Genomic DNA, 284,190 nt, shown 5'->3' with positions numbered 1-284,190 from the left:
CTTTTTTTTCATACCAAAACCAATTGAATCCAGTTATCACTCAAGAGACAAATAAAATTTTAAAAAATCAACTATGTGTTTATTAGTCTTTTGAAAATTATTTGTCTTGGAGACAAGCTTTCAGTAAGCAAAAAGTATCTTAAATAGTTAAGCAAACAAAATAGAGACGTTTAATGAAAACCCTTCTGTAGGATTCTCTGCTGTGATCTCTACCAGGAGACAGGATCTGTGCCTCTGCACAGGGATATGTATTCTCCCCATTGAGCCAACCATTTTGCCAGTGGGTAGGCCTGTGCTTGAAATTATATACTTTCCTTTTTTTCTTTCCCCAATTAAGAGGAACAGGAGAGGAAACAAAGAGTGGGAAGCAGCAGAGGAGATATGAAGGGCAAGTTCAAGAGATGTGAATTTCCTTGGCATTAACAAGCAAGACAGACCCCACAAAAGGGATACATTAAGCCTGTGATACAGTGTGGGTGTATGTCCAGCACTTAGTTTTGTTTTTGCACTGTTAAAAGAGCAAGTTCTCACTCACACCTGCTCTGTCAGTTTTGCTAAAATGATTTGAGTGAGTGATAAGGAGATGGACAAGGAATCTCCTATTGTGCAGCTGAAAGGAGTTGGTGGATGCATGTCAGGAAGAAAGCACCCCTGCCCCAGGCCTTGAGGGCAGAAATCAGCTGGGGCTGTTTGCCAGGATTTCACAGCCTCCATAAAATCTGGATATAGTGTGACAAATCAAAATTGCTTGTCTCTACCTGACTGCATGCATTTCCACTTGATGGGTTTTATATTTACGTGTCTCCAGTGGAAGAATGTGCAAGTATGGAAGTGCTGAAATGTTCAGGACATCCAAGTAAATGTGGCTTCTATTAATAAAAAAAAATTTTGTGATTCATTTTATGACAGTGAAAATACATTTCTTCACCCAGTAGAAGTCTCTCCATGAATAAGAGAGGTGCAAGGATGTTTCAGTGAATGAGATGGCTGCATATTGATGAGACCTCATTAGTCCTGGTGGTGATACTGGTAACCCCACATGTTGGCAATGGGATGCAGAGCCAGCCCTAATTCTGACTCAAACTCAGTCCCTGAAAATTGTTGGGCAGTTTCTGTGTGTTGAAGTCAAAGCCCAGGTTTTGTCTGTGTGACAGCACAGTGGATGTGACTGACACAGAGCCACACGTCTTTGTACGGTTTGTGGTGGGCAACTACAGACACTGCAGATAGGAATTTGTTTACATTTGGAAGCAGTGTAAATGCAGTGGATGCTGGGGACCTGCTGGAAAACCAGGGATTAGGGCACTGCTATTGATCTGTTACGATTTACTTGACCTTCTGCTTTCTTGCAGTGTCACTCATTGTCTTGCCTACTTATACTGTAAACCTTTCAGAAAAGAGATTATTCCTAGCCCAGAGGATCCTTGGGACTATTTGAATCTCTAGATGCTTCTGTGATAATAATAGTAAAGAAGCTTGAAAACCTGTTTTAACTACATGGTGTATACCTATGAGAGACAAGGTATGGGAACACCAGAAGAAATGGGGTGACCTTGCTGCAGATACTTTCAAGCTGCAAATGCACAGATTTTGAGAGAAGAGTTAGGGAACAGCTGTATAAGGAACAGGGGCAAATAACCTAACTACATTTGAGGTGATACTTGTTAAAAAGAAATGTATGAAAGAGAGTTTTATTCTGGTTGTGGGCAACAGTAGGAACTGTACTCAGTGCCCAGTGGATGTGGTCTTGCATCCAGGGAACAGAGAAAGAACACAAAGTCAGTGAATGATGACAATAAAATCATCTGAACTTATTTTTTTATGTAACTGTACTATTGCGTTCTTACTTAACTGAGAACTAAATAGATTGATTGAAGCAACAAATAAAAGCAATGTTATAAATTTTGTAGGGGAAAGCCATTTGACAGAGATGAAGTAACTTCACTGTGCAAAGAAAATCCCTGTTTCACTCATCGACCATATTTTCATTTTCCTGTCTGCAAAAGTGAAGCAAGGGAAAATCAAGTAACATAATGTACCTGTATATTCAAAAAAATTAATGTGCAGAAATGGAGAGGTCACCATTGAATGTGTTAGTAATTTTCAACATAGGAAGGTTTCCAGAAGCAGGGATCTGCCAGGCTGTGTAGTGGAAATGATGTTATTCTGTGTTTCTCCGTGAGCTGCAGGCCAGGTGATCAATAGAGTCCAGATTTGCAGCAAACAATTCAGAGCTGAGAAGACCACAGGTGATAAAGAGGAATGTTAAAGTTACATAACCAAAGAAATAAATAAGCAGCCAGCAGCAGCTGAAAGTTACCTGAAGGGATGTTTCAGGGTAGTGAATGATTAGAGCTACTACCACTTACTGCTGTTTGCAATCCTGTAGGTAACAAATTACCTGTAAACCTGGATTATTACAAATTCAAGTTCCACTGAGTAAGAACTATGTTGTATATAACCCGTACATAAGAGGCATAAACCTGTGTGCCTCAAAACATGAAGCATAACTACTGGTCCAACATCATGAAGAGTTAGTAGATTTACTTTGTGTTTTGTCATAAATGTCTATTGCAAGGAATGGCAATCTTTCTTTGAGCCAAGAAGCAATTTTGGTAGCCCTCCCAGTGCATACATTATCCAGTTGTATAACCTTGGTTTCCAAGGCATAAGAAAAGTAACTTCTATAGAGCTTTAAAAAAGATGTTTAATTTCTTCCTTCACTTATCTGGCTATTTGATTCTGCTTCATTCAGAACATCCTTTTAAAGACAATTTACTTGTTCTTCACAATCAGCATTTCAGTCCAGTTCAGAGGCCTCCCAGATCTTTTTTGTTCGAACTCTTCAGCTCCTCAGATTTCTAAAGTCAGCATTTTATGTCTTCCTTTTCTTGACAGAAAACATAGTCACTTCAGAGATGATTAACATTTTTGTCACAGAAATGTTTTCCCATCAGACAACGTGATTTCACCTAAACTGAAATTTGCAATGATAAAATGTCATTTCTGACAAAAAAAAAAAAAACAAAACAAAAAAACCCAAAACTAAAAAAATAGGGCTTTCCAGCTGGGAGAAGCATAACAAAATATTTTGTTTGGGGTTGACATTTCACCATAAAATGACTTATTTTTTGTTTCAATGTGTTGATTCAAAATTAAAAATGCCGTAACAGAATGACATGTTGGATCATTCTGTTTTGATATAAAATGTCTAGATCTTAACATTTATACTTTCCCTCAGACTTTTTTTTTTCGTTTAAGTTTGAAATGAAGAATTAGTTTGAAATTCTGAGTGGGAGGAAAAATTCTATTTCCACCTCTGCCCTCACATTAGTAGGAGAGACTTCTGAAACCAAAGGAGTAGGTAGGAGAGTAGGGCAGCCTCAGTTTTGCATCCTGTGTTGTATATCATAGTTTAGTTGCATACATTTGGCCAAACTGCTTCACTCCTTAAGAAGATGAGTGGAATGTGAAGGGTTTTGTTAAAATGAGGCAGAATGCTTGTCTACATCCCTGGCAATGCTTGGGAAAATCATCAAATCCAGTTTGTAAATTAGGAATGACAGTGCTTGCCTGTCTCACATGTGAGATGTCTCACATGATAGGATGTGAGTCTTAATTGGTGCTTATGAAATTCTCTCAGATTCTTGAAAGATGCTGTAGAAATCTAAAATCATATTTACTGAAATGAGTTATTCAGGTGACTTAGAAGTGCTGAGTGCTGAGCAAACTTGGCTGTTATTTTCAACAAGTGCAAATTGTTAGTTTTGAGCAGTACCTCTAATCCTGTCTGCCAGGTTCTGGACTCTCTTCTTTGGGTTCTTTTCCTTCTCTGCACTTTTATCCACAGATGTAAAGCAACACTTTTCAGTAAACTGAACAGTAATGCTAACTACAAGGATAGTTTCTTCTGCAGTTGACAACAAACAGAGATCCATGAGAAGTTTCCATGCTATTTTACTTCCAGACAGATAATCATGCCTCAGTCCCTTTCCTTTTTTTTTTTCTGTTTTTGACATCATCTCTAACTCATGCATATAGACATGGAGTGAAGTTGTGGGATCAGGCGGATAGAAAATGCTGCAAACCAAAGTGGATAAAGTAAGAGTTTTTATCCAGGGTTCCTTTAGCCAAGGCTCTGCCCTGCTCTGCTTGACATTCAGACATTTAAAGTGATTTTCCACAGAGAGTCAAAATATTGACTATATCGGTTCAAGCAGAAGAAGATGAACTAGGATTCTTGATTGCATTGTACTGTAGGTTCTTGTTCTCTCCAGTTCAAGGCTCTTCATGCCAGTAGCTTGTACTGAGACTAAGCCAGTTCTTTAGACTCCAGTATCAGATGTACCAATGTCTTCAGTCCATGTTTGCAGTCAAATAAAAGCATGAACATCGCTCCTATCAAATTCAGCAGAATCTGGACAAAGTCTTGTTTTCCATAATCCTCTTTCTTTTTATCTTTCTATCTCTCCTCTTTATCTCCCTCAGCATCTCTTGCCCTTTCTGAGTTTTCATCTGGATTCCATCACTCATGGGACAAGAATGCTCTGTTCTGCAGCATGTGCCACTCAGCCACACCACTAAGTACACCCCTCCCACCTGAAAATGAACCTCTCATCTTTCATATCCCCAGCTCTTTTGGACTGCTATTTGTCAGGTAAGATTCAGCCTGCCTGCTGTTTAATCTGTTTATTGCTCTGTCTGATCCTCACCATCTGCATCCTTATTTTCTATATTCTCCTGAGACTTTGAGCTTCTTTACTTCCAGGCCCAGAAGGACAGCAGTGTGGTTTTTCTTGCACTTGGGCTGTAGGAACTGTTAGAAAACTCACGCAAGTGCAATTGTGCCAACACATCAATGATTATGTAGGCACAGGCAAAGGAGTGCTTTTCCCAAGAGGCCTGGCAACTCTTTACCAAATTAAATTCATATGACAAAGGGCACAAGTATTTTTGTTTAATTTTTTGATTCATTGTGTTTCCTTTCTTGCTAGTGCAATGGTCTCCATAAACAGGCTTAAGCTGGTAGACAAAAATCACATTAATCACTAACTGGTATTATTTAACAGGTGTCTAGCACAGAACCAGCAATGTCTGGTTTGAGTGGGCATCTGGTAATGGCATCTCCAGTAGGGTGGTACAGGAGTTAAGAAAGAGTGTGTGTACAGCTTGTGTTTGCACTCTCATTTTCCCCAACTAACAAGCTTTGCTGGTACTGGTAGCTGCTCTTTTTTTTTCTGGTGGTTTTGTTGACACAGGAACCTCCACCCTTGGTCATAGTGGCACCTCAGTCACAGGTGTTGTTGCACAAAGTGTGATGCTTACATGCACAGTGGGTTTTTAGCAGGGTCTGTGGCTGATTTGCTCTAACAAATCTACTTTAGGAGTGAGAGAAAAACACAGAGGGAGAAAAAGGGAAGGGGAAAACTGTCTTTTCAGGGACCAGCCAGGAAGGATGAGGTCCCAGACTCTCAAAGCAGGTGCAAGACCATGAGAGCAAAAGTACAAGAGCATGAGGACAACAAAGGAAAAAGGAATGAGAATAGCAGCATGGTAACAGCAGAGGGAAAATACTGCCAGTGACACTTTGGAAAAGCACTGACTCAACAGCTGATGTGAACGGTTATAGGGATGCAAATAGGAAGCCCTTGGCATTACTAAGGCTAGAGCACCAGTGTACCTGAGGCCTTCTGCAGCACTGTGAATGCTCTGCTTTGTTTTTCCATCCTTTTGCCATCAGGCCTACAACCCATCTGTTCTGAATTCCTGGTTGGGGAATCCCCAAGTAAGCAGGGCAAGATGAAGCATTTCATAAATCTGATGTCTGGGCAGTTTCAGCCTTCTGGTAAGGGTTTCAGTTTAGCTGTACAAAAATAAAATCCCAACAAAGTTACCTCTGCTATAAAACAGTGCATCCAGATTTATCCCATAACCAGTAGTCTAGCATTTCTTTAGCATTTCTTTAGCATTTCTGAACCACCAGTAAGTGCGTCACACTACGTCACTAATAATCACTGCCAGGAACACGGAACCCAGGCAGCTATTCATTTCTTCATTCCATTTCCATGGGTTAGTTCCTCCCTGTGGTATTCACAGAGAAAATGTCCTTATTATACATTATAAGGGGACATGGGGGAGTAAAAACTTGTAGCGACGATTTTCAAAGGAAACTAAGTGGATTAAGTACTCAAATACCCTAGAATTTCAGTGGCTTAGTCACTTTTAACCGCTCAAGACAAAACTATTGAGGACCAACTGGTAGATTCATTATAATAATAACATTTAACATGATTCATTCTTATTTATATTCTTGTCTCTGAGCCTACCAGTCCCAAGGACTAGATTCCCTGTCCTACTTCCCTCTATGTGCTTCCATATTACCTTCTTAGTGTCTGATCACATTTGTCTCCTCATGCTTGATGTCATCTCTCCAGTGACTAATTTATTTTCTCTGGCTCTCCTCTGGCACCCTCACCTTTCCTTAGGAAGGCCAGAAATGTCTATCTGTATGTGGCATCCAGGACTCTTGCACTGAGCACTTCCTTTGCACTGTAACATCTTTGTTTCCCCATCAAGAAGTATAATATCTTCCTTGTGTTCAGGCGAGGAGGAAAAGCGAATCCGGTAAACAGGCACAGTAATTAGATCTGATGCCTTGGCTCTGGAGAGGAAATTGGGAGATAAATTAAAAGTTGGTCCCATTGGAAGGTTCCCCAATGGATATTGATCAGGCTCAGGTGAACTAGAAACAGTCCAAGGAGAATTTATTGATTAGAAGCTGACAACCAATTGTTTCTTCCTCTCTCTGTTTCGAGGTTGTAGTTTTTGTCTGCCTGCTTCTCTGATAGAGGCTGCAGGTAAATTCCTTTAACTGTTCTCCTTTGTCTATGTCCAAGGGGCAGCAGAGTGGAAGCACAAAGGCTGGCAAAACTCATTAAAGTCAGAAGCACAAAAATGGAGCTCAGGTCTTACTATTGCCTTCCCCAGAGATGCTCTGAGTTGTTCACTATTCCCTTCTGAGACCCTGACCTCTTGTCCTTCAGATTACACAGTTCGTTACCTGAAACCTTGCTCTTGGATTTCTAACTCTGGCACAGACAGCATTCCCATGAAAAACACACATATCTCAGTCAAGGAGAGGAGAGGAGAGAGGCAAAGAGGCACAGAGGCCCAGATAACCCTCAGAGGCGTTTATCTGCCTTGTCAGCAGATCTAGCTAAGAATTCAGAAGGAGAAAGGGTATTTTTCCCTGACTGCAGGAGCCACCTGTGGTTTTAAAGTGAGTTATCAGTTTCCCTCATCATTGTTTTAACAGTTTATTACTGTTAATAGATTTCAATACCACTGAAACCTAAAGGAATTAGGGACCCAATTCTGGATATAATCCTGCTGGGGGAAACACAGAAACACTCCTGCGCTTAGGTACATACTCTTCTATGAACATCTTTAAAACTGCAAAATAAGCTTCAAATCTTAAAGAATGTCAAATACAAAGTTAGCAAACACAAGCCTGAGTCTTCTCTAGGGTATACAACAAATCTTTAACGGCATCCCCATACCCTACTGTTTACCCAGCAGTTCTGTCTCAGGACAGTGCACAGAATAGAATAGATGGAGCTTTATGAGTAAGCAGCTAGTCAATATTTTATTTCCTTCTTATTGTTTGGTATATGGCTCCAGGCTCTATTTGCTGGATACAATTCAAACCCTACTGTGGAGAAAACAGTCTACCAAACTTTTTTGGAGGCACTATAGGGGCTAACTGCTGTACAGACCTTAACCAACTTCGTGCAACAGTTGTCGTTGATGAGGGCATTCTATTGTATTGTGCTCCTGCTTGGGAAACTTAGGCAGAGACATTGCAGGAGGGAGTTTTGAAGCACTTCATACATTTGAACAGCTCCCATCTTTCTTCATTGTAGATAGCTATGTTCAGGATGTCCTGTAAATCACAGCCCAGACCTCAAGTCAGGAATCAAGGAAACAGGGCATCTTTGGTGAGTGACCTTTCATGGTACTTGGCTCAAGTGTCTTGTGCAAACCAAGACATTTGTACAAATGACATTTATACTAGCAGGCAGGAGAAAATCCATCCCTGTAGACATTCAGCTACATTAATCTTAAAACCCACATCTTCTTTCCTCTCAGTTTCTTGCCTCATTTACTCTACACTTTTCCATCTTGACAATAAATGAGTAGAGATCCTAAAGACAACATCCTCTTTCAGTATAGCCTCCTGTTCTGCTGTAATATGCAATATGTAAGTCAGTCTTCAATCAGCAAACAATCTGTGATAGGATAAGAAAGGACCAGATAATCAGAAATATGTTCAAAGGAACTGGATTTACTAGGTCTTCATGTTCAATATGCACCTGCTATCCTATATTCCAAGTACATGACTTACCAGTATCAGTATGTTTTTCAGTACCTTGCTTTTCTTACATATCTCTGTGCATGTGTTTGAAAAAACAAGTGAATGAAAACTTCAGGAATTCCATCATGTAAGTTCGGATTCATTCCTAGGTGATTCATCAGCAACGTGGGAACATTTATACATGTATAGACCTCTGCTACCCCAGCTGTGGCAGGAACTGATAGAAGAAGCACACCGTTATCTTCCTTGTAGGTCAGCACACAGAGGGGAATGAGGCGAGCATTTTGCATCTGGGTTTTACAGTTGCTTGCTAACAACAAGAGATAGTGAGACTCTTGAATCCTGGATTATACTGTGGGCTCTGAAAGGGAATTTGAGATAGTGGCCCGAGAGGTTTCTGTCTTTTCTCCCCAAAGTGGTCCTAGGTGCCCTCGTCTCTACATACTCATACTCTATCTCATACTCTATCTTCTCTAACTTTGCTGAGATCATACCCTTAGGAGGTGTGAATGCAAACCCAGACAATACAAGGTTGCTATTGAAATGTCAAAATTCTGTAACATCTTTACAGCTTAACATAAAGGATGCAGTATTTTATTTCATGGTTTATTGATTTAAGAAAAGATGTATTGTAGAGGTGTTATAATACTGACTGATATTTGTTGTTGAATTTGCAGAAAAAAACAGTAAATAAAGTTATTTCCCCTATTTCTTCTCTTTTAAAATAAAATCTGCAAAACTCCAGGAAGATTTTTCCTAGATTTATCTCCATTGGGTTAGTAGCCGTTAGGCTAAGATGTTTTCCTATGTGATTTATATGTCTTTTCACTGGTCCTTGGAGTTAATGTTTCCCCCCTAGGTGTTGGCCATTTGTAGCACAGCTTGAAAGAATGAAATAGTGTTTTAAACTCTCCTTCCCATCTCAAAGTTGGGCTTTCAACCTTAAGAATTTATTCACTTTGGGTGAAAGGTCCTGGCTTGAAGGGGTCTGGGGAATGAGGTTCTTTATTAAGTGACAGAACTTGTGCACCATGGACAGGATCAGGAGACACTTCCTGATCACCGTCTCTCTTTCCAACGTGACTTGCTCCTGAACTACAGGTATCTGCTCTAAGGGTGAACTATTTTAAAGGACTGGTCTCTCTACTCTCTGCTCTCCTGTTTTGATGGTGACTTTCTCTGATATGGACACTTTTCTATGAAGAGCTAGGATGGGGATTGCTGGCATATTGCACACAAACAATTCAGCCATTTGATAAAGTTGATCTGAGGTTACATGGACACACAGAGCCTGGATTAAAGGAGTTTCAGCCATTTGGCAGATTGATTCTCTTAGGAATTTGTTTTTCAGCTTGACAAAATATAAAGCTTGATGAAATGCAATTTTAAAGTATATGTATTTGGTAAATTAATGAACTGGTGCTGACTAAATGAAATTATCAAGAGCAATCAAACTCAGACATTTTTTGTGATTATAATGAGCTTCTCTCTTCCCATGGACAGAAAGTTATATGTGAAATCACTGTTACATAGCAGAAAGGTTCACTTTTAGCATCTTTAATAAGAAAACACTCTATAAAAGAAAGTGCATAAGAAAATCCAGAGTGTTTTCATTGGTTTCAAATTAGTTGAGTTCAGATTAATATTAGAACAGGATCAAACAGGGTTTTATTGATGTCCCCATGCTCCTTTTGCAGTTACAAACATCTGCTCCTAGGAGGTTCAACTTATCTGCAGCAATTTATTGTCCAGTGAAAAGCTTCCCACCCTGTGTGCATTGACAGCAAGTAACAGTGAAAAACAGAAACCAGGTGGGAGACATAAAATTCTGGGGTAACTGGAACCAATACCAAAGTTTCCACTGTCTTCAGTAGAGACAAGTTTTCTCTCTGGGAGTTTGGCTTAAGACAGCTTGTATTAGCAACTTCCTGTAGTAAAGGAGTTCATCCTACTGATGACTTGGGCCTGCATGAGTCTTGAGGATGTGCTCAGTTTTGGTAAGCTGGGCTTTGTGGAAACGTGGCCTCTGCTTGTGGAAAACAGTGATCTGGGGTGTCTTTCTCATGCAGACGATGTTTTATCCTTTACTTCTCAATTTTCTTGTTCAAATAGATGTATTTCCTTACAGTGAAGAAAATGTGTCCCCATCCACCCCTGTTCTCCATTCTTTTGAAGAGGGGATGTGGTAAGGGCACGTCAGACAAATGGGCTGATCCAAATAACCATTAAATGGTGGCAGAGTTTTGACTTCACTCCTCTCCTGATTGTGGCCTCATGCTTTCAGCGTGTTCAGTGGAAATATGCCTGAGCATATGTTTGAATTTCTGCTGTAGAGCTCAGTAAAAACAGACTGCCAAATTCATCTCTGATGTAAGCCCTGTTTGACTTCAGCAAATTTACTCCGGGGAGAGATTTGGTTCTGTGTAGTTATGTGTACTAAATGGAAAAGTGAATTTTTCTGCTAATACTCTGCTATGGTTAGGCTAGAAAAAAATGTGATAGCACTGTGTTTTTGACGGAACAAGAATGCATATTTATGCATCTATATCTCTACAGCTTTCTCTATATCTACTTATTTGTAAAATTAAAATATTAGATAATGAAAGTGGTCTTAGAACCTGAAGTAATTAATATGCAGCTTTTTACTCATTAACAGGCAAACTTGCATTCAGATTTTGAAGGAGAAGCATAGGCAAAGCTGGGTATAGATCTGCAGGAGCAGTTCTGGATTAGGGCATGAAGTGCAGGGTCTTGGCATAGGGACGGGGAGATGAAGGCAGGCCCAGCCATGGGGTGGTGCAGGCCAGGACCATGGTTTGTGGGCACTGAACTGCTCCAGGCAAAGTCATCAGATCCTTCATGTCACAAAAACAAAGTTTACCCAGGGAACAATTTCAATGCTGAAATGGACACCACTCTCGATTTAAAAAATAATTATAGGAGAACTGAAATGGAAACCAACAGCCAGTTTCTCTCCCTTTGTCTGTGATTTAGGAAGACCTCAGGAGCAGAGGGAGGCTACCATGGTCAAGAGCCTCCCATCAGTGATAACTTGTGCACAGTTTGCCCCATGGGGTGTGAGCTGCACAGATGTCCCCCAGTACCACTGGGCACCCCTCGGGCTGCAGAGGTGTCAGACTGCACGAGCCATCCTCTCCTCAGGGAAGACAAGGGCAGAGATGGCTGTAGTTCTGTCTCTCTCATTTGAGTTATGCATTCCCACCTCAGTGGAAGCACAGTAGACAAACATGGGATTCAATCACCCACACCAGGGCTGCTGAGGAGTGACAGCTCTGTGGCCCTCCTGGGCTGCTCCTCTGCAACAGCAACCACTAAGAAAAAAGGAAGAAAGAAGGAATATGGATAAGCTTACCCTCCTCTGTGTAGCATCCTGCAAGTTTGTATAATGACATTTATTAATGCTGCCCACATAGTTCTGTCTCAGAGGAGTCTGGAATAGAGGTTAGACTTTGTAGGTCACCATTATAAAACCAAGGCCCTGCTCCAGAGCTTTTCATTGTCTGCCCTGTGATGCAGGGCAAAAAACTTCTGCCCTTCAGTACCTCATTCTGCCCCAGTGATGCCAGGTCTCCTCCAGGAAGGCTTGGATGGCTGAGAGCCATAGCATTCCTGCAGGAGAAAGGCTTCCTGTGTTTGTTCAGAAGCTGCTCTGAGTGAATCCATAATATCATAGCCTAAAGTAGGCAGAGCTCCTACTCAGAATCCCTCTCTGCCCCTCACTGACAGTCTTCCTTGTGCTTCTGTGCTTCCTGGTAAAAACACAAGGTGGCACTGAGTCAGCAGGACCTTAGCTGACAGTTGCCTCTGCATTTCTTTCTATTTATACACAGTAATGGCAATTTACAAGGTCTCCTGTGGGTAGGCTGCAATCTCCCATTTCTCCAGTCGTTTTGTGAGGATAGTGCCAGTGACCATCCTGACTCATTTATTGCAGAAGTTATTGTTTAGTCACTTTATGTAATGTACTGACAATTTCCTTAGGAAGTCTAGTGCCAGAGTAACCTAGCAAATGGACATTCTCAATGACTACCTTTTCTTGCATCTGCAAGAAAAAAATAACAGTTGAGAAAATTAAAAGAAAGAGGAAGCTGTCTCAAGGGACCCAGAGATCACCTGAATGGTGATCTACCATCAGGCCCAGACTCTCATCACTGATGATATTTCAGATAGAGAGAGAGGCCTGAATTGCAAAACCCCATCTCAGCTCCCTGCAGGATGGACGTGCCTGATGAGTTCTACTTTTTGCTAGCAGCAAGCAATTACCAAATGCGAAATAGCAGTGGCATGATTACAGCTATATGAAAATACAGACTCGCCCAATCCCTACTGATGGCTTAAAACAGCAGTGTCAAAGCCCCAGCTACACAGTGCCCCTTCCCTCTTTGCTCTCCAACTGAAGGTACATGACTGATAACACACTTAAAACTGGGATTTGCCTTCCTCTAGGATCTGGGCCTGGTAAACAGAGATAAGTGCACTGTTTACCATGGAAGTATGTCTGACACCTAGAGGGGAGAATTGGGCAGCAACCCCTAAGGTCCATTCCAAGACTTTTTGTAGTACACCATGGGCAATGTGCTTATTCCCTCAGGAATTTCCTCATGTGTGATGTGAGGATGATAAGCCCTCTTCCTTTGGACAGCAGTGTGATGACAGAGCTCAAAGTTCTAACAGATGTGCTATGCAAATAGGTGAAATGTGTAATGCCATTGCATTTGGGATGTTTGATTGAAAGGGTTTGTTTGCCTCCCTACAGGGTGAATGGCATTTTGTGTGACAAAGCTTGTGCAAATACATTACAGAGAAGATATCCCCTCATATAGGAATTTCCCTGATTCTCTTTTTGGCATCACTAAGGTGGTAGGACTAAATCACAGCAAGTTTTTGACTGGAAGATGCTATGAAAGTGTTAAAAAAATTAAAATTCATTTACCTTTCATTTATTACAGTACTGCCCAACCAAAAATCATATTCTGTTTTCTTTTATACAAGGCCCAACAGCAATAACAAAAAATAGTGAGTTATTTGTGGATCATGTCTCCAAGCCCTCTGTTTGCTGTTGCCTCAGACAAGTCTCTCTGGGTTCAGGGAAGTGTTTCCATCCTGCCCATTTTCCACTGCCTGTGCTTTCCCACCTTGCTCCTTGGCTCTGTGGAGATCCTTCCCCAGCCCCCTGCCCACAGAACAGTTTATTTAACCTTGAAGTTCCCTTATCAGCTGCATCACCCTGCTGTAGCTGTGAGACCTAAATTGTTTTCCATCTCCGTGAGCTGAATGGGGCCAGGCCTTCAGAGAGCACAGGCTTGGAAGTACTTTAAATTAGGCAGTCTGAGATGGAAATGCTCCAGGTAACAAGGAAAAACAAACAAGCCCTATCCTTCTTCTGAGGCCCTTTGCTCCTTAAATGCCTGGTGACTCTGTGGGAGCTCCAGCCCATCTCTCAGGAGAGTTGTGCACAGCATATGACTCTTAATTAAATACATATTTCTGTGCAATGTGGAATGAGAGAAGGCTGGTATCAGTGCAGACCAGCAAGCTCCTTCTCTGTCACCAGTAATGCCCAAGTTCTCTCCTCATTGCCAGATCATCACTTGGCAACATCCCTTTGGAACTGCCCACATAACATGGGCACAGTCCCACTGCACCCCAAGTACTGTGGGTTTTCCCTACTCTGAGTCTGTGTGTGATCAGTTGCTTCCAAACCCTTCCAGAGCCTGCTGGCCAGGCTGTGGGGAGCTGTGGCTCAGGAAGCACAGGACAGTCTGAATGCCAGGTGCAATGACCACCAGACATGGCTGGTTTGGAGACAGAGGGATGGGAGCAAGGCAAAGTGGCAGGGGTGTCTGCACAAGTGGTGCCACCAAGGTGCCACTTGGAGCCGCGTCTGCAATGTGATTGTCAGGTGCAATTGCAGCATATGCAAACACAGGCAAGCTTGCTTGAGTGCCAGCAGTGCAGGGTTCAAAGTAGGGCAGCTGCCCAAATTTATATTTAGAATTTGAGCAATGGCTTTTTGCAGTCCACACCATCACATCTTCACTTGGTTTACTTCTAACCAGGGCATGAAGCTGTGCTTTGCACAAAACCAGTTTGCCTTGATTTTGGAAAAAGCACAAAGAAGGGATTGCAGCTTGTCCTGAAAAGTTCCCTTACCTACGTGTCTTACCCTCAGTCACAAGAGCACATACCTATTCCTCCAAGGGGAACTGCATGCCTTTACTCTCACTTGCACTGCAGTCTCATGTGGTAATTAAAGTGACTAGGGTCCCCTGGAACTGCAGACTGAATACAAAGACAGATTATGTCTTTTATGTCTTTGATTATCTTTTTTGCATTTGGATTGCAAGTTTCCATTCATTTTGCAAGTGGCTTTTCAGCACAAGTGTGGTCTTGGTGTCAATTATCACCAAATTTGACACAGTCCATAAGAAAGCAGGAGGAATGACTTGAGAAGAGTTTACCTGGTTGCACAAATGCTCTTGGACATCAGAAGGAGCTGCCTTCCATCCTCCCATGTGCTTATTCAACAGCTGAGCTGCAGGTGAAAAATAATTGTTTAATTAATACTAGAAAATATTAATTCCCCACAGCACAGGAGGCTCATGAAAAGACTGGTGGCAGAACTGTGCTCATGAGAACTCCCATGCAGAATGTTCCAACCACAGTTTTGTCCCTGGAGTTACAGGGTATGCAGTGATGTGGAGTGGACAACACCATCTGTCCAATGGAGGGCACACGGCTTAAAATGTCAGGAGCAGGGTTGGGAAGATGATGAATTTATAGATTGTGTGGCTCAACCAAAAAACACTAGAATTGAAATTCTGTATTTGTGGGAGCCAAGCAATATTTTTTTTTTAGTTCTTAGCTTATTTGTCCATTTCTCCTGCATTGTTATTTTTCCAGTTTTTACTTCAGATCAATTTCTTTAGCAAAGGGTATTTTAAAGCAATAAGGAAACATTTTGTACAAAAATGAACTGTTTTGACATTTTGAAAACTCTCCCCTGGTTTCCTGTGAATACTGCTCAACAATTCAGTGCAGTCTCATCAACAGCTTTATTCTCATAATCTTATACTAAATACTATTTTGTGCAAACTGTCTGACAGGAAAAATAGCGATATATTTATTCTGGGAAGGCAGAAATTAGGACTTAGTGGGGACTTCAGACACTTTGGCCCCTTCCCTTGTCTGCCAGTGGCACGTTGTGTTGTCCTAGGTCACAGCACTTCTCTGCTTGTTTCCTCTTTCTCTGGATGACAAGTTCTTGGTCAAGTAATTCTACTCAGTGTGTATCCATCCAACACAGATTAGCATGGGGAACTGATACTGATTGTGATTCTGGGTGTTATTTTGATAGAAATTTCTATTACAACTTCTCTTCGTGCAGTGAACAGGTTGTAGCGTGTGGTTCCAGGACAAGGAAATAGATTTCATTTTACAAAACATAGCGGGACTTCATCTGCATGAGATCCTAATTGCATTCTTTGGCTTTACTTTAAGCAAGCAAAGCAAATTAGAACCAAAGAAAATGCTATCTATACCTTGCAAATACCTTCCCATTTGAAGCCAAATGTTGGGAAGCTTCTGTTCATCTTATTTTATCACTGTGTCTCTTACTACATAAAGGAGACCATGTTGGACCTCCCACCTTCAAGTCCAGTCCAGTGCAGCCTGCCTTATCCTGCCCCTTGAAAGTCTCTGAGGGTAGCCAGCAGTTTGGACTCCTGGTTTTGCACTAGCACAGCAATCTTTTCCAGGGATCTGTAAGTACTGGATAATGAGGGGCAGTACTACCAACCCTACTTCACACAGTATCTTGACCCTAGAGAGAAGTGGTTTGAAGAAGATCATGCTGTGAATCAAAGTCAGACCCAGACTCCTGGGCTCAAATGTGCTGTTGCACAGCTGCCCTTCACTGACAGCACCATGAGTCAGAAAGCGCCTGTGCATATGGTTCCTAAAATAACTGGTAATCAGCAAAATTAACAGACCTTTTACTCCGTCACTTCTCTTGAAAGAGTCTTGTTAGGCCAAATTTCTTTTTTTCCCTCCATCATACAAGTGCTGCTCCATTGAAGATAATGGATTTGTTTGGGTATATCAGAGAACAAGATAACTGTTGTGGTGTTCAGGAGGTATTTTATCCATGTAAGGATTTGGCCAATTACTATTATTTAGTTACAGGCATGTTGGTGTTTTGCTAACCATAAAAGAAAGCAAATCTTTTTCATTAGATCTAATCAAGACAAGAAGCTGGCTTAAAAGAGAGGTGAGAGAACAAATTTCAAGCTGGAAATGCAGTGTGGGAACCTTTGGATATTTCTTTATGCAGCTTCACTATACCAAGCCAGAAAACTTGAGCCAGCTCTGTGAAAGCCAGTTTTACAGAGGGGAAGCAGTGCAGCAATGGTAATTCCACTGAGAGTCATAGCCCTGCTGAGATGCTGCGTTTGGCCAAGGCAGACCCTAACCTTCCCATATTAACAGAGCTTTCTTTTCTCTGTAACACCCCAGCAAACCCAAACACCTACAACTTTGGTATTTTCATCTTTTTTTTTCCTCCTGTTGCTCACTCAACTTAAGGGTTTTGCTGATGTTGTTTGAAAAGCACAGTCATATGACTAAACTGACCAACTATAAATTTATTAAATAATCCATAAAGCTGGATGATTTTAAAACATGTTTTTTAAGGTTCATGAGAATTTTTTCCATTTATGGAAGGAAACAATATCAAGCATATAAGTTGTACCACAGTGTGTATAAAGCAGAAAGCATTTGGCATCAGCCAAGCCTGTCTTGGACCATTCCTGTACCATCTACAAGCTGTTGAATCACAAAGATCCTGCTTTGTCAACCTGCTTGTGGCTTGACCCCTTGATTTAATCTGGTAGTTGTTTAGGGAGCTTTCTATCTAGTGCTCTCAAAAGATGGCAGGGAAAGTCTGCCTTCTATCCAGCATTTGTACAGCTCTGAGTAAATTGCTCCTGCTCCAGTACTTCACCTGTGCTACCACTTTGCTCTGAGTATCACATTCATCATCCATTAGCTTCACTTGCTGTATCACGACTCTGCTGCTGTGGTTTTACAGAGATTTACAGAGCAGTGCTGATGTGGAGGGTATCACCCAAGGAGCAACCCTTGCCCAAATTGTCATATCCTAGGTCAGTCTCTGACCTCAGGAACAATGCTTCCTCAGGGAGGCTGACTTATGGACAGGTCCTTGGCTTCTGTTGCCAGAGAGATCACTATATGACCTTTCAGAACCTTTGCTTGAATTGTTACTTTATCTACTCTGCTTTTAGGAAAAGTGTAGAGAAAATGCCGAAGGAAATATCATCTGTGATGTTGATTGATAAAAATGCAATTTTTCTTACTTTGATGTGTTTCTTTAAATAGTTTTTCTGGGCTAGGGGCAGCAGACATGCCATTTATTTATTTATTTGAGGAGGTGATCAGCCAGAACACAGAACCACCAGGTGCATATGACCAACCTTAACACAGCCTTCAGGTGCTGGTGTTTGTCATGGGAGTAACTTAACTCCAGTAGTGTCTCACCTGCCCCCTTCCAATAAGGGTCAAAAATTGCCTGGGGAGCTTCAGCCCAGGGTCCCACACAGCACTGGAGGCTCAGCATAATTTCCTTCCTGAGGCCTCCAGCTGAGTCCAGTGGTGATCCCCAAGCTTATGAGTGCAGACTGGATGAGAAAGCCTGCAACAGAAGCTTCTGCCCAAAGCATCCACCCGTATTCCCACAAGACCAGGCTCCATTGCCTCCTAGTCAAACTTCCAGACTACCATCTCCATGTTTTCTCCCCTGCTGCTCTTTGTGTGCGAGGAATCCCTCCTGTAGGCATTCAGAAAGCCATGTCATTATCCACCTCTGTTCCCCACCTTACAGTTCCTTATCTCCTGCGAGGCAATGCAGTGATGACACCTTTGACTGCCTTGCTGAGAAATGTTTTATCCCACCACCACATCTCATTATCCAGATTTTGTCTTTCATCTTCAGACAACAAGATTTTTTGGGGGGCAGGCAGTCATGCCTTGCTTGGTAGAGGGCAGGGGAGTCTATGGTTAAGTTCCCATAAACTGTGTATGATATCAAAGTATAGCACACACATCTTTTTAGCACAGTCCTCCCACTGGTCTGGTCCACCTGAGTAATAAAAGCTACGAGTTCCCCTACAAAACAAGCAGAAGACCTAATATTTGAGGAATGCAAACTACATGTGCATCAGCCCAGGGAACATGGGCATTGCTAGCAGAGAAGGGGTTAATCCAGTCTTTTTTTCCCTGCAGTCCCTGCCGGGTGGATGAAAATGAATCACATTTCATTCTGCTCTCAGTCAGCTGAGATTGCTCTATAATTTTGTTTTTAGTCATTCGTGACTGAGACCTTCTCTGGCAAATTTAGTCACCGAATGTTTTTTTGCTGTTTAGCCCCAGTCGTTTGAAATCTCGGGGGAAAGTGGGTTTCATATTGCGACAGCTGAGAGATGAGCAAGGGGAAAGCTGATGGATGTTGATAGTTCAGGCTGATGATATTCAGCATCGTTTCCATATCCCACATTGCTGGGCAGAGATACTCAATTCATTTATTCATGATCATATACAAAGCATTTTAGTCTTCAACTCATAATAGCTTGTGACCTTAAAGAGACACAGTCAAGTGCTTTTTGGGCCAGAATTTAACCTACTGTAGAAATTGCTATCTGCTGAAAGTGATATAAAATAATAGCTGCTACCATTGCCATTCATCCTGCCATCTCTACATACTATACACGCATTACAGGGAAATTAATTTCATGACCATTAGAAGAGATTGAAGTGTATCATTTTCCCTTTTAACAGAAGGAGAAACTGAGGCACAAAAGTTAAACCACTGGTCACATACAAAATCAAGGACAAAATTTCACACAGGATTGAGGTTTTCTGTTCCTGTTATGAATAGGCAAGCAGTGTCTTACACATGCTAAACAGTTATTTTGTGTTAATCCAGCCCTAGCTCTTGAAGGAAAGTTTCAGAAAGAATTTAAGAAAGAGTAAAAAAAAATCCTAAAATGCAAAAGGTCCCTTTGCTCTCTGTGGTTTAGCAGCGTTAGCAAGGAGCTATTCCCACCATTTCCAGTGGTTTCACAATGGCATTGACACATTGACAAAGCTTTTGAGGCACAAACAGGATACCAAATAAAACTGAGACATTAAAGTATTCCTGCTTCACTCAGAGAAAGATGGATGAGCCTGGAAGGCAGAGGGGCAGGGCAGAGACATGTGCATCTACCCGTGAGCTAACATGTGCAGGACACAATGGCAATCAGTCTGATGAGAGTCGTTTTGTTCCCCATTTTCCAAGAGGAAGTTAGGAGCACTGCAGAGTCCTGCAGCCTCTCTAAATTGAGTCCTGGCTCACTTTTCATGATCAGGAAATAAGTCTGCAGCAGGATTGCAAAGGGCTGTGGCACAGCTGAGACGTCCAGTCGTGTTAGCATGGTGAGACCCTATGGTTTCTGTGGAATGGTGCTGGCTGTTGACAATAGGGACTGATGGAGAAGGCATTTCCATGAAGTTAATGGCTGGCTGGTGGAGGTTAGGGCCTGAGGCCATTATTACCATTGTAAGTTCTGGAAATATAAAAATGCAGGGAGAAAAAATAAAGAAAATTGCCTTTTTATATATCAGAGGGTTTAAAGTTGGGCTGGCTGTTGCCATGGCTACAATATTCAGTTTGCAGTCTTTAGTTATTTAAGACCAAGGGCTCGATCTTGCTGAATCAGTGAACTCAATGGAAACATGTCACCCAGCCTCAGCAGGGGAAGAATGAAACCACAGTAGGGTGGTAGGAAAGAACCCATTCCCATCCTATTAGAGTTCACATCCCCTGTTTTCAAGGAGGCTTTCTGAGGTGCAGAAGCAGTGCCTCTGTGAGGAGATGGGAATGGATGTAAGCTTCAGGGAACTCCTGAGTTCACAGGCCAGGATGCTCACACCAGTTCTCAGGTCCTTACAGTACAGCACGGGCAACTTCGGAATGGAAGACTGGGAGTGGGGTTGTTAACCCCTGTTTGTAAACTCCAGCAGCTACAAAACTATTTGCACTATATTAATAATGTTTAAGATCAAGACTTCTTAAAAGGAAACATAAATTCTCAGTGGCAATTAAACATGTTTTGGATCATAGAGTTGGTAAGGTTGGAAAAGACCTCTAAGATCCCTGAAATGTTCACCTTATTCCCAAAATGGGCTTTTCACAGTTCATCTAGCAATGACAGTTTGTGTTTATGATGGAAAACTGAAGTTTTCCCAGTGTGGATGTTCAAATTCATGTTAAAATGGATTAGAATCCCTTAAAGATTGCTGTCTATTTGGATTAAACTGTGAAGTCAAATGAGACCGTAGTAGAGTACCAAGAAAATGCAACCAGCAGGGGTTTGTTCCCCACCTTTGCTTCTATTCCAGGGGATTCCCAAGGAGACGTGCGAACAACATCTTGTGTTGTAAAGCACTGTCTTACAAAAAAGTGGGTCCCAACTATGTGCCTTGCTGTCATTCTTCAATTTCTACACTTGCCAGAGAAAAGCCAGAAGAATTTCACAATCTTTAGAGAAAGAAACAAGAACTACAAAATGAAGTTCTCCAGGTCAGAGACGGCCCAGTGTGCGTGTCCCCTGTAGCAGGTTGCCCCAGTGGCAAAAAGTAGCTGCTTTTCTGTATGTTTTAACAAGTATGTTATAGGCTTAGATGCAATACTGAGAAACATAAATGCCTTATAGTTGCAGAACTGACTACCACATCAGAATCTGAGGTGCAAATGTATGGATATGATTCTCTGAGTTGTGCCTCTCTCCTAAAGTATATCTATCTGCCTGTATAAACACATTATCTCAGAAATGAACACAGAAGTTTTGTATTTACTATAATGCTGCATGTCCTAAAGCTGCACTGCAATGTCCAGGATTTGTCTGTGGATCCCTGTCCCCTAAATTTATCTTGCAGGTTCATCCTAGGATATTCAAATTGTTCCCTACAGCTGTAGGTTTGCTGTTTCCCTGCTTTTCTGATCTACTATGAACATTCCTTATTGCCTCAAGAATAATGGTGGTCATATGTCCCCTTTGAGACATCTGTTTCAGCTGTGCTGTGGTTGCTGGCTTTTCCTCCTCACCAGACGGGAGGTAGAGCACTCCCCAGATCAGCCTCAGAGCTCCTGCCACCCCCAAGTGAGACTAGATAACAGTGCCCCATATTGAGACAGAGACAGGAGAGTTTTATCAGGGAGGAACACGAACCAAATGAAAGCCTTGGGAATTCACTTCAAAAGAAAGATGCCATTAGCGGCCCCCTTTGTGTTTGGCTGCATGGGTGGGCAGGCATTTTATTAATGTCCTGAGCAAGCAGAGGGAATAGCTGCCTGTATGTGGTTAGTAAACAGCACAGGGAGACTACATTAGCATGAAATTAAAGAATTCAGGAGGGAAAAGGGAGATTTCCAGAAAAATTAAACACACCCAGATGACCAAGGAGAGGTCTTATCTCCTTAGGCAGAGCTACACCAGTTTGATCAAAAACTCTGGAAGATGAGAAGTGAGAGGTGTCTCCAAGAGCTGGCCACATCCTATTCACCACCAGCATTACTCCATGCTTCCTCCCAGCTCCTCTGCCAGCTACAGAGCCCTTACATACCTCTAGCCTTTTTCCACAGTGGAAACTCTGCTGAGTCTCCCCTTTGTGGTAAAAGGAAATATGATCTAAATTTCCAGTTTAGAGCTGAAAGCCAGATGCAGATTGCAAGCAGAGCACCGCACACCTTGTGGAAGAACAGGGGGTTGCTCACACTTCCTTCCTCCTCCCATGAGGGTGCTTTTCCAGGCTATGTTAGCAGCAGGTCCCAGCGCTTCTGTTAACATTTCTCTGTCTGCTTTCCAATGATGCAGGATTCATTTGAAGAAATAAGCATGCTAGGAAGTAGGAAAGGGATGATTTCTCCATTCATTAAATCAAAACAACTTGTATTGGGAAATACTGAATTTTTACTGAAGATGGATGATGCAATTGAACTTCCTTTTTAAAATGAGTTATTTTTTGTTGACTGCTGCTGCCATTGTATGTGACTCTTAAGACTTAAAAATTGTTAGATAATACTGTTTAGGCCTACATATGGTAGTGAGCAAGGCTGTCAAGAGTCCCTGGGAGAGGTGTTTTTCCTGCATCAGCTCTGCCCCTCTCCTAGGGGTTTTCCAGCAGGGAAGAGAAGATTCAGTAGTGATCACTGCTGTGTGGACTGATGTTTGCTGGAGGCTCAACTGTTTTGTGGGTCACAAGCATGGGCACAGTTATCCCTTCATCACCATTGCTCACACAGTGTAAATCTGGATTTGATACTCCAAGGTCACCTCCAGGCTCACCACTGAGCAGGATGAGGCCCGGAATATTGGCCCACATAATTTCCTGTCCTTAATGCATGACTTAATACACTGCCTTAGTAGATCTTGTAATATCTATACAGGAATTTTATACAATTTACATGTTGGTAGGTAATTTCTTCTCTCCTTGTATCCCAAGCCTGAATTTCCTTTTCCTCTATGTCTTCCCCTTTTTCCCTCCTTCCTTCTCTTTCCCTGAGCTGTCAGTACTAATGAACAAAGAAACATCTTTATTTAACCCCTCGCGACATCTTCTGCATTTGAAATCCCTGGTAATGGCTTATGGGAACCTTCCATTGATTGGGTTAATAGAGAATAAAATTGCTTCATAACTGTATTTCTCTTTGATTTTAAAACTATGTCCCCTATCCCCAACACTGGGTAGGAGTTAACCCTTTCATTGTTCTAGTCCTGCTGGGGCTCCTATTGCCTTCTCTGGATGTTACCCAGTGTGGAGCTGGAGAGGATGGGTGGAAATTAATAAAATCCCTAAAGCAAATATGTGGTATTTCTGTGAAGATAATGAAAATTATCTGAATAGAAGAAATATCATGAAGGAAACCATGCATAGATTATAAATGTTACTGCAAGAGGAGGAGAGTGCAGATTACTGGGTTGCTGCATTTCAGCCCCTCACATTAAAAACTCAGCTCCTTTTCCATCAGTCTCACATTCTTCACCTGTGTTAAAGGAAACGGAGGCCATTGTCTTCTTTTGACTTCTCTGTTACCTAAGTTTTATCAAAATCCTAGAGAAATGCAAATGTTGTCTGGCTCTGCTGCCACCCATTGGAATTACACTTTTCTGTGTGCATGGCTCATGCAGCATTTTGTGGATATTTATCTTGGTTTGAAGTTTTTTCAAGATGTTTGTAAAGTGCACAGAGAGGATTTCCTTCTGTCTCTGTACTGCCTGTGGCCATTGCAACAGTGGATGAATATGAACTTATATTGGTCACCAAAACAAACTGCCAAAGAGCAATTCAGCTGGAAAATTAGTCTGCAGCATGTGTTAGAGTTTTACATATCTTCAAGACCTCCTTCCTCTATCTAATGGCATTACTGCCCTCATTTCTAGTCTTTAACAACTTGTCACAACAGGAGACAATAAAAGTGACATAATTTCTTATAGTAAACATATGTGCTTTCCTCCCAAAGGGCCCAAGTGTGCTTTGCCAATATGTGTGGCAATAACCATCATCCCCTGGTTGTGGAACAGCTCTTTGAAAGCACAGGGGAATCTATGTGGAAGTATGAAGAAAACAGCCCAGTTTTGCTTTGAAGTTGTTGTATAGATGAGATGAAGGAGGGATGTTTCAGAGCAGTGGAAAGGAATTCTCAAATATTAATTTGATCAGGACAAACAGAATAAATACCACATCATGGCCCAAGGATCTTTAGGGGGACGAGTAATTAAGAATATCAGCACTTAAATTTCTTTCTAAGCATTGCAAGAAGCACAGGTCCCTTTAATTTTGTTGAGGGATTCATTCAGCACCAACTCTGAAAGAAGAGCTTTCCCTCAGAATATTAAATACTGTTTTCTCAGGCTCTGCCTCTCCTGCAGGTCTCTTCCATGGCCCAGCAAGGCCTGTTAGTAATTAGGTGATGAGATTTGACAAGATCACAACACAGGCAGATATGGCTGCAGGTTTCTGCCTCAGTTTTCAATTATTATTTATCTGAGCAAAACAGCTCCTCTGCTATATTGTAGTGGCACACAGGGTAATTTTTCAAATGAGCATTTTAGTTAATATCCCATAATAGCTCAGATATGCAGACTGAACCGCCTAAAAGATTTAAATGTTTATGGTATTTACCATAACAGCTCCTGCTCTTGGACTGATTCCACAGTAATGCCTCTTTCCAGACTGGTTCAGGGCAGTCTATGACAACCACCACAACATTTGTTCCTTCCATCTCAGGAATGGGTTCCCACAGCTGATACAGATGCTTTGCCTGTCTGCTATTGACTTGCTATAGATGGTGACCCCTACTTAGATAGCAGAGGCCCTACTATAGTGACAGGATTCACATCCCAAGCAGTGTCCTTGCAACCACCATTTGTGCACATCTTTTGTCATTATTCATTGTACCAGACTTGCTCAAAACCCTGGTTTGAAAACAATCCCAAGCCTTTTCTCTTGCAGCTTGGGACATTCCCACCTACTGCTGTGACAGAAAACAGATTCTGAGATCGGTAACTGCTTCTCCCTGAAAGCCTGGCATAGATGTCAATACAAGCACCAAAGACTATACCATTACAGTCCTGATTTGGGCTATACTGCTCATGATTTTCTCCTGCATGTCATTTACACTCTTCTTATCCACTGCTGGCGGTGATGGGGGGATGAATCACATTACTGCAGCTGGTAATTTTAGAAACACTGCCTGGAAATGCTGCTAAATATAGACTGGGGCGAGTAAAAGGCCTTCCTCTTATCAGGCATCTGTGTAGGTTCTTGGCATCTCACGGGTACAGGTTGTATTGTTCCTGATTTAAGGCTCTGGAGAACCTTTGATGAAGCCATGCCTGTCCATCACAGCAGAAAGCTGCCTGGGGCCAGCAGAACGTTACACAGGCTGAGAGGTCTCTCAGGGCCAGGCAGCATATTGGCATTTTGTCAGGTAGGACTCTGCCCATGAGCACTGCCACTGAAGGTTTAATTTGAGATCTGCTCTGTGTCATTTACACAGATCTCCAGGCTAAGCACACAACACAAGCGGCAGTGGGTGGAGGAGAAGAAGTAGACAGTGCAGACCTCTAGGCAGCACATGAGAGTACAAGCCTGCCCAACAGGAAGAATTTAAAACACCATTAAAGGCCAAGTGAATAAAACTATCATGCAGCACATGCCTCAAAGCTTGACTGTGAGGACTTGGGTTGCCATACAAGAGGTGCTGCTGCAAAGATTCTTTTGGACATGAGCAGTTGTAACTCATCTCAAATGGTAGAGAACAAGGAGGAATTCTGCCACTACTATTTCTTTGAAGAAAACCAAGACTCTCTTCTTTATTTAGATGGTCTCTAAGTGAAGGGTTTCCTGCCCCATTAGCCCACTGAAAGGCATTCCAGAGCAGTCAGGGTGAAGAAAGGTGAAGGCAGGATCTTCCAGTCAACTGGACTGAACTGAATGCTAGAGAGAATAAACTTCCACGTGTTCCTGCAGTGCCAAAGTAATGCAGCTTTATTGGTGCAAAGCCACAGCCCACTCTTACTGGCAATGGGAGAGAGATTCCAAAGTTTCCATGTTTAACAGCTTTGGTTTCCTTCAGGAGCAGGAAGTCACCCTGGGGTGAGGTCCCTCAAGAGTTTCTTCTTCTGTCTATATGTAAAGGGAGTTGGAGAATTATTGTTTTCCCTTGTATTTTTTGCCTAGATTTTTTGTTTTCACTGTTTTAGATTTTCCCCTGAAGATCCAAAGTACATTCCTATGACAAGAACAACCAAGCAAGTGTCAGCATTTTCCTAAAAAATGTCCATTCCCAAAATGGTTTTTCTGCCCCCAAAATGTCAGTGGAATTATTTGAAACAGTTCCATTTATACTGGCAGAAAGAAACCCAACAAGATGCCAATATACATCTCCATGCAAATGACATCTTGCAGCCCTGTGATAACCAAGACTTGGAACATTCTTGTACATAGACAGAGAAACAAAATGGTGTGTGTGCCTGTGTTCGATGGGTGACAGAAAGGAGAGCCCATACAGAAAAGGCCTTACAAGCCAGAGCAGAAGAGAGCTTTCATCTTTTTCCAAACAGAAAAGAGTCTGCATATCAACTGTAGAACAGAGGTACAATTTCTATGCCAATACCAAAACAATCCTGCATGCCAGTGTAGAAGGAAATTTACAGGTCAATATATGGGAGCATTTCTGTGAATCACACTACAAAAAAGGTGCTTAGACTGCTCTAAAAGCAAGTGCTTTTTTTCCCAAATTAGCCCAAAAGAGAGCTTACCAATGGAAAAGAACCTGCATAAAAATCTCTTGTAGCTGCCCTTGAAGAAAAAGAATGACAGAACCAGTCTTTTCAAACCTAAACCAATTAACAAGGTAAAAGAAAAAGTCTTATGATAATTAAAAATTAAAACCAACAAGACAACAGTGTAAAAAATGAAAGAAATTAATAAAAACAATTAGCAGAGATGAAAAAAACCAGGGATGGGAGTGATATAAATTGAACCTATTATAAGGCACTAATGACATTTGAAAACCTAATTTTTACATTGTCAAACCATTTTGATTAAGTGTTAAATGCTGCTCTTATGAACTTGGCATATATTGTGTAAGAGCAGTAATTTCTGGCTTTATCTTTTTCGTTTTCTCTGAAAAGCTGCTTGTGTGCTGAAAGAAGCAGCGAGCACTCAGGACTTATCAGTGCTCCTTTCCCTTCCATTCCTCATGCCTGGAAGCGCCAGCCCTGCCTGACAATGGCTATTTTCATGTTCACAGGGAGTGGGACCTAAGCAGGGTTGGGGGGCAATGAGGAAGGAGAGGTGAGAAATGATTAAGACATTGGGTGCTGATGAGAAAAACAGACATCTTTCTAACTAGGAAACTTCTCCCCTTTTTTTCTGGGTTCTTTTCTTCTCCTTCTTTTTTTTTTTTTAATTTCAAAAATGGAATAAGCAAAATAATTGAAAGAAAGAAAATTGACTTTTTATGGCTTTTTAAGTGCTTAACATGAAGTTTCATCTAGTAAAATTATTGTTATTTTTATCTTTAGCTGCGTCGTTCATGCTTCTCCTTAAAGAAGACATTTGCCAGTCAGGATGCCAGCTGCAAGGAGCCGCGCCGGGAATGACAATGGCCTATGCAAATACAATGCATCAGCTATAAAGCCGCTCCAGAGCACCCGCCCTGCTCGAGAAGAGCTGCTGGCAGCACAGCAGGAGGCAGGCAAGGCCTGGCCCGGGCACGGGGAGTGACCACGGCTCTGTTGCTGCAATGGGAGGTGAGGATGCTCCACACCTTTTGTGAGTCCCTCAGTACGGGCAGTAGCGCACAGCAGGGAGTGACCAGCCAGGGAAGAGAGAGCTGGATCCACTCACACATCAGGGAGGCTCGGAGAGGCTAAATGTGGTTCTTGATTTGGGATTTGTGACTCCAGATCACTGAAGCCTTGGTTTCCTAGAGTCACTTCAGTACCCCAGGCACCTTGTGTCAGCCCTTTGAGGAGCTGAAAATCTGTGGGATCACCTTGTTTCAGAGCATGGGCTTGTTTTTTCTGGCCTCATCTGCAAACTCTCATTGACCAAAATTCAGCAACATAACTTACCAGGCACTGGTAGACTTGTGTTAGGGCTTACTATTCCAGAATTGGCCAGATAAGTGGGAACATAGGAAATGTCCACTGGGAAATTAGGAGTTTTCAGCAAGAAAAAGAATTATTAAAAAAAGTGAGGTTTTTTGGTTTTGAGGGGGGGGCGGGGGGGTTTGTTGTTGTTGGTTTGGGGGTTGGTTTGCTTGTTTGTTTGTTTTTGTTTCCGTTTTGGGGGGTTTTGTGTTTTTGGTTTTTTTACTTGAGAACTGAGAAAGGGCCAGGAGAGCACTTTGCAGGCAGGAGAGAGTATATGACAGTTTGGACTGTCCCTGGGTGCTGTACACTCCTCAGCTCTGTCCATAAGAGAGTAAGTGACAGATCTGGGTTTGGTGACAGAACAGAAGAGCCCCAGTCCAGCATGACGGTCCACATGCAGCACTAGGTAACAATGAGCTTCTCCCCAGCACACGTAGATCAGCAAGTTGCAGTAACTAGGACAGGGACATGCAGGTATTGTCTGTCACCAAGGGCAGCAATCAGATGAAAGGTGATTACATAGAAAGCAAATTGGGCTCAAGAAGCTGGCATGTCTGGAAATGATGGTGCAGAGAGAATCTTTCTGCTTTGGCAAAGTCTTTTTACAGAGACATTGCATCCCTCGGGATAAGAGATTTGATCACAACTCTGTTGGTGCCAACCTGACACAGAAGAAAAATTATACATTACAAAATGCTAAAAGACAGCTAAAGGGAAGGAATCAGAAGAGGGGATGGAGAAACAAATAAATCAGAATCACCGCAGAGAAAAAAGACTGAAGGTAGAATTAAAATATAGAACTTTTGGAAGGTAAAGATTTTAGAAAGAAACAAATATTGAAGAAAATAGGAGAGGGTGTATAAAAAGACAGGACATAAAGCCAGGCAGCGTGGCCAGTGTCATTTATATCAATTTTTAGTGCTCCTTTTCCTCTGCCCTAGGAATAGTTCATAAACCACAGCATTTATTATAGGGGTGGTGTCACACACTGCAAACCTATTTGTGAATGTTACCACTGGGGGATCACATGTGGAACTGGCTTCCATTGCAGCTGACAGGCTCAATAAATTCAAAAAGATCAAGAAGAACACAGGTGACAGGGGGTATTTGGAGTGTGCATGTTCTTCTCTCTTTTTGTTGCACAAAGAAAGGAATGTGAATCCCCCATGCTACCAGTCACCACGTTTTTATTGTAAGCCTTGTAAAATCTGATGTTAAAGTCTAAGCTCTCGGGTCATGCAATTATGTGAGTCTCTCCTTTCATTTTTTAAAATGTCAGTTTCTAACCTGTCTACCTGTGGAGAAAGATGTGGAAGCACAAACATGTACAGACTCAAAGCCAACTAATTATTGATTTTTTTTTTTTAAATGTCTTGATGCTGAGTACTTGATTTTTGAATTTCCAGTACACACACAAAGGGCACAGTGGCTTTCTTGCAGCAGCACCAAGGCACATGTGAAGTTCTTACCATATTCCTTCAGTTTTGAGGTCTCGTATCTCCATGAACTTTCTTTTGAAAAACCTGTAGGTCTGACGCGAGCTATAGTGTCTTGACCAACCTTTAATTTATAGAAAGTGCCTCATAGAAGTGAGTGAATACAACTAAAGTCTACAATACTTAGCCAGCTTTTATTACCTGGAGATACATTCCTCATGTTTAATATTTATCATATTTATCTGCTCCTTTTATTTAATTGTGGATATGTGGGAGCAAGTATCCATTAAATTCTGTCAAAACTGGATATAGCTCCATGGTGCTAAGACGAACCATGATGATGAGGATTCTGGAGAGAAAAAGCCATATTGGGGTGCCATTGAAGAATTAATTTCATGACGTGAGAGAAGGAACAGCAATTCAGTAGGTGAGAAAGAGGGAATGCAGGCAGCTGGATCATTCATGCATTGCATGAAAAGGAGTAGCAGGATAGTTGAAAACCCTCTCTGGTCTGTTTCCAGGTGCTGCAGCCACCCTTGATGACAGTGTAGACATAGAAAAATATATGATTTGAAAAAAAAGAGGAGTACTCCTGTCAGAAAGAGCTGATTGCTTTAAACAAGGCCACTGCAACATAGCCAGGATTTCTGCTAGCTCTCCTCTCTGCAGGTGCAGTGTAGTCCTGTTGTCTCATGACAAAGAACAGTGGAAGTGAGGATTCACTGAGAGTTTGGACTTCATCTCCCCTTTCTAGTTACCTCCAGCTCCTGTATTTCTGCCTTGCTGTGGGAACTGGCGGTTTGATTCTCCAGTGCTGTGCTCCAGCTTGTCTCCAGCTGTGCACTAGGAATATAAATCATGCAGTGCTGCAGCAGGGCAGGAGAGATGGGAGCATTTGCCTTGCTAAGGCTCCTCTGGGTGCTTGTGTGGGTTCTCCGTTCTGGCCCCAGGAGAAACTTCCCTTGGCAGCCACAGCTGCCAAAGCCATGGTGCCACTCCCCCCAGGACTGTGCTGGGGACAGGGCTGAGACAGAGCTCTGTCCCAGCACGACCACCGTGCAGCCTGCTCTCTAGGGAGTGTGCAACCTCTAATCCATGCATGGCTTCTGTTCATGGAGAAACAGGGATATGAGGCTGCAGCTTCTTCTGCCAATGTGCCCCTTCCATTTACAGAGTAAATACTGTGGAAAATTTAGAAGGACAGACAAGCAGAGGCTGAAAGGTTGAGTTGTTTACAGAGTCAGACCTTGGGAAGAAGCAGATTTCAGACAGTTACTCAGGTCTGTGTGATCCACATAACGGCTCAATTTGTTTGTGGGATCTGGCAGCCAAAGAACCTACATTTAGGAGGGATATAGAGTTGAGCTGATGGACATCCAGATGCCCAGATTTAGCAGACAGGAGTGTGTGTACATGTTCACATCTGTCTGTATGTGTGTGTGTGCTTGCAGGACAGAGCAAGTCAGCAGACCAGTTGTCCCATTGTCTCTCACCCTCCTGGTTCTTGTTAACTTAGTTTGAATTTTTTGGCTTTCTTCCCTCTCCACCTTCCTATTTGTGTGATTACCTCCCTCCTAGTTGTACTGCAAGCAATATAATTTCATTCAGTGCTTTGGCATTGCTGATCACTGGCTCCAGGTTAGAGAGAGTGAAATGGCAGCTGGCTGGCAAATTCATCCTCAGCCTTGCCATGGCAGCCACCTGTGGGCCCTGAAAGAGCCAGTAATTTCTGCTCTGCTTCATGGACCTCATGGCCTGAGGAACAACATCTGTCAGGACTGTATAGGACTAAAAGCATTTGTCACTACTGAAGGGACAGTCCCAGTCATGGAGCTAGACTGGAAGAGGGAGAGGAAACAAGGTTTAGGAGACAGAAGAAGAAGAAAACTAAACAAGCACCATGGTCATGTTCTGCCTTGTATGACAAACTGGTGCTAGACATTCTCAGACTCAGCAACTTCATTCTTTTCCTGAAAAGACAGCAACCAAATGTGGTAGAAAAAAGGCACCTCTGATGTGCTGACCTTGAGGTGTGAAGCAGTCAGGTCTAGGATTTCCCAACTGTTACCTATCACCTGGTCATCCCTAATGTTGGATTTAATGTTCTTGGCTCCTTTAAGCAGAAACTAAAATATTAACTCTTCCTAGATTTAGTCTCACAAATCTGTCACAGGACAGTTGAAAGGGGCAGAAGAAAGGCAGCACTGTCTACCTAATAAGAAGGAAAAAGCAGGGAGTCTGGGTTTATCACCATTTCTGCCACTGACTCATTGCACGGTTTGGTTTGGTTTTGTCTTTTGCTTCTTCACAGCACTCTTGTAAATATGGTGGGTGTATGTAAATAGCCTCAATGGGCTTGGATAGAAGCCATGCAAGAAGCAAATTTATAAGAGCATAGCATGGTACTACAGAGCCTTAGCAGAAAAACTGGAAAGCTATGGCTTCCCTGGAGTCACTGTGAGATATCTTCATTTTTCCTTTGGCACAGCAGCTTCAAGGCCTGACATTTAGATGCCCCTCCTGTGGCTGGGTCCTGCTGTGCTGTAAATGGAGTGTGAGAAGCGCACCCCTAGGATGGGGCAGAGTCCTGCAGAGCAGCAGCACTGGGTTTGGCAGCAGGGAGAGAGGGATTTGCTCTGTTCCCAGCTGAGGAGGAAGAGCAGAGACATCTTGCAAGAGGCCACTTCTCTTGAAGGGGAGTCTGACAGGATGAAGGTCATACAGTGAAAAGTCCTTCTGTGTTGCAGACTCTCAAACCTTCTCTGGCTCCCCTAATTACAGTGTTCTCCCTCTCCCCTTGAACATGTAAATCATAGGTAGTTTTTTGTTGGTTTTTATTTGGGTTGGGGGGTTTTGGTTTGTGTTTTTTAATAAAGGAAAAGCAAGAATCATGTGACTTTTTAAAAGAAAAGACTCTCAGATTTTTGGTAGTTTACTCATGACTCTTGAAGGCCTGCGACTAGCATTCCTAAGTGGGTTAGTACTACCAGAATCTCAGATTATTAAAGATAGAAACTGAAAACTAATTAGGAGTTCATGTTGTTTTTTCCTTTAGTGTTCCACTCAGCTGGCTGGAGTGATACCAGCCAGTTTAATTTCCTTTCCTTCTGCTTGTCAGTTCCACTGTCTGTTTTTCATACTGGTACCAGGAAGCTCCTGAGTTTATGACATATTTCAGGGAAAGAAGTCCTCTGTCAATATCCAGTGATTCTCCATCAGTTTAAATAAAGTGAATAGGATATTACAAATACATATATATTTTGCTGATGGTTCCAAATTCATAAAGCTTACAGTTTTGCAGATCCAGGTAGGCAGTTGATGCCATTCCCTGCTGTTGATATATTCATTATCCCACCCCTTCCAGTCTCATTTTTCTCTGTCATGTTCTTGCCTTCCTTACTCTCTTTTTTCCTATGTCTTCTCCCCTGTGTTGTCTTTCTCATGCTGCCTATGCCAGCCATGTCCTTTTTTTCCCTGAATGCCTCCTCGCCTGCAGCTGTGGTTTTACACCACACTGTGCATGGCCCTTTCTGATGGCTGTGTTTCCATCCTGGCTCTTCTGCTCTCCTCCTTCTCTCCTGTACCTCTCAATTTTTCTCTTTGCCTTTGTCTCCCGTTGCCTCATTCTTCTGTCTCCCAAGGGCTGCTTTCCCAAGAGAAGCTAAGTCAAACTGATCTGCCATTTAATTGCCTGATGTGTTCACTGCCTGTGCCTGCTGTTTCAAATAGGCCTGCCTGAAAGTTCCTGGGGGAGGTGAGGTTGTGTGGCAATGGGGGAGGCAGATAGATGGGCTGGCAGCAGCTCAGCCAGAAGGCAGCTTCCTCAGAAACAAAACACCTGCCAGGAACACCTGTGCTCGTAAATGTTTGCTGCCATCCTTGGGCAGGTCCCAACATTCAGAGAATGAATGTGTCTATTCCATGGCATCAAACCAAGGCGGCTTCCTGGCATGTGTGAAAGCTTCTAACTAGCACTTATACTGAGCACTCCGTGCTCAGGTGGAGAAATGCAAGCCAAAAGTCACACACCTCTGTAGCTGCGGGTACAGGCAAACTGGGAGTCCTCCTGTCAGTCCAGCACCTTCAGCTCCAATAGACCTTGTCATTGCACCTCCCCATGAGATTGGTGAGCTGCACAAAGGTGCAGATGAGGGAGGACCATGACCTTGTCTTATCCTGAAACCTTTCCCTCCAGAATGCCAAAGGACTTGGTCAGAATACCTGGCTCCAGGCCTTATGTTCCCTCATGCAGATAAGGCTCCTTCCTCCCTATCAGGCACCAGGAAGTCATTGACTCATCCAAGGTCATTGCAATGATTTCTAGCTGCAGTTAAAATGAAATCACTGCCTTCTGCTTCTAGACTGCAGACTCAGTCTTCTTTTCTCAAGGAATTTAAAGAGGGACTATGGTATGAATAGAAGCAAACCCATTTGAGCAGACCCATTGTCTTTGAAGAAATTCCACCTATGAATTGAGCTAGCTTGGATTTAACACCACTGGGTTGATTAAAGGTCACATAAAGATTAAACATCAAGACAATTTTGCCAGGGAGGCAAAATTAAGGGTTTTTGCACTGAGCATGGTAGAGATGTCCTTCCCTTCCCCCGTATTTGTGCACATTTACCTAACTTGTTTGTTTCAAAGGAAAAACATGAGCTCCATCCAGCTACAAACACCCCGGAGGCTTCACTTCACCTCAGTGTAACAGCTGGATGAAAGCCCTAGGCTCCAAAGGCTTTGCCAATTAATGACATTTTCTCCTCTCTTTACACACCCCATGTGGCTTCTTAAGCTTTAGGCAGCAAAGCATTCATGGAAGAGCAGGCCATTCAGTAGCACCCATCACACAGATTTTTGCTGCTTTCCTAAGCACTGTCCACAGTGACCCTCGTTGTTAAGGGAATAGGAACAGATTATAGCGTGTGTATGGAGGAGAACATTACTTCTGCTTCGCCTGATCAGACACTAGAAATAAAAGAGTAAGTTAAAACTGAATAATAATAGATGAGAAACACAGAGCCAATCTGAATTAAGCACAGCAAGAGCTGGCCAGTTGTCTTCACTGCTTTTGTGAAGCAATTTCATTATTTGCTCTGCAGCATCTAGCTAATGGCATGGCAGACATAATTAATGTGGTATGGGCCTTTCTGGTGGGCAGGGCTGCACACACAAATCCATATCTTTGTATTGTTTCTGCTGGGCTTTAGGTGTATGTATTCACCAGACAAAATATTATCCATCTGTTTTTACTATCTCCCTTTCTCAGACTCTCTTTCCATCCTTCAAGACCTTGAGATTTGCTGTGTTTATTCCTCTGTTCTCTTTCTCTCAGCATTCATTAAGTCAGCAAGCTCCTTGAGAAAGAATCTGGTTTTTCATTCCATGTGTGAAGTGTGGCCCTGGCCCTGTTTGGATCCCGGAACTGCTACAGGTCATCTGCAACCATGCATGTACTGCAGGGAGCACAAGGTGACTGTGCTGGGACATTTCTGTGAGCTGTATCCATGCAGGCAGGGAGGCAGGACATACATTTGGTTCCATGCAAATTCAGATCCTTATACTGAGGATTACATTAGGAAAAAAGATAATGTGTGGCACAGACAAAGGCTGACTTATGAGGTGCATCTTAGGGAAGGTTCTTAGGCTGTCAAAGAAAGACAGGGCTCTAATGCCCTCTTCCTAACAGCTGAGACAGCAGGATGGCTGCACTGTCCATCAGCACAGAGGTGGACAGCCCCATCCTCCCAGGTGGTCTTGCTTCTGACTTTGAGCTTTTTGCACAGAATAGTCTTCCATTTAGTAAAGTGCCTCGATTAAAAAAAAAACTTTTAAGCTCATACCTCTGTCTCACTGAATCAATGGGATTTAAACATGTGCTTAACCCTAATCATGTTCTTGAGTATTCTCCTGAACCAGGCCTTTTACAAGGATACAAGTCCCAGGGAATTTGTAGGAGTTTTGCCTTCTTGCATGCTGCTCCTCATATACTATTGATGGAACAATCTGTTACTCATTAATGCTGCAGATTAAGCCATTTTGCCTGAGTCTGCTTTTTCAGTAGACATTTTAACTGCTTGTCTTATGATATATTTATTTGATTTCCAGTGCTTAGTTACAATATGACAGCAAATCTAGAGTAGGTTTAATAACTATTTATTCCGTCTCCTCAGGCCTATTTGACTGCAGGAGATGGCGTGAACTCAGTGTTGGCATTGAGCTACAGCACTGATGGCCATCCTACAAAAAGAAACAGAGACAGAGAATGAGAAATTTCCAGTTGGAAATTGTTGTCATATAGATGTGAAAGATGGGAATCGCTTCCACTGGATTTCACATAAACCTATCAGGAAGGTTCAGGGCCCTTGCTCTTGGTAAGTAGACAAGAAGTAAGAACAAAGTAGTTCTTTGTATCTTTCTGGAGGAGAAAGGGTGCAATCTCATGATTAAGGGAATTAGTTTATCACTGAATGGGAGCCCCAGCTGTAGAACATATAGCCCCTAGGGAACCCAAAGGATGTCCATGTGTACCCCAGAGTTACTGGCCTGCCTGTCTGGGATGTGGCTTTTTGATTGATGAATATATGGAAAGGGTATTGGATATCATGGAGGTGACAGCTTTGGTGGAGGCTCTTTGTTCTTCCTCTTCCTTGTGGGGATTAGGGGTTTTCGGAGCATTACCAACAAATCAGTCCCTGTTGTGAGGCATTCCACACTTGTCCCTCCACACTGTCGCTCTGTCGGTCATGGTGTCATTCCTTTTCATGCCCTGGCAGGAAGTTAGGAGGGTTTCCTTTGGCTGATGCTTTTCATTCTGGTTCCCTGGGGAGCAGTGATCCTTCTGTGTATCTGTGTGCAGCTCATCACCCACTGCCCAGAGCCTGTCTGTCCTCTCGGAAGCAGGGCTTCTGTGTGCTCAGTTGTACACTGGGGTACATATCCAGTGAGCTACTAAAAAGTGTGTTCTTCACATTAGACCGAGGTCTGCAAGGTCAGGGGATTACTGGCTACCAGAGAACCCTTCACTGAACTGAGAGAGAAAGATGTCTGTACAGTTGGTGCAGAGAAGTTCTGCTACTGGACAGAGGGTAGTGGGACACAGGAAAGCCTTCAAAACAGGTTTACTGAGAGGTCATAAGAAAAACTGAACAACATACACAAATTTGCCATAGGAGCATGTCCCAGTATTATAGCTCTTCTTGGGGTCTGGTTTAGTACATCACTGTGAAAGGACAATATTCCTTGGTCCTTCCCATATCCAAGTGCATTCAGAGCCTGGTGCATGTGAGCTGGGGGACTCTGCCAGTCCCATTGCAATGCCTGCCCTTTCTCCTGCAATGTATTTAAAAGCAGCCATGGAGCTACGAATCCAAGTGCAAATCCCTTGCTGCACTGCATGCCAAGCGAGCCTCTTCCAAGGCAGGTGTCTCCTTCATTCTAATCAGCAGAGAGGACACAGGCATGGCCCAGAGCAGCGAAGGATGCAACCTTCCCATGGATCACAGATGGCAAAGACTGCCATTCACACTGTGGCTTAGGCAAAATCCACCCCTCTGGATGCTCAGGAACTGCTACAGAACAGCTGCTCTGGGCACTGTGTGAGAGGAAGGGCCAGAGACGCTTCAAGAGTTTTATCACGCTCTCACCAAGCCTGTCCCCCATGGAGACACAGCCCTGACAGTTCTGTATTCATTGTCTCGTAGAAAGAAAGTTTACAATAGGAAGGTGGCTGTTTGCAAGGGCCCAAGAATTAATTAGTGGTTTTCTTAGCACTGTTTAGATGCTAAAAGAAATCAAGTCTAGGGCAAGAGCTGCCTTGTGAAGAGACCATTAGTTATTTCAGTAAGCAGTGGCACTATGTATTCTTAATTTTTTTTTCTCTTCTGAGCATTGCTAAGGTACAGAGAATTCAAACACTATCAATAATTTCTTGACTGTAAGATAAAATTAGAGATATAAAGATGGCTCACTGCAAGCTCCTCTTCACTTTGCTTTAGTCATGGTGTTGATTTTGTTTCATGTAGCTCTGAGGCTGACTGGGAGACTGTTTCAGCACCAAATATTGTTGCTCTGGTGTTTATGGTACAGAAGGTTTTAGGAGATAGGAACTCTCAAATTTTGCATTCTTCATTTGGACTGAATCTGTGATGGCCACAAAAAAATCCAGTCGCTTTTGATCCTGAATAAAGATGAAAGTTTATCTGACACTGCTCTGCGTCTTAAGATATCCAAAATTCCAGTGTTGCAATCTCTGATTTGGATTTCTGGCAGCACAACACATGAATTAGATAACTTGTTCTTCTTCCTAACACTTCTTCCTAATAGTCTTCTTCCTAATTAGATAATTTTGTGCTGTTTCACCAACCTGTTCTTGTGTGACTTAGGTGATGAGTCTGTGTGTCTGTGAAAGGTTTAATGCCTACCCACCCACAGGTTCCTCTTAAGCTGTCATTCTACACTGTCATTTTATCAGAGTTCCCACCTGAGACTGTGACTGCAGTGGAGTTCATATAGTCTGACTTTCAGCTTGAGCTGCTTCCAGCATTGCTGCTTTCCCTGATTTTTTTTGCCAACTTACAGGTGATCTCACAAATGTTAGATGAGACTAAAAGGAGGCTGTACAAATAGCTGGCCCTGACCCATTGTTTCACCTTCAGGGAAACTGATGTGAAAAACCTGCTTTTACAGTGGGGGAGGGATGTTTTACCAAAAACGAGAGCTGTTCCCACGCTGCTCCCAAACAACTGCAAATCTGTACTTAACACTGCAGGGAGAAGGGGAAGGATATTTCCTTTGGCCTGCCAGTGCCACCACTTCAACACACCCAAAAGTCATGTCTGCAGGCAACCCACCAAATTTTCAATATATAAAATTTAGAAGCAGTAATTTGCTCAGCTCTGTTTCCCTGAAGGTCATGTGGTTCTCAAAGCAGAAGAATCACCGAGAGGTACAGTTCTAATTGTACATGACGGTGGTCTGATTAATTAAATTTAAGTGAGTCTTCCAATCTAAAAAGCAATAGTAGTCCTTCTTAGTTGGACTGCATAATTTTCTATGCCCTGTAATGATTCTGCTGTTTAATTTACACTTTCTCTGAGGATCAGCCTGGCTGTTTTGGAAGACTTTAGACTGGGGCCACTTTCTTTGAGAAGTATCTGGAACATGTAGCATTGCTTCCATTACTGAATTGCTTATTAGCAGGGATAAAAATCTACTATTTCTTTTTGATTTTTTCCTCAAAGACAGTTTGAAATTATCTTTCCCAAGTACTTTCCAAGGAATTCACCCCTTTTCTCTCTGAAGAAGCTCTTACTCTGATTACCCGTTGTAATGGAGGCTCTGTATGGGACTGCCGCAAAAGACCACTCAATACACAGTTCTCTGTAGACAGTATCAGCTCCTGGTTTCCTATAGAGTGCAGTTCAAAGCAACAGATTTGGTGTCTACAGCAGCACCTGATATGAGCCCAGGTTTTGTCAGAGTCTGTCTTTCACGCATCACATTTTCCTGCTGCTCAGAACTGACAGCAGGCTGTTACCAAAACATCTAACTGGAGTCCTCACGATTCTGCTCCTCACTTTGACCATAAAATTTTGATTTTTAAAACAATAAAACATTTACTCAGCTGTAGGCTCTGTCTTAGAGGGGGAGTCTGAATGACATAAGGTACAGCGGGATTGCCTAATGGAGGTTTGTACTAGAAAGAAGCTGAATACAGTCATATTTATGGTTTATAACCTCCAAAACAATCCTTACATTTTCACTGTAACCAGAATTTTGATGATTTGACCAGACATTCTTATTTCTGACCCAATTTCCAGATCTAAGAGATTCTGGACAAATAACCAGACCTTTTTTGGGTATTCATACAAGTAGTTACCATGAGGCTAATTACAGCTGCTCGTTTTGTTCCACACTGGAGAGTACTGAACCTCCCTGGTATCACTGGAAACTTCCTGTCTTGCAGTTCTCTTTCAAGTATTAACTTCATTTTTTGCTTCTACCTTGAGTATAACCATTTGGTGACTTCTTTCATTTCTATCACTCATTTCAAGGGGAAGACCTTGGAAGTCTGTTCCGACCTTAATGATTCCAAGCTGGGGCCTTACACAAGTGCTTAAGTTGGAGTTACAGCTATACAATATTGTCCAAGTTACAACCCTTGAAAAGCTAATTTTGGGGTAGCACAACCAGTAAATCCACCTGACTTTCCCTGGTTGCTGAAGTTGCCATTTAGGCTGTATCCTGATGTTTCTGCTCTCCCAGCGACTTTTTGCTAACCATTGTTCCTGGGTATTCATTTAACAAGAATATTTCAGAGTTTTACAGAATTTAAAATAGTGTAAAATACTTGCCTGGCAAGTATAGAAATGAATGAATAACTATATATGATAGATATGGAAATGAGTGTTTAATATGGACAGGTATGACAAAAGCTCTAAGCTCCTTCTCCCCACACATGGCCAGTTTGCCTCAGTCCTGAACCAGTGGATCTCTACAGAGGCAGCTAAGATACCTCAGCCCTCATGGTCAGTTTACAGCTTCAGCCTGAATGTCCACAAATTTGGAAGTATGAGCTAACAGCCTGTTTCTTTAGTGGTATAGGTGGCTATCCAGTAAAAGATGGGCAGAGACCATCAGCTAGTTTAAATGGTGAGGAATGTCCATCAGGCCTTCAGTCCAACAGAGATTTCTGTCAGCTTAAAATCAGCGGCACACATGCGAAGACTTTGTATCACAGTCCTCTGAGATTTGTCTCTTGAGGCTTTTACAGAGCTCCCTAGTCATCTTTTGCTGTCTTGGAAATCTGTATTTGTACTAATTAGCCAACAACTGGAAAACATGGCTGGACACTGCTATTGGCAGAATTAGGCTGGCTTTTGCCAGTCTGTCATTGTCCTGCATAGCTCTAGAGATGGCAATTTTCTGTTGCTGGCTTATATGGTTCCTCAGCAAGATGCTGAGGAACTTACAGCTCATCTTTTATATACTTAGAAAGGAATGTCAAGATGATGTAGTGTTGTCTCTCACTCCTCCTTTTCTTATTTTATGTAGAATTAGAGCCCACGAATGTGAGGAAAAACAGCCATGGCTGCAGTCAAGGCATTGTGCAAGTCTTCCTCCTACAGCAGTGCTGGTGCAACTTAGTCTAGTTATTTTTTTTCCAAATGTGGCCTCCCACACTTTGTGCTAAAGTCCCTTTCCAAACCAGTTTTCAAATGTCGCCTTCTCAGTTCTGACATGTGATAGTACCTGAGGTGTGCTCTCACAGGCACTCTCAGTTAATGGTGAAGCAATCGAGCTACATATTCATCTTTGTGAATGCACTTTGCACCTCCTCATTACTAGACCTGGATCTTTGCTAAAAGGTAGTTATAACACCAGCAGAGTGTGTAACAGCAACTCTCAGCTTGGTTTATTGAGCCAAGGTGGCAGATTAAACTAATCAGACTGGTTTACACTTATGCTGAAGACAGGAGAGAAAACTAGCTCAGGACAGAACAGGCAGTCTTTGCTCTTGTCTTACTAATGACTGATCTGCTATTGTCCTTTAGCTTTTCCTTTCTGCCTGCTTGGGACACATTACCTGCAGAAGGAGACCACAGAGGTGATCTGACTGAAGTAATCTTCTGTGCTTCTGGAATGAGTCTAAAAGCAGCAATAGTAAGTATTTTAAAGCTCCTTATTGAAGTGACCTTGCTGCACATTAGGATGTACCAAAAGAGAAGGACTAAAGCAATCAGATGGCTACAGGTATCTCATCACTTTTTGTCTAGTCAAGCCTTGTAATTATTTTTTGTTAATTTACTATAATCAGATAAAATAGGAGGACCTCCTGAAAAGCAGTTGCTGTAGCAGAGAAGATGACTTCTGAGGAGACAGTTTCAGCAGTGCTATTGAAGCCGTACTTTTTTTCATTGTTCTGAAGTGAAACAGGAAAGCTACAACATCATTCTCTTGGTTTGACAGAACTGCAGGCATGGTGACAGCTGCATGTAATAGTGATCATTTAACACCTTCTTAGTCCTCGGGGACCCATGCAGAATTAAAGTTGTGTTTCACCAGGCGATATGCACGCAGGCAGCGGCGTGAACAACTTCCAGGATAATAGTTGTACTGCTAACACTAGCTTTAAATGTTAAGGGAATTGTGTGTCTCTATTTAGGTTAATATTGAGTATCTATCAATGTGGCATTTCTGGAATTGCAGCCTGTGTTAATCAGGAGGCCATTATTAAACAGCCACAAATCACAGGCACAAGTAAGCAACCTTTCACTCAGCTTTGCTTCCCACTTAGTTTCCTGTATTTAGCCAGGCTTACACTGGGTCTGAAGCTGCACAGGCACACAGAGGTATCTAGCACAGAATCACAGGCAGGAATTAAACATGCTATTTCAATATCTAAGGACTAGAGCTTCCTTAGCAGTAAGCTGCAAGATAGAGCGGCAGCAAAGGGGACAGAGCGACATGAAAGGACAGGAAAGGGAAAAAACTAAGGAGTGGCACCAGTTAAAAGAGAATAGATAATCACCTAGAGAAAGAAGTAAAACAGAAGCACGAATGTTTACATGAGGCAGGGAGAGAAGGATGGATGAAGAAGGATTAGAAGGTAAAAAACGGGAATGGAGAATTTCCAGAGGTAAAGTTGAAATAGAAAAGCATACAACAAAAGGAGAGTTCCATTAAAAAGAAAGAAGGGAAATATCACAAAGCAGGTACAGAAACGAGCATCTGCTCTAAAGAAAGGCTGTGACTGGAATATTGCAAAGAGAAAAATGAGGTGACCCATGGCCAAAAATTTGCACTGTTTCTCATTAATACTGAGATGCTAATGGCTACCTTCCCCAAATCTCCTCTTTCCTGGGGTACACTTTCTTTTTGAAATGTTCTGCTTCAAATACAAAATTGAGGCAGTTTCACCAACAGGGAATCCATCCCTGCTGTGTTGAGCTTTCAGGTTGAGTTGGCTGTTCCAGACAAGTCTGAGTCTTTATCAGTCAACACCAGGCTCTTCCTTTAATGTGTGTTACCTGCTTTCCTATTATTGTTATTGCTATTATTATTACCACTACCATTTTGTTCCAAAAGTTCATTCAGACCTTGATTATGGTCAAATTCAACTGTGACAATCATTATTAAAAAAATTTCAAGTAGTAATAAGCAAAGGAAATAATGTTAACCCTCAGTCCAACAAAAAAGATTATTTGAACAATGTACTTTTCATCAGGAAACTTCCATTTACTGAAGCTGTTCCTGGAAATTTTTGAATCAGCTAAGGAGACAAGATGGACATGCAGCAGTTCAGTAAAGCTAAGCTTTATCTGGAACACTGTGTTGTTGCAGTGTCAGACAATCATGCAGTCTGCTGGCTACAGGCAAAAAGAAAATTGGGCTTGTATCCCTTGAGAAGGATCATCTCTGATAGCACAGTGTTTCCTAATATACTGTGGAGGCATTAAAGGAGAAGTGCCTCCTACGGCTTTCCTGCCTCCACAGCTCCAGGGGGTTTTGAGCAACCAGAGAGGACTGGCTTGAAAGGCTGATCTGCCTCAGACCTACAGCCCTGTCAGATCTCAGCCACTGTCACACAGCTGCAGTCCACGGGCAGAGCAAGCAGCTCCTGACAATGCCAGCAGATAGAGAGCCCATGTGTGCATGCATTTGAAACTGGATGTTCTTTCTTGGGGTGTGTATTGTCTTGGGATATGGATGCATGTTGCTACTACAGTTTTATTTAAGTTTTCCTGGTTGTTAGGCCTCTGCTCTTTTCAGTTCTTATTGTCCCCCCTTCGACATAGCCAAACGAGGCCTCGGGTTCAGCTTCCCAAATCAGCCTCCACAAACTTGACTAGCCAGATCTCCACAGGGAACAAAGTCACATAGATTTCTGTGACAAAACCCATTGATCTGACAGGGGTTGAGATAAATCTGCCTCAAAAAGTTAAAGCAATAGAAATCCGGATCCGCAATGCAAGATTTTAGTGACAAAACCAGGGAGCTGACAGGGACTCAGACAAATCCATCCATGCTGAGTGACTGTGCATTCATTCCACACACAACTGCCTGCTTAAAGAGATAGTGATGAGAGATCCCCACACAGCATCTAACACGGCATCAGCATTTGTTAGGAGATTAGTGTCGGGAGGGAGAAATACCCAATTAAAGAGGTATTACTCTGCCATTGGGGGATTGAGAGTAAGTAGCAATAATCATGCCAGCCACTGCCACAATAACAGTGCTGTGAAGGAAAAAAATGGAATGTAAAAGAGTCTGAAGAAGAAAGAGAAAAGTAGAGCGTATTCACAGGTTTGGAACTGTGGCAATGAAATAGCTCCAAAGAAGATAACCAGCTCAGACTGTAATTTAAAAATGTATGGGATCAGGACAAAAAGCAGTCTACATAGCAAAATGGCAAGTAGATCATTCAAGGTCCATGTGTTCCTGTCCAGCTGCAAGTGTTCCAGCAGAAAGAGTGACTGCAGGGTGGTAGAAGCTGGTGCTCAGAGCAGGCTATTGGTGCATTTATACTGCCACAACACAGACTGCTTGAGACATAAGAACATGAGATCATGAAGAATTGCTTCCTGGAGCAGAGCACTGGGCCATCTGGTCAAGTGTTCTGTCTCCCCCACAGCGAAAGCACATGCTCTTCAGGGAGAGCCTGGGAGCTGTGGCACTTTCTGCTCTTTCCGTCCATGTTCAGAAACATCAGATCAGCATGCTAATGGATACATCCCTGCCCTGTTTTCAGTAGCCATTTGTAGATCTGTTCTTGAATTTGTCTAATAACTTTTGAACTTGATGGTATCACACTCCTCCTTTGCAGGCTGGCTGGTGATTTTTATTTTTAAAAAAAAGAAAAAAAAAAAAAAGAAGAAAGGATTAAAAAGAGGACCTATGTCTAGAGCAGTAGCCTCATGCTTGGAAAACTCTGACTCCATTGCCTGCTATGTTGTAGAAAGTGCTGAAACTGAGGCTTTTAGATTCTTAAAGATGATGATTTTCAGAAACAAACATATCTAATTTCCATTGATATCAATCAAAAGGAAATAGACTCCCCAGGGCTTTTCAATTCAGCAATTTGAATTGCAGTTATGTATTTCATGGTTTGAGAAGTGTATCAGCCAACTCTGCATCCCTAAGTTTCTTAAGGACCTTTACAAATGTGCCTTTAGTCTCTGTGCCCTAACCTCCAAGTCCAAAGGAAAAGGTTAGAGATGCCCATCTCAGAGAGCTGTGATAAGGAGAAACACATCAGATACCGTGAAGGGTTCATCTGCTAAGGCAAAGGAATGTCTAATGAAGATCAAGAACTGTCAGAGGTTCACATTTGCCAGGGGCACTCTGCTGGGGACCAGCCAGTGAAATGACCCTTCCACACTCACAGAGAAGCCCTGCACACACAACAGTGCAACCGTGGTGTAGTTGGAGGGGAAAGGATGTGTGGAGGTGAACAGTGAAATACAGCTGCAGGGATGCTGCAGACAACTCTCTCTCTCTCTCGCTCTCTCTCTGAGTCTGAAATGCTCCCCAGCTAAAGGGAGTGCATGAGTGCTATATGGTCTTTACGAATTTCTCCAAGACCCACATCAACTCTGGTGTTAGTGCCAGCTGATCTGAGACTGCTGAGGTGGAATGGAGGCCAGTGGCAGAAGGCTACCTTACTAGTGAAGGTAGCTCCACATCCTCAGGTGACAATAGATGTCGCAAAACTTGTCACCAACTAGAAAATCTCTGTTTGCACATGCTTGCTGTGGAACATGTCAGGGAGATGCTGCCTGTGTAGTGGCAGGAGAAGCTCCTGTTGGATTTCCCTTTGATCGTCCCTTCCAAAGGCACAGGCATTTGTCTTGCTTGCTTGCTTTCTCACTTGCTGTTCTATCTTCTAACCATTCCAACTGCCCATCTGCTTTCAAGTTGCTCATCAGTTTTCTTGCCTAGGAATGTGAATCAGCAAAAGCACTTCATGCACTGAAGTAATTTTTCTGTAATGGATAAAGAACTACTGCAGCCAGGTACTCTATTTACAGTTTAGAACACAGTGTCCCATTGTTGTTACTGTAAGCACCAATCTCTGCAGATGAGCAAAATGAGAATGACTTGGATGTAGGGATTTGCCTTTTAGGGAGCATATGGTATCAGTCAAGGCAGCATAACCCACAGACCAGAACACTCTTATGGGATGAGCGATACGCTTCTGGCTTGCCAGATGCTGGCTGAGTCTGGGCAAAATTGCTGAGCAAGCAATAGTTTTTCACTTTTCTCTTCCTGGCAGGTTTCAGTGCTAACTGGTTTAAAAAGTTGGTGCCCTTAAACTCAGACAATCCAATGACTGCATAGAAATGCAATCCATGGGTAATGGAGAGGCTGTGACACCGTGTGTCAGAAAGAGCCCTTCTGCTAATAATGCCTACAGGTGATTCCTCTTTAGGCCTAGGCAGCCTGGGACTCCAGCTTACTATCTAAGGGAGGTGAGTGTGATTCAACTGTTAATCGTATCCACCTCTAGTGCCCTTCTCTGCAGGGTCGTTTAATTCTTAGAAGCAGCCATCTCATCATGGAGCCATCCTGCTGCTGCAGCCCATCCATCAGAGTGACTGTGGATCCAGGGAATTACTGGAATGGCTGAACAACACCCAGGGAAGCTCCTGTGCCGACAGCAAGCTCCGAGAGCCAGGGCGTGCTCCACCGGTGCGAGGCATTGCTGGGCACACGAGCCAGAGGCTCCCACCCTTCGGGGCCGCTCCCCGGCAGGACGCGCCCCCCAGCCCGGCCCACATGGCCCGCGCTGGCCCTTTAAATACGCCAATTGCCGCCTAGGCCTCGGCAGCCATTTGGCCGTCGGGTCCTGTTTGCTCTGTGCCTCTCCTGTGCTGGTAAGCAACTAAACCTGCTCTAATACCTTTTCTCTACTTGCCCTGAAAGAGTTGGTGTTTTGTTTCCCTGGGGTATTTGTGTTTCTGAACAAAAGAATGGATGTAGAAAGGGAAGCTCTAAGGGTTCCCCAGCCCGTAGTTTCCTGTCGAGGTGATGTATGGTTTGCTAAGAGAGGAGTGCTTTAACCTAACGTGTCTCCCGGGAGCTGAGGGTTCTGGTCAATGTTAAAAGTGTTATTTTGGCAGAATATCTGCCCCATACCCTTGTTAAAGTGAAAAAGCTATCCATAAAGCCCCAATGCTTGCCACATTTATAATGTTCTTTATCGCTTCAGAATGTTCTCCACAGTTGTATCATATTTGCCTTGTATCACCAAGCTTCTAAATTTGTGATAACTGGCACCTCTGTAATTATAGAAAATAAATGTTTCACAGTGTTGGGCACCCTAGCAGGAAAAAACTCTAAGTTGTACTCTTGGCTTCCCCACAAGTGTTTTATCTTCTACTCACTGGTTGATTTGTGGAGATGTGGGTACTGTTTCAGCTCTCCAACACAGGTGCTGAGCTCCTTGAAAGGGCTATGAGCTTTCAGAGCTGTATAAAGAAGCATCATTATTATGTCTATTTTTATTGATAAGAAAAAGCATGTTTGCAGCAAACAACAAAAAAAGTACTTCCCAGCTTTAAATGGGATGTACAGAAAAGGGTATATTGCTCAGCTATTACAGTACCTCATATCAATGAAATATAGGGTGTTCCTCAAGTTGTATTACAGCTGCAAAATCTGTTTCCTGAAATATTAGGCATGCTAGCCAGTTTGGATGTAAATAATAAGCATGTCCATTGTTAGCTTTTTAGAGGCACAGGGAAGCCATTTATTCCAGTGCCATCTTGAACCTTCAGTCTCTGGGAGTAACTGTTGGGTGTTTCTGTGCCCTGGAAATTTAATTTATCTGTAAACAGGTTTCCTTTGCTCCACTTTGGGCTATTCTCTCAAGAGAGGTTAAGCTGTACTTCAGGCAGCAATGAGCCCTGAGACCAGAAATTTATTGAGAGTTTCATAGCGATATTAATCTGGAGCAGGTATCTGCTTCAAAACATTATAAGCCAGGTCTCCTAAAATCAGGGTACTGACTTAAAATCTCTGATATTTACTAAAGTATACACACTTAGAGAAATGACATTTAGTTTCTTGAGCATAATAGACATACAAAGGGTGTAAGTGACATACAACACTCTCAGGTTTTTTTCATGGTTTCCTTTTCAGTGCAGTTATTCTAGCCATTTTATTTTAAATTAAATTACTGTTTAATTATGTAATCCAGACACTAGAGCTTTAATGAAAGGGTCAGGTATGGTTATATCCCTTATAAAATAGGTGAGATTTGACAGAGCTGTTTTAGGAATTTGCCTGGATTGTTTTTTCAGGCTCCTTTCCTCCCTGGTGAATTTACTGTAATTAAGAACTAGTGCTGTGGGTGCACTGTTGGATTGATATCCATGTTTAGTTGTACCCTAAAAATAAACGTGCAGAAATTTATTATTCTGACTGGCAGGGGGCTTGATCTGGGAGAGAGAGCAGATATTTGGGGACAGCAGATGAGCTGGGTTTTAATGGAGTTGGTTTTTGCTCAGGCTCTGTAGTTATAAGTCTGGAGGCCACTGTCATAAGCAATATCCTCTCTCATGCTCCAGGGGGATGGGATTTTATGCAGGAAACACTGCCATTTTCGACAAGCAAAGGAAATTGTTCTTGCCCCATTACAGATGGGCCTACATGTAAAGGACCTACAGCAAGAAAAGACACAGGAGCATCCAAGTGAAAAGATAGTTTTTTTCATTCCCTGTGTGAGACCTACAGCTCTCAGGAACATGAGTTAATTGCAGAGCAGTCAAGAAATGAAGCAAATATGGAAATGTATAGTACTGTACAATCTGTAGTCTTCTCACTTTGTCCACCCCCTTCCCTCAAGTCTGAGCACTGATCACAGCAAAGTAGTGGGATTTTTTTTCCCCTCTTTGCTGATCCTGTCAAACCTTCCATGTCCCAAACCCTGTGTGTATAGCAGAGCACCTGCTGGAGCTGGCAAAGGGCATCAGTGCTCACAGTCACAGGGGACACTCAGCAGCATCCTCACTGTGAGCTCTGCTACATTGGATGAAGAGACAAAAGTAAAAACTCAGAGGAGGAAAAACATGGGGTTTATTTTAGTATCATGGTGCTGGTATGGTTGTCAGTATTTCTTGGAATATGTACCCATTACAAAATGTGTTCTTTATGAATTCTTTATTGATCTTGCCTCAGTGATGGTGATTAATAGTATTTTCATCCAAAAATGTCACCTCTGCCAATAAATCTGAATTTTTCCCTGTCTATGCTTCTGTTCCTGCAATCCCTGGAGAGGATTGATATGAGGGGAAGCTGAATCTGAGGGGGAATGTTCTCAAGGACCACACCATCACCGTATGTGACTCCATTAACCCAATCAAGTTCCTTTATTACCACCTCTTATTGCAGTGGCATTTTGCATCTGTGAAGTGGGGGTATCTCTGTTAGATCTGTGCTTGGATGACAGGAAGGGGTTTCTTATTTCAAAGAATTCAGTGCCTAATGAGCTGTGCACAGGGATTGTATCAAACTATATTCAAAGATTATTAGGACTACAGTGCTTGGAGACTGAAGTATTTTACAGCTTTTAGAGGAATATATAAATGCCATGTTTATTTCAGAAGGACTCTGCCAGATTTCATCTCTTGGGCAGAGAGGCAATTACTTCCTAATCACTAATCAAACAAAAGGTGATGCACCAGCAATACATCACCTGCTACCTACGGCTTGCCCCTCCTAATTCATGTGTTGAAATGCAGTCTCTGCTGGTCTATCCCTTAGTATTAAGGCAAGAGGGAAGCTGCAGTTCAGCAGTGGATTTTAACTCAAAGCAGATTATTCATCAGAACTGGAAGACTTGTTTTCCAATCACTTGCCAGAAGTGGAAAAAGTTTTTTTGTTTTTTAAAGTGCAAGCTCAGAGCTGTACATTCTTTAGCTGACTACCTTCTTTATGGAGCTCAAGGTAAACTGAGGTACCTAAATATCTTTGTGAGCTGTCTTAAACACCCACTGGAGAGGAAGAATAAACAGTGTGTGTGTTACTGCTCTGTCTGTGAATCTGCAGCTAAAGCACTTTTAAAGCGCAATACTGTGAAGGGTTAGGCTGTTTCTGGAGTGAGAAATTCTCCAAGCACTGGGTGGGATACCAAGAAAGGAGAACCAGCTATTGTCAAATGAAATTATTTCCCTCCAATTTCTCCCTTAGATTAGGAAAAACTTGAAGGAACAAGGCAGTTGGGCATTGTTTTGTCTCTGAAACTGAGAGAATTTCTGGGATATCGGTTGAGAAAACCAATCAATAAGTAAATTGATTGAAGATGAAAATGAATGCTTTTTGCTTTTGCACATCAGAAAATGGGAATGTTGTGTGGCTCCATTTGCCTGCTGTGGACACAGTCATTGGTGTCTGCCAGCAAGCTGGCAGTGCAGGATATGTTGCTGTGTTTGAGAGGGGAATATCCGTGTCTCCCAGTCACTCTGTGTGTGCTGCTCGTGTACAGCTGGCTGTTGTGTCCCTGCTCCGCCTGTGGGCCTCAGCCAGCAATCCTGAGGTGCTGGGGTTGGAATTACCAGCCTGCATCAGAGCCTGTGCCCTCAGCAGGGATTTTTCTCGTTAACTGATGATGAAGTTCTGTTTCCTAATAGGTTTACACGTGGTTGTGTGGATTCTCCGTGAATGATTATATTATGTGTGTATCCCCAAAGGATTTGTGTTGTTTTTCAGTAGGTGTGTAAAACTGTGCTGCCAATTTTGCACAAAAATATTTACTTTAGATATATCTGGGACTGAAGAGGCAAACTGGAAATACTTGTGTAATAATTACTCATGGAGGGCCAGCATCTGAACATGTCGGAAATTAATTTGGTGGAATGTGTATGTGATTAGTCTGGATGCTGATGCTATCTCGATGAGTACTTTCCTTCATTTTAACTGATTCTTTTTCATGAGGAGTATACAACAACACTGTAATGTTGAGTTAATGAAGGTTGGGTTTTATTTTGGGGGACATATATATAATTGCAGGGAAATAAAACATCTGTGCAATGTATATTGCATATCTGTATCTGTCCTTAATTGTTACAGTTTTTATCTTTGCATTTTCAAAGCTTGAGACTGTGGAGTGTTATTGAATCTTTATTGCTTCTAAGATCCTAGATTGATATTTGGAAATAGTGAGCTTCATAACATCACTGATCTGATTCTGCTTTCTGTGCAATGCAGCTTTAAATTTCTAAAGAGTCAAAGCTGCATCTTAAAATAAGATGCGGGTGCAGACTCCACTTCCTGGAGCCTTCGCTTTTGTTCTTTCTCGTTTTTAGTTTAAAATAAGTCATTCGGAATAAAAGCCTATTTTTGTTCTTCGTGGGTGGAAAAAAACTTGGCTCGCTCAGTTCTCATCCTGTGCACATCAGCGTGATGTATGTACACCCAGTGTTGGTATCTGGGAGATACCAGATAAAGCCTTCAGCTACTTTGATCTACTAGTCATGTGTTAAAAGTAGGAATAAAAGTTCCTTTCTAAAATACAGAGATTTTGAGATATTTGCAGTATTGTGCTTTCCATCCCTGTGCATTTTATAAATGTAGGAGAATAATGTGGAGGGACTACTTGGGCCATTGCATGGAGCAGGCTATCCTTACTGCAGAACAGAGATTTTGTAACATATGAACATGAAACACAAGGCTTTAGGAGAAGGTGTGCTGTGCCCAGCGGAGAAGCAAGTGGAACTTCTGTAGTCCTCAGAAGTTACCTTTAAATTACAGAAACAGAAAATAAAGCTCATGAGGTCATTTCTTCTTTTCCTTCTGTTCTCCAAGGCAGGGTTTTTAATACTTAAACCGTTTTTGACAGATGACTGTTTAGCCCATTCAAAAAAAATCAAATTATATACAACTTCCCAAGGCAATCTATTCCAGTGCTCAACTGTCCCAATCATTATTCACATTTAGTCTGTGGAGGAAAAAGGCTGACATAGCCTTTCCATACAAAATGAAAGGACTTTTAGAAAACACAGGATCTTTAATTTCAGTGGGCTGTTTCTCCTGTGATGTGTTAGGTGGTTCCTTCCCAGCAGACACAGGTGTGGCACTGCTTGGGCATTTCTAGAGCTGTTTGTAAGCCTGAGGGCTCAGGAACTCACCCCTCCTTATAGTGTGAGACCAGAGCATGGGTGCCAACACATTCCTTGTTCTCACAGAAATTTTGTATAGCTAGAACTTAGGAGTGTGGTCCATTTTTCTGGGATTTCTGGACATGTGCAGGACATTCACAATAAGCGTGAGACCCCTGAGGAGGGCAGCACAGCAACTTGTGAAGAGTGACTGCAGCTGCAGGGATATTTAGCACCCACCTGTAATGTATGCAGGGAGGGGAGAGAGAAAAAGAGAGGAAGGGTATTAAAGAGGAGGGATATTAAAAGCATTCACATAAGGAAGAGCTGGCAAAGATGCACAGGAAGGGATTTCAAGTCCTCGTAGCTGTGTGCTGTTGTCAGAGTAGAAATGCAGAAGTTCAGTGCAATTTGTGTTTGTGTCAGTTCCCCGGTGCAGGAGTGCTGTGATGTGAACTGGCTCTGCTGATGTGTAAGCTGTCACACAGGGTGTGTTTCAGCTGTGAGTTAGAATTCTGTTACATTTAGGTAGGATGCTGGAGGAGTGGTCCAACAAGGTCGTTCGGGACCAGCAGCTGATAAGCTTGTTCTGCGGGGCAGGAACTGTCACTGACTTTGTGCTGTAACCTGATCCATGCTCTGTGCTGCCACCAAACAAACTGTAAGAGGAATTACATTATTTTTTTTCTCGTGAAATTCGTGCTGACAGGGAAATCTGCAGGTGTAGGAAGGTGTGCTGTTAAGGTTTGTACTGTCACAGCTGGGGGGGACAGAGCTCTTGACACAGCTTGGATAAAAAAAGAACTTGCTATGCTACCTTGCTCTTAAGATAACTGTTCTTTGAGACATCCAGCTAAGTGTCTTTGGACAGTGACCATCTGGATTTATTCAGATGCTGGGCTACAGTGAATAGCTGGTCTTGTGCTGTTTAGCAAGCTGTTACTGGAGATTTGGACTCTGAAGCAGACAAAACCACCTGAGACCCTGGATGTGTGCACCGGCTGTGATTTTGGGGTTTTTTTCCACCTGTGCGCCTAGTGTCTGTCCCAAAACAGCTTCTCTCAGGTGGCCTGAGAGCTCTCCCTAGCCAGTACCCTTGGCTTTCTTGGTGGAGGAATAATGTATGTGAACATTCAGACCTTCTGCCCCTGCTGTAGCTCATGCAAGGGGGATACTGAGTTGGGAGCAGCCCAGGGCTATGTTCCAGCACAGTCTCTGACAGGGAGCTGGTTTGTTAATGCTTTCCTGGCATCTTGGACTAGCAAGCCGTTCTCAGCTTTCAAAACTTTATTGTTGAAATTTTAACTGATGACTGTTAAATTTCACTGTTGCATTTGGTTTGGATCTGCTGCAAATTAAATCTGACTTCCCGAACCACTCTTTACAATGCTGTCTGCTGGAAGAGATCCGAGAGCACTGCCTGAGCCAATCTCTGGGTCAGGTTGCTTTCCCTGAGCTCTCTTTGTGGCTGAAATAGATAAAATTTTCCCTTGGTTCTCATTCTGTCAGGTGTTTTAAGAGCATCTATAATATTTTAAATAAAATGGCAAAATGGAGTAAATCTAATAGCTAGCTCTAGGTTATACGAATACCTTAGACCTGAGAGCATTTTTAGGTACAGAAGGGTTAACTGCACACAGTTTTATACTTGAATGGAAAAAGAATGACACCTTTTTGTTATCAGCCGTTTTGGCGCTGTCTTTTTTAATCATTTCAGGCTTTGAACTCCTGCTCTGAAAGAGAGTCTGTCTCTTCATCTTCAGCGGCTGCCAGGTCTGGAGGTCTAATCAATGCAGGTTATTGATAGCAAATCAATTAATGCAGACAAAAGATCAAAATTAAGGGGCTTTCACTAAATTAATAAGTGATTCCAAGTCTTTTAACAGAGTGCCTGAGATAAGGGCAGCTCAGTCTTCTGGGACAGCAGCCTTCAGTCCTGTTTCCAAAGACAATCAGCTGGAGGGAGTGAGCTGTGCTTTTTACATCTTTTCCTCCATTTAAATAACCTGTTTTATTCAATAGGAAGTGCTTAAAATCTGAGTCCAGCAAGGTTGCCAGGAAGCAGGTCCTAACTGAAAAGAGCAGATTTATCTACAGAAGGGTGTCATGGTCTCGTTCAGCTAATTGAGGGAGGACCAATTGTTTCAAAAGCCAAATTTATGTAAGATCCCAGCCAACACCAGAGTTAAGATTTGCTTCAGTAGCAAATATATCTGAAATTGAGATAGAGATGCCCACAGAAGCAATCAGATGCAAAATAACTAGAATAATGTGGAGTTCTTGCCAGACCCAGCCCTTCTGCCCTGTGGCAGGCCCTCCTGGAAGAAGGTGGTCAAGGCTCAATCCAAACTATTTGCAGACAGTGTTCCTGAGCAGTTCCCTGCCAGGAGTGTCAGACCTAAGATGTCTGAGACTGTGGGGCTGGGATGTACTACTGCCAGTACATCACAGCCCCATCAGCCTCTCCCAGGAGACTGGATAGAGACCTGGAGGCTAGGAGCTCCCTACCAGTTAGAGCAGCTTTTCCACCTTTCTTCCTGCTTTAACCAAGGGAAACAAATGAACTGTGCTATGCAGGAAGAAGACAGAGCATCTCTTACAGTTTCGTGTGTAGTGCTGCCTGCTATTTCTGCTTGTTTTCCTGCTTAATAAGAAGGGCCACTCTTTGAAATGCCAGAAGCTCCCCTGCTGTGACAGTAATTAACAGGGATGGAGGTGGAGCTGGGAAGTGGATTACAGAAGCACAAATACAGTGTGTAGCTCCCTGAGGATGAAGAGTGGCTCAGGTCACTCTGTGAGTGTCACTTGCACTGTGGTGGAAACACTGGCTCTCTGTTTGGGCCTGTCTGGGTTCAGTCAGGTCCCTGTGCCATTGGTGCTTGGCACTGTCCAGAGGGGCTGGATGCTGTTTCCAGGTGCTGAGCAGGCTCTGGGGGCTGGGAGCAGAGGTGATGGTGCTCTGCTGGCACGTTCAAGGTGCCACAAGAATGGATCCAGTGGTCTGGTGTTCTCTGTGCACTTGATCCTATCATGCCAGAGCAAATTCTAAATTAAATTCCTGTAGGTTTTGGTTGTAAGCCTAATTGCAAGCCATTATGTGTTAAAGAATACTTTTAATATGCTGTGTATGAAAGATTTCTCTAAAATGGCTGTGGCTTCCAAAACTTCTGACTAGAAGTTTATGCCAGAAGTGCTAATATTTGGATGAATACATGGAGATTTACAAATGTAGCCTTTGTCATAGCCATGTCTGTGACATCAGAGTTGTACCTGAATGCCAGACTTTACTGGGTCAAATTTCATATAATCAAAGTTCATCTTTGCTTCTGCTGTTTTTTCTACTGAGCCCTGCCTGGCTGTTGCCACTCATTGCCTGTTCTGTTGCTGGCACTGACATCCGGTGTGTTACCTTCATCTGCTTTCCTCTGGACTTAAAACAGCAACACAGCTGATGTTTGTTGGTTTAGTCCACTGGTGATGATCTGCTCCCTTTACAGCATTGTGGAGCTGGACATGTGGCATGGAGCAATGGATGTTGCCATTGCAGCCCCAAAGCTTGGGTCACATCTGAGAGAAGGACTAAGTTAACTTCCTACCCTGGATCGGACAGATGAATGGTAACATTGGGAAGTGACTCTCTGAGGGTACAGTGCTGCTGTTCTTTGTTTCTGTGCCTGCTGGGAATGACTTTTTGCTATACTGTCTTGCTTACTTCAGGCAGGGTTTGCAGCCCTCAGATGTGCAATCCTTTGCCTTTCTTCCACCGCTTTCAGTTTCCTCCTACAAACGCCTGCGCTGACTGCGGTTCTCTGCAGCCACATTTCTCAGTAACTGCTTAACCTAGAAATTCATTGCTAAAAAGATCTGACATCATAACACCCTGGAAAAAGACTTCTAACTCCCCTTCCCCCTCCCTGGTCCTTCTCTTTTCTTTTCCCAGGATATATGAAAAGCTGTAACTACTAAATCAAAATCTATTTGATTTTTGTACTCCCTTGATAACTGGGCAGCTGATCCCTATCACCCAGCTAAGGCTTATCTGCTGCCTCCAGCCACCCTGCTGCAGCAATTGGTTCCTGTGGGGACAGCGCTGGGTTATAAAGTGAGACTGATATTGTGGTCAGGGCCTTTTGCTTTCTCACTGTGACCATTGTTGGTGATATGTTCCTGAGCAAGTAGCTTGGTTTTCTGGGAGAACTAGAAGGAAGGACTGGGCCTGTGGGATTTAGAGGTTCAGAGATATATTTTTAATCCCCTTATTACTTTTTTAAGTTGTGAAGTGATGTCAGGGAATGTGGAGGGTCAACAGCATAGGCTAGAGCCAAGGTAATGGGTTGGTGGTTTTGCTTTAGCTCTTGAAGTTCCCAGGTGAGATCTTGGCCTTGTTAGGCAAGCACTGACCTACATGTGTGTTGTTCATTTCAGCCTGTTCTGAAAACACTTCTGGAAGAAGCTGCCAACTGCTGTGCTTGGTGTATTACTGCTAATTTTGAACTGTAATTGTAATTTTTCTGTGACTTTTCAATGAGTTTACCAGGGTGCTGAAGAGGCTGTAGATCCATATCTGCACAGCTGGGTGTAGGTAGCTCACTCCCAGCTACATAACACTAGTAGGATGTGGGAATAAGAGCGTTCCCACCCCATCCCTTCTGGCTCAGTCATGTCCTAGCTGCAGTGATTCAGCTATCTGGAGCCACTGGAAAGGCTGCAGTCATGTTAGCACCTTTTAATAAGCAAGATGGGAGTTGAGGAAGCAGGGACTGTCACAGCTACAACCATGCTGGTATTATTTGACTTGGTCAGCCATCATGTGTAATTAGAGTTCTGTTACTCTAATGGGGCACTAGCTTGAGGTGAGAGAGAACAGAGTTAAAGCAAATTGTCTTTCTTCCCTGGAACTAAGCCGTCTGGGCAGCACACACAGCTCTTTTGGCAGTTTGGTTCAAGATTAGTTGGCAGTGCAGATAAAACTGCATTTTGCAGTCCCAAAGAGAAGAGTGATGCAGGGTAGTTCCTGCAATGGGTGTTGTAAGAAAAACGCTGAGCTAAGGGCAATAAGGCAGCTGGTGAGACTGAGCAAGTGACAGAGATCAGCTGCAAGAAGTACAAAAATAAAAAAATGAGGTAGTAATTATAAGAGCTTCTGGGAAAGGCCTTCCCTCTACATGCTTATTCCCAGCACAAGTCATTGGCCTATATATCCTGTCCCTGCTTTGGCAGCAGCCGCTTGCATTGTATGGGGCAAAATAGAGGGTCCACAGCCATCCTGCCCCTCAGCTCTCCCAGCTGCTGCTTTGAAGTGTAAAGCCATCCCACACCTCTTTCATCTGCAGTGATGTTTTTAAGACTAGAACAGCCAGGCTGGCAATGTGTTTGTGTGGCTCTGCTTACAGGGGAAGGTGAGGCAGAGACTTAACTCCTCACTTGTCAGTTTCTCCCTCTCCAGACCTGTAAGTGTGTTGGTACTCTCCCCGCTTTGCTAACAAAACCTCCTGGCACAGTGATAGCCAGGCACTGGCAAGTTGCCCCAGTTTGGTGACAGCAATATTGTCTGATTCTCCTTGCTGGGTTGTACACATGAGCAGATCTGTTCACAAGTCAGGTCGTTTCAAAACTTACTTGTGTCTAATAACTAATAAAAATGAAATAGTGTAAGAGCAAGTTGAGTACTCCCAGACTGGCTGCTTGCTGGATCGGGGTGTTCTCTGTGATGTGAACTTACACAGCTGAGTTATAAAACCTTCAGCTAGGCTGATAAATATTATTTGGCAGTGCTCCCAAGCACTTGCATTGACCACTGAGATAAATGTAGGATTTTCTTGCTTTCAAGTGGGTAAAACTGTTCCAGGTGGTGGTTTTTGCAACAGCCTAGAGCAAGCCAAAGTCCTAATGTCCTGTAGAGCTCCATAGCTTGGCTCTGATGCTGACACTTGGACATCCAACAGGATCAGCTGGATTGTTGGAACCATTTTCTGCTACTGAGTGGGTTACAGGCCCCTTCTCTGCACCCAGGTCTTGGAGAAGAAGGCACTGTGGTAGGACTTGGATAAACCCTGGCAGTTTAATGGTTTGAGACAAATTCAGGAATAGATGTTTGCAACAGTGCTGCACTCAGGAAAAAAAACAACTCCCTATGTAGGTAGTACCTTCCTATAGTCTAGACAGATAATTTTACACTCCAAGACTGAATAATTGAATGTGGTTAAGATACCAAAGCTCAGCTCTGGCAGCAAATGGCCATGGGCACTGTTATCCTCGCTGAGCAGAGAAGTGCCTTTGTTTAAACCACCCGAATGAAAAGGTGCTGCCTTCCCAGTGATTTAAACCAAAATGCCCTGTTCTGCATTAGAGTTGAATTAAAAGGGAGTGCTGCCACAGCCCAGTGAACACACAGTAATTTGCCAAGCCAAGGAAACTTCACTGTTTGCAATCATATGGCCATGCCATGCTTCTCCTCTGGTTGAATTAAAGTAACTTGATCACAGCTGCACAAACACTTGAGTTTTAAAAAGGCTTTTAAAATGCATGTGCAGGTATTTGTCTGCACCTATCAGACCTCAACACCCAAGTGCAGGAAGTGGATATGCAGACATACTGGCTTCCCATCCATAAAAAAACCTGTGCCTGTTCCAGTGCCATCTATGTACCAGAAGGATGCCTTGGATTTGTGTTCTTTACCAGTGGATTTCTGCAGCAGGAGCAGGAATGTAGGCCAAGAATTCCTAGCATTCCTTTCTTTCTGATATTGCTGATTGGTAAAGTGTTATGGTGGTGACAATGGGAATCTTTTTCCCTCTAAGAAATGTTATATATCTGCCTATTTCATCCTGTCACCCTGTGCCTTCTAGGTCAAGTGTAGAGACCACTCAAAATCCAGAGACCACCATGTGGAATTGCAGTTCTGCAAGGCTTATGATGGTCAGAGCTTTCTGTGTTGCAACTGTGACTGAACTTTCTCTTTGTTCTACTTCTCCCTTCACAACTGGCACAGGCATCCTTGTATTCACTATCCTAAAGCTTGTGGAGAGCTGAGGCAGCCTTGTAGCCCAGACTGCAAAGAAAGGTCTGATGTTCCACCTGTGTTGGGGTGGAGCTACCAGAAGTGAATCCTTTCTGGCTGTTTGCTTTTACATTAGAAATGGTAACAATAAACTCTCCTGGGACTTTGTCCTGCAAGTGTTCCCTGATAGACAAAGGGTCAGCTGGTGGTGGAAGTCCCATGTCTCATGGCATGGCTTTTCTTTTTTGCAAAATGCAGTTAGACTCCAAATCTAGAGTAGAAATACAACTCATTGTATTATTCTGCTCCTGGAAAAAAAACAAGGTCTAACAAGCATGTTACAGAACTCAGATGCATCCCAGTATCATTTGCTGTTGTGGATACCCCAAGCAGTGTTGCCTTCCCATTAAGGCAATGAACTGAAGTCTGCAAGAGGCAGTAAAATGACTTCAGGATTGTTGGAATTTCTGTAGTGTGGCAGCAAGTCATTGTAGAGCAGTTGACAGAAGTAAAACCATTTGTCCTTACTATGTGGAAGCATAGAGTGTGTCCAACCAAAATGCAAGCTCCCTTCAAATGGATGTGTTAGGTGAAGTTAGGAGGGAGAAGGATGGCACAGGGACAGTGGCAGAGCTAAGAGGAGACCAGCCTTGCTGGCCACTGCCAATTAGAGCCCCATTCACTGGAAGGTACAGTTTTGGTAATGAATGTTCAGTGTGCAGGTGGGCATTATTTTATATCTAGTGTAATTTAAAAGCAGTCAGGATCTAAAAAGCCGTCAAGAGCAGTGATACTGAGCAATTGGCACTTCTGCCAGCATTGATAGAAACACAGATTTGAGCTGGCAGAAACACAAAACTGTGCTTTAAAAAATGTTTGACATTGGAAAGTGAAGAGTGTGCCACCATTGTCCTACTGGATCAGGTAAGAACTCATCAGGAAACATTGGACACAGGTGGCTGCTACAGTGCAGTTCCTGGACACCAGCATTGTCTGTAATAGAAGTGGTTCTGATTTTTGCTTGTTTAGTAGCTCTCAGTTTTGATTGCAGGAAAATAAAATAAACAAGATTACTTCTCCAACCCAGGCAGTGAGCGATTCCACATACATCTGTCAAAAAAAAACCCCACTGTAGCAAGGAATTGGGTTAGGCTTCTGGTTTTTTTAGGCCATGGAGGATGTTGCCAAAATTCTCAGTACTGGAAACTCTTTGATTTCGTTGGTAGCAGAAGGTGTGGCAGGGGACAGACTTCTCTGTTTCCTGTCAGGAGCAGGGGAGGGGGGGGAGCTGTTTGCAGATGGGTGGGAGATAGTACCAGTGCAATTAAAAAAATAATAAAAGCAGGGAAAAAATCACTCCCCTGCATATGAGTATTTTATAGTGCCTGAGATGAGCGAGAACATGGGTACTCTTCAGGCTTTGAGACACAAGGAACTCACCGTTATACATCCTGCTTTTCTGTGCATTAAGGCTTTTAAAAATACCACTTTCCTCCTCTTCCCACTCCTTGCAGAAACAGCATCCCTTTATTCTTTGTAGAATACATATATACACACGATTCCTTTTTCCAAGTGCACAATCTCTCTTTCACCTTACTAAATTGAAATTCAAAATTGCAGCCTGAGTTCCCAGAAAAGGTGGTGGTGCTCAGTGCAAGGCAGTTTATTCCATCTGATGACTTATTATCATCACTTGCTTTCCTCCTTTATCTTAAAGTGGTTGTTAATCAGTGCACCCATGCATCCCTGGTTAGCATGAAAACTCAAGCCTCCCTATTTAGCAGCACAGGCTTTGCTAAGACTGTACTTTTAGGCTGCATTTAGAAGAACTGGCCACATCATTGGTTTTCTGTACTGACCAGCTTGATATTTATGTTCAGCATAGCCTGAATAGAGGCAAAGCCTGTGTAGTACATGTTCTTGGAACAGCTCTGCAGGGACATCCAGGAGAGGAGAAAAAGACTAGGGTGGAAATGAAAGACCCTAAATGTAGACCAGCCCAGTTTTGGGTGTAGGCTCCAGTTCTGACAGGGAAAGAGAAGGGAGTTGAAGCCTGGGAGAGGTGATGCTCTATTTCTGATCTGGATGAAGACATCCAGAACCTCACTGTTTTCTTTTTGTGCTGTACCTGTTCTCTTTCCTGCCTCCTTCAGTACGATGAACTACTCGGATGGTGTTACTCGCATGTGCATAAATACAGTATCTTCCTTCTAGTGTTAAGAAACAAAAAAAGTTACTCTGTGATAGGAATGATGGATTCCAGAGTGCATGAGCAGGGCTCAGGAGAGCCTGGTGAAGTATAACCTCCCTCTCTTCTTGAGGGTAAAGCTGAGCAACAGCAATGGGATGACTTGACTAAGACAATGTGGGACAGAATTAGGAATGGGAATCAGGAATTTAGCACTTAAGACTTTGGCTTTCTGACAAGATCTGTCTGTCATCAACAGAATGGAAACATGAGTCGTGGCTTTGTCTTTAGGAAGAAGAGATTAAATCCAAGTGGGTTATTTCAGTTTGGGCTGAAAGGCTCAGTGGCGGGTGCGAACTTTCTGCTTCCTGTCATCCAGCTCTTTAATTGCAAAATGTCTTTTCTGTTTGATGTAGCATTCTGAATTGCCAGGATGTTGTGCTACAGCAAGATGACACAAGCATTGCTCTGTTGCTGTCTGGTACCAGCTTTGCTGGTGGGCAGGAAATGGAGCACTGACTCCTTGGTATTACTGCCAACAAGGTGTCTTGGAGCACAGGGCTTCCAGAGTGAGGTGCCCCACTCATGCCTGTCCCTGCTGGCTGCTTAGGATCCCTCTCTGTTTCTGATCTGGAGCTCAGCAGTGAGGCTGGGCTCAGTTCCATGTGAGTCAGGTTTTAGCACTGAAGCAGTTTGTTTTAAGGGAAAGAGAGGTACCACGATCAGTAGCAAGAGTCCTGACTCCATGCCCTACTCCAGTGTAAGCTGGTGACACTTTTTGTGGCTTCAGGAAAGCTTTGGACTGGTTGGCCTCAGGGGTCTGCCAGGATGCTGCTGTTGCCGTAGGCATGTGGTTACAAAGGAGAGGGGGTAAAAAGCAGCAACAGAATGAGTGAGAAGAAAGGGGCAGGAACAGAAATTGAATCCAGCTCCATATTCTACATGGGAAAATTAACATTTCTTTTAAGCCAGAAAGATGGCAGAGCCTGGCTGCATAGAGATAAGTGTGTACAGCAGCTGCCCAGTGGGGTTTTGCAGGTTGACAGTGTTTAGCATGATGCATTTAACAATTTCGTAGCCAACTTTTCTCAGTGATGTGACATAAGGAGAAAAAATGTTCAACAGGAAGGTGCTGCATCCTACAAGAAATAGCTTCTCCACTGTGTGGCCTAATGAATGCCTGGGTGAAAGAAGGGGTGAAGCAAGCATGTGTGAAGGACAGGGAGCTCAGATCACCTCTATCTGGTGAAGTGACAAGGGGTTTAATGAGGATACCCTGACAGCAGACTGTGCTGTGCTGCCTGTACAGTCAGATCAATGCTGTCCTGAGGTGGCTGCTCAGAGTTTGTATGTCTTAATGAGGCCCACCCCATTGTTTGCCATAGTGAAGGCAGCTTGGCTGTTCCTGCCTTCTTTGCTACTTGTCGCTGCACAGTAACTGGAACACTGGTATGGTCTGGCTTAAAGTGAACTTTTTCTTCCATGTGGAAAGGGAAAAGTTGTTCTTGGTTGGATCTGTAACATCTGGGAAAATGGCTTTTGTCTTGAACCTCAGGTGGTTCTGAATTTCTGCATAGAGATGGGAATGAGGAGCCAGAGGGTGGATCCAATAGGATTAAAGTTCATGTTTGAGCCCTGTTCCACTACCCCATCTCACATTCTGAATTTGGCTTGGGAAATGAGGACAGGTGTGATGATTGGGTAAGAGAGACCCAGTCTGGTAAGAGAATGCTAAAAATTTGACTAAATGTAGCTAGCAATAAAAAAAGGCTGACGGGTCTGTGAAAGCTGTCTACTAATGCATCCTAGGAACAGGTACTGGGGAAGGGCTGCCTCATTTAAGCTGAAGGGAAATGTGAGCATAAGAATGTACAATCTAGTCCTCAACAAGTGGAAGCTGCAAATGAGAAGAATGCTTCCAACCATCAGAGTGAGGTTGTGAAGCATCTTTCCCATAGGAACAGGGGAGAGAAAAAACTAATTGTCTGGGACACTGCTGATGAATTACAGGGCATGAGTACCATCAGTAGCACAGACTGGACTTGAAAATACAGAACATCCCTTCTGAGCCATTCCCCAGATGCTGTATTTTTAAATTTTTCATAGTAAGCTCCCAGACTGGTGAGAAGTGATGAGAAATAGGCATTGCTGCTACACTCAGGTCCTTCACCAAGGAACAGAACAATACCACTTGGAGCGTGTTGTCAGCAAAGTCCAAGAATTTAGCATGGAAGCTTTGAAAAGGAAGAAATGTTAATAATAATCATCTGTAGTTTAAACCTGTTTTATCACCACTGGCTTGCTGTGTAAGGAAATTTCAAGATGAACTATCTGCTCTAAGTACAAATAAGTATATTTTGCATGTACTTTTTTTACAGAACTGCAGGGCAATACTGACATGCTGAAGTTAGTCTGGGCAGAGGAAATGAACCATCAAATCTCAGCAGAGAGTATGATGATTATAATGCTGACTGCTGAGAGCAGTGCAAGATCCCCCTTGAGTACCAGGGGAGAATGATGATGAGATATTTTCACAGGGTGGATATGCAAAACAAAACAGTGCACAGTGAAGCACTGGCAAGAATACCTTGGTGTCAGGAATCATTTTCATGTCTTTTGGGATTTTCTTAAGTTAAATAGCTGATGCTTTAGAAGATTGACCTGCATTATTTCAGGGATGTATCCCACATGTTTTTGTTAACATGCTATTAGGACAATGCTCTGATTTACTGCAATTAAACAAAAAAATGTAACTACTTAATATTGTGACTGAAGCCAGAAGCTGTTTTAATTACTGTATGTGCGGAGACAGATACCATCCAGAGAAATGGATTTGGCCAAAATAAGATAACTATGAAGAATGGAGTGACTTGCTGCCTTCAGCAGATTAGCAGCCAAACTGTTAGAGAAAGGAAAAGACCAAATGGCATGTTTTGCTTTGACATTTTTAGTAGCAGTACTTTTTCTCAGTATCTGTTCCATCTCAGCTCTTCTGACTTTTCTTTCAAATTGTTGCCAATAGTCTTTACATATGAAAACGTCTTGTATGGTCAACAGCCTTGTTGCTCTTTAATGATGGGTACCATGTAAAAGGGACTTGTCAGACTGGTGCTCTCTGGCGCAGTTGTTAGTGCTGAAAATGTTGCATTGTGTTTCTGTAGTTGACAGTCTGGCTGTTTCCCTGAGTCAAAGGCTCCCCCTGTGTTGTTACTCTGAGCAGAGCTTAAACCAGAGCTCAGCAAAGTCTGGCAGTGCTCTTCCATCGCAGGGCCTGCCTGTGTACATGATCACCAATAATCAGCTGCACAGTAGCAGCTTGTTTTCTGCGCTCTGGCTTGTTGGAGATGATATATGAAGTATGAAGAATAATGTGAGATGTTTTTCTTAAGCTACATTAAGCCTACTATGCTGACAGCAGCAAAACAGAGCTTGTTTTGACAAGGAGTTGAGTTAACATGACACAAAAGCTAAACACAGGAAAGATGAGGATCTGTCAGACCGTTTTTTTTTTTTCCTGTTGTGGGTCATTTTAAAAGCCTCTCCCCAGTATTCCTACCTTCCCAGGGTTTATTTGCTGAGCCGTTGCCTTCTCCACAGTCTGAAAGACTCCTTGGTTTTTGGTTTTTTTTTTCTGTTGATCTTTGTTGCTTCCAGCAAAAAGAGCGAAGATTTATTTTGAGACTTACAGATCATTACAATATTGGTAGTGTTGCATCTTCGTGTGGTTGTGACTTGTCACTGTGAGTTGTTGCTTCCAAGGAGACAGATTCAGCTCGACAGGAGGAAGACAGTGTCATATCTCATGACATATTTCTCTGCACAATGGGACATATATGAGGAGTGAGGACCCCAACACAGATGGCTTAAGCCTGTAATCCTTTTATGTCTTCTCTCAGGCAAGCATGGGCACTTCAGATCATCTCTGGGGCATGGATCAGACAGGGCTTTCTGTTTCTGTAACCATCAAGGGGCAATTGCTACCCCAATAGGTCATTGAACCAGCTCATTCTGCCACAGTCCGAAGGATGGATTGCTTGAGGTCTGGCATTATTCATGCTGGGATGGGTATGAATAAATCCTGTGCTCCAGTGTGTAAACTGTTTGCATAGCAGAGGTTGGAAAGGTAGTGTTGCCCCTCCTCCCCCTGTCAATGTTGCATGAAGGCTTTGCATTACCCTGAAGGTGGAAATATTTGAGCTTACAAGAATCGAGGTGCTGAAGGTGAATGGACTCTGACAGTCAGTAGCAAAAAGCATGAATGCTTTTCCATGGATCACCTGTACTGGGGGATCCTATGGCTACATGCTGGGGTTTCTCTGGGTTTGCCCAAGTGCTCTTGCTCAAGGAGGGGTACATGTGCTCAGGTACCTCCGCAGTGTGATGCCAGAATTCATCTGAGGTTGAGGAGGTCTGCACACAGGAACCAGGGTTGCAAAGCCAGTTCTAAAGTTTGTTCCATAGTTTAAATTTATTGAGTTGATCCTGCTGCTGGATATTTATTAATTTTTTTGTCTATGGATATTTTCTGCTAGGTTCTCTTCTCTGTATAATGGGCTTGTACCACAGTGGTCTATAGGAGCTGATCTCAGCAGGAAAGGACCTTTTTGGTATTGTCAGGTAGCTTGAAAACTTCACTCATAGAAGTGTGCTGCCCCTTCCTTCATCAGCCCTTGTTCAGCTTTCACCAGTCACCAACTGCCATAACTGAGCATTCCCTGATGCTATGGAGTTTGGATGACAGACCAGTTCCCAATGGCCAAGTCACAAATGGCTCTTCTGTCAGTACTGGGAACCTTTCTCTGGGGCTGCATGAGCCAAGGAGGGCTTGTTCCTTGCTGGGCCATCCTGACCAGATTGCAGTGAGCTGAGCTAGGAAAGTGCCTCCATCTGTTGCATCTCTTCTCAAACTGCTGGTCCTCAAACACAATATTGAGTAAAGTGGCAAATGTTGGTGAAACACTTTGGAATTGTGAGCTGGGATCAACACTGAGGTTTATTAGAAACGTGTAAAATACTTTGACCTTCATAATGCTGAGCCTCTTTCTGCTTTCACTAAAAGTGGCTGCAGAGCTCCCACTGACCTCAGCTGGGCAGGACAGATCCAGAAGTGCAACACTTGTCTTGCTGCCTTGCTCAGAGTGGTGTCAACAGCCTGGTTCTGGCAGGTAGACAAAGGAGGAGTCCCATAATATGCAGGAAAAATTATTAATAAGCTTTGTAATGTGTTATTGTAATGACCAGCTGTTTGGGTTTTGCCTTTGTGTGTCCATGTGCAGGTGCTCTATTTTATCTCCTCCTCTCCCTCCCCAGCCAAGGTAGCGCAGACAGAGACATGTTTCTTGCATGTGCAGAAGCTTTGGGGTTAATGTTGGTATCTAATGAAGGAGTAGGGGACTGTGGGCCATGACAGTATTACTTGAGGCTTTGCATGAGCACACAGATAGGCCTGGATGAAAGAAGACATCTTCACTACAATAGAGATCACACCAGCCAGAGGAGCAGCTAATATTACAATAATTGCTAAAATTACAGTAGTGTATTTTCTGAAGGTGTAATGGGAGATGAATGTTGGGCAGCAGAGGTGCAATGGACCTGAATCATCTGTGGTGGGTGATTTATTGAATGGAGCTCTGTGTGTGTGGTGAGAAGCTGGATCTGCTCTGTGGTTTTCTAAAGAACTGTTGTGGCCAGCATAATCTTATTGCTGCAGTGTCCTCACCAGCTCAATGCTCCATCCATCCAGAAGCCAGGTGATAAGACAGGATGCTCTGGCCAGGGACATTTGCCCCTGTCAGAATCACTCCAATCACCCTGGGTGTTTTCCAGTAGCACCTGTGTGCAAGAATGCAGGTGCTGAGTTGCATTTCCAACCTTGCTGAGAGCTACTAGCTGCACACTGGAGTTTGACACTGTAATAATAGATTTCTTTTGTCAAATGAAATTAATCTTGGATTATCTGCTTCACCAATCCAAATACAGGCTCCTATATTAGCATCCACTTTCCTTAGATTCCTTAGGCTTGAATCTTTCAGGAAATAGATGCAAATTGGAAAACCTAAGTTAACTGTGGTTGTAAATCCCAGCCACATCATACGTGCGCTGGCAGGTAGAGAATAGCTTTCAAACCATTTCTCACAAATTGAGAGTGAGTGCTGCACTCCTGTACATTTTATTAAAGCTGTGGTGAGAAACACGCTTGCCAGTACAGTGCCCCTGTACTTGAAACAACCACTCCCATTTAAAGAACAAAAAATGTTCTCATCTACCTCCAGCCAGTGGCATCCAGATTAACTTCTGCCCTCTGAATTGACACACAAAACTTTGTAAGGAGTCACTCAGAGCTCAACATATCTGACACAACCTTACTATGTCAAGAACTCTACAGGGAATCAGAGGAGCACTTTGCTCTGCCTCTCCTTATCCCTGCCCCCATTGCCTGTAAAATAGGGCTTCTAATTGCCTGTAAAATTTGGCTGGTTGGTGATGCCACAGGGAGAAGGTGTGAGTGGATGTGCAGTGAGGAGTGTCAACACTGTGTATAGTGCAGAAGTGTCTGAGCTACTGAAGAATCATTCACAACTGGAAGGAGGATTGCCAGGGTGAAGTCTTCTGGGGCCTGGACCATTTGGATGTGGAATGACCTGGCATAACTTTCTGGATCAGCTGAGAAAGTCTGTCCTTTGCTCTGCTGTGTGGATGTTTAACCCCATTATCTGCACTGCATCATTGCTGAGTGTCAGACATATCCCAATTGCCTGAGATTTAATTTCAGGAAATGCTTCTGCTTTCTTGGTTAGGTTGGTTGAGGTTTTTTTTCTTTTTGCAGTTCAGATGACATTCTTTCAACTGAAGCTTTAGAAACTCCAGAAAGGTAGTCCAAGCATGATTTTAAAACATGCTAGGAGTGGAAATGCAATTAAGGTACCTTAACCTCCTTTACTCTGCCCTGCAGCAATGCAAAGGAAAGCAATTTGGTTTTAAAGGTTATTGTAATCTAGAGCTTTAAACTCTTTACATGCCTTAATCATTACTGAGTGGTTATTGAAGAAGTTTACCTTCATCACACTCATAAACAACTGCTAAGTCAAAAGTGCCCTTTACATTTTTATTAGACAAACAGCACAATAATAATGGTCACTGTGGCCATTTTGTGAAAAACTGAGGCAAGTATCAGTCAGCAGATGAAATAAGGAGAAGTCTCAGCTGTTGCTGTTAAATGGAGATAGTCATGCCAAGCACAGGTACTATGCTCGTTACCTTTTTTAGCTTCATCTGAAGAAGGAAAGCTGTTATATTGTAAGGTATATTTCAACACAAACATGTTTCAGGAGCTCCCACTCCTGCTCAGATTGGTGCTCCTGGAGGCTACTCACACATTTAATGTGAAGACTGACATACATGTTTTAGTAGCATGAGAGCTGGGTCTGTCTTCTCAAAGCTTCACTTTCCTTCTATTTTAAGCACAGACACAAAGGACCAAGGAAAGGGTTTTTTGTCAGGTGTGCAGCAGGGCTGATTTGCTTGTCCCATATTGGGCTGCACACCCCGGATAGCTGCTGCCAGCCTGTCCTCACCTCATCTGCCACCAATTCGCCAATATGATTTGTAGGTTGCACAGGACCACACAAGAGAAGAGTATGCCTCTTAAGTTGACTTACTTTAATGAGATGGAGAGCTTGGAGTGAATGGGTTTTCTTTTTTTGTAAAGATCTTGTGAAACAAAGAAGAACCTGCTATCTTTTTCTGAGAACAAGGTTTTTAATTTTTGGTTTGGTAAAGGGAAATTCTTCATGTGACATGAAGGCTTTTATCTCTGTGCCTTTGCTACAATAGATCTTCCTGTGAGCTAGAGGATGAGGATTTCAAAACCTGTCACTGTTGGTCTTGCCCATTATTTATGGTGTGAGGAAAGCTGACTCAATTGCATGCTTGGAAGTTTTCCACCTTTGTAGGAAGGGAAGGACAGAATTCCATGTGGATCTGTGCTGCTGCAAAGCCTTGTGCTGGCTGTGTGTGAGCTGTGGTTGTACACCTGCAGCTTGGCTGTGCTGGGCAGGGGGTTCGCTGCACATGGCCCTGCTTAGCAGGTGCACAGTTTTGTTAGTGCCTGATCTGACACTTCATTTGGAAAGCATTTGCTGTCCTCTCCTGACAGCGTTTTTTGATCCATATTTTTTTTATAGCTGGTATAATCTGAAAATCAAGTACTTTTGGCAGTTTTCATAGCTCCATATAGTATACTGTATTCATCTGAGCAACTGCCATTTGTTTTTAATCTGTCCAGATCCAATTATTTTAAATGTCCACAGGTGAAGCATTAGAGACCATGTGTTCTTTCTGTTTCAAAAAGGAAATTCTTTATCTGCCATGGTTGGAGGTGGGAGCTCAGTTCCTGGTCATCCAGTGGCATGTGATGTGACAATCACTTCTCTGTACTTTGGTTCTCTCATATGTGCGGTAATACTCCACCACTCCTCCATTTATAACAGGGCTGGAAGTCTACAGTGTGCTTAAGGTGACCAGGAGAGATTCACCTCTGACCTCTGTCATTAGTTTGGTTCCACTGGAGAACAAAAGTTTATTCAGTAGTTATCTTCATTTTGAAAGTAAAAGCAGTGATAGTGGAGTTTTCTTTAGCAGGTGTGGTCTAGGTAGGGACAGTTAATGAAAGTGAGGAAAAAGGGGACAAATAAATGTTTGTTGCTCAGTGTTTCTCAAATGATTTGTATTGCCAACACAACGTGAAGGGATGAAATTAATAAAAGTCCAAACTCTTTCTTACACTTGCCATGCAGGTGCGCAGAGGTAATAACGGTAATGGTGTTAAATTGGTATAATTGCATTGTATGATTGTTTTAAGAGGCTGGAAAAGAGCTCTTGGCTATAAAGGGTTAGGATGCTCAAGGAATGCAAGAGAAAGATTCCTTTTGCCTGAAGTCATAGCTGCATGTTCAGCATCTCTCTAATCCTCTTCTCCTCCCTGGACTGTGTTTCTTGACCTCCTTGGGGGATTTTGATCCACAGGTAGAAACCCCAAATATATTACTTGGCCATAACTGCCTGTGGGGGATACACCAGTTAGAAAATCCTTCCCTGTGGAAACAGGGCAATGGCTGGAGAGAGACAGAGGAACCAGACTTTTTGGCATGGATGTCCCCACCATGAGTTGCAGCCTCTGGTTGGCTGATAGAGAATTTCTCCTCTCCAAAATTTCTGAGCAAAAGTTATTACTGTCTTTTTAGGGGCTATTTGGTGATACTTAGAAATAAAGCTTGTCATCTCAGCTGTAAACAATTGTCACCTCAGTCAGTGGCAGTCACCTCTCTGCCAGAGAGCAGAACTGAGGCCATGGAGACAGGACCATCTCCTTGCTCCCAGACATTTGTGCCAGCTCAGCCTGGGAGCTCACAGCAGCAAGGTGGAGAGATGGGCTTGGGCTATGTCCCTTGGTGCCAGCAGAGCCCTCAGCCAAACCCCATTAGGCTGTTGGGACACTCTGTAAGAGGCAGTGGCTTTGCCTGCCTCTGAAGGAGTGAGCAGGACCAGGCAGCTGTTGGAAACGCCATCACCTCTGCTGGCTGCCTGTGAGGAGACCAGTGAGTCCTTGGTGTGGGCACTGGGCTGGCTGGAGGAGGCACCCACCCATACAGAACAGACAGGGCCCATTAAGAGTTAATGTGTGCCATTAGAAAGGAGCAGCAAGAGTTGGAGGGTTCAGAAGGATGGCAGTGGGTGTGAAACACTCTAACATTCCCATTAATTTGAAATGTCTCCTTTCTGGCCAGAAAGAAGTGCCCAGATTTTTTAGTCAATATTAATTTTACACTTGGCACCACAGGAGAGTGTGAACTGCTGAGTTCACAAAGGGCCCATCTAATAAACAGACAATAGAAAATCAGAAAAGCGAAGATTGAGCTCACTTGCCCAGGCGATGAGAGTATAATAACCATGAGGGCTGCAGAGGGCAATGGAAAATTCTGAGCAGTAATGAGGAGTCACAGCAAGTGCCTGTGCCTGGACTCACTGGGCACAAGTAGGAGCCAGGAGAGAAGGTGGGATGGTGCAGCATTGTGCAGGCAGAAGGAAGGCTTGGATCTGGAATGAGAGACAGATGAGGAGGAGGATATCACGTCACAGGTGTACTGTAGGAATGGAGGGCCAGATTAGAAAAGCAAATTGTTCCCCTACAAATGAATCCCAAGCCTGATCTCCATCTAATTTCCTTTAGAAGAGGGTTTGAAATTTTAGATGGGCTCCCACGTGCATGCCTGGTGCCTGTCATCTCCCCTCTGTCCCTCCCTGTTGGATCACCTCTCCTTTAAATGAACCTTTCCTGTCTCCTGGTGGCCTGCAGGATAGCAGACATTGGGCTTTCAAATCTGCTGTGGTTAGCCAAGTGAATACTGCAGATGTAAGAGATGAACTTGATTCCGAGGAGCCGGGTGCTGCCAGCTTTCTAATAAACCCAGAGGAAACTCTCTGGGAAGTGGAGATAATTGTAAGGAAAACAGATTGGTTTGTCAGACCTCTTTGCCTGTTGTCCTCAGCTTTCAAGTAGTCTGCAAAACTAGTTTCTTTTATTCAATCTTGTTGCTAGCACAAGACTTTCCAAAATCAGAACTACTTTATTTCAGACTAATCTGTGTGCACTTAAAGTGTCCAGAGGTCCTTGTGCTCCATGCCTTGGCCTCTCCTTTCTTGCTGGGATAGTAGAGTGCAAAGCTGGATAACAGACTGAGGACTTCATTTCCTGCTGTGGCTGAGCCAATGTTTCAAAATAGATTGATTTTTCTGCAGGATTGTTCTTTTAGCTCCATTCCCTTTTCTTCTTAATGAACACTTTTCATATCTGTGGAATCTGAATTCTACCTCGATTGAAATGGCACCACCGTTATCAAAATTCAAAGCCTGTATCTCAAACCCCAAGCTACTGAAATCCCTGGCAAACCTAGCACCTGGTTAATGAATACATCTTGAGGAGCCCAGATACTTTATTTTCATTTCTGTCACACAGTTAGTGTTTTTGATCTGCCCATTAGAGAAGCAAGGTGAAAGAGTAAGAACTTGCCTGTCTCTGCATTATCTGCATGTGACAAGGTGCCAGTGGCTGCTGCATCTGATCAGCTGTAATACTCAGGACTGATTTCTGGATAGAAAGCCACTGATTTTGTTTAAGATCAGAAGAAGGAAAAGAGGCATGACTTTCCCAGCAGTTGTGATCCTGTCAGTGAGATGAAAAACAATGAAATGCATGGCATGTGAAGTCCTTGGAAAGAGAGGAAATCAAAGCCCTGGTAAAGAAACGGGGGGAAAACAAGTGTGGTTAGACAAAGGAACAAGGGGATACACGTGAAGTGCAGGTGTTGGAGAAATGGGGCAAATAGACTCCTTTAGAAGAATGATAAATTCCCAGAGCCTCTGGTGTGAAAAAGGAAAGGCTTGTGGAGAATTCATAAAATATACTGGGAATGAGGACAGGGATGGGAGATGGGGAAATCTTCCAGAGGCGTGGAAGTAGAGTAGCTGGTTGCAGGGGCCTCCTGCAGCATGAGAGGTCCCTTCTCTCGGGTCATGTGGCACCAACACTGGAGACCTGCTCCTGGGCAAAGGCAGAACCTGTGGGAATGTTGTGGGCAGATGGCAAAATAAATCATAGTGCAGAGACCTGGGCCCAAGCTCATCTGACCCTGCAGCTCCCCCAGTCTGTTCCTTTTCAAGCCTCAGGTGTGTGGCTGAAGTTGTCCAGCCTACAGTCTGAGATGAACAAAGCCCTCATACAATCTGGAGGTTTTACTGGGTTTTCAGTCAAGCTGAAATACAAGTAAATACTCTAACTGCAGCCATCTTTTGCACCCAAATTTGCAACACTCATGAGTATAACCAAAAAACATCTGTTTTGAGGTGTGAGTTAATACCTATTGTGCATCCTTCTGTAGGTGCCTTGCACTTGGTCTGTGCCCTTCCCCTGCTTGCTCTGGGAGACTCGTCCTGGAACTCTTGTGGTGTCAAGTAAGGACTTGGACCCCAAGCAGCTGTGTGCTCCTGGGGATTGGCAAGGCTGGGGGGGCCACTCATGGCACAGGAGTGCAGTACAGTGAGACTTTTTATTTTTTAACCTTTTTTCTATCCCATTTATAAGATATTTGCTTGAAGGTAACTGGTTGTGTTTGTACCATTGGACTGTGCTGCTGTCTGTGCTGATCATGGCTGTATCTGGGGGTGATGGAGGGATGGGGAAGGCAAGTAAAGCTCTGTCATCACAACTTCTGCCCCAACTGTCTTGGCACACAAGTGGAAGTCATCTTCCCATCTGCATTTCTTCAGTGAAGTGACACCTCCTCTTTAGCCCTTAATAACGTGAAGACTTAATAAATGCAACCTTTGACTTCTCCCTTTTCTTTCCTTAAACATGTTACCTTTGTCCATGTGTTTTAGTACCTCGGTGTGGTGGCTGGCAAAGACCACAGCAGGGCCCTGCTGTCTGATGTGATCTCAATCAGGCTGTAAGAGTTGAGGTGAGTGATAATGTGTCTGTTCCGAGATAACCACCCACTTACTAACGTGCTTCATTTGGCCAAATGGCTGGGCAATTAAATTACTTGAAAACACACCCCTTTTGTGACTGCTGCTGCTCTGTGATGGGGGAAGCATGAGGCTTGTTGTAGATCAGTACTGGGCAGATGCCATGTAGTTCCACTGTTGGATCCTGAGTGCAGTGATCACTGTACCTCTTACATTTGTAATGAGGTCCACCCTCCCACACAGGGCACGTGCGAGGGTTTTGTGTAGGAGGATGAGTGTGGGGCTTTATACCCAGCTCTCACTAGGCCTTCTTTCCTTCTGAGCTCCCACTGGCTGCTTGCTGAGGGTGTTGATAGCACCTTCTTGCTCCCCCACTTCTTCACAGAACATAAAACGCTGGCAAAACAGGTTTCTGATTTGGATCCAGAATCCAACATTTGAGCAGTCATGAATGCTCACAGATTGCCAGGACTGGAAGGCTTCACCTGAGGTCTGAGGAACTCAAGTATGAAATAGCTGTATTGCCAAAGGCAGTGTGTAACATTGCTTTTAAAAATTTCTTGGCACCTGAAGCATGGAGGGTGGGTAAATATAACATTAATCTTTAAAAAAAGGTTTGGGAGGATCCAGGAAACCAAGAGCTTGTAAGCCTGGCATTTGTAGTACATAAACTAGTAAAAGCTGTAATAGACAAAAATATGTTAGACAATGAGATAAACACAATCAGTTTGGGAAAAGTCAGTGTGGTTTATATGAAGGCAGGATGTTTGTCTTGCAAACCCCTTGGAGTTCTTTGAAAAGAATGTAGATAAGAGTGAAAGAGCTGGTACTAGATGTCTGTAAGACTCTTGACAAAGTTCAAAGTACCTTATTGGGAACCTGTGCAGACTCTGCAAAGGAGAGAAGGTCCTGAGATGTACAAATAATTGGCAAAGAGATCGGAAACAAGGTGGGAGAATGCTGCCAGGGAGTTCCACAGCTCAGTGCTGGGATTTGTGATGCTGAACCTATTCAGGAATGACCACTGAAAACAGGGAGAGTGAAACTTCAAACTTGCCTGTTAAAATAAAGTTTTTCAAGACAGCAAGGATGATGGTTAACAGTAAAGTATTGTTGAAAAATCCTGAGACTGAATGGCTGACCAGTGAAATGGTGGATGAAATTTCACGTGAATAAATGTGAAATAAGGTATGCAGAGAAATAAGGATTGTTGTGCGTGTAAAATAATGGACTTGGAGTTGATCAAGATCTTGGGGTTAAGTCAGATAACCTTGTGAAAGCATCAGGTCGAGCCTAAGAGAGACAATTAAATGCTAGAAGCTAAAAAACAAAACAACAACAAACAAAAAAACCCAAAAACAAAACAAACAAACAAAAAACCCAAAACCAACAAACAAAAAAACAACAACAAAAAACAAAAACAAACAAACAAAAACAACAGAAAAACACTATTGCAGAGTTTTGGAGTGGTAGTGTTTGGTTTTAGTGTTGTTTTGGTTGGTTGGTTAGTTTGTTTTAATTTTAAAAAGCCTGATGTGCTTTCACTGGGAATACAACATGTCGTTCTGCTTTCTTCATACTCAAGGAGTATACTAGACATGGGAAAATTCCAATAACATCTTCTGTATAGGATTGAATGAGAAATTGTCCTCAGCTTGGAGGAGGCATGTCTGAGAAGTATAGCAAAGGTGGAAGAGCTGTTGACTGCCTTCCCCTACACAAGAACAAGGGGTTTGGCCTTGGTTTGAACCATCATGAACACTCTCATCCCTTCTATTGTCGGGTGATTTTTCTCCTGTACAGCAAAATCATCTCTCCTGAGGAATACTGCTTTCCTATCTGAGTTTCTTTGCTGAAGAGGGAAGACAAAGTCCCTCTAGGTAAAATCTTGTGTGATAATTTATGCATTCATTATGCTGGCCCAGCCTCCAAATAGAGGTTTGGCTGTGGAGGGAGTTTCCTCGCCCAGATGAATCACTCACTGGTATTTATGCCATACATGCATGATAATCCTTTTGATCTTTGTAGGCATCTGGGATTCTTCTGCTTGGGTAACTGGCAGCCAGCCTGGCTCATCACAGCTGGCAGCTGCAAAGGTGGAGACTGGCTAGAAATAGCTGGAAATTGATAGGACCCTCTCTGGAGACCCCCTTCCTTTTGCTTTGAAGGTGTTGCACACTTGATTGCCATGTTTGCTCCGTTGGCTATGGACTGCCCTGTGTCATCTCTGTCCCCACAGCACAGGGCCATCCACAGGAGCTGGTTAACGGGGGAAAGTGAGAATGGGGAGGTTAGAAGGGGGCAGGGCTCAATGTGGACTTAAGAGCACCTGCATAAGCTTACTGGGTGCTAAATATACTGGATTTGCTCTCTGCAAATCCCCATCAATCTGTGACTTAGAGAATCCGGGGAAAGTGTTGGGGTGGACAGTGTTTTATCACTAGCAGGCCAGCCCCCACCTACATTAGCACATGGCCCCATCCAAAGGTCACTTGGGAGGGCTGAGCAGGACTTTTCTCATCGTGTAGGCTTCCTCTCTTTTATGTGCATCATTACAGACATGAGCTCTGCACCTTGTCTCTGTGCAAGCTGTGTGTAATGTTTAGGTCATAAAGATTAAGGCTTGCATTTGCCCCTGGACTTAAGGAGAAAAATCAACACTTATCAGGAAAGTCGGTATAAATGGCTCTTTTCCAGCTCATTCCTCCTTCCTGTCACTTCCCCTTACCTAGTCTTGTTTCTCTGCCACAGTCCTATCAGCACACTATTACTGTCACCTTTAATAAATCCATGTATGAAGTGTGTCTAGCAGAGAGGTGTTTTGGTGGATTTGTATTTGCTTGGGAGTCCTTGGTGCTTTTCCTCTAAGGAAGCTATGGAGAATAAATGGTTTACCAGAGTTTAGAGTGGTGGTGCTGGCGTTATGGAAGAGAGAAGTGGCATGAAGTACCTGAGAAAACAAAATGGTATAGCCAGAATGTTGAAGTGCAATTGAAGTGTGCAGAGAGGAGGGTGGAAGGAAAAAAGATCCTAAGGATAGATTTACCAGCAATTTTAAAATCAGATTTTCCTAGTGTTTGGTTTCTAACAGCTTGTAATCAGCTAATGCTTGTGCTGTCAAAGCAGGTGCTTGACCACCTCTGCGGGTTCCACGTTGTGTGTTTCAGTAACTGGTGGTTTCTGAAAGCCCTGCCCCCTCAGCCATGAGCATGAAAATGGTCGTGGGTACCTTGGTAATGGGGAAAAAACCTGCAGGTTTCCCTTTGGGAAATGTGTGGGCAGAGTGCCGCTGTGTGGTGACACAGAGCACGACGTCCTTGGTACGGGGTGGGGGTTGAAAGAGCATCTCTTTGAAGTTAGTGGAAGGATGTCCGATTTTTTTCCAAGAATTTGGGTTGTGCCTGGTAAAGGAGCAGCACTTCAGACACTTATATTTTGATTGTATATTGTTTTTTCTTCCCTTCTCTCCCCAATAGCCTTTTGACAAAGGTAAGGCAAAGTGTGTTCTTTTCCAGCTGTGTATTAACATCGTGTCTTTCCTCAAGGGACAGGGAACTAAAGAGGTAAGAACAGGACGTGTATAGATCCTATGCTGTGTTCTGAAATCTTGTCCAACCAATTTGTTGCAAATTGTCTCAGTTATGAGAACACAAATTCAGGTACTCAGGGTTGTGCTTTCTTATACCTGTGCCAGCAGTGCCAGAGCTGTACTGTTGTGATGATACCTCTATTGTGTGTCTTTTGCACCCACACTGCTTATACTGAGACTGAAGTTGTCTTGGTCGCTTGTCCTGGCATCCTCAACTTGGTCATTTGGCTTTACTAATAGGTCTCACACCTTATTTCTTGTTTTTCAGTGCCTTTTAGCTTAATATTTAAGTCTGTGGATAACTTGCTTTGGGTTCTGCTCCAGGGAAGGGAAGGCTTCCTTCTGAAGTTGTTTGTTGTAAGATTGAATGGAAAAGAGAACAACAGTAAGCAGCAGCCACCTTGCCAGGGGCATAGCCTGCAGGCTTTCCCTGTGCTGTAAACCACATACTGGCTCTGCAGCTGAGCCATCCATATGCTCAGTGGCTCTTTGCAGACATTGTTCCAAAGCAGCCATGCTCCATGAGCTCTTCAGCCCAATCATAAGAAATTTGGTAGAATTTAGAAGTGCATGTGAGCTTCCCCTCTTCACTGTCCCTTTCACTCTTCTAAGGAGGATTCAACTGCTGGTGTCTTGAAGCTGTACATGGGATACATGTTAAATCAGGGAAGGGAGCATGGTATGCACTGCATTGTTGCACCTTGAAATACCCCTGCCCCCCCCTTATGGGTGTTCCTGTCCCTTGGAGGGCAACCGTAGGGATAATCATGGGCCTGAACTGTCTCCCTCACAAATACACATCCTCCTCCATCTGTACACCAGCCCCCAGTCTTTTAGTTTCCCGTCTAGTTCTCCTTTGTACTCAGCTATAAGCTGGTGGAAGGTTCATTTTGTGTTACAAAGGTCCTTCAAGGCCATCCCCAGGCCATCTTTCACAATGTCTCCACATGGCTTTATCAACCAAAGTGTGAGCTCTTTCTAATTCTAGCTGCACCTTTCTTGCCTGCAGCAAAGCTGTTCCCTCTTCACTTTGCATTCTCAGTTGTCCCACCTTCCTTGTCTGCATGTTGTCAGGAACAGTAACTGTCTCTTGCTATAAAGGTAGAAAAAGGTCACCCTTCTTACCAGCTGACAGTACTTATGGCATTACTTTGGCAAGATTATTCTTCCCATTGCAAAAATCAAATTCTATCACCTCTTGTAATCAATTGACTGAATTTGGGGCCTGAAATTGTGAAATACTCTTTAACTTTCCCAATAGGAATCACAAGTTTTGTAGCTGTAGAACCAGCTGGATTCTAAAGCCTCTGAATCAATATTCAACCAGTTCAGGAGATTTTGCAGCCATGGAGAACAAGTAAAAATTCATTCTGCTCCCCAGGAATCACCTATTCTGGCCCTTTCATAGGTAGTTCTGCATAAACATACTTAACCACAACTTAGTTAGAAACTTCGTATCACAGAAGAGAGGAGGTACCAGACACACTTCATTTCTCAGGGAATTATTACTACCATCTGTGCCAGTCCTAGTGAGTGTGTGTGATCCATTTGTAGTTTCTCCATGGGCAGAGGCTCCACGAACTCAGAACTTATTCCAGTGCTTTGCTGTCCTGACTATTAAGTCATTAGACTTTCCTCAGTGTTCAACTTAACTTCTGCATTTAAACTAACTCTTTATCCTATCCACATGTTATTACTTTCCTAGATGCCTCACTATTCTGTGTATTGGAAAATCATTACCGTGTCCTTTCTGCTCTCCTATCTTGAGGTTTAACAACCCAGTTTCTCAATCTTTCCTCACAGGCCATGTTTTCTAAGCCTCTGATTTTTTGGAGGCCTTCCAGCAAGTCCACAACTTTCTCAAAGTGAGATTTTGTAACCCTGTGTCATCCAGAGAGTTTGAATTGCTGATGAACATAATATGAAAGAATTAAGAAGTATAGTATTAGGGGGCACACTTCCATTACAATGATAAAATAGAGCATGGCAAATCTGTTTCTTATCTTGTGGAAATCACACCTCAGCCTAATCTCGTTAAAATATTCATTAATACAGTCTGAATAATAAGCACATATAGAACAATTACTATGAATCCAGCTTTCCTTACACTTAGGAGATACAGGTTTGTGCACATGAGAGGTTCTGACAAGATCAGGATAGCAGTGAATGAAGCTTTTTATACACACCTGTCTAACAGAAAGGGATTATACACAAGTGAATCTACAGCTGGTGTTAGCCTACATATCTCACACCGTGCCACAGTGACCAGTCTGGTTTCTGGAAGAGTGAAGATAAGGAATAGGAATACAGGCAGGGACTTGCACTGCATTGTGGTAAAATCTGGATGCTTCCTAAAGCAAACTAGTAAGTGTCTTGCAGGCACAAGGTAGCCCTTGTGTAGGTCAAGTCTTGCTGTAAATAGATAAAATTCTTTGGGGACACAAATGTCTTGGCAAGTCACTCAAATCTTGCTAATTTTACCCCCATTGCAACTAAAGAATCCTTGTACCCTAGGTTTGGCTGCTGCTGCTTTTCTGCTGACTGATACAGGTCATTCTTGTTCCTCTTTCATGGGACCTCCAAAAGGGACATTTCATCAGAAAGTGCAGTTGAAATCAGGCTTCAGCCCTTGGCCAGGAACTGCTTGTCTCCATAGCAGGAGAACTGTTCTTCTCCAGGGTGCTCTGGGACAGGAACAGGGTTGCACAGAGCAGTGAAGAACTTCCAAGGCTGAAAAGAAACAGCAATGCTTTGGGTGGAAGGGACAGCTTGTGAAATAAAACCACCATTTTGTGTTCTCAAAGGATTCCTGTGATCCTTGGCTGTTAAACCACAGCAGTATGATAGGAACCAGCATCTGCAATCTGAAAGCACAAACCAAATTGTAAATTTGTAAATTAGGCACCCTGTTTAGAGGGATTAGCCACTGGAATGCCTGTCCAAGGGTATGGTACATTCTCCATCCCATGAGACCTCATTCTCTATAACTCCCTGAAAGGAGGTGGTAGCCAGCTTGGGGTCAGCCTCTTCTCCCCAGCAACCAGCAGTAGGACAAGAGGAATTGGCCTCAAGCTGTTCCAGGGGAGGTTGAGGTTAGACATGAGGAAGAATTTCTTCACAGAAAGGGTTGTCAGGCATTGGAATAGGCTGCCCAGGGAGGTGGTGGAGTCACCATGCCTGGAGGTGTTCAAAAAACCACTGGACATGGCACTCAGTGCCATGATTCATTTGATATAGAGGTGTTTCTTCAAATGTTGGACTTGATGGTCTTGGAGGTATTTTCAAATCTTAATGATTCTGTGATTCTCTGTCTTCAAGAACATGTTTTCTGGGACTGATGGTTCTGTCAAGTGTGAGATTTTTGGGCTCAGTCCAAGAATAATGTTGAAATAGCAGTCATTTACATACAGAATAATCAAATCATTTCTCTTAGCCTTAAATACTAAAGAAATTATGAAGTGTGGATATTAAAGACACTATTCTCCAATATGTGCCCAATAAAGATTAAATAGGACTCCACATTCCAATTTTGTATCTGACATTTCCTAACTGGGAGTTTAATTTCTAGAATATTAATAATGTTCTTTAGCACTTACGGACTGTCAACCATCTCTGGCTTAGTGTTGTAGAATCAAGTTTAATACTTCCTTGCCAGGAGGTATTTGTATGAAATGCAGATTTTTTTCATTTTGTACAAAGTGTAACAATTCAAGTTCTGACTCAGTCATTATGATTACACTGTGTTCATACACCACACTTAACAGCTTTGTCTCTAGTGATATTTTAAAAGTCATTAAAAAATTTTAAAAGTTTGCATATTTCCATATGAAACAGTAGTGCATATGCAGGAGGATCTTTAATAAATTATATATATATGTGTGCATTTAAATGAACAGATAATAATTTTTGGGTACTTGATTTCATACACTATTTAATGATTTCTGGATTAGGCATTGTTGCAGGGGTGATCAAAGGGCTCTTTTAGCATTTCATGTTGATTTTGCTCTGTTAGTGGTTTGGAGCTCCAAACAATCTTGAGCCCCTTTGCCTAAGACATTAAATTACATGGTGAGAAATGTATCTCTTCCCCAAAAAAATACTGTCTAAATAAGCCAGATGTTACCAGGTTTGTTATCCCCTCTTTACATGTGGGAAACCGGGTACAGAGGAGAGGTGCCATTCCTGAGGTTACAGAGGAAGCAGGTGGCAACCAGGACTGGACACACTTCCAGAGCCCCTGGAAACATCTTTAACCAGGAGATCATTCCCCTGTTTATAAGGTCAAGATCAGTATTTTTCCAGACTGCAGTAAATTATTTAGGTGCTGGATTTAGATTTAGAGAGTTTACTGAGGAGCTGTAAACCTTTTGTATGGATAACTCTGAGGAAAAAAATTTGCCTTCAGTTTATTCAGTGGTACTTGTCATTGTAAGCTATTTACTACTTGACATAAAGAAAAGCTTCAGATTTTGTCTCTAAGATACTGCAGTGGGTTTTGTGCAGGTACAGATTAAGATATTTTAAGTCTATGGTTTTGCTAATGGTGATGTGCCCAAAAAAACCCCAGTATAGGTGTCTCAAATATGTCAAGGCAGTCATGAAAAGTCTGTATTTTCCTTTGCAAAATACTTCTGGGCACTTTTGTGAGATCTAGTGATTGTTCACAGAATTAATACAAAATACCTGACTTAGAGCCATGCAACATCTCCTCTCTACATATGTTTATACTCAACTGAACTCAGCTTCCCATTTTTATTTGTGGCTTATAGTAAATGCCCTGAGCGCATTTTGCACTCAGATTAATAACCACTTTATCATCACAAGCCTTCCTGGGGCTACCCGTGTGGGGTTTTTGTTTTGGTTTGGTTTTGTTTCTTTCATAAAACAGGGTCAGCATGGTTCTCTCTAGCATTTGTAAAAAGGGAAGTGCGTGAACGATCTGTCTCCTTTATTCAGGTCTTTCATTTTGCATTTGGAAACTGGCCTTATTTTCAGTAATCAGGCCAGTGGGTAGAAGCTGGCTGGAGTAAGTGGTCTGGATGGGGATTTTTCTTGGTTTTGGTTGTTGTGTTTAGTGCGTGATTCCAGGCGGGTCGAGGGGAGCTGGGTTTCACTTGCTGTCACTACTCAGGGCTGCCATCAGAAGGAGATCTCTGGCAGCGCTCACGCTGCTTTCCATATCACAAACTGGGAGTGCAACCCACGGCGCTGAGCTCGGTGTGAGGCTCCTGAGATGAGTGTGTGCAGAGACCTGGGTTAGGTGCCTCTCACCACTGCAGGGGGCTCCCAGCTGCTGGATATCTCTCTTTCTCTCCTGCCTTCACTGCTAGCTCTGCTGGGGCCGAGTCAAGCGGTACTGCCCAACTTCTCAACAGGTAAATCTTGTTCCTTTCTTACTGCATCATTTGAAATGCATATGCAGAGCCCATCTGCAAGATGCTGGGGCTTATTAAGGTGTGGGGATTAATGAAGTGCAGGTTGGTAATTGACAAAACCTACTTTCAAACAGTCTAAGGTACAGAACTTGCTGCCTTGTACATCCCTGTGCCAGGTGCCGCAACACCAGTCCTTGGCAGGAAGTGCAGAGGGCCATTTCCTGGCGCTGCATAAGTGGACAGTGTTTTGCAGATGTCAGTAGTTGAGCTGTAAAAGATATTCTGCAAAGGAACAAGGCTTGATGCTATCTCGAATGAAATAACCGTGATTTTTCATTCTTAGTAAACACAGATTTCTGCTTTTCCTGTTATTTTCCTGTAAATACTGTTGGGTTGTTCTTCACTGATTTAACGCTGTAGTGCTTGGGATGCTTGCTTTTTGATGAAAGTGTCTGGACAGAGACTTTAAGAAAGAGTCCTTCAGCAAACATTTGGCTCTTTGGACAAATTCCCTGAGGGAGAATTCTAACACACTCACGATATGTAATGCTAAGGAGTCTATAATCCACATAGGAGTCTCACGGAGCTGGCTTGATAACTTTGGGAGAAATGCTGGAAACATCCCGAATGTGAATGAGAGGTGTCTCAGACCCCAGGCCTCAAGACATGGGATCCTGGGTCTGGTACAAGGGTTTTCTTGGATAGAGACAGTGAGCTGAGCCATGTCCCCTGCCTGCTGGGGTTTGGGAGTGGGTGGGAAGTGCTGTGTGGCTCTGGGGGGAACCCCAGCTCCTACTCAAAAGCTCTGTGCCAGGTTCCCAGGGCAGGGAACTCCAGCTGACAGCTTTGGGCCAGACTGGTCCCACGAGCCTTCAGCTTCCTGGGGAGAGGGGGTGAGGGGTGTGTTTTGCTGCTCAGCAGTTGTGGCTACTCCTGAGCTGTATTTCTTCAGTTGCAACAGCCTCTCGGAACACAACATGGAGGAGGCTGCTGGTGCATTTCTCTAATGATGCCTTGCTCTGTTCTCTGCTGCTGGGGGTTCTTAGTGTCATTCTGCAAAAACGGATTACTTAATCCTCAATCCCTCCACCCCAGGTTGAGGGAAGTGTTAATACTTCAGAGTTATTCCATATTCTTATAGAGAGAAAATGCGAAGTGTAGGAAGATTACATGACTTGCCAAGTTCAGAGTCAGGAAGAGATTCCAGATCTCTCTTCCTTTCTGATCTTGGTATCCCTGCAGTGCTTTTCCATGGCTTCTTGGGATGGTTAACTGCCTCCTTGTTCTGCCTGCTCTGACCTTAAGAAGCCTGTTCATGTCCACATCATTGCCTGAAACTCAGTAATTATAAGCCCTTTCCCCATGTAGCTGTGCATGTGTCTAATGTTAAAAAAAGCTCCTGGCACTGTTTTCTGGTAGATAGGTCTTCAGTCCATAAGCTCCTGTCCCAGCCTTGCTTGCTTTGCTGACGGTGTCAGAACAGGCCCAGGCAGGATGGCCTTTGCCTGCCTCGCTCGGGCTCTTTGCCCTCAGCCCCATCCGCAGTGTAGCTCAGCAGTCAGGGAGCTAGCTATGCACCAGCTTGGGGATGGACAACTGAGACACACAAGGGCACTTTGATTAGGGTGGCACAGAGAAGTCTGTAACAGAGTTGGAAATGTAACTGTTGGTACAGCTACAGAAATTCCCGTTCAGACCTTGAGCAAGTCTCTAGAGCTGATATGAAGCACGGAAGCCCGTATGGTTCCTGTATTTTTTTGTCCTCTGTAAGCTTAAGTAGTTTCTGTCTTCTGACCTGGCTATTCTCTCAGTCAGGATACATTGGAGGTGGTGGAATAGCTTGCTGGTTGAATCATTTTGGAAGCCAATGCTATTAATGTTACACAAGAACTGAATTTTCCCCACTGAAGTGTTGCTTAGCCCATGCTTCTCAGATCCATGTGAAGTTAAGTTAGTCAAGCTGTCCTCACTGAAAATAGTTTTGAGAGTAAGAATCTTTATTGTACTCAAGGTGTTGAGATTGGATTGGAAAGGGTGTAAATGACAACCAAAATTATCAAAAGATACTATCACATCCAAGAAACAAACGTGCTGGTTTATTCAGCCAGGCAAGATGAGGGAGGTGTGTAATCTGGTAGAGTTTAAAAATGGAGGGGAGAGAAATGTTGCTGCTGAAGGACTGGTGATGCAAGAACAAGTGACAATAAATCTCTCATAAAAAAAAACCTAACAGGCAAGGAACTAGGAGACTTTTAAGCATGAGATCAAAGAAGCTTTAGACTTGGTCGCTTAAAGTAGTCTGGGAAATCACCTAGAGAGGTTAGTTATGATTTTGAGAAATGATTTATGAGACTGTGGCAGTTACCTGCTGTTGCCACAAACTTGATTTAGTAGCCCATAAGTTCCTCTTTTTGCAGAAAAGTCTGGCAGAAAAGGCACATTTGCCAGAGTGTTACTGCCACTGTACTTTCCCAAGGGAGCTGTTCCAGTGCTTGGCTATCCTGCTTTTCTGGTAGAACTGTCCATGGGGAACTCCAATGAGCTGTGTTATATCTTGATCTACTGCAAGATCTGAAAAGATGTGAGCATTTGATTTCTCGGAAGGTGAAAGTAATTTCTCATAATACGAGCACAGATTGTTATTGCTGCAGTTATTGGAATGAGAGTTTTCTCCCTGCCTGGTCTTTTTAGTCCATCTCTTCTTTAGATGTCTTGACTAACAAAGTCTTCTATCCTCCTCTGCTTGATGCAGGGCTTGGGCCAAATTTTTCCCTCAGTCTTTTACCGGGGGAATAAAGAGTGACCATGCTGACACCAGTGAAGTTCCCCTGGGTTTGCTTTGTCACGCATGACAGCAGCACAATGGTGCTGTGCTGCTAAGTGGGAGTTGTGCTTGGGAGATATTTTTTCATATAATTATAGAGACAGTGATGGAGTTAAGGCTATAATGCAGGGTCTCTTATGATCCCACTCCCATTATGCTTTGTAAAAAGCTTTGAGAGCTTTTATTTTGTAATTGAGCACTGCAGCCAGAGAAGTGTTTCTGGCAGTGTTTGCTGTCAATCATGCCCACAGTTCGGGGGGGTTTAGTGTGATGTCTCAAGCATCCCTGTGTCATACCAAGTTCCTCCCAAGGACATGGCCTAAAATCTAACATCCCTGAGGAAACAAACAGGGAGGGGTTCTGCTGTTTAATTTACCTGCCCAAGTCGGCAGCCTCATCCCCAAGGCTTCCTCTGTAATCTATGGAAAGGGAAAAGTCCCTCAAGAACACTGTTCAATACTCTGTGTTAGGCTACAACTCCATTGCCCCCAGGAGGAGCTTTTCTTTCCTGAGAACTTGCTATGCTAGAAAAACTGGCTTTGTACAACTTAGGACTTAAATCAGGTATGACTGTGAGGATTCCCTGCCCTCTGCCAGGTGCCTGGGAATGCATTTGGGACATGAAGTGTTTTCTTTTAGGTGATGTTTCTGCAACACAGAGGCTCAGTACTGCCAAAACCATGCATTCACATCCCTGCACCATTTGCAAAGCTGTTTATATGAGTGATAAAGGTGATCTGAGGCCCACAAACATTTGGATAGGTTTTTTAGATCTTGTGCCCTTGTGGACAGAGTGTAGGCCTGGAATTCAGCTCTGCTGGCTCCAGTCCCAGCAGGGAGTGCAGTGACCCTGGAAGGTATACTTGGTTTTTGGTATACAGTGTGACTCAATATTGGTTTGGGGGTTTATATGTAAACATGGAAAGTTGTTGAAAAATTTGAAGTAAAATTGCAAAGCTTCTGCTTTGTCTGCGTCTTGCATTGAGTCATGTAAAGCTTACAAAAGCCCTAAGGGCTGATGCTTGTATAGCTTTGCTTGTGTGTTTTTTCTTTTCAGCTTTGAGAAGGATGTGCCTTTGGTGGGTGATGGGAAGGTAGAAGAGAGATGTACAAAGATACTGCTATCTCCTGGCAGTCTCTGTGCATTTGTGTGCAGTCCTGTTTGTAAAAAGCTGGCCAAATGTGTTAAAGGCATTGTAGAGTGTATCAGTGTAGCAAGGTTTAGCAAAAAATCATTGTGCAAGAACTGACTTTCTTTGCATCTGGGGAAGAATGAATTCTGTGCATTGTGGTTGCTCCCACTTGAATAATGACATGCAAAATTTGGATTCTAGGCAGGTGCCAGTTACAGTGAACTCTTGAGAGAGGTTGAGTCAGTAGGAGCAATGGCTTCAGTGTGTGTCACGACTGCATGCATTGTGTTAGGATATGGAGTGAAGGTTGGAAGTTTCCTTGCTGCATCTGTCAGTGAGGCTGTCAGATTCTGGATGTTGAGCCTGTGGTGACCAAGCAGAGAACACAAGCTGAGGCTGAAAATAGAATGAAGGTGCTTAACTCCACCCTCCTATCAGCACAGCCTCCCCCAGATAAGCAGCTGTAATCTCTGCTCAGGGATCTGCCTTGGACAGCGCTTTCACGCTTGTCCATTCCTTTGGCCATATCTGTTCCCTTTCCACTGGCAGCTGAGGGAAGGCTCAGGCTCTGGAGGCTTCAAACCACCTTTGCAGCACACTGGGCTGATCTGGGAGCAGGTGTGTGCAACATGAGCTGGGGCTGTCTTAGACCAGCCTTTGGGAAGAGGCACTGGGGCTTCTCTCCTGCTAGGGCAGTCCAGAGCCTGGGCACATCAGTGACCCCCTCCTGTCTCAGCCAGCTCCAGGGGCCAGCACCAGCCTGTTTGAGCCCCAATTCTGACCAGGGAATGCAGGCACAAGGAACTGTAGCTGGCCAGAAGACAGAATATTTGTTGTCATCCTCAGTTGAGGTCCTCTCATCTTTGGAATTTGAACATCTGATCAGAATACGAAACTGTCTGTAAAAGCACAGCTCTTCTCTGAAAGAGACGGCAAGTGTTTCATGCTTGTCTCTCAGGGACTTGGTGGCAACTGCGTGGCTTGCAAGTACAAAGAAACTTTTTTTCCCCTAACTGCCTCTCCTCCAGATGCAGCCTGAACTCAGAGACCTGAGCTGTAGTCTTTCCATCGCCCTCTGATCAGAGGGTTTGTTAGAAAAGTTGAGTGTGCAGCAGCACCTGTGAGCTGGGGCCCAAGAGTGTGCACAAAGGGGCATCCAGGGAGTTCCCTTGGTAGGGCTGCTCATGCATGAACTGGAACTGAGCCCAGCTGCTGCCCTCCAGCATTATTTTGAACAAAAAAGTCACACTCTTCTACGTGGTGCAACTGTGCCCTTACTTGCAGTACTGCCTTTATTGCCTCAGGTAGAGCCTGGTGGAGGGACCTGGGGACCCAGCAGTGCTCAAGGCCAATGGGGCAAAGAGCTCTGTAAGCTTGCTGTTATCTTTCATTTAGCAGGTGGAAAAGAAGAAATAAAACAGGTAAAGTGAAGAGTTGCAAAAAAAAAAAAAATTCTCAGGTGATGGTTTTGCAGAGAAGGTAGAAATGCATAATTCATCTGGATACTCCTGCTTTCCTGAGCAATGAATGATGCTGCTTTCCCAACTGCACTATTCTCAGCTGTGTATTTTTGTGATAAGAACTACTGACAAAAGAGGATTCATCCAGCACTGCTGGCCTCTGTTCAGCTAAGTTCAGCCTCCTCATCCCCTCCCATCTTCTTGAGCCCTCCCTTGTGTGCAAGAAGGAAAGGAGAGCCAAGGTCTGGAGGTGCTGCAAGTGGACTGAGCTCAGATCCTTGGTGAGGTTTTGACTTGCACACAAGCAAGACTTCAGTGACCCCCACCTCTCTTAATGTGCCTGGGATTCAGGCTTCTGCTGAGGTTCTGATCAAGGTCTCCCTTCCTCTTCCTGCTTTGGGATGTGAGGGTGTCCAGGCTCACAGTCATACCACCCCCTTCTCTGGCAGACATGGCAGAAGAGAAACCTCAAGCAGAAGCACGGAAAGTCACTGGTTTCCTATGTACTCTCAACAGCTCCTCATCTTGGTTATTTCTGAGAGCAGACAAGTTGGATCAGGGCTCATTCCAACCACAGCAGGCACTGAGCAGTGCTTGGGGCCAGGGAGGCTGACAAGCCTGCTGATTCAAACTTCCAGCAGACAAGCTAGTGCTCAAGATCCAAAATCCAGGTCTGGGGAACTTGTGTTGTCCTGTAGAAAACAGTGAGCCTCATGTAGAATCAAAGGCTGAAGGTGCACTGAATGGGGTTAGGCCATCTCTCCAGACAGTGCCTGTTCAGTCAGTGACAAAGAACAAACTTTTAAGGGGCAGCTCCAGAGCCAGACTTCTAAGAGTTTGTACCTTAGACTTGCTCTCTTCAAGCATCCTCATGTAAGGCTCACTTAGCTGTAGATCTTGGTCTCAGGATTAGCTTTGGTATCTGACAATACAGGAGCTCCAAAGGAAGATCTACCCTTGACTGGTGCGTTTATAACTCACTGCCACCACTTTATCTCCCACCTCCTTCCTCTTTGGGTGGAGGGAGCCTCCTAAGAGTGGAGTTCAGAGAGCTGCAGACATTGTCTTTGTTGGTTCAGATTAATCTGGCCAAGGCAGGGAAAGGTAGATGCAGGTACCAGCACACTCCATGCCTGGAGCAATCAGCTCCTTTGGCCAAAAGCCTCAGAAAGCTGAGGAATAGTCCAGGTAAAAGAATGGGTTTAGAACATTTATAGAGCCCAGTTATGCTCCTAAAATGTCTGTTGGGTTGTGGACTCCTGCAGCTGATGAAAACAATAGCAAGCTGCCATGCCTGATTCTTTCTCATCATTTCAGCCTTGCAGGTAGAAGAGAATCCATAACAAGATAAAAAAAGAGAAGACAAGTTTTCTTTCCCAGTCCAGGAAAAATAACCTGTTGGATTATAATCTGCAAACTGTGGAAAGTACCAACATGAGCAACAAGGGACCAGAGAATCCCATCTCAGCTACACTGACTGAGGGCCTGAAGAGAAAGAGGGGGAGACCAAAGAAGCAGCCACAGGTAAGGGAACATCATCCCAAGAGGCTGCCTGAGGATGCCATGGCAGAAGCCTGATGGGATTTGCAGGTAGCCCTGGGAAGCTGCTTGCTAACAAGGACAAGGGAGGGAGAGGTGGGGTAGATGCTAGGGCTACCCAGGACAGCAGCAGGATCTGCACCCTGGGAAATCTCTGCTCCTGGCCTCAGAGGCACCTCTGATGTGACAGGTACAGTGACAGTTCAGCCAGTACATGTGTGAGAGGAGCTGACCAGCTCTCTCTGTTCTAGCCTGGAGGCTTTCATGTGTCATCACCCTCTGTTTCTGCACCAGTAATTGGATGGAACAGGGAAGGCCCCTTGGTCAGAGTTCTTTCAACTTATTCATTTCCTCAGCCCAAAAGACAAAAAGGTGTAGGAGTACTGCTGGTCACCTTCTAATGCACTTCACAGCTGGAAAAGCAGAGACAACCAGCTATTTAGTGGTCTGGGTGCTCTTAGTGGGGTAAGACAGTCCAAGATCTACCAGAGTAAGAGAATGTAAATTGTTTCAGGGATCATCCTGCTTAAATGGTTTTCTCCTTTTATCCCAGGAGGATGCTGGAAACACAGCTGTTATCCCACAGGATGCCATGGAACCACAGCCAGCAAAGAAACCCCGAGGAAGGCCAAAAGGAAGCAAGAAAGTGACTGCTGTAACTGGGGGAATGGTGAGAGGAAACGGCTTGTATTCATTTACAGGGGAGAGAAGCACTGCCAGAGAGACAAGCAAGAATGTTTCTTTTGGCTTAAAGATAGTGAAAGTTGCCCCTAATTCAGCTCAGCTTTAATTGCCACTGTTGGACAAATCAGTTATTGTGGTTTCAGCCCTTACTCACCTCCCAGCCTTCCTGTGTTGGCCACTGCCTGTTCAGCAGTTTCCTTCCAGTGCTTCTTCTCCACCACTGCCAGATAATCACAACCAGTGCAGTCAGGCAGGTGTTTCCTCCTCAACTGTCTTCTATCCCCAGCTTTTGCTTTTTCTGCTACTTGTGAGACAAGACCTTTATACAAAGGTCACTGTGGCCATGTTCAGTTTGTTATAATGCCCAGCAAATATGAGAGCTGACAATGTTTTTTTCCCCCCCTTTGTTTTCAATAAAGGCAGAACCTTCTGCTGGGAAAAGAGGAAGAGGGAGGCCCCGCAAGTGGGTGAGTATGATGTTCAGTCCTTTTCCTCTTCTCCAGTCACAGATCCTGGGGACCTTTCAGCTGTGTTTGCCCTTCTAAGACTCTGTGTCTGCCACAGCATTCTTTCAGCCTTGGTAGCCTGGAAAGAATTAGGGAAGCTCTGACTGCCTTCCTGATGGCCTCCAAGATTCAGCTACTGAAGAATTCTGAGAGCCTAGGGGAGAGAGATGCTGTGCTTAATTCAAGACATGCTAGACTTCCACAGTAGGGCACTTTCTCAGGCTTGGAATGTCAGACTAGAGATTCCATGCTTTCTTAGAGAGAGGGGTTGTGTTCCCAGGAGATTTGAAAGACTGAAGTGATTGCTTAGCATGTCAGTTTGTCTCAAAAGAAGAAATTTTAAATTAAGAGAAAAGAAAATTTGATGAATGGAGAAACTTTTGAGTCCTGCTGGCAGGAGACTCTTTTATGCAGTGAACAAAGGATTCATAAGAATAGCTGAGGATAAAACATTCCAGGTGTAAAAACAAGACAAAAACTTTTAATTAATAAGGCTATTCAGTCCTGTGAACAATTAACGGGATGTTATCTGTCATTGGGAGTGATTAAAAAACCCCACCAACAGCCACAAACCATTATTTAGTGTGCATCACAAACATTGCTAGACCCAACCCCAAGCTGTGCACTTGCTGCTGTAATCCATAGGTTTGTTGTACACCTATGGTGGCACAGGAGTACTCAGGAGGGAAAGGGACACTTCTGGTTCAGCAGAAGCAGAGGGACAGAGCAGCCTGTGAGGGCCCCACAGAAGGCTTGGAAGGAAACGTTCACCAGCAAGGAAGTGCCAGGATATGGGAGAGGTCAGAAGTCTTTTCTGATGTGACAGTGACCTTGCCGTGCAAGCATTTCCTGGATAGTGGGAAACTGCAAACCCTGTGCAGAATGCCCCAGATAAGGGAACTGTTCCATAAATCTGTTCCTTCTCTGCAGTCCAGGTGAGAAGGTAACAGTCTAGTTCAGCACACTGCTCTTGCTCAAAGCCCATTGCTTTTCCTAAGCCCATTGATATTATGTTATTTAAATACACTGGTTAGGGAAGTCTGGTGTGTTACCAGTGCTTAAAGCAACCAGCTGTGCAAATTGGGATCCTCAAGCTCTATGGAAAATCATCAGAGGCAGAAGTGTCAGTGTCTTACAGAACAAAACCTTACCCAGTGAGTTCTGCTGGTGTCATTTGTGAACTGACAAATCTCAAAGACAAGCAGGAGGACGTAGGGTTTTTAACACTTCAAAATATGTCATTTGAAATTTGGTTAGTGAAGCATTCTGATATTTCAGTTCAGAATCAAACAGCTGAAGAATATTTGGGGGGCAAAACCAAAGCAGAAGAAAAAGATCATTTTGGTTTTAACTGTCAGTAGACAAAATGTTTAGCTGGTCAAGACAGGGCACTATCCTGAAATCTAGAAAATATTCTTGATGAAAAAAATTCTTCACAGCTGCATAATGGGCAGATGTTTTTGGAGTGTTGGGCTGTGTGTCTCTCTACAAGCCTGGTAATGGGATGGTTCGTTCTGGATTCTAGCAGCGATTCAGAGACAGTTGTGAATGTGTGTGGACACTACCTGCCCTGGTGTGTGCTCTTGCCTATGGTTGGGTGTAGGAGTTGGTGGCAAACGGGTGTGTTGTCAGGGCTGCACAGTCTTGGTTAAATAATAATCCATCTACTTTGTGTATTTGCAATTTTGTCTTTCGATACGTAATTTTGCATGGGGGGGGGTTGTTTATTTTTGGTGTCTTTCTTTGTAGCCTCAAGCAGTGGTCCAAGAAGGAGAGTCTCAGGAAGGAAATCCTCAGGAAAGCAGTGACTTGAATTTGGACTCGGCACCAGCCACACAGGGTATGAAATTAAATAATCATAATTACATGAGACTAAACAGTGCAGCCACGCTCTGGCAAAGCATGCACATACCCACAAAGCTCTAGCACTGGCTGCAGCCTTTCTGGTAAATCCTACAAACAGACGAGCATTTGGAAGGCTTCCAGGCACATTCCATCTAATTCAGTTGTGACTACTTCAGCAGAAGTGGAGGTAGGAAAAAAAAAGGAGAGAAGAAAATCTGTCTTCCCCAGAAATCACACATCTGAGGTTCTGCCCACTGGTACAGGTGCAGCTCAGTGAAATTTTCTGGCTGGTGTGTACAAAGTGAAAGTAGTTTATTGTTAATGCCTTGCCTTACTTGAAAAAAATTATGGATAAAAAAAATCCCTTAGTATTTGGGACATCTTAGTACTCTGGATTGACTCCAGAACGCTTCCATGATGGTCTTCCTCTCTCTTCCTGGCTTGTACTCTAAGGCAGAGCTTGCAGGCACTGGCAGAGGTGCCTCAGCAGCACAATGATGGCACTGGCCAGTTTCTGTAGAAGGCTCAATTTATCTAAGCTTCTCTGATACGAGATGCCAGATAAGTTATCACTGCTGTAGGAATGTACAGATGCACCACCCAGAGGCCCAGCCTCACTTCAACCCTGAGAAAGTACAAATTTGAGTCCAACCTTTCAGGGCCGTTTCTGAGGTAGATTCCAGGAAAACTTGTGTGCATCTATGTCCTACCTTCCATGGGCCTTGTAGGAAGCTCTTCATGAAATGTTTTCCCTGGAGGGAGAAGGGGCCAGGAGCCCAGGGAAGGCAGAAGTTGCCTGGTTTGCCATGTGGCAGCACAGCTGCTCCCTCCTGCCGTTGGTGTGCGAAGCGAGTGAACCGACACTGGGCAGCAGAGCCCAGCCCAGCCCCGGGTTCTTAGAAAGTCCCTGGAAGTGCCACATGATTCAATGCCAGGGGAGTTAACCTCAGTTGCTCAATTCAGTTTCCTCTGGGGCTCCTGCTCCCGTATCACTTCCTGCCACGGAGTTGTGCGCTGACATCAGCGGAGCCGCAGGCTCACGGGGGATGAGCTCACCTCCGGCCCGGCCGCCGCCGCCTTTGGTACAGTTGAGCATCGCCCCAAACCACAGCCAGTGCGGGTAATTTCTTCTTCCTTTCAGTTTGAGTGGGAGCCGGGGCAGTGACAGCAGGAATCCGTTTCCCTGCTGTTGCAGTGAGGTAGAAGCAGATGTGACAGGATCAGCGGATGCTGCGGTCGCTGGGAGATGGCCGTGCAGCACACGATAGTGCAGCCCCAACCACTGTGCTCCCCTCAGGCCAGGCATGGAGAGGGGACTTCTGCTCTTGGGGAGGGTCTGCACTTCTGTGAGAACAAAAAAAAAAAACAGCTAGGAAGTCAGTGGGGATAAGCATGTACAGTGTGAAACCAGGAAATCCTGTGGAAAACTTCTAAAGTTATTTGCTCAGGAGCTTGAGATGGAGCGGTAATCCTGGCTTAAAGCTTCTGACTGGAAAGGGGAAGCGTGCTGTTCTGACTTACTGGAAGCTGTAGATCCTGGGGCTCGTTTGCAAGCACGGTGCAGCTGTTGCAGCTTGCAGACAGGTAGTTTCTGGATTAACCCATTCCATGAGTCTGGGTTTAACTGGGGTATTATATGCCTGCAAGTTTTTGTGCTACTCATGCAGGAGGCTACTGCAGGAGACTTGTTAGCAGGAGTCTGTGATCACATAATGATCTTCTCCTATAGACACAGCCAGAGCATTGGTCATTGAGGGCTTTGGTGGTTTGCTCTTTGCTTCCAGGTGGGGATTTTTGAGATGCTGTACTAGGGAGGGGATGGGAGGGTACATGTGCTTGCCCATCCTGAAGGTTGTACACTGCACAACTCCAAGTGGGAAAGACATCTGCCCTGGGCTTTGTGTCTGCAGCATTAACATGAATTGCTGAAATAAAACTGACTGCCTTTCAGTCTGTTATGGGGCAAATCAAGACATAGGAAGAGCTGAATCAGAAATAAGCAAGATTTGCAATCCTGCAGTGGGGCAGAGAGCTGCTTTAAAGCCAGTTGGGTTTTTTCCCATGGCCTTTGCCTGGGGTTCTAGCTCTGGTTTTCCCAAGTCACTGGTTATGGGTGACGCCAGGTTATCCAAGAGCAGGCAGGAGTTTGTTAATGGATCAGGCTCTGTTGTGTTGCTACCTGCAGATGCTGCCATCAGAACTCCAGCATTAACTTTTCTGTTTTTCTGGGTCAAGAAGCATTTGTTTTGTTTTTTTTTTCCATGAGTACCATTACTGAAGAATTGATGGATCTCATTTCATAGGCTCCTAAGACACAAAAGCAGACATGGCTTGTCTCTAACTGTGCTTAGCTAATGGACCCTAGGTGTGAGGGGGGAAAGAGGCTGCTTTATGGTAAAATTTCCAAGAGCCAGTGCAAAGTCTGTCCTTCCTTCCCTGTGTTCTTCTCCCTATATAACTTTGTCTCACTTTGTTCCCTCTGCTGCCCCAGTGGTCACCTCAGATGTCTTGAAAGCCAGGGGTGAGGCACAGATCAGAGCAAGCCTGTATAGCCAGAAACGTTCTCCACTCACATCATTTTCAGACATTCTGCACATCTACTTCCCTGATGTTTAATATTGGGTAGGGCACTTTGGAAATTTGTGTCTCATGAGGATTCAAAGAAATACATACTTGCTGTCAGCAGAGGTGGTTGATGAGTGTGTGCAGAGCAGAAACCAGACAATTTCACACAGACTGTCACTCCTGGGCCCTCAGAAGCCTCATGCTGAGCCCTGCTGCCAGGGAAACCATTTGTGTCAGGAGCTCCATTTAGCCTGGAGCTGGTACAAGAGCAGTGGGAATGGATCCTTGTCACCTCTCGACCTTGCACTGGCTCTGTAAGGGGGTGTACTGGGCAGCAGGGCTCCTGGACCCAAAGCTCTAACCCTCTCTCTCCCATGATCTTTCTTTAGGCATCACTGGAAAAGATGGTCCCAGGTCCGGCAAAACCACTGGTCTTAGCAGATGTCTTAACATCCCTGCTGCAGCTCAGTAGCATCCCACCTGTTCATGTCTTGCTGAAGCCAGAGGACTGGAAAGCAAGCAGGATTTTTAATACTGTATTTCAGATTCTTCATTTGTGATAATTTTAGCCAAGCCAAGCTGTTGCCTGTGGACTTGTTTACCCCAAACATCCAAACAGGGATTTAGGGGAAGAAATGGCAAATGCCTTGTTGGAGAGATGCCTTTTACAGTTTGTAGTATGTCTTTTGTGATACATTCATTTCCCTTTGGATAACCTGGTGCCTTGCCCTGACACAGAAAGCAGTATTTTAACAGAAAGGTAGTGTTGACTCAGCAATACAGATACAGGAAAGGAAATCTATTTACACAGCTAATGGCTGAGCTGGTCTGCCATTATCACCTCTGGCAGACTGATGGAGAGTGCCAGGAGTTAAGTTTTGCTCTGTTGCCCATAGGGACTGCATCTGAAAGACAGCCTTTGAGTCCTTTCCTGATTATTTCAGAAAGAAAAACCTTGTCCTGTGCTGCTGTTCCAGTGGCCAGTGGTTTGGTGCTTTAGGGTAAAGTTTGCACCCTGATGTCTTAGGGATTGATTCTGAAATTTTTGTCTTGACATGAGCAGCTCAGGCCCTTCTCCTATAACTTCTTCTGGCCAGGTGGCTCTCCCCCTGAGTTTGACAGCAGCTCCAAGTGCACAGTGCTTACAAGCTTAGTCACAGGCACTGGATTTCATCCCTTCAAAGGAGTGTCTGTAAAGAACCAGTTATACAAAAGTTGCTTCCTTACATAGCCTCAGGATTCAATTTTAAATTAGTTTGAATTCAGTCCCTAACACGTGTGTGGGGGGTCCTCTAGTGTCACAACTATGCAAATAAAAGCTGGTGATAGTTTAGTTTTGAGAGACAGCAGTAGCCAGTTGGTTTGAGATTGTTGCTGGCTGCTCTCAGTTTCACATTGTTAGCAGATTTGTGCTTTTGGTGTCAGAGCTGAACTTGTTAAATTCTGATGAATGGAGGGTATTTCCAATATCCAGTTGCAAACTGAAATCCCGGTGGTATTTTCCATCTCCTGGATGTTCTGCCTTGCCTATTAAGGGACAAAGTGGGTATTTCAATTATCTCTGACAGGATGTAAAATTGGCTAGCTTTACAGTGTTAAATATTTAAACAGAACATAATTGGCTTTAAATTTATGGTGTTGCATAGCAGAAACCCATGAAATGGCCATATATATTGAACTCATTTATTATCTTTTCATCAGAATTCTGTTCCCTTGGCAGGTATTTATTTAACACAAGAAAATGGTTGCAGAATTAAGAAGAAAGGCTGATTGGAGAGATAATGGGGTGAAAAGTGGGGTTTTTTTTTTCCTTTTGGGTAATTTTTTCCAGTCCACCCAGTTTAGTACTGATGAGTCTTGATCCCATTAATTCTGCTAGTAGTGGTGAGAGTCCCAGTCCTAATTCTGTGGGGTGTCTGGTTTGCCCTAAGGGCACTCTCTTGTATATGGAGCTTGGTGGTCACAGCAGAAAACTGCATCACAGGTAATCTTTGTACCTCCACTACCAAATAGCAGAGAAATCAAGGACTGGATGGATTAGATCACAGGGACTGACCTAAATCCTGTGCTATAGGATGAGCTGTGCTGCCAGATATGGGAACAGTTTGATCCCCAGCTCCTGCTGTGGGGGTAACTCCAGGTGGGACATGACACAAGTGAATCTGTACTGTTGATGGTTACATGAGAAGGTGCAGCTGGTGCTCCCCTGAACTCTGCTGCTCTTCAGTGCACACACAAGTTCAGCTGCAGTTCATGTCTACATTCAAAGGCCACTCCAGTAGCAAACCAAAATACTTTACCAACTTCTGTGCCTGATTTTCAGTTGAATTGGCAGGCTCAGTACTCTCGTTGCAAGGCTGTACTGCCTATTTAATTAACCCCTGCTACCTGAGAGCAGTAGCTGTTACTGTGTGAGACTGGAACTTCAGCTTCTCCTAATGGATTAGGGATTACATCTGTAAGAGACTCAAGCTTTTCCTGTGACATCAGTCAGTCCTTTCTCAGCTGGTGGCCTGGAATAGGGGTGCAAACTGCCTTGGCTAGATAGTAAATCCATTTGCTTTAGGTCAGCAGTATTCCTGGGATGTGCATACGAAGTACTTCTCTTGAAATTAAAAAAAACCAAAGCTAGCCTTTACTACCTCTTAACACTCTCCTGAAAAACCACAGTAGAGAACTTATTTCCATAAAAATGCAAGTGCTGGAGGAGAACAGAATTCCACTCTTCCAGGAGCTCTTCTGAGTGTAGTTGAAATCCCAATGCATAACTTCAGCTTCCATGTTTATGCAGAGAATTAGAATGGAAGTCAATGCTTGTGGAAGGTGGGCAGAATTCCAGACATCTTCAGACAGCTAGGATCTCGCACTGGATCACTTGGATTGTCTTTTTTGAAATTATAAACATTTTTATTTCCCATATAGTTAATTACCTTTTCTATGTAGACAAATCCTACCTCTTAAGCAAATGCATGTCAAGTGTTTTTAAGCTCAGGCAGTTTTGGTCTGACTTGGCCAAAAATAAGAGGTCATTACAGTTGTTACAGGAGCTGAACGAGGTTTGTTATCTAGCAAAGTTTGGAAGTTTCCCATAAATGGTTTTGGTGAAGGCACAGAGAGTGTTGGCAACTTGGAAATTAGCCTTGAAGTTTGTTTTAAATAAAGGTATTCAACAAAAGCCCCTCAGGCTCCTGCTTTGCCTCCTCCTTGTGCAACACCCTCAGCTCACATACACACATTGTTGGACAAGGTGAGTGTCTTTTGACCTGGGGTTTTGGGGATTATAAACAAAAATTTGGTCGTTGAGGAGCAGCCCTAGGCTGATGTAAGAAATAATAAGCAGGAGGAATCACACATGGAGAAAATCAGACAGGCTCCTAAGCCCAAATGTGGGTGCCTAATTCCATCCTTTTGTGTGCCTTGGAGGCTTGATGGGAACACAGGCCAGTTCTGCTTCATGTGTACACCCAGATGTCTCCACAGTCGAGTGTTTCTGCCCCACATTGTTCTGTGGGCTATACAGCTATTGAGCTTTTTGTACAATTAATTCTCTGCCTGTGCATTGCCTCTTGTTCATCTGACAGTTTTCCTAATGAGTCCCAAGTCTTGGGGCTGTGGGCCAGATGAGGCAGAAGCAAATCTGAACTACATCACCAATGTCATCAAGTTCTGTTCCCCTCGGCCTGGGCAGAGCTGCAGGTGAGCTGATGAACCCCTGGTTTGTGCAGGAATTCAGCTTAAGGCTAAACTGGCATTTCTTTTTGTACTCTGGATGCCCAGGACTGGCAGCTGGAAGCTCCTGCCCTCCTGACTTCTCCAGCAAGCCTTTCTGAAGAGCTCTGAGTTTGTGCTATGGGACACTAAACTTTGACCCCCACAGAGCTTCCCCTTCCAAGTTTTTTCACACTTAGTTCAGTTTTTGAAAGAGCAGGAGAATTCACTGCACACAAATTACCAGCAGATACTGGGGATACACTCCAGCAGTTTCTGTGGGAAAATGCAGATGATGGGGGGAAAAAAGACAATCACACTAGACTTTCATGTAAATAGTTTAATTATATTTCAATGCTTTAAAACACAGAAACACTTGAATTAAATTACATCATAATGCTTCTGCTAAATTATACATATATTTCCAAGAACTGAGAGAGGAGGTGCTATGGAACTAAAAGAATACTCCAGTACGAGCCCAGCAATTACCCATAATATTCTTTTAGTCTTACTATCTGTACTTCTTTACTCTAAGGGCAGTCATCACAGGACAAAGCCTACCACCACAGGCAGGATGGTTCAAGAGAATTCCTCTGTTGGTGTGTTTGTTGCACAGAATTTATCTCAGTAAACCATGGACCAAGGTATAGTTTGCACCTGGCCTGGTGGAATCACTGCTGGGCAGCTCCCACTGCAGCACACAGAGCTGGGAGCAGGGCATGCAGTGGGCTGAGGCATTGAGGAAACAATTCAGCTCACACTTGCCTTTTGTTGAGCTTAAAACAAAGATGAAAGTTCCAATCCTAAGAGTTCTGTGGAAAATGCTGCAATTTAGGACAGCTGGACACCCCTGCTGCCACTTGCATCCCTGTACTGCTGCAGAGCATGGAAAGGTGAGAGGCAGTGGAGAAATCAGATGTGTGGCTGCTCTCACTGAGCACCTGGAGGAGATGGGAAGTGTGTGTGTGGGTAGTGATGTATTTATGTATTTGTCTCTCAGCTGATCACTGGGAATACCCACAGACAGACTCCAAATTCTAAGGCCCTAATCTGCATTACACTGAGTGTTTGTATCCATGCACCTTCCTCCCAGCAGCATCCCTGGGGGCAAACAGCAGCAGCCTGGGAGTGCCTCCTGCCACATCTCCTGGCTATGAGGGGCTAGGCTGTTTTCCACACTCCAACCCCCTAATATACTCCTAGAAATCCCTAGTTCTAAAAAGACAGCTGGATACTGACAAACTAAAGCAACTTAGCCCTGCAAAGCTGCCCTGAGGGCAGCTGTGTCAGTAGAAGAGGAGAAGAGCTGGTAAGGTACTGTGCCCTGCAGGGGTCAGGGGCATATGCTCAGGAAACAGTCTGCATTTAATGAATATGGAAAAAACAATCACACGGGGGAAGAAAAGAAAACAGGTGGGAGAACAAAAACTAACTGGCAGGTCCAAACTTGCAACAAAGCACATGACACCTGAATTGCCACTCTGAAACATCTCCTTGCACAAAGCTTGAGGTCTGCATTCAAATTTTGGCTTGCCCTGATTCCCTTTTAACTGGTGCTGTGGATGGAATACAATCTGATTGACAAATGCCTGTACCACACAAAGATCAGGTGATCAGTGCATGGCTGGGTCTGATGCTGGTCCCTGGCTGCTGTGCTGGTCTGCAGCACTTGGGGCCACTGCCCATCAAAAGGCTTGCAGAGGACAGGCCCCCACACTGCAGTGCCACATGCCAAGGTGGCCAGAGACCCTTTGCACTCTCTTACTCCTGCAGCCCTGAAGGATGCACACGCAGAGAGATGCTTCAGGGCTTACAGGGAAACCCCTGGCTTACCTGTCTAGTCCCACCTACCTGTTCCTAGCAGGTAACTCGAGCAGAGGCTAACGCAAAGCTCTGTGTTCCCTTCAGCAGGAAGAAGAGAAGGCTCTGACTGCAGGTCCTGGCAGGTAAGGAAGTACAAACCAGCTGTTAGTCATCTCTGGGGGCAAACATCGGGCTGTTGTTGAGCCAATACATGTTCTTCCTTATTTAAAAGAAAGTATTTCAAAGCTTAATCCTTTTTCCTGGGTAACACTGCACTGCAGAAACTACCCTGAGCCAAAGCAGGAGGGGATAAGGGGGTATTGGAACCCCCAGTTCTGCTCAATTCCTCTTTGTGGCCCAAGCACTGTTACTCCTAAGACCAGTAGCCAGACAGTGACAGTCCCTGCCTCTAGCTGTGTGAAATCTGTCTATAGAGTAGCTCTAATTTGGGATATTCAGCCACTTTCTCAGTTAAGATGTAAGTGGCCAAATGTTCACAGCTTCACTTTTTAAAGCCAGTGAATTCCCCACGCTTCACCATCACCCTGATGCACATTTATCAGCAGCCATGTGCCTGGGAGGGGATAATCCCATGGTTGTGTTCTCCCTGCTGTGCCCCAGGTCACCCCTCAGCTGGGGCAGGCAGCTCTCCTGGCTCAAAGAGGCTTTGCCACCAGTCCCCTCCCAGGACTGGCCAGAGCTGTGGTCACTGCAGAGAGGCCCATCCATCACTTTCCTTGGGGCCTGGGCACACAGAGCCAGGGGAGAAGGTCTCTGAAACATGCACCTCTCTCCTTCCCTGACCCACAGACCACAGCTCTGTGCTCTGACAGGTGTATCTGTACAAGGCAGGCACTGTTCCTAAGCACAAAGCTTGGTAGGTGGTACCAGGCAGTGCCAGCTCAGAAACTGGAGCTCAAGACCTTAGAGTGGTAACAGACACAGCAGAAAATCACCACTGCCCTTACAAAGGGTTGGCTTCCCAGAGTGATGGCACTTCCCGTGCCCATTTGTAACACAAACCAACAGGTGACCAGCTGGGCTCGGTGGATCAGCCATGCTTGAGGGAAGTCACTGCTTTGTTGGCTTCATCCTCCTTGTTCTCAGCAGGATCCTGGAGCAGGGCAGGTCCTGGTCATGCATTGATGGCGTTGGCCATGTCTGTGAACACGAGGCGGCTGGGTCTCTGCAGGGCTCCCTGACTTGTCAGCAGCACCTGCAGGGGAGCAGGAGAGCTGAGAGCCAGCACGGCTGCCTTGGCTCAGGGCTGTGCTTGGGCACAGGCTGCACACTAGGAACTGCATTCACCCCTTCCAGGGGAGGCTGCCTGGCTAACAAGGCATTAACAAGGCTGTGACAGGAAAATACTACAGGCTGGAGAGTAAGTCAGCACATCCATGCCAGTTTAAAATCCCCACATCATTGGATTACTGGATCTCACTATTTATATATGCAAGGCAGCCTGAAAAGGCTTGAGATATCAAGAAGGCCTGGAAATGTGCCATTGCCTGAGCTTGAGCTGTTGTTTTAGACTCCCTCTCCTTTTACATTAAATCTTTATAGTCTTGTACTTCCCAAGCATTAGCAAGAGGGATCTGAGTTATCCTGCTGGCCAGTCCCTGGAGAGGATGGATCTGGTTTTACTGTGCTAAGGTTAATTCTGGCCTTACAATTTCCCCCCTTTACTACCTCCAGGTAAGCCCCCTATGTGGACTAAGAGAGGGATCTGATGTTGTCCTAGTATGTGCTACTCAGAGGATAAGATCCTTTGCTTTTACACACCACATTTCCTGCTTTTCCAAACTATTATGTTCCAGATGTTGATTATCTTTCATATTCCAACACATCTTTGTGCTCTTTAGCAGGTTGAGAATGTCTTAAGGTAAGTATTTTATAATTATAGTTGTATTTATTATCTCCTCTTTCCCTTTCTGCCCAAACCAAGCTTGCTAGAGATTATCTGAAGGTGTAAGGTGTGTGGAAACTGAAACTGTTTGGAAGAACTCCTGCTCCTGAACAGGAAAAGCAGGGGATGACATGGGCAACACAGAGCAGCTGGAGAGGAATTCATGAAAGAAAAGGTGTGTCTACTCTAAGGACAAGCTGTGTCACTGGGTAAGAGACAGCCTGTTCCAACCATCCCTGCTGGCTCTCTTTTAAAAGCACTTTTTGTGTGGTGGTGGTGACAAAGGGAACAGAAAACACTGTGAAGCTGGACCCAAACAGTGGTGAGAAGTCCTTCTTTCCTATTTCTCCTACCTCTTGTTACACTGGGAAGGAGAGAGCCTCCTGTCAAAGACCTGCCTAACTCCTCAGTCTACCCTAAGCACTCCAAAATGCTCAAGTCCCTATTTCCAGGGCTGGCAGAGATGGAGAAGTCCTCCTCAGGTCTTACTTGGCTTCCCTACCCTGCAGCCCTTGACAAAATCTCCCTGACCCTTTAACAAAAGCCGTGCAGGTACCAGTGGCTGTAGTGACTCTCATGGTGTTGCTGCCTACCTTGCTCTGTGATGCCTGGGACGATGCTGCATCTCGCCCATGCTCCAGCAGCTCCTGCTCCAGCTCATCCTGCTCCTCAGTGGGATCAAAGTTGTACATGGGCATGAGCTGGTGCCGTAGCTTCTCCAGCCTGCCCATGGGAGGGGAGGGAAAGGGTTGGTTGAAAAGAACAGAGCTCAGGCTGCTTCCCCACCCCCCTGCTGAGGCCTTCTACAGGCTGCTGCTCCTGCTGCACAGGGATTCTGCTCCTATGGCTCTTGCTGGATGAGGCTAAGAACCTACTACACACAGCTGGCAGGAGTGGAAGACACCCAGAGTGCAGTTACAGGGATTAACTGCCATCACTAATCTATGTTGGCAGGCATTTACACACAGAGGAATCAGGATGTAAGTTCCTGCAGACCTTAAAAGATTAGGCTTTATGTGGAGGGACAAAAGAAACAGTGGAACATACTGGCTTGGCATTTTGTGACTTCTCCCCCGTCCCTCTGCCCACACCAGCCCATCCTGCCATGTCACAGTCTGCCAGCAGCAGTTCATTTCAAGCTGCAGTGGCCTGAGAGTGCTTTAACTCTGGGGCTGAAGTACACAAAATTAAATAAAAAATAATAAACAATAAATAGAAAATAGGAAAGAGAGATTCTCACAGGGGGCTGATGCCTGTGGCCACTGTTCCTACTCTTGTATATTGCTTCAAGAGACAGAGCTATGAATTATTACCCAAGGGGTCTCCTCAGAGATGGATGATGGATGGGGTGGCTCCTGGGAAAACACTGAGTCCTGCCTTTGGCTATAGCTGAGTTTTGGAGGGTGGTAGAAGGAAACACACAAGCAGTAACTGGCAGTGTCACCACAAATATCTATTTTGGCAAGTGTTAGGATGACACACTCTTCCCCTGCTTCTCTAAGGGCCTGCCAGCACAACCATTATCTCCAGCAGTGCTATTTTCACAGGCCAAGCACTGGCTGCTCCTGCAGCAGCACCCAGACCCGGGCTTTGGTGTTGGGCTTGGAAATTTTACAGCGGACAGCAGCACTTTCTGGAAGTCTGTGGCCTGGCCAGGCCTGCCCCAAGGAGTCAGGGAGGGAGGAGGTACCACAGCTTATGGATCTTCACCAGAGTCCCTGCTGTGAGACAGGAGAATCAAGACATGTTTCTCCCTGCCTGCTGCTCTCCTCTCTATTTTCAGCCAGGAGCTTAGCAAGGAAATTAAGACATTAACTCCTGGGCCGAAGCTGCATCTCTGCACTGTGCTGCTGCCAGTTGCTGTCACTGCCTGGGCTGCTGGAAAGCACAGGAATCTGGGAATGGCTGAAACCTGAGATCCACACCTTTCATGATGGAGTTCCCAGCTTCTTTATAAACACATAACCCTCTCCTTTGTTTTCGTGCATCTCATAGGTGAAGTGTGATGAGTTTGCAGGATCCCTGGCCTCCTCCTGCTCAGCTTTATTCTCCTTCCAAAGCTGTGGAGGAGTCTTTGACACACTGGTGTCAGAAGGTGGGCCAGTCCCAGGAGTGCAGCAGTGCCTCAGTCCCACACAGCTGCTCCCTGCAGCCTTGTTCTCACACAGCCATCGCTTTCACTCTCCCCATCTCCCTATCTCCTTCTGAGCTTGCTCTAGATTTTGAAGCTCTGAGTTCCCTTCAGCCAACAACAGATGTTACTTACCTCTTCCTCTTCCTGATATATAGAACCTGAAGGAGAAAGAGAAGCATCATTACAGCAGTCCCAGTAGGATGGGGAATAGCTGAGAAGAGAAATTTTGGGCACACAGAGGAGAGGCAGAGAAGGTTGGTGTCACTGTGCACTGAAGTGGGGGAAGGGAGAAGTGACAATGAAAATGACACTTCATATGCATCACTGTGAGCTTGGCAGCACATCATGTCTAAGTGCTCAGTGGCCTGGTATTAGGTGTGTTAGTAGGAGTAAGAGTATTAGGTGTATTATCAGGTGTAGCTCAGCACATTTCTGTGGCTGCAGGACGTATATGGATGAAAAAGCTTCCCTTTGTGGTTCTCATGTGTCGATTTCCTACAGCGCAGAAGTGCTGCTACCCCCTCCCCAGTACAAAGGGAAGAAGCAAAGAGGGAGGGCATGCTCAGGGACTTGCCTCTGTCAGCCTGTGCTGGGAAGAAAGGGAGGCTCTGGGCCTCCACAGCCTTGTTCTGACAACTACGAACCTTGGATGTTGCTCTTGGGAACTTTTGACCATTTCCAGGTTTTCTTAAGGGCTTTTGGAAAAACTCCTCCTGGGGCCTGCAATGAAATTTTGCAGTAGGCTCCTCTGATGGCTGTATTAGTGAAGCCCTTCCTCATACGAGGAATGGGAGCTTGCTGCTACCTTCTGTTCTCTGTTGGCAGGGAAACGATCTGGTTACATAACAAAAGGAGAGCTGCAGCCCTTGCACACAACTCTGGTCTCTAAAGCTTCTGCCCACAGCATTAATAGCAAGGTTAGTGACACACCAAACCCTCAAGGACTGATACCCAGCAAGCAGAACCTTGGAAATGCAGTCCAGGGTGAGTCTTGCTGAGGTGGATTCAGGCCACTTTAATTCAAAAAGAATTATTCCATGTCCACAGGGGAGACTAACATGGTTTCAACAGTCTGCTTGAAAAGTTAATATGGATAAACTTTCTTGTGAGGCCCAAGAGAAGGTTTAAATCAATGCAGCTGTTCCAGGTAACAAGTCAGAACACAATCTGCTTTGTTTTAATTGAACTTCCTATTGCTATTAAAAACAAATACTGATACTACATATGCCCTCTCCTAAGCCTGCTGAGCATCCCATTTGGACCAGACCTCAGGGAGACTGCAGAAATACAGGAACAGTGGACAAAGGCCTTAAAAAGAAAGGAACCTCAGGAACTACCAGTTCCCAGCAGTTTTGGGTGAGACTTTAATAGAATGCAAAGAAATTATTCTATGCAAATCAGTCCTAGAACCTCTAGCCACCCTCCACCCTCAAGAGACAGGAATGTTTAGCTGGGCTCTCTTACCATTGCTACAGCCAACCCAATCACAGTAATGATCCCAAAGGAAAGCAGCATGGTGCTCATGCCAGGTCCAGTGCTGGCCACATCTGGGATTTTGGTGCTGTTGAAACTGGTAGTCTCAGGGCTTACGGTGGCTGTTTCTGGTACAGTCACATCCAGAGCTGTCCCTGGGTCTGGCTGGGCTGTGGTGGGGGTGCTGTGATGCAAGTCATGCACAGAGGGTGAGCTGTAACTCATCCTGCCAGCTCTTGGTAGCTCCTGTTACCGAGCTGTTGTCCTCTCCCATCGGCTACAGAAGTGCAGAGCTGTCCTTCCTGTCGAGGGCCCTCACGTGAGACCTCTCCTGTAGCACCACCACTGATGGGTTTTCTTCAGGGTAGGAACCACACTGGACTCTGCCTAGGAGGGAATGAGAACAGATGAATGGTGCAGAGCTCTTGGAGACAGGCACAACCTTTCCCACAGTTCCCCAATCCACCAGAACAGTTTTTGAATGCCCACTCAAAATAAGAAGAAGGTTTTTTCGGGGTACTGAGATCTTCCAAAGTCATGCCTGATTCACTGGGAGTTGGTGATAACTCTGCCCTCGCTGCTTCAGCTCTGCCTCCTTGCAGTCAGTTGGAGGTCTGTGTGGGGACAACCTCAGAACCCTTGTCCACAGTCTGCCCTAGGCTGAACCAGGTGGTCTCTATCTGCCCCAGGATAGAGCATTTTCCTGCTTCTGTCTCTTATTTTTAATTTTTGGAAAGTTGCATGGATCCCCTTTTCAGTGGGTACATACCCAATAAAATGACACTCAGCTGTGAGGCTTCCATAGCTGAGGATGCTTTTTATTGAATCCAAAGTACGAGTTCCCTGTTGTGGTAGTCACTGGTGACTGGTGGGTCCCTGCACTATCCATTGCCCCACTGCTGCTCATCCCATGTGCTCTGGAAAGGGTGGGTTGCATCACTCCTCCATCTAAGACACCAAGTATTTCTCAATCCCTCATGAAAGCACCACTCAAGATTAGTCATGCACTGACAATTATCAATATTAATTTTAAAATTAGTTCAATTTTGGATTGGAGCTGTGAAATTTGATAGATCTGTTCATGCTGAGAACATGAAAGGCTTTAATTGCTTCATACTTCTATTGTGCAAATGATCAAGAGTTGCAAAATACCACGGGATGAGCCTATGGGAAGTATTTGCACACTTTGTTTATAAAAACACTGAATGTAACTTTAGATCATCAGTTGCTTCCCTGAAAACGCAGCTACCTCTGGAGCTGAGCTGACCTGAGAACTTCTGTGGCAGTTCTCTGGTAATTTCCCTGCAGTTTAGCAGACATTGCATCTCTGGGCTGGAATGCAGCCGGGACAGAGGAGTTAATGAGCTCTGAACAGAAGAAGATGTGCCTGCAAAGCGGAGCCATTGTTCTGCTCCACTCCCTTCTATTCCAGGCAAGGTTACTGTGCAGTTCCCATGCTGTGATGCCATCCTGCTGACCACAACTGCATGGAGCAGTGTGATCAACATCTGCCACTAACAACTGGAGCAGGGAAACCCCCCCAGGCCAGCAGCACCAGGCTCTGCTGTGGTCAGTCAGCAGCTGGAGCAGTCATCTCAACTTGTCCTGCAGCTCCCTGAGCAGGTAAATGCCTTGCCACACATTCAGGGTCTGCCTCAGCTTCCTGGAAACAACTTTGTGAAGCAAAGGGGACTTTTGAAGTGTCTGGGAGACTGTGGGAGCTGTCAAACTCCCAAGAGTTTCCAGAAAAATGTGAATAGTAACAGTTCTGGTGTGGCCCTCCTAACACTGTGCTGGGTCACGAGTTCATTGCAGCTGTGCCCTTCACTGACCATTAAACCCTGCACTCTGCTTAACCCACAGGGCACCTGGACTTCCCCAGCCATTACTGACCACAGCAGAGCTCAGGTGTAGTGGACACTCGGGCACAAAGATGGTAAATTTGAAATCAGTGTCACAACAACAGCAGCAGCAGCAACAGCCCAACAGGGAAAGGGAAGGAATTATTGAGCAGATCGAGCAGCTGCTCAGGCAGAATCCATCAGTTTGTGCCAGTCAGGGAAACTTTCCATAATGATAATACCCAGTTTTAAAAAAGCCACTACCAAGGAAATAAAAAGTGGAAAAAGAGCCTAAGTGAAAGGAGTGAGCAGGCCCAAGGGTTTTGCAGAGTATGGCTCTAGATCTTGAATAGGTCCTAAATTTTGGAAACAAAATGGATTAGGCCTTCAGCTGAATGTGCTATCAGTTTTGGAAACCAAAAAAGGCTGGGCTAAAATGTGCCAGCTGAAAATCTAGTCTAGGGAGAATGGGGGTTCTTGTTCTTGCTCTCGGTGTCCTGTTCATGCTGAAGGATTCCCATGCCCACAGACCTAGCTCTAAAAACAGTCCTGTGTCAAAGGCTTCTGACCTGGCTTAGACAACCAGTTCCAGGTCCAGATAGGGCTGTTTCTGCTCCCCGCTCCTCCTGGTCCAGGCTGCAGACAGTCAGATGGGGAGGCTGAACACAAGGATGGCCCAGGGCCCACAGCTTACACGGTAGAGCTGGGGTGGATCATCTTTCCCACCACCTTCCTTTCCCAGTTGTCATCCTGGTGCTGGAAGTTTGATCTGCAGGCTGGGCACACTCCAAACCTCTGCTGGAAGCTGTAGGGCCGGGGACAGCTACTACCTATCACTGGCAGGTTCCAGCAAAGTCCCTGCACAAATAGAACAGAAGAGGAACCAGATTCCTCAGCTGCTGCCAGCTGGCATTGTTCCACTGCACCAAGAGAGCTCCTCACACAGCCAGGACTGCTCTGAGCTGGGCTCTGCTGGGTCTGGGAATAAGGAGAACACGTTTGTTTCTCTCCTAAGCCAGCATTTCCAAACTGATCTCTGACAGGTGCTGCTCACTTCTGAGATGAAGAAAGTTGTTTTGGGAGCACCTTGAACCTTTTCTTAGTCCTGGTTTTAATCTCTCTCTGCTGCTGTTTCGTTCTGGGTGTGACAGGAGCAGAGATTTGTGTCTAGTAATTCAGCAATGCAAGCGGCACTGTGTTGCTGCTGGCAACGGGACGTAGCTTCCCACTGGGTGAACTCTTGGCTTCCCCCACCTCAGCTCCAGAGCTGACCAGGCTCTAGGGCAGCGGGGAAGCCCCGACCGTGTCTGCCAGCTGCCCCGGAGCTCTCTGGCTGTCACCCTCCCGCTGTCCGAGAGGGACGCGGCCCCATCCCACCCTGGAGCAGGCGCGGGAACCCTCCCCAGCAATGTCACCCACGCTGGAATAGCAGCGACCGCCCCGTCCCCGTGCGGGCAGTGCCACCCCACCGCTGCCCCGCGGCTCCATCCCTGCGGGAAGCCCCCCCTTCCCCAGCCCGAGGAAAAGTTTCCAGGCGGGTACCGGATTGCGGGGCCCTTCCCGCAGCTCACGTGCAGCCGGCTCGGGCCCGCAGTTCGGCACCGGGGAAAACCCGGACTGGACTTTTCCCGGAGTACGGAATGGGGGAAAACCCGGACTGGACTTTTCCCGGAGTACGGAATGGGGGAAAACCCGGACTGGATTTTTTGGGAGTACGGAATGGAGGAAAACCCGGACTGGAGTTTTCCCGGAGTACGGAATGGGGGAAAACCCGGACTGGACTTTTCCCGGAGTACGGAATGGGGGAAAACCCGGACTGGATTTTTTGGGAGTACGGAATGGAGGAAAACCCGGACTGGAGTTTTCCCGGAGTACGGAATGGGGGAAAACCCGGACTGGACTTTTCCTGGAGTACGGAATGGGGGAAAACCCGGACTGGACTTTTCCTGGAGTACGGAATGGGGGAAAACCCGGACTGGATTTTTTCCGGAAGACGGAATGGAGGGAAAACCCGGACTGGATTTTTCCCGGAAGACGGAATGGGGAAAAACCCGAGAAGGCCGTGGCACCTCCGCAGTGCCGGCTCCGTAATGCCCGCGGGAGGGACAGGACGGCGTGGCCGGACACCCCCGCGGCCCGGCCCTGCCCAGCCCAGCCCGCCCCTCCCCGGAGGCGTCCCCCGCGCCGGGGCGGCCGGGGCCGGCACTTACTGCGCGCTCCCGCCGAAGCGTCCGATCTCCCGGGGCCGCGGGCGGAGCGGCCGCCGGGGGCCGCGCCCGGGGCCGCGGGGGCCGGGCCGGGCCGCGCCGCTCGGCTCCGCGCACCGCCGCTGGCCCCGCCCCGCTCCGCCGCCCGCCGCCCCAGGCCATTGGCCGGCGCCCGCGGGGCTCGGCTCGCGATTGGTCGGCGCGGCTGTCACTCATGCGTCACTCATGCGCGCGGCGGCAGCGGGCCGGCGCCGCTCTCGGTAGCGGCGGGAGCCGCTCGGCTGCTCTTTCACGGCCTTGCCGTGGGACGGGAGCCGGCTGTGCCCCCAGCCCCACTGGGAGCGGGCTGTGCTCCCGGCCCCCGAGCGAGCGGGCTGTGCCCCCCACCCCGCAGGGAGCCATGAGGTGAGGCGTCGCTGTGCGCGCGCTCGCCTCAGAGCAGCCCCGGGCCCACTCTCCCCTCAGGCGGAGGGAGCCCCCGCCATGGTCATGGTGTTGCATGTGCAGGGAAAGCCGAGCGGCTGGAAGAGGAGCCGCACTCCGGTCCCGGCGCTGCTCACAGGGCTCGTTCCCCGCCGCGGGTCGGTACCTCCTGGCTGCCCTCTCTGATGTGGTCACGGGGCTCTGCAGCGCCGGCTCAGCCGGACGCTGACAGCAGCTGGAAAGAGACTTGGACAGTGCGAGGTCCAGCCCTTGCTCAAGCCTGTGAGTAGGGCAGGACCGAGAGTGCGAGTGGCTGGGCCTTTCCACAGCCACCTGTGCACGTGTGAGGCTACAGGGAGTGGGAGCTGGGGCTGAAAGGACCAAACTACGGAACTGCAGGGGGAAAGAAAATCTGCTCCTTACTTGTGTTCAGACAAGTGTTTGTAGCAAGAAGAAGCATGCTACCTTATGCTGCTTCACATCATCAGTAGCTGGTCTTTATTAAGAGAGACAAGACAAGGAGCCACTGGAAAGGGTCCAGCACAGGGCAACAAAGATGATGAAGGGTCTGGAGTATGTGTCTTATGAGGAGAGACTTGCAGGAGTTGTGCCTGTTTAGTCCAGAGAAGAGAAAAGTGAGAGGGGATCTCAATGCATGTAAAGATCTCAACGGAGGTTGTCAAGAGGATGGTGCCCAGTAACAGGATAAGGAGTAATGGCTATAAAGTAAAACACAAGAAGTTTCACCTCAACATTAGGAAGAACTTCTTTACACTGAGGGAATAGGCTGCTCAGGGGGGTCATGGAGTCTCTCTCTCAGGAGACATTCCAAACCCACCTGGCCACGTTCCTTTGTTGCCTGCCTCGGTCAGGAAGTTGGGCTGGATGATCTTCAAAGGTCCCTTCTAACCCCAACAATTCTGTGATTCTGTGCAAATTATCTCAACCACGGCCAATTAAGGCCTTCTCTGCCTCCCTAACAATGCTAATGGTTGTTAATGTTTCATTCCTTTAGTGTTTCTCTTGTAGAAGTAAACAGGGCCTTGGAGTGGGAAGCTTTCTGAATAAATACTGCAGCTGACAGACTTAACATAAAGGTAAGTTTTTATAGGGGCTGTTTGTCTCTCTGACAGAGTAATGCAGATGGTACAAAGGGCATCCTTGGGCTCTTACAGCATCCACCCCTTTGCCAGGAGGTAGCAGGTAAGACAATCTGCAGATCTTTGCTGCAGGGTGTTCCTTCTGCTGCTTCCCTGGGCTGTGTTTGATTTTACAAAGGAGGGCAGTGGAGGCCTGACTGTTCCAGGGTTTCCCTGTGCAGCAGGAGCAGGACTGTGGTGCCAGCATTTGCCAGGCTGGAGCAGAGCCGGTCTCCCTGGCTCTCCCTGCAGCAGCATTCCTAGGGGGCAGCTGCCAGCTGCTCAGGAGAGGTATTTAGTTGTTTGTGTGGTGATTTTCTGGAGGAATTGGAGTAGAGGAGGTTGAGGCCTCTCCAAGACAGTGTTGAAAAGCAGCCATAAATAGAGGAATGGGAATGGGTGCTCAGGGAAACCCACAGTTGCTCCGGGGACTGTGAGTCAGAAAGGAGAGGGGCCCTCATTTCTGATGGATCACAGCAGGAAAATGTGGTTGTTGTTCTGTTTGTCTCACACAGTTCCAAGTGTGATATGCAGCAGCTGTTTTGTAAGGTTTCATTCCCTTTGTCTCCTGCAGTCATCCTGTTTGTTTTTATTCCCTCTCTGGCTGTGCCTCTTCTCTTCTTTAAGAGACCAACTTCCCTCTGGCGGGTTTTGCCCTTTCTGGCCTTTCCATTCTTCAAGTGTTTCTTTTCCTTCTAGTACATTGTGAGATTTTTTCCTTCCTCTGCTCTTAGCAGCTCAGCTCTGGCTCTGTGACCCTTTTTTTGCCCTCTGGGGATGGTGACAGTGTGAAAGACCCTTGATCCATGAAGGCCAGGTCTTCTGTGAGCATCCCTGCCAACCTAGGACTTGAGGTTTATTGAACAGAGAGAGGAATAAAAGAAATAGTCTAGGAGAGACTGAAGGTCTTCCTACAGGGAAGCCGGGGTGACCCACCTGTGGGGTGGAGAGCCAAGGGCTGGAGCTGAAGGTTGGTGTGTCAGTGGCTTTCTGGGACCAAGGACAGGCAGGAGTGCTGTGCCTGTGTGTGGGCAGCTCGCTTCTGCCCTGCCATGGGCACAGACTGGCCTCTGGAGATGGGCAGCTCTGGGAAGAAGTGGGTTGCAGTGGCTGGGCTGGTTGGCTGTCACGTGAGTCTTTTTTGGGGGTAGTCCTTTGTTACCTGTAGGGTCTGAGTAATTGGTTTTGTGCCTGTGGGCTGGGATTGGGGCAAGGAGTCTGCATTCTGTCAGAAGGGAACCTGTGATATGGTAGCCCAGTGGATTCAGGCTGTTCTCTTGCCTTGTTTTCTAGCCTAGAAGAGCTGCAAATGCTGCCCTGTGGAGAACCCACTGACTGTGGTCAGCTGGTGCTTAGCCACAGGGACTTGTGGTAGCACCAGGTGGATCTCAGCACTGACAGATCAGTAGGTGACAACGAGGAACACGTGTGGAAGCCACGATGACACGACTCAGCCATCCACTGCTCAGGAAGTTGTTGAGCTTCCCACCTCAGCATGTGCCAGGGCAATTGACTCCAAGCAAGGGTGCTGTCCTCAGTCCAAAGCAGTTGTCTCTGAGGCAGAGATGCAGTGCAAGACCTGGGCTCATGACTGCCACTGATACGGTCAACTACTGGCAGAAGGTGTTTGAGACAAATGGGATCCCTGAAGCACAAGAATCTAGTCAATATATTGTGTCATTTGTCCTGGGAGCAAAAACAGTTAAGTAATAGGAGAAGAATAAGGTCTGTGTGTGCTTCTCACTTTTTCATTTTGATTGAATCCCTTACATTTTTATCTCACTTACAGGGAGTAGAACAACTTACCCTCCCTTAGATGGCAGAGAGGGTGAGGTATAGTTTATTACTGCCAGTAGAATATTCAGGGGTCTCTTAAATGCTCTCCTTTGCAGAGTGTAACATAAACACCCACCCTGACTTGCCTGATGAAGTGATTCTTAATTTTGCTTATTTTTGTGAATCCCAAAAAGTAGCAGAAGAACAGTTGTGAAGGTTTGTTTCTAAACATGCAGATAGGTTCTTCTGATCACTTTCCATCTGGTTTCTAGCAGTCCCAGGCAATTGTGTTTGTCAGCATCCTGTGTCACCCTGGACGATGCCCTTGGCAGGGTTGCAGAGGACCCCTCCAGTGGCACAAGTGGGCAGGTTTTAAAGTGACTTTGTCTTCAGTTTCAGAGCCTGGATTCCAAAAGCCTCTACACTCCACTTACAGCAGTGCAGCAGGAGCAAATCCAGCAGCTGAGCCACAAGCGGCTACAAAGGTAGGAGCATCCTCTTGTACTTGTTCCTGTGGAGGGCTTTCCTTCAGACTGAGAGCAGCCAGGAGAATGGCAGCACACAGAAGGCAGCTCAGATGTCAAGTAACTGTGCTGTGATGGTCTCTCATGGTGCTTCAAGTGAGAGGCACAACTCATCCACCTGCAAGGCCACTGTCCAGCTGGTCAGGCCCCAGCCTGTCCTGGTGCATGGGGTTATTCCTCCTCACTTTATATGATTTCATATTACTACTTGCTGAATTTTATGAGATTCCTGTCAGCCCATTTCTCCAGAGGTCTCTCTGAAATGTAGCACACCCACCTGGTCTGTTAACTACTCCTCCCAGTTAATTCTCTGTGACTGTGGTCATGCCAAGGGTGCTCTCTGTCTCTTCACCCGGATCATTAAGGTGTTACAGGATATTGTTCCCGGGGCACTCCACTAGGGATCAGCCTTCACCTGAACCTTGTGCTGCTGAAATCAGCCCTCCAAGCCTGACAGTTTAGTCAGTTTCCAGCCCACCTCATTTATCCAGTCCACACTTCATCAGCTTGTGTATGAGGATGTTATGGGAGACAGTATCGGAACCCTTGGGGAAGTCAGGACACGCGGTTTTGATGCACCGAGCTGTTCATTGTGTCATGGGTGACTATCAAGTCACTCAGGAATGATTTCCCCTTTGTAAATCCAGGCTGACTACTTCCAGTCACCTTCCTGCACTTGGCATGTTTGGACACAGCCTCGAGGGCTCTTTGTTCCATCACTTTCCCTGGTATCAAGCTGAGGCTGACTGACCTGTAGTTCCCAATTCCAGTGCTTGATAACAAACTCAGCTGTGGGAAGGGAGCTCCCCCAGCTCCCTCAGCGTGCACATGCACTTTGCTCATGCAGTTGCTGGCCCTCAGCAGGGGCTATGGTTAGCAATGAGGTAAGCATGGCATGAGAGTGCAGCCCCAAAGTGTTCACACTCCTTTTGCCTGCTGCAGGATGCCAGTGCAGTACGTGCTTGGAGAGTGGGACTTCCAGGACCTGACCCTGAAGATGAGACCCCCAGTATTTATTCCACGGCCTGAAACAGAGGTATGAATGTGGGGGGTTGTGGTGGGGGTGGGCTTGGATGTGTGAGTGAGTTACATGAGATGATACAATCAGAGCACTGCTGTGAAGGCATCCGGTATGTTGTGAGGCTGCAGTGATGAGGAAATCAGATCACTCCACTTCTTTTAGAATGGGGGTGATTCAAAGCTTGTGATCTGGAACTGATGCTGGTAACCTTTGCCTCCTGCCTCAGAGCGAATGTTGCAAGCTGATGTATCCCTTAATTACACAGAAATCAATTGCCATTGATGGAAGGAGGTGGCTTTGCCTTCCTTAGTTCTGCTGTAGCAAGGACTCCTGCAAAGTTCAAAACCTCTACTGCTATCTCCCGGTAGCTTAGTGCATAGAGAAGTCTGAACATTGTCCAGAGGATGCTGGCAGAACCCTGCAGTAGTAGGAAAAGAGTAATGGAATCCAGAGAGCCTGAGTGTCCATGTGCAGGCTGGTAGGAAATGGCACCTACTGTCTGTCTCATGGCTCCTTGATGGTTTCTGCACAAATACAGGAAACTGAAAGGTAAATTCTGACCTGGGCTGGAATTAAATGTGATTGTTGGTCATAAGAATGCAAAGGACAGCCGTACATGACCAAGTTAAAACTCCATGTTCCCCAGTGTTCCCACTGCTGTAGAAGAGCTTAAGATCTACATGGTGACACTTGCTCTGACAATAGCCTAGCTTTCAGCACATGGACCATCTTAGCTAGGAAACTTTCTGTTTACTAGTCTGCAAGAGAGCTTAGGATTTGTGAGGTGGGTGTTTAGTTTGGTTTGGGTTTTTTACCTTCTGAGAATTTGTTTTCTTCTGAAGCCTGTGTTAACTTTTGGAGATGAAGTGGTCTTCTTACCTTGTCCATTTATGAGTCCCAGAAGCTTAAACCTGTTTGAGTCTAGTAGTCATTTCTTCAACTGTCTGTTGTAATGTGCAAAAGTTAAACAAAAAAGACAAAGACAGCCTATGCTTCTGTTGTGCCTTTGAGGAAGAGGGTGCTACTGAAATCATGAGAGGGTTCCAGAGCATTCAGTGGGAATCAGCACAGCTGCAACATAGACATGCTCTCATGTCAGCCTGTAGAAGAATATTTAGAACCAGAGTCTTGGTTTGGTGTGGGACATCAGCAGCACCTCATGGAGCATCTGCTGGGCCCTAAATCAATAGTGCTGACACTTTTGTCCAGAGAGGCTGGGAGCTCCCTGCCTGGTCTGGGTTGATCATGCTGTGGTGATTGAGTTTGGAGATGGAGTTCCAATAAATAGTTTTGCCAGTTGGAGCCAGCAATGGTTGGCTTTGTTATTGTCAACAGTACTTCTGCTCTGGATGATTCAAGAGAGTATTTCCAACCTTCAAATCCCAATTAGTTCATGGATGCAACAGGAGCGTTAAAATCAGGGAGAATTTGTATGTTCTGCAAGTCAAAATATCTGCTGGCGAGGCTTCTTCTGGAGCTGTGCTCTGACTGTCCTCATGCAGTGCCAGGCTCTAAACAAAGGCCTATTGTGTGGAGTGGAAGCTGGGCTGCCCAATGCTTGAGAATGTTGTTAATTGAGCCCACATGCCTGATTTTGGTAAAAGCATCTCCACTGGCCCAAACTGGAGTGTGGTGCTGTGGTTGAAACCACTTAATATACCCCAGTGCAAAACTGGAGTGCAAACAGCTTAACCCAAACCTTGTCTCTGGCAAAACTTTATTTGTTGTGTCACTTAACTTCCTATGAAGGCACATTTTTAGCACATTTATTACAGAAAACCAGAAGTTTATGATAATGATTCAGGAATGGAGCTCTGTGGGCAACAGAGAGTTTGCTTGTAATGTGCTGGGGAGGTTCCTGTGACGGGAAGAGCCACGGGAACAAGATCCAGTGATTCAGCAGCACCTGGTAGGACATGGCTGCTTCCAGGAACTGTGTCCTGTGTGTAACCTGTGCACAAAGTGGTGTCCAGGTCCTTTCCTTCTGCTGGAAGGACAGGCTGGTCATCTCAGACTTTGTGTGATGTGTTTGGTTTCGGGTTTGTCTATGTTTTATCAGAGTAATTTTTTTCAACCTTCACTGGACTTGAAAACTGCAATGAAATACCTGCTTTCAGAAATGCTGAAGTCCATTGCACCTGTTGCTTTCCTTTTGTTTAGAATTTGTCTGCAGTGTTCTTAAAACCAGCAGTGCTGAAACTTTTCACCAAATAATTTCTATAAATAGTCCTTGTTCTTGAGGAAGCAGTTAATTGTTATCCCAGGTTCATCTGTGACTGCACACACAAGCCACATATCTTGTTTTGGCTGGGAAAATGTGACTCCCTAAACTGACTCATTAGTGCAGATACACAGGCAGCTTCAAAATTAGCTTCTTAATGTTATGTATGTAGCTTCTGCAGGTGCCTCCTGTGGGTTGATTCGAGTCTGAGAAGAAGGGGAGCCATGTTTATGACACACATGTTGTTCTCTGCTTGCAACAGGAGGGTTATGACTCCTGCTCCCAGTGCCTTGGTAATGGCATGAAATTAAACACAGCATGACTTAAACCACGAGCATTGTTTCAGGCCTGGGGACAGAGACACACGCAGAGAGAGAAGCTCCCTTGTCTGCTTAATTCTGTCCTGTGTGAAATTTGCCCCTGTGCTTATTTAGTTCTCTCTGGTAGATGAGCCCTCTCCTTTTCTCTCCCTCTGGGAATATTTTTTCAGCACATGTGGCTTTGTTCTTCTGTTCCATGGGAATCCATGTTGGGAGGGGACAGGCAGCCAAAAGTAGGGAACTAGCTTTAAGCTCTGGCCTGCTGAGAGGAAAGCTTTGGACTGGCTGCTGCAAGTGCTGAGTGGGTTTGTGAGGGTCTTTGGAACCTGGCATCCTGCCAGGCCTGTGCACTGGGGAACGTTTGGAGCAAAGTTATGGGGTGTGCACAATGAATTATCTTTGTGAGGTGATTACTGTTGTGATGTCAAGGCACCGCTGTCTCAACTCTGCTCCCTCACTGTTAATGGAAAAAAAAGACCTTTTCCCAAAAACAAGTATTTTTTTCAATTTCTAAAATTTTAGAAGGCCTTGCTTTGGGAGAAACAGGACAAAGAGGAGGAGAATTCAGCCAGCCGTGGATACGTCACTCCTGTTTTGTCCAGGTGACTGCAGGCTCTATGAAGCCTCACCATGGCTTCCTTTGGGAAGGGTTGGGCTTGGTGCGGGCGTTCTCCGAGGGAGTGGTGTGGGGTACGCGCACACCCGCCTGGCACACCCAGAGGGCGCTCCAGGCTCAGGCTCGCCGAGTCCTGCCTGTTCGGTTCCCTATCCGTTATCCCAGGATTTCTGGTGGTTCTGAGAAAGCTGATTTGATCAGTGGAAACAAAAATGGCCATCTCTTGTGCCTCGCAGCAATCGATCCGGGCTCCTAGCAGATGCTGGGAGCAAAGTGACAAGAGAAAAGATGGGTGTGGAGGGGTCCTTCCTTCTCTTGTCAGTCAGCAGTTAAGGACTGTTCTTACCAAAGCTGGATTTGGGGCCGTCCTGCTTAATAATTGCTAATGGATCTGTCCCCCACTAATTTGTTTAATCCTCTTTGTCTGTGTGTAACCTCCCTGGCATCACGTGACAGCAAATCTCGTATCATAGGTGGAAAAGGTGTATTCTTTGCTTCCGGTGCTGCAAAAAGGAAAACATTTAGTTTTTACTGTATAACACTTCAGTCATTCATCACAGCATTTGTAATTTTTAGTCATGTCTCTGTCTATTCTTTTTCTACCTGTGATTTTTAAGCTCTTTTGCTTGTTTCCCAAAACAGGTTGTTTCTTTCCCACAATAACATGCTTGAAACCTGAAAGTCAATGCTGTTAACTTGCACCTGCCTGTGGAATGGCATTCATTGTGTGGGGTGTTCTGTGAAAGCACTTGAGTCAAAGATTGGTTTAGAGAAACCTTTCATGAAGTTTAACTTCTAGCTAAACATAATCATTAACCTTTCAAGAAGGTCCAGCACACAGAGAAGGGAGAATTTTCCCTCCCTGACCTGTATATGCAAATAAACAGATTGCAAGGTGGGCCTTTTCTCTCTCCAGTGTTCTATTTCAAAGCAGTGACGTATTTTCTGTTCCAGTCAGGGCTGAAAGGAACCCTTAGATGCAGAAATGTCCTTTCATTTCCCTAATTTCTTTAACACAGATGGATACTTCTTGGAAAGGTTTAAAGGTCACACTGTCTAGTGAGTACAGCCATTAATCAAGAGTCAGGAGATTGGCTTTTTTTCATAGTTTTGCCTCTGACCAGTTGTCTCTTCAAGGGAAGGCTGCTTCCCCTTTCTGTGTAATGGGCTTCCCAGTTTGGGAAGTGAGAAGGCTAATAGTGCCTTGTCTTGACGTTAGCTTAAGGTCCTTTCTTGAAATATGTGTAGACTTGCATAAGGTATTATTAAACATAAATGCAGTAGAGCATTATTTAACAAATCAAAAATTGACTGCTATCTGTCAAAATAGAGCTGTGAGCAAATGTACTTAAGTTGGAGCATTGCTGCTGTGGCCTCACAGATCAGATTTTGCCCGTATGATGGGCAGTACTTCATCAGTGTGTTGGAGGAGAGCAGTATTTTCTGCAAGTGGGCTGTGGCACAGAGGCTGGGGAATGGCAATCATGAAGGGAGCCTGTTATTGCTGCAGAGCAATTGGAATTGCCCTTTGAGCTAGGCACAAGTGTTTAATGGGATCATATAGAGAGAGACAAATAGAGCAGCCTGTGCCTTGTGGCTGAGGGACTTGTGCTGCCAGAAGGGCTTGGAGAAAGATTTGGGATCTCCAGTATATTAGGGGTATTGGCTGACCAGGAGCACATGCTTTCTGCTGCCTGGTGGGCTGATGGGATCCTTGCATGTGGGACAGGGGAGTGCCCATGTGCACGTAGCAGCATTAAATAATGAGTATTGCAGCAGCGGAATAGCTGCAGAACTATTATGTCCAGTTATGTTACTGACTGCTTGAAGAAGAAGTGGAAAATTAGATTTGGAGAAAGAACAGTATGTGAATTAATAGCTTGAAAAAGTCTGCCTTGTTGTTAAAGACTGTCTAGTTCATCAAAAACAAGCTTAGGGGTAAATTACCTGGCACAGACAGCAGAAATTTGAAAACTGAAGTCCCTCTGTTTCACAGACAAGTGTATAATAAGCACTATAACTGCAGGCCAGAAGAAAAGGTGCACATCTCACCAGACAGTGTAATTAAATGCTGAAACAGCTTAGCAAGAGTCTATTGCTGGCCACTTGAAAATCAGGACAGAATGTTTTCCCCAGACAGATTTCTTCTTGTTCAAAAGGAAAGGATGGAAGAAACAGGGCTGTACCTGGCTGACTGGCCAAGATGAACTGTGGTGGTAGTTTCTGCTGGCTTCCTATGCAAGAAAACAAGACCCTGCTAGTGCATAGAATTACTTCCAAATTGGTAATTTTCAGGACAGACTGAAAAATGGAAATTTAAAGCTAAAATTTGTGCTGAAGGCAGGGAAAGCAGCAGCTGTTCTTTTAAGACATGCACAAACCTGTTTCCCAGGTTAACTTACATAGACTTTTTTAATATGTTCTCACACATCTCTTTGTTGTTAATGCCTGTATTTTTGGGGGGTTTTAATCTCCCTGTTGTGATTGAAAGAGGCTTCTGTTTCCATGTGTTTTAGCTGAGTCCTGTAGCTCATCAGCAGTGAAAGCAGGATGTGGGACTAGAACTGGAGAAAAGCTACAAAATGGCTGTAACAGATGGGACTCAAGGAGATTCCCACGTGAGGGGAAGAAAATTTCATTTCCTCCCCCAAGCTCTTTTCAAACATCCAAGTAACTAGAGCTGGGGATTAGCAAGCTAGACTAGTGCATCTGTCCAGATGCTGTGTCTGGCAGTGGTCAATACCAGTATCTGCAGAGAAAGAAAATACCTTGCTTCTGGAGAGAGCTCTGTGCTGGACACCTGAAGTATGGTCAGTGTACAGTGACTTGGATCCACTCCTGCCCCTCAGGAATGGCTAAATTTAGATGTGACAGCTGTGGTGATGTCTCTTGGGCACGAGCACGTATGGGTTGCTGCCTGTTGGTAAAGTAATTTCTGGGTGCTGTCACAGCCTCTGCTCCAACAGATGAAGCAGCACGTGGCATGTGCCCTGACACATCAGGAGCTGCTGTTGTGTGACCTCAGCCAAACCCCTTCCTCAGTGTTAGGTATTAAAGCCAACCTTTCTTTCAGGATTGGTGGCTCCCCTAGAGTTATTCAGGTGCTTTGATTCCCATACATTTGTAGTGGGAGTTCATGGGCTTTGTGCAACATTGGGTTCGATCCCCACATGGGCCGTTTGCTTAAGAGCTGGACTCAGTGGTCCCTTCCAACTCAGAATATTCTGTGATTTTTCTCTTTCCTGCTACAGTGCCAGGGAGAAGAGCCCAGGACAAAACCCCTGCCTGCCCACGAAGCAGTGGGCTGGCTTGGAGGCTTGGTTTTGGAAGCAGGGTATGTGGCAGGGATCTTCTAGGGCCATTGCCATGGAGTTGGGTTTCCAGCTTGGCTTTGTGGTGTTTTGTCATGTGCTGATTGGCAGCCAAGTGGGTAAACAAGAGGGGAGGGGTGGTTAGGTTAATATCAGATCAGGCTCTATGGAAAGTCCTGGATTCTGAGAACAGAAGTTTCTGGAAAGCACACAAATAAGTAAAATATTCCCAGGAAGTGTGCGAGAGCAGAGAGAAGGTTACCAGGGTTTTCCTGGGTTTTTTGCTTTCCTTGTCCAGTTGACTGACCTGGGAATTTAGAGCCTTCTGCCACCCCGGCACTTACCCTGGAACCTTGTCTTCCCTGCTTTCTTCTGGGGCGTGGAAAAAGGCTGCTTGTACTGAATGCAGTGGGAGTTTGTGACTTCCACCCTTGCCTTTCCCGTTCCTCACTTCCTCTTGTTTTATTTAGCTTGTCCTTTTTGGTGGCAGAAACGTATGATGGGTCATTCCCCGGTGCTGGGCTGTAGCAGAGGATCCACTCAGCTCTGTCCCTGTGCTCGGCTCTGCAGCCACCCTTGAGCCCAGGAATCTCTGCTGCCTCCTCCCGGCTGTCTCGGGGTGGAACCCGGCTGAGCCTGTGCCGGTTCTGCCTGGGCTGCAGCTCTGCAGCCTCTGTGGTTTGGGTGCTGGCAGCCCCTGACCTCACGCTCCTTTGTGCAGCTGCAGTTCCAAGAAAAGCAGTGAACCAGAGCCCTGGCCACAGGGCAGAGGTGACACCAAGAGCTGTGAGAACTTAGAGGCTGCTGGGGGGCCTTGGGGACCCACACTTGTGGGTGGAAGGGTGCAGTGGAGGCTCAGGGGAAGCTGGAGATGTTCACAAAGTTTTGCATTTGTTGCACTCAACAGAGAAGATGGGGGAGTTGAACCCAAATAAATGACAGTGTAAACTTAGGGTGAATCTGGCAGTGAAGCAAGACTTCCTGGAATCACAAGGTGAGAACGGCCTGTGAGTAGCTTGGCTAAGAGACAAAAGCTTGAGAGCCTCTTGAGTGCTGGAAATGAGGTAGCATGAGAAGCAAACGTTTGTGTCCCCTGTACATGTAAGCACAGGGTAATCACAGAATGACAGAACTGCTGGGGTTTGAAGGGACCTCTGCAGATCATCCAGTCCAACCCCCATGCCAAGGCAGGGTCACCTGGACCAGGTGACACAGGAACGTGTCCAGGTGGGGTTGGGGTATCTCCAAGGGGGTGACTTCATGCCCTCCCTGGGTAGCTGTTCCAGTGCTCTGCCACCCTCAATGTAAAGAGTCTTTCCTCATGTTGAGGTGAAACTTCTTGTGTTTTAGTTTATGGCCATACATAAGATTTACTTCAAGGAAAAGCAGGGGCTGCTGAGTTCACTGTTCCATGTGACTTCTGTCTTTTCCTCCTGGCTGTTTGAACACCTCTGCTCACCCATCTATGGAATGAAATGTGCAGTCTGCCCCTGCATGCAGGTGTCAACAGCTCCATTGTGGGGGCTGCCCAAGCCGTGTTGGGGACCTTCCTTCCCTTCCACCTTGCTGCCATTACTAGTAAAAGAAGGCAGAGAATTTTAGATTTTTTCTGGTTCTGTTTGCCATTCAGTCCCTTCACTCCTCCCAAAACTGGCTTTTGCTGCAGGAAGGAGCTTCTTGCACAGACTAGGGGAGAAAAATTCTTCAAAATGTTCAATTTCCCCATTCTGACACAATTATCACACTGATACCCACATGTGTGTGTACAGCAGGCGCCAGGATAAAAATAGTTCTGCCAGTACCTGTAGCACTGGTTAGCAGAATTTCTTGTTGTAGACTGGGTTGTAACTGACAAAAATGATTCATACTGAAAACAATAATTTGAATGTTAATAACTCCACAATTGAGCATTCATTTTGCCCAGTGGTTGGCGTGCTGTGGGCAAATATGGAATTGGGTCACAAAGTGTGTTCTTTTATTTGCCAGTGGAATTTTTGTCATTTCATATCTCAGCCTTCAAAGCTGGTGATCGAACTGATGGTTGAAATGGCTTTTGGCAATGTTAGCATTATATTAGTAGGTATTTGTGCTGTGAATCTGTTCAGTCTGAGAAGACATGGGGTGTCCTACCCAATAAAGACCCAGCCTTTGGCCAGTTGCTGTTGTCCCAGTCTCAGTTTCTCTGTGCCAATCCCAGACACTTCTTTTTAGCACCATTGGCCTCTTTGTTGCTTTTCCCCAGCTGTGGTTCCAGTCGGATTCTTGTGCAGAGACTGGGAATGTCTGACTTGCAGGGTATTTTGTAGTTTTTGTGTGAACACTGTAATACTTGGCCAGAAATGCTTCATCTCCCAAGATGAGATTTGAAAGGGGCTCTGCTGTGTTCTGCAAAGTGCTGTAATTTATCAATTTCCAGCGGTGGTATTTTGGAGGTGATGGTGTGATTGGAGAAGCACAGATTTTGGTTGGATCATTTGCTACAAGGTGAAAAATACTGAGAAGAATCTGATGAATACAGTTTCAAAACAATTCTTGATAATTTAATCATTCCTGGAACCTAGTGGCAATGGGAGCGGAATGATTGGACATACTCTGTGTCATGGTTGCTGAATTTTCCTGATTCTCTGCCAGTTGGAATAAATCTTCTTTGCTTGTCAGTCAAGTTGAAAATAATTATTCAACCTTTTATTGTAATGAGATACTAATGTCCTGAAAAAGATGTCATTTCTTTAGGTTGTCCCATTATTTTTAATGTGTTTTAATTTTGTACTATTATGGTAAATGTGCATTATGAGAAAACCAGCCTTTGCCTCAGTAAGAATTATCATGAAAGGAATTATCGTGAAATAACCAAAACAATGAGGTAAGGCATTCAGAAAGCAGGATACAAAGCCTAAGTAGTATCAGCATCCCATTTTATGTATATTTTATGTGGTAAAACCTGAAATCGGTCATGTTTAAATAGCAGCTTTGGCAAGCACACTAAAATGCTTTTTCTGTGGAATGTGTAAAGTAGGCATTCCATTAAAACCCAGCAAGCTTGAAATTACTAATGATAAACCTTAAGGAAGTTAATAAATGGTTAGAATAGTTCCAGTGTATGGAAGTCACATTTGGACATTTGTAATCAGTAACTTGTGCTACTCTGGGAACAGATGGTTCTGAGTTACTGAGGAGATTTCCAGGAAATGTTTGTTAAGTGCCCAGAAATGGCTGATATTTAAAGAAGTGATTTAAAAGCAAAGCAGAATTTTTTGGGTGCCTTCTGTGGTCTTGGAATCCTCAGCACCTCACCTGCTCCGCCAAAGCAGCTGCGGTTGCAATCTCTGGCTGTCTGCAGTGCCCGAGTGTTTTCAGACTGATTCATCTGGAGCTCTTGGCTGAATGGCCAGAGTCACTTCTGACAAAAATGGGTAGATAAGGTGTTTATTTTTCCCTTTTGCTGTCTGAATCCTGTAATAGTTTCCTCCAGGTTGGGAGCCTGTGAGACTGTTTCCATCCATAATTGTCTAGGAAAGGAATCCCAGAGCAGCAGTGAGGAATTTGTGATTTTGGAGACTGTTGGCCAAACTCCCATATAAGGACAATGCCAGTAATGACATGGTGACCAGGGCAGGGCATTGGGGTGTGGCTCCTCATCCCTGGCTGAGTATATTTAGATATCAGTCCAGAAACTTGCCTGCTCCAGGGATGGTTCATCAAAGCTCATCTACCTGAACACGTCATTTTTATACCTATTTGCATCTCCCTTCCCACTTACTGCACATGTGGAGTGGCCTGTCGTGAAGGATGACCAATAGCAATGAATCTTTTCAGAAATACTGCAACTTTGCACAAGGCATCTCTTATGCTGTGCTCCAGTTAGGGTGGGAGGTCCAAGGAAGGGCTTCTGCCCTTATGTACAAGCCTGTCCAGATCAGGCTCCCAACAAAAGCCATTGTAAAGTAAAAGAAAAGCTGACCTGCTTGCCAGGACTGGTTCCTTTTAAATATTCCATCTTATGCCAGTTATTTTTTGTAAATGTTGTTAAACTTTCTGGATCTGGAGAGATCCAAGAGCAGCCCTCTCAAGTGGAGAATCCTAGCCACGTTGGGAACACCTAGGGCAGCAAGGGCTTTGTGTACTGTTGTGCCCTGAAAGCACAGGGATAGGAGGGAGCTGGGAGGAGCTGCTGATGCACTCAAGATGTTCATAAGGTTTCCATCTTGAAGTTTTCTCCAGTGAATAACAAAGGGAGTTCATGCTGCAGTCAGAGGGAGGCACGTGTGCTTTCTCTTATATTCTTTTATATTTTCACAAACCTTAGAAATTTTTGAGACCCCTCCTGCTGTGTTGGATTTTATATAACATGGCAAAGGGATTTAGAAAAGAAAAGAGTGAGGGGAGGGAGGAGGCAGCAATGGCAGAGCTGCATACAGATCCAGGAGCATGGGTGAAAATCTTTTCCATGTGACTTTATAGCAGCAAAGTGTAGTAGGAGTCCACAACCTAAAATCCATGCAGGGAGCTGCTCATTTGGATCATTTAGTAATTCATTGCCTTGGCTTTTCATCTGCACACTGGATTATTGGTTCATATGCTGTTAGGAGCTGTGCAACTGCCTCCTGGTCACCTACCCTACAGACACTGCGTAGAAATCTTGAGTTTTGAAGCTTACGAATTCTGAAAGCCAGAATTTTGGGGTAAATAAAATGGTGTTGCAGAAGCTAATGTGCTCCAGCTGTCTGGTTATTGTTTTTCCCAACAGTGCTATAAGATTTCAGAGGATCTGTGGGAGATTGTATCCTGAGGATTTGGTTACTAATCAAAGCATCCTGTGGGGCAGATGGAGCTGAAGTGACTTCTGGCATGTCAGTTCCATTGCTACCATCTGTGTTTTTAAAATTAGCAACAAAAATACATTTCACTGCGTACAGAGTTAAAAAATTTAAACTTCAGTCCTCAGATCACAAAGGTGTGAGTCAAAACATCTCCCTTGGTAATTTTGTTTGTTTTTTTAGGATCTTGTCTCTTTAGTTGTGGAGGAAGAATTTCAGAGATGTGAGAATTCAGCCCTATGTTTCCCAGTTCCTGTTCCTCATCCTGTGATCCTGGAAATAGGCTGTGGCTCTGGAGCAATTGCTCTGAGTCTGCTCTGCAAACTGCCTCAGGTGAGCTCCCTTCAGTACTCCTGCTGCAATAGGTGCCTTTGTTAGAGGATAATCCCACTCTGCTCATCTTCGCTGAGATGTCACAAACTTCTCTGATGGGACTTTGGCAGCTCAGGTCTCTGACAGTCAGGCTCTGTAAGTTCATAGTAGGTAGAGATATCTGGGAATTGCTCCCTCTCCCCATCTGTCTGCAGGAATAGCAGAGACGTAATCAGAATGAAAGAAGTGAATATGCTCATTCTGGAGCTGCTGCAGCTCACTATCAATCACCTTACCTTGAAGCACTGGTGGGTGCTGGTTTTAGAAACTAACCTGGGCTGAGGACAGGAGGTACTGAGGCATGGGTACACACTCTGTTAGTTGAATTTATGGGGAAGTCATCTCTAAAAACACCTTTCTGTGAATCAAAAGATCTTGTCTCCAGGAAACTGAAGGCTAAGTGATACAGCAAAAGGGATTATTATAGCAGTGTCAGTACTTGGATCAATTAAAACTAGCATATCTCACTGCCACAACTGCCAAACCATGTTTTTGTAGTCTTTTGTTCCTTAGTAACAACCCACAGCTTCTGAGCAGAGTGAAAAGAGCAAGAAGGGGGCTGATATCTGGGTGACCAAAGCCCTTCTTGCCCCTGATTCTTGTGGCATGTAACATGTTTATGGAGATACCCTTGGTCAGGAAAATGAGAAATGAATCCAAGATCTCATTGCGTGTGGTTAAGGGAAAAGTATTCCCCTCTCCTCAGAACTGCAGACCAGCCAGTCCCTTCTCAGGAATGAGAATTGCTGTGGCCAGCCCCTCCTCTTAGAGGACAGAAGTAGAAGTATAGTAGTAGAAGTAAAAGCCCTGCCATGTAAGAATTAGAGGTTGATGCCTCTAATGGAAGGGGTGTTCCTCCTCCCAGTTACCTGAGAAGGTTAATACTTGAGCTTCATGACTTCAGAGTATAATTGTTCTGATTTCCTTAGCTAGGAGAAGAGCTTCATGCTCTTTTCCTTACTTGTTAACTTAAAGACCTGTGTCAGTCTGCCCCTGTAACTCAAAAAAGTCCTTTCCCAGCCCAAACTTATTTTCCCAGGGAAATAAGGAGCCTTGACTGATTAGAATTAATGGTAGCCACACTGACAGCTAAGTGGAGTTACACTCTGGGTAATCTCCTTAGTGTTTGAGGCAGAATTTGGCACTAAGGTACTGGGTAAACAGCAGCAACTTTTCATTTATGGTCTCAGCTGTGTCCTTCAACTTAAGGGTGAGCTTCATGTGTGTGGGTGCTGGCCTGGAACCATGAAATTAATCCCCTTAGGAGTGATGGCAAATCACACCATCATCTCCAAGCAGTTTCTTCAAGCATGTGTTCTCTGTGTAAATCCATACCAACATCTATGCTTAAAAAAACATTGAGCAAAGCAAAACCAAGTTAGGCCTTTGCCTGTGTTTTTCCCAGGGTGGAATGGAAGGTCAAACAAAGCTTTAGCTGTGGAGCCCTGTCTCTTACCACTATGCTGGAGAACTCTAAAATACTCGATACAGAGTCAAGTACATGCAGTCAATACAGGCAGTGAATGTGGTCTAAGGACTGCAGTGGAGTAACTGGGTAAAAGGTGTCTGCATAGCAGATGGAAAATGCCAGAATCTCTGCCCAAGTGGTTGTGTTAGTGTTGGGAGGGATCCTGTCTATATTAGGGAGAATAAATCCAACAACATGACCTTCCTGCAGCCTGTGCCTAGCCCAGACTAGCCAGAGTGTTGAGTCTCACCCTTCCAGGAGCAGTGAGGGGTCAGGTGAGGTGAGTCACTGTGCCTCTGTTGTTGCCTGTTCTGGTGGGCTGCTGGCTGTGCTGCAGGGAGCCTTCAGTCACCTTAGTGCCTTACACTCATGATCCCAGCTAAGCCCTACATGCATTCCTCAGGAGCTGTTCCTTCCAGGAGCCCAGAGTGAACAGTCTCTTGTCGGTTTTGATCTTGCATGTTTGGCAGTCTGCTTGGGAATCTTGATGTTGTAACACCTGCTTGGTGGGGTTTGTTGTTTTTATCTGTTCTAGAGCAGAGTCATAGCCATGGATAAAGAGGAGGCTGCTGTGGATCTCACCAGGGAGAATGCACACAGGTACACAACCACATTTACTCTTTTTTTTTTTTTAAATCATAGTGTATTGAGTTTTCAATACTTGTACATGTGGTTCATGTTTTATCACCATTGGAAACCAGAGAATGTTTAGTTGTTGAACTCCTAAAGCGTGTAACAATCCAGAAAAAAATTGCTCATGTTTACCAGAGTGATTTTCTTTGGCTTGTGAACACGCTTTGCAAAGACAGCAGCCTAAGTAAAGCAGTAGTGCTCACATGCTGTTTGTCAAGGGTTTTCAAAGCATTTCTTGGTAACTACTCTTACCCCTGTCTGTGAACTCAGGAAGCTCAGGACTGAAGTAGGAATGTTTAATGTCACGTGGGAGGTTAAGGACAGGTGTATCCTGAGCCTTTCTCTCTCTGGCTCCCTCGATCATGCTTGTTTCTGTCCTTGCTCCTATAGAGATGCGTGCACAGTCAAGCAGCACTTTTCCTCTGATGTGCTGTGTGGTGTCCCTCAGCATCCTCCCTGCAGTCTTGGTTTGGTGGGAATGGTGCTGCTGGATCCTGTGCTGTTCAAACACCTGTGCTGTGGCTGGATGGATGTTCAGAGCTGCTGGTTCAAAGACCTTGTGCTAAAAGATGTCTGTCAGGTTGTCCTTGTCCTTCCTAGTGACTCCACTTGCTCAGCTTTTCTGTCAGATTGTTCTGGCCCATCACTACCACAGGGAACCCCAGAGCTGGAATCCCAGTATGCTTCTGAGTCTCTGTGGGCTTTGTGAAATGAGCTCCAGATTGCATCCATGTCCTCAGTAACTGCTGGGCCCTAAGCATTAATTAGAGCCATCTCAGAAAGAATTCCTGTTGCTGTTTCTCATGGAGTCTAGTACAGCTGTGAGTCTCTAGAGGTGCTGGTTAACTGGGATTTCTGTCCACAGACCCACATACCCCTTTTTTCCCAAGCTGCTGCCAGCACTGCGGGGGGGGGGCTACTTCTGGTGCTGACTGCACTGGGCTGCATCTCTTCACTTCTTGCAACCAGTCCCAGCTTGTGTGTGAGTCTGAAGAGCTTAGTAGGAACAAGCCCTTCCCAAACTGGTCACCTCACTATTACCCTTTGCCTCCTAGCCCAGTTACAGGGAATGGGGAGCAGAGGTTTCGTCCTAATGTGTCAGTGTCAAACCAAATTGTGTTGCAATTTTTCATTGATATAATAAAAGCTGGCCAGATCTTTGCCTCCTTTATAAACTATAACTCTGGCCTCTGGGGAAAATTGTCTTGCTTATTAACATTGCTTGTTGGCTCAAGAGTGAATGAGGGAGTATAATGCCATATCAGAGAACTTCATATGTCTCCATGGATATTTTCTTTGTGTCTTTGTGATCTTGTCCCTGGCATGGTGCCCTGTAGCTCTTGGGAGAGAAGCCAGCAGGATAAGCTGTGCTACTTCTTGACTGAACCCAGCTTGGATCCTGTCTGCTTTTCAGAGCTCCCTTATCCCAGCTGTGTTCTCTGGATGCTTAGATGAGTCTTACTGGATCAATCCCAGTGCCAGATCCATCTGGGCACAAGGCACACAGTGCAGGAATCCCTCCCTTTCCTGATGCCTGTGTATCCTGACAGGGCAGGACTGTAGGCCCTCAGCAAAGCGAGTAGAACTTGGGTGTAAGGCCACTGTGGTGGGAGGAGAGAATATGCTGGGAAGATCTTGGCAGTTGTGAATATATGTTTATCAGATAAGAGGTGCAATATGTAATGATCTGTTTGTAGAATGTACTGTTCATGAATCCACACAAACACACCTCCTAATCTTTCTTCTTTCTGTTCTTGCATCTGGAATTTTACAGGCTGCAACTCCAAGAAAGGATTCACATCATCCACCAAAATGTTTCACACAGTAACTCTTTTCACTGTTACAATCCCTTTGTCTTTTTCCCTTTTTGTCTTTGATGGGTGGAGGGAAGCATGAGAGACAGCCAAGGGACCACTGTGGGATGCAGGCAGCAGAAGAGTGAAGTTAATAGAGAAAAAGGTCAGTAAGAAGTGAGGCAGTGAAGCTTTTCCTGCAGAGATTTCCAGGGCAGATTATTAGCTGAGAGAAGCCCCTGACTACATCAGAAGGTGAATTGTTCCTGGCTTTATGTGTCCCAAGGTTGTGTCTGAGCTGGGAGTCCAGGTGCTCTTTACTGTTGCTGGGGAGAAGCAAATATATAGAGAGTGTAATTCATTCCATGCTGACATGGGTGCTTTGGATAAACATAAACATGCCTGTCTCTCCACTGATGTTAGAGGGAGCCCAGATATTTAGCTTGGATTAAATGCCCAACCTTACTCAGATGAAATTAGGTTAGCTGAACCAGGAAAGGATGCTTTTCTTCCCCAGAGCCAGCTGAAACCAGTTAAAACTAACATTTGGTGGGGCCTATCCAGTTAGGTCGATAGTGCTTGGCTGTTTGTTAGCAGCTGTGGAGCCAGGAGCTGCAGCTGTGGGTTCATTAATACACCTTTCTGGCACTTGTTTTTGGCACTCTGCTATCTCTTATAGCTGAAAGCTGTGTGCCAAGAGGCTGCCTGAGGGCAGTGTCACCCTCATGTCATTACATGAGGTCTGTTTCAGGGCTGGCCTGTGTCACACAGCAGCAGGAGTGTAGGGAGCTGCTCCTGGTCTGCCGAAGAGCAGCCCATTGTTGTTGTTGCTGAGGGGCCCTGCAGCTCGTTGGAGGTCCTGCTGCAGCTCTGTAAGAGGAATGATGTTCATCTGAAAAGCCAGTCTGAGCTCCCACTTAGGTCTTTGTGGGCTCTCTGAATTCTGGTTGTTGCTTTAGATCCAGGTGGGCACAGAGCTCCAGGGCATCAAGCTCCTGTGATTTTTAACATGTCCTGCTAAGCAGGCTCTTGATAGGAAAAAATGATACTTTGCCTGTGCTTTCCTTTGTATTATTCTTGCATTCCTGGGACAGGGAACAGGGCAGGCTGTTGCAGAAAGAAACAGGATAAAATTTTATTATCACAAAGCAGAGCCAAACACATTTACATGTGCCTGGAGACAGTTTCCTGGGGAGGGTGTTGACACTGAGCTTATAGGGAAGATGCTGTGGTTGAGAGCTGGTTGTGATTCTTTTTCTTTTCTAGGTTCTGCCAAACAGCTGCTGCTCTGGGGCCCCATAGATGTCATAGTCAGTAACCCCCCATATGTTTTCCATGAAGACATGGCTTCCTTGGATGCAGAAATCCTCCGGTAATCAGACAAAGAGATTTTTCCTCTCCTGTTTGTCAAAGCAAGGTTTTCTGTCTGCTTCCTTATACCACACACAATTGCACACAAAACATGCAAGTGTAATATACACGTGCAAAATGTAGGTGTTTTTATTTGGGATATAATAATACAGGCTTGCTTTGATACTGCTTACAGACCTGAAGCAATATGAAAGTGTTTTAAAGATTTATTAAAATGGAAAAAGCACAAAGTTTGAAATTAGCAAGTTCCCAATCCAAAATTGATTGTCATGCACATGAGGAGAAAGTCCTGCCCCCACCTCTGTACGAGATGTGCACCAGAGCAGGTTCTGACAGCTGAGCTTTCTGCACCCCAGCTGGCTCTGCTGGGTTAGCCACAGCCTGATCTGGTGGTTGGCGTGGTGGAAATCAAGCAGTGATCCCTTGCTGTACAACCCCCCTCACTCCCTGGCCAGCTTAGAGAGAACAGACCTGTGTGTTGGAACTCTGAGATCCCAGCTACAGTTGGCTCCTAATTTTCAGAAATACTTAGGGGATGCCTTCTGCTTGTGCTAAATGTGGGGTTTCTCAGCCCAGTGGTAGCTGCCTTCTCCCTCCCTGTATTTCCCATAAAAGGGGTGAGTGCTGTCACCTGCCCTGGGAACACTGGAGTTCAGGTGTGTTAGGGGCACTTTTCTCCTTGGGGGTGTGGGGTGATGCATTTTCAAGGGCCACAGGGATTGCTGTCAAATGTCTTTTTCTTCCCACACTCCAGCTATGAGGACCTTGATGCACTGGATGGGGGAGATGATGGCATGAGAGTCATCAAAACAATTCTGGCTTTGGCTCCTTCTCTTCTGAAGGTTTCTGGGTAAGCACTACCCTCTTTTGAATTTCATGTCTTTTATCCATCCACCTCTGTAAGTTCGGTACTTCTCTGTATGAAAACAAAACAGATAGAAAATAGTTGCAAAATTGTCCCCTCATTGCCCCAGTTGATAATAGCAGTTTACAAAATGTCATGTGTGTAAGCAAAATTACCTTGAAATTGGTTAATAAAGGGATATGAGCCTTCCTTGGCTGTTGGTGGTGTTTCCTGGTCATTAGTGAAGTGAGAATCTTTTAAGGTCAAAGCAGCAACAAAAAGAACATGGAAGAGAGCAGCTGAGAAAGAGAGTGCAGAAAGCAGGGGAGCTTTCTAAGGAGAATAACTGATGGAAGGAGAAGCAGTGTAGAACTCTTTGAGGATGGATATAGATCTCTGCTTCCCTCCCACCCTTTAATTATGGGAAACTTGTTTGTTGTGCCAGTATACAATGCTGAATATCCCAGGAGAAAGAAGATCAGTCAGGGATAGTTTCTTATATGTTAAATTTCTCCATGATTAATATTCAAGACTGATTGTTCCTATTCTCTGTCATGTGAGATCCATTTTGAAGATCAACATGCTGATACCCAAAAGTACTGTTCATGTGCCAGGGCATTCACACAATGTGTTTGATATTCCTGACATTTGGCCAGCATAAGAGAGGTCGTTGAAAATCTGCTGTTTTGAGAAGAAGAATGGGAATACTGAGAGGCATACTGCATGCAGAATTCATTCCTCATGCTTTGCATGACCACAAGAGCAGAAGATGCTCCTCAGAATTTCCCAGCAATAGAGACTGGTCCTGAGGGGTTGTTTGTTAAGATTATTTCTTTTCCTTCTCTTTTTGCTTGTTTAATAAGGTGGAGCCCCCGTTGAGGAGGGGAAGTTTTTTTTAAGGTCAGAAATGAGATCCACACGCAGCTTGTAGTTAGCCTGGTGAATTTGTAGGGAGTATTCAATGTGGGATATTTTAAGAGCTCTCAGGAGAGCATTTGATGGGGTTTGGCCTGTGTCCCTTGCCTGCTAAACTTGTCTCTTGCTGTGCTGTCCCAGGCCATAACCAGCTCCATCAGTGCCTGTGAGCTGGGGTAGTTCTGCTTTGTCACGGGAGGGGACATGGGGAATGAGCCAGTGTCATAAAGCCTGGCAGAGATGGAAATAGCCCTGCAGTGTCCAGGCCTGGCCCTGGTGCCCTAACTGAGGTTATTTGATCAGTTTTGTGTAGGCCTGAATGCTGGTGTTGTTTTCATGGCTGATTTATGGAGATATTTACTGTGGAAGAATGTGTGTACTTACTTGTACTTCGTGTCTCTTGCTGCTTATGCCCAGAGGGACTCCAGGCTGCCAGGCCAGTGCTCAGTGTTCCTGCAGCACAAAACCTCTTTCTGTCATTAAATCTTTGGGGTTTCAGAAACACAGTGCTGGTGGTATCTCTGGGTGGGCTTCAGAAGGTCTCACTGCATCTCAATACAAGGCTTTAACTGCTCACACAGAGGAGTACCATGAGAATTCCCCCCAGGATCAACACTTTCTCCCCTGAAGGAGGCAGCTGGGATCTGCATCTTAAATGGACAGCTATGACCTGGTTTAGGACTGTTGGACTGTGCTGTGTTTACTGACCTTTTCATTTTCTGCACTGGTCAGTCATACAGAAAGAAAGATCTTAATTTTTATCAGTTTAGCAACCTAAATGTGCACCTCCCCAGTTCTACTCCCAAATGTGTCTTTTCAGGAGTGTGTTTCTGGAAGTTGATCCCAGGCATCCAGATATGGTGGAACACTGGCTACAGGCACACCCAGACTTACTGCTCACCCTCCGTGCCATTCACAAGGACTTCTGTGGCAAGTCAGTCTTTTTTTGCCTTCAATTTTTTGCAGATTTTGTGTCCTTTGTAGAATATGTCCCTGTACCTTTACATATAGAATGAGCTCAGCCAGAGAAGCTTTATGGCTGAAGCCAGTCTTTGACAAAATAGGGGCTCCCTGGTAGTATCTCAGCCTTCTGCTATCCTGAGACAGCCTGGCAAGTGTTTGAGTCAGAAATTCTGACACAGGTGAGCATTTCTGATGGGGTGACTGGCTCTGGTGGGGTCATTGCCATTGGAAAATTGCTGCTTTTATAGGATGGAAGTAGAAGGCACATTGTCCCTAGTGAGACTTAAAGCTCTGGTCTTTCTTTTTCCCACAGGCCTAGGTTTCTGCACATCCAGAAACAAAGCAGCTGACAACTGTGTCAGACATAACTCTCCTTGCAGGATGCTTTTTGCTCTTGAGCCTGGCTGAACAGCTTGTTGAAAACTCCTTCTGCCTTGTGAAAAGAATCTCCATTCCCCAGAGTGCTGGACTCTCCATGCAGTGACAGACCCCTCATTTCCTGACACAGATTTCATCCAGAGATGCAGAAGTTCAGCTGAGCATGTGGAAGTGTTTCACCTTCCTCAGGGAACTGCATGAAACATTTTAGTCTGCTCTGCTAAAGTGACTCAATCATCTCAGGACCCAAGACAGAAGAGTTCACAGCTCCAGATTAAAAATACAACTTCTCAACATGCCAGATCACCCATTTGGCCTAGAAAGAATTTAATTATTTTTTAAAATTGGCCTTGAGATGCATTTATATAGATTGTGGCCAGATGGGATGATGAATCCAAACTCTGGCTTATGTTGGCACAGGGATTTGCACGTATAACAGGACATAACTGATGTGCACATTTCAAATGCAGTTCTGTTCCAGGATCTTGGTGCTCCAATAGCAAACAACCTTTGTTTCCCACTCCTGCTGAGTGATTGTCACTGAAGGATCAGTGCACATGTTACAGCACCTGAATTTACAGCCCTTGACACTTGGTGGATGCTGCCAGAAGCAGTCACAGCATTGTAATAAAGATAGTGCTTCAGATCAGGCTCCTTAAAAGAATTGCACTGCAATCATTCAGAGATGCTGGCAGGCCTGAATAAACATCTGTCACCCACACATTGCTCTGATAGTAATAGAAATGCCTACGTTCCATGTGAGGCATTTAACTGCAAGACTTTACAGAGAAGGCCAGAGTCACTACTCCAGTTTTGCAGATGGAGAAGTTGAAAAACGGGAGGTGAAATGTCCTGTACAAAATTGGACAAGCTGAGTCTGGAGTAGGACTCAGTCTCTTGACAGGCGTGGGAATAGCTGAGGTCTGTCTCTTTGGGAAGGATGACTCAGACTAGGGCTACCTGAAACAGCACTGAGAGAAGTGCCTGAAGTGGACAGTCAGCATCGTGTCAGTATAAATAATGGCAGGATTAAATTCAAGCTGCTGCTTGCTGTTGCTGCTGTTTCCCGTGGTGCAAGTTCTCTTCCGGACCATAGCTAGCCAGGGAAGGAAGGCAGGCAAGGCAAGGAGAGGATCTGGCCTGCCAGTCCCAATGGAAGCAGTTGCTGGGCCAGCAAAGGTGAGCACTCAGGAGGGTTGGGAGTGCCCAGACAGGCCCTGCTGTGTGTGTGTGCCAGGGAGGAGCTGTCAGGCTCTGTCCAGCTGACCTGGGACTGCACAGCCAGAGACACCAGGCAGGACATGCAGCAGCAATCTGAGTCTCTTGGAAGGCTGCAGTAGGTTCAGAGGGTGTTACATGAGCACTGATATATCTGTTCCCTTTCCCCTCTGCCTCTCCCACACTCTCACTCCTCAAGTCTTTCCTTCAGCCCTTTAACTCCTGAACATCGGCCCTGCTTTCCCACAGACACCTGAGCTCTCTGTGATGAGCCAGCACTTGGGGTTCCAGCTGGAACCTCTCCCTACTCACAGCTCTGTTCACAGACTGATCTTTCACCCATTGTACATCTCACACTACATTTATCCACCCCAGTAGTTTACCATGTCCTGTACACTCTTTACTTGAATTTGTGAGTCTGCTCTGCCCTGCAGTACCTGCCCTGGTTAAACACAGTAGAGGAATCTGAGGAAGGAAAGAACAAAAATAGGTCAGTTAAAGTGCATTTGAGCCTAGGTTTGGAAATACAGTTTCAGTACAGCTGATTTCTGGCCTCCTAGAGCCATGAGTACAAAGTGTAGTCAAAGTGTTGTGTGGTTGTGGATTTTTTGTTTTTAATAGTAATTTAGGGATATTTTTAAAGTTCAGTTTGTCAGACTTTGTTTAAAAATTAAATTTAAAGAAATGAGTTCTCAGATTTCTTCTGGGTGTTAGCAGTGTTTGTGCATGAAACAGAGCATTATACACAGCCTGCTTCTGCAGGAGGCCTTAAAGCTGGATAGTCCATGGGCTGATGGGAATGTTAAACAGCATCATGCTACATTCTTCTTGGGGGTGGGCTGGTTCCCTGCAGCAGGCTGCAGTTAGGTGGCCCTCTGAGAGTGCCAGTGGCTGGGCTGCAGAAGGCAGTGTGCTTTTTCTTGGAAGCATCAGTCAATCCCTTGTCTGAGCTCTGAGCAGGACAAATCCCCTGCGAGACAGACTATTGGTCTAATCCAGTAGGACAAGTGTTAAATTCCTATATTTATCACGAAAACACTTGTATTTCTATGTATTTGCATTGCATAGTGGTTATATATCTTGGAAAATCACATGGTGCTGCTGACCTTTTCATAAAAGGAAAAATTGCTGTTCCTCCCAGGAGGGCGGATGTTCTGTGGGACTCGCATCTGAGGGAATGTGCTGGTGTAGTACAGTGTGTTCCTCGGTGCTTTGCACAGATTGGCCCGGGCTCCTTTTGGTACAGAAGCACTGCACAGCTTTTTGGAGGTTTTGAGGAGCCTGGCTGCAGCACTGGGCCACGTCTGTGTTGCCTGAGGGCAGGAGGCTGAGCTGACACTGGCAGAGCCCCGGGCATGTGAGCTCTGCAGGGGCAAAGCTGCTCCCTGGAGCCAGAAGGCCGAGGCTTCACTCAGCATTCTGCATAATCCAGTATCTGACATACACTGAATTTTCTGGGAATTTACTGCTTCTTGGGAACTGTATCAAAATGGTGATTTGATTCCTGAGGTGATGCGTTCAGAGGGGGCTTTGTTTCCTTTCAGGACCCTGAGGAGCATGGTTGTGTTTGTGCTCACATGTCTGTTTTGGGGATTACTGGGTGTACCTGCTGGGGTGACGCTGCCCTTCCCCAGGAGGAGCCGCTTTGGCAGAGCCCTGCAGATGGAGCTGCAGTCCCAGTTTAGTTGTATCCATGCTGGAGACACTCCTGCCTCAGCCTTCCCGCTTTGGGCAAGATGCAGGCCCCAGGGAGAGTAAAAACTGGGGTCAGCGGAGGGCTGAAGTGTAGGTGCAGCTGCAAATGGGGCTTTAAGCTCAGTTGCTGTGCCCTGGAAACAGAACTTCCACACTGGGTTCGTGTCAGGAAGGCTGGAAGGAAACTCACGGCTGTGACACAAGACTGAGGTTGTACCTCCTGGTGTGAATAGGAGGCCCAAAGCCCCCATAGGGATGGAGGTCAGAAATAGATACCATCCTTGTTCTGGTGTAATGTCCATGTGAGCTCCCCAAAGTGCAAGCACTGACCATGCTGTCAGTCTCTACCCGAGAGATGGCGTGAAAGGGACCTTGCAGGGACTTTAGAGAGACAAACACATTTATCCTCACAGTGTTCTCTGCTGAGCCTGTGCTCTTGTAGGGCTGAGACAGCTTTCCATGTGAGGAACTGACAGACACAGAGTGACTGCATTAGGGTGACACAGGATATCTCTGGGGACCCACATTACCGTGTGTGTGTGTGGATTACTGGCCAGCACTCAGTTCCTCAGTGTAGGGCCATAGATCAAAATGCCTTGGAAGAGAACTTGACAGTCATCTAGCTCAATTTCCCCATCCAAGTAAGCATCAACTTGCCTTACATCATTCCTGACAAATGTTTGCCCAGCCTGACCCAAAAGGCTCCCAGTACTGATAAGGACTTTAGCATGCAATCTGTTCTGGTGCTTTGTGGTTCTATCTGCTGGAAAGTTTTCTTTTGTCATGGCAGCTCTGCTGTGACTAAAGCTGAGCACTTCTCCTGTCCTGAGGTGGAGAACAGCTGACTCTCTTCTTAGAGCACCTTCCATGTGGTAGTCTGTTCCCATATTTCCTCAGAGTCTTCATCTCTGAGGGAAAGAACTCCCACACTTATTTCTGTAGGCTGCTTGCATGTCCTTCCCTCCCTGCTTGTGAAATGTAAGGGGGACCACGTGTGCTTCAGACTTGTTAGAGGTGATACTTGTGCCTCTGGTGAGTGGGATAATAAAGCTGCTAGAGCTCACCTTGTGACAGAGCAGTCGTTTTCCAAGCCAAAACTTGCATTAACATTTTTTTTTGTCTGGGAAAGTTATCAAAAACTGTATTTAAGTTTTAATAAACTACAATTTCCACTCCAGGCTGCATCCTGAGGAACAAATACCCACTGAAAGAAGGCTTCTTTCTCACACTCCAGAAGATGATAAGGTACCAAGAGAGACTTAATCCACTTTCCAGGCTATTTCCTTTTCCATAGATGTTTTGATATGCTTTGAGTTCAGTGTCAGAAGTTTCAGATGTTGTTCTGTGGAGGGTCATGTCACAGTCCTTTGCTTCTTTCCCCTGGCAGCTGCTGGCAAATCTCAGTGTGGTCCATCCAGTCTCTGGTGAACACAGGGGCACTTTTATGAAATTGGTGTCATCTGCTGCTTGGTGATAGGACTCAGCACCCTGCTGCAGTGTGATGAACCAGCTTGGCTTTGCTGCTTTCCAGTGCAAACCCAGAGGATGTGGGAGTGAGCAGAGCACCAGCACTCGTTTCTCTGCAGCAAGTGCCTCTCTGAGCACAATGAGAGCGTGACACGGCTGCTGCAGAGGGCTGGGAACGTGCATCCTGTGCACAGCAGCCACTGCAGCTCTGACAGTGCACGACTGTCAAGTGTGCTGGGCTGCAGACAGGTGCAGAGAAGCGCTGCCACGTATTGTGGGCTCTATGGTTTGTCCCCAGGTGTGGTTGATGTCAGAACTGTAGCTTTGTTTGAGTGGCAGCTTCTAGCTCTAGAGATCTGCTTCATCTGCCCCCTTCACCAGCTCACCTGAATGGCCACCCTTCAATGTTTGTGTGCTCACCTCAGCATTTTGGGCAGAGCGAGCATCAATGTGATTTCAGTGGCAGCTGCCCTGTCAGCCTTACAGAGATAATCATGAGCAAGGCTACTACAGGGTGGAAGGCCTTAGAACCACTGCATGTGAACAAACTGCTGCCTAGGGAGGAGAGGGCCTTGGCCCATTTAATGTTTGCTCTGGGTTCAGCTTGCTTCAAAGGTGAAAAGTAGTTTCACACTTCATCCTTTCTTTTGTGACAGCTGGGATGTTCTGAGATCATCCTGTCCACGGCAGGGATTCTCAGCTCCTGGGCTGAAATTTTCAGCATGGCAAAGAAGAGTTTGCCATCCAAATAGCCAGTGGCAACAGGTGTGGTGAGAAAGTGAGGCACAGCAAAAGAAGAGCCATGGCAGAGTCAAAGCAAGAGCTCAAGTGCTCTTAATGGCAGTTCTGGCAAACCCAGCTGTAGCTGTACTTGTTCCTCCCTTTACTGGTATTTTAAAGAGTGTATATCCCAGCTGTTCCTTGGGAGAATGATTGTGCCTCGAGAGCAGAAAGCAGTGACTGTTATTCCTTGACGGTGAGTGTTACCAGAGAAGTGTTTGATTTTGAGAGCTGTGGTGCTGGGATGTGACAGGAGGGTAATTTTCACAGTGTGTTACTGGCACAGCCATTGCTAAACACTGCAGGACCTGGAGGCACACAAATGGCAGATTGTTTGGAGGAAGGGAGAGGTGAAGCTCATTACATGAAGCTCATCTAGGGAAGACAAGATTCTTGGGAAAGGGTGTGTTAAAATGAAGCTTAGGTTTTAGGAGGGAAGGCCTGTGCTCCACATTCCTGCTTTGCCACTCTGATAGCATACATGGAAGTGTAGGGTTGAGTCTCTATAAGGTGCAAGTTGTATATAGGAGGCAAACTGAGCATTTCTGCTCAATGTCTGCGCTTCAGCAGGTGAGTGGAGCCCCTTCTGCAGTGTGGATGGATTCCTGGTGGACCACAGGTGATGGGCAAACAGCAGTGGACAGAGCACAGCACTCTTGTTCACCAAAAGCACCACTAGCCTGAATTTCTACAAACACAGTTTCTATAGAAGTTGCCCAGCTGGGTGTGAGTATAGGGGAGGCAGAACTGTCCTCAGCAATGGGAGATTCTGATTTCCACTTTATGCCAGATGCTGCTGCTTCCTTTCTTGGTGGTCAGCTTGTCTCCTATGTTTTGTACATACACAGCAGCATGCTCACAGTGGGACACACCCATCAGCGTGGTAGCACAGTGCCTGTTGCCGTGGAGTCCTTACCTGGCAGCCTGAGCTGCTGCAGGAGCTGCAGTACCCAGCAGTGCTCGTGGGAGAGTGGCTTCTGCCATCAAAATCCTCTCTGTTCTTACTGCAATACTCATGCAAGACTGTCTGGAATGTGAGCACAGTTGCTTGGGTTGTTGAAAAATACCTGAATTAATATAAAATTCCTGGCCTGGCATTTGACTGATGATTAATTACTTAGGTTTGCGTAGTGCTTTGATGTTCCAGGTGTAAACCCAGAGCAAGCTGTTACAACTGTGTTGACCTCAGTGGAGTCATCCCAGTCATTCCAGTTGGCACACCTGGTGCTGTGTGGTATTTGTATTCTGTGAAACAGCGTCCAGTCATTGATTTAAGTCTTTCCAAGGACTGGAGGCTGTTAAGCTGTTAATCTTTTTTCCTCTCCTGTATTGATTGCTGTGCCACTTACCAGCAGTGACCTTCTCACCATGCCTTTTGACTTTGAGCTTGCTGCCTCTCTTGAGTCCTTCTCTGAGCCTTTGCAGTTTGTGGTGTGTTTGTATTGCCACAGTGCTTGGAAACTCCTCACAGGTTGCTCCATTTCTCTCTAAGTTTTCACTACTCTACTCCCCCATCAGTATTGTGTTGTGTAACTCTCCCCCAGCCAATGTTGTTGGCTTGCATAGATAAATCTCTTGATGCTGGATAATTTGGAGTAGCCTTGTGACAGAAAAATCCCCCTCTAAAAGGCGGTTGAGTCTTGCATTGTCCTTCAGTGATTTGGCAGCTGGTGGGGTTTGCTGGGTGGAGTCCTGCTGCTGGCAGGACTGCTTGAGACGAGCAGATTAAGTTCATACTTTGCTCAAACAAGGCTTCTTCATTTAATGTGGATGGGCAGCAGGCACTCAGGCTGAAAGTAGATTTTGTACTTTAATTTCCAGGTCAGTGGGTTTTTTGTCTTGTTTGTGTCAGCAGACAGTGCCTCTTTGTTCAGCAGCACAACTTTTTCCACCTCAGCAACGCACACACGCACGTGATGCAGGTCCTGAGTTGTGCAATAAACTCCAGTGTCTGTTCCACTTCAGGGCTTGATTGTGTGTCCTATTGATCAGCAATAAAGCCAAGAGTATGGAAGTAGTTACTTATTAATTTATTTTGGCTTTTCCACCTGCTGTTGCCTATGTGGGAAAGAAAAAGGCCATAAGTACTTTGAGAGGGAAAATTTTGTCTTTAGAGAGGTGGTCTTGGTAACTTGTGAAAGCTGAATAATTTAAGAGCATTATTCAAGTATTAAATTAAGTATTTAATTTAGTAATTATGTAATGTTGTTGCTAAGTAGGGGCAGGGTTAAGGTCAGGGTAGTCATGAGCACAAAAATTAAAAGATGAAGGTGTCCAGATGAATGTCCTGTAGCCTGTTGGAGTCCTGATCACAAAACAACTGCTTGGAATCCTGTCTTTGCAGGGGTTGGTGCTTGCTGGCACCTTCCTGTGCAGAGCCTGGAAAGGCAGGAAGGGAGGCCCCATCCCTCTGATGCTGGGCCTTTTCCTGAGCCCCTCTGGAATGTGTGGGCACTTGCCAGTAGAGCCGTGAGCATTCCCCTATGGATGGGGTCGTACATCCCACACAGAGCACGACACTTCTCCTCTCTGCAGTTGGTGGGCAGAGGGGTGAAGGGAACCTCCATTCTCCTTCCTCTTCTCATCTGGCAGTGCCTCGCTGCTCCAGCAAGGCTGTGCTCAGCCTGGGGCCAGCTGTGCCTGCCCTGCTGTAACCTCCCTATTCGTGCTGTGGATCCCTGCAGAATTCCCTCCATCCAGATCCTCTTGGACTTTGTTCCAAGCAAAAAAATCCTGCTTGGGCTTCTTGGAATTAAGGCACATTAGCCTAACTCAGAATTGCTGTTTCCTGGGAAGTTCTGACGCTGTAAAGCTTGTTTGGCTTTTTTTTCTTTTCCCTGTAATCAGAGTGAAATAATGTTTAAAATTTCCTATGAGGACACTGTGTCCCAGATTTTGAGTTTTAGAAATGTTTTGCTTTGGGATTTCTGAATTTTTGTTTTGAGTTATACCCAATTTAAGCTGTTGTACTGCTTATGATTCCGGCTGATTTGCTAAGTAAAGCCTAGTAGCAGGTCACAGTATGTGTATTATTTAAAAAACCTGTAGTTAGCTACGTTTTTAAATCAATAAGAACAGCAGCTGCTTAATATGATTGAAACATTTCATTCCCTAGAACAAGAACTGCCTTATTTGCAATGTAATGAGAGTCTGGCACTGCTGTTACAACACCCAGCAATGCCTTAATCTAGAACACTGAGTAACATTTTATTATGGAGTAAAGAGCAATGCATCATAATGATCTGAAAAGTAATAAAATATTTCACTGTTTTTATCGTGTTAGGACAAGGTAATAATGATACATGTGGGATAAAGACCTCTTAAGATAAAATTTGGAAGTTCTGGAATAGAGCTTCTGAGCTGCCAGAAGCAAGGTTGTTCCAAGGAGCTTTGGCAGGAACTTTTATCAATGTTCTTTCAAAAAGCAAATTAAAGGAAAGGTCTGTTCCTATAAGAAGTTCTTCCCAAGAAGTTGTTTTCCTGGGTTTTTTCTGCTGTCCTGTCTCTCTTCATTGCACTCCTGAGCGTTGTCGGTAGAGAAGCCTTGGATGTTCTCACTGGGACTTAAACCCAAGATTCCAGAGTGAAAGTCCTGAAAATCCCCCCACTGCACCAGCTGCCCTTCCCTGGCTCTGCACTGCCTGTGGCACATCATGTCAGGTGTGAGGGAATTCAGGTAATCCTCCTTCTCCTGAGGTAGGAATGTGCTGCTCAGCTGCTGTCCCTCCTGCCCCTCACAGGGAACAGGACAGCTTGCTCTCCCTGTTGGACTTCTTCTTGGAGCCTCCTCCACCAATGCCAAATGTAGTTACCTTTCAGCCTTTGTCATTGCAGACACTGCTGGGAATCTGTGGTTTCGGGAACCAAATTCCATTGTGGATCTCAGCACAGCTGAAGGGTGTATCAGTCTTAAATTCATGCAGCTATTACACTGTGTAGTTAAAAGAAAATGAACTGATAGTGCAGAAGCAGCTTGTTTGTTATAAACAAATATGTTCAGTTTGGGAGTAGCATGCACAGTGGAGGAGCAGATCTGGGCTATGGAAGAATTTATTCCCTAGGCTAAGATCTGGGTCGAGCTACGTCTAAATGGATTCTTTAAGCATGTATGAGAATTCCTTTGCTTGTTCTTAACTGGTGTTCTGTGTGCCATTGTTCCCAGCCTGGGTTTATACTGAAAGTGGATCTCAAAAAGGCGAGGCAAAGGCTGGGATCTGTGAGACAGCACAGCTGAGTACACAGTATTAAAAACTGCAGGGAAACCTCAGTGTAATGCAGGCAGCAGGGAGTTTGCCCATGAGCAGGGAACAGATGTTTCATTAGCAGGGAAGCCTGAGGGAAATGGAGCCTTGTTAGGGGAAGGATGTTCCCATTGTTCATGGCAGCAGAGAGGGTTCAGTGGATGTATGTGTTTGGCTGCATTTTAGAACTTGGAGAGTCCAAGTAAGGGCTGTGAACTTCTGAGTAGGACAGGTCTGAGATTTGAGGGTCTAATGGAGACTCCATCCTTCTGTCACCACTGCCTGAACCAGAGAAGCTCCAGATTTGGAAGGACTGTGTGGTGAAGAGTCAGGGCTCACATGGCTGTAGGATGGTTTCAGGGAGACAGCCCTGCTGCAAGCAGGGAGGTTTAAAAACAGCTGCAGGAGTGTGTCTGCGTGGGGTTTGGTCCAAAAAATGGGCAGGTGCAGGATGGGGCTGGGAGGAGGAATGAGGGACAGAAAGCCTGGCAGATGAGGGAAAACCAAGAGAGGAATTTGTTTTGCCTACAAAACAAAGCCTGGGAGAGAATGGGATATCTCTCTGTAAACACTTCATTGCCAAGTAAATACTAGAGGGGAAGAAAAGTCCTTTATAATAAAAATCAATGCTGGCACAAGGACAAAGTGGTACAAATTTGCTATTAATAAACTTAGCCTGGAAATTAGATTTTCAACCACTGGAGTGAGATTCTGGAGCAGTGTCTCAAAGGGAGAAATGGAAACCAAGGGAGCTTTGTAAAGGAACCTGAGGAGCCTGCAGTAGCAAGTTTTCTGTCTGACAGTGTCATTTCATCTCATGCATGCAGATGCCTTAGACAGCCTGACCCAGCAGTCCAGGCAGGAGGGTGACTTGCAGGAGCAGGTGAAGCAGCTGTAATTAGGAATCAATAGCCAAGGTACAAATCAGCTGCAGGAGAGGAGAGTTTCAGGATAGCTGAGCTCTGCAGACATCCAGTTTTGACTGTATCTAGTGGTTGGATTCTGCGAGTCCTACATCTGTAGTCTGCAGGGAGATGGGATTTTCTTTCACTTTTCTTTTTCTGCAGTAATTGAAAAATGGAGTTAGAGACTTATTACTCTGTAGAGACAAAAGTTTTCTCCTCAGTTGTCCAAACAATGCCTGTTCAGCTATGACAAGAATATCTTTGTTCTAAGCTGTTGTAGGATGTTTGCCTTAGCAACACAGAGGCATTTGGAGAAGCTGCCTACATACAGTCTTCTCTCTTGGCAAATAGAAGAGGGGAATACAACAAATGCTCCTCACTAAGAAGTTGAAAGCCTTGAGAAATCATAATTAAGATGAATTTATCTCCTTCTGAGACTTCCCCCAAATTCTTTTGTACTTTCTGTCAATTTAACATAGTGAATAGTCTTTATAGGGGACAGTCAACACAAATTTCTGTATTTCTTTCCATGTTTTGTTTTCTTCCTCTGCCACTGTACTCCTCTCTTCTTTCCCTCACATCTTAAATGAAGCCAAGAAAGGTGCTTGTGTTGTACTGGTTTCATGCCTTTTCTTTGTAATTCTCTTAGTTAATGTAAGAAACTTTTGCCCATTGAGGAGCTATTTTTATTATATTAGTTCCAGCAAACAGCAATAACAGAAACAAAGGGCTCAAATCTCATTTGCCTTCCCTTTTTGTTACTCTTTACTCCAAACCAGAGCAGTGGATGTAATCAATTGTAGTGGATGTGAGAGGGGAGTGAAAGAATTCTGAAAACTGAGCTGTTGTAAACTCAGAATTTTACCCTGAGTGCACACCCAGTTTTGACACTGTCAGGGCTTTGCAGCATGTTTGAGCTGAGAACAGTGGATCCTCAAGAGTTTGTGTGTTTCTGTAAATCATACGGAGAATCCTTCAGCTGTGGACATTCCAGAGTGGCAGCGCCCGCGGAATAATGGAAAATATTTGGAAAATGTTTTCCGTGTCTCTTTATGTTGTGTCACTGCCTGGTGCCAGGGATGAGGGTTGTTGCATTGAGGTTCTCCTCAAACCTGTCCAGCTCTGGTTGCATCAGCCTCAGTTGGACAGTAGGTAATGCAGGGCGGAGTACATGCATGCCCAAAGGTGTGTTCATAAATCCCACTGAAGGAACTCAGAACAGTTTCTTCTGTCAAAACAAATTGAGTGTGGAGTGTGTTGCACAAGATAAATTGAAAAACACAGCTACTGTTGCCCTGTAATCTGAATGCTCCTACTCATGATTGTCAAGATTTTTCCATTAAAGAGATAAAATCCCTGCACTGAATAATGAAAGGCCTTTATCTTAGAAGTTATGTCCCCCATTTGTGTCTCAGTTAGGACACTGGTGCAGCTCTGGTGCAGAGGACACCCCATCTCCTGTCCTGTGCTCCCCCCAGCTGTTCCTGCCTCCACACTCAGCTTGGCAGCTGGGGTTGTTCTTTGTGCCAGGGCAGTTGGTCACTTGTGCTGAGGTGGTTTCTTCCTGCTTTGAAGGAAAGGTGAAGAACTAAAATGATCTCTGCCATTATCCATAAGGCATTAGGAGCCTGGTGCTACTTCTGCAGTGCAGAATTCCAACACCCAGTGAGCTGGACCTTGCCACTTTCTCTGAAAGACAGGCCAGCCCTGGGGACTTGTAAACACCCTTCCATATGGCAGATGGGGAGTGTGGCAGGAGGGAACTTGGCACAACTCTGTGGCTTGGTTCAGACTCAAGTGACATGAGCCTGTTCTTGGAATATGTCAATTATAACCAGTGCCACGTCATTGGATTTTGTACCACTTTGTTGTAGCAGTATCTGAGGGGCTGAATCTTGGTCATTTTGAATGTGGAGGGTCTCCCATGCTGCTTGCAGTCTCAGTAGAGACTCTCAGATGCAGTAGAGCAAAAGAAGGAGCAGATGGCATTAGCAGATGGATTAGTGAAATAAGGAAGGATGCAGCAGACAGTGGGAATTACCTCCATCTTTCCTTTTCCTGGCTAGGTCTGGGCTTCTCCAGTCTTTGTAATACTGAGCTCAGTGCCCAGCTGGGAAGTATGGCCCAGCTACTAGGGAGGAGGTAGATTTTAATGTATGCTTCTCTGTCTAGGATTGTGGATACTGACACTTCCTTTGAACATCTGAGTGCAAGGGAGTCCAGGCAGCAGTCAGCAGGGTGCAGAGGCTGGGTTTAAGTGTAGCTGAACAGTCAGGAAGGATGAGAAGGAAGGGATGTTTGTATGATGCTGCAATCTGTGTTCAAGGCAGTGGTGCCAGACCCTGGAGAGGAAATCCCCTCGAGGAAGTGAACTAACGTGATATTATTCCTTGAAAAGAACTGTACAAATCAGGAACTATTCCAACCTCAGTGTTGTGCCTTTTGTTCTGACTCCTCTGTGCTGCTGCTTACCAGGAGGAGCAGTGCTGGGCAGTCCCTGCAGGCATTTGCCTTTCATTTCACTGTGTCAGAGTAAGGGATATTGCATAGAGACAGGCCATTGTCTGGTAAAAGTTAAGCTCAGCTGCAAATGCCATGGAGCATCACAGTGATGTTTGTGTGTGAGGTGCTTCTAGCCTGTTACTATTACCCATTTTCTGAGGGCTTTACACCTTCACAGTTCACTTTGACGCCTGGTGAAGTATCTGCAGCACAACCCCTCAGAGTGCCCTGTTACACAGCCTTGATCTGCAACACACCTGTAATTTTCCACTTTCAATCCCAATACTGCTGGGAGGGTTTAATGGTAGGTGGCTCCTGCCAAGTGACTCAGGCCCTGCCTGGTGCCTGCCCAGCTCTGATAAAATCTCTGCCAAATGGTTTGAAGGATCTCTTACTCTGATCATACCAGCTCATGTGGGTGTTGCCTCCACACCCCTGGCTCTGCTGGCAGGCATCTCACTTGAAGCTGACAGCTCACATCAACTCCTGGGCTTTTCAGTGCCTTTACGAGAATGAGAGAGATCCAAGAGCTGTATTTATGATGTAACACACAGTGTGATAGGTTGTGGAGCATCAAAGAGTTGGGTGGTTTTTTCATTCTCTTTTAAGTGACAACAGAAATGATGACCAGATTATTTGGGTTTTGGTTTATTTGTTACTGGGTTGTGCCAGTGCTCTGCGCTGAGGCTGGCCCACATTGGGGATGGTTGACCTCTGTGAAGTGTTTAGTGACTGATGTGGTAAGTGGGGACACCTGTGGCCAGTGGCCTTTTCCTGGCTGGTGAGGGCTGTTAAGTGCTTGCCCGTGGTGCAGGTGTTACTCAGGGGTAACGCCTGGGTGTAAATCAGGAGTTCCTCTCCTGCAGAGGGTGTGTGGAGCAGCTTGGGCACAGGTCTGGTTTGCAGAAGTGGCCCTTCCTATCTCTGGCAGAGTAAAGATGTCTCAAAGCAGGTATTGATTAATTTCTCATCTGTTTGACCTTTTCTCCCTGACAGAGTGGTAGAGAGACCCTGTGGCAGGATTAGTGCTGCTCAGCACAGAGTGAGGATGAGGCTGCAGCAGTTTGCAGCAAAATGGTGCTGTATTGACTTTGTGTTGATTCATTCCAAATATTTATTCCTCGATAGCACTGTTTGTTCCTGTGTGAGCAGGGAAAGAAGAAGTGGAGAATTGTGCTTAATATTAATTTTCAGTGTTGCAGTTAATTGTAGAGTTCTCTGAAAAGTAAGTATGTTTATTCCTTTCCCTAGTGTTCCTTCCTCCATTAACCTAAGCATAGGTGAAAACTTTGGCTTCCCAAAATAACTGTATCAGCACAGGGTTGTTGTTCCTATTTTGTCTCTCAGTTCCATGTGTATTGAAAGGAAACAAATCCAGCCTTACCTGTGTATCTGAAACATGAGGGTTGGTCAGAAGAGAACAAAAAAGTGGGACAGAAGCTCCTTGGTTTCCTCAAAGCGGTTTCCCATTATGCCAACCATTCTCAGTCCTCCTGCTCCAAGTTCCCTCTGCATGGAAGGGAGCCTAACAGAGCACAGAATTTCAGTGCCTTTCTCCTGGATGGAGGGTCAGGGTGCTGACCTGGAAAAACTTATCCACAAAGACACCTTTTTACTCTGGGCATCAGCACAGAACTCCCTGATCAGTGTCAATAGTGAGTCATTCCTGGAGACCTCTGTGACCTACAGCACCAGGCATGGCCAGTGAGGGGAAGGGAAGGTGTCTTGTGGGTTTGTGGTGAAAGTGGCCCTTCAGACCTTACAGAGTGACAGCACGGTGAGTAAGGACATGGCATGGGTGAGGTGCCAGGCAGCTAAACTGACCTCAGTGGTGGCTGCTTGCTAAATCCAGGCTGCCACCAGGGCCTCAGAGATGAGTGGGACTGCTTTTTGAGGCTTTGGGACAGATTTTTCTCAGACAAGAGGGGCTGAGACCCAAAGGACAGAAACCTGCCTGGTACCACAGCCAAGTACCACTGTTCCTGTCATTTGTAGCTAGAAGAATGTTTAGATGTCTTCGTAGACGTGAGTATTGCCACAGTTACCCAGCTCTGGCCTCTCCTCTGCAAGGCATTGATTGTGGGACCCTGCACTGCAATCACTGTGAAAGTGAAGCCAGCACACAGTAAGAGCTGCTTGTTAGGCACTGTGTCATGGAGGGAACATGTGGCAGCAGTTTCTCAGAACTCCTCCTGGCTTAAGTGGTATCAAAGAGGAATTCTGCCTGTGCTTTGTAACTGTGCCAGGAGTTCCTAGATTTGTGCTGCTCTAGTGCACAGGCAGGAGGAACAGCCACCACAGGTATTGGTGACAGCTGTCATCAGTCCTGGAGTCAAGGGCAGAGCTGCGAAGGGGCTGTTTCATACCTCGAGGAAGCTGTGCCTTCAGTGTCATTTGCTTCCTCCCATTGTTTGCTTTTCTGATCCTTGATGGGCCTAACAGCAGCCTGCTGGAGGTGTCTTGTGCAGTTGGGACTGGCCACCCTGAGGAGGTTTGTCTTTGTCTTTGCACAGGATGGTTCAGTGAAGGTGCCAGGAGGGAACAGTTTGACCAAACACTTCATCAGAGACTGAGAGCAATAATTTTTTGTTGGGTGGCATGAGATACCCATGGTCCTGGGACTTAAAAGCTTATCGGGAAGTGCTGTTGTTCATGTGGTCCTTTTCCATTCCTATTCTCTCCTCTTGCCTCCACCTAGAAGGGTTCTGTGCCAAAAGGCACCCAAGAAGATATCTGTACTCCTTTCACTGATGATCTCTTTCCTTGCCTTTCCTTTTGTCCTTGCTGGAGTCCCCCTGAGACAGTGGGGTGTCAATCCCCAGCTGCCAGCCTGCATCAGGGTCAGCACTGTACAGAATCCAGGCTCTTACTTCATCCCTCTGCAATTTCCCAGCCGTAATATTTTAATTCCCTTCCTTCACCCCCATTTTGGGAGCACTAGTGAGAGCAGTGGGAGGATGCTCTGCATGCGAAGGAGAGCAGAAATGTCCTCCCCCAGTGCTGGGGGTGAAGGTACATGTTAGTCCCTGGTGCCACATTGACTCGGTGACAACTGGAGTCCAGGAATGGGCATCCTGAGAAGATAAATGTGTGGTGGTTGGTTACACAAATCAGCAGGTGCAGCTTCTCGCAGTGGAAGGACTGATGTGCTGTGTGAACTTCCAAGAAATCAGTAAATAGTGTTTTAACAGACCCAGCACATCTGGGAGCAAAGGATTTCAGAGCTGGATTGGAAGCTGGTAGTGAGTGCATGACTGTGACCTTGTTAAAGGTAAACCTAAATAAAAAGACTCTCCCAGCTAATACTATAACATGTAACTTAAGCAAAGTTAAAAGACTTCTTGAGTTAAACTTGGCAAGTGTTTTGTAAGAAAACAATATTAGAATTAGGTAGTTTTTTAAAACAGTGAAAAAAAGTGTGATTTGCCCTCAGGAAAGAGTTATCTTCACAAAAGCTGATCATTGTTCAGTGGTGAAGACAGCATTAGGAACAAAAAAGTGAAAGCAAAGTGGAAGGGGAGGGCGAGCTGGGCACAGCGAATATAAATTAGAAATGAAGTGCATAAAACTAGAAATGAAAAGGAAAATGTAAAATTATCCTTGGCTGCTATCTTCAAGGGCACTAAATAATTTAAACATTCTGCTTGAAACAGAAAAAGGAATTGTGTAAGGTCTCTTTGAAATGGAAATGCTACAATTGTTAATGATGATGAAAATAAGTAGAAGTATTTAGTAAGTATTTCTGATCCATGTTTGGATGACAGCAGAATAATACACTAGACTCACAGGAGGACAATGAATTAATTTCTCAATTATTAGGCACCAGGAAAAAAAAGTATTATAAAAGACTAACTAGCAATAAGCATTTTAGAAAGTACATGTTCAGATAACGTTCAGGCAAGAGCCCCAGCAGAGGTGTTGAGAGGACAGGTGGTGTGCATGTGGCAGTTCTTAATGCTGGGGAAATCCAGGACACTGAGGTTTTAATGTGCCAGAAGGAAAACTGGATTAGTCAAGCAAAACAATCATGTGGGGAGTTCAGAGTGAAGGGCTCCTTCCCTGTCTCCCTCTTTCTCTGTGGGTTTAGGGAGAAGCCCTGAGGTCTCGAGATGATCCCTTTGTGTAGTTGCTGGATTTAAGGCCTCTCATGACTCTTGCAGGACAGAATGACAAGTCAGCTTCTTTAGGAACAGGTTGTTTGGAGGCATTGAATCAAATAAATAAATTTTTAAAGGCTCTGGATCAAAAAAAGCCCCAAAGTGCTGCTGACTTGAGAGAGAAGTGGGCTGGCTGAGGTTCCAGGCCACTATTCCCCAAAGAAATATGGATTTTGGATTCACTGGTAGTGGGGGCGGTCCCATGCTGCTTATTCTTGGATATTCTGTCCACCAGTGAGTTAAGTTCCTGCTTACATAGGAACTCATTTCCTGGGGAAATGTTCTGAATGATGATGCAGATGCTGAAAACAGTCATTCCTCCTCTGATGGGCAAGGAAGGCATGGAGTCTGTACAGCTTGGAGCCTCCCTCTGAAGAAAAGGTCTGCTTGCAGGTCAGCTTTTGGGATTGCCATGAGGCTGTCCAGCTGCAGGGCTTGGCTGCTCTGTAGAGCAGCCTGTGAACTGAGGGAGTTTTCCCACCTTTGCACCTGCTTCAGGACAGGATTTCCAAGATCAGCTCCAGGAAGGTTGTTCTGTGTGCTGGCTGTGTCTCCACTGGGATGCTACCAGGGGCTTACCTGCTGTGGGCTTGAGGCCTGGGTGAGATCTGGCAGCCCAGACTGCTCCTGCATAACAAACTGGAGCATAAAAGGGGTGAGATGCTGCCCAAGGAAGCTTCAAAGATACAACACTGACATGCCTGGGTGCTACTTCAAGCCAAGGCCTTTGAGCTCCTCACTGCAAAAGGGTGGAGCAGGAGAAGGGAACCTCATCAAAGGAACAGCCTTTGCCTGCTTGTCTCCCTTGCCAAGAAGGCAAGGCTAAGGGTGAAGCATTACACTATTCACATGCTCATTCTGCTTTGAATTGTATGATAAAAGGTATTTACTGTATTTTTATTTTATATATATATATACACATGTATATATATACACAGTCCCCCACCTCCCCATCAGCTTTGTCTTGCAGCTTCTCCTACGCCTCTGCTTGGATGAGTTCACCACAGAGGCAGAGGTGGTAATTCCACTTTGTCCTTAATGCTGCCTTGCTAGGAAGGTAATTTGGCTTTTCTTAAAATGCTGGAGTGCTTTTCCCCGAATTGTTATTTAACATGTATTTTTCAGATGTACTGACATCTCCAGTGAGTGTTTCATAATTTAAGGGTAAATTATTTCTTCTCAGTTTTCTAGGAAATGCCAGTACCTGTGAATATCAGATAGAGAGGCCTTTGTGTGTTCAGTTAGCTCTGAGATAGGGGCATTCAGTTTCTGCACTCTTGCACTTTGCACCTGATATTATTCATCTCCATTCATTACAAATGAGCTTCTCAGCCCAATCTTTTGTTCCTATTATCAGGCTAGTATCTGTAATGCTGATGTAAAAGCAATATTAATTATTGGATGAATGGTAGGAACTAGAAATTGAATTACAAATGGAATTATTAATATTTAGGGAAGCTTAATTATACTGTAATGTTTTGTAGACTTGCATTGGAAAAAATCTGCACCACACAAGGAATGCTTTCCCTGGTACAGCTTTATATAATCAATTCTCAGTATCTGGAGCTTTCAGTGGGTGATTTTTAGATACAGCTTTAGAGCCCAGTGCTGCTTTTCCTGTGCAGGGTGAGGGAGGGGAGTGAGCTTGGGGCCCTGCTTGTCCTTCTGGGGGTGGGAGGGCAGTAAATGAAACCAGTTCAGGGAAACTCTTAGTCTTTCTACATTATCTGTCTGATCTAGTAGAGATCCCATGTTATGCAGGAAAAATTTTCCAGGAATCATTAGCTTCTACATCTGGGAAGTAACTTCAGTCCTAAAACTTCTTTGGCAAAAGCTGCTTGGAGGATGTTTTTAGGGGCATACAATGAGCATGACAGGCTGTTCCATCTGTTTGCAGAACAGTTGCAGGCTGTGAGCAGAAGAGATGGGGAAGTACAAATGACCTCTTCAAGGGCATTGCCAAAGCTGGAAAACACAGCTCAGAAATACATTTTAAAATACCTTCTTAGGTTTTAGCTCTGCATCAGCCTTTGCTTGTCCTAACTGGCACTGTGAGGCCTGGGGTGCTGCTATTGCAGAAATCCATAAAAACGAAGCTCCAGATGTCAGCCACAAGCTTTGTAGTTTCTGAAGCATTTCAGCACTTCTTAAATGTCTGACTGTGTTTCTGCTTACAGAATATTTTCTTTGTCTTCTTCTTGTAGCACTTGTTAGGTTAGAATGTGAAAAGGCTGTTTTTCCTAATAATCACATGAAAACTGTAACAGAAAATAATTCTTTTAAAATGTAATTCTCCTATTTAGCCCCCCCGGAACCAAGAAAAAAATTATGCTATTAAGAAGAAAAGGCCATAAAATGAAGTATTCTAGTTTGTCTTCTAAGACCTGTTATTAGTGAATCTGAACGAGTGCCATGCTGCAGGCTCCTGCCTTTTTTCCTGCTGCAGTGTGATTGCTGCCTGGTTTATGCATTTTGCAGTTTGCACACTGGGTTTCTCTTTCAGTCATTTCTCTCTTTACCTGTTGCTGTTCTCAAACTGGCAGGACTGACAGATTAGCATTGCTGTAGAGGTACCTGTTATTGCAGAGGTACCTCGAGCTGTTGTTTCTTTCATCCATTACAGATGGGGGCTCCAAGGACGTTCTTATTGTTCAGTGACTCACAGACCATGGTTTGTATCTGCTCACTAATTCCCTGTATGTGGGCTGTGCATTCTCAAGTGGTTCATGCAGTGTGACCCTGGCCTTGGTCACTGTAAAGCCACATTTAATTTAAACAAGGGTACATTCAGCTGGCCAGAGTGTGTGTTTGGCGTTTAAACTCATGGTGGTTTCCTCCTGCCTCCATGGGGCTGATTACCACACATTCCTTTCTTTTAATTTCAGCCCTCTGCAGTTCTAGGAAAAGGTCCTTGATTAAGTACTGAGAAACCAGTCTATTTGTGGGTCTCATTTTATTGCTTCAATTACATTACTGTATGCTAAATATAGGAAGGCACCAAGCAAATCCCAGATCCAGGGCAGAACAGGGTGTTCAAGAGCACTGTTCAAGTTTAAATGGCGTGGTCTGGGCCTCTTTAATTCTAGCTAATGAACCAATTTCTCTCAGAGCATAAATGAGCACATCTACATTGATTTATAGGCAAGGAGCTGGGTCATCAGTTTGGCACAGCTAAAAATGAGCCCAGTGCCCAATTCTCTGCTTCCTGCCCCTAATTGAAGGGAGCAGAGATAAATGGCGTGTCATGCTGTGGAGTTCAGAAGTCCTGGAAGGACAGCAGGGTGCTTCAATCTCTAAGCTGATTCTTGAGAACCTGAAAATCAGAGAGGGGAAAATGTTCAACAGCCTCTAAACTGGTCTTGTGATTTGCTGCTCACTCTGCATTACTTTCTGTGCTATTCCGTGGGTGGGTTTTTCAGTATCCCTAAAATCCATGTAAGATAGCAATGAAGCCTGCTTGTCTCCCAGACCTTGGCAATGGCAGGGACCTTCAGCACTGCGTGTAACCAGGCAGAGTGGAACTTTCCATCTGTCCAGCAGCTGAAAGAAACACCCAGCAGACAAAAAACCAGAGCATGGAGCACTTGCAGTAGGTGAGAGACTGATTGCAGTGAAGACAGAGCCTTATCTGTGAGCTGGGCAGCTCCTGTATCTCGCAGAGCAGCTCCTGGGGCAGCCCCTGATGGCAGCGGGCCAGGGATGGGCAGCGTCGCTCGGGGCCGCTGCCGGGCGCGTTCCCTGCCACCCCCGGGAGGCTGGCTCAGGGAACCGGGCTGCTGGGTGCCCAGCTGAGGCCCACGGACAGGCACACGGGTGTCACACCTCCCAGCACAGCTGACAAGGGATTTTTTGTATTTTCCACCAAGGCCAGGCTTGAATTTTATAAAAGCTGTGTGAATTCTCACCCAGCTGCGCCACTGACTGCAAACTTTGCAGCAGGATTTCTCCCTCTGTTCATAGCTCTGTGCTGCTGCCTTGTATTTCTAGGGCAGCTTGTGGGGAGCCCTGTTCATTCTGGTTCCTGTTTTCCTTTTTTCTGTGCCTCAAGGCTATTGTCACATTCCTCACAGTTGGTCACTGCTCCATTTCCCTGAGTCTCATTCAGAGTGCTGTACCTACCAGCCAGATACTTGTCATCTCTAAAAGATGTTTGTTTCCACAGAAGAATAGCAATGAGGTTACTGTCTGCTCCCTTCACAGTCAGCCAGGCTGGGAGAAGTCCAAATATCCAATCATCCCTTGGAATTCATAATGCTTGAAGATAAAGCAGCCAAAAATAATTTCTATGAGCTGGATGGCTCTATAACTTTCTGTGTTTATCTAACAGGAAAATGTTAAGAAGTACAGTAGGTCGTGCACTAAACTGAGCAAGATCATGGAGCATGTGGAAGCTCATGGAGATGAGCTTGTTATTTGTATGACTAACTTAACTCCTCTCTGCTTGAGAAGTGCCTTCTTGCATTGCTCTTGTGTTTGTTTGATGATAAAAGGAAAACCAACCCAGCTGTATGGTGAGGCATTAAGAGATGCTGAAAAGAATCCTTTGGGGAGAGGAGGGGGGAGAGAGGACAGTTTGCACAGCTCTGCCAGAGCCTTATTTTTTCCTGCCTTCCAAGAACAGGCTGTGTTCCATCCCCTGCCGCCCCCTCAGCTGGTGCTGGGAAGAGCAGCTGAGTTTAGCTCACTGTTCCTGGAAGTCACTGAGACAACGAGCATCGAGAAACCAGCATTTTCTGTAGCACTCTGTTTCACTGGAAAAGATGAGCTGATCTTGATCCTGCTTGTTCACTAGCCAGGATTAACCCTCACTGCACCAAGACAGACTACAAAATGTGCCCTTTCAGAAAGGGGCCGTGTCTCTGGAAGCCACTCTGAAATGCAATGTCACATCATCAGCACACGTATCCCTGATGTAACTCAGGCTGTCCAGGTCTATGCTGGGACCCCTTTCATTGTTTTCTTTGCCCATTAGAGTTGAAGCAGAGCAACTGTTCAGCCAGGCTGTGCCAGTGGCCATGCCCTCCTTTGTGTTCAGTGCCTTTTGCAGAGCAGAGAAATCAGCCAGAGACTTCCCCAGAACTGCCCTAGTTAAGAAAAACCTTGAGAGGGCAATTCAAGCTTGGTGCTGTGCACTGATGCACAGAATGTTTGATTATTTGCTTTTAGAGCCATATAACAACTGTGCCATCGGGTAAATTCCAGTCCATGAAATGAAATTACTTTTATGAGGGTTACAGATAGGGAGGAGGAATTTATAGTTAATGATCCTGTAATTTGGATTCTGTTTCTTGCTGCATGGTGGGTTCTCCAGTGCCTCAGTTTCCCTGTGTAGTGTAGGCTATATTGTTACTGTGGTTCAGCTAGGCATCCTGAGTATTTATCAATGCCTCTGGGGTCCCCAGGCGGAGAGATGTCCAGAAAGACAATCTATTACCAGGCCACTGGAAATGCACTGGTTCATTTGCTTCTTTACTTAGACTGATTCAAAGCTTGTTATTGCTCAGCTGTGAATGTCACAGACCTAGCCCCAGTGCCAAATTTAGCTGAGTCTGATGAGATCAAGAAACAGCTTAAAGTGACCAGAACAGGCAGATGTAGGTATGTCTAGTGTTATTTCCATGGATGCAATTAATCAAAGTAGTCCAAAGGCTTTTTTCTTTCAGTGTTTTTGGCTTTCTTTATTCGAGGGATAAAGAAAATCCATTTCTTTCCCTCTGTGCTTAAAATTGGTTTAGACTTCTTAACTGACACGGGTCATCATTGACACTTTACTTTCTCAGTGGAGCTCTGATGAGAGCTGGTCCCTGATTTCAGCTCTTCTTTGCAGTAACCTGGGAAAGAAAACAAACTCACCATGACTGCCAGCATGGGCATCTGTCACAGGGCACACAGAGGAGAGAAGGTATTGGGATAACCTGGGGTGCCAAAACCACCCTTTGTGGTGGGTGACACTGGTAGCTGCATGTAATGAGACAACTTCTCGAGATGATTTTTGTGTCTGTGCAGAGTTCATGGAAGTGACTGATAATTTTTTTTTTTCTGTCATGGAGGGTGAAGGGCTGAAGCACTGTATCCTACAAGACTCTGCCCCACCCTGTCCCCTAAAGGGATGGTACTGCTATTCAGTTGAGTTTCAGGCTTCAGAGCCAGCATCCCATAGTACCGCGAGGCAGGGAAGAGGCTGTGCTGTGTGATCCCTGTGCAAGGGTCTGGCCTCTTGGGAAGGAGCTGAGTGATCAAGGCCATCTGCAGCCTGCCCCATCACTGCTGTGGTTTGGGCAGCTGCCTGGCTCAGCAGTGCTGGGGAGAGCTTTCTCCTGGAGCGTGTGTTCAGGGAAGGAGGGGCGTGGTGCTGGAGCTGTGTGTGCAGAGGCACTGGGGGTGCTGGCAGTTCCCTGAGTGCAGTGCTCAGCCCTTCTGTTGCGTGTGGTCTTCTTTTGGTTTGTGCTCATTCTTGTTACAGCATGGGAAGTTGCCAGAGCAGCGATACTCATGCTGCTGATCTGCCTGTGAGGGTTTCTTTGAGTGTCTCAGTTCTTGGAATTGATCTAGGCCAGGCAGCATCTTGAAAAACACTAACTAGAAAAATAGCTTCCACCTGATATTTTTCTTTTAGCACAGATTCAAAGGGAAAAACAGAGCTGCTGCAAAAGACTGCAGGCATCCTGTGTGGTGAGGAGGTGTCAGCAGCTGAGTCAGGCTCACAAAACATCATTTAAGCAGAAATCTGTGTGTATCTGCTTGTCTGGACACAGCTCCGTCCCTGTGCTGTGCTCACAAGAATAAAATACAATCATCCTATTTCTAGGTAACAGGCTGATTGCAATGAAATAAGGAATGAACCCATGATAACACTCACAGATTTCCAACAAATTTGTTTTCCAGCAGCCTTGAATTTTGTCTCGGTTTGAAAGACAGGTGTCTGCTAAGGAAGGCAGAAGCCTCCCTTGGAGTGGCAGATGTAACCCCTTTCCCTCTGAGTTATTATAATTTTGAAATCAAGGGTCTTTAGGCAAAGATGTGGGAAAATAGGAATAACAGTTCTTTACTATATATATATATATATATATATATAACTAGTCAAACAAAACAACAACAACTATGGCAGTAACAGCAAACACAAACCCAGTCCCAGCCTTCTCGGCTGTCAGGCTATTTCCCCTCGGGTGCAGTTCCGCTTGCAGCCGACAGGGATCGCTGGCGGCTCCCGGTGAGCAGGGCAGGTGCGATGGTTCCCCCGCGGCTGCAGGGGGCGCTCCGGAGCGAGCTCGGGGAACACGCGGCTGCTCTGGCGCCCTGGGATCCCGGGGAAGGGTGGAACAAAGGAGCTTCACAAACCGGTGGGCAGCTGGTCCCGGAGTCTCGGAAACAGCAGGCTGGACTGGTAGGCTGGAGCGGCAGGCACAAACACAAATCCCGGGTGGCAGACGAGATGTATCCAAAAGGGGAACCCCCCGGGGCTCCAGGCAGGCAGGGCAAGCACGGCTACAGCGTAGCGAAGGCTCGAAGCAGCAGCGGGGTGGGCGGCCACAGCCCCAGCCTCCAGCAGGGCAGGGAAAGCAGCCCTGGGATCCCCGGTGTTGTTCCCAGCAGAAAGGAAAGACGCCGAAAACGGGAACCAGCAGCTCCTCTCTCCGCGGCTTCTCCCTCCAGACGCTGAGAGCGAACTGAACTGCCCGCCAGGTGAAAACAAAAGCCTGGCCGGGCCCTTTTGTCTTTTCTTAAGTATGGCTATCTCCTCTCAAGTATGGCCATTTATCTCCTAGCAACATGCTATGGGAAAAAATTCCTTTAACAGAAAAAAAAACTAGGACTAAACTAAAACCCCAACATTATCCACCCCGAATTTTTTTCCATACTAACATGTTACATGAAACTTAACTTTTTAACCATATAAATACAAGCATCACCTAAGTTATATACATATGTACATGCTGATACTGATACAAGTACAGAGCCATGGGTAGTTCACCCTAAAACAAGGTCCCCTTGAGGTATGCATCGGGTCTCTCCATCCCTTTGCATCACCCACCAGGTACAACCTGGTCCCTGAGCAAAAACAACCCCACGGATGGGTTTGTCTTTGCTCAAGGCAGACTTTACCCAAACAGTTTTTCCAAGCATACCTCTCATGTGCACCACTGGAACCTTATCCCCATCTGTTGTTTGTAGGGGTTCGGATTGGGCAGGGCCAGCTCGGCTGGTGGAGCCTCGGGTGTTAACTAACCAGGTGGCTTTTGCTAAATGCACCTCCCAGTTTTTGAAAGTCCCCCCACCCAGTGCCTTCAAGGTGGTTTTAAGCAGTCCATTACACCGCTCAACCTTCCCAGCTGCTGGTGCATGGTAAGGGATGTGGTACACCCACTCAATGCCATGTTCTCTAGCCCAGGTGTTTATAAGGCTGTTCTTGAAGTGAGTCCCATTGTCAGATTCAATCCTCTCAGGGGTACCATGCCTCCAAAGGACTTGCTTTTCAAGGCCCAGGATGGTGTTCCGGGCAGTAGCGTGAGGCACAGGGTAGGTCTCCAGCCATCCTGTGGTGGCTTCTACCATTGTGAGCACATGGCGCTTGCCTTGGCGGGTTTGAGGCAGTGTGATGTAATCAACCTGCCAGGCCTCCCCATACTTGTATTTGGACCACCGCCCACCATACCACAGGGGCTTCACCCGCTTGGCCTGCTTGATCGCAGCGCATGTCTCACAGTCATGGATGACCTGGGAGATACTGTCCATGGTCAGATCCACCCCTCGGTCTCGTGCCCACTTATAGGTGGCATCTCTGCCCTGATGGCCTGAGGCATCATGGGCCCATCGAGCTAGGAACAACTCTCCTTTATGTTGCCAATCCAGGTCTATCTGGGACACCTCTATTTTCGCAGCCTGATCTACCTGCTTGTTATTACGATGTTCTTCATTAGCCCGGCTCTTGGGAATGTGAGCATCTACATGACGGACCTTCACAGATAGCTTCTCTACTCGAGCGGCAATGTCTTTCCACTCCTCAGCAGCCCAGATTGGTTTTCCTCTGCGCTGCCATTTTGCCTTATTCCACCTTTCCAGCCAACCCCACAGAGCATTGGCTACCATCCATGAATCAGTGTAAAGGTAGAGCTTTGGCCACTTCTCTCTTTCAGCAATGTCCAGAGCTAATTGAACGGCTTTGAGTTCAGCAAATTGGCTCGATCCACCTTCTCCTTCCGTAGCCTGTGCAACTTGTCGTGTGGGGCTCCATACAGCGGCTTTCCATTTCCGGCTAGCGCCTACAATTCGGCAGGAACCATCAGTGAAGAGGGCATATTGTCTTTCACTCTCTGGTAGCTCGTTATACGGTGGGGCTTCTTCGGCACGCGTCACCTGCTCCTCTTCTTCTTCAGAAGATAACCCAAAAGTCTCACCTTCTGGCCAGTTCGTAATTATTTCCAAGATCCCAGGGCGACTTGGGTTTCCAATTCGGGCGCGCTGCGTGATGAGGGCGATCCATTTGCTCCAAGTAGCATCGGTGGCGTGATGCGTGGAGGGAACCTTTCCTTTGAACATCCACCCCAGCACCGGTAGTCGAGGTGCCAGGAGGAGTTGTGCCTCAGTTCCAATTACCTCTGAGGCAGCTTGGACTCCTTCATAAGCTGCCAAGATTTCTTTCTCTGTGGGAGTGTAGTTGGCTTCGGACCCTCTGTAGCTTCGGCTCCAGAATCCCAGCGGTCGGCCCCGAGTCTCACCAGGCACCTTCTGCCAGAGGCTCCAGGACAGACCATTGTTCCCGGCTGCAGAGTAGAGCACGTTCTTCACCTCTGGTCCTGTCCTGACTGGGCCAAGGGCTACGGCGTGAGCGATTTCCTGCTTGATCTGGGCAAAGGCTTGCTGTTGTTCTGGGCCCCAGTGGAAATCGTTCTTCTTGCGGGTAACCAGGTAGAGGGGGCTCACAATCTGGCTGTACTCAGGAATGTGCATCCTCCAGAAACCTATGGCGCCTAGGAAAGCTTGTGTTTCCTTCTTGTTGGTTGGTGGAGACATCGCAGTGATCTTATTGATGACCTCAGTGGGAATCTGACGCCGTCCATCTTGCCACTTCACTCCCAGGAACTGGATCTCTCGGGCAGGCCCCTTGACTTTGCTCTTCTTGATGGCGAAACCAGCTTTTAGGAGAATTTGGATTATTCTCTCTCCTTTCTCAAACACTTCTGTTGCGGTGTTCCCCCACACAATGATGTCATCAATGTACTGCAGATGTTCTGGGGCCTCACCCTTTTCCAGTGCAGCCTGGATCAGTCCATGGCAGATGGTGGGACTGTGCTTCCACCCCTGGGGCAGTCGGTTCCAGGTGTACTGCACACCCCTCCAGGTGAAAGCAAACTGGGGCCTGCACTCTGCTGCCAGAGGAATGGAGAAAAATGCATTGGCAATGTCAATAGTGGCATACCACTTTGCTGCTTTGGACTCCAGCTCATACTGGAGCTCCAACATGTCCGGCACAGCAGCGCTCAGTGGTGGAGTCACTTCATTCAAGCCACGATAGTCCACAGTCAATCTCCATTCCCCATCAGACTTGCGCACAGGCCAAATGGGGCTGTTGAAGGGTGAGTGGGTCTTGCTGACCACCCCTTGGCTCTCCAGCTCACGAATCATCTTGTGGATGGGGATCACAGCATCTCGATTTGTCCGATACTGCCGGCGGTGCACTGTCGAGGTGGCAATTGGCACTCGTTGCTCTTCCACTTTCAGGAGCCCAACTGCAGAAGGATTCTCAGACAGTCCGGACAGGGTGTTCAACTGCCTAATGCCCTCTGCCTCCACAGCAGCAATCCCAAACGCCCACCTGAGTCCCTTTGGGTCTTTGTAATAACCATTCTGGAGGAAGTCTATGCCCAGAATACATGGGGCCTCTGGACCGGTCACAATTGGATGCTTTTGCCACTCCTTCCCAGTCAGGCTCACCTCAGCTTCCAAAAGGGTCAACTGCTGTGATCCCCCAGTCACCCCAGCAATGGATACAGGTTCTGCCCCCACATGTCCCGATGGCATTAAAGTACACTGTGCCCCAGTATCAACCAATGCATCATATTTTTGTGGCTCTGATGTGCCAGGCCATCGGATCCACACCGTCCAGAAAACCCGGTTCTCCCGTGCCTCTTCCTGGCTAGAGGCAGGGCCCCTCTAGCCCTGGTTATCATTCTTTCCCTGGGCATACATACTAGAGGTACCTTCGAGGGGATCTGACATATCATCCTCCTGTCTGTAATACCTGGCAGCTCGGTCACGGGAGGCTGAGGCTACTTTCACCTTAGCGGAACCCCCTCGGTTAGTGCCTCCCTCCTTGAGTTCACGCACCCGCGCTGCCAGGACAGAGGTAGGTTTCCCATCCCACCTTCTCATGTCTTCCCCATGCTCACACAGGAAAAACCAGAGCTCAGCTCGTGGGGTGTACCCTCTCTCTCTAGCAGGGGGACGACGGGCTCTGACCTGGGGGCCTGTGACTCGCACTGGTGCCACACTGACCTTCCTCATCTCCTCCCTTATCTCCTTTATCTCCTCTTTGAGGTCCTGGACCACAGCAGAGACATGAGTTTTCAGTGGACCATTGACCATGCTATCATAATTCCTGAGCTTGTTGGCAACAGAGCCCACTGTTTCTCGGTTATTGTCAGCATCAATGGTTGCAATGAAGGTGGTGTATTGCGATGGCCCTAGCCTTGCCAGGTTCCACATCATCTGTCCTGTGCACCTGACCTTATCGGGGTCATTACCGTGCTGTCCATCCCTCCCAAAGAGTACCTCTAATACTGCCACTTCTCTTAGCTGTTGGATCCCTTCCTCAAGTGTCTTCCACTGCATTCTATGATGGTACTCCTGCATTCTCTCTTTGTGAATGAACCTTTCTCTCACACTCATTAAGAGCCGGTCCCAGAGAGAAAGGGGTCCTGGCTCCCTCACAAATATCTGGTTCACACCTGGGTCCTGGGTCAACGATCCCAGATACCTTGCCTCACCACTATCCAGTTGCACACTTGTGCCCATGAGGTCCCAAACCCGAAGCAGCCAGGTGGTATAAGGCTCACGCCCCCTTCGCACAATGTCGTCTCGCATACCACGGAGACTGTCGTACGACAGGGACTCAATGATGATTTCTGGCTCTGGCTCCCCTGCTGGTTGTGAGGGCCCTGGTTCCCCATCATCATTAACTGGTCGTACTGATTTGGTCTTACACTTCCTCCTTTGCACAGGGGCGACTGCTGCTGGCTGTACTTGTCCTTGGGGTTCAGCTGAAACCTGGGCGGTTGTAACATCCGTGGGTTCCACTGCTGCACCGTCAGACTCACCCTTTTTGGGGCAGGGAGAGGTTTTTTCACTAGCTGAGGAGGTGTATTCCCTTAGCAATTGGCATATCCCCTGGTGCACCTGGCCCATCTCCTGGCGCATCTCCTGCATCCCTTTCGCCAGTACCCCCACCCATTTCGGGTAGTCCATTTCTGAGGTGGGCTGTTGGGCGGTATCTGGCTGTGGGGCAGGGTCTCTAGTGTCTGGGGCTGTGTCAGGCTCTGGGGCTGAATCAGGCTCTGGGGTAGGATCTCTAGTGTCTGGGGCCGTGTCAGGTTCCGGGGCAGGATCAGGCTCTGGGGTAGGAACTCTACTCTCTGGGGCCATGTCAGGTTCTGGGGCAGGGTCAGGCTCTGGGGCAGGATCTCTAGTCTCTGGGGCTGGTGTCTGGGTAGTTATCCAAGCCAATCTCAACTTATCCTTGAATGCTAAATAGAGTAGGCCTACCAGCAGCAGGTGGTTAGTATTCAGAAGGAATCTAAACCCTTCAAAAATTGATGGGGTGGGTCCAAATAACTGGTTGAGGGGTTGGGGGAAAACTTCCCCTGGTGTCATTTCCTCACAGAAGGTACCATTGTTAACATAACCCCAAAAACATGCGCTCAGTGTGTGATAGCCATTTATCCACGTGCCCACATTCCGGAGGAAGTTAAAAACCCATGAATTCCTCACCTTCTCGACCCACAGCACAAGCTGGATAACAGCAATGGTAGCCTTAGTGAGAGGACCCATATTCAAGTAGGGAGCTGCAAAGGGGAAGAATATAGCCACGGCCACATGCCACCCGAACCAGGGCAAAGTAGACCACATAGTGCTGCCTACCAAGGTTCCTATATCCAACACACCGAATTAAGTTATCCAGGAACTGTTATTCCTTTTTCACCTCTCTCTCTTAATGCCCTCAGGCCCCACGGTTGGGCGCCAAGATCTGTCTCGGTTTGAAAGACAGGTGTCTGCTAAGGAAGGCAGAAGCCTCCCTTGGAGTGGCAGATGTAACCCCTTTCCCTCTGAGTTATTATAATTTTGAAATCAAGGGTCTTTAGGCAAAGATGTGGGAAAATAGGAATAACAGTTCTTTACTATATATATATATATATATATATATAACTAGTCAAACAAAACAACAACAACTATGGCAGTAACAGCAAACACAAACCCAGTCCCAGCCTTCTCGGCTGTCAGGCTATTTCCCCTCGGGTGCAGTTCCGCTTGCAGCCGACAGGGATCGCTGGCGGCTCCCGGTGAGCAGGGCAGGTGCGATGGTTCCCCCGCGGCTGCAGGGGGCGCTCCGGAGCGAGCTCGGGGAACACGCGGCTGCTCTGGCGCCCTGGGATCCCGGGGAAGGGTGGAACAAAGGAGCTTCACAAACCGGTGGGCAGCTGGTCCCGGAGTCTCGGAAACAGCAGGCTGGACTGGTAGGCTGGAGCGGCAGGCACAAACACAAATCCCGGGTGGCAGACGAGATGTATCCAAAAGGGGAACCCCCCGGGGCTCCAGGCAGGCAGGGCAAGCACGGCTACAGCGTAGCGAAGGCTCGAAGCAGCAGCGGGGTGGGCGGCCACAGCCCCAGCCTCCAGCAGGGCAGGGAAAGCAGCCCTGGGATCCCCGGTGTTGTTCCCAGCAGAAAGGAAAGACGCCGAAAACGGGAACCAGCAGCTCCTCTCTCCGCGGCTTCTCCCTCCAGACGCTGAGAGCGAACTGAACTGCCCGCCAGGTGAAAACAAAAGCCTGGCCGGGCCCTTTTGTCTTTTCTTAAGTATGGCTATCTCCTCTCAAGTATGGCCATTTATCTCCTAGCAACATGCTATGGGAAAAAATTCCTTTAACAGAAAAAAAAACTAGGACTAAACTAAAACCCCAACAATTTTCATGGGTGAAGAATGAGAATTTTCTTTGATTTACATTTTATGACAAAAATGTTCCTCTTTTGTTACCAGAAGTTTCAGGGTCAGTTACTCCCCTGAACACAGGTCCTATCCATAGTTCTCCCCAGGCTTGCTAGCCCTGGGATGTTTGGTCATACAAGCTGTGACAATTGTCCTAGAAATACGAGGCTTGAAACCTAAAGTGCTTGTTATCATTTCCATTACAGACCCATTCAGCAGTTAGCAGTCTGGAATGCATCTAATGTTATAGGAAGCTTGTATTTGATACCAGTGAGGCAAATAAAGGGAGGAAAGGGGCTGGAAGCCCAGGATGCACAAGTGGTTTGTCTCAGGATAGCTGGCAGGTCTGGGCAGAAAGGGAAATAGGCTTTAGGTCTTCTGAGTCTCAGCCAGCAGCTTTGCTGCCCCTCACCTGGGAGTAAAAGCCACTGAAATGGATGGTTTGATCACTGTTGGCCCCTGCTTCCTTCTCTCTTCATTCATATTCAGTTGCATGTTTGCCAGACAATTTTGTAGGGTCTCCAGAAAGCAGAGGGTTTGAGTTTGAGAGTTCAGCTGACGTCAGGCTCCCAGAGGTGCCTGGGAGCTTTACTTGTACAGCAGAAATTTCCAGAAGCCTACTGGTGTTGTAGACCCTTTGCAGCAGGTGCTGTACTGGCACAGCTTGGGAGTGCTGGCACTGCCTGTCCCAGGAGGAAAGAGGGAGGATGGCTGGAAAAGGTTTGTATTGTGTTCCATCCCCCAGCTTTAGGGCTTTAGTTGTTTTTCAGCAACTTAGAGGTGAGCAGAGACCCAGAAATGCAAACTCTGGCTCTGGTGTGTGCTGAGAACTCAGAAGGGATGGAGGCCTCCTTCTCTCAGTGTAGGGTTTCTTTGCTCTCTCCATCCCAGGGGTATTTCTTTATCACTGCACTTTCCTCATCACTCCTAAGTGACTCTCCCTTTGATCTTATCTCCATCCTCCCTGCCCTCCTCTCTTCCTTTGCTTGGCCTGCACTTTTGGCCTCTTTCCTCCGTTATCCTGTGCTCCTGACTATCCCCTCCCCAGTCCTGAGCAGCACAGACTGCCTCCTCCCCTCTTGTGTCGACTGCATTCGTCCTCTTCTTTCTTAAGTTCTGTATTTCTTATCCTTCCTTCCACTTTATAGCTGGTTCCTCTGTGGCTGTCAAGTACTCCTGTCCCTACACCACGTATTGGAGAAGAACAAACAGACCAAACAAGGTTTGCCAGGCCTTTGCTGTGCTCTCGATAAATTCGGTGTTTCTGTTGCTCCTGGTTCTTCTGAGAGCGCAGGCAGGGAGCCCAGCGCCCCCTCCCACGCGATGAGCTCACAGGGAGCTGTCACAGTTTATTCTAAGAAATCAGCTAATGTACAGTACTCGGCAGAAGCACCCCTCCCCTGGGAGGATCAGCAGAATTAGGATGTGCAGCAAGTTATCTTGGGGATTACACAATCTTATCACCTCCTCCAGGGCACCAGGGAGAGGCGAGCTCCTCTCCGAGCACTCTGAGTCACACTTCCCCTGAAACATGGTACAGGTTTCCTGACTCACTTCCTCCCAGGACTTTTGTTTCCTTAGGTCTTTTCACCAACATCACAAGCAAAAAAAGAAAAGTGACAGAGAAAGGGAAGTCCAGGCAGCCATGGCCTCTGAGCCATGGGAGTGCCTGCCCCGTGCTCCTTGTCTGTTCTGAGTTGGGGTGGGAAGGCAGTTCTGCTCAGCAGGCAGTGCATGGAGAGCCACTCACTGCTCAGGAGGTGGTAAGGATTTTTGTTTGGCTCCCTGAGACAGCTGGGATGTAGCTGAGCACTTTCAGTTGCATGGCTGGTTTCTGTTATTTAATTTGGAAACACCGCATCATATATCTGCAAATTAAATGCACCAGTGATCATCCTCCTGTGACTGGCAGCTTATTCTTGCATCATCTGAGTCTGGAGTGGAGAGAAGGGGTAGGAGCTGGGAGTGGGCAGAGCTGCTGTGGCACACATCCTGCCCAGAAGCCTGTTGGTTACTAAAACCAGATATTCTAAGCAATGATGGTGGGCTTGCCTTGCTGCTGGCTCTTAGTTTGGGCTGGTGCCAGCTCTCAGTCTCCAGCATCAGGGGATTCTCTCTGCATAGTTGCCATTTTTCTTCAAGCCTCTGGGTTTATAAGTCTCTCTTGTTATGAGATAGTCTAGCATATGATTTCTTTTTTACTTTTATTTTTTAAGCAGATTCTCAGCCCTTGTAGTGACAGAGAGAGCTTGGAAAATATGACTCTGTGAGAGATCAGCAGCCTGAAGGCCAATAACCATCCCATGCAGCTGCTCCACCCTGACACCCCAGCTATGAGCATTCGTTCTATTGTGTTCTTGAGAGCCAACTCCTGCATGGAGAGCACTTGGAATAAGCCTTGCGCGCTTGCTCGCCTCCTTCAGTGGAGTGCAAGGGGATTGCTGAGTTACTGAAATAGCTGCCTCTTCAGTACCTGGAAATATTTTCTCTCTGCATCCCAGCCTAGTTCTAGAGTGCACTTTGTGACATGAATAAGTTCAGGTTGCCGGTCATCCCCAGGGCTCAATTTTGTCAAGCCTTTATGATAGAGGAAGGAGCCATATGAACTCTGAAAGTGCTTCTTATCTCCACAGTGACCTGCCTGCCCACGTTAACAGAAAGTCAGAGCCTGGTTTGATGTAGCATTGCCCTGCAGTGCTCTGGGTCAGGCTGTAGCTGCTGCTGAACTTCTGACATCTGCCCCCAATACCACCTGTGTGTGTGTCAGTAGTAGGAAGTCACCCTCCTGACCTCCAGCTTGTGTCTCCCCGCTAGTAGAGGGCAAGTGGAAATGAGCAGGCCTTTCCATTCTGTGTAGGATGACCTCTCTGAAAACACTGGAAGGAGCTGAAAAGAGAATAGATGTGACACCCGGTTCCTGTGTTGATTTGTGTGTTTGTAGCTTGGCAGGGGACAGGAGAGACTGGGGAGGGAAGTGTGACTCTGTGAAGCTCCACTCAGGACTCCCTCCTCCTACCCAGGATGCATCTTGTTGAATGAAGATTTACTCACACTAGTCAGTGAAGAGTTTGTCCCAGGGAACTGGATGTGGGTTAATTCTTTGGGAAGTTTGGCTTTCTGTGCAGGTCAGAAGGACAATACGGACAACCAGACTCTGTTGAGATGCCAGGGACTTGCATTGCCTCCCAAAACAACCCCTTACAAGGGATGAAACACTTTGGCCTGGGTTGAGCATAGAATTTTCTGTTGTTCTGACAGCAGAGATCATAGAAAGTTTGTTTTGGGGTTTTTTTGTTGGTTTGGTTTTGTTTCATTTTTTTGTTCGTTAGCAGGAGCATATGCTGCTCATCTTCTTAGCTACTAATAGCCCAGGAATGCTGCATCCCAGCAGTGCTGGCCCAGTGCCTGAGCCAGGGATAATAGTCATTTTCCCCTCAATTTCAGGTGTACAAAGCCAGCAACAGTACTCCTGCAAGAATCACAAAGTACTAGCTGGAGTGTCTTACAAGATCCAGACATACCAAAGGTTTCCCAGCTTTCAGAAGGGGGAACAAGGAGAGCCTCCAAGCACATCTGTGTTTGGAAAACAGGAGTAAGAGCTTTGGCCTCTGCTTCTGGTGGAGGGGGATGGTCTGGAGAAGCTCAGTGGCAGGGGAATAGGAGAGCTGTGTTGTGGAATATTTCACTCAATGTCAGGTTCATTGCTGTTGAAAGGAAGGATTAGAGATGTGGTCAGATCTTAACTGCGAGCATGTGAGGTGACTGGCATCTCCTCTTGGAAATCCATAGCAGGTGATTACTGTGCCCATTTCTGTGTGCATTATGTGACTGCTCCTTTTCTTTTTGTCTCCTGTTTATTGACCTTTAAAAAAAAAAGCTACAGGTTGTAATAGAGTGTCAAATTTATATTAGGAATGGTGTCATCTTACAGTGACTGCTATAGGTGTATCTTAAAGGGCCTCTCTAGCAGGGAAAGCCTGACCTAACACAGCAAGTTCTCCTGCATGTCCCTTTTCCCCTATGCTCCCACTGGGTAGCTTGTTTTTGGGGGCAGGGTGTCAGGTGGATGAAAAGGACAAGGAGTAGTTTGTGTGTGTCCTGGTCACTATGATTAGTGGAGGAGAGGCTCCTCTGCTAACTTTGGAAAACCAGTTTGGCTCTAGCTGTTCCAAGTTTGGAGGGATGGAAGGATTTTGTAATAGAACCTGGTCTCATTCTTTCTTCCCCCTCTGACATCCCTGAACACTCTCCTGGAACACTGGGAGTTTATCCCCCATGTCTGTAAGGTTTTCTCCTAATACATCTGATAGCTAAGGAAGTAGTTCTACAGCCTTGTCTTACACTTATGGTAAAAGTCCTTGCTTGGCAGCACTTGCAATCTAAATAATGCAAGATAAAACCACAGCTGATAAAACCCAGGGCACAAATCGAACGAAAGGTTAGCGAAAGGGCGGCTCAGACGTAAAACAAATTAGACATACTGAACTATTTCGGGGTTTTTTTCACTGGAATGGTTGACATTAGTAATGTGGGGAGGGGACTTTCCTTGAAGGCTTGTGTTGAGTTTGCAGATCTGGTCAGAATGGAGCTCTCTGCCCATCTGCTCCTGTGCCTCGGTCTGCTAAACCTGCACAAGGGGAAAGTCTGTGCAGCAAACAAAAGGCAGCTTTGACGTCAAGACCTGGGACTGTTGCCCTGACACTGGGAGGTGGAGCCCAGAAAGGAATCTGCAGCTAATAGGCTCTGGACTGGAGTGCACTTTGGCAGAGGGACAGCTACTATCCCTTCTTTCCAGGAATAATATTGTTTATTTCTATCTCACTCTCTGTCTAGAGTTACCCTACTCAGGTTTCACTTCACCTGTCTCTACCACAAAGTCATCAGAGCCCAAGAAAAATTGAATCTGCAGACTCCCTGTTCTCCACATCCTCTCCCTGAGGAGGGATTCACTAATACTGCATATTTGCTTTATTTCTTTGCTTTGCTGAGTTCGTGACTGCAACTTTCTCTTCCTGAAGCTTTTGCTGGTACAATTCAATGAACACCTGCACATGTGGTTGCTCTGTCTGTGTGTGGCTGCACCCATGTAGAGATAGATGCTCGAGCAAGTACCATTCCTGCCTACTGAGGAGCACTGGCTCTGTGTGTGTGCAGGATTCACTGTGGGACAGCAGTGGGTGTTTCTGCTTTGTGCAAGTGGCTCTGTCCTGGGGGTAAAAGCTTTGTTCTGGGAAGTTCCAAAATGTCGCAACACAGCGCAGTGACAACCCGAAGTTCAGTGGATTTGTTGCAGGAGTTTGATTGGCTCTGGAATTACTAAAAAACACTCTATTTTTACATTAGTTTCAGGTTGCCAGCCTTTCCTGGGCAGGCTGTACAAACTGTTGAGTCATAGATCAAACCTACAGTAAACTGTTCCATATTTTCTGTTTTATTCATCTTTCCCTGCAGCTCAGATCAGTGTGTGTTTGCCCCCTGTGCCCTTGGGGACACTGTGCGGCCTTTGAAAGTTTAGGAGCTGAATCCCAGCCTCTGGACAGGATGGCAAAGGCACTCTCAGGTGTAGCTGTATTTGGCTGCATATGATCCAGGGGGAGGTGAAGGGGAATTTTATGACCAGCTTTGGAAAGCTTCACTCAGTAAATCGAATCAAGCTTGCCAGAGTCCTGTGAGCTGTATTCCCTGATCACTTGTTCTTTAGGTTGGCTGCAGGGAGCAACCTGTAAATAAGCATTCCCTTTGCTGCACAAGGCAGAACTGCTACCCAGACTATAGAATTAGAGACTTTTTCACCAGCTCTTGTTTAACCCTTCCAAGATTTAAGCTCACAGAAGTGCATTGCCCCTCTTTTTACGTACACATACCATATGGATGAGAAGTACTGAGAATATGAGATATTAATGGCATAAGAGTCTGTCTGGTTTTGACATTTTTTTTAATTAAAGTCACCCCTTTAGAATAGATTAGTTCATTTTTTCCATTCAGGATCAGTTACACAGGATTGTCCCTGGTGAGATGTGACTTGCTTTGCCATGTTGGCGGCCATTTGCTTCCTCCTCCCACCTCAAATTCAGGCATGGAGATTGTCTGTGTCAAAAAAACCCCAACAGTTTAAACCAAGTTTTCAGCAGCTCCTCAAGTAGGAACATTTAACAGAGGTTGTTTTTTCCTTCTAGTTCCTAGCACAGGCCTGTTGAGGATCTGCAAGTTGTCAAGCTTGGGGCAGAGCTGTCTCCGCTTCTCTCTGTACTTCCCTAATCTGAATTCCTCACTGTGTGTGTTGTAAGAGTTTCTTTGTGTGTCATTCTACACAGAAGCCAGATCCCAAGAAACAGTGAAAAGTTTCTTTTTTAAACAGTGAGTTTCCTCTTACAATCTCTTGCCCCACAGTCTGATTGGGTAGTTGGCATGAGGGATTCGACTCTTCCCTGATTTCCTGGAAGAGCCTGGCTGCTGGCTGAAGTGACTGCAGCAAGGAGGATGGGAGGGACTGCCTTGCAGAAAAGGTGGTGATGGATGAGTGTTAATGGAGAAGAAAGAGTTCTTGGACCTGGTTTAATTTCCTCAGCCTTCCTATGAAAGGGAAGAGAATGAATGCATCTCTCCAACGCTGCACTGTTCCAGCTGCCTCCTACCCTTCCAAATAGGCACTAGCTCCATGTTTCTATGTTGAGCAACAGATCCAGTCTGGATCTAAAGCATCTTAATGCTTATACCATAGTTCCTCATTCTGTTTTCCACTGCATTTTAATTACAGCCTGTTCCTTAGAGCCCTCATTGTCTCTATAAAGTACACTGTGAGAAGAGAAGGTGCTGCCCAGATGTTTCAGCAAGGGAGGAAGGAAAGGTGTGGGGTACTTGGAGATACAGGAGAGGGCTGGTAAGATGAGCACACTGGCTGGGTGCTTCTGATAAACTGATTGGCAGTGAAGTAATTAGCACTGGCACACTGCCTTCACTGAGCATTGATGCAATTTGCTTGGATCAGGCTTTCAAGGTTTTTTGCCCAAGTCTTGGTTCCAGAAACCCCAGCAGGGAACTGCAGTTCATCACAGGAGAGGGGTGGTAAACTGGTGTGATAAATCTCATGGCTGCCCAGCTATGATAGGTGTAGCTGGGGGATGAAAGGTGGAGAATTTCTGAGTATCGATAAAGTCAGATCCTGGCAATCCAAACCCTGTTTGGAAACAGCTCTGTGGGGAATGAATCTACATTTTCTGCTATGTGGGCAGAAAGACCTGCTGGGAATGTGTATAGAATTAAAGTCCTGTGAGGGGAGCCTGGGACACGAGTGGTTTGCTGGAAAAATTCAGTAGTTACCTGAGTGCTGGCTGAAGGTGTTCTCTCAGAAATCGGCTTTCGCTGTTTGGACAGACTTAGAGTTGGTGTCGTGCTTAAACTCTGAGAACCCAAAAGGACAAGAGAGGGCTGCTGTGGAGAACAGCTCTTCTCTCCTAGATGCTTCCTTTCTTATACTCCCACCACATGGGGTACAAGGCAGGTGTCTGATGCTGTAGGAGTGATGAGCAACTTAAATCACCATCTTGAAGAGTAAATATTATTTATAGTTGTGCCTTGATGGCTTCAGAAAGAGTACGTCCAGAATGAAGAAGTAAAGAAGGAACATCTTGTTCAGCTGATTGGAGTTGTTTTCTGAGAAAAGGTGGAAGCTCTGAGGTCCTGTCAAAGGCAAGACAAAGCAGCAGCACAAAGTTGTGCAGAAAGAACTAAGGACAATGATTTACCAGGCTTGAGTATGCTGTGTGTGCAAATTGGCAGCACTGATGGTACACACTGTATTAAGAAGTTAATAGTAAAGGCAGGGTTATGTACTCAATTTGTGCAGTTTTACATTGCTTAAAAGGTGGAATTGCATATGGGATTGTTTTTCTGGAATTCAAAATTTCACTGTCTTAGCTAGCAGAATTGGAATCAAGAGTATGGCAAAACAATGGCTGGTTTTGTAAATAGAAAGAAAAAGGGATGGTGCTTTTATTTTTTGGAGTGCTTCCTGCATCTTTTTTTCTCCCACATCAGTAAAATCACCCCACGTGCTCTGTCTGAGTGAGAGTTAAAGTTGCTGTGTTGTCTGTAACTTCATAGCAGTTTGAGTTACAGCAGCTATAACTTAAATAGATCTAGGACATTTTCTATGTAACTGTCTATTACATGTTTATCCCACATACACCATACATTAATACCTAACAGGTAGGTTTCTCCTAGGTTCCTCATAGTAGAGCAGATGAGGCCCAGCTCCCATCTCCAAAGAATTTTCCTTAAAGCTGTTTCCCAGCTCATCTGATGCTGCCGTTCTGCCACTCGCAAAGGGGGTTCTGCTTTACAGGATGTTGGTGCAGAGGGGGTTACAAACATGGTTAACCTTTGCACATATCTGGGATGAATCTGTAACCTATTTCACATTTCTGGAACTGCTGTATTATAGTCTCAGTTTTAGAGATGACTACCCAAGGAAGCCTAGAATTTAAGAGGAGGAGCTAAATTAGGAAGGAGTGAATATAACTAACTCAGTGTATGAGTGGAGGAAGGGGAGCATCACCTGTCAACTCCCACCCAAAGCATTCAAAGACTCAGGGAAACTGTTTGCCACTCATCACCAGGGGACTGGTTGTCAACATGTTCAACATAAGTAACTCAAGACTTGCCCCCAGAAAGTTCCCCTGACAGTAGGCATCCTCTAGTTAGTCATCTTTTGTGGATGGCAACAGTAATCCATGGAAACCCCCTTGTCCTAAAGGCTGCAGCTTGAAAACCACTGGTTAAGACAGCTTAATGGTGCCTCTGGTGATGTTGGTGTGTATTTTATCACGTGTCTTTTTCTTCTCTTTCTGTGTCAGAAAGGCTTGGACCTGAGGGAAGTCAGGCTCTGCATTCCCATGGGGTCACTGTACACATTGTGCTGCTGGGTCAAAGCCAGCGCAGGTTTGTCCAGAGTCAGTGTGGGTGGGTTTTCATCAAGAGCTCCTGGCCTTCTCCATTTGGCATGTTCTGACCTCTTGAGGTGTCTCAGGAATGTGGATTTTTGCTGTTTGTTCTCCACTTGTGCAGCAAGGGATGGTTTCCTTCGCAGTTGTTCCTTCTGGAAAAGTGAGACCAAGTTGTGGACCGGTGTCAGGCTCATGATCCTCTTGTTTTCTGGCTGTTTCCTTGGCTACTGCAAGGAGGAAAAGGACTGTCACCAGATAGACTGTGGAGACCACGGGGCTGTGAAGAGTTGGCCAAGGTGCCTTTTGAGCACTGTGTGTGCTTAATGGTCTGATTTTACAGACCACATCTCAAGGTACACAAGTACATGAAGTTCCAGCCTGTTGAGGTTTCCAAGGAAAGTAAGCTGATAAGCCAAGCTAGTGTGTCTTTGGATGCTATGGAGAAGGCAGTACTGCACATCACTTGCTTACTGCAGCTCCTGCCTGCCCATTTAAACTTGTGTGTGAGCACAGAGGACCCAGGTACCTGCTCTCTAACAACAGGGCTTATTGCTGGAATTCTTCCACACAGACCAGTGCCTCACTTGACTGTGATTCATGGCTTGAAAGGATCAGCAGTGTTTTCTGGAATCATTGTACAGTCTAAATCTTGACATTTTTTTCTTTTTCCTCTTGTGTGTAATAAATAATATTTAAGGAAGCTGTTGAGAAGGATGTGGGATTGAAAGCCCTCTTTCTTCCAAAAGCCCCCCCACCCAATATGTGTAGACAGCTGTAAATATTTTTCATTGCAGTTGTCACGCTTGGTTTAAGATCACAAAGGTAAAAGTCCAGAGTATACTTTCTGTTTTACCCAAATATGCTTCCTTGACTTTATGAAAAACCAAATAAACACACAGTATTGTAGCCTTAGGGACAGGCCAGGAAAAGCTCTGTAAATGGAACAATATCATCACCTTTCATAGCAGTGCAGATGATTGAAGGAAAAGTATGTGCTGTCAGCAGCAGGGAAATCCATTTAGTTTATTTACTTTCCTTCAGCTCCTGATTTTCATCCACCACATTCTGGGTTTTTCTGGCTGTTACTTGTCAACCAGGTGCTCAGAGAGCTTCCTTCTGTAAACCCTAAAGCTGTCTGCAGCTAAATGCTGTGCTGGGGGAACCCAGACTGTGGCCAGGCTCTTTCTCCATCGGCTTGGCACAGTTTTCTTGAGCCAGAGAAATTGCATGGGATTAGCTAACAACTTGGTCCCAGCTATGTCTGGCTCATGCTGTAGACATCTATTTATCTAGAAATAAATTTTATAGCTAGGTGTGTGCTGGGCTGTGCACACAGCTGCTTTGGAACAGAGTTAGGAGCTGAGGTAGCTCCTGAAAAAGCCTGAGGTAGAAAAGGTGCTCTATAAAATGAGGGCACAGGACCACCCTGGTGTGTGGTCCTTGTGCACAACTGCCATAATGGTACTGGAGATCGTGCCCAGCCTGGATTGCCTGTGTTAGGCTCAGCCTAGTTTAAATCTTGCTGTTGTATGGCAGATTTCCATCTTGGTGATATTTATTATTGCTGATGTTTCCTGGTATAGTGTGTGCTGACGCTGGAAAGGATTTTCAGTGTGATATCCAGGTGTGGCTGCTGCCTTTGACAGAGTCGTTTTCAGTTGCAGGGGCTGGAATTACTGAAACCAAAGCTGGGATGTGGCAGGAGCAGGGAAGGCAGCGCCGGGCAGGGGAGCTGGGAGAGAGGTGGGAGCTGCTGCTGCCAGTGCAGACAGGCTGCAGCTGGGCTCATCCCACACCGCCCAGCGCTGAGAAGGTCAAAACTATCCTTCTGGGACTGACATGAAGAAGGAGAGGGGAATGTCTGGAGAGCTGAAGGGTCCGTGCAGTGTGGCCTCCTTGCTGCCATCCTTCCCCCGCTGCCGTGCCCTGGCCCCCCCGGTCCCCCATTCCCGGGGGGAGCGCAGCCCCAGCGGTTCTAGGAATAGCTCGGCCCGAGTCAGCAGCCGCCAGTTCCGGGAACCGCGGCCCCGGGCCCTGCGGGACGCTTCAGGGAATTCTCGCTGCCATTCCAAGCATGGCAAAAGAGCTCGTCCAGTGACCTGCGGCTCCCCCGTGGCCGGGGGCAAAAGTTTGGAGTCAGGCCACGGGACTGGGAAGATTACCAGAGACTGGAGGGGCTGGAGATTTATGCCCCACTCAGCTCGTTACTATAGAATGTTGTTTGGCTTCTCGAGGGATCGAGAGAAGGAATTCTCTACATAAGAGACAGCAGTAGTGACCACAGGAATTTAGAAAAGGGATATGGAGTTAAAAGGTCTAAATTTCCCTCCATCAGTCATCATTTCTATGGTAGGAGTCAAAGAGTGTGCCAGGAGCTCAGACAGAGATTTTGGAACCCTGAAACCTCCCACAACCACATGATCTTGTATAAACGAAGCAAGACAGATTGGGTACCACTGCCTAGTGCTACTGTCCCACACTTTGTGCTTCCCAGTGCCACAGCTCATCAGTCCTTTGCCTGTCCTGGGTTCAGGCCTCTGCTGCATGTTCCTTCATTCCAAAGCAGAAGATGATGGGAACTTTTCTCCCAAGCCCTGCAGAGCTTCTAAGGAAAATACTCAGCATGACACTGACAAATTAATGTTATTCTTACTGCCCAGTTAGAATTTTTTCACATCTTGCTGGCAGCCTGGGAGGAGTGAATTTCTCACAGCACTTGGCTTTTTAAACACAACTTTTATATGCTCTGGGTTGACTTCAAAATAGCAGGGAATTGAGGAAGTGTGTAAGTTGGATATTGGCTTCCAAGGTACTTTTCTCAGTCACTGTAGCAGTGCTGCAGACAGTGCCTGCTTTCTCAGTTTTTGGGTAGGGCACATGTGGAGGGGTTGCTCTCCTGGGAGAGGTGGACTAACCTGCCATGAGTTGCTCCAAGACAGAAGGGGAAGAAGTCACATTTTCTGGCCTTCTGGCCAGACCAGATGAGTTCCCTAGGCCTTGACATAATCAGTGCTGTGAATTTCATTGGGATGTTACCAGTTTGCACACTATTTCCAGTCTAGTCGTAAGCTTTGAGAAGATCTGTGAACTCTGTTCCAACTCTGACCCTGAATTTTGCTGCTCTTTTTTGACTTGAGCTGACAACCACAGCTCTGTCACATTGTGCTCCAGCTAGCAAGTGTGCTGTCCTTTGGGGCTGTTTGTTTAATGTCATCAGCTTTTCCCTAGACTTTAGGGCAGATTGTTTCTTTACTTTCATATTTAATGCCTTTCTCAGGTACCACTCAGCCCCCAAACCTCTTTCTCCCCATGTATTTATTGGGATTCTACTTCTAATATTTGATCAGACTTTCTGATACTGCTTTTGAGTCTTTCCTGCTCTTCATTCTTTCTTATTTTCTCTGTATTTTTCCACTGTGGAGAAACTTTAATAAAATGAGAGCCAACAATGTCTTTTCAGCTCACATATGCCCTGGGCTTGGTAAGAAGCATATGCTCATGTTTGTGGGGGAGGCAGCTGTTCCTGCTTTTCATGTAAAAGACCTTAATGCATTCACAGGATTATGCTGTTTCATCAAAGCCATAGCAACTTCCTTGTTGCCTTTCATTTTCTTAGTCTATTATATGTGTTTGGTTTCTATGAACAACTAATTAAAATGCAGAAGAGTAGCTCTTTATTAAGGTTTTATTAACATTTAATTTGCTTTTCAGTTTTTGGTAGGAGATCAAAAGGCTTAGCTCTTTCCTAGAAAGATAACAAAAGAGTTGCAGTGCTGTGCTGGGATAATGTCCCTCTAACAACTTCACGTGCTCAGCAGGGAGGTGGGCAGAGACCTCCTGCCATCAGGGGTACGTGGAAGGAGGGCACAGTGGGGTGTTCACCAGAACTCGGGAGTCTCCAGGTTTATATTTGCCTTGTTTGTAGATGCTCTGGTCTAAGGGCATTATTCTCAGGTCTTTCAGAGCATCTCCACTGAGCCTGAATGTAGCTAAAACAGCAGAAGTAGCTTTTCTTTGATGTTTACATTTTTCTTTTGTTCACCAAAATTTCTCCTTTTGGATGCAGGCACGTGTTTAAAGTACACAGGACTCCTTTGGGTTTGTGACTTGTTGCTTTGCTGCAGCGAAGAGACAGGATGAAGCTGAGGAGAAACCAGAAAATTCTGTATGAAGATGGGGGGGGAGAAAAAAGAGATTTCTTTCTTCCCTCCTTTTCCCTTTCTGCAACTGATGCAGGTACCCCATGTCATTATTCTCTGTTATCAGCTGCTGCTTATGCGGATAGACCCTGCATTTCAGCTGTTGCTGACTGCCAAGAAAGAAGGGCGATTTGATGACAGAAACTTCTTGCTGCTGTTGTAGATCAGCGGCAGAGAAGTAGAGCAATTATCTTGTTTGTTTGTGAAGTCTTGAGGGACTTTTGATCCATCCATTGTTGCATTTTCTATTGACTTTCCTTCTAGCAAAGGTTTGCTTTGAAGTTTGCAGGTAACTCATTTGTTACGTGCATCTGCAAAGGGTGAAACAAGTCTCAACTTTTCTGGCTGCTCGCTTTCAAACAAGCTGTGCAATGATTCCTCAAAGGAGCTGTCAAGGAGTTAACTCTTTATGAATTTGTTTCCTAATCTGAAGGATAAGGAAGATGCTCAGGTTGCTTTTCATATGGGAAGCTGGAATCCTAAAGCAAACAGATCCTTCCCCTCCCTAAACACACATTTATTGCTATAATACTTCCTTTGTCCTGTAAGAGACCCCCCTTTCTTTCAGATATTAAATGCAGAGGTAGTTCCTGCCTGAGCAAATTTGCTTGTGAGTTATGAGCAATGCCTGGGATTGGGAAACTGGGCATGGCTGTGTCCCCTGCACTGGCTGTCCATGGCCCTTTGGCTAACTGGGTTGTGCCGTGGGCTGTTTTGTCTCCTAGAGTAAGGCAGCTTTTGCCCTTCCTCCTCTGGGGTGTTCTCTGTGCCACGTTGTCATGGCAAGAGTTGCAGTGGAAAATCCCACTTGCTGGACTCCATGGAGCTGCGGGCTGACAGCAGGGCTGGCACAGCAAAGAGTGTGGAACAGCTGGAGAGAAGTGGGAAGAGTTACAGTGTAATTTTTAAAGACTGTCCTGGTCTCTTTGTGTGTCCTAAAGAAGGTGCAGAAGGCATGAGACTCCATGCCTCATTAGCCAGGGGAGACATCTATTCAACCTGAAGTTGAACGTCCTTGGAAGAGGGTTTTCCCTGTGAAATGGCTCCTGGGTGGGGATTGGGGAAGGCCTGTGCAGGTTTCTTGCTCAGCAGTGGATATAAAGCTTCCAAAGGTATTCACAGCACCATATGGCTGCAACGTGATGTAGTGCCAGACTACTAATGCCCTCCTGAGACTGCATCTCTCTCCCTCTTATTTTGCCTTCTCATTTGTTAGTTTATTGTCCTGTTGCACGAGACTGTCTTGGAGAAGGTTGAAGGGAGCAGAAGCAGGTGAAACATTGAGAAACAACACAATTTCCTGGAATAAGGCATTAGCAGTTGCCTTTATCGATGCTTCTCAGTCCCAAGGGGATGTTTAAGCAGCTCAAAGGCTGTACAAACCATCTGTGGTAACACTAAGAGGCAATGCAGGGGCTGATGCCCCGCTGGCACAGCCCTCCCTGACCCCACAGCTGGAAACACTGAGCCCCTAAAGCTGCCAGGATGCAAATGGAGAGTGTTTGCATGATTTGCTCCCCCCAGTTTGGCAGGCAGACCCACTGGTGCTGCAGTGCCACAGCTCAGGGCCATCTGCTCCTGCAGCCCAGAGCAGGAGAGCACACACCACTGGAGCTCCACAAATAAAGGCTGTGTGCTCGGTGTCCTTGGCCTTACTTCCCCCACTTCATTGTGTCATCACTGGGGATGGCTTTGCACACTGAGCAGCAATTCCTGTCACAGGGTGAATTCTGAGTGGATTTTTGACCCGCAGCTCTCACTAAAGGTGTGCGTGAGGCTTCCATCTTACCTCTTTTCTAGGCATTGTTTCCCAAACTGGGACCCCCTTGTCAGTGTAAGGTGCAGGCCAGATGTGGATCTTATGTTCCTTCAACACTCCAGAGAGAGTTCATTTTCAGCTTTGTGTGCTTCCCTAGGCAACATTTCCAGCTGATCCATCTTCCTTTCTGTGTTTTCTGGGTTTCATAGAATTTGCTCACAGAGCAAAGCAGTGGATTTTGGGTGTTGTTTTTTTTTTCTTTCCGATTAAGCTGTTCAATTACCCTCCATAGAAATCCCTCCCTCGGTGCGCTGATTGGGCGTGTGGCAGAGGAGGGACTGCTGTCAGCATGGCTCAGTTCCTGGAAGAGCTGAAGCGCAATGGAAATGACCCCAGGGAGCAGTGGGCTTTCCACGGAAACCTGATGGGGGAAGGGCTGCCTAAGGCTGGATGGCTTTAAGAGCTCATTTAGTTTCCTTTCTGCAGCCTGACAGGGAAAGGGAGGGAGTGACAGTGTTGCACACAGCTTCAATCACATCATAGGGTGTTACTGCAGCATCCTGCGCAGTAAAGACATCGGGCCATCCTTTTGTGGTTCTGTGCCCCAGGGCACCCTGTGGGTGCCGTCAGCATCCTTCTCATCTCCAGCGACCTAAAGGGACCTAAAGGCTCAGTAGATAAATTTGTCCGCTCCTTCCTTACACTATAGATTTGTAATTCTACATCATATTCCCATTTGGATGATGTTTTCCTTCACCTTTCACTATTTTACTTGCACTGTTTCTGCTTTTAAAGGAACAAACAAAAATTGCAAATTTCATAGCTGTGATTTAACCTTTTTCCTCTCTTGTACTTCTGGGCTGGGTTGGTGATAGGGCCTGGACTGATCTTTTTGGATCAGTCATCCTACGGATGTTTTGATATTTACAGAATCACTTGTATCTTCTTTTATCACTTTTCTCTTCTTCAGATATCTGGACCAAATATCCCAAATATCTGTTGCCTAGCGCTTGGGGGCAACCAGGGAAGAAGGGAAAAATACCACCTCAGTCCTTATGGCAGAGGCCTAAGGGAGTTAACATTAAATGAAAAATCTGCCTGAGCCACAGTTTGGAAATATGACAGCAGTGGAAGGATCTGGAAGTTTCTCCCCACCCCAGCTTGCTTTGTGTGCAGTGTCCTGTGGGTGCAGCCTGAGGTGTGAGCAGGCACGGGAAGGTGCTGCTGCCTCGGTGCTGTCAGACTGAACTTGCCATGTTGGAAAACGCTGCTTTGCATGAGAGCATTCCTGAAGACTGCAAACCTTTGGAGCCTATGGCTTCAGCTGCCCTGAGCTCAGGAGCTTGTCTGTGTCAGGAAGTCAGAGTGAACTAAGGCAGTGCCTGGATTGAAAGTGCTTGTGCTTTGTGGGCTCAGTGTCTTCTGAGAGGTCGATTTTCTGTAGCTCACTGAAATCACTTAATTACCTTGTGTCTGAAACAGACCAGAACATCTGAGGTGCAGGGTTATGTGACCCACCTGCAGGTTCTGCTGGGCTCTCAGCAGGACAGACTCTTGCTCTGAGAAGTTATCCACTCGGGATTGATTCTTACTCCTGTAGTGTGGGGGTGAGCCTCATCTCAGACTTCAGGTGCCACTGGCACTAAGATTTAAAGTTTTCTTGCCTGCACAGGTGGCCCTTCAGAGTTTAAGTAGAAGAAAGAGATACTGCTATTGATGTCACACTTGATGAATGGATGGATCCTGCTCAACCAGCAGCAAATATAACCCTGCTTCTTGGCTGGTGAAAGGTCAGAAAGGACTCTGCTTTTCTTTCCTACCCCAGGAACATGAGTTTCCCCCACTGGCTCCTCCATTCCCACATCAAAGCCTTTTGTTAGGCTGTCTGCAGCCACTGCTGCACAGAGTGGTTGTGACCTGCCCTTTCCTACACACTTGGGTGACTTAGCAGGGAGCTGCACCACATTTTCCAAAATATGGGAGGAATTCTTCATACATTATAAAGTATTAGTGCACCATATGGAAGAAGCAAAAAGTACTTTTCCAAGCAGAGGGGTTGAGTACAATTAAAAATTTATTTTTCCAAGCTCCTTTGGTCTGCATTGGAGATTAAAAAAAATAAGGATATGTATATCTGTGCGTATATATTTATATACATATTTTTATTTATATTTATATATATAAAAAAATATAAAAGGACTTGACATTTAACAGCACGGGGAAGTGAAACTAATCAGATACATTGTATGAAGACAGCATGAGGAAATGCTGGTTTGTAATTGGTTCCTTTCCAGGCAAATCCTCTTAACTATCTTCTGTCAAGTAAACACAGGGTGGAAGAGGTGTTTGTCACGAGAAGGGCGTAGCTAGATGTTGGGGTTTTAGTTTAGTCCTAGTTTTTTTTTCTGTTAAAGGAATTTTTTCCCATAGCATGTTGCTAGGAGATAAATGGCCATACTTGAGAGGAGATAGCCATACTTAAGAAAAGACAAAAGGGCCCGGCCAGGCTTTTGTTTTCACCTGGCGGGCAGTTCAGTTCGCTCTCAGCGTCTGGAGGGAGAAGCCGCGGAGAGAGGAGCTGCTGGTTCCCGTTTTCGGCGTCTTTCCTTTCTGCTGGGAACAACACCGGGGATCCCAGGGCTGCTTTCCCTGCCCTGCTGGAGGCTGGGGCTGTGGCCGCCCACCCCGCTGCTGCTTCGAGCCTTCGCTACGCTGTAGCCGTGCTTGCCCTGCCTGCCTGGAGCCCCGGGGGGTTCCCCTTTTGGATACATCTCGTCTGCCACCCGGGATTTGTGTTTGTGCCTGCCGCTCCAGCCTACCAGTCCAGCCTGCTGTTTCCGAGACTCCGGGACCAGCTGCCCACCGGTTTGTGAAGCTCCTTTGTTCCACCCTTCCCCGGGATCCCAGGGCGCCAGAGCAGCCGCGTGTTCCCCGAGCTCGCTCCGGAGCGCCCCCTGCAGCCGCGGGGGAACCATCGCACCTGCCCTGCTCACCGGGAGCCGCCAGCGATCCCTGCCGGCTGCGAGCGGAACTGCACCCGAGGGGAAATAGCCTGACAGCCGAGAAGGCTGGGACTGGGTTTGTGTTTGCTGTTACTGCCATAGTTGTTGTTGTTTTGTTTGACTAGTTATATATATATATATATATATATATAGTAAAGAACTGTTATTCCTATTTTCCCACATCTTTGCCTAAAGACCCTTGATTTCAAAATTATAATAACTCAGAGGGAAAGGGGTTATATCTGCCACTCCAAGGGAGGCTTCTGCCTTCCTTAGCAGACACCTGTCTTTCAAACCGAGACAGATCTTGGCGCCCAACGTGGGGCACTGAGGGCATTAAGAGAGAGAGGTGAAAAAGGAATAACAGTTCCTGGATAACTTAATTCGGTGTGTTGGATATAGGAACCTTGGTAGGCAGCACTATGTGGTCTACTTTGCCCTGGTTCGGGTGGCATGTGGCCGTGGCTATATTCTTCCCCTTTGCAGCTCCCTACTTGAATATGGGTCCTCTCACTAAGGCTACCATTGCTGTTATCCAGCTTGTGCTGTGGGTCGAGAAGGTGAGGAATTCATGGGTTTTTAACTTCCTCCGGAATGTGGGCACGTGGATAAATGGCTATCACACACTGAGCGCATGTTTTTGGGGTTATGTTAACAATGGTACCTTCTGTGAGGAAATGACACCAGGGGAAGTTTTCCCCCAACCCCTCAACCAGTTATTTGGACCCACCCCATCAATTTTTGAAGGGTTTAGATTCCTTCTGAATACTAACCACCTGCTGCTGGTAGGCCTACTCTATTTAGCATTCAAGGATAAGTTGAGATTGGCTTGGATAACTACCCAGACACCAGCCCCAGAGACTAGAGATCCTGCCCCAGAGCCTGACCCTGCCCCAGAACCTGACATGGCCCCAGAGAGTAGAGTTCCTACCCCAGAGCCTGATCCTGCCCCGGAACCTGACACGGCCCCAGACACTAGAGACCCTGCCCCACAGCCAGATACCGCCCAACAGCCCACCTCAGAAATGGACTACCCGAAATGGGTGGGGGTACTGGCGAAAGGGATGCAGGAGATGCGCCAGGAGATGGGCCAGGTGCACCAGGGGATATGCCAATTGCTAAGGGAATACACCTCCTCAGCTAGTGAAAAAACCTCTCCCTGCCCCAAAAAGGGTGAGTCTGACGGTGCAGCAGTGGAACCCACGGATGTTACAACCGCCCAGGTTTCAGCTGAACCCCAAGGACAAGTACAGCCAGCAGCAGTCGCCCCTGTGCAAAGGAGGAAGTGTAAGACCAAATCAGTACGACCAGTTAATGATGATGGGGAACCAGGGCCCTCACAACCAGCAGGGGAGCCAGAGCCAGAAATCATCATTGAGTCCCTGTCGTACGACAGTCTCCGTGGTATGCGAGACGACATTGTGCGAAGGGGGCGTGAGCCTTATACCACCTGGCTGCTTCGGGTTTGGGACCTCATGGGCACAAGTGTGCAACTGGATAGTGGTGAGGCAAGGTATCTGGGATCGTTGACCCAGGACCCAGGTGTGAACCAGATATTTGTGAGGGAGCCAGGACCCCTTTCTCTCTGGGACCGGCTCTTAATGAGTGTGAGAGAAAGGTTCATTCACAAAGAGAGAATGCAGGAGTACCATCATAGAATGCAGTGGAAGACACTTGAGGAAGGGATCCAACAGCTAAGAGAAGTGGCAGTATTAGAGGTACTCTTTGGGAGGGATGGACAGCACGGTAATGACCCCGATAAGGTCAGGTGCACAGGACAGATGATGTGGAACCTGGCAAGGCTAGGGCCATCGCAATACACCACCTTCATTGCAACCATTGATGCTGACAATAACCGAGAAACAGTGGGCTCTGTTGCCAACAAGCTCAGGAATTATGATAGCATGGTCAATGGTCCACTGAAAACTCATGTCTCTGCTGTGGTCCAGGACCTCAAAGAGGAGATAAAGGAGATAAGGGAGGAGATGAGGAAGGTCAGTGTGGCACCAGTGCGAGTCACAGGCCCCCAGGTCAGAGCCCGTCGTCCCCCTGCTAGAGAGAGAGGGTACACCCCACGAGCTGAGCTCTGGTTTTTCCTGTGTGAGCATGGGGAAGACATGAGAAGGTGGGATGGGAAACCTACCTCTGTCCTGGCAGCGCGGGTGCGTGAACTCAAGGAGGGAGGCACTAACCGAGGGGGTTCCGCTAAGGTGAAAGTAGCCTCAGCCTCCCGTGACCGAGCTGCCAGGTATTACAGACAGGAGGATGATATGTCAGATCCCCTCGAAGGTACCTCTAGTATGTATGCCCAGGGAAAGAATGATAACCAGGGCTAGAGGGGCCCTGCCTCTAGCCAGGAAGAGGCACGGGAGAACCGGGTTTTCTGGACGGTGTGGATCCGATGGCCTGGCACATCAGAGCCACAAAAATATGATGCATTGGTTGATACTGGGGCACAGTGTACTTTAATGCCATCGGGACATGTGGGGGCAGAACCTGTATCCATTGCTGGGGTGACTGGGGGATCACAGCAGTTGACCCTTTTGGAAGCTGAGGTGAGCCTGACTGGGAAGGAGTGGCAAAAGCATCCAATTGTGACCGGTCCAGAGGCCCCATGTATTCTGGGCATAGACTTCCTCCGGAATGGTTATTACAAAGACCCAAAGGGACTCAGGTGGGCGTTTGGGATTGCTGCTGTGGAGGCAGAGGGCATTAGGCAGTTGAACACCCTGTCCGGACTGTCTGAGAATCCTTCTGCAGTTGGGCTCCTGAAAGTGGAAGAGCAACGAGTGCCAATTGCCACCTCGACAGTGCACCGCCGGCAGTATCGGACAAATCGAGATGCTGTGATTCCCATCCACAAGATGATTCGTGAGCTGGAGAGCCAAGGGGTGGTCAGCAAGACCCACTCACCCTTCAACAGCCCCATTTGGCCTGTGCGCAAGTCTGATGGGGAATGGAGATTGACTGTGGACTATCGTGGCTTGAATGAAGTGACTCCACCACTGAGCGCTGCTGTGCCGGACATGTTGGAGCTCCAGTATGAGCTGGAGTCCAAAGCAGCAAAGTGGTATGCCACTATTGACATTGCCAATGCATTTTTCTCCATTCCTCTGGCAGCAGAGTGCAGGCCCCAGTTTGCTTTCACCTGGAGGGGTGTGCAGTACACCTGGAACCGACTGCCCCAGGGGTGGAAGCACAGTCCCACCATCTGCCATGGACTGATCCAGGCTGCACTGGAAAAGGGTGAGGCCCCAGAACATCTGCAGTACATTGATGACATCATTGTGTGGGGGAACACCGCAACAGAAGTGTTTGAGAAAGGAGAGAGAATAATCCAAATTCTCCTAAAAGCTGGTTTCGCCATCAAGAAGAGCAAAGTCAAGGGGCCTGCCCGAGAGATCCAGTTCCTGGGAGTGAAGTGGCAAGATGGACGGCGTCAGATTCCCACTGAGGTCATCAATAAGATCACTGCGATGTCTCCACCAACCAACAAGAAGGAAACACAAGCTTTCCTAGGCGCCATAGGTTTCTGGAGGATGCACATTCCTGAGTACAGCCAGATTGTGAGCCCCCTCTACCTGGTTACCCGCAAGAAGAACGATTTCCACTGGGGCCCAGAACAACAGCAAGCCTTTGCCCAGATCAAGCAGGAAATCGCTCACGCCGTAGCCCTTGGCCCAGTCAGGACAGGACCAGAGGTGAAGAACGTGCTCTACTCTGCAGCCGGGAACAATGGTCTGTCCTGGAGCCTCTGGCAGAAGGTGCCTGGTGAGACTCGGGGCCGACCGCTGGGATTCTGGAGCCGAAGCTACAGAGGGTCCGAAGCCAACTACACTCCCACAGAGAAAGAAATCTTGGCAGCTTATGAAGGAGTCCAAGCTGCCTCAGAGGTAATTGGAACTGAGGCACAACTCCTCCTGGCACCTCGACTACCGGTGCTGGGGTGGATGTTCAAAGGAAAGGTTCCCTCCACGCATCACGCCACCGATGCTACTTGGAGCAAATGGATCGCCCTCATCACGCAGCGCGCCCGAATTGGAAACCCAAGTCGCCCTGGGATCTTGGAAATAATTACGAACTGGCCAGAAGGTGAGACTTTTGGGTTATCTTCTGAAGAAGAAGAGGAGCAGGTGACGCGTGCCGAAGAAGCCCCACCGTATAACGAGCTACCAGAGAGTGAAAGACAATATGCCCTCTTCACTGATGGTTCCTGCCGAATTGTAGGCGCTAGCCGGAAATGGAAAGCCGCTGTATGGAGCCCCACACGACAAGTTGCACAGGCTACGGAAGGAGAAGGTGGATCGAGCCAATTTGCTGAACTCAAAGCCGTTCAATTAGCTCTGGACATTGCTGAAAGAGAGAAGTGGCCAAAGCTCTACCTTTACACTGATTCATGGATGGTAGCCAATGCTCTGTGGGGTTGGCTGGAAAGGTGGAATAAGGCAAAATGGCAGCGCAGAGGAAAACCAATCTGGGCTGCTGAGGAGTGGAAAGACATTGCCGCTCGAGTAGAGAAGCTATCTGTGAAGGTCCGTCATGTAGATGCTCACATTCCCAAGAGCCGGGCTAATGAAGAACATCGTAATAACAAGCAGGTAGATCAGGCTGCGAAAATAGAGGTGTCCCAGATAGACCTGGATTGGCAACATAAAGGAGAGTTGTTCCTAGCTCGATGGGCCCATGATGCCTCAGGCCATCAGGGCAGAGATGCCACCTATAAGTGGGCACGAGACCGAGGGGTGGATCTGACCATGGACAGTATCTCCCAGGTCATCCATGACTGTGAGACATGCGCTGCGATCAAGCAGGCCAAGCGGGTGAAGCCCCTGTGGTATGGTGGGCGGTGGTCCAAATACAAGTATGGGGAGGCCTGGCAGGTTGATTACATCACACTGCCTCAAACCCGCCAAGGCAAGCGCCATGTGCTCACAATGGTAGAAGCCACCACAGGATGGCTGGAGACCTACCCTGTGCCTCACGCTACTGCCCGTAACACCATCCTGGGCCTTGAAAAGCAAGTCCTTTGGAGGCATGGTACCCCTGAGAGGATTGAATCTGACAATGGGACTCACTTCAAGAACAGCCTTATAAACACCTGGGCTAGAGAACATGGCATTGAGTGGGTGTACCACATCCCTTACCATGCACCAGCAGCTGGGAAGGTTGAGCGGTGTAATGGACTGCTTAAAACCACCTTGAAGGCACTGGGTGGGGGGACTTTCAAAAACTGGGAGGTGCATTTAGCAAAAGCCACCTGGTTAGTTAACACCCGAGGCTCCACCAGCCGAGCTGGCCCTGCCCAATCCGAACCCCTACAAACAACAGATGGGGATAAGGTTCCAGTGGTGCACATGAGAGGTATGCTTGGAAAAACTGTTTGGGTAAAGTCTGCCTTGAGCAAAGACAAACCCATCCGTGGGGTTGTTTTTGCTCAGGGACCAGGTTGTACCTGGTGGGTGATGCAAAGGGATGGAGAGACCCGATGCATACCTCAAGGGGACCTTGTTTTAGGGTGAACTACCCATGGCTCTGTACTTGTATCAGTATCAGCATGTACATATGTATATAACTTAGGTGATGCTTGTATTTATATGGTTAAAAAGTTAAGTTTCATGTAACATGTTAGTATGGAAAAAAATTCGGGGTGGATAATGTTGGGGTTTTAGTTTAGTCCTAGTTTTTTTTTCTGTTAAAGGAATTTTTTCCCATAGCATGTTGCTAGGAGATAAATGGCCATACTTGAGAGGAGATAGCCATACTTAAGAAAAGACAAAAGGGCCCGGCCAGGCTTTTGTTTTCACCTGGCGGGCAGTTCAGTTCGCTCTCAGCGTCTGGAGGGAGAAGCCGCGGAGAGAGGAGCTGCTGGTTCCCGTTTTCGGCGTCTTTCCTTTCTGCTGGGAACAACACCGGGGATCCCAGGGCTGCTTTCCCTGCCCTGCTGGAGGCTGGGGCTGTGGCCGCCCACCCCGCTGCTGCTTCGAGCCTTCGCTACGCTGTAGCCGTGCTTGCCCTGCCTGCCTGGAGCCCCGGGGGGTTCCCCTTTTGGATACATCTCGTCTGCCACCCGGGATTTGTGTTTGTGCCTGCCGCTCCAGCCTACCAGTCCAGCCTGCTGTTTCCGAGACTCCGGGACCAGCTGCCCACCGGTTTGTGAAGCTCCTTTGTTCCACCCTTCCCCGGGATCCCAGGGCGCCAGAGCAGCCGCGTGTTCCCCGAGCTCGCTCCGGAGCGCCCCCTGCAGCCGCGGGGGAACCATCGCACCTGCCCTGCTCACCGGGAGCCGCCAGCGATCCCTGCCGGCTGCGAGCGGAACTGCACCCGAGGGGAAAGGGCCTGACAGCCGAGAAGGCTGGGACTGGGTTTGTGTTTGCTGTTACTGCCATAGTTGTTGTTGTTTTGTTTGACTAGTTATATATATATATATATATATATATAGTAAAGAACTGTTATTCCTATTTTCCCACATCTTTGCCTAAAGACCCTTGATTTCAAAATTATAATAACTCAGAGGGAAAGGGGTTATATCTGCCACTCCAAGGGAGGCTTCTGCCTTCCTTAGCAGACACCTGTCTTTCAAACCGAGACACTAGATGTAATTAGTAACAGAATCCAACTTACCATGAAAAGCTTATTAGCTTATTAGTGAGGAGTCAGACCTGTTCAGGTACTCCAGTGCTGCACTGCTCCTGCTCCATCAGGGTGAGCTCCCACGGAGCAGCAGCGATTCCTTGGCCAGCAGAGCTGCCCCCACCATGGTGGGGAGGCAGCTGGGCAGTGCTGAGCACAGCACTGGGCTTTGTGCAAGAGCAACAGAGCCCAGGGTGGGAGCTCTGGCATCACAGGTCAAGCCAGAGAGTTCACAGCTTGAGAGGGAAAGGACCAAGGGAAGACTTCATATGGTGAGAACACAGGACAACTTTGCCTCCCGAGCATATAAAGCCAGGATCGAGAAATGTGGCATTGACTGCCCTACGGACAAGGGAAGCCACTGGTGCTTTCCTTTATGGTCCTACCCCTCTGCTGCACTTGTCTCCCCTGGCAGTGCAGGGAAGAAGGGAGGTTGGGTCACTTACAAATTGCTCTTGCTCAGATTTGAGGCAGCATTGCAAGGGCAAGAGTCACCTTTGCACAGAGTAACTTTGGGCCTGACTTGCTTTGTGTCAAGGTTGCTGATGTGAGGCTGAGCTCAGCGGAGGCGGCGGCGCGCAGAACCAACCCCTTAGCGTGCTGCCATAAGCATTTCTCATTTCTCTGGGATTGCTGTCGGGCTCGTTTGGAAGCTGCCCTGGGTGAGACTCTTCAGGCCTGGGTCGAGCCCTGCTTGTTCTGGCACCGGGCCCTTTGCCCAGTGTCTGTAAAGGCCGTTCCCGCTGCGGCGTCGCCAGCCGGGCGCCAAGGAGGTTCTGGTTCAGAGGAGGCAGCCTGGGGGACTTGAGCTCAGTTTGGTCCCTACCATCTGTAAATCCACTGACCAAACATGAGGTGTTCATGTAGCCTTGTGTCATCCCCAGGGATAAAGGAATGATTCCAGCTCTGTTCTTGGGTGGTTCAAAGGATTTTTGACAAGGTGCACTGGATTGCTTTCAGTGTAAGACAGCAGTAGGAGGTGCCTGGTATAGGCAGAATAACTGGTTTGAGTGAACACAGCTACGGTCGGTCTGCTTTGACTTTGATGTAGAAGAAATGACCCACTTTTGGCAGGGACAGCTGTCCTTTGAAAACAGAAGTTAAATTGTTACTTGGTAACTGTGTAGGGTTGGAAGTGCCTTTAACATCCCAGTTTGTCCTCAGCTGCTGAACCCGTGGTTGCCTTTGTGTGTCTCAAAGTCAGGCTGGTCACCACTGATAATTTTGTATCACTCAGGTATTTTCTGATGATGTGGAAGATCACCAGCACAGGGAGCAGAAATGAGCAATACCATGAAAAGTCCACCCATTCAGGCACTTCTGTCAAGTACTATGCAGGAGATGTACGCTGAGTCCTTGTGTCCTCAGCCTTTTTGTTCCTGCCTCCCCGCTTGGGGTCATGGGGAGGACACACAAAGGCCCAACATCTTTCTGCGAAACAAAAAGAGGAACCAAAGAGGAAATTTCCTCCATTTGCCAGTTTTCCTTATGTTTCCTGAACATGCACATAGTTCAAGTGGGAAAGGAGGAGAAAAAGAAGAAAGTAAGTGTTGCTGAGGTTCATAGATCTAAACAACCAAAAAATAAAAAAAAAATCTAGAGACTTTTCAGTGCAGATTGTCAGTGTCTGACATTTTGCTGTAGTGATACTCATTGCTTTAACTGTTCACAGGTTTGCTTGTATTCTTGTACCACTCTCCTTTTCCTTGTTGCTGTTGGAAGGTATCCCAGCCATGGTTCTTTCAGGATAAGGGTCAAGTTAAGAGGTTTGTGCCCATGGGGCAGGACTTCAAAACACATTTCATGTTGATCTTTAATGTAGTCATCTTGGCATATATACTGGTCCCAAGGTTTAAAACTGGGGCTGGAGGTGAAGCTGAAGAGAGTCTGTGTGAGCCATCTTTGCTCACTGGCATTCTTCACACAGGTGGAGTTTTGGGGTGTCTTCCACAGTAATGAGTTGGGCTCTTTCTTTGGCAGTAATTCCAGCTGGAATGAATACCTAATGGCAGAGAGGCTGAAGGGCCTGGGTTTTCCCCTTTTCCTTTCATTGGCAGCAGAACATATAAATCTCATTTGACTTATTTCCCTTTGCGTCAAAAAGCAATCTCTGCAAGGCAAAAGAGACATGAAAAGTCTGTGTTTCCCTGACAGAACTTGAAGTGCTTCCTTTTGTAGGCTTTAATCATCAGCTGCCTCCAAACAAGCACTGCTGCACTGATTTTATCAGCCTTAGGAAGGCTTGAGGGAAAGGGTAAAAAAATAATTCCTTTATACTTTGATTTCTGTGACATCATCGTTTGAAATGCCCGTCTTGGAAAGCAAACACCCTGGAACAGCCAAGTACTGGGAATATTTATATCTCTGGAGCTGGGAAAGGTAAACCCCATGAGGAGTGTGACCTCAGCTGGCTGCGTCACCCGGTGTTTGTTGGGCTGTTCAGTGAGATCCAGGGCTACCTGGAATCACCAGTGCCTGTAACATGTTCCCTTTGTGTTAGGTCGTTTGTTTTGTCAATAACTGGGAATTTTGAGAGCTTTCTGTTTCTGCTTCAGTAAGAATTGATGGTGCTAGTTATAACAATTACTATAGGATATACAGTATTTCCTGTAAGCCTTTGGGGTTTTAACTCAGCTAAGTAATAGGCTGAAGAGGAATACTGCTGGTGGGGAATGGGAAGAGTGAAAAACCAGCTTCTTTGACGGTTTCCTATTTCACTTAAGCATAAGAAGAGAATGTTTTTTTGACTCACAGGACAAAGATTGTCTTTGGTTTAAGAAGTTGTTTGACAGGAGTGTTGTTCTTCCATCAGGTAATTCCTCTAAGAAGAGCTGAGACAAAGGAGGTGATTATTTGAGTAATAACAGGCCAAAAAATACAAAAAATTACAAAAAATAAACTGCAAAATAAACATCCAAAATCCTGCTTGTTGCCTCCTGCAAACTTGGTAGAGAAGCTTAAGCAGGATAATACATTATTTTTATTGTTTATCTGTCAAGTAGGTGTGGATTGATAATATGCAATGGGGTTGTCTGGTTGTGTTATGGAGTGGACTTTTCTGAACCCACCTCTCTTCCCATCCAAGATGGGTGGAGTATTTCCACTTCCAGTAGCTGTGCTGAACCATCGCTTTGGAATGATGGTTTGTATAAGCACTAATACCAACGTGATGATCAATGCATATTTTCTGTTAATGCCAATGCACTTCTATGTTAGGAAACAGCAGAAGCCAGCATGTGACATCTTCACTTACTGCAGCAGTCAGTGTCACACTGTCACTTGACACTGGCACAAGTTATTTTGTTTTTAGCTGTGTGCCTGACTTGTTCTGGCTTATGTAGTGAAGTTTCCTCTTTCAGGCTGTGCTATACAGCCAGGCAGGAGAGAGCTAAGGGATATAAAACCTGCCTTCAGGTGCCTTCTTCACGTGGCACTTGGAACAGGAGGGACTCACACCAGGGCGGATGTGGATCCGGTCTCCTCCCCGCCTGCCGTGGGTTGGCAAGGCACAGGGAAATGCCTCCCTTAACCCAGAGCCAAGCTAGAAGGTTGTATCAGCCTGGGGTGCATGACTATGTCAGATGGAAACTGCTGTGCATGGAGAGATGAGTGGAAGGAGTAGTGGGGACCATAGGAGTGGGAGACCAGTCTGGTTTGTGTCATTGGAGGGTTCTGCAGTGGGAGTGGACAGTGCAGCTGTTCCCTGTCTAACACAATCCATTCCTTCTGCACCAAAGTGTTTCCCTGCAAGCTCCATGGCAAACTTGCTCCCAGCTGGTTTTCAGTATCCTGGGGCATGGAGGGTGTTACAACACCTGCACACTCTGGCTTGGAATGGCTGTTTGTGGATAGCCCTGAGTCAGCTGCCTGGCAGGTCACACCAACCCTGCTCCAAAGGCTCTCATCAGCAACAAAAGGTTCTGCATGCACAGAGAAGGCTTCAATCTCCTGTATTCTTGGAAAGAAAAGAGTCATATGGAGTCTCCATGTCAGCCCATACCCGGATTGTTCTGCCCCTGCTGATCCATCTCCAGCCTTGCAGTGCCGTTTTGTCCCTGTTCTTCCCAAAATGCTGCCCAGTGCCTCTCAGCCAAGATGATTTTCATAACACAGGACTGGAGGGAACAGAACTAAAAAGGGGTGAATTTCAAAGAGTCTTAAAAGAATGTAAGGAGTATTCCAAAACCAAGGAAGAGAGTGAGGTATTTTCAAAAAGTTACAGAGATTTCCCAAAAGGTTCCCTGGAAATAATGTTAATAAATAACACTAGGTCATGCTTTAGGCTATTTCAGGTTTATGTTTTAATCATAACAACACCTTTTATTAGTGCTGAGCACTTTCAGACAAGTGCAAACATATAGCATGTGCTCTGGGCAACATATTTCTTCATTACATTTCCAGGCTTGGAGGTAGAGTTTTGAACTCTGCCTCTGCAGCGTTTGGCAATGACTGTGATGACACTTGCATGATGGGAAGAATCCTTGCCAAATTGGGTAACTTCTGACAAGTATAAACATGGCTCTGCCCTCTGTAAGCTAGATTTCAAACCATAATGCTGTTTTAGGGAGGAAACAGCCCTGATATTAAAGACTGCAGTCTCTGATCAGCTATTAAATCTCTGCTGCTTTGCGCTGAGTGAGCCCACAAGGAACAGGCAGCGAGGGACAGCTGGCAGGGAAGGGCATCCCAGGAGATGAGCAGTGGGTCTTACTATCTCTTTGTACCAGATATAACCCAGATCTGTTGTTTTCAGGAGTTGTCATCACAGAAAGTTCTGTCCTAGCCAAGGTGAAATGAGTTTGCTGAGATCAGTCCAAGCTTGGCTGCTCAGTTTTCCACGGACTGATGTTTACGTCCCGAAGTGGCATCACACATGTTCTCACTGGAGTATTTGTAGGTGAATTCAAGAAAGCCAGAACTTAATTGTAAACTGCACCATGGGCTTTCCTTCTGCTTTTTAAAGAAAAACCTCAGTGCTGGGTTTGTGCATGCTGGGGACAGTGTGTGAGGGAAGGGTTTTTTTGTGTTAAATCAGCAGCACTTCAGTGTTACAATTTCCCTTGAAGACAAATTTGTGTCAGAATTTCACCAGGGATAAAATTCTTGTCTGTAAAACTAGGAATATGAAGTAGACCAAATTCAGCCCTGAAGTGAATGAATTCCCATCCCACTCCATGGGAAAGGAACCTGGATTTGGCCCGGTGGGTTTTACAGGTTTCCATGGAAGAGCTGTTCCAGCAAGAGCAGAGTTTCTCCAAGAGCCACAGTTGGAAAAGTTGCAGCGTATCTTCCAGACCAAGGCAGTCACATGATGGAGTTACTGGCCAGGCCAGAGTCCAAGGAACTCCAGTCCTGGCTGAGCTCTGCCACTGAGTCTTGGTTGACCAGCTCTTCCTTTGCCCTTCCATCTGGCATATTTATATCAGGTTTTTGAGAAATACCAAGTCTCTGATGATCTGTTTGGGCAATCTAATGCTGCAGTAACCAGTATTACTTCAAGCTTTTATTATCACTGTAGTACCATGGGGGGACATTAAAATAAATGCCTTTTCTAGCTAGATAGAGTGTTAAAATAGTTCTTTTGACAAAAACTAACATTGTATTCGGTTTTTGCAACTCAAATCTGAGCTGCTGCAAAGTGCATTTATTCAGCATTTAGGAAGTAATGGCATTGAGGGGAAAGCCCTGCCAGTGAGGTCTGAGGAAGAGGAGCAAAAGGGGGAAGGTAGTTCTTGTTCATGAAAGGAAACCCTTCTCTGCAAATCTAGGTTGGTATGTCAGGCTGGAGCAGCTCTGACTGAACCCTTTCCTCTGCTGGGCCAGGCTGCTTCCCCCAGGTCTGTTCTTTTCTATATTTAAATTAATCAAATGATGATTTTGCAATGGGGGGACCGATGGGCCAACAGCCTGTCTCCAGCTGTGACCACTGCCACAACTGGCCACATGGGAATTGAAGGGCTAAGCCAGCAGTGGTTTGCAGTAAAACTTCCTTTTTTGTTCTCATCTGTAGTGAATATTAGCTGGAGTTCTGAAGCTTTGTTGTTTTCCCTCCCCTTTCAAAATCCAAAAAAACACTCTGAATTGTTATGTTAAGATTGTTATTATATGAAGCCCAAATTGTATTTTACTTTCCATAGTTTTCTTTTGAATTTTAATGCCCAGGCTTACAGTGAAACCCTTAAAATTACTTTTCTTCTCTCTGGTCAACATGTTGCCTACCAATAGCCTTTTCTTCTGAACAATATATTATTTTTCAAATAGAAGAAATTACTAGTTCTTGCTAAAGTTTGGAAGAGTATGTTTGTGTAGACTCCTTAGTCCACATAATTGAACACTGAAAGACACTATAATTTTATTGCTAGGGCCACTTTGTCATTTTCCCCTTGTTTTTTGCTGCGTAGCAGAGGTGATGACAGATGTCTGATGGACGCTGCAGGGTTGTGCCTGCTCCCGAGGGTCACTTGCTGTACTTGTTTGTGCAGTGAGCAGCAAGAGCCACAGGATGGTTGTGTTTCTCGGGAAGCAGCAGTGGGAGATCAACACGGGGTTCATTCAAGGCAGTGTTAGCCTCCAGATAAAGCCATGCCTCCACGTGTTCCTGTTCCCTGGGCTCTGGCACCCAGCATTATAAAAAACCCACAGAGGCAGCCTGGGTGTGGGCAGAGAGCAGACATGTCTGAGTCTGAACGTGTTATCAAGGCTCCGAGCAGCAGTGCGGCCTCCTCGCTGTTGGGCAATGCTGGCAGCACCGCCTTCCCTCAGACTCCTCCTTCCACATTCAAAGCTAGCTTGCTGTGACCAGAGGATGAATGTTTCTGCCCAAGGACAGGGCAGATCTCTAAGTAATACCTTATTTTTATCTCCGACTGGCTTGTTTTGTAAGGAGCTGCCCAGACTGATGGGTTTTTCTCCCATTTCCCCTGTGAACGATGGGTGGGGGTCACTGACAATGTGATGTGAATGCTGTGACAATGCTGCTCGGAACTGAGGGAGCTGGAAGATGTTACTTGGCATCCAAAGTTGTTCTGGCACATCTTCACTGGATATTGCTTTACCCTCTGCTCCAGACCTTTGGACTGCTGATGATGTCTGGGCTGGGGAAGGGGATACTGCAATTCCATCAGGATTGCAAGGGTCTCAGCAGCCATTAGGGAGAGATAGGAGAGGGCTGTGATATTTGGCTTCTGACAGATTTGAACATGAGAACACGTTTGGCAGAAGAGCCACACCAGTGTCCAGTTAATTTTGGGTTTAATTCCCTTAATATCATAGATAGCAGGTAAGACTGACAATGGAATTTTGACTAGAAATGACATGTAATAGGTCAATAACTGGAAATACCTGACCATGTCTGTCCTAAGAGAATTAAATGCACTCTGCTGATTCACTTGATTTGATGCAGGTTCCCCTGGCTTGGACTGGGGGACGTTGGGCACTCAAAAGGATGTGGGGAAAGGACTAAGATTTCAGTAAGTTAGAAAGGATAGGGATATGTGCATGTAAATGGGTTGTTTTATGCTTGCATGTGTTGCTTTTTCAAAAGGCTGATGATTTAAGACAGAAAATGATACCATATGTGCCAGACAAACTGCAGGGGAGTTCTGCTGTGGCAGTGGGCCACAGGAGTGTGGTTTCACTCATGGACTGGGATTTCTACTCCCAATCCTATCAGTCTGCTTTTCAGACTCCATTAGGGCTCCACACCCATGTTTCTGTAGACAGAAACTAAACCAAGAGAAAATCCAAGTGCACTGGCTCTACAAGCCATACAGGTGCCACTGGGAGAGGAGTTGCAGCTGTACTTGGGTGCTGATAAAGGCCAGTCTGCATTGCCACAAACGCTCCTGGTTCCAGAGGTGTGGAACTCAACTGTAAAAATCAGTTCAGTCTGCACAGAGGTTTGGCACAGGAGTTTTCAGAGCATGAACCTGTTTTCTTTGACAAAATGTGCTGAAGGTGCAGGAGTGGGAGTTGTTAAGGTAACAGCTAATGCAGTAAAACTGTGTGACTGCAGCTCTGGACCAGCCTGGCTCATGCCAATCATCTCCACCTTCAGCCTGTGGAAAGGGAACAGGAGGGTTTCCTATGTGCACTCAGAGGAAGAATCCCAGCTAAGAAATTAAGAAATCACTCAATAATGTGTCAGAAATGCTGCAATTTTTTTTCCAGGTTTTGCAAATTTCTTTTTAAAGATGGATGCAGCTTTTCCTTCCTTTTGTTTTTGAGTTTCCACTTACTTTCTGTTTTGCTTCTACCCTGTGTAGTTCTCTTTTCATTATTTTCTGTTAAACCAAGAGGGATGTGATTGTTTTTGTTTAACAACTTGATCTGGAACGGATTATGGCATTGCCAACATTTCCTGGTGCAATGGAAATCTACCCATGGACTCAGGTTGATGAGATTGTGGAAACAATATTTGCTAGGGAATGCCAGCTCCATGGCTGGCATAGAAGCACAGCATTGCTTCAGGAATACTTCAAAGCAGTATTTTGAACTTTGAAGCCAATGGATTCGCAGAGGGAGAAGGATGGGAGAGGAGCTAGTTTAGTTTGTTGGGAAGGTTTTTTTTCTGAGCATGTTTTCCATTGTCCAGTGGTTGGGAGCACATTATGCTTGCTTTGGGCAGGATGGAGGGACATGTCTTGGGCATCTGTCCTTGAAGAGGAGCATGGAGTGGCCACAGTGCAGTCACCTCCCAGTAGTGGCATTGGTTCAGTGTGTTCCCTGTGTTTCTGGACAGATGGGGTGTCCTCTGTCTCCCTCTGACATCATAGGGCAGATCCACATCCCCATGGTTTCCCCACCTGTTGTCTGGTGTCTCAGGTGATGTGAGGGGAAAGGCTGCAGGGCCAGACCACAGGTACGGGGACACTGTGGCCCAATGGCACCAGAAAAGGGGAAAATGGATCTGCCCTGGATTTCCCACCCTAAGCATCATCTGCCCATGCAGATGAAACCAGGCCCACACTGAGGAGGATTTTGGTGTAAATTCTCCCAGTATCTGAAGGGCCATTTTTTTGTTAAAAGGCTTTTTGTCTTGTTTGAAAAGAATGGTTAAGAGTTTACCCTGTGTTCTTGGGGAGGATTTCTCTAAATAGAAAATTAATTCATCCATTTGGACTTCACCAAAGACTTTTACATTGAGTGGCTTTAAAGTATATTTAAAATGTTTATTTAAAATCCAGCGTCAAATGATTTTTAACAAACTGTCTCAAGATAGAAGAAACTGACTTTTTGGAGTAACTGTATTGTTTATTTGTTGTATTGCAGTAGCACCTAGAGATCCCTACTGTGCTAAATGCAGAACAAACACAGAACAGAGCTGGTCCCTGCCCGTGGGAGCTCACAGCCTTCAGCTTGGGGTCAACCACGAGCTCCTGGGCTCTTGTGGGTCAGAGAGTCAAACCCACAGCTTGACCTCCCCATCACCCCCAACAAAGAACAGATCAAGTAGGAGGCACGTTTCAGAGAGCTGAACAACCTGCCCTTTCCTGCTGTAAGCTTCTCCAACTGATTTTTCCCAAGCTGTAGTTACCAGGCCTGTGGCTGAGCCATGTGGGCTTCCTGAGATCACTGCTGCTCCTTGGAGAGCCATGGTTTCCTTGTTCCCAGTGTCCTCAGGCAGATAGAGGTGTTTGGATAAAAGGAAGCCTTTTCAGTGGTTTATCATTTATATTATTAAAAAAAAAGTTTCCTTTTTGCCTTCTAAATTTCCATTCTCATTCAGTACCTTCCCATGGTTGCTGCCATAGGGGGCAAGGGGGAAGGATATATCAAAAAGCAAACCTGACATCACACATGCACACTGTCAATCATCAAAGTATCAAAAACAAAGCTTGCAACAGCACAAACTTGTATAAATGTGGAGAGGAAAAAAAAAGGACACCGACTAAGCACATCAGGCCATCTTGTCCCTTTTGGCAGCTTTAAGATAGGGTGGAAGAAACTCACCCATTTTTTGAGCTTGTCTCCTGGGTCACCATCCCATCCTTTTCCATCTTCTCTTCCAACACTCAGCTATAGCTGGGGGTTTGTCCACTCTGATTTACAGAGCCTTAGAGAGAGTCCCAGGGAGGGATGAACAAGGAATCCTTAATGTTCATTCATGCTAGAACAAGTTAGGGGGTCTTAGGGGCAAAATAAGCCAAATGGTAATTTCTGTAGATCTGTTTGTTCCCTCCTCTACTCTCACTCGATGGCAAGGCTGGGAAGGTGATGGGATTCAGCAAATGCACAGGAAGGGGCAACTTGTCTGTGCTGGTTTGGGGCAGATCCCATCTGCTGTTTGTCCCTTGTGTCTGTAAAAGAGCAGGGGAAGAGCCATTGTGCCTCATCTGCAGGGGGTGAAGGGGATGGGGCGCGAGAAGGAAACCCAGAGCCAAAAGCCTAATTATGGATAACAAACACACAAGGCAGAGCAGGGGAGAGGAGAGGTCTGGCCCTTGGCAAACAGAAATGTTGGATTGTGGTTTCCAGTGCGTGCTCCAGGCTGGAGCTGGCAGAAGCCATGTGGCCGGTGACTAATGCTGGCAGGAGCAGAGCACGCGGCAGTCTGGCACTGTGTGAGCAGGGAGGAAGGACAGCTCGTTCTGCTGAGGTGCCTCCAAGTGTTACCCCCAGAAATAAATAAATAAATATCCTGAAGCTGTGCGTGTCACTGGTGCAGCCCAGCAGAGCTGTCTCTGAGCCCCTGCTCAAGGAGAGCCTGGTCTTGCCCTGTGTCTCAGGGAAGGGCAAGGTCAGGAAACAGCACTTTGAAAACACAAGCCAAACACAGGGTGCTCTGAAACCAAATCCTTTTGCCTGCATCTGAGAAAATTTGATTTCAAATTACTTGTTTCTAAATGATGCATCACAAACTTCCTTTGGAGATGGAGAAGATGGGAAAAGAATGGGATGAGTGCTCCCTGGCCCAACCTCACTATCCAGATCTCTGCTTAGAGCTCTCAAGGAAGAAGAGCTTCCTCAAAGAAGTCTCCTGTCCACAACGTGTGATGCAGCACACATCTCTGGGAGCTCCCACCATGCTCTGAGGTTGTGATACCCTCTGTAGCTAAGGAAGAAAAATCAAATAGTCTTTACCTCTGTAGAGGTGGGTCTAGATACAGTCATCTGAGTCTCACATACCCCAGAAGCCTGGGAGAGCTTGGATGTTGACTCCTGTAACCTGTCACAGGGACAGGCTCAAACAGAAGCTGTTTGGATGTGAATCCAAATTCCCACAGAGCTTTGGCTGCCAGTTGGCTGGGAGTCTTTATGCTATCTCTAATTCCACAAAAGAAACAAAACAACAATGAAGTAAAAGGTGCTTTAAAAATACCATGAAGAGAGAAACTGCCATGGAAATAAATAGCAAAAATAACAACGTTAACATGTCCGGTGTCACAGCAACTCTGACATTCAAGTAGTGTGGCCATGCCCACAGAGCTTCTCACAGCCGCTGCCGGCACGGCCCAAGGGTCAGAGCTCAGCTGGTGCCCCGCTGCTCACTGAAGCAACCCACTCCTCCCTGGGGCTGGAATGGATGTGAAGAGAAGGGGAGAGGAAAGATGGATGCAGTCTCTGCTGATAATCAGGCTGTCACTGTGCCCACCTTTAGCGGGATGGAGACACAAAGTACTCGTGGTTGTGTCTCTGTCGTTTGTGCCTGAGCGAGAACGGCCACGCCTCAGAGCTGGAAAGGATATTGCTTCAGGTAGTCCCCCATGCGCCGGGGCAGGGGCAGCTGCTCCACGTCGGCCGTGCACTTGTTGATGCGCAGGCGGCACAGGTGCTGCAGGCTGGGAATGCTGTCCTTGCGGCCCAGCGGCCGGATCAGCTTCAAGTGTACTGCGGCTGCTGCCATCTCTTTCTGCAGGGGAGGTAGAGGAGACGGAGGCGGGTAAGGAGCCTCGGTCTTGCTTTCCGTTGTGCAGGACGTGACATAGTGCTGGATAAGACTGACCACATCGGGGAAGGCCAGGATGCGAGGTTTGGACAGGTAGTTGGAGTCCAGGCGGAACCTGCTGTCAGTGTATTCGATACGCACGTTGGTGGGCCCTCGGTTTGTCTTGACGGACAGTGTGAACAGGTAGCTGGGGTGGGTGCTGTCCCGTACCAGGAAGGTGCCCTCAGGCATCTTTTGCAGATGCTGCTTGGCCTCACTGGCGGTGATGGAACCCCAGTACCAACCTGGAAAAACATCCGAAAAAGAACTTATTAAGCAAAGAACATATTACAGAACTGGCAGTATATTTAGGGAAGCCTTGAAGACAACCACATTCAGGGCCTGGGAAGCAACCAGAGCCAGAGTTGGCAAGAGCTTCAGAAATTAAGACCAAGTTCTAAGGGTTTCCTGCCTATGCTTGTCATTTCTGTGCTGGGGCTTGGGATGAGGCTGGCAGCTGCTGCGGCAGCTGCAGTTTACAGAGGAAAAGCAATTTGCTTTTTGCAATTCCTTCTCCCAGTTCAGTTACAAACGATAAAGCAATAAATTAGTTCATAATATAAGTTTGTAGAGACTGCAGATACAGTTGCTGTGTGCACAAGAGTCAGACGTGGCTATGACAGAAGCAGGTTCCTATCTGAAGTGGGATCAGGAGATTCTTCCTGGTGCTCAGGTTGTGGAGTTGCGTCCCTGCACCCTTCTGCCCCTGTGACTTTGCAATTGAGTCTTACCAGATTCTCGCAGGTAGGAGAAGGTTTTTGCAATGCAAAGAAGGTCTTCTTCAGGGTCCCGTGTCTGAGGTGGGTTGCTGTCTGGAACTGGAGCTGCAAGGGCAGGCGCAGACTCCTCCTGGAAGGCCATAACTGGGAGAGGTTGCATGACGGGCTCTGACAATTCCTCAATGCCCCTGAGTGACAGTGTCCTGATCTTTTCCTCCGCCAGCAAAGGATGAGGTCTGAAATGAAAGGCACACTCTGCTATTTCTCCTTGCCTTGAGATCAGTTGCAGGGTCTGTTCAGTGCATGCTACATTGTACTACAACGTGTTATGTTTTACAAACAGATCCTCAGCACAATTGTTTCTGAGAGAGGTAAGGGAGGAGGGAGGAACACAGCTAGAGATGAGCCCTTAGAAACAGGGAGCAAGTCGGCCCCTTTGGCCTTATAAAAGGTTGTCCGTCTTGCCATTTAGGAAAATTTTACCTGATATTTTTAGATGTTGCCTTTTAATATGTAGTTTCAGGGACAGTAAGGTTTATAGCAGCATTACAGCTTCATTTACATGATTACAATGTTGGAGCATTTCTGTTTCTGCCAGTGGGATTGTCATTTACTGCAATATAATTAGAAGCAGAACTGGGAATAGCTTGGGTTTTGTCCTACCCACTTTCTGCTCAAGGATGACCTGATCCTAAATGAATCTGTCAGAACTCAGAGTGAGCTGATCGTGTAGGAGGACAATGGGAATTCTTGTTTTAGCCAAGCCTGTGCACTACACCCACCCCACCGTTCAATAGCTCGATGGAGAAGGCAGTGTGGCTGTAATCCCTGCAGGACTGCAGCAGGAGGAGGCTCTGCCATGATCCCACTGCTAGAACATGTATTCCCCTGTGGCCTAAAGTGGTGTAGCTACTCAGCATCTAAATGCATTTTCAGAGCCTGGAGCTCTCATGGGTCATGGGTGCTCCTCCTCTGCAGCGTGGAGATTCCTAAAGGAAAGCAGAGCTCCAGGGGAGGATGGATGCCAGAGGCCAGGGAAGCCTTCCTTCCCAGGCGAGCTCCTGAGCAAAAATTAGAGTCTGTCCCGGTGTGTGTAGGCTCTTTGCCTCTGTGTCCCCTGTCCTGCTGCATGTCCTGTGTTACATCCCCCCATCATCCCCAACACACCTCAGATGTTCTTTCAGACACTTTAAAGAAAAGATGGCTGAGAGAAATACACTCAGTCTTCAGTGTGACACTGCCACAGCACCGCTGGAGCTGACGGTGATGGCACAGGGTGCAGCCACCTCCCCACATCACTGAAGAGAAGCAGAAGGAGACTGAAGTCGTAAGAGCTTCCCTTTGGATCTTCCTCCTTCCCTGTGCTCTATGTGAACAGGGACACTTCAGGTACATAAATAAATGTGCTGTAAACTGATCTGCACCTGATCATAGCTGCCGTCCACCACCTCAAACTACTGAGACTCAAGTATGGGACAGAGAACAAGAAGAAGGGATGTGGGAGGAAAGTACATTAGAGAGAACCTGAGATCACCTTCACACCTTTTAAGTGGGAGCCATGATCAGTTCCACAGCTCTGCATTTCTAAACAAAATGTGGAGGTTTGGAGTAAAGTGTTGTAAAACCACTGGTAAATTGAAATCAACAGAGAGAGATTTCTTGCCCTTGCAATACATAGGAAACCCCCTGCTATTCTGTTGGTATTTAGGAAAGAACATTCTTTTTTCCATGTGGCAAATCGCATTTCAGAAGCAAGATAGCTGCTTGGCTTTCATGGCATCTAATCTATGTTTTTTAATTTCTATTAATGGTAGGAAGCCAGGCTCAATAAAAGTGATGGCTGGCCCTTGTCCTCACCAGGGACCCTTGGTCGCAGGACCTGCATTTTCAGGGGCTTTGACAGAACTGTGCATCTGGGTATATTTTTATACCCAGAGATCATTGCTGGGAAAGCTCCAAGTTCTCTTTTAAATCCTCCTTGAGATACATTTATAGGTTTTGAGGGCTGCATTTTTCAAGATTTTTGGATGTCTCCCTCTTAATGTCACGGCCTTCACAAATGCCTAGCTACCTGTCTCCTTGGGGAAAGGAGATTCCCGATTCTCCATTACCCCCCTTTTTGCACAAGGAGGACCATAAACCAGCTCAGCTGCTTGGAGCATGGTGGAAATAACACCAAGGTCATGGATTTGATCCTCATATGGGTCATTCAGAGTTAGACTCAATCATCCTTGTGAGTCCCCTTCAACTCAGAATGTTCTGTGATTCTGATCTTTCCCTGTGCTGAACCTAATTAACAATTAGTGCTGTGCAAAGAGGGTGTCCCAGGCCTGCTGGCAGAGCAGTGTCTCTCTTATACCAACTGTTCCCTGAGCTGAAAATGACTGTGACTGATAGTAAGGAAGATCAGTCCTGCACCATTCACTCCCTGGAACTCGAATACTGCAGTCCAAGTGCCAAATCTCTCTGAACTTATTTTCTGCTGGAAAAAATTTCTGGCCTGTCCTTCCAGAAAGGTTTGGAACATCAAGAAAAATTTTCACAGCATGGAACTTTTTTTATATACCAGCTTCAGAGAGGAAATTAGGAATTGGCTGAGAGACAGGGAAGGAAGGGAGAGTAGCAAAGATACACAGGGAAATGTCTGCCATAAATCAGGAGGAAAGTTTTACTTTCAAGGGCTGTACCAGTTCACAGTTCGGTCCTCCAAAATCCACATCAACTATGTGAATTTGTCAGTAGGTTTCTTTTACAGAGCCCATGTGCTTGAGATGAGGTTTCCTACTGTACTCATGCTCTGCTGCCTTACACTTCGTGCCACATGAGGCTGGAGGCGCCCAGAGCCCGTGCAGGCAGTGTGGGGATCCTTCCACCGAAGCCAGAGAAGGGCCGGGCTCACACATTTCCTATTTTCCTTCTATACACCGGCCTTATGCCCCTACAAACCTCCCAGTGCATCTGTAGGCTCAAAGGAGCATGGTGGAAGAGAGGAGGATTCGAAATTTTGACAGACTGGGAGGTGCTGGTGTCTTAAACAAGTTTGTACACAGGTTGAAGAAAGAAGAGCTGCTGCTGCTGGGAGGAAACAGAGCAGCGCAGGAAAGGGAGAGCAGAGGGATCAGCAAGTAATGGCAGACTACATCTTTTAATGCAAAAACATTTGCAAGAGGGTTAGGAAGAGTTTGCTGGGATAAGGACAGGCTGAAAAAGGTTTGCTGACATGAAAAATTCAGCCCTTTGGTGGGGCGAAGAAAGGATTTGCAAAAGAAAGAAAGAAAAGGAAAGTAGAGGAAAGATGTGGAGAAACAGGACTGAGTTACAGCAAAGTGTTCGTACAACAGCTGTGAGGAGGAAGCAAACAACCATATGAAACTTGGCATGTCTAGCTGGGAGTCTGGGTGCACTCTGGAGAAACAGCAAATGAACTTCCCTGTGCTTTGGCAGTCAGTGTTTTAAAAAGCCTTGGAATGGCAAGAAAGTTCAGGAGAATCAGATATGTCTGACAGCATTTAGCGTTGGCTTTGTAGTTACTGTGCTGGGTAAGTTAAACTTCATAACACAGCATAAACACTACAAGAAAAAGTGTGGAGCTGCTCTCCCTTCCATCAGCCACATCCCAACACTCCAGTGGGAGCTTGGTCTGAATAGAACAGAGAGTATGGAGTCCAGGATACATGAAATCCTAGAGGATAATGAAAATGGAGCAATAAATGGTCTTCAAAAGAGACATTAAAAGGAAAACATCTACACATCTGGCTCCATAACAAGTTCTTGGTGGGTAAGGGAAGCAGGAGCTCTGTATGTTGACCCTGGAGAAAAGCTTCAGATACGGGTTTCCTAAAGGCCAAGCTGAATTCCCTTCGCCGTGGCTATAGGAACTGCAGCTGCAGACTGAAAATAAGAGTGAAAACAAGCCCCCTTGTGTAGTAGGAAATTAGTGGTAAGCACGAGCTCTCCTTGTCTGTGGAACAGATTCTGGGGGGAAAATGGCAGAAAAATCCCCGTGCTTCGGTCATCGCAAGCAGACAAGGAAGATTTTCCTCTGAGGAAAATCCACCGTACACCAGAGCAATAGGAAATACTGACGTGATGGCTCAGACTGAAACAAATGCTCACAATTTCCAAGCATGCAGCATGTGTAAAAATAGCAGGAGATTCCTGCACACCAGGTATTCCTTAGTTGATGAACTGAGCTGGTCACAGGGACACTGAAGTGCCAACACATCAGTACCGATACCAGAGAAGGCACTTGGATGTCACCTGTTCTCCTGAATGCAGCTGTGGAACTATCCGTGTGCCCCCTGTGGCTCTCTACAGAATGCTGTGTATATGTACATACACTTAAGCTTACACAAAATTGAAATTAATTTAGCATAAATATCTTCTTAGAAATAGACCAAAGCACCTAAACTCCAGGGAAGTTTTTCCCTGTAAGCAGTTCGTTTCCAAGAGTACTTTAGAGAGCACCTATGGTGTTGGGTTGGTGTCCACACTGGCACTGCATCCCCCACACTGAACAACACACTCCAAGTTATTTTTACTCTCTCGAAAACTTTGAATACCATGTAGTGTTTCAGCAATAGAAAGCATGGAAATCAGGAATACTTTATAGTTACATGATTTTGGCCTTGGAATCTAAAACACAGACACATAGGACAGCCACACAGAACTCAGCACTCGGCCAGCCGAAGTCATTCCCATTCCATTACAGTCACACATGGCAACACACACGAGCTGAAAAACTGTCCCAGAGAACCTTCCTAATTACAATTATCAAAGCACAAGTTTTCACAGAAGGCTGCAAAGCATCTTACCCCTGAACACAGAGGATCATGTCACTCCCGGACCAAGGGAAAAGCATTAAGTCTTCAAGAAGGTGGGAAATGATTTCTCCTCTTCTTGCTTTCTTTGCTTCCCCGAAGCAGCGAGTTCAGCCTCTAGTTGGGGTTCACGGTGAGAGAAGGCTGGTGAGTCCCAGCAAACCCCTTCTGCAGGTTGTTTCAGACACAGGAAGAGCCAAGCAGAACACGAGCTGTCCGACAAAGACTTCAGCAACTTTGGCCAAGAAAAAGCGTGCGCTCTCAGTGCTTTAGAAAAAATAATGTATTCTTGTTCTGCTTTTCAGAAAACAGCAGAAAAAAAAAAAAAGTTTAAAAAAATAACCAGAGAAGAAGGAAATTACATGTATTTAAAGAGGAACTAATCTTCCTTCAGAGCACTCTGAAATAGTAATAAATAGGTACCAATAAATAAAATCTCCCCGAGTGCTGCAGGAAGAGCCGGAGCAGCGACCTGTCTCAGCGCTGGCTACGGAGAAATGAAGCTCCGTGGAAGGAAAAAAAAAAAGCAAACCTCCTTAGTAATCTTTTGTGTGTCCCTTTTAATCTGTTCCAGGAAGTGAGGGATTCCTGGAATCGTATTGTGTTCGCATCACTCTTCCTATATCAGCCACGAGGGGAGGGGGGGGGGAAAAAAGAGAGAAGGTATAAATAGCTGTGTCCAGCACGGCCACGTCCATGCTGCCATGGCCGGGGGAGAGAGGGAGGGAAGGGGAGCGGAGCCCTCGCGGCGGGCGGGTAGGCAGGCGGGGGAGGGAGGGAGGGAAGGAGGGAGGGGAGCCGTGCGGGACCGCCGCCGCCGCCGCGCGTGTTCGCGGAAACGCCTTTGATCCATTTCCAAGAACTTTCCAGGAACGCGGGGCTGGCGCGCCGGGCGCTGCCAATGGGCGCCGCCGCCGCATGCGCGGGGCCCGCCCGGGGCGGGGCCGGCAGCGCCCACCGCCTCCTGCCCGGGCTTGTGCACGGCTCCCTTTGATTTACTCGCAGTTATGTGCCATTTTCCTCCTGTTTGTTTTTAAGCATTTGTAGTTTCGCGGTGTCATTTTATGTCTCCCTTCCCCGGCGGTTCAGCATCCTCCCCGAGCTGGCGGCGCCTCTCCGGGTCGCTTCAGCATCGGTGCAGCGAGTGCTCGGGGAGGGGCCAGGCCGTGCGGCCGGAGGGGCAAACAGGGAATGGGGCAATTTCCAGTGAAACCTGGGGAGTAGGATGTGCTGTAGGGTCTGCTACTCTGGGCAGCGACTGTGTGGCTGGCACGTTGCATAGGTTGTGTTAAAGGGGTTGTCTTGGTCAACTGGGAGTCCCTTGAGAATCAGGTATCAGCTCAGCAGTCTCCTGGAAAAGCCTACGCCACCACCGTTTTGTCCTGCATTTATATATAGATCATTGTCAAGTTAAAATTTGGCAATCCAGGAAGAAATATTTCAGTTTCTTCTAGGGTTATTGAACCTTTTATTTTTGAACACTTTATAACAAAAGCTTTTGTCTTTTCCTGACACGAGTTGCCACCTTTTCACTTGTCAGAGATAAGAAAGAATGAGAGTGGTCTGTCTGCCATCTCCATTGGAGTCGATGGAATACTTAAAAATATTAGTAATCATTGTGCCATTCAGAAGTGGAGGGGGCCGGGAGCAGAGGGGAATGAAGGATGCTGATAAGGGTGAGGTTAGAAGGGTGTTCCCGTGGGCATGAGTCTGAGAGCAGGCAGGCTGTGTTCGGCTCCTGACTCAGCCTTTTCACTCCCTGCAGTTTCATTTGGCAGCTGCTCAGCCTCCTGCACACTTCCATCCGTTTTCTGTCCTGAATCAGGGCCAGTGCAGTAATGAGTGCTGCTAATAATACCCAGCTATGCGAAGAGAGATGTGCTGAGGGCCATCTAAGTATCCTGAGTATCCATCCAAGTACTCTGAGGGCCATCTAAAGGGGATGGGAATGTCGGCCTGCAGGCACTCCTTGACCTTAGAAGCTCAGTTTGTTTTTGAGCCTAAGACAGACTTCAGCTCACACTTTCTCTGAATATGTGTAAACTCACAGGGAAGGCGAGTGGCTGGCAGAGGAATTTCAATCTTCACCTTTCCCGTGCACAGCAAGCACAACATTCAGACGATCATTCGGAGGCCTCCTTTGTAGTCCTGGCTCAGGGTTGTAGGGGACACCTGCGTGCCTGTGCCCCTTCACGTCTAAATCCGAGGTTGTTTAAACCTTCTGTCGGTGATAGAGCAGCACGATGGATTTGAACAGATCTAGGCTAGAGAGGTGGGAGCAGCTCTTGTCTCCTGCAAACCACAGTGAACCTGCACATTCAGAAGATATTTAACTCGTCGTCAGCCTCGGAGGGGACGCTGAGATCCCAGCTTGGTGTGCCGGCAGGAGCGCTGCAGCCTGGCTCCGGCAGTGCGGAGCTGTCTGCATCTTTTTTTTTCACTTAGAATTGGGCTCCATCTAGTGATCCTCGCCTGGAGGAGGCTTTTTGTGCAGGCTCTGTGCTGGGGGCCGAGCAGCCATTTGTACCTCCGGCGCAGGGAAGCCACGCTCAGAACTGTGCAGAGCAAACATCCCCCGCAGAAGCGGGGTCTGCGCCGGCAGCCCTGCGCTGTGAGCGGCAGCGGCTGCTCCCAGTGCACGTCCCGCTCTCCTGCCGTGGTTTCCAGCCGCAGTGACCGGACCCGAGCCGCTCTGCTCACGGGTCCTGCCGGACCCGGAGAGATGAGCATTGACTCCAAGTAGCTAATGCGTGTGAGCATCAATGAAAGGAGCTTGCATTTGCATTGGAAACTTCTTTAGGGGACCACCTCAAAAACATATCGAGGCTAATGCCTGGGCTGTTTTATCTACAAAGTCACTGATCGGTTTGAAGTCAGGAGCACTTAGCAGTGCTTCATCATTCTACATGAACGTTGCTGGTCATTGGCACTCCTCGGGCACACGACAATGCCCCAAGAGGGAACAGCACAGTGTGCCCGATGCGCTGGTGTCCCAGGCCTTGCACAGTCAATATAAATTGCTGCCATTCACACAAAGGAGTTGTTTAAACCCAGTTTATATTCATATAAACGGCTCTCCAGAGTTCTGTCTTGGAAGAATTAGAACATTACAGAGGCAGTAGCAAGAAATATTGTTGAGTGATATCATTGAGTGCTAGGCTTTAGTTATGAAAGGTATGAAAGAAAGCTCAAAGCTCGCAGTAAAGTCAGGGAAGAAAATCCAGAAATGGTGAGGCAGTGAGTCCCTCCGGAAAGTTCACCGACACAACAGCACCATCTGCTGCTAAATGTGTGCTTGGGAAGACCGGTGGCCAGAGTCCCTTCCCGCTGCGGGTGCCACGCGGCTTCCGCTGTGCAGTTGGACATTCCTGTGATCTTGTAGAGGTGGTGTAAGTGAAAAGTGACATCCAGAATCGTAACTTCTGAGAGGGGTCTGTGTGCCTGGGGACTGGATTTACCTTCACCAATAGGCTGAAAGACTGAAAGTCACCCCTTTGGTTCTTTGGCCCTTACCCTGAGCTGTACTGTAAGGAATCGCACTGACCCAGCGTTACCAATAACAAGCAGCTGTTCCTTGTTTAGAGGGGCCAGCTCGTTATTCGAGCAGGACACACCAATTTCTGTAACCAACAACAGGTGGTGAACTTAGTGTTGTGGTTTTGATTTCCCAGCCTCGTGAGGAACAATGGAGGAGTCTCTAGGGTGTGGGTGAGTTGTGCCATGGATACAGGGACATCTGAGCTGGCTTTATGAGAAGTATGATGTGCAGAAAGAAATGGGTTTATTTCAAGCTGTGAAAAATGCCCTGGGTTATTGTAAGGAACTCAGCATATTTGTTGTCCCAAGGCTTGTGGCATGTGGTGACCTAGAAGGTGATGGCAGTGTGGTGTCTCTTAGGGGTTTTGCTGCTTGATTTGGATGCTGTGTCTCTGCAAAAATTGTATTTCTGAGTGGCCTGGAAGGCCACCCCAGGACTACCAGGCAATGCTGTCATACCCATTAGTTGCAGGATGTTTCAGTGAAAGAGATTAATTTCTTCTGCTCCACTGCAGCATAAAATGAAGCACCATCTCCTGTAGACAGATTAGAAGGGGGTTTTTTGCTTTTGATTTATGATTCTTCTGTGAAAAAATTTATCTTTTTTTCCCTCTCTGCTGAAATGGAAATGCCCAACTGGTGTCTCTCTGACTCCCCCATCAATAAGCTATGGAGGAACATGGATGGAGCCTCCCCAAATCTTCTCAATGACCAAGACAAGGTGCCTGTAATAGGGTGTCTGAGGCCAGGCATAAAAAAGCAGCGTTTCTATCCTCATCTGTATTTCTATAGGAAAATACCTACTATGTGCTAACATGGAGGAATTAATCTTGAGGAACAAAGTCAGGTACTAGGACAGGCTCTCCAGATGGTGAGAGTGGTGTTCGTGAGACTTTGCTTTCCTTAACTAGAAGCTGCTTTATAGCCAGAATTTAAATTCCTCCTGGAAACCGTGTTATAATCCCAGGTTAGGACAGAGGGTGTTGAGAATTGAAGAGATGTTCTAACAACAAAGCATCCGTAAAGATCATTGCCTGTGAAAGAGCTTTATAAACCTGGTTCTGTGTCAGCCAGGAGAGAAAAGAGCTAGGCTGTTTGCTGATGAGCTTTTTGAGTTTGGTTTTTTCCATGCCTTTTTGATAAATCTGAGACAGACACCTCCAGAGCAGAGCCAAAAGACAGGAAGAAAAACATGCATATAGTTTGTGTTTCAGACCACTGTGTACATGACAGACTAAAGTAAAGATCCTACAAGAGGCTGCTTTTGTTCTCCTTCATATCAAAATATTACTCTGTAGAGCTGCCCTTTCTGTCTTCTAATATCACAGATGCAGTTTCTGAAGAACTTCCTGGGGGATTTAATAAGGTTGTTGCAACCTCCCAACCAGACAAAGCCGTGTCCTCACTTCAACCTAACAGTACAGAGGATTTTCTCTTTGGTGACATCTATATAATAGCATGGATTTCTCATAACAGCAGAAAAAATAGAGAGCTGTTACTCAGTGGAAGCAAAGTTTCAGAAAAACAAGTGACTAGTTTTCAGCTGATAATCTCTTTATCATAGCTGATGGGCTTTCCATGAGACGTTGCTATCAAAGGGCTGACCTCCAAGCAAATCATATATATTTTTTATATATTGAATATATTTTTTCTATATAGTGTATATAAGGAAACTGAGGTCCCTGTAGCATTCAGGTATCACTCCTCAAGATACAGCATCCCTCAGAGAACATTTGATGACATCAGCTTTCCTAGCTCTCCAGATGACAGCAAACTCAGTTATTTCATTTCATTTTTATTAAGAAATGAGACATTTGAAAGTCTGAAATGTCTTTGATCCCAGTTATTGAATTGCTAGAGCATGGCAAAGAGGCAGCGAAAATACCCAGTGGAATAGCCAAAATTAATCTTCTCTGTTTAAACAGAGCGGTGCTGTCTGTCTGTAAAGCAGGTATCTGTGATATCTAAGACATGATAAAACCAGGGAGAACATATCCAAACTGTGTGCTGGCTAAAATAAGAAGCTTCACCAGGTGAAGAGACACTGGTTAGAGGAAAGGGGCTGCTGCTCCAAAGCTTACTGAAAGAATAGGGCCTTAATATTTGCTGTTTTCTCCTATGAGCTGGTTTTTTTTTTTTTATTTTGAGACAAAGCAGGCATAGCTGAGCTACCAAATTCTCTTTTGAAATTTAAGTTGTTTTGTGTTGTTGCTGTTGGGGACTTCTGGTAAAAATAGGATTAATGTTTAATTTACAGTTTTAGGGATTTTTGTGAAGATGAAAGAACTTTTGCTGTAGTGGGCTTTTAGCCTGTAATAGTACTGTTTTGGGGTTTTTTTTAACTTCAAAAAGCAAACATCAATGAATAAATAAAAATATCTGTTTGAATGAAAAATGTCCCCTGGCTCAACAAACTGCAGTGAGCCTGTTAGTGTGTTCTCCATCAGCATCTCCAGAGGATGCTAATGGAGCTCCACCTGCCACGAGCACAAAGAGAAGCTTCAGGAGCTGTTTTTTATTTTGGGGCCATCCTTGTGTAGAGTGAGGCTGTCTGATACTTGGGCTGGTGCTAGAAAGGCTTTTTAGGAGTTTATGGTGGTTGAAATTAGCAGAGGGTTGATGTAAGGCCTTATTAACAATGATTCACACTGGGCTTTTAAGGTGTTTGCCCTGTTTAAACTTATTACTGGCTACTGGTAAAATGATGAACTTTGCCAAGAGCATGTCCAGGCAGTATCAGGTGGTGAACCCAAACAAGCTTTTCATCCAGTGAGATACCCAGTGACTTGAAAAATGTGTTTTGTATGCTCCCAGTTTAACTCTTTTCATCAGGAGACTGCTCATAACTGACACATGTAGAACCAACTAATTTCACACATCCTGTCTTATTCCCTCATCTTTCCTCCTTGCTTTCCATGCACAGCTTGTTTTTTTAGAAACTCATTCTTGTAATAGTTAGAGTCAGAGTTTCTTAATGAAATTCCTTACTTCTGACACACTGTAAAAAATAGCAACCCCTTATGTAGACAGCTGCTTGGAATTTTTGCAACTTTTAATATTTCCTAGAATAGAGTCATAAATTGCCTTTCTACCAGCTTCAATGAGCTAGTCAGTGTAACTCCTGCTTGCTTTGGGCAGCCATAGGCTTTTGGGTGAGAGTTACATGGAAAGATCCAAAGTGGGGCCAGGAATGGGAGCTACAGATGGGTGTGAGCAAGTATGTTTTTCAAATTAAAAAATGCAGAAGAGAGCAGAGAGATCTAGAAGTTTTCTGAAGGGTCTGGCTCCCAGTGATTGAGCACTGAGAAGAGGACTAATAGTTACTTGTTGCAAAGAGAAAGAAATTACCATCCAGGGCAAACACAGGCAGAAGCCATGGGAAGGAAAATCAGAGCAAACTGGTGACTGGAGAACCCTGTTATTGAAATTTTGCAACCTGGGAGCTCAGAGTTACATATACATTCTCTGAGACTACCACAGTGGGAGGTGATGCAAAGATTAAGAAGGCTGGCAGCTAAACCTGAAAAAGTTGGAAATAGCTGTTTTCCTCAGGGATTTGATTAGCCCAGAATAGGTGAACTGAATCAGGGAACCAGGCCCTCCAGCAGTTGAACTGCTGAAAGCCTGGAAGGGAAACCTGAGGCAGAATAGCTGTAGCGTCACATCACATGGTGATGTACTGCGGATCTGCATCCTGCTAAGTTGAACTACTTTTTATTCCCTGGAGAAAAGGCTCATTAGCCCTTTTAATTATTTTCCTAACCGCTAGAACTCCAGATGCCATTATGTTACGTAAAATGACAAATGTATTTTTAACTTGTAAAGCATGTGAACTTTAAGCTCCTTCCAGTGATACGAATACAGCTCCATTTCAATGCATGACTCATCTTCACATGTAGGGAAAAAAGCTCAGCATTTCACATCCCTGGAACCACACTCTGTGCACCAGGGATGAGCGACAGTTGCTGTGGGAACCATCACTTTTAGTATCCTGACTGTGCATCCGAAAGTGCCGGGAAACACTGGCCGCGTCTTTGGTCGTGTTTAGTGACTGCATATAGTGAGAGCACCCTTTCGGTAGCCAAGCGCCTGAAGGAAGGCTCATTGCCCGCTGTCGAGTCTCATTGCAACAGCCTGTTTAACACAGGGTTTGGAGCGAGCGTGGCGGTTCTTCCCAGAGGAGGCACCGGGGGAAGGGCCGGCGGTGCCACCGCGCGGGCGCGCTGCGGTACCAGCCCGGAGCTGCCGCCACTGAAGCCTTATTTGCCCCCTCTATCAGGGCCGTTTACCCCGATAAGTTAATATCGTGCTTAAAGTCACCGCCCTAAATCACCTTAAAATCACCGCGGGGGTTGTTCCCCACTAGGGTTGTTCAGGGGAACCCGAACGGTGGAACCTGAACACGAGGCAGCTCCCGCTCCCCGCTCGGGCCCGGCCCAGTCCCCGCCGGTTGTCGGGGGCTCGGGCCGGTCCCGCCGCCGGCAGCCCGGCGCGGCTCGGGGCGGGAAGGCGGCGCGCACCTGCCCGGGGCGGCGGGGCGGACCCAGGCAGAGCCCGCCTTCCCCGAGCCGCTCCGGGAAGCCTCGGCTGGGGCCGCGCCGCCACAGGCAGGTAATCGAGCTCCGGCGTGGAGCTGCCCCCGCCCGGCTCCCGCCGCCGACACCCCCCGCTCTCCCGGCTTCGCCTCAGAGCTTTCCCGCCCTCCGCCGCCGCCTCAGCGCGGGGGGCTGAGCGAGCGGCCCTTCTGCTCGTGGTAACGGGGCTGCTGGCACCGGGACCCGCCCCGGGGATCCCCCTCAAGTCCCCAGCGGGACCCGCTCGGCTTTGGGAGCCACGCCATGGCATCTCCACGGACTCCAGTTTTTGGGTGGTTTGGTGGTCCCTGCCCCTCTCCTGTGGACCCAGACAATTAAAGCACTGCCTCAGGGTTCGGTGCCTACCCAGGCAGTGCCATTCTGGGGTTCAGTCCAGGTATTCCTGGTTCTCTTGCGTAATTCGGGAGTGTCGGGATGAGGCAGGGGACCATCGTGAGGATTTCTACATAAAACATTGAGGCAACAAGTGGTTGATGCGGGTTTATAAGCTTGAAGCTCTGATCTATTTTACAGCGCTTAGCTGTAGTGTTATTCCAAGACTCAGCAGTTACTCAGTTACTTTTTGTTGCAGTAAAAGCAGTGATTTATACCTGCAGGCTGAGAGCTGTGTGTCTTGGAACTGGGGTGACTGGTTTGTAAAGGCAAAGTGTGCTTTCCTGAGGTGACCCTCCGCTTCTGTTCTAGCACCTGGTCATCTTGTTAAAAACAAGAGAAAAGCGGTGAGGTGGGACAACAGTTAGTTGACATCAATTACTAACACTTATTTACATTTTTACTCAGGACTCAGTGGCGATCAAATGGACTGTTTGAAGCACTGGGTTTGATTGCTTAAGAGAAGGGACTCTGCTGAGGATACCCCACAGGAATCTGTCGGGTATCTCTGTCATCCCAGACTCTTCCCTGATATGGAACAAAGTGAAGGTGAACAGCAGTCCCAGGCAGAGACTCATGTGGAGAGCAAGAGCAGTGTGAAATCCTTGCCTGGGGGAACAGCCCATGTCAAACTAGAGATAAAAAAACATGCAGTTACAGATGACTACAAACTCTCCAAACGTGTGCTAGGGCTAGGAATCAATGGCAAAGTACTGGAGTGTTTCAACAAGGAGACAGGCCAGAAATGTGCTTTGAAGGTATGTGTGTTTTGTCTTTTTTTTCCTTATTTATGGTTTGGAGGCCAGAGTTCGCTCCCAGAACGCTGTAAAAGCTACTTGTTCTGTTGCTTACCTTTCACAAAGAGTGATGCATGAAGAATCTGAATATGTGGAAACATTTGCTATTGCAACACTGGAGTCTCAACTTGAGCCTTTTCCAGAATATTCTGTGTAGTTTCCAGAATAACGTTATCAGCTGTGAAATTCTCGTGTTCATATTTAAAAGACAAAAAAGCGGGGGAGAGAACCATGTCTTGGTGTGTTCTGGGAGAAAACTTGCTAGATTTTGAATGAACATTATGCAATACTCATGAAGGAAACTATTTTGGATCTTGTGCAAAGAATAGGCCTAAGCTGTGAAATATTTAAATGTTCATTGATCTTCAGTCTTTCCTCTGTTTGAAGACTTTTCTTAAGAAACATTTCTAGTTGTTCATTTATTTTCCTACTTTATTTTTGCAATCCGTTTACCAAAGGATGTTTCCTGTGAAAGCACTGATTACACCAGTAGGGCAAGTGAGTTTAGTAGATATTTAGGGTGATAAGTACCACTTAAATAAATGGAGCAATAAGCGTTCGTTAGAGAACACAAAGCTTACTTGCCTTTTGTTCTACAGCTTTTAAACTTGAAAATTTCCCTGATGCTCCTAAACCACATTGTTAGGGGGAAAAAAGCAGCCTAAATGAGAACCAGGTGGTTCAGTAGGAGAGAACTAGAACCAGCTGAAGTAATTGTCATGAGAATTACTTAAGGATGTTACAGATGCCTTGCTGATGTTAATCTGATGGGTCAAGGCGGCTCTCAGGTATTCTTCCTTTTCTTAAACACACTGCATGTGTATTGGGATCAGGGTGGATCTGCTACTGGTCACCTGTAGGGCTGCCAAGGCCTGGAGATGGTCTCTACCAAACAGAACTGCTGTCCCCACCAAAGCTTTTGCATTTTGGTAGAGAAGCCTGGAAATACCTGGCAGCTTTGGGTATTAAAAAAAAAAAAAATTAATGGAGGAACTAGAAAAGTTTACAATACAATATTTGCTGATTAATTTACATGTTTCCAACACTCTCGTGTACTTTATCACACTCTTTTGTATTAGCTCCACATAGCTGACTCATGGGGAAACTGGAGGTTTTGATATCAGACTGCAAGTACTGGGGTTTTGCACCTGCCTAGGGGAGTGTCAAGTTTTTGCAGCTCTGAGGTGATCCATTAATCAGGTCCTTCTGGAGTGCTTGCAGCATTAATTTCTAAACTTAGCATACTGTGATAAAGGATAATAGTTAATGCTGAAGCTGATCTGCTGTTTCTGAAGAGTTCATGGCTTTGTTGCTGGTTAGAGATCATTCATACTTCAAAGGTTTTGTAGTCAGAAGGGCTGGAAGCATTTTAAATCAGAAGCTGCCATCCCAGAGGACAATCCAATAGCAACAAGTATGTTCCAGAGCAAATTTGGTAGCTTTGGACTGAAGTAGGAAATAGATTCCAATGGATATTAGCATGTGGAAAATATTTTTTTTATTTTAGCCCTCAGAGATGGGGAGAGGGGAAGAGAATGGAAACTGCTGTGCCCTGATAGAATGTCTTCTGCTTGATGGGTTGGAGGAACCTATGGTGGAGCCTCTAATACCTGTTTCTGTTTAGCACTGATTGAGTTGGCTGATTTTTTCTGGAACTTTTAATGTAAGTTAAGGACCAAAGATCCACTTCCCCAGTCATTACAGGTCAGCAGTGGCTGATACATCACTGAGCTTACCCTGTACATGTGTTTGTCATCCCCTTTCCCTTCCAACAGCGGAATGTGTGCACTTTTCTTCTGAAAGGGACAGAAGTATGGCAGCAATATTAAGATGTTTATGAGTTCTCTAGGGGGTCTGAATGGCAGAAAATAGTTTGCTGCTTGCATGTGTGTATTTCTCATTGTTATGGGTTTAAGTGCTGAATAAAAAGTTAAACATGCAATTAAGTAAAACTGCCAGCAGCCCAGAGAGAATCCGCTGCTCTCTGCAAAGATGGGCTAGTGAGAAGATTACCCAACAAGGAGGGATAAAAACGGCTTGGTTAATTGGCAAGAATAGAAAGATCTTTTCCCAGCCCTGAAGATATTTGAAAGGATGAAAATATTCAGAAGAAGTTTTTTCTTTGTTTCTTGTGGAACCTGAACGGGGCCACACAAGTCCCAAACCTGCTCCAGATGACACTTCAGAGCAAATCATCCAGTCAAAGCAGTTACATAAAAGGGACAAGAAACTTGGGAAAAAATATTCAGAAACAGCTTCAGAGCAGAATTCTCTGTGTCAGGACAACAGGGCCTTGCCACTGCTCGTTCTTCTCAGGTGTGATGGCAGGGTTATCATTCACTTACAGGAATAGAAAGTGGAGGCTGATGAAGCTGTCACAGAACAAACCCAACTGGTATGACAGGTAAAGAGAAATGGAAAGACTGAATTGCAAGTTGAACATGAAAAAAAAGGCATGCTGGATGGATTTTTTTCTGGAGGTTGCTTGCACATATTCATTGAGATTTATGTATATTTGTGGACAAATACTTCAGGCATGAGAGTGCTTGCTGTAACCTGCTCCTGGGAAAGGAAGAACATCACTCCTGCTGCTGAAGATAAAGTGTAATAGGCTGTTCCCCTTCACATCAAACTTGCCCATTAAAGCAGCTCCTGACTGGGCAGATGGCGCTGCTTTCTACCTGCAGGTTTTCTTTTAAATGGGAACAGAGCCAGCACTGCCAGGATCTGGATAGAAATTACTCAATGGGAGGAATTTTAACAGAGGTACTCAAGAGGAAAGGGCTTGAACAGGCAAAAATATTCATCCCCAGAGCCATATGTCAGTCAAGCACTCCATGCTGCAATTGGGAGGTCCCTGTTGTTGCTGTTAGTCTACATCCATAATTGGAACTGGTTAGAATTTCACTAATCATTTTAGAGTGGGAAAACACAATACATCCTTTTGAAAATACTGCAGGGTTTTGGTTATTTTCCTAAAATACTGTGTGGCTTAGTTTACTCTGCTTGGCATTGTGATTTGCTGCCCAGTTTTACAATGTGCTGTCAGCTTTGTTTCTGTTAAATTGAAATGCCACACGCATTGCTGTCCTACTCCAGAAAATCTCATCTGGTTTCTCACTTAGACATGTAATGACATTTTGGCTGAACAGCACTGTTTCCAAATAGTGAGAACATGGGGATTTAGAAAAGTAGAAGCATAAACAAAAGTGCTGTGCAGGACTGTGGCCTTCTAGAAGGCAACTATGTTTTGGTCTCTGTCTCCCTTACAAATAGAAGACCTTCTCAGATCTCTTTCCATAGTTGATCCAGAAATAGCTGTCAAGTGAAGTCTAGTCACTTCTATTTTTATCTCCTCTCTGCCAGCCTGCCCCCTTCCGTTCACTTTACCTTTGGAGCTTTAAGGCAAATTTAACCTCCACTTGTTTAACGCTGACATCAGCCCGAATGTTCTCTGCTGGTGTTTGCACTCCTCACTGTTTTTAGAGAGAGGAGACCAAAATAGCTGGTTACCTGTGAGGATAAATGTGAACTCCTGGGACTTGCCTTCCATTAAAAAAAACCCCAACCCACAGCTCCTTGTTCTTTCTTTTCTTCTCCCTCATTTCCTTTTTGGCACAAATTCCTGCTAAGTGGTGTCAAAGTAATACTTCAATGTATTTGATTATCTCCTTTATTTTTGTGGAAAATTGTAGGAAGGGCTCAGAGCTGGGATTAAGAAATAATAAGAATAGAGCAGAGAGGTAGAGAGACTTCTGCAGGGTATTGGGGCTTCTTTGCATCTGCAGCTTCAGGATTTTGGTGGATGTTTCAGGATGTAAAAACAGTGTTACATGTTAGTGTTTATCTTCAGTAAACAGATGGTGCTTCTTTCCAGAAGGAAAGGAAGGACAATTCAGGCATAGCCACAAAACAAAGACCTTTGGAACTTCAGGAAAGCCAAGTCCATTGGTTATGGGTGCATTGGTACTTTTAGGATGAGTAACTCCTGAGTAGCAGAGGTAAAATGCTTCTCCCCTAAGCACTGGACACATTCCCCGTATAGTGCAGGTGCCTCCAGGCACCTGACACTTCCAGGTTAAGGTGGAGTGTATGAATGGACCTGCTACTTCATGGAATTGTTCAGGCTGGAAAAGACCTTAAAGATCATCGAGTCCAACTGTTAAGCCAGCACTGCCAAGTCCACCACTGAACCATGTCTCCAAGTGCCACATCTGCACGTAGACCTTATCCTCTAGAATAAATAGTGAGTTAAGCCATCCCGTGCCTCATGGAAAATGTGTTGTGCTGCTGAGTGCCAGCAGAAAAGTGACTGTAACTTGCTGATTTGAAGACAAATAGGCTTAGCCCAAATGTTAAATAAAGCAAAAAGCAAACAAAATTGAACACCCTCTTTGCCTTTTAGGTTTAAAGAATTTTAGTGAATGATAGAAATGATAATTGTAGAGTAGGAGTCTCTGCTGTTACGCATAACAGTATTAGCATAACTTTTTTCTCAGAAGGAAAGAAAACAGGTAATAGAGAAACAAATTTTGCAAAAAAAAGTCCTTCCTGAAGTGATTCTTGGGACCCACACATAAGACTATCTAGAGAATGTTGTTCTGCTTTCCATAGGTGAGTTGCTGTGGGCAAAGGCATTCTGCCTCAGTTCCATTTAGTCTTGAGCTATGTTTCTGCCTCTCACTCAATTTTAATGTTTCTGATTACATTAAATAATTCTGCATGGCAAAAGCTAGTAGTGGGACAGTCTGTTTTCAGTTAGTTTATCCTGAAGCCAGGTCATGATTGCTCACAAACAGGAGACTGTACAGTCCAAAGTATTTGTTTTGCAAGTTGTCTAAATAGCTGGTGCTTGTAAAATACCCTCCTTGCTGCATGAAGTAAGATGATGACCAAGGAAAATGATGCAGCAGTGGAGAAAGCACTGCACACTGTGAAAGTGAAGGTTATTTTAGGCTGATGATTGCCTGTAGAATAGGAAATGGTAACAATCTTCTTAGATGCTGCAGATTGCATTTTTAGAAGAGAATTATGCCAGATTAGGCATGAAACATTTCAACATTTTTGGCATAAGGAAGAATAATGGTGTGCTAAGCTTAGAACTGTGATGAGAATTTGGGGAACCAAGTATAATAGTTGGTTAGGTTTTATCCAGGGTGAAGCAGCTCTTCTGGAATTATTGTGTGTTTCTGGAGGAAACTAACACTTTCTAGTGAAGTATTCTATAGTTCCCTCTTACCTACCATGTTTCCTGCAGCCTGTTTATGCTGGTTTAGCTCATGCTGCAGTAAATTCAGTGTCAGTAACACAGCTTAAGTCTGAGTAACAAAGTCTGGGAGCCGTGTTGTAGATCAAAACTGGATACAGCATAGAATGAATATGAGTTCAGAAGAGTTCTAGTTAAGTGGCAGCCCTGTCTACAGAGGAGTACCTAAAATATGGATAGCATCAGACTGGTCCTTGAATTTTATCCTTCAGTGCCAATCTTGGTGACTATTACGTAAATATGCATAAAATACCTAAAATAACTTCCAGTCGATTAAAAAGTGGGTCGTTTCTACTGCTACAAGAATTGTTTTTAAACCAGTGAGTCATTCAAGACCAGAGTCTTTGAGTGCTTTGTACTTATTGGGGCCAGACTGGCACCTTTCAGAGTGTCAGTTGGACTAGTTAATTCTTGAAAAATGAGGACTTATCAATTTACTTTGAAGATCTGACATTCTTGACTGGTGTGCTCTTTATTTGAAATACAGCAAATAGTTTAAAAAATAAAAAGATGGGCTTGGTCTGAAATAATGAAACCATATGTAATAAATTTTTACTTTTTTGAATGGCAGTTCATTAAGCCTAAAAAGCAGAATCAGAAAGCTAAATGCTGTAAACCATTAGGTCATCTTGAAAAAGCAGAACTGCATTGAGGCTACTTTGCACCTTCTGCGCTTTCCCCCAGTGTCTCAGCAAGCTGGCACAAGTTATACCCTGACTTGAGTGGCAACAAAGCTCGGGAAGATCAAGGCGTGTTCCCCGCTTTGCCAAGTTCAAAGACCTGATAATGTTACAGATAAGTGTCTTACGGCAGCTGTGGGGAGGGTGCTGAAAGCAGAGCGCGTGTGTGCCTCGGTCAGACGCCACTGACTGCCTGACACCCTCCTCGGACTAGAAGGCTCTTCTCTATGTCTCTCCCTCCTCCCTTTAGAGTATAAATCCTCCTATGCCATCTAACCAAAGGAAAACCTCGCTGATTTCTGCTAGTGGGAGTCTCGTTACAGGTAACTGGATTTTGCAAATCAGCTTAAGTACAAAGGAGCAAATATGCAAGAATTTTAAACTTAATTTACAACACGAGTGTACTTCAGCTGCATTTACTTATGGTAATGTCATGTAGAGAGATGCCCAGATTGGAAAAAACCTGATCACGTCTGGGAAGAATCAGGTGCACACCTGAATGTCACAGCTCACACACATCCCTTTTTCCTTAGTGTATTTTTCTCTGACTGTGGTAGCACCCTGTGTAAGAGTGGCCTGGCCTGAGAATAAATGGCTTCTTGTTGTCGTTTGTGCCAGCTCAGTTTCAGCTGAAAACAGAGATTATGTTCATGCTGTGATAAATTCACAGGAAGCATAGAGAAGGAAGGTGTCACCATTATTGGGAGCAAGAGTCAATGTGAATTTGAGAAAGTTAATGGATTGATATCTTGCCTGTGAAGACTGTTCTGTTTTAATCCCTTCACTGTACACAGTGATTTATCTTTTTCTTTAAAAAAAGATACAATCGTTGATTTATTTACACCATCATGCAGCATTTTGCATCCCTAAATGTTTTTGCAGTTGCTATTTGCTTGACGCTGAAGAAGTTCCCATTTCACATATGACCTGAATACATTTCCCCGTTTTGGAGGTTTTCCATGATAAATGTGTCTTTAGAACAGCAAACTTTGGGATGGTGTGCAATATTCTATTAGCAACAGTCCAGCTGTCTGCAGCGCTGTCTTTTATGTCTTTGGGTCCTGCAGAGTTGTTTGAAGTCCGTGTGGCACAGCAACATCGATGGGAAGGGAAGTGGCAGGGATGTGGCCAGTGCTGGAGTTGGAGAGTAGATGACCTGTTTAATTAATTGGAAAACCGTGAGAACATCTTTCCATCAGCAGCAGTGAAAGCTGGTGGTGTGGTCTGTCTGGATTAGGGTGTATAAACTGCAGGGATTGTGGTATTTTACACAGACTTCCTAAGTACTTAAGATGATTCAAAGCCCTGTAAATGAGATTAAGCTGTAACGCTGCAGCATTTTAATACCTCGGGAGTGAAGGGGGAGAGGATTCTTGCTCAGCATGTAAATCACGAGTGGCCTCCAAGTTCCTGAATCTTTGTGATACCTGGCATTTTGCACTGCAGCTTTCATGCCCTGTATTAAGAGAAAACCCAAATATTAAATTTGTGTAAAAATTAAGTTTTCCTCCAGAAAAGTTGGCTTGCGGATTTTTTTTTTTTTAAAACCCCAAAAACCAAACAAACCACCCTGAGTGTGCCATCTTTATGAGTAATTTCAGATGATCTGGATAAGGAGCCAGTCTTATTAAAGTTGCACTGTGCACAGATCTTAAGTCTTGCCAGTTCAAACTCTGGCTCTTCTCCATGGGCTTTTTCCCAGGATTTTTTTTTTCTTGAATACTCTCTTAGGGATGCTGGCATTCCAAGTAACAGACCCTAGAGCAGCTCCTGGGATCTGAGTCAACAAGGGCTGAGGACAGATTTATTAAGCCCTTTGTAAGGGGAGAAATCAGAAAAAAATTGATTGTTTATGGGTTTTTTGGATGGCATTTCTGAGATACATGAACTGTTTGGGAATGGCAGGGTGTGGAGCACTCATGATCTCCATGGTTAGGACTTTGTTGTGTGCTGAGGTTTTGGCTGGGTGAGTGTTTTGCCCAGGTGTGAGTCAGTCTGGGCCTTGCGAAAGCCCTGCAGTGCTGATTTGTACCACCCTTGGCTTCTGTTGTACTGTGGGGTGGGGCTGGGTGTTTTCAAAGGAGAGCAGCTACAAAATGGATAGAGAGCAGCTGCCTCACTCACCTGGGCTCTGTGCTGGACTCCTGTGTGCTCCTTAGCCCTGAATCTACCATATATTTCAAGGATGAAGTGTCCTTAAAATGCATTTGTAGTGCCACGAGGCCTGGCATTTGGCAGTGTTCTCCTGGCTTGTTGTTCCAACACTGAGAAATACTCTCCTTTACTTGCTTAATTTTTAACCAAAATTGTATTTATTTTTCGTGTAAAGGATTAATTTCTCTCAGGGCCTTATTCCATTTTCCCACATGTTGCTTTTAGTCAATGTGGCTTTGTCAGAAGCAGTCTGGTTTCCACAGCAACGAGTTGTTAGCACCAAAGATGTCAGAGCTCCAAGGTAGGGAGGGGAGGGGGCCGCATTTTCTGGCTCAGCTGCTGTGCCACGGTACCGGCCTTGCTGCAGCCACGCTACAGCACAACGTCCCCATTGTCTTCGTGAAGAGTAAAAGCCTTTCATTTTGTTCTACTCTTCCCTTTCCAATCAATTTACAGTCAAAATTTGACACTTGGGAGGTAGATGGGGCTTGATGGTTTCTTGATGCTTTGAAGCTTCCTGTTCTTTCAAGCCCTCTCTCTGTTCTAAGGGCACTGCTGTGTCCTCTGCTTTTTAAAGAGTTTTTCTGTGGACAAAATAGGGCTTTTGCATACATACAAACCCTGTAGCAGTAAGTTTGTGATAAAGGGGAGCAGAGCACTATTCTTTCTGACCCATGTTCAATGTCTGCCTGTGAATGATAACACAAAAAATTGTCAGTCCTTTCACCTTGCCCAGTAATGTGAAACCTGCTCCAATTAAACCTGCTCAGTTGGGTTTTCCAAGGCACCCATTTCCTTAGGGTGGGAACTAAGCCTCGCTGCTATTGACCTTGGAAAATTGCATTATTTAAAACGATTTTCTAAAACACAGTTGACCTGTGAAACTCATTGCCCCAGGAGCTGAGAGGTTGTGATGCTGTGAAGATCTTGAAAGAAAACAGCTTCTCTGAGCATTTCAAATGTGAAGAAACCCCCTGGGGTTTCAATATACTGTACAAATTTGGCTGTGATCTTCTAGATCCTGTTGTTACAACTGATAAATACAAAACTGTCAGGATAAATAATGAAACTTTGAGCTTCAGAAGGCATATTATTGTTTCTCTTGTGTTAAGTGTACAGCTGCTGCAGGGGTAAAATATCTTCCTGTCTAAGGAGAGGGAAGTGGAGCTTTGGCCTCAGCTCTGCTGGTGGCTGTGCCTCTGGGTAATGTCCATCCCTTGCACAATAGTTTCATGTAAGGGTGTGTCTTCCTAGGCAAGTTGGCACCCTTGTCTAAACTTGGGTGTAAACATAAGGTGAAATAGGGTTTTTTTGCAACAGCTATTAATATTTAGATCTTTTTTTTTTTCCCTCTTATGAAGGACAGGGCAGGAAGGCACTTTATGAGACTTGGCCTGTGGAAATACAGTGTAATGTCATTAAAACTTCTTTTCAGGCACATTCTGCTCCTCATTCTCACCTTTAATATGAATTAGGGTAAAACTCAACTGCTAAAGACAGTTAAAACCAGAAGCTGAAACTTTAGAGACTTGGGTAGTTAACACTTAATGGCTTAAATATATGATGAAATCATGCACCCCAATGCAGATACGGTTTTAATTCAATTTCTGGAAGTCTGCTGTTGGCTTTTAAAGGCTAAGCTTTGTATCTAGAACTTGGAATAGAATTGCAAACCTCTTTGGTAGCTGGTTGTATTCTTACTCTTTATTTCACCCACTTTCTTAACAAGTCTCTAGCTCTGCATCAGAGTTTGTGGTGCATAAATCATGCTTACAAAGGGCAAAATATCTGCATAGCTGCCTTCTGTACTGGAATTAGGTGGTTTTCCAGATTTATCCTGTTTAGTTGGGAGGGCTTTCAGTTGATTTTTTTTTTAATGTTTGAAAACCTACAAAGTAGCATCTCCCAAGATTGCTGGCACCAGAGTGCAGGGAAGCAGACTGCCAGAGAGAGAGTGATTGCATGGGGAAAGGTCAGTTAATTTAGAAACAGTCCCAGTTCTGGGGGATTGGTATCAAGTAGAATTTTTCTCCAGCCTCTTAGCCCTGTAATAAGTTCTTCCTGGTGCTGAGATGCTGTTGCTAAAGGCCTGTTGAAGGCAGAGGGAGTGTGAGAGTGACTTTCATTTCCATCTGGATTTCAGAAACCCTGCTTGCTAGGGTGTCTCTGTTGTGACAGGTGTCTGGCCGTCTTGACTGCCTTGGCTTGAGCTGGGCCTCTGTGTCTGTTACTGTTGAACAATGGGACAAGTCACGCAAGATCTGCAAAAAACTGACCTCTTGCTGCACTTGGGAGGAGGAGAAAACAGCAGTATACATTATTGATAAAACACTTTATACAAGAGCAATTAGTTCTGAGCCTTCCCCACCTCTCTGCTGTCTGAATCAGTTGTGGAGGTGTGAGGGAGGGTGAATGCTGTGTTGTGTTTGTGCACAAAAGCTAAGTCTGCCAGGGAAAATAAGGAAGAAGTTCTCACAAGTGTTGGCTCAATAAAACATCCAACACAGCAATAGTAATTTACTTTTAAATGGTTCTTGCTGTTTGTGGTAGTCTTCATTTTTGGCGATATGAAGTAATAACTGTGTAGGACAGCTTGGGTTTAAAACCAAAGCAGGATTTTTCCTCCATCCTACAAGAAGGGAGCAGGTTTCACTGGAGGGCAGGTGTGGAGGAGGAGAATGGTTTGAGCTTGGAGCCTGAGCAGTCAGTGTGAGAAAGGGCTGTGTGACAAAAACCTCTGTGGATAGCATGGGAAAGCATCCATGATACTGCTCAGTGTGGAGCTTCTCCCATGTCTTCGTTCCTGTCTATCCCAAGCATCAAAGCTCATGAGGAGAGTGCTCTCTGGTTTTATGTGAACCTTCTAAGCTCAAACCCTTGAGGCCACTCAGTGTGCTGTGTTTGTATTGTGTGCCCAACAACTGTTTTCTAATTCAGTCATGCAAGTTCCAGATATTTATTTATTTCTGCTTCTTGAGGATGCTCTGACTGGGCAGACCAAAAGGGAAGTTTCTGTCTTTTAAACCTGATCTTCTGATCTGCATTTGAGCAAGTTAAAATAGGGGTGGCTTGGTAGGGGGAGGTGTTGTTAATATTACCACTGGTCACCAACTTCTCGTGTACACAACACACCACCTTCATCACCAAGGAGCATTGCTCTGTTTTATATAAAAAACAAATAACATTAATGTGTCCCATCTTCCCTTGGTTTCCTGCTGCGTAGGGGATTACCAGGAGACTACTGCTTGTCATTCCCCCTTTATGTGCACAAGAGCATTAAATGCTCTTTGCCTGAGATTAACACTCTTAATATTATTAATAAAAAATTAGGTTCTGGTTTATGTTGCTTCTTATTACTAAGGGCTCCTCACCTTCTCTGAAGATCAGTATCCTTCTAAGCTCCCAAGTCTACTAGGTTTGGGTTTTTTTGCAAAAAAGAGCTCACCAGGATAGAACTCCCTCAGTTTCAACTTTTTAACTTGAAGCCATTCATAGGAGGAACAACTTTTCTAATGCAGTGACCCTACTGAGAAATTACACTGCACTGAGGTGTCTGTTCAAGGCTTCAAATGATACTTAAATTTTAATTAAAAAATAAATTAACTTTAATGAGATAATTTACGCTTTCATACCATATTTAATCTAAATCTGCAAGTTATTCATCAAAATACCTTCTACCTGTGGATTGTAGCAATCTTTAGATTCCTGTGCACATTTTGTTGCATGATAATACAGAAATCTTGACTGGTGCTTTGTATCTGCACAGAGCAGTCAATGGCCCTGCTTCAAAACTTGGGGATTGTGGGGGTTTTCTAATTTTCTGTTTACTTTTAGAAAATGGGTTAATTACATTTATAAAGCACTTCCCTAACCAAACTAATAGAATCCTGTGCATGTTGTGAGCTGTCAGTGTGTATTGGTCACTGATTACTGCCACTGAGACATCAGGAGCAATGATCTCTTCCCACTTTGGTGTGACTGATGGCCATTAATGGTCCAGAGCTGACTGCTTGTGTTGTAGGGGGTATTTCTAGGGAGCCCAAAATCAGTATTCCTGGGACCTCTGACATCCTCCCTGTTTGGAAGAACTTAATCTGCAAATACTCATGGTTTGGTGCTTTCATTGAGTTGGTTTCACGCTTTTTAATTTTTATCTTCTGTGTAATCAGAGCAGAAGTTGATTTCCTTCTCTTCCACCCCCACCTTTTTCTGCTATTCATTCTCTGGAAGGATTACATTTTAACTACTAAATGTCAGTAAATGTCAACTTTTGCTTCCACCCCAAACCTTCAATTTTTTTACTAAAAATTATATGAGGGCAAAGTAATCTGTGAGACATCACTCTTCCCATTTTTTCCCTTTTTTAAAATCTCAAATGCACTTAGCATTCAATAAATAGAAACTGTACTTCTGAAGTATGATTAAATTTGTTGCTATTTTTTTCCCCAACTGAATTTGGTGTTTTCAATATGTATTTTTTTAAATAAGGCACCAAAGAAGACAAAAAGTAAAATCACTTTAAAAATAAAACAAAAACTTGCACTTGAACTTTTTCTGAGGCAAGGTAGTACTGTATTATCTCTACTTTATCTTTACAGTTGATATGCTTCCCACTCCCCATTTAATGAGGTCTTTTCCCCTCATTTTATTTTTATTACTTATATAGAAACATAAGCTCTGGTATATTATTTGCGTGTTTCTTGTTTTCTGAAATCATGGAGCTTGTTAGCTCAAAATAAAATACATTGGTTTGCCCTTTTTTTCATGTTTATATATCTGTGTGTAAGAGCATGAGAGCCAAAATTTGTATTATTGAGAGAAAAGGGAACAAATAAGCATTAATTACTGGGAACTGTAGCCCACTAGAGGCTTGTTAGTAACTGCAAATTTACAACAAAACCAAACTTGTAGGATGAGTTTTCTGCCTTTTTCCTGAAAAGCCTGTTGGAGTTTGGCTTGAATTGGGAGTTCAGTTTTGAAGCTCTATTTGTTTGCTCACTGACTGTGAAAGTAGAAGTCAGGAAGCATTGCCATTTTTGGGAATACTCCGGCTTCCGTACATTCTGTAAATCAAGGATATAGGAAAGAGAAGTCCCAAAGCAGATGGTGCTGCTGCTGCTCAATGTGACTGTGCTGTCTTTGTGCCTCTGACCCTTCAGTAACCCGAGGTTCTCTCATTTAACATTGTCCCCATGAGGTCTGTGTTCCATCTTCAACATTTACATTTCCCTGTCTATCCACACAGGATTATATTTTACATCTTAAAAATTGCCAAACATGTGAGTAGAAAAATTTGGATATACGAGGCTTTTACACAGCAGAATATGCCAAAGTTTACCTCGGTACTTTGTTCAGATGCTCCCATGGAAGACTTGGAGGAGCTGTGAGGCACATTTAGTATTTCTGCTGTTTGGCCAAAGTACTTTCTACACGCAGTTGTTACTGTTCCATGCAGTTTTAGAAGGCTGGGGGAGCAGTGGGAAGTGTTCCCTGTGCTGTTTCCTGCAGGCTGGGCTGTGAGTTGTGCTGCTCTGGGCAGTGGCTGCTGCCTATGGAGCTGCTCTCCAGCACAATGAGTGCCCCACAATGACTCCATGCAAAGGACAGGCTTTGATTACACGAGGACAAGGAGTATTCTGGGATGATTTCTGTTCTCGAAATGCACATGCTCTCCACTCAGGTCATTCTTGCAGGATGGTATCTATTGTACGACCTCCCAAATGGCTCCTCTGCTGAGGTGATCGAGGTACAAAGCTGAGAGCAGCTGAGTTGATCAGGGTGATCTGGATGATGACCCCAGAGATGATGAGGATGTGCCCAACTCAGTTTCTCAGCATGAGTGTTCCTCATGAGGGGAAGCCTTATGAGGAGCAGCTGAGGGCACTTGGTTTGTTCACCCTGGAGGAGACTGAGGGAAGACCTCACTGGAGCCTTCAGCATCCTCCCGATGTGACCAGGGACAGCAGGGAATTTCTGGAGCTGGGGAGGTTTAAGCTGGATATCAGGAAATACCATCAAGTCATCAGAGCTTTCTAATATAGACCAATTTTTAGTGGGATGTACTGTGAAGAGATACAAAACTCTTATCACTCTACTCTGAACTTTCTTCTGAAGAGAGGAAAGAACATTCTGTGGCTCTTCCCTCACTTTGAAACAAATCTAAATCTAATTTGCTGAAAACTAGGAGAGTTTTGACTATGGCATCAAATGGCTTCCCCTTCCCTGACATTGTGGTTGAACTGGGGTCTCTCTGCTGGAGCAAGAGACATGAGTATTATAAAAGCCATAGAATTGGCCCAGTAGTCTCAGACTTCTTTAGTTTGATTAAATTTATTTAAAATTCTCTACTTAAAATATAGTGCATTATTCCTTACTCCGCAAGTCAGGAAGTGTGAAATAAGTATCTTCTAATTTCACCTAATTTATTGATAGCTTGAAATGGGAGAAAAAGAGGCAGGAAATTACTTACCTGTAGACTTTGTAAGACAAAAAAGGTAAGGTACACAAATGATTTGGTATACCCCAGTAGAACTGAGGAAAGTAAACCAACTAATAAGTATAATGAGGCTGAAAGACATGGAGTTAATGACCCTTACTGAAAGAAGAGAGCAATCAGATAAATGAGTCCAAGAATTATTGATTTTATTATTTTAGTTAAAATAAAACAAAATCAGAGTGGTAGAAAATTACATATTTTTTTAAAGGCAGTGTAGTGGCTCAATTTTGTGTCATATAATGCTGAAATGAAGATAATTCCTAGTTTTGATCATTGGATCAATCAGGCATTAATAAAGGTAGCCAGTCTTTTATTCAAGTCTTTGGTTCTTTACTACACCAGAAAAATTAGGCTGTATTTGAGCAAAGCAAATGAAGAATTTGCAGTAAAAGATGCTGAGGGTTGTATTAAGTCATCGATTCCTCCGTTTTTGTAAATGATTTTCAAGCAGAAGTATGAGGTACAGATTAATAACAGTAAGGTCATCAATACAATGTTACAAAATCAAAACAAAGTGGAAGACATGGACTTCTCCAGAAGATGAGAGAAATAGGCAGAAGTAAAATATTGAGCCTAATGCAGGCTGATGCTTGAAATTATCCCTTCTGGGGATTAATAACTGACAGCACAGTGGCATTAAAGAAGTTAAAGAACTTTCTATAGCGACCCTCAGTTAAATTTGGTTCATCAGGGTTGATCTGATTTGCTACAGTAGTGCTGGAACCACTTAATGTGTGGATGGAACTGCCTTTGCAGCCTGCAAATCTCAGCATCAAGTGACAGATACTGCCTATCAAGGAAACATCAAGCATCTGAATTGTTCCAAGAGCAGATCGTTCTGGATAAGGGGTGTTTGAAGGGAGAGCGGTGATGAAAGCTGAACAGATGTGGTTTGAAGACAGCATCAGGAAAAGGCATCTCAGAATACTGATTACTTTCCTGATGTAATTAGCCTCTAGGGCAGTATCAGCGTTCATTGTGGAAAGAAACAAAAAGAACCACCAAAGTCATTGTCCTTGCTCAGGCAAAATATCTGTAAGTTGAGAGAGTGGTTTATCTTGGTGAAGACATCAGATCTGTGACTAATGTGATAAATCTCATGTCAAAAGAAAAAAAATAGATGCCAGGAAAATGATGCTATTGTGAGGTCAATGCTGTGAGTGCTGTTTCCAGGGAGCTCCATTGTGCCTCTGCAAAGAGGCAGAATTGGGCTGGACCAAGCACTTTGCTTCCTGGTGGGTTTGCCTTGGTCTGCATGGCCTCATGCATTTTAGTATTCTGACAGATTTGAAGGTGGTTTTTCCTGTGCTGAACTGAAATAGTTTTGCAAGAGTTGTTTGGGCAGAAATTTTTCAACCTTTTCCAGTAATAAGACTAGAGGAAAAAGTTGTTTTGGCTATGTAAAATATAAATTTAGGGTCCAGTGATTTGCCTGTTACTTGGATTTGAGGTTTATTGAGGGGTGAATTTTGTTCCAGGTGTGTCTTGCCCTGTCACCCTTAAAATCATCCCAAATTCAGCCAAATTCCAAATCTGTAATGATCAGTCTGCTCTCACATGCACAAAGCTCCCTCATAAGCAGTGTTGGTAAACTGAGCATTCAGATGTAGGAGATGTCAGGATCCATGCTGTGTTTATACTTCTGACTGTCTTGCACTGTGTATTTTCTATCCCACTTAAGGATTTTTCAGTGCACAGACAAAAATATCAGAGTGGCAAGTGATTGATTTCAATAGCTGGTTTCATCATCATTGTTCAGTGTAAGGATTTCTTTATTTCAGGTTAGCTTAGATATGCTCTGAAAACAGGTTTTGGCCTTGTTTTGTTCATTTCCTCCTGGTTGTGCTTTGAGGAGTTTTCACTCTAATGGCTGGATCCCTGTTATTTTCACAACATGGCTTTAAGATATGTTTGCATTGTCTCTACTTTGTGTATGTGGAGAAGATTAATAGGTTAAACTTGTGAAATTCCACTGAATTTTGTGAGCTGAATATGAAATATCTCAGATGAGGGTGGCTTAGTTTTTGTTCCCCCCCACTGTTACAGATTGCACTTGAACTCAATCAAGCTTTTTAGATCCAAGCTGTGTCCCAGCTGGGAGTGCCCAGGACTTTGGCAAATCAGGCCACAGTCCATACTCTGGGAAATGAGGAATAGGCAGTTAGAGACTACCTGTGTGGCTCAGCTGACTTCCTGAGCATTGCATGAGACACCAGGAAGAACAAGAGGAGAATCCGGATTTCTGAGAGTAGCATTCAGCTGTGGCTAAAGACACTTCTTTCTTATACTGCACTTTCCACTATCTGTGTAAAATGCAGAGGAGATGGGAGAGGCTCCAGATGGCAGTTCCTGTCACTCTGCGCCCCAGCTTGCATCCTGACTGGGTTCAGGTTGTACTCTTCTGTAAGGACAAAGAGGGAGGAATAGTGTAATAATACTGTGTTTAATACATACAATAATATTCAGGTTACTCAAGCACCTTAGTCCTGAAGTTCACTAATGTTAGAAGGGCAATTTTAATCATATTATAAAACCTGTATTTTGCTTTTGGTAATTATCACAAAGGCCTATTGTTAGCAAGTAGAAGGTAGACTAATGGTTCTTTTTTTTCTGCAACATTTTATTTATTATCTATTTGTTGAAAGGGTATTAAATGGTTCAGAGAAAACAATTTATAGAAAGAGCAGAACTGATGGAATTGCTCAGTTCTGCTGTGTGCACAGAATTTATATTATTAGGATTTATTACAGTTTCTGTCATCTCTGTTGAAGATTGCTAAGTAATTTATGCCAGAGCACCCCACTGCAGTAGAACATGAGGAAGTGACATCCAGAAACAGGTTTTGTCCCAAAAGAAGTCTGTGACCCAGAAAAGGATCTGAGATTCCTGGGTCCAGTGTCCAATAATAGCAAGAGCTTAGGCTCTTGACCAAGCCATAGCAATCCATGGGTTGCATGTATGTAAATAAATTATTCTGTCAGAAAAATCCACGGTGAAATCTTACAGGCAATCCCAGGGCCATGAGCTGCAGGAACCTTGGAGTCAATGCCACAGAGAGAGAGTGTATCACACAACAGCCCAAAAGGAACGCTGCTCAGGACTTCAGTGTTGCTCAGGTTATTGCTGATGTTGCCATCAGTCACTTCCGATAAATCCTCACCGTTCTTTCTTTGTTTCTCTGAAGCCTTTCCAGTAAAGCCTGCAACCTGGGCCTTGTCTGCTTTGCTGCTAAATGATTTATTTTTTAGTCATGAACATGCAAAGAAGATGATTCAGTTTTTATTTCTTAATTTTTCTTTACAAAAGTTACCTCATTTCCCTAGACTGGATCAAAACTTCAGGGTTTTGAGCTGCCAAAGCTTCTTTTACAGGTGCTTCTGTGTGTGCAGTGGTCACAAGACACACTGCAAATGGCCCTGGTGGGAAAATAAACTGTTTAAGCTGGGTTTTCCTTTCTAGTTTTTATTGGCCTGGTATTAGCAGCTCAACTAGATAAAAGAATATTAATGCATCTGAAAAATTTAAACACTGCTTGAGTTTTGGAACCAGCAGCTCTGAGCAATGAAAAGGATCCTTTTCTTGGGGTATTGCAGGAGAGATGGGAGGCTCCAGGGCTGGGACAGAGGGAGGGAGGGCATGGGATTGTGGATGTGATGCCTGCTCTCTTTCATGGGTTGAATTGGTAGGGCTACCACAGTAAATTCTATACTAACTTTGCCCAAATCATAAAAACTTGGAAACAAGATGTCTGAGCTAGAGGTGCAATAAATAATAACTCCACACTGAACACAATAGATTATTGATAATAAAATATATGGCAACAGCATTAACGGGCAAAGAGCATGAACAGGCAAAGAGGAGGTGGGAGAGATAGAATGAGGAGTGTGACTATTGACTGGGTGCCCTGGATTTTAGGACCGGCAAGAGCAAATGTGTTTTGGAAGGTTTACATAGTCAAAGAAGATAATGTTATCAGATGTGGCCTAGATGAAATCTGGACTGAGAAATATTGCAAGAATGTACAGCACTACAGACTATTTATAAATCTGTAATCTTTACATTTGACGGTATCTTTGCAGAATGCAACCTTTAAATTTCACCTTTAAAGTGCTAGAGAGCACTGGGATTTAAATATCTTTCTATCTTTTTCTTCTGTCAGATATCTGTTTGGCTTTGTACCTTTTGCAAGGTATGTAAGATAACTGTATGGCTGTATCCAGGAGAATAAAGTTACTGCACACATTGCAAAACAGCCAGGGATTCAAGGCCAAGGCCTGCAGAGTTGAACAGAGCTCAAAGGTGGGGAGAATTTATTTACAAGTTTCCAAAGACATGGGCACTGTGCAGCTTTGAAAGTTGCAGCCAGGAGTTTTATGGGCAGAGGAGGAGGTGGGGTTGTGGTAAATGTTAAAATTTAAAGTTTCCAGACGTGTCGAAAGGAGGATGGCAGGCTCTGTGGCTCACTTCACTTGATTCACCTTCTTTGATTGGTTTCTGTTTCATTTATAGTTTCTCTAAATAATTGCTTAATTTGAATATGCAACTTTATTTCTTATAACATTATTTTTTGGTTTGTAGGTTTGGTGCTATTCTAGGGTGGCCAGAATTTGGGTCATGAAAAATAGTCACTTAGTCATTTGAGTTAAGCATCCAGACTTCAGTCCTGTTCCTGCAGCCAAATCTTATTCCATCTTTCTCAACAGGCAAGATAATTTTTCTTTCTGATTCAGAGGCTGGATTACCCTTTATTAGAAATTGCCTCAGTAAGCATGTTACAGAGTTATGGAGAGGCTTCACTGTCACATTCCACGGCTCACGTTCTCGTGGTCTTTTCACAGAAGGTTCCCCAGGATATGAGAGTGAAACAGGTATTGCTGTAACAGTCCTTTGGGAAATAGCAGCAGTGTTTTTCCAGTAGTTCTTGCTGTGGCACTGTATAATCTAGAAAGTGAATGCAGCTCTGGCCTGGTATCCCCTGAGAGTCTGGGTGCAGCTCTCGGGTTCTGCCACTCTCATGAAACTTGCCTTAGGGGTGTCTTCCTTTTTCAGGCTCTTTTCTGAATTCCCCTTACCCTGTAATGAATCTATGTATCCCTGAAGAGGTTTTCTTGCTAAGACTCACCTTTTTTTTTGTTGGGTGATAATTGGTTTTGGGAATACCTCTCTTAAAACTGAGCAGGAAATGGTATTGTGACTGCATGAAAGCTTTATCAAATACAACAATTTGTATTCCCCACACTTAGAAACACCCAGAACTTTTTAAATTCCTCACAAGAAGTGAGAATAGCCATACCCTTCCCAAAACAGAGAGTGGTTCCCCCTCAGCTGGGCTCTGAGGAATTCAGGGCTATTGTCCCTATTTTGCCAGCTCGTGTTTCAGGGGTGAAAACTGGGAGATACTGCGCACTGTAGGCATGCAAACAGTTCTCTATAAGAGCTGGAAGGACTCAGGTAGTGAAGTGGAAGATCCTCATCTAATTCAGGCAGAGCAAGGACCTGGAGGTAGATTTCTGCAGCCAGACTTAATAGGAATTTGGTTGTTGGTTATTCGATCTGGAAATCCTGGTTCTCTTGGTACTTTTCCATGGTGGTTCTGTCCAGGACCTATGAATGCTTTTCTACCAATCTGCTGTATATTTGCATGTGGAAACTTCTAGTTTTGACTAAAATAGTTCTAATCTTGCAGTTGGAAATACAGATAATTATGAATTCTGGCAGAGCACCCCCCCTCCCGTGTTCAAAATATCACAGCCTCTTAGTTTAGCATAGTCATTGCTAAGAAGAAACTGAGACTTCAGGAGTTTTGCAGTTTAATGCATTAAGGTTTGAAAAATGTCTCCAGATCCTGCAAGAGTTGGTATCATCATTTAGTATTACCAGGTGTTTTGAAAGGGATCTCATTTGCTGACCTGGTTGAGCTCGTCCTGCATAGTTGTGTGATGAGAACAGTGTGTCACTGTCTTGATGTTCTTTTCCTGGACCTTCAGGGATTCTCCTCCCTCACCCAAAACAGAGCACTGGGAGTGGAGAAGCCTGGGGTGGCAGGGTTGCTGGGATGCTCTTCGGAGCTGGTCTCCTGCTGGTTGTGAGCAGCCCTTTTAACTTCCATTAGTGACTAATGGGGGGCGGGACGGTCAAACATGTGTCTGGGAATTTACAAACAAATAATCCACTCCCTTGGTTATGAAAAGGTGAAGATGGATCAAGAGAGGTTTCTAAAGGTCTTCAAAGCAGCCCCTGCCTGGGAAAGTGTTATATGGCCATATATAAATAAACATAAAGCTTTTTTGGTGATGGGAGAAGGATTAGCCGATGGAAGTTTAAATTTCCACCACCTGACAGGTCTTGGACAAAATCCTACATATTAAGCAGGTGTCATCCAGATCTTCTGGGGTGTGGCAGGATGTTCAAAATCTGTAAATTCCCCAGTCTCCAGCTGGGGATCTGTCTTCCCAACCAGAGGGAAGAACATCATGGCTGAGTGCCTTCTCCCCTTGCCACTGCCTGCCGTGAAGTGCTGGAGCAGCTCTGTGGAGGGACCAGCAGCTGCACGCTCGGACAATCTGTTTCCCTGTTAACATGGCTTTAGTGCAGGAATGTTTTGCTGTTTCCTTGGTGTGCCACATCCAGGAGAATGAGACTGGACGAACACACATCGGTTCTGTGAAATTATCACCTCAGGAGTCAGGAGCACGCTCATGGGGCAGCTGTTTCCAGAGTACTGATGTTAGTTGGAAGCAGGCAGGTAGCTTCTGAGTCCCTTTTCTGTTGCCCCAGCTTTCTCACTCCCTCCTCCCCCTGCCTCAAGCCAGACTCTCTCTCAGACACGCTGACTTGTGGAAGTGAGCCAACATTGCAGTGTACCACAGGCAGCTACTACTGCAGGGAGAGGAGGGGAAGGACAGTGCCTTAAGAAAGGGAAACGGATATGCTTCAGCTTGGAAAGATGAAAAGGATCTAATTCCTGGAATGATTTTTGTTTTTAATCAGTGCTTTTGCTACATCTCATTTTCCTGACCCCTGTGCAGTCCTCTCAGCATGGTGTTACTTTAGACGAGACATCAAAACATCAGACTTCCAAATATTCCTGAGATCCTCCTCCTCTTCCTTTTTCATGTACAGTCATGAGGCAGCCAACACAAGGCAGGGGGAGAGAGGAAATTATTCAGGAATGTGAAGGAAATGCTCTTGATTTTGGCAAAAATACGCCCTTCCATTTAAGCTGCTCTGTTCTACCTTTGTGGTGCCTGACTGCTTCCTGTCAGCTGGTTGCAGGGAGTCAGAACCATTCCTCTCTAACCTCTGTCAAAGAAATGGAACATGGATGTTGGGGGAAGGAGCCCTCTGCTCACACCTCTCACTCCACAGCATATCCTGGTATAGGGAAAATCTTTAGAGTGAGGTAAGGTGGCTAAAAACTGAAATAAAGTGGGCAGCAAAATGGAAAGATGTTCCCTGCCCTCAGAATCACTGAGGAAATAAAGTCTGCTTGCCTGGAATAGCTGGGAGCTGTGACTCATCAGGAACAGGAGTTCTCAGCTGTTGCAGGAGAATCTCCAGAGCTCGGGTGCTTGGACAGGCAGGTTGGGAGCCTGGATGGGCTGGGCAGATGCCAGGTTTGGATGAAGAAGAGGAGATGTGGTCAGGAGGCTGTGGGTTAGAAGGATGAAGCATTTACTTGGTGAGGGGATCTTGATTAAAGGTGGCTGGCAGGGCATTTAAGATTTCTGAGAGGAAGTGTGAAGGAGTGTCTCGTTGTGTATGAACTGGCAGGTCCCAGCTGCATTCTAAGAAGTGTTTTCCATCATTGTGGATATTAAAGAGCACTTAAGTAATGAGTTCTGTAAGGCATTAGCTGCTCCAGGGATGTGCTGTGGGGCTTGAGAGGAGGGTTGGGCTTCTGGTTGCTGGATTCTGCTGCCATTGTGGCAAAGCAGAGCTGTAACCCGGGGTGGCTGAGCCAGTGCACCCAGCAAAAGCCATCAATGAGAATTGTAACATAAATAACAGTTTTACTGCAGTGTCACTTGCCTGTGTGGATTCCATCTGTTGAATTCCCCCTCCCCCCAGAGTATTTTTCTTTTCTTTCCTTGCCTTTCCTGTGTAATGGTTTAGTTAGCTTTAGAACATATATTCAGATGAAATAAGGACAAGAAGTCTTGGGAGAACAATCTACTTTTTCTCTTCATGGCTTCTTTTGCATTTGTAGCTCTGCTGAGTGCCGCATAGTTTTGTTTCTGTTCACAGTCACACTATTCTTTATCATGTTGTTGCTGTACACAGTAAGCAGTTCCAGGGATCTTTATGCCTGGAGGACTATTAAGCTTCCATCCCCAGAGCTATCTACTGAGTTGTGACTTAGATACGGATACAGATCTTTGCTTGACGATGCTGACAGCAGAGCTTGCACAGACATGAGTGTGAAAACACATAGCAGTGATTTGAAGCACTAGAGAAATCTTACAGATGTCCTTGCTGATGGCTTTAGGGCTTTGTTTTATTCTTTCAGACAAGTCAGGTGGCCACAGGTGACAGCTTTTAGGATTGAATGTTTGATGTTGCGCTGGCCAGAGTCACTCCAGTCAAATTCCCAAGAACTGGGTCAAATCTCAGTATCTCTGCTGTGAGAGACATGAGGTAGAGTTGCTGTCAGTGCCACTGTTGTCAGGGATTTAGCCAGTTTCCCCCTAAGGTAATGCTTAAATGAAGTAGATGAGCCCCATGGAATGGGAGAAGGAAGATTTGAGAGTTCTTTGTGTATTTCTGGGTTCTTGGATGATTTAGGAATACTTAAAACAGACGATGCAGCAGGAGAGAGACACTGCTTGGTTGTTCGACAGAATGCACAAATGTGGGTGTAGAGGAAGGAGATGTCAAGGAAGAACAGCTCTGTTTGAGAAAGAGCTGGCCTGGGGTGGCATATTGCCAAGCTTTGCATGCATGGATGGCAACCTGAAATTCATGTGGAAAGGGATGGGAAGTCAGCTAAAAGGGAGTTTAGGTGTGTGGGCAGTGGTATGACAGGACAGTATCTTCGTTCTGAATTTCTCTGCCAAATGGTGAGGATGTGGAGGAGAACAGAGTTGCAGGTATGAGGGGAAGCTCATTAAGGTGTCAACTGTCCAAAAATGGGGCTGTGGTGCAGAGAAGGGTGAAAAGACAGACACATGGCAAATGGCTACAGCAGGAATCCAGCAGGCACCCTGAAGAGCCTCTGTCAAAGCCTTCCTGGGAGTTCTTGGGTGATTTAATCTTCTTGACTGTAGTCACACATGCAAGAAATTCGGAGAAAGGCTGGGGGACAGCTTGGGTTTCTCTCAGAGCTACTGTTATCTGTGATTAATGAGATTAAACATGTTCCTAATTTCTTCTTCTACCTTGCTCAGTATTATCACATCTGTGGTAATTTCCATACTGCTGATTGGTGTGAAGGCTGGGAAAGAGAACATTGGACTTAGATCTTCTCGGTGCCTTCTGCCACATCCTGCTCCAGCAAAGCTGTGCCATGGCTTGCTAATGTTGATATCATTGTTCTGCTGTCCCACACAGCAGTACGGGTGATTTTCATGGCAGTTACCACTGAAATGGGCATTAGAGCACTCGGAATAATATCTATATTTTCTCTTTCCCTTTCTTTCTGTGGAAAATGTGTAGAATGTTACTACTTGTTAGGTATGCTATTGAGGTGTTCTGGTTTTATTAAAGAAAAACAGAGGTGTAAGGCAAATTTATAGCAAAATATAAGAAAAATGGCATGGTATAATATATTGGGAGGAGGGAGGATTAGGGGCAGTTAAAATGGAACTTAGGAACTGTGTCTGTCAGTATTGGGAAGTGTGTGAGAGGGTCACATCCTGGCAGAACCACATTCCAGCCCATTTCCTGGTCATGAAAAGTGCTGCTGTGTATTCCAGAGGTGTTGCTGCATCACGTTGCACAGAAGAACGTCGAAGGTAAGGAAATACAACTGTCACTTCAGAAAATACTAAGAGCTTTTTAGGATGGCCATAGTTCTTGTGGAAAACTCTGTCTCAGTTTCAGACTGGCCCCAAGACAGCTCTGACTCCTGGACAGAAAAGATGTGTCCTCATTGTGGGAGATTTCACTCTGGCAGGTATCAAAACTCTTGTCCATAGTGTACATCTCAAAGTTTTAAGTGATCCTTTATTTGCTTTGTTTCAAAGCGTAAGGATCTTGGACACGTAGAAGATCAAGATTGTAGTCTTGAATTTATTTTAGTGTTCTGTTAGTAGCTAAAGTCAAAGCAGAGGGAAAGTTTGATTGGCTGAAGATATGAGGAAGTGCCACTGTATTTTGTACTGCTGGAATTTTCTTACACAGCAAGGTTTCACAAGCAAGGTGCATTCATTTTGCTCAGCCAAGGATTGAGTATAAATTACTGAAGTTAAGTCAGCTGACTCCTTGTTACCAGAATTTATGAACTTATGGCTGTCAGGAGTGAAGTTTGTGTTGAAGGGGGTTTTTTTTGTTGGTTTTTTTTTTTTCCCTCTTTTTTTCTTTCCCCTTTTAAAGGCAAACCTCGGATCAGACACTTGAGTGAAATTACAAGGTAAGAAGTGTCATAATTTTCAGCTGGGATTTTAGATTTCCTTTTAATCAATTTGGGAATTTAGGAAGAGTAAAAATAGTGGCAGAGCTAGAGATTATTTTATTTTAATCACAGATTAGCATGTCTGGCTTTTGGAAAGGGCTTTACAGCAGGTCTCCCCAGCTGCTGAATATTGACTGCAGGTGTTGAATGCAGTTGTCAGTGCTGGCTAAACAGCATTTTGTGGTAGAAATTGTCATTAGGAGAAGGTAGAGAGAGCAGCTGATTTCTTTTTGTATAAACAAGTGTTTGAGGATGTTCTTGTCTAGTAGCAGCATGTTAGTAGCCGTTGGTGATTTATTTTTCTTTTAAAATCCATTTGCAGTGTTTTGAATACAACAGAAGCCACATGCAGCTGGTTTGTAGCCTGTCACAACTGAGAATAGCTGGAATCTTACAGTGCCAGTAGGAATTATTTTCTCACCCACACAGAACAAGCACAGTATTAAAATACAAAGTAATATTATGGTTCACATAGCATGCTTTTTATTTCAATCTACATATACCCCATGGTATTGACTGTACAGTTGCATATGTTTGGCACTGCAGTTCAAATACATTCATGTAAGATTATCAGAGTATCCGGAAAGTCACTTTTCTTTGTGGGCATTTTGGCTCCTTTTTGTACTTCCTTTTATGCCAACCTCACGTGTGCAAGGGGATACCTTTGAAATGTATCCTGGCCCTCAGCTTTGCCATTTCAGTTGCATTCCCTGTATCTCCACTAACATTTATGAGCAAAGACAGCTGACCTTTGCAGAGTGAATGGCTAGTTGCATGTGTAATTAGAGCATTAATAGTGCTATGTCTCATTTATTTACCTCAGGTTGTAGAGTCATGGCGAGTGCCTGGTGGTGACTCGAGTATTGCTACAATAAATAAAATTCAGAAACCACACCAAAGTTATTTTTGAGAGACCTGGTTGATTCACTGCAGGAGAGAGGCTTGGAGCAAAATAATATTTATGTGGTGTGTGCTCTCTAGGGATGGAGAAGCAGGAGTAGCAAAGTTCTTCAGCAGACTTGCTGTACGTCCAGTGCTCAGACTTTTAGAAAAAAACCCCATCTCTCTGTTAACCTGTTCTTTTTATCGTTGTCAATTCTACTCTTTTCTCCTGTTTTCCCTTTAAGACACGTGCTGAAGGAATTTGAAGCCGTGTGTGTCAGCAGGGAGCTGGTTTCAGCATGGCTCTGACTCCACGTGCAAGGAATCCTCCCTGAGTCCTTTGCACTTTCACTTGTGCTGGCAAGGTCCCAATGATCTGCTGTAGCTTCTGCCATTCCCAGGGATTAGCTGAGTAGAGACTGGAAGAGTGGAGGGAAGAGGTGGTAGAGAAGGGTCCCTTCGGTGCAGGCAGTACAACCCTGACACTCAGTAGGGTGAGCAAAAGGATTCAATACCACGGGCAGGAGTGTTGGAAAATTGTGCTACTCGACTGTTGTTCCTATTATTAGCTTGGAGAAGCCCACCTTTGGGACTGGCTGTCTGTCTGAGCCCCCATGGAGGGGCCAGGGAATGCCAGCTGTGTTGCAGCTTGGACAGCTCTGCAGGAATTGGGATGACAGTTTGTTTCAATGAAGCCTCGGAGCAGGTTTAATTTCGAACAGCCTAAGCTGCATTTGAAATAACAGCAGAAAAGTGGAAGGCTTACAGATGACCCTCTACCTATGCCTGCCCTGGTTTATCCCTTAGCTGTAGACTGCTGCTTCAGTACTAAACAACTCAAGCAGAAGTGTGTTGTATAGTTTTCATTTTAAAGAATAAAATCGGTGCTTTCTTGGAGTTTTGCAGGAGTGGATTCCCCACTCGCTGGGCTGCCATTGCAGGCACACACGTGGTTGGTGCTGCAGCTCGACTGGCGGGCAGTGCTGATGCCTGAGGAAGGAAACCTTGATTATTTCAATTCCTTGAGTGTTCTAACACAAAGGATGGCTTTATCCTTCATGAAGAGACCTGGAAACAGATAAAGGTTGTTAACATTGAATTAATAGATGTAGTGGAAATAATCAGGATGTAATAAAGGACAAAATGTCCAAAGCCATAAGATCTTTTTATTTTCTTTTTTTTTTTCTTTTCTTTTAGTAGCATAGGGGAGGGAGGGGATGAAAGAAACATTATCCAAGCCTCTTTTGCCATCAACCCCTCTTGAATAAAGAGCGACTGGAAGAACTGCTCTGCTGCGAGTGGTGTCAGGTTCTGTGCATCAGCGTGAATTCAGTTCCCAAGGCTTATTTGTAGGTTTCAGCATTTTTGTAACAGCCACACACAAAGAGGAAAGAAAGCAAAAACGCCCACATTTAGCCCCTTACACCTTTTATTTCCCAGCTAGAAACATAAATAAGCTAGATATAAGTGCCTCTATGTCAATATTGCATGCTAAGGACCCCCAGGACAGAACGTTTCTGTAGGTTCCATTTCTGTTTTAATAACGGGAAGCCTTCCAGTAAGGAAGATAGCGTAGAGATTATAAAACTGAGTGCCTAGGGAAGCAGAGTTCAGATTCTGGAACTGGTGCATATAAGAAAGAGATGGTTGCAGTGTCAGATGCTGCTTTATTGTAGCACATGGAGTAGATGAGAACTGAGCTTGTAACACCTCTAATCCAAGCACAGCACCTGTTTGGAACTAGGAAGAACTGCTGAAGTTTAAAATAAATAAAGAAGCATATGTGGAGGTCTTAATCTCCTATGTAGGGAGCAGATAGCAGGTCTGACAGGAATCTGTGTAATCTGGCAGTGCATATTAAAGAAAAGTCACTGAGAAGTGGTTGTTTCTTGTCCTCAGCCTGTTGCCTACCCATGCCCATGGATATCTTCTCTCTCAGTTGTTACAGTTTCAGAGTCCAGAAGATCACTTGCCACTCCCTGGAGTCCTGAGGTTATTTCCTGTATAGATCAGACCATTAAGGTATGAGGGTTCCTGCTGTCCTTCCCTGTGTACACCACACTGAATCAATGGAAAAGCTAATAGAAGATACTGTGTCACTTTTTGGCCTTTTTTTTTTCCTCTTTCCATCAAGAAATTCTGCACAGGGAGAAATTCCACAGAGCCAACCTTCCAAGCTGCAGTTTAGAATTTGTTTGGCAGGTGCTCCCCAACCCAAGCTAGGCCAGTGCCCCAGAATAAGAGTTCAGGCCTCCCTGCACTGCCCAGGCCCTGAACTGGCAGCACATCCTGGAGTGTCTGCTGGCATCTGCCCTGTTGTTCCTCAGGAACAGGCTGAGCACTCCCACTGTGCTGCTCTTTTCCCTCTTCAGCTTTTTCAGATATTGAGGAGAGTTGTGTGAATCACATCCTGTACTTTCTTGCCTTCCATCCATCACCCCTGTTTTTGGTGACCTCCCTTTTTCATCTGCTGCTTTTAGGCACTGGTTCGGTGATGCTGAGCTCCAGCAATACTCCAGTTTTGTACTGAGCAGCAAACTGTGTTCTCTGACCACACACATGGGCATCCCCTCGCAGCTGTGCAAAGGCTGCTGTGCTTTGTGTCATCTGGTCTCATGAGAAACTGGGAGATGGAGCACGTCTCTTGGGGTTTGTGTGGTTTTGAAATTGGGCTGGTTCATGATCCTGCCCACAGCCTATTGTGACTCAGCTGAACCTCAAGGGAACTTTAGGGGAGTGACTGGGGGCTCCTGTTCCCAAAGCTGCTCCTCCCTCAAACCAGCAGCACTGGAAAACTGATCTGAAATTCTGGGTTTGTTCACAACTGCCTCTGCACTTCTGTACAATATCAGGGAATCTGGTTGAAGTCTTATCAAAGCTATTGCAGCAATAGAAGCACATTTGCTCTTTGGGCTCAGGAAGATGGCAAAATGTCAATTTAGATTCTTTGCAAGTTTGTGATATTTAGCCACAAGTCTAAAATTTTAGTCTGTGTTTCTAAATCATCACTTAAATTTTGCAGAAGTTGGTGCTTTCAACCCTGCCTCGCTTACATTTTACGAGTGTCTGTGTCTCTAAAATGTATTAAAAGGTACAGTTCTGCCTTCCAGTTTTAGACATAAAGAGAAGATTTACTTTATTTTTGAAGTTCAGAAGGAGAAATCCAAAGGTTAACGGTTGGTATATCAGATGTTACTTGGTATGTGTATCTGCTCTTTATTTTTGAATTTCCTTTTCTCTGCTCCTCCAGGTGTCATCTTGACATGAGTACATTCAATCTTGGCACGAAGGAGTGTACAAAACTTACTTGAAGGGTGGAGAAAAGAAACTGCAACATCCTTGTATGCATCAAAATGCCTTGTAAAAGCTCTTCAGAGAGTGAAAATTCAATTCTCTGAAACAATTTTCATAAGCACTTGGTACAAACATGAAAAACAGCATCTCTGTGTGCACTGTGCAAGCACAAGAGACACAGATGATAGTGTAGTTACATTAATATAGAGACTGGGAATGTCTGATCAGTAGCAGAGAATAGAGGAGAAGCTTTTTGAAGTGTCCTGCTCAGAAGTGGCATTAATCCAGTCATATCCAAGCAATAAACACTGTAAGGCCTGGTTAATCCTGAGGGTGTTTGGGCTTTATTGTGGCACATGTAATTGAACTTTTGAAGAGACCTCAAGGCAGCAGCTCAAACTCAGAAGGGCAGAGGGGAAAATGCTGATGGACATTCCTACTGAGCTAGAACACAGTGGCTGTGAAGGAAATGCTGCTGAATGGGCTGACGGCTGAAAGAAGTAAAGCAACTGCACTTGGACTCACTAGTGGGCTCTTTGTCCAATTTGGAGCCATCTCTTTCTCTAGGAAGCTATTTGTGTTGGAAATGAGGCCATAGCCAGGCTGGAGCAGGAAGGAAGAGGCGGACAGTGATCTCAAAGGGGTGTGCTCTGGGTGCAGAATGACAGCCGTGCAGAAGTAGGTTGGCTGCGAGGGCAATGAACTTGGCCAGAAAGCTCCTGCAGCCCCTTGCTCTGCTGAAAATCTGTGCCGTGTGCGAGCTTTGGAGCCCGGCTGAGGGGCCCGGGGTGGTCACGGTGTGGGGCTCCTGCACATTCAGCTACAGAGCCACAGAGCTGCCCTCCTGAGCTCACTTGGCCCCTCCTGCAGACTCCCCATGCTTCACAGAAAAACAAAAATGTGCACTCGGCAGAGGAGTTGTAACCCTTTTCCTGCTCCCAGCCTGGAAGAGAAGCCATTTACCTTCTCTTCAGTCGTTCCTGAGGACTTCCCCAGCATTGTATGAAGTGCTACAGACCTTTCCTGCTGTGTTACTGTGTCTGCTCTGCTGAACGGGATGTTGAAGCAGCAAAGAGGTGTAAGACTTTATTCCCAGTGATGTAAATTGTCTGTATTGAAGTCAACAAAGAAAACAGAATTTGTGTCTTACTTCCTGTGACCTTTAAAAAATGTGTTTGCCTGTATTGAAGATGCCTGTGACACCATTTGTGGCTTGACTATTGGATGGAAACAATTTGTTTCCTGTTCTGATTCATAGGTCCCTAATGACAGGTTGGTTACATGTTAATTCTTGTTTTCAGCAATTATCATGCAGTTGTGCTTTCACTGGGACCTGATAGCATACATGCGTGGAAAGAGCTTCAGTTTAAGGCCTAATAGTGCAGCAACGATACTTTTTATTTGCCTGTCTGCTAACAGTTCCCCCACAGTTGTTGTGAGCCTTTTCTAACACAAATATATCTGAGGTGATTGTTTTTTGCTTGTTTTTTATTCTGTTTCACTACATTTAACAATGCTTTATATAGCATCAGTTTTGTTGCTGCTCCATCATCACCATGATTATTACCATAGGGCATAAAGTATCAAACTCAGATCACAGCTGTATTGTGCAGGAGCTGTATAAATGTGCAGTAAAGGGAGGCTCTGTCACAAAGTGTTAGTGGTGTCTGGAGAGACGAGGCAGAGAGGAACAGGCACGATTCAGCAATGTGCCCCTACTGCACAAAAGCTCAGTTGTGGTGTCGGGTACAGAGCAGTGCTTCAGACAGGAAGGGACACACTTCTTGTGTATGAGGTTGCAGGATCAGGAAGGATGAGCTCTTGCTGCCCTTCTAGAGATCAGTGCCTTTAAAATAAACTGGCCTGACATGTGACAGAAAAAAGTTCAAGCATCTAGATAGCCAAAGGTCCCTCTCTTACTCTGGTGAGGTCAGAAATATGTGTAGTATTTAAACAGCGCATTCAGAGTCACTGTGAAAGTCCTCATTGTTTCAAATCTTCCTGAACTTCTTCAGGGATTTGCACTGCACCCACCTGGAAGTCTCTTCTCCCAGCAGCTGGGGGGAGGTGGGAGGGTTATTGTCTTTAGCAGAGGGATTCTCTGTTTAAAAGTATTGCACGCAAGTAAGAAAAATTTGCTGTTTCCCATCCGGAAGTGGGTAAGATAGATCTGTCTCCATCTCTGATTCAAAATCTCTCCTTGCTGTCACTCAAGGCCCTTCCAGTTCCAAGGGACCAATTGTTTCTGTATTCCTCAATCTAACAAGTTGGACAGCCCAGAGAAGGTGAATGTGTTGTGATGGATTCTCATCCTTTGACTGGAGAAGGTTTTCTCATCTGGAGCTCATCTTTGAGCCCCAGTGCATAGTGGTGCCAGTTCATAGCAGGACGATGGTGCCTCACTGACTTTGCTCTCTCCTTTTTCTCCACAGCTCCTGTACGACAATCCCAAAGCCCGTCAGGAGGTCGAGTATCACTGGCGAGCCTCAGGATGTCCTCACATTGTCCATGTCCTGGATGTGTATGAGAATATCCATCATGGAAAGAGATGCCTGCTCATCGTCATGGAATGGTAGGGACCAGCAGCAGCCCCTCACTAGGCACTGCCTTTGGAGGGATGGAGGGAGTGGGAGAATGTTTTGTTTAGGTGGAAGTTGGGGGATTTCTCAGCAGCAGGATTTTGATTTGCACAGGAAATATTTTGTTCCCTTTATGGAACTGGTAAGGAAGTGTGCAGCTATTCCAGCCATCCTATGTGATGGAAGAATGAGGAACCTTAACCAGAAAACAAATTTGCATTGTGCTCCATAGCAATTGTCCTCATTAAAGCATTGAGTGATTAATACTCTCTTGAAAGATGCATCTCTACAAATACATTCTGCTTCGGTTGTGATCGGCTTCCAACTTCAGATGTGAATCCAATGATCCAACGTGACCTGTCTTGTAACTGTTTTGACTCTAACTTTCCCTATTCTCTCCCTGGTCTGCAATACCACAGTTATTGTCCTCTTCACTGGGGGACAAATAATTCTTTTAGGTGTCTTTGCTTCTTTCTTTTTCTTCCTCTGTACCCCTCACATGAAACAAGATTATTGTCAGCCTCCTAGTGCTGGCATATCTGACTTCCCAGTGTTGTGTGTCGTGCTTCCTGTGACAGGGTACATTAAACAGAAAGCATCAAAACTCCCTGGTCTTATTTTTTTTTCTGTTTATGCCATACCAGAATGGCTTTCTGCATTGATGCAAGTGAGTGTGATGTTTAGGGAGCATTGGCATAGGAGGCAGCCTGTAATCTTTATCTTTTCCTGCCGTGGCTCTGTGAGATTATATGGATGCACAGTCAGGTGTTAATTTTGTCCTTTCTGCTAATACAAGGTGGGGTTTTTTGTGTTCTTTGTTTCAGCATGGAGGGAGGAGAGCTGTTCAGCAGGATCCAGGAGAGAGGAGACCAAGCTTTCACTGAGAGAGGTGAAATATTGCAAGTTTAATTTTCAAGTTTGTGAAAGATTTTTTTCTTTCTTCTCCATTTCTCAGTTCCCTGGCTTAGTTTCCTTTTAGGAGTTTTTCTTTGCTTTCATTTATGGTTGCTGTTTTTGTTATTGTTATTTCTCCCACTGTGTGTTAAGAGTGATTTTGAAAAGTTCCTGAGAACCAGGAATTATGAGAATTGGCCAAGTTCAGGCAAAATGTGGAAGGTTTAGAGAAAAATCTTTATACAAATCTGCTCAGCTTCTTAATTTCTGTACCATGAGAGCGTCTGTTCCTCTGATCCCTGCTCTCGTGCCAGACCACCTCTGACATGATCAGTGTAGCTCCTGCTGCGATCTCTCTTTGGCTGTCCCTCAAGCAGCATCACTGCACAGCCACACTGTTGGGTCATGAGTGTAATGAGCAAATCACATCTGATGGAACATCTCCTATCCAAGGGTTTTAAAGCACTACTTGAAAGGAAGTGTCATTAGCCACAATGCAAACAAACCTGCTTGTCTATAGGAGGGGCTGAGCAAGTGTAAAGCCCTGCTATGAGACAGGGACAGAGTTTGCACTGGACTAGTCTTGCCCTTTTTATTGTCTTTGCTATTTATTATTGACAGAGAACCACAGGTCTGCTTGACCACAGTTCTCCCTGCCCCCTCATAGCAGACGAGCTTGTTTCTGCTCAGAGTAAAACCATTAATGTTTGTAAGGTGTTAGTGTTTGCAACTATTGGCCTGAAAAAAGTGTTTAGAAGCAGAAAAATACACATGAGCTTGTAAATTACTGTGACTTATTTTGCAGGTCTGGTGTAGAGGCCAGTCCGTTTTCTTCTTCTGCATTTCCTAGCCCAGGATGAATCCTTTTTAGTCCTATAAGAGACTTGTGCAGGGAAAATGAGCACTTTTAGAAACTCTATTTGTTCTTCTCTAAAACACGAATTCCAGGGAGAAAACTGGTTCTGTGAACATTAGAGACTGCACTCTACTAAAAACATTATTTTTCTACATTATATGGCATTGTATAACATTATAAATACTTACTCAGAAATCACCTGGGAGTGTTAAACAAAAAACCACCTTAATTCTTTCCTGAGATAAATGAGCCCTGTGCCACTGGATTCCCCAGGTTCACTGCCTGTTTAGATAGCCACAGCTTCCCATTAGGATTAGGAAGGAGGAGGCTGTGCAAGGTTTTCCCCAAAGAATAGGAATGTTTCTGCATTCTGATTGTCCTTGTCTGAGATTGTATAGTTTCAATCTCAAGCCATGTGAAAAAGGATTCCAGGTTACAGTACCAGTTCTGCCTGTGCAGAACCCAGAGGATCAGGTTGAAGTTTCTATTGTTTCCCTGTCAGTGGAGATGTGATATAATGCTCACATGGGAATGTCATTCCTCCTTGCTCTGAAACCCCTCCCTGTGTAACTGAACCCTTCCAGACTCCCAGAGCACTGCTGTTGCAAGGCAGCTCTCCACCAGTAGCATTTCCCAGGGGGGTTCTGTTAAGTTTTTGAAACATACTATTTCAGAGGTGGTAGTTCGGGCTTTGCTGAATAGAGCTGTTGATTTTGTTCCTCCTGATGAAAAACTTCTAAAGACAGTGAAGAATTAAGATGTGACCTATCCTAAAATTACTATATTGTTATGTTGCTCTATTTTTAGAAAATCTGTTAGATCTTCCTCCTACCCCTGAACTAGAAACTGAAAGCTAAATTTCTGTTTCAAACAACCAAGGACATGTCCTGGACAATTAGAGATATATTCTGGTTGGAGCTCCTTTCTTAACAGTTGCTGCTTGTGTACCTGCTCTGCTCTTGCTGCTTTTTTTGGTGAGCAAATTAAAGCATGAGTTTCCAAGCTCCTGAGGAGTCTGAGCTGTTGGGCTGCAGTGCCTGCTCAGGAGGAGGGCTGAGCAGCCGGGCAGTCGGGGGCTTGGTGCCTGCAAACCCAAAACACAGCTGTTAGGGCTAATTTTAGGGTTTCTCCAGTCTTGATGCTTGTCCTGTGTTCCAACAAGCTGTTTGTAAGCCATAGGCATTCCCGAGCTTGTCCCTGAGTTACAGTGGGAATATTAATGTGACCTTTCTCTAAAATTGTATTTATAGAGGCCGCTGAAATAATGAGAGACATTGGGACAGCCATCCAGTACCTGCACTCGATGAACATCGCACACAGAGATGTCAAGGTGAGGCTCCAAGGTGTGTGGGCAGGGGAATAGAACTCATGGCAAGAAAAAACCTGGGCAGCAGTGATTTTAACAGAACTGGGAGTGCAATCAGAGTGTTCCTGTTCCTCTGCCGGTGTGAGACAGGATTTGCTCACTAGTTTGCAACTAGTCCAAGGTTGGAATATTCATGTGTGCTAGTGCCTTCCAGTTGTGTATGGAATGCAGAAAAATCTCATGATAGTCAGATGCTTAGTTAAAGAGGTACTGCCCACTTGCAATCCATTAATTAGCAAGAAAATAACACTGCTTCAAGTGAAGTTATACTAGATGCCTCTATGTACAGTCTTTGCCAGTAATTAGTTGTTTTCAGCATCACGCTTGCATTAAAAAAAGAAGAACAAAAAAACCCCTCACAGAACCCCCAAACAGCAAAACCTTCTTCAGAAAAAGGAGAAACTTTTGGGAGGAATAATACCAATTTCATGCATCTAACCCATTTCAATAAGTGTGTGAATATTTGGGAAAATAGGGAGATCTCAGTTGCTGCCAGTGTTTAATGAGGTAAAGTTTGAACCCCTATCTTTTTGCAGAGGCTTGACAGAGTTTGTAGTGTTGTATTTTGTGTTCATGCTGTGAAGTGCACAGCACAAGCAAAACCAAGCTCGCTGCACCCCCGGCATTTCCAGCGCGGGGCCACGGCATGGGATGGAATGTGCTGGAGAGCAGGACATGTGATGATAGGCTGAGGGAGCAGATTCATTCCACAGCTCTGAGCTGATGGATTTTCTACAGATGTTTCTGTGTGTTTAGCTGGAGAACTGATGCATCATGGTGTCACTGGGGGGTAAACTGGGAAAGGAGTTGAACTAGTTGTAGATAATGGAAATACCCTGTTGTCCCTGTTCTGGGCACAAGAGCTTGTATTTCCCTCTGTGCCACTTCTGCCTCTATGGAGTGTGGAGCTGGAGTGGAATTAACTCTGGCTTCAGGAGACGGAGGAGGGGAAAGCAGCAACGGGACTGTGTCTACATCATTTAATTTTGATGGAGTTGTGTCAGTTGCTCATGGAGGCTTTGGCTGAGGATTTCCCTTGTCCTACCCCTCGGTTGCTTGAGGCACAGTGTGGTGTCAGATCAGCTGCTGTCATCACACAGATCAGTCCCAGGAAGTGCAGAGAACTGGGAGAGGTTCAAGAAGCCAGACTGGGTACCTGTTGGATGGGATCTTGTGGTTTGCTCTCCCAGATACCTTGCTAAGAAGGATGTTGATACTTAGTCTGAGGAAAAATGCTGCATGGTGGGAGGAAATTTTCTGTGTGTTTGGTGGGGATGTGATAGAAGTAAGAAGACCTAAATGGTGGTGGTGGGTTTGACCTGTCAGCTCATTAGAGACATCTCTTCATTGTCCTCTTTATCCTCTTTTGGTGGCCTTCCAGCCTGAAAACCTGCTTTACACGTCTAAAGACAAAGATACTGTGCTCAAACTCACAGACTTCGGCTTTGCCAAAGAAACCACTGTAAATGCACTGCAGACCCCCTGTTACACTCCTTATTATGTGGGTGAGTTATCCAAGGCACGTTTCTTTTGTGTTTCAGTCATTCATTCCCTTACAGCAGTGGGAAATCTTCTATTGTGGCTGTAATGTGAAGTGTTAGCCTGCAGGATTTAAACTGGAATCCAGCCCAAACCTAGTCTGGTTCCAGTACAGTTCAGTGCTCCTGCTTTCTGCCTTGGTTGCAGAGGAAACAGGCTTCACAGGAGATACAAATGAGGGTTTACAAGGAGAGAGAGAGAATTTCTTCTGATTACACTTGAAGTAATCCTGATGTTTCCTCTGAATGATGTAATATGAGCCATAATTTGAATTGAGCTTCATGATATTTGGGTGTTTCCTTGCAAAACTTTCCTTAGCTTAAACTAATGCAATAAGAGAGAAGAGTATTGCCTCAGCTATAAAACTTGTTAAGCTGGCAGATTGAGGAATTAGTAATAAAGAACCAACGTGACTTAATTGCAGCAGAGTTTTTCCTTCATTTTGTCCAAAGTTGAAGCACTGTGCAATGAATACTACAGCAGTCTATCCTTTATGCACTCGTTTTAGTCTTGAGTTAATAGTCGTTCATCATATGGTATCACTGGGGCAGTCCGTGCTTGGAATTTCTTTGCTGGAAAAAGGACTTAATTTGTTCAAAAAATTACTTCTCTGATTAAAGCTTGTCTAGTTTTCTGTATTGAAAGGTACTGTTATTCACTAGCAGCAGATAACCACATTAGCAATACTCTTTTTCTCATGCCTCCTTCTATATTTTTGTAAGCTGGGTTTGGTGATAAAATGTTAAAGAGTTTACACACGTATGTTTTTATGCCTTTATATTTGTGTATAAACAAGCTGACATTTCCCTTCTCAACACCTTTTTATAAACCAGCATGATTGCTCATATGTTTAAAGAATCATTTTCCTTACAAAATCAAGCTCCCTGCCAGTTTACCTGCCCCAGGGGACAAAAAAAATCCCCTCTAAATGTATCTCTGTCTAATTTTGTTACTTAGTGGAAAAAATATAGTGCTCTGGAGGCCAAAGAAAAGTACAGTGCCCTGTAGCTGCAGGAGCTAAACATACCACCTAGGTATCATTCAAAATTTTATCACAGCTCCAGTAGGGCCTTTCTATTCTGATTGCTGGAACATATGCTCCTGCCTCTTTGAGTGCAGTGTCTCCTTGCACGCATTTAGCTGTAGCTCCTTCTGCTTTTTGTTAATCTTAGTACTCTCTTGAGCAGAGAGACACCAAGGTGAGGAGTAGGGCATCTTTCCAGCTCTGTTCCTCCTTTTTAAAGCTACTTTAGATGCTTTTAGGAACTTGTCAGTCAAAAATGCTACCCAGTTCCTGCAGTGAGTTGCATTTTTTTAATGCCTCTGATACCTGTTATTGAAGGGTGCTGCTACTGACAAGGTGATGGAGATGAAGAGGAATATCTGGTACTCTGTTAATTTGTGGTTTTAATCTTCCCCAGCCCCAGAAGTCCTTGGTCCTGAGAAGTATGACAAATCATGTGACATGTGGTCATTGGGTGTCATCACATATATTCTGTAAGTATTTGGGAAGAAGCCTGGTGAACAGAAATCTGCACTCACAAGTAGCTGTGCACTGGGATTGTGCAGCCTGAAGTAGAATATAATCTTGTATAAAACTTTTTAAGAGGTAAAAGGACTTTCATAGTTATGAAAATTCCTTTGTCCACTCTTACAGCCTGTGTGGGTTCCCTCCATTCTACTCAAACACTGGTCAAGCCATTTCTCCAGGGATGAAGAGAAGAATTCGGATGGGGCAATATGGATTTCCCAATCCAGAGTGGGCTGAAGTATCAGAGGAAGGTAAAAATGCTTCCTGGTGCTGATGAGTGTGTGCATGGTTGTGTGCAGTGCTGCAGTGCTTACAAAGAGACTATTTCTAAAAATCTGTCTGAGCTTTTCTTTCCCTTTCTTTTACAATTTAAATCAATTTTTTGTTAGGTGATACAGAGAACAACTAGGAACTCAGATACCAGCCAGCAACCTCAGTGCTACAAAAAGTAAATGACTACTGAAAACCTTCTTTGAAAATCCAGCTAGTGCTAGTGAATGCTGAGATTAAACCCTCTGGAAACAGAAGATTCTGATCCTTAGAAAGGAGACAGCCAGGACAGCTCCAATGCAGGCTGAGCTGGAAGAAAGGCAAACTGTTTTAAGAACTCATTCAGTCTTTGCCCTCCTTGGTGATCCAGCCAGCAAGGATGGCAAGTTTTCATGCTAGCTTTTTGGGGTGTGGGAATTTGCCAGCCACCACTTCAATCAAGGTCAACAATTTCTTGGGTATAAATCATTGATCAAAAGCTGCTGGGCTCAAATCAGTGTCCTGAAAGTGGGTATTTTTGATTCCCTTTTATCCTGACAGTCTCATAAGCTGGAAGTCTCACCTGCCTGTCATATTAAAGAGAAGAGTCAGTAATGTCTGGGCTTACCTGTTTTTTGTACAAGCCCTTTACATTGCTGTGTCCTGTTTTTGTCTGCTGTTTAGCAGTAACAATTATCCTTGGATCCTCTTGTGCCCTGGGGCATCTTCACCCCTCACTGGATCTTGTGGCTCTGTGTGCAGCACAGCCTGCTGAACAGTGTTGAGGGAGATGTTTTAGTCATGGGTTTCTGGCTAAATATTTCCTCTGCTTTGGGTCTTGTTCATATTCCAGCAGTTAAAAACGTGCTAGAGGAGCTCAATGAGAGAACATGTACTTGGACTGTGTGTAGGGTTTCTGTATGCTTGCATGGATGGAGATAGGGAGCATCTACCTTTGATCCTGTTAAGATCCATCTCATTTGTGGGTGTTCTTCAGGCTGATGAGGCACCTTCAGTAGGCAGCTGCTTTTTTCCCTGCTTGGTGCTGTTCTTGTCCTTTGCAGCCTCTCTCAACAAACTAAACTTGTACCTCTGGCAACTTCTTACAAGCATTTAGTCATCTTGCATGTGATGTTCCTAAAAGAGAACTCTTATTTAGAACTTTTTCTAGGTTTCCCAAGGAAGTTTTGTGTAAGTCCCTCTGAGTAACTTCTTTGGATGCAGTGTTTCCAGTCTGTCCACCCACATTAATGAAACTCTTGTCTAGACTCTTGCCATTTCATATCTTACTTATTAGTGCTCTTGCTTTGGCAGATCCCATGTTCACAGAAAGCTGCTGCAAAGCCTGTTTGTATAATCCATTTATTTGATTTTTTTGTCTTTTTAGTGGCCTCTCAGTTGTCAAAGTTCATTGTCCCTTTATTCCTTAGCCTGTGCTATTTGTTGTCTTCCATCGTTTCTCAAAACATCAGCTTATGTATTCATTCAGCTCATAATGCTCATAATGAGGCAGGCAGCTTAGCAGCTTTCTGTTCCTGTGCTTCTCTTTTCCTCCAGCTCTCAAAGCAGTTGGTGTGGTGATGTAGAGAGCATAGCTGGAATCCCCAGGCCTTTTCTTCTTGCCTCTTGTTTTGGATGTTTTGTTTGTTTGGATGCCCCTTTAAACACAGTGACCTGCCCCACTGTACATGGCTTCTTAACATGGTCACAGCAACAGGGAGGTGTTTTCAGTTCTGCAAAATTGTGTTTCTTCATTTAGCAGGTCCTTGTGTTCCCAAGGTTATTTGGGAATGCAGTCCTAGACTACACCATGCCCTGTTGGTTCTGTTTTTCAGCCAAACAACTCATTCGCCATTTACTGAAGACTGACCCAACAGAGAGGATGACAGTCTCTCAGTTCATGAATCACCCTTGGATTAATGTGAGTCTTATATCTCTTTTTATACCATGAATTGATTCTTACACGCAGAACTTAGGTGTAGCTCCACACAGCACAGCAAGAGGAGGATGGTTATTACCGCTGCTCCCTTAATTAACCTCCTGTGCCCTCCACAGAGGGTCACCTGCCCGTAAAGCCACAATTGCTCCTGGTGTTACCAGAGGACACACAAGGGGAGACACCCCCAGTCATGTCCTTGGAAGCAACAGCCCAAGATGTGTCTGTGTTCTGTGAGCAGGCAGTCACTGTTGACTCTGCAGCATATGCATGTGTTACTCTCTTTAAAAATATAAAAATAAACTCTATGTGCTTACTTCATTGGTGCAGGATTTGAAGAGCTATTATTAGTGGTCTCAGGCACCATTGTGCATAGCTATGTTAGTGTGAACACGTTCCTGTGCTCAGTGGGAATTCTCATCCTTGGCAGAGTTTGGAAATGCATGGGGGAGGAGCAAGGGTCTCTTATTGCCCTGGTAGGGTGGTACACAGAGCTATTAATGGTCCCAGTTCAGGTTTCATTGTATGACTTGGTTGAATTTACTTTTCCTTAGAAAATTTTTTGGGGGTAAAAAAGAAAAAAGTACTTGTATTAATACAGTACAGACTATTTCAAATGAGAGACACGAATCCCAGAAGTTACAAGACTGAGTTTCATGATACCATCTCTGCTCTGTAGGTGTCCCTCAAAATAGTAGGTTATGCTTCTCACATTTGTGTCTAAAAAGATACCAGTCTTGTTCTTGCTGCCCAAAAAATCATCAACTAGGAACAGAATCACTTCTGCTGTAGAATGCCCTTTGTTCCCCTGGTGTTAGTGTGTCTGTGCTGATCCTCAGAGGACAGGGCAGAAGCAGAGGTGTGGCTGATAGTCCCCATTCCTCCAGTGCCTGCTGCAGGACCTGAAAGCCCTTGGAATCAAATGAAATGTATCTGTAGGGTGTCCTGATGAAGTAGAAAGGTGTTGTCATTCAGAGTTGTGAAAGCTGAGAAAATGAGGTTGTAAAGACTCTGTAGAACAGACCCCAGACAATGTTTCGGAGTCCTTTTTAACCAAATAAAAGTGTAATCACTGCTCAGAATAAATACCTCCTGCTTTAAGTGTTTGAAGCCCCAAGAAGGTGTTTCAGAAGTCAGCAGGTGAGGAATTTCATGGAGTGAGTGCCTAATAGCTAAGGAAGCTGCCACCTACAGCGACACTTGGTACTTGGAATATGCAAAGAGCCAATTAATGAGGAGGAGATTAGAGACAAGGTCTGCAGACTCTGCTGCACCAGAGCCCTGCTCTCATACCCTTCCTGCAAGAAAGCTGCAGGTTGGCTTTTTTTTCTGCTGAACCTATTGCTCACAGGGGGCAGAGGGAGGGAGAGGGAAAGACCGATACAATGAATGTCTGTGTTCTCCCTTTTCCTAAATCCCAAAGTAGAAACCTGTCTGGGGAGTTGCACAAGCACCAGAGGAGGATGCTTGTGTCTCTTTTTTTTTTTTCCTTTCCCCTCTTTTTTTAAATGAGATGGATGGCAGAAGTATTTTGCTGTGAACTAGGCAAAAATTGTCAGTTTAGGTGGAGCACAGAATCCTCTACTTCCTTGTGTATAAGATTTTTTTAAACAAGCAACAGCTCACAGCAGAAAGGAGAGCACCTTCCACAAGGATATCGCTGAAGCCAGTCTGCTTGTTTTCCATTTCTCTTGTCCCAGCTGTGTTTGATAAAACTGTACCCTGGCCAGCTTGGGTCCTTTTCCAGAGGATGCAGGAGTCAGGATTTCTGCTTTGCTTCTGTGACTGCTGCACTGCTGCTCTGAGCTTGGGGGAGCATAAGTGCTGCTTCCAATGTAGGGTTTGTTTTACAGGGCTGTACAGAGATCTCCTCAGGCATTGTTGACATGCAGCTATAGGATGTTACAGCAGCAGACAGCAAGTTTGGGTAGAAAGCATAAAGAAAATAGAGTATCCAAATGAAATTATAGTTTGGGTTATGGACTGGCAAGAATTGCCATGATTCTTGTTGAGTTTAGCCAGGGAGCTGTGCTTCATGCTTTAGAAATTGTCCCTTATTCTAATGTGAAGTATCTCCTGATCTCTCATGGCAGGTGAGCATAGATCCCAGTTTCATGTGGATGCACTGTCTTCTGAGCTGTGCCTTGCTGAGAAGAATTGTGTCATTTCCTCTTTGGGGCTCACTTAGTCCGATGAAGTGGTAATCTCAGTTAATGCATACGTACAGGAAAATGTCTCCTACAACAAATCCTAGGAGATGAAGGTCAAATTAACCACTTTAAGAGATTGACTAATGAATAGTGAAATGACAGTTAAAATCTAAAATGTACCTAAAAGTTTAGGTTGGACTGGAAGGGAGCAGAGTGAAAGAAGCTCAGCACTGATTTCTGTTTCCTTTTGTTCTTTCAAGAAACTATTGTGTGGGGACTGTAGTCCTTTTCTACCACACACACGAGTTTGTTTGTGAAGTGATTGGAAACAGGAATAATGAGGGTCGTTGGAGGATGTTAGATCAACTTTTATGCTCTTCATACACATAGAAGAGCAAGAAGTCACTTCCCAAGTGTTGCTTTTCAGAACTTCTTTTGGTATTTTTCTCTTTTCACAGAGATCAATGTCAGTGCCACCAACTCCTCTTCACACTGCACGGGTCCTGCAAGAGGATAAAGACCACTGGGATGAAGTTAAAGTGAGTCAATCTAAGTTCACATTTCTTTAAGTCAAGTCTGATAGGAGATGAAATGTGCTGCCTCCTCTGGCGATGTGCATTTCCTTGGATACTGTGGCTATTTTGAATACAATCATGTCAAACAAGGGAGGCATAAACAGTCTTGGTTAGAACAGTAGAGTATATGATAACTGTTTAAAAAAAGAAGGAATGCTATTTGAGCTTTATCTGGCAGCCTTACAGCTGCACCAGCTATCAACAAAGATGGTGTTTATGATCAAAGGCATTAATGATGCTCCTGCTGAGCCACTGTGGGTACCCAGGGAGGAGAAGGACAGTGCTGAGGCAGTTTGAACTTCATTACAGTGAAGAATGTGATGAAAATGTAGGGGGACAGGTGGGAGGGCTGAGCTGCATTCTGGTTTTCTGCAGTGCTATTGAATTGTGGAACAACACTGAATAACCTTAGTCTTGTCTTGTTAGGACATTTGGTGGGGGGAATAAGAGAGAAAAAAAATTGTCTCTTCCTTAATCTAAGCAGGTGCCTCACCTACTGTTTGTATGTACTGATGACTGCTGAATGCCTCCTGCAAAGTGAAACTGTAGGGCACACTGAAAGCCTTAACTCTTTCCTGCTGGCCTTTAACAGGTTGGCGTGCTTTTACAATTAAGGCTGAATTTTCCGCACTTAAAATTTTTAGCATTTTGACAATCGCAACGTTCCTGTAGTGTATTTTATTGATTACTGATTTTATTTAAATCACTGATGTGTAGTCTCAGCTGTTGAGCTATGTAATGGTAACATTTTCTGGGACCTAGGCAACATTTGCCTTCTGAGTGAGAGATCAAGCAGTTATTTTCACTTAGCTGCCTTTTTTACCATGTTTCTGAGAATTTCTTATGCTTGTGCTTTTGTATAGGTCCCAGAGGTATTCCCTCGAGCTACTGGCATTCCCGTGATATTGAATTGTTTTGCCTTTCCTGAACCAAATGCTTAGACATTCATTTACTTTAACAGATTTTTTATTTTTTTTTTTACAACCTTATTAAAAAGTTTAAAATGTGCCTGTACTTAAGCATTAATTCAAACTAAGGAGGTGTGTGAATTTGAAGCAGATACTTTTAAAGTTCTTTGTGTGGAGGCGCAGAGCCAGCCAGGGAGAAGTGCTGGGCATCGGGACACGGTGGAATTTAGGCCAGCAGAGCATGGTCCTGTGTGCTCCCATGTGAAGTGCTGTGTGAACAGTTCCTGCTGGCTGAGCCCCTGGTAGGAGGAAGCCTTTGGTCCTGGTGCAGTGCCACAGAAAGGCTCAGCCCTTGCTGCCTGGGGGGTGACAGAGGGCTCCTTGTGTCCCTTCCTCTCCAGGCTGTAGTGTGGGGTGGCTGCGCTCTTACTGCCGCAGGGGCTTCAATCCATTGCTTGCTCGCTTTCAGGAGGAGATGACCAGTGCTCTGGCTACCATGAGGGTGGACTATGATCAGGTGAAAATCAAAGACTTGAAAACGTCCAACAACCGCCTCCTGAACAAACGCCGCAAGAAGCAGAAGCAGGCGGGCGCCTCCTCTGCGGCCCCGGGCTGCAACAACCAGTGAGGGCAGAAGCCAAGGACCTGTGGGTGGAGGGTAAAAGTTAAACAGAGCAATTTAAAATCATATGATCACCTCGGTCCACTCCACAAAGACACAAATGAGATTGTGAAGATGCTATCCTGCAAAGAGGGAACAGTGTGATAATGTTTTGATAACTTGAATCAGGGCTTTGCTTTTAAAGACTAATGGATCTGACAGGATTCTGTTGCATATTGCAAGGGAAGGTACAGTAACGCCAGAAACGGTACAGGTTTTTGGTTTGGCTTTAACTGCGTAGGACAAGAGGAGAGAACAGGAGGCAGTCTCAGCATACTAATGCACTGAGGCTTTAACAGCCATCTACAAGAGTAACTTCTGCTGCTGTTTTAAACTGGGGAATAGAAAAGTGCCAAGTGTTCTGCTAAGAGTGTTTGTAGTTTAGTAGAATTGCTAATAGTCTGTATTTCCAAACTTACCTCCTATAGTTACAGAATATCACCTAAACTGTAAACAGTTATTCTTGTTACAGGAAAAAGCATCCATACATTTCCATTTTCATAAAGTCTTCATGTAGTCTCATGTAAAGATTTGAGTTTGTCATGGATTCACATTGGATAACATGTAAGTTTTCTGAACTGTAGCCACTATGTTGTGTCTCTGCCACTGTCAGACCCCTCTCTTGTAATGTTTTTAGTTTAACTGATACTTTGATGTGAAGAGTTTCAGTAAGGATTTAAGTAGTTTAAAGTATCCTGCAGCGAACATTGCTGTTCCCTTGGATCCACAACCTCCAGGGCGTGCAGCTGGACATGCAAGGGACTGGTTTAGAAGAGAGACTTCTGAAATTCAGGAAGAAGTGGCAAATGCATGTTCTCTGAATGGACCCTGGTGCCTGCCAGCATCCCTTCCGGTAATCATCTCCAGATCCTGTGCCTAAGGTGTGCTGATCACAGCAAATTATGGGATGTTTGAGTTGGTTTGTTTCCTGGGGTCAGGAGGGGGGAGGATGCTACTCTCTTTATGGTGATTTGGTGGCATTTCAGGATCCAAAGATTTTCACCATCCACCCACTGTTGTTTTCCTATTTTAATTCTTCTTATTTCATGGGAACCTGGCCTTGGTTTGCTGGTATGTTTTATTTTGTGATCAGAATATTTTCTCTCATTGTATTGTGGGCTTTGGCTTTGTTTTTTTTTTAGTTTAGGTGAAGCAAATATTTGTGAAAGTGTTATCAGAGTCTGGGATAAAAATGATGTGCTTCCAGTGATGCAGGCAAATACAACTTTGTGGTAGGCACACAGAGTACTGGTGTGTTAATAGGCTTGGGAGAATGTCAAAAGACAAAAAGGAAAACAGGGCTCCAGAGTGGATCTGAATTGTCAGATGAGTGACACACAGCAAATCTCAGCTTGAGGCTTTGGACCTCATCTGGGGAGCCCAGTTCCCATCTTCAGAGTGTTGAATGAGACCTCAATTCTCCTTTGTGAACTGGTTGTAGGGTTTTGTAACATGATTTATTAAAATCAGTTTTTAACATTCCTTCCTCCTGTTATCCCTGTTTTTGTTGAGTTGTTGCAGAGTTTGCATTGCTTTGCAAGATACATCTGTGTTGAAGGTGACAGGAAAGGGGAGAAGGAAAGCATTCCGTGATGTCCACATCCAAAGGCTGCCCAACTCTGAACATTTTGTTAGATCACAAGGTTTTGGTTTTAAATATCAATCTCTGTAAAGTTGTATTTTTAAATTATTTCATGTTTCAGGTATCTGTGATTGTAGCATGTTCTATATGTATTTGTTTTGCCATTTTACTCCAATGAATTATGCAAATATTATTCACTACCTGTAAATGAATACTACAAATGAAGATGTGTTCAGGGTGCAACAGTTGGAATTAGAGCCAGGTCCAAGTTTCTGTCCCTTTATCCAATTTTTTTGAGGGAGGTATGTACATTATTGCTGCCATTGCATCTGTGCCCCATCAGGGTGATGGATGTTCCCAAGGCAAGCTGTGTATAATGAGATGTCCTGGCTGCTCTGGGGACAGTGCCACTGAAACTGTTGCAACCCAACTTTTTGCCTCTGCCTCGGCCAAGGTTTGAGCAGGAGCTCCCAGTTGCCACCTGGTGCCTCCTGGTTTGTCAGTTCAGCCTGGAGCTCAAAGATGTGTCTGTTCCTGGGTAGTTTTCCATAGGGAGCTGTAGAACACACCTGGGCCTGATTCCTTCCTGTGGGGTTCCAGTCTTTACTGCAGGTAAGAAGCTGGAACTGAGGCACCTGGCACAGCACCTTCAGCTTTGTGTCTGTGCAGCAGGACAATCCCATCTCATTAAACTTGGACTAACAGTTCTTACCTTCTACCCTACAGCAACAGCACCCAGGAGCACTGTAAAGCCCTGCAGGAACCAGAGGAGGGCCTCAAAATGGCAGACATGGAAGTGTATGCAAGTATTGGGCAGAAGGGTTTGTGTTTGTTGTCCAGAGGGAAGGAGGAGACTCATTGGGAGCTGAGAAGCAGCTGCCCTGCAATGTTTGGAGCCTCAAACTACTGCCCTGCTCCAGGCACCACTGCCTTCTGCAGCCCAGTGGAGCAGAACAGCTCGTGTTTTATCTGGGTCTCTGTCACCTGGAGCTGGGAGGGGCTGCCAGGGAGCAGGTTTGGGGTACAGGCATTCCCCCAGCAGGGTCGGCGTGGTCCATGGAGATGTAGGGGTGTACAGAACATTTGATGGACTTGGCTTTGCCCAGCCCCGCCGCACCACCCTCCCCACAGCTCTGAGAGCTCCCCAAAACCAGCCTGCCATCAGCTCCCCATGTATGAACCTGCCATCAGCTCCCCAAAACCAGCCTGCCATCAGCTCCCTAAACCCTGTAGCATTGCAGGCCTTGCTCTGGGCCTGTGGCTCTGCAGAAGGTGTTGCCTCTCTGGCTGCTGGCTCAGCTCTGGGTAGAACCCTCTTCCTCCCTGTATTCACACATGTTATAAAGAGCTCTGGTGAGCTGGTGGTGGTGTTTGGGTCTTGCCTTTACCCTCAGACATGTCATACAATAGGCTTTTTGGAACTTGCTGCTCAGGATCCAAATTTATAGCCTGTTTTTAGAAAGGATAGGCTATTACAGACCTGATTATGCATTTGCATATTCATCAGCCATATAGAGGAGGTAAAGAGCTGGGAAGGAAAAGAAGAAATGAATGGTCAATAGAGAAGGCTTCAAGGAGAACACAGATTAAAAGGTCTATTTATTTTTTACAGCAGAAGCTGAAAAAAGGGCTGTGCACAATTCCCCACCCCCATCCCTTTTCAAAGCGATTGCTCATGGGCTGCTGCCTCCCCTTGTGTTTCTCTGCACTGTGCTCCTCACACACGTGGTTCATGTGCTCTCACCAGTGCTCTTGCTCTGATCCACACACAAATGTGTGCCCAGGCATGCAGGAAATTCCCTCCCTCTCTTTCCCAGCTTTTGCACTACACACTTTCTTACCTCTTTGATCACGTGCCACATGGTGAACCTGGCTTCGACATGGTACAATTAAAAACGCACATTAATGATAAGCTCTTGGCCTAATTCTGTGGTTTTCTATTTGTCAAAACCCAGCATGCAGTCCTGGGATTGCTTTTCTGTCTTAACACTTCACTGCCTTGAGTCTGGAGGCCCAATTATGTAAGTGCTTCTGACTTGTCTGACATGAGGGATAATGAGAATGCTACATACTCAGTTTGATCTAATTTCCCTGTCCTCTTTTCAATTCACACTTTATTTGGCCCATGTTTAGACAAAGGTGCTTTTGAGAAGAGGAAGGTTTAGTGAGGAGGAGAGAGCCAAAGGTTTTAATTACTTGCAGGGAATTATGCCCACATGTACTGTTTTAAACCTGTGGTCCAGGTGGGGAGGAGGTGTTAATGTGTGCTCAACTGCTCTGATGAGTTCTGCTCAGCCTAAGGATGGAGCCAGCTCAGCTAGCAAACCTCAGGGAAGAAGGGAGGGAAGGCAAGCAGGGAATGACTTCACATGCAGGAGAACTCCTTTTTTCTAAGAGTAAATGTTTGGGGGAGCTTTATTGTGGAAATACCAGAATTTTCTTTTTCCTAGGTTCCAGTATTTTCCCTTTTCACCCAGCTGTTCTCAGTAGTGGAGCTGGCATAGCTGGGAATGGACATAGTTAATTCTCTTTCAGAGAGCCTAAAAAGGGTGAAGACAATGAAGGAGACAGAGAACACATACTCAAAATCTCAAAACAAAAATCTTGTTTAAAATTCTTGCAAGCTAACAGGCCAGTCTTCAGCTCTGTACTTAAATGTATCTCACGTGGAAAATTGAGTTTAGAGCAAGCCTAGGTAATAACATTTGCTGAAGAAATGCATCCCTGAAATCTTTACACCAGGTAAGAAACTTCTTTTTGAGAATTAAGTCCAGCTTTAAAAAGATTTTTTTTTCAGTTTGTGTGGTTAGAGGAATTTAATGGAGCAAAGGGAGCAGAAATGGGGGATGATATGTTATGCTGAAGAATAAGGTAAGAAATGTCTGCTGTTGTATTCTATTCGAACTTACTTTTTTACTGCAAGTGCTACCTCTGTACAGACATAGCAAGATACATTCAACTCTTTTTTAGCACTGCAGAAGGAGGATGTTGCTGCACTCTAGGGAAATGTGGAAGATAACCCTGTGACTGTAGATGAACATCTATTCTGGTAAATCTGTAAATGATGCTTAGCATTAAATTTATTTCAAAATTTCCTGCCTCATGAATCTGCCAGATGCCAAAGTCTCACAGGTCTGCTCTAACTACATGAAGGCACAGAGGCATCACTGTCACTGGGTTTCCTCCTGCTATTTGGGACCACAAAAAGAAGCAGTTGCTGAAAGGTACTGCAGTGGTTTTAGTTTCCAGGAGCCAAAAGAGGAAAAAGGTGTCTTTAAAAGAGCTGGAGATGACAGAAAGGGCCAGGCTCTCTTTTATCTGTGGAGGGGTATCTTGACCTTTAGTTCAGCTCCCAGAGCTGCTCATAACAAACATGTTTTAGCTGTGTGAGGGCTGCAGGCCCAAGGCACTGGAGAAATCTCTGCTGCTTTGACACCGTGCTGGTGCTTTCCCACTGTGAGCGAGGGAAATGCACTCACTGGGGCCATGGTTGCAAACCACTGAGCATTTTTGGTCCCGGGGCTACAGTGAAGCTGAATAATGCCAGAAAGGAGAGCTGCATTGTTTTCTTCCATGTTAGGCTTCTGAGTGTATCTGTTGAATTTTCCTGCCTCCAGGGTCTGTCCTGGTACTGCCAGTGTAGCAGCTGTTTCTTCATTTGTTAACAGGGAGCACAAATGCTTCTTTTGGGGACTGCATTTCTTTCTCTAAATTTCAAAGCTGGAATGAAACTCTTGAACAGCATGGTTATTTTGCCTAATACGTTCTCCCCAAACTTCCAGGCTAGTCCATTTGGGAAACATGGAAGATGTTCCCAAGAGACTTCTTATTGCTTAGCTACTGAAACACCTGCTAAAACTGAGCTCTTTTAAAAACTGAAAATTATTTAAATGTGAAAAAGAGTGGGTTGATCTGGAAAAGAAACTTCTCAAAAGACTAAAATTAGAATGGAATGTGTTAGAAGAGAAATACTGGTGGGGGAGGAGGACTAAGGGGTTTTTTTAAGTAAAAATGCTACTGCTTGAGTAATGATCAAGGAAATTCTGGTTAGGATATTAGCTGCTGCTCCAACCCAGAGCAGTTCCTGGATTCAGAAATAATTATGTTTTCCTAAAGATAGATCTGCAATACAGACTCCAGGGTTTTTTTCTGAGTTAATCTAAAGCAAGGATAAGCTGATGTTTATAAATGAAACTTTTGAGTAAATGCTGTTAGTGAACCAAATGAATAGCGCCCTTTTTATGAGCAACTAATAACTGAATAAATAAGCTTTGCAGATTAACTTCTGCTCTCCTAAAGTTGCCTGACTGAGCTGCTTGCAGAAATCTTGTAAGGTGAAGTTAACTTTCATTTTTGCTTTTGGAATTCTGCATTTGCACTTTACCACTGCATGTTTGACTTTTGTCTTGAATAAAAATCTAATTAGTTGTCCCAAGGCTACCATTCCATGATGCAAGGTTTTTTCTCTTTTCTTGGTTCAGTTGCAGTTGTACCACTTCTTCTCTTATTTATGAACTCCTTGTGGTGTAAAGTATTGGAAGAGTTTCAAGGAATCCCACTACCTGGCAGGAAGCAAAAAAATTCATTGTAAAATGGTAAGGAGGAAAGTTCCAAGCAATGGCTAATAGAAGGAAAAACACTCCTCTGAGGAAAAGAGAAATGCAAAGAAATGCACCCAGCTACAAAGAGTAAAATGAGATGGTCTGGTTATCATCCTTTTAAATCCTTTAATTTTCTTCTTCTCCTTGATTTCAGTAGTTTGATGTATTTTATACTCCTTGGAAGTCATAAGTACTTCCTTTCGAGAGACTTGACTGCAGTATTTCAGTTTCCTCCCTAAACATAAAAAAAAATCCTATAGAAGCTTTATGCTGTAGGATATTTTAAATCTGAGGAGTAGGAAGGAATTGAATTTCCTGATTTAAAGTGACTCAGCTCGGTCTGCCTCCTTGTTTCGTAATAGATTCTCTGCATCCAGCTCTAACCTTGGCTGGCACTCAGGAGAGCTGTCAGATGTTTTCTCCAATGATTTGTCATTCTTGCACAAAGTCAGTTTTTAAGCTGTTCCTTGAGGATCCTGGAACAACCATTTAGTAAGCAGTGATTAGCTCAGAAGGTGCATGCCTGTGGCACAAGGCATCTGGTGCTGTTCCTTGGAGCTTCCATCAGCTCCTGTTGGACAGTGATCTGCCTGGCCAACAGGAACTCTGCAATCATCAGCCATTCCTTTAATAATATTGCTTGGTTTATAGTATCTTCCACACATCAAACCTTCTTCCTATAACCACAGTCCAATACGAGTTGCTACTTTTATCTGTGTGAAACCTTCATGGTGGTCATGTTCTGTATCAAGTAAATTAATTTCAAAGCAATTTATTTTAAGCCTGATACTTTTTTTGTAGGATTTGTAGATGTTGTGTTTTCCTTTGGAGCAGATGTTGTTGCCACCTCTGGAAAATTACTTCCAGTGAGAATTTGAAAGGAAAGTTCATATTTGTTAAAAATAAGGTTGATATTTGTATGCCATGTATGGATGCATATGACGAACTAATAATGTGGAAGAATCTAATTAGTACTATCCAGGCAACGGAAGACCTTGAGGTTGCTTGATTAGAATTAACTGCTGCATACATGAAAGGAGAAATTTAATTCAAATTTCTATTAATCAGAAATACCATCCTGCCTAATTGATTAAAAAAAAAAAAAGGCCATGCTAATTTTCTGTTTGGATGATGATGATGTCCATGTCAAGAGTGATTTTTGTGTTGCTTTCATCTCTGAAGTTATATATCCTAAAGTAAAGTACACACAGGAGTATTTCAAGTTTTGTGGTCCGAATGCTTTCAGTTCAGAGGTGCAAATATATATTTATGTACTTAGAAATAGGTACTCTGGCACAAAGCCTCCAAAATTTTGTTGTCAAGTTCCCTTTTGTCCTTTCCCACAGCATCAGGCAGGTAAGGTTCTCACTGCCAGTGAATGTTGTGTGGTTCCATGTCTGTTTTCTCTTTCCCCTCTGCCACTGGACATTGCTTATTCCAAAGAAGAAGAGGAAGAGAGCAGCAGAGGGGAAGAGCCCTGGCTAGAATTGCCTGTGGTGTTCTGCATGTGCAGATGAAGCCTGTCAGGACAGGGAGTTGTGAGTCTGTAAATGTTGCTCAGTATCTGCACCTTGGCTCTGTAGGAAACTTCAGTGTTGTGGAAAGCTGCCTGGCAGATCATGACCACTTCTATGTCAAACTTAGGGTTTCTTCTGTTTTTTTTCTGCAGCAACTGGATTGTAAGAAAACTATGCTCTGTTGAAATAGTCTTACAGAGAGTTAGGGAAAGGCTGTTGGACTTGCTGAATGCCAGCTTTGTGTTGGTTTGTGTGTCACAAGGTATCAAGGAGTGCGATGAAATAGGGACTCTTGATCTCAAATGCTGCCAGCCACAAAGCTGCCAGCATGCTGTCTCAGGTTTGGAGGCTCACTGTCCATCTTTGGAAGTCTTGAGAAGTCCAGGTGACACAACTCAATATGCTGTGGCAATGTCACAGACCAGGAAAATATTTTAGGCAGGTTCCTCTGTGTACAATTGGGACAAAACCTCACATGTGACCAGTTGTCACAAAAATGGAAATACACCTCTCACATGAGGAATCATATACAAGCTGCTGTCCTGATATGCAGTGGGAGCAGGAAAAGAAGTCATCAGGGAATGGCCAAATGTTGAATTTCATGTTCTGTTGGGCTGTGTGTTTAGCTGAGGGGTTGAACATCACCCTCCTTGATATAAAAATTAATGGATTCTCTTTGAAAGTGGATCAGAGCAGGGTATGTTCAACTGTGCATCAAAGTGCAGAGATAGAAATGTTAGACTAAATTCCAAAATCTCAAGCACATGTAACAACGAAGGGGAAAGAATATGTAAAGTGCACAAACAAACTTAGCTTCATGCCTTATTTTGAAAATAATTCGTAGTAATCAGTATGTTACTTAGAGTGCCATTTCTGGGCATCGAATACTTGTTTTATGAAGGAACTGTGCCACATTCCTATCCTTGAAAGGGACTTATTAAACACCTTACAGTCTTTGAAATAATGGTCCTAAGGTTTATCTCTGTCTGTGCTTTTGAGGGAGGCTCATTGATTCTGGGAATCCCAAATGAGCGGGGATGGAGCGTGGGCTGCAGTGAGCATCAGTTCGTCTGTACCTGCAGCTGCAGGACTGCAAGGCACTGTCAAAACCAGCCTTCCATGATGGCAGACAGACCTTGAGTTCCTGCAACTGGGAGGGCAAAACTGAGGCTACTCTAATTCGTTTCTCATTTAGTCCTTGATCTTCTGTCTTCACTGGAGATAGGATCGCTCTGACAGCTCTGGAGGGGGAGCAGGACATTTCAGGTGGCTGCCAGCCATATCTATGATAAATGGAGAGCCCTGTCCATGTGCACAGAGCCAACTGCAGGACTCAGAGCATGGGCTGAGTTCCAGCCTGGTTCACATGAGATCTGACCTTGTGCTGCTGCAGGCAGGCCCCTGTGTCTGGCATCACAGCTGTTTGTGTTTCTCACACCTTTTTTTAATAATTATTTTTAATAGGAAACGTAAAAGATTCCTGTGCTCTTCTTTTTGACTTGCATGTATGTTCCTTTCCACTCTTTTCTGGGACTAAGGTCCCTTCCAACCCAAACTGTTCTGTGACTGCTCTATGATTTACAGTCATTGCACTCTCTGTGTGAGAGTTACAGGGAGGAGCATGCAGAGATCATCCTCTGATCCTGCAGTGTAGTTGCTGGCTGAGCCAGGCACCAGCCATTGACAAAGAGCAGATAATGTCCCTCTGAATGTCCCCAGTTAGGATAACTCTGTTTTTCAGTTGTTCATTCATTAGCAGAGAAGTAAACAGTGCAGCAGAAGGTTGTGAAGCAGGGTGTTTATTCACTTGTTTTCTGGCCTTCTCCCCGGATTAATGAAATGACTCATGGACAGTAATAACATGCTTGGAGGGGAAAAAAGAGAAAAAAGGAATAGAAATATCTGGAGGTGGGACATATAAGGCCAAATCCTTCTGTCAGGACACCCACAACTCACATATGTGATCTGATTCTCTTTGTTAAATATAAAGAATGAATCACAGCCAAAACCTCAGGGCAAAAGAATCAAATGGGCATCTAAAATGTGCAGAGTGGTTTAGATCTGCCTGAAAGAAAAGGCTGGTGAGAACGTGAGGCTTGCAGTTGCTTGTAAATGCTTCTGTGCAACTTGGCCTTTTCTCCTACCATGTTCCCCTCTGACCAAGAGGAGGGACAGTGTCTGTGATGTCCCTCAGTGTTCCTCACACGGGTGAGGAACACAACACAACTGAGCCATTCTGGCTCTGCCTCCGTGCTGCCTCTCACCCCCTCTCTGATTCTAAAGCCCCATCCCATGGTGATGCTCAAACCTGTACCAGTCTCACAAAAGGGTGAAAGGAGAATAGTGAGACTCCTCTGATTTCAAAGATACTTAAGGACTCACTGTCCTTGGAGAATTTGGAGCTGAAAGACTTGGAAAGGTTACACGAATTTTGGGCAGAGGAGGAAACCAAACACAAAACCAGGTATCACAGATGCAGTTGGAACACCCAGCTATATCTCAGTCCTCTCTCTTACAGCTTCCCAAGGAGCACTCAGACCCATCCTTGGGTCACCTGAAGGTGATATATCTGCTTTTGAGTTATTTACTAATAAAAACCTGAAATTTTCCATATTAAAAGCTGTGTGAGCAATGAAGCACAGCTATCTCTTAGTTTAACAGCACAATTTTTCGGCAAGGTTCAACAAACTGAAAGCAGGACAAGAGAGGAATAATAATTGTGGAATTCTGAGAAAAATTAATTTATAGCACATACTACCAGGCAATTCTGATGTTGGAAAAAATAAACTGAGATGCGCCTATGTGATACTTTCAAATACAGAAAATGCTGCTCAGCATTCATATTAGAAATTATTATTAATTCAGAATCCTTGTCATCTAAGGGAAATGATGTGTGAAATGCTGTCCTAAAGACCTCTTTGGTTCTGGCTTTTTCTCCATGGTAGTACATATCACATGGAAACCTAAACCCCTCCACCAGCTCCTACTCTGAAAACTGCTTGATTTATAAATTCTCCAAAAATTGGTTTATAGCTAAGATGTTCTGCTATTTATTGTTTATTTAAAACAGTTTGCTGGTTGTTTCTATGTTTTTTTCATTTTGAGAGGAGCCAGTATTTTTAGGGTGGAGATTGAAGCCACACAAGGTGAAAAATGGGGATGAGGCTGGAGAAGGAAGAGGAACTTGTCAAAGCCTGTAGAGAAGAAGTGAGGATAATTAATCAGACAAATGGAGATAGAGAGCAGGTGTGCAGAGGGAATAGTCTGATGGAACAAAAAGGCAGCAGAATGAAAATTAATGTCAGAAGAGGTGAGTCTCTATTTTATGCATTATAAGCTGTAACAAGAAAAGTTTTCCTTAACAGGCTGAATTTTTGTTTTTTGAGAAACAGCATTGCAAACATTAATCAAAACATGAGCATTTTAATTTTTTTAATTGTAAAATTTTTATTTACTATAAATAATTTGATTCAGTGCTGATCACCCAAACAGTGAATATGGAGTCCTCTCACCTATGAATTCCAATAAATGACTAAAATACATTGTGTGAAAAACAAGTTTCCATAGTTTGGGCAAGGGAACTAGTTAGAGGTACTAAACTGGGAAGAGAAAGGGAAATGTAGGGCAAGGGCAAAAGCAGTTTTCCCTTGATATGTTTGTAAACCAAACATTTTGCAGTATTCAGGTCAGTACAGGACTCAAGAGCAGAGTTTATAAACTGCAGTGAGAGGGAGCAGTTGAGGTTCACTCTCAAGCAGGGCAGGGTAAGGTCAGGTCCCCTGTTTCTCTGAGCAACAGAGCAGTGTCACCTCCTTCCCCAGGGAGCAGGATGTGGCTGGCAGCCCAGAGTCCATCAGAAATGGAAATTCATTCACTGCTTTTGCAAAGAGAAGCAACTTGTATCACTTCCTTCTTGGAGATGGAAGGAAAGTGCTCCCTGGCTCCACGTTTTCTTTGCAGTTCCCACACAGAGCCTGTTGCTGGATTACAGGTTTTTGGGTCCTGCCTGCACTTTTTCTCTTCTCAGGGCAGCACTGAAGTGTTTTGTTGTTCCCTGGAGGCCAGAGGGCTGGGAAGGGATGAGCACACTCAGAAGGATTGGCTTTCTCAGATGATCGAAAAGGAAAATTTGGAGGAGTAATTTAAAATGAATAAAAAGAAGCAGGAAGGAAAGAAACTTGAGGGATCCAGAGACCATGACCCTACAGATTTGCAAATGGGATCATCTCAGGTGATAACAGACCAAAGCTGGTTATCTGTGATGCCTGCCCAGAATGATGTTCTGATTCAGATCATTTCTACATTTCACTTGATCCAAGTCCTGCCTCCATCATAAAATTTAAACTGACACTAAATAACAAAAGAATATATCTGGAGCCAAGTGAATGTCAGTATCTAATAATTAAAATCTAATAGTGCGATTTTCTGTGCCCACAGAGATGAGGCTGAGGCCCAAAGTGGTTCTCTAGGTGTCCCTTGCCTTGCATAGAATTTTTATTTGTATAAATACTTGACTTACCAGATCTTCAGAGTGTTCCAATAAGCATAAGCCAGCTTTTTGCATGAGCAATCAAAGGCTGTGTCCTAGGTATGCAGGAAGAAAAGTTACAGAAGTTCTCTGGTTTACCTGCAGAGGAAGCAAACTACCAGAGTTGTTGCAATTATCAGCCTTTTCTTTTTCTTCCCTTTTTTTTTTTTTTTAAGGAGTATTTTCTAACACTTTTAAAAATTATTACTTTAAAGTATGGGAAATACAAGCAGAGACTGATCTGGACTGAAAACTGAATAAATTATTCTGTATGCAAGCTTAGCAAGGCAGACAGTATTAATCCTTTCCTCTGTCCCTGTGGATTTCACCAGGATGCAATGGCCAGATCCTTGTTTCAGGAATGACTTCCTTTGCTCTGAGGTTCACAGCATCTCAGGCATCAGTGTGGGGGGAGCAAGACACAACTGTCAGATAGGGTTTAGTGTGGCCTTGGCAGTGTTGGATTTACAGTTGGACTTGGTGGTCTTAAAGGTCTTTTCCAACCTAATGAATCTGATTCTATGTTTAGATTGAGGTTTAAGGAAAAGAAAGAGGGAAGAAGTACAGTGGGAACACAGCTGTGATATTTGCAGCAGTTTGCCTTCCCTCAGAAGTTCACTGAGAGTTCTGCATGGAGATGGCAAAAGATAAAATCACCATTCCTCAGTGTTAAAATAGACTGGCCAGCACAACTTTTCCAAGGTCATCTCCTCTCAGGCTCTCTAGTTCAGCTTTTCTGCACATAGCTGAATTTTGTACTCTTTGTTAGCTGGTAACCATACACAGTTGCATTCTTCCAAATTCTTCCTGGCTTTGCATCCCTTTCATGGCAGATGCTTTCTTGACCTCTGCCATGTCTAATCATGAACTTCATACTATCCTGATGAACTTTCTGAGATTAAGGAATTTTTAACGGTGTTTATTCCTGGAGTTCTTAAAAATAATCAGCCTGTGCATGCTGTGCTAACAGATCCAGAGCCTTGAGAAGGGTTTCCTCAGTTCCCTGTAATGCCAAAGTCCAGGAACATTTTTCCTGGATTAAAAATAAATTTAAAAAGTAAGTTAAACCATGTGAACTTAGTACTTGTGCAAGAAGCAGACTCGGCAGCATCAGTGAGATGTCCTTTGCCTGGCTGTAAGGCAGAGCTGTTGCAAACAGCTTCCTTCTGTCTGTATCAGCCCTACCTGAGACTTTCATAAGACCCTTCAAACTCATTCCTGGTGTAAAATATATCTGAACTCCACATCCAGCCTTGGCATCTGTAGTTGTGGCAGCCAGGACCTGTGTCAGGAGCTCTCTACTCTGGCGTTTACAATTCCCTTGTGGGAGGGTGACAGCTGAGGTAGGGAATGCACTTCCATTCCATCCCTTTATCCATAGGCAGACCTAGACATGGAGTTTGCAGTCCAGTTCCCTTTAAGAAGTAAATGGTATTAGTAGCTTTTAGATTAGCACTTTTCTGTTCACTTTATTATCAGTACCTACATATTTGGTAAGTTAGTTAAAAGTTTATCTGGATAATTTTTTGTTATTTATGCAGAACATGCCCCAAAACCAACACAAAATACAAAACCCTTAAGGCCTCCATGTAGATTCTGGTGGGTGATCTTTTTTTTCTGATTTCCCAAAAGGAAGCTGTAAATCCTTGGTTCTGATCCAGTAAGTTAACACTGCAAATGTTGAAAGCAGTCATGAATCATTAATTTGAGTTTCCAGGAACCCACAGAAATATCAGAATAAGTTCACGAGAAAAATTACTCCCATAGAGAAATCTGTTGTTGGTCTCTTTTTGTACATGGTCCCTACCCTAATCCAAGGTGAATTTCTTTTCATTCTTTGGAGATTGAAAAACCAAGAGTCATCTTTTTATCTGCTTGCTAAAGATAAAACTGTGCCTAGAATAGTTTAGGGCTGCTGTGTGCCACAGGGTCCCTGTTGTGCTGTGTGTGATGTGCTCATGGCTCACCAGGGCTGTTCTGTTACGGCTTCAGGTTTTTGCAAGGCCACCTTATTTTTAGAATGAGTTTATGCTCTGCTGCAGGGCCCCCAAGTTGTATGGATATGCAGATGGGAGAAAATTGCTACCATAAATCAATCTTAAAAGAAAGAGATCGCAGAAGTTGGACAGATATTGGAAGGAAAACAAAAAAAGGAGGGGAGATTTGAATTAATCCTAAAGTGAGTGTCTAGATGGTCACTTGGCTAAAGTACCACTGTGACTTTAGTTCACCTATAGGTAATGCATTTCCATGGTGTGCATCAGGAGCAATAAAGAAGTCTGTGTTGAATACTGACCTTGGTAGCACAACAAACCCAGCCAACACTTCAGGGATATCTCTGGCAAGTTGTGCAGAGCAGTTCCTGGCAGGGAGCTCTCACCTCGAACACAGCAGATCCTGTTGTGGTGACACATGCAGCAGCAGACTGGCATTGCTGGGGAGAGACAGAGAGAGATCCATGTTCCTCAGGCAATGGATTAGGGACATACTGGAGGTGGAGGGAGATGGGAGCACAGTGACACAGCAGCAGAGCCCTGTGAGGAAGCACCAGGTGCACGTCAATGGTGATGGTGAGAACAACTCACTGCTACCTACAAGGAGAAGCTCCTGTCACAGTCACTTCTCTTGATTCACACACATGCTTTGGTGTTGTTAGAGTTGTATTCAAGCTCAAAATTACTTTTCTTTTTGAGATTTTATTTATTGTGTTTTTCATTTTGTTTTAGTTTCCTTTGATTTGGGGGTAAAATTACTCATGGAAAGAATATTTTAAAGTTAGTTCTTACACCACAGCTTAAAATCCCTGAGTCCATCATGGCTCTGTTGTTTTCCCTGATTAGAATGGCTTTTCTCCCCTGGCTGGCTGCTGGGCTGGAGTTCTGTGTTACAGGCAGTGCAGTGACCAGACGAGTATAAAACATCACAGGACAGGCAGTAACAGCACACAAATCTTGTAAATAATCTCTAATAAATCTGAGGGAGCAAACAAGGTTTGCTGAGTTTGTCTTGTTGACAGGTGAAGTTGGGAGGCTCCTCCATGCCTGGTTCACTCTTTCCCCACCGTGTCAGGGGGAAGATTTATCCGTGTGCTTAGGAACCCTCAGCAGTGATCTTACAGCATCACCTAGAAACAGGAGGGGTTGCCAATTCCTCTCTCCCCACCTTGGCTAACCAATGAATCAAAGGGAGAGTTGTGTTCCACTCTGGTAGATTGTGTTCCTGCTCACAAGAAGGAAAACTTGGGCTGATTAATGAGTTAGGCTGCGAGCAACAGAAAAATAAGATCCCAAGTCCTCTAAATTCTCTAGAACTTGCACTATTTCTTAAAAACAAAACAAGATTTTTTTAAAAAAAAGGCCAGGCAATAATGAGGGGCACCTGATGGGATTTGAGCAAACATGCTCCTGGTGTTAGACTAAGAGACATTGCCTGTTGCCAACAGGTGCATTGATTTGGATATTGGCCAGCATATTTTTGTTTTTCACACATTTCAGGTGTTTCTTTCTGTAATGTGGGCAATATTGATCCTCTCAACATCTCTTACTTTTTAACTTCCTCTGACGTAAGGTAAAATTGCCAAGTTTCCCATTCTGTTTTATGGTTTATATTTTAATTCTCTGAGAATTTAGGAGTATAGATTGTGTTGTATTTTTCTCATTTAAATTCAGGAAACTCTGTGTTTGTGTGTCTGTGTGCACGCCTATGTACACATAAAAAAATTGGAGACTTGAATTCTTGCTGTAAGCATATGAGAGCTGGCAGGAACTGAGTTTAGAGCTGTAGGAGCAGCCACAGCACGTGAGTGTCTTGTGTTTGATGCTCAGCAAAGGAAAGTGACTTCTAGGGCCCAAGAAAATTTGAGAATTAGCATAGCATAGCTGAATTTGGGGACCCTGCTACTGAGAACTCAGCAAGTCTGGTTCTTTTAGCTTAATTCTCTCTAAGTAAATTAAATTCCCCTGAAATAAGTGTGTGTAGGAACAGTTCTGCTTAAAATTCATACAGTATTTTAATCTGATTTAACTTGCTAGATAGACAACCAATAATTTTCCCCTTATCTTGCATAATTCTGTATATGGGTAACACTGTAGGGTGAAATAAATAAGATTACTTTTTTAATTTGACTGGGTTCATTTTAGGATAAAAACCCCCAATTGTTATGAAAATACAGCATGCTAGCACCTTTCTGTGTTAGCTTTCTGCATACTTCTCATCTGCAGTATTAAAAGGAAATGATTATGGTTCCTTTTCTGCTCCTCTTTCAGTGATTATTTAGAGCTAGGAGATTATTCAGCTTGATAGTGATCCCTTCTTGTTAATCTGTTGTGCTTGAAAATGAATTAGGATTAGGAAAGTAACCCTTTATCAGGAATGACAAAGACTCAAAGGTCACCAGTAGGTTACCTACAAACCTCTCTGTGGTCAGTCTTGTGTAGACAGCTTGGGCTGGAAGGATTTTGTTGATACATTTTTCTGAATCCATTTGATTCAGCTTTTCTCTCATTGCTGCACCATAAATCAGCCAAAAATCCTTTCCATGTTATTCTAATTATTCTTCTAAATTTCTCTTCTTTTGCTCCCTTCTGTCCTCCATCAGCATAACTGAGTCTCATCTTTATTAATCAGCCTCTTTTAGCTTCAGAGTAGTTTGAGGAGCAGTAAGTTGTTTGCAGAGTGCAAATCATGCACCAATGGGACAAATGAAATTAGAAGAATTAAGTGATTTTCCTTGGGGGAAGTTTGGTGAGCAGACCAGGATTAGAAATCGGTTCCTAACCTTCCATTTTGTGTTTCAAGTGTCTCTTTCCTCTTTCTTTGCTGCCCTCTCATCTTTATTTCTCTAACCCGCGTTCTCTTTCCTTTCCTCCCTGCAGAAATCCCTTCTGCCTTCATTCAGCAAGCAGCACCTCAGAGCAGGACCCTTGCCAGTGCTTTACACACCGAGCACGGGGCTGCTCTGGGAGCGCTGACTCAGCACAGGGAGATCCCTCTGTGGCAGGGACAACATTCCGTGCACATGTTGGGAAATGGCTGGAGCTGCACACAGCCGCGATTCTTACCCAGCGCCTGAGCCTTCCCAGCAGCTCGGCTTAGTGGGGACGCTGCCCTCAGCCAGGGGCATTCCTGCAGCTGCCGGTGCTGCTCGGGATGAGCTTGGACCCTGCAGCGCTGCCCCTTTTCCTGGCCCTGCTGCCGGGGCTCTGGAAACAGCATCCTAAGGGCTAAACCCCCCCTTAGGCAGGGTTTCAGCTCAGAGTTCAGTCCTGTGGCCGCTGAGAAATCTCCAGGCCCTTCTCTGCCCACTGTGCTCCACGTGGAGTTTTCACAAGCAGGGTTTGGATTTTTTTTTTTTTAAACTTCAACAGGTAACATTTTAACTTAAACAATTCTGTACCTACTGAAATGAGCTGGTAATGTTGTGTCTGTTCATCCTTTCTTCCCCATTAGAAATTAGGATTATGGTTAAAGAGGTCCCTTCTGGTGTAGTTTTCTCATGAAGTCTTAAAAGTGTTTCTGCCTTATGTCAGGGAAAGGAAGGTTTTGAGGCATTCAGAATTTCCTTTATTCATGTTGGTTTCATTGCAATTTCACAAATTTAAAATAGAGGTTCCAGATGAAACTCAAGTTTCTCCAAAATAGTTCCTGGAAAAAAGTATAAGCTCTCTTCCAGTTAAGTAGCATAAAAAGAGAAAAAAATTTCAAATATGATTGAAATTTATCTGTTTTTTTCTACATTAGGCTGACAGTTCTATTCCTGTGAATTGGAGAGTGAAAACTCTTAAAGACATTTTATGGTCCAAATTCTGTGTTATTAACTGAAATCCACATGGCAAGGAAAAAACCCTAAATATTATGTACCCCATATTCTATCTGTCCTACTGTAAGGCAAAAAAGGATGAAAATTGGTGTATGAATGTAAAGCTGACCCTACAGCTTTGCAGCTAGAACTGATGGGTCTCAACTCTTAATCATCCCAGGGAGCACAGTGGGATGATTTAAAAAAGGAATTGCAATTGAGACAAGATCTGTGGGAATTGGAAATCCAGGGTCCCCTGATTTGAGAGAGTGGTAGAACCAAATCCAGCTTTTAAAGTGCAGTGAAAACCACTGGAAGACATCAGAAAAATGGAACGAGAACCCATCTTGTTTGTGTGTATTCTGTTTATACCCAGTGTTTTAGGTAAGAAAATCCTTTCTGTGATAGTAAATTTATAGATATTATTTGCACTTAACCTTCTGTTCAGAGCACACTAAAAGATGAACATAGTGGCCAGTTGAAGAGTTCTGTGCAAGTTAGTCCAGCAACAAAGCAACTATTCACTGTTAAAATTAATGGGTCAGTGGAAGGGCTCTGTGAGGAAGAAGGGAATTATTTGTAATCCATTTCAGTCCCCAGGTCTCCAGCCTGTGGTTTCTAGAGACAGAGACCACATTTCCTGACTCAGAGCAGTTACCAGTTTGTGATCTGGGGATTTCCAGGGAGTTAAGGGCTAATGACACTGCTAAAGGAACAGTTACAGGCTATTGTAGATCGAAATTCAGAGTTGTATGTGCATTGTAAGGTATTTCTGTAAGCAGTGTGCAGGAGAGTGTTGGTGGTGCACACTCAGGGAGAAACGGGAGCTCTGTCAATTAAGGAACTGAGAAGTACTCACAGGGCACTTGGTTCCTGACCACTGGAAATAGCAGCTCTTCCCTTTGCTCTGGCTGAGCTCATTTAGCTGGAACCTGGAGCTGGGTTGCTGCTCTGAGCAAGGTGATGTTGCACAGGGCAGAATTGGCTTCAAGGGCTTCTTAGGAGCAGGGAGAAGGAATCTTTTCTTCCTTCTTCCAGAACTACCTTTTAATTGGTATTAAATTAAAATTGGTATTTTATTTTAATTGGATTCTTTGGGCACTTCCTGTGGCATATCTGAACGTGGTTTTGCACTCTACAATGTGTAAATTTGTACCTGTGTTTCTTTCCTAAAGTGAACCTGAATCTCCCATGAAATCTGCCCAAATTCCATGGATTTTTAGAAGACCACGTTGAGTATTCTTTGAGTTCTAATGCCAGAACATTGCATAGTACAGCTTCAGAAAGTTAATGTGAACACAAGAGAGTGCTTCCTCTGTAAACTGCTGTTTCCTTTTTGGAAGCTGGGAAAAGCAAGCTGTATAACTTATTCTAAAATACAGTTTTTACCGATCCCCTGGTTTTGTGCATGGCATGTTCAGAATGTCAATGCATATAAAAACCAGACATTTTCCTGCATTCCTGGGAAACCACTGCTTACAAAAGGACAGCAGCAGGGCAAGGGGATTGTAATTATGTGCTGACCTCTCACTTCCTGAGAGAACTTCATAAAATTCAAAATAATTGCCCAGTGCCCTGGTACATATTGGTCTCCCTTTGGGATTGATAAACTCAGGGGTCTTTGGCCTCTGAAGTACCTGACCTCGGTGGGACACACAGAGAGGCACCATTAGGATCAGCCTGAAGAGGGATCGAAGGTGAGAGGGAGAGCAGTGGTGGTCAGTGCCCCAAATGGCAGTGAGAGATCTTGGTTCCTTGTCTCCTATGGGCTCCATGAACTTCAAACCTTTGTCACTCCTTTACCAGGGAAGTGCTCTTGCCATGAGATTACAAATTTGCCAGTGGCTAGGAAAAAAAAAAAATCAATGAGGCTGAAGAGAATGAGTAAGAGGGAGAAAAACTTCACAGAGTGATGGAGAGGCCATCCATGTAAAGTTTGAGTTTCATTGCAGGGCTGGTGATATTTGGTTGCTTTCTTAGAGGGATAAAATCCATAACCACTTTTCCACCAGTAAAGCTGATTAGTGTTTGTGCAACCCTTGGCTGTTTCCAGTTCCAGCACTAACTCAGCTCTTTGCTCTGTGGGCCTCTGTGCAGTGCAGATTTACCCTTAAGCCAGACATCCCAGGTTTGAAATGCCTTTGCAAGTGGTTGTGTTAGACCAGGGGTGATTTGATTTTTAAGGAAAGCTCTTCAGTCTCTACTGTTGGTTGGCTGAAGTGTTGTATCACTGTCCATATTCTCTGTTGTCACACCTGCTTTTAGGAGCCTGACTTTTTGGGTGAATTGTGCAGAAAGTTGTACAGAGCTCTCCTCACCTGGGTCCAGCCCACTGAGTAGTTTTATCAGCATCTCTCCTGCTGGTAGAGTCAAATCAGTAAATTATTTCTGCAGGAATTAAATTAGGACTGCATTTTACATCACACAGTGAGGTGTGAGGTTTTGCAATTGTCTAAAAATATATTTAAATGCAATATTTTACTGCAAAGCCAATTTATACTGAGACATGACAGAGGTAGTTCTGTAAGCTTTGGTATTAATAAAAATATTATCCTCTTATTCACATCTCACTTGAGTGACATAATATCTAATGTGGTGTGGGTTCAAAACACTTTCTCTTTTCCATGTGTTTATTTATCAGGACTCACTCTGTTGTTCTGAGAAGGTATGTTACATCAGAGTTTTCCCTTCAAACTGCCTGTTTTGTGATTTTGTAGGATCTGGATGAGTTCTCAAATCACCAAGAGGTTGTGGGTGGAACAAAATGAAAAGACAGAAGATAGGAGTAGTGTTTCAAGAAAAATCTGGTTTTGTGGTTCATTCTCTTGATAGGAAAACTGACTAAAATTGCCTGTTCATTGTTTTCATAACTTCAGATTTAAATGGAGTTTGGGTGTTTGATTTTTTGTGTTTGTTTCCCTGTTTCAATAAGAACACAGAAAGGCAATTTTATTGTTTTCATGCTTAGGAGGCTCTGAACTCTGGACAAGTAGACTTTTTATTATTTCCAAAACCTCCATCTGAAATTGTGTTTTTCAAGCTCAAAAATATGTTTTTATCTTTGTAATGACTTTGGTAATCACATGACTTTTTCTCCCTATGAAATTGTTTTATTATCTGAATGAATGTGAATTTACACCACCAGTGAAGTTCCTAAGATGCAGATAAAGTGGCTTTGTTTGTTTGGGTTTTTGTTGCCCATTAATGTTCCCTGCTGAGGGTTGTACAGCAGAAAGGTTTGCTTACTCTGGGCAGTTTTCAAGCACAGACATCTATAACAAGAGTTTAGCAAGTGCAATTCTCTTCCATAAATTCCTTTCTTTCAGAAGATGCACGCCATTTATTTTTCTTACAGTTGCCACGAAAAGTCAACTTTTCGACTAGTTTGCTTAATTATTGAGGACTTGTAACCTTGTAAGATCCTTGACACCAAAATGCAGAGATGACTTGATCCACCAGGGAAAATGCAAGTGGCACACAGCTCCTCCTTTGCACCCCAAATCAAGCTGGACTAATCTTACGACAGATCACATTTTACACAGCTTTTATCTGAAGAACCCTGGAGGGTTTGCCATCTGAAATATTCACCTGTAAGGAGAATTGATGTTTATCAGCTCAATGTCTTCTATTAGGAAGACACCATGACCAATACTGTGTTTGCATAAAACTGTTAGTGAATCTAATGAGCTAGAATGTAACCTTGCTAACCACTGCTTAAGGGGAAACCAGAATGCCAGAAGTTCTGCACTGGGCTTGCCAACTAACTGGTATTCAATTAGTCTTAGGATTAAAATTAAAGAATTCTGAGTAGTCAGTCATTTTAAATATTCCACTTCTGACAAGTCTCCCTCAAATCCATTTTAAAAAACTGCAGCCTGACTTTTGAAAGGAGTTTAAGAGCCCTCTAAAATGGCAGTGTATAATTGAAATTCTAGCCATGTGTCATCAGATTTGAAGTAGCACATTGTCTTCTGTCTGATAACACACAGTGATACCAAGCCAGCCCTGAGGAAATCCACTCTCTGTTAAAGCTCCAAGGAAATAAAGAGCAGAGGCACTGCGTGGGTCAAGAGTCCAAGCCATTCCTATCAGGAACAATCATATCAGTATAAATCCTTTTGGCAGGTGGATTAGGCTTACTCTCAGAAATCTATTTTGCACCTGAAGCTCTTCTTGGAGGGCTGTAACAGAATTTATTCCAGATTTCATTTTACTT

General features: G+C 45.1%; 5 protein-coding genes across 22 annotated transcripts; 3 read left to right on the top strand and 2 right to left on the bottom strand.

Moving 5' to 3' along the window:
* Positions 1-46,366: 46,366 nt before the first annotated feature.
* On the top strand, positions 46,367-98,056 carry LOC138117675 (high mobility group protein HMGI-C-like). 2 transcript variants are annotated; one of them, XM_069028204.1, is made up of 7 exons: positions 46,409-46,427; positions 73,274-73,353; positions 89,059-89,265; positions 89,834-89,950; positions 90,384-90,431; positions 92,220-92,310; positions 95,270-98,056. In XM_069028204.1, exons 3-7 carry the CDS (start codon positions 89,176-89,178, stop codon positions 95,350-95,352), a joined length of 429 nt encoding a protein of 142 aa, XP_068884305.1. In that variant the 5' UTR covers positions 46,409-46,427; positions 73,274-73,353; positions 89,059-89,175; the 3' UTR covers positions 95,353-98,056. The 2 variants fall into 2 exon arrangements, with proteins under 2 accessions (XP_068884304.1, XP_068884305.1); XM_069028203.1 differs by lacking the exon at positions 73,274-73,353 and having other exon boundaries at positions 46,367-46,427.
* An 857-nt stretch (positions 98,057-98,913) lies between these two features.
* Positions 98,914-110,042, bottom strand: C12H3orf18 (chromosome 12 C3orf18 homolog). 4 transcript variants are annotated; one of them, XM_069027721.1, is made up of 6 exons: positions 109,956-110,042; positions 108,315-108,603; positions 105,896-106,291; positions 104,564-104,589; positions 102,891-103,020; positions 98,914-101,607 (listed from the first exon to the last, which is right to left on the bottom strand). In XM_069027721.1, exons 3-6 carry the CDS (start codon positions 106,127-106,129, stop codon positions 101,527-101,529), a joined length of 471 nt encoding a protein of 156 aa, XP_068883822.1. In that variant the 5' UTR covers positions 106,130-106,291; positions 108,315-108,603; positions 109,956-110,042; the 3' UTR covers positions 98,914-101,526. The 4 variants fall into 4 exon arrangements, with proteins under 4 accessions (XP_068883822.1, XP_068883824.1, XP_068883825.1 ...); XM_069027723.1 differs by having other exon boundaries at positions 108,440-108,603; XM_069027724.1 differs by having other exon boundaries at positions 105,896-106,287; positions 108,440-108,603.
* A 148-nt stretch (positions 110,043-110,190) lies between these two features.
* HEMK1 (HemK methyltransferase family member 1) lies at positions 110,191-136,775 on the top strand. Of its 4 annotated transcripts, none has more exons than XM_069027794.1 (12): positions 110,191-110,357; positions 111,391-111,472; positions 112,808-113,215; positions 113,684-113,775; positions 114,757-114,850; positions 126,304-126,453; positions 128,496-128,560; positions 130,368-130,417; positions 131,653-131,758; positions 132,512-132,607; positions 134,337-134,450; positions 134,793-136,775. In XM_069027794.1, exons 3-12 carry the CDS (start codon positions 112,955-112,957, stop codon positions 134,827-134,829), a joined length of 1,065 nt encoding a protein of 354 aa, XP_068883895.1. In that variant the 5' UTR covers positions 110,191-110,357; positions 111,391-111,472; positions 112,808-112,954; the 3' UTR covers positions 134,830-136,775. The 4 variants fall into 4 exon arrangements, with proteins under 4 accessions (XP_068883895.1, XP_068883897.1, XP_068883899.1 ...); XM_069027796.1 differs by having other exon boundaries at positions 110,191-110,533; XM_069027797.1 differs by lacking the exon at positions 110,191-110,357 and adding an exon at positions 110,638-110,657.
* Positions 136,776-140,000: 3,225 nt separating this feature from the next.
* MAPKAPK3 (MAPK activated protein kinase 3) lies at positions 140,001-263,431 on the top strand. Of its 9 annotated transcripts, XM_069027792.1 has the most exons (12): positions 217,205-217,282; positions 245,351-245,433; positions 246,662-247,783; positions 249,138-249,277; positions 250,109-250,173; positions 252,285-252,364; positions 253,782-253,905; positions 255,361-255,436; positions 255,597-255,721; positions 257,555-257,640; positions 260,264-260,344; positions 261,758-263,431. In XM_069027792.1, exons 3-12 carry the CDS (start codon positions 247,763-247,765, stop codon positions 261,914-261,916), a joined length of 957 nt encoding a protein of 318 aa, XP_068883893.1. In that variant the 5' UTR covers positions 217,205-217,282; positions 245,351-245,433; positions 246,662-247,762; the 3' UTR covers positions 261,917-263,431. The 9 variants fall into 9 exon arrangements, with proteins under 9 accessions (XP_068883890.1, XP_068883887.1, XP_068883891.1 ...); XM_069027789.1 differs by lacking the exons at positions 245,351-245,433; positions 246,662-247,783 and adding an exon at positions 140,001-140,213 and having other exon boundaries at positions 216,933-217,282; XM_069027786.1 differs by lacking the exons at positions 245,351-245,433; positions 246,662-247,783 and adding an exon at positions 148,505-148,617 and having other exon boundaries at positions 216,933-217,282.
* On the bottom strand, positions 199,783-208,763 carry CISH (cytokine inducible SH2 containing protein). Of its 3 annotated transcripts, none has more exons than XM_069027800.1 (4): positions 208,444-208,763; positions 208,015-208,317; positions 203,213-203,436; positions 199,783-202,726 (listed from the first exon to the last, which is right to left on the bottom strand). In XM_069027800.1, exons 2-4 carry the CDS (start codon positions 208,059-208,061, stop codon positions 202,224-202,226), a joined length of 774 nt encoding a protein of 257 aa, XP_068883901.1. In that variant the 5' UTR covers positions 208,062-208,317; positions 208,444-208,763; the 3' UTR covers positions 199,783-202,223. The 3 variants fall into 3 exon arrangements, with proteins under 3 accessions (XP_068883901.1, XP_068883900.1, XP_068883902.1); XM_069027799.1 differs by having other exon boundaries at positions 208,015-208,314; XM_069027801.1 differs by having other exon boundaries at positions 208,015-208,314; positions 208,553-208,763.
* Positions 263,432-284,190: the final 20,759 nt, after the last annotated feature.

The sequence above is a fragment of the Aphelocoma coerulescens genome, chromosome 12, assembly GCF_041296385.1.
Source record: "Aphelocoma coerulescens isolate FSJ_1873_10779 chromosome 12, UR_Acoe_1.0, whole genome shotgun sequence".
NCBI lineage: Eukaryota > Metazoa > Chordata > Aves > Passeriformes > Corvidae > Aphelocoma > Aphelocoma coerulescens.
Note: the sequence above shows the minus strand (reverse complement) of the source record. Positions and strands in the feature narration are given on the sequence as shown.

What these genes read in the sequence shown, in the direction of transcription:
- LOC138117675 (XM_069028203.1), top strand. Translation starts at nt 89,176, where the DNA reads ATGAGCAACAAGGGACCAGAGAATCCCATCTCAGCTACACTGACTGAG. An exon ending in GACCAAAGAAGCAGCCACAG is followed by an intron (nt 89,266 to 89,833) that starts GTAAGGGAACAT and finishes CTTTTATCCCAG; the next exon opens with GAGGATGCTGGAAACACAGC. An exon ending in CTGCTGTAACTGGGGGAATG is followed by an intron (nt 89,951 to 90,383) that starts GTGAGAGGAAAC and finishes TTTTCAATAAAG; the next exon opens with GCAGAACCTTCTGCTGGGAA.
- MAPKAPK3 (XM_069027789.1), top strand. Translation starts at nt 217,058, where the DNA reads ATGGAACAAAGTGAAGGTGAACAGCAGTCCCAGGCAGAGACTCATGTG. An exon ending in GCCAGAAATGTGCTTTGAAG is followed by an intron (nt 217,283 to 249,137) that starts GTATGTGTGTTT and finishes TTTTCTCCACAG; the next exon opens with CTCCTGTACGACAATCCCAA. An exon ending in GGCTGAAGTATCAGAGGAAG is followed by an intron (nt 255,722 to 257,554) that starts GTAAAAATGCTT and finishes TCTGTTTTTCAG; the next exon opens with CCAAACAACTCATTCGCCAT.
- HEMK1 (XM_069027794.1), top strand. Translation starts at nt 112,955, where the DNA reads ATGACACGACTCAGCCATCCACTGCTCAGGAAGTTGTTGAGCTTCCCA. An exon ending in TTCCACGGCCTGAAACAGAG is followed by an intron (nt 114,851 to 126,303) that starts GTATGAATGTGG and finishes TTGTTTTTTTAG; the next exon opens with GATCTTGTCTCTTTAGTTGT. An exon ending in ACCAGGGAGAATGCACACAG is followed by an intron (nt 128,561 to 130,367) that starts GTACACAACCAC and finishes GGAATTTTACAG; the next exon opens with GCTGCAACTCCAAGAAAGGA.
- C12H3orf18 (XM_069027721.1), bottom strand. Translation starts at nt 106,129, where the DNA reads ATGAGTTACAGCTCACCCTCTGTGCATGACTTGCATCACAGCACCCCC. An exon ending in TTGGGTTGGCTGTAGCAATG is followed by an intron (nt 104,590 to 105,895) that starts GTAAGAGAGCCC and finishes TTTCTCCTTCAG; the next exon opens with GTTCTATATATCAGGAAGAG. An exon ending in TATATCAGGAAGAGGAAGAG is followed by an intron (nt 103,021 to 104,563) that starts GTAAGTAACATC and finishes TCCCATGGGCAG; the next exon opens with GCTGGAGAAGCTACGGCACC.
- CISH (XM_069027800.1), bottom strand. Translation starts at nt 208,061, where the DNA reads ATGCTTTTCCCTTGGTCCGGGAGTGACATGATCCTCTGTGTTCAGGG. An exon ending in ATGATCCTCTGTGTTCAGGG is followed by an intron (nt 203,437 to 208,014) that starts GTAAGATGCTTT and finishes CTTTCATTTCAG; the next exon opens with ACCTCATCCTTTGCTGGCGG. An exon ending in CTCCTACCTGCGAGAATCTG is followed by an intron (nt 202,727 to 203,212) that starts GTAAGACTCAAT and finishes ATGTTTTTCCAG; the next exon opens with GTTGGTACTGGGGTTCCATC.